General features: G+C 47.4%; 4 protein-coding genes, 1 long non-coding RNA gene and 1 pseudogene across 15 annotated transcripts; 4 read left to right on the forward strand and 2 right to left on the reverse strand.

Annotated features, from left to right (window-relative positions):
* Positions 1-10,697: 10,697 nt before the first annotated feature.
* Positions 10,698-104,285, forward strand: LOC111175477 (solute carrier family 25 member 3 pseudogene; annotated as a pseudogene).
* LRP8 (LDL receptor related protein 8) lies at positions 104,159-187,872 on the forward strand. Of its 5 annotated transcripts, XM_022575715.2 has the most exons (20): positions 104,159-104,447; positions 105,229-105,348; positions 140,747-140,869; positions 148,514-148,642; positions 151,815-152,198; positions 153,136-153,258; positions 154,072-154,194; positions 157,302-157,421; positions 157,492-157,617; positions 160,648-160,822; positions 162,824-163,051; positions 166,040-166,158; positions 166,412-166,551; positions 167,973-168,114; positions 169,418-169,570; positions 170,447-170,671; positions 173,293-173,361; positions 177,170-177,339; positions 178,330-178,506; positions 180,784-187,872. In XM_022575715.2, the coding sequence occupies exons 1-20, from the start codon at positions 104,342-104,344 to the stop codon at positions 180,820-180,822; spliced, it is 2,991 nt and encodes a 996-aa protein (XP_022431423.2). In that variant the 5' UTR covers positions 104,159-104,341; the 3' UTR covers positions 180,823-187,872. The 5 variants fall into 5 exon arrangements, with proteins under 5 accessions (XP_022431423.2, XP_022431425.2, XP_022431427.2 ...); XM_022575717.3 differs by lacking the exon at positions 154,072-154,194 and having other exon boundaries at positions 104,160-104,447; XM_022575719.2 differs by lacking the exons at positions 154,072-154,194; positions 178,330-178,506 and having other exon boundaries at positions 104,163-104,447.
* Positions 183,662-189,057, reverse strand: LOC111175833 (uncharacterized). Of its 2 annotated transcripts, XR_016395313.1 has the most exons (4): positions 187,492-189,057; positions 186,612-186,888; positions 185,234-185,370; positions 183,662-184,596 (listed from the first exon to the last, which is right to left on the reverse strand). It is a non-coding gene; the product is annotated as an uncharacterized LOC111175833 (long non-coding RNA). The 2 variants fall into 2 exon arrangements; XR_002644828.3 differs by lacking the exon at positions 186,612-186,888 and having other exon boundaries at positions 187,492-188,629.
* Positions 188,583-198,509, forward strand: MAGOH (mago homolog, exon junction complex subunit). Its single transcript, XM_022575727.3, has 5 exons — positions 188,583-188,758; positions 191,522-191,580; positions 192,799-192,909; positions 197,046-197,128; positions 198,266-198,509. The coding sequence occupies exons 1-5, from the start codon at positions 188,671-188,673 to the stop codon at positions 198,363-198,365; spliced, it is 441 nt and encodes a 146-aa protein (XP_022431435.1). The 5' UTR covers positions 188,583-188,670; the 3' UTR covers positions 198,366-198,509.
* Positions 198,510-200,207: 1,698 nt separating this feature from the next.
* On the forward strand, positions 200,208-205,963 carry CZIB (CXXC motif containing zinc binding protein). Its single transcript, XM_022575728.3, has 8 exons — positions 200,208-200,299; positions 200,526-200,609; positions 201,867-201,923; positions 202,310-202,391; positions 202,601-202,632; positions 203,889-203,966; positions 204,694-204,759; positions 205,645-205,963. Exons 1-8 carry the CDS (start codon positions 200,294-200,296, stop codon positions 205,720-205,722), a joined length of 483 nt encoding a protein of 160 aa, XP_022431436.2. The 5' UTR covers positions 200,208-200,293; the 3' UTR covers positions 205,723-205,963.
* On the reverse strand, positions 200,851-241,158 carry CPT2 (carnitine palmitoyltransferase 2). 6 transcript variants are annotated; one of them, XR_016395312.1, is made up of 7 exons: positions 240,892-241,158; positions 230,250-230,330; positions 228,390-228,496; positions 216,817-218,121; positions 212,309-212,434; positions 207,321-207,458; positions 200,851-204,953 (listed from the first exon to the last, which is right to left on the reverse strand). XR_016395312.1 is itself a non-coding variant. In XM_030759999.2 (6 exons), the coding sequence occupies exons 5-6, from the start codon at positions 218,105-218,107 to the stop codon at positions 215,458-215,460; spliced, it is 1,677 nt and encodes a 558-aa protein (XP_030615859.1). In that variant the 5' UTR covers positions 218,108-218,121; positions 228,251-228,302; positions 228,390-228,496; positions 230,250-230,330; positions 231,736-233,936; the 3' UTR covers positions 215,153-215,457. The 6 variants fall into 6 exon arrangements, 4 of the variants coding, with proteins under 4 accessions (XP_022431434.2, XP_030615859.1, XP_022431432.2 ...); XR_016395311.1 differs by having other exon boundaries at positions 200,851-207,458; XM_030759999.2 differs by lacking the exons at positions 200,851-204,953; positions 207,321-207,458; positions 212,309-212,434; positions 240,892-241,158 and adding exons at positions 215,153-215,789; positions 228,251-228,302; positions 231,736-233,936 and having other exon boundaries at positions 216,763-218,121.
* Positions 241,159-283,713: the final 42,555 nt, after the last annotated feature.

The raw sequence follows: 283,713 nt of genomic DNA on the forward strand, positions 1-283,713 counted from the left end.
CAACTTGAATCCACCAACTTTTACCAAACATCATACAAAACAGAAAGGCCAGAGTGAGCAGGACTACTCTCCCGACAAGCAGAATCTGAGGATCAACTTCGGTTCCTTGAGCTTACCCCTTATCCCTGATGGTTTCATAACAGTAATAATACCTACTAGCACTTACTAAGTGTTTGTATGTGCCAGTAACTATTAAGCCCTTTATGTGTATATATTCATATAATACTCAAAACAACTCTCTGAGGTAGGTACTATTATTTTCAGCCCCATTTTACACATGATGAAACTGAAGCCTACAGAAGTTAGGTATCTTGCCCAAGGTTTTCAGCCATGAAGTGACAGAGCCATGATTCAGAACCAGGAAATTTATCCTCAAAGTCCATGTTCTTAACCATATATCTGCTAGCTCAATATTTCTTCTAAGCAAACACAGTGCTCTCCCCAAGAAAGCATTGGTGATTAATAGAAATGTTTGTCTTGTTACATACCCCATTACAGTCGGGGCAAAGGAGGATGAAGGTGTAGCAACTTGGTGAAAATTCCTAGCATGCCCTGCTTACTTGGTTTTCTTTACCCATAGCCAATATTCATTGAGTGCCAACTATGTGCTAAGCATAAAGGACACAGAAGTAAATAAAAAGATAGGATCCTTACCTTTATGTATACTTCCTAGCTGGCAAACCAGACGGTAAACAAACAATTCCAGATGAAAGCAGAGGAGTGGTGCGGAGACCCAGGATGCTATAGGAACCCATATGAGGGTCCTAATCTGGATCAAGAAGTCAAGGAGGACGTCCTTGGGGGGCTGATTCCTGAGCTCAGGCCTAAAGGATGAGTAGGCATTAGCCAGGTACAGGAGCAGGAGAGATGTGTCCCAGACAGAACAGCATGTTTAAGGCTGCAGCATGGCTGTCGTACAGTGAGGTCAGGAGACTGGAGGGAGAGGAGATGGAGAGGTTGAGCAGTAGCCATGTGGAGGGAGTCCTTAGAGGAAACTATAGCTGTCACTTTTGAAACTGAGCAGGACCCTGCAGGGCCCTCCTGGGTACAATAGCCCCTCCATGTCTCCCATTTCTTATAAAGAAAAAGGCTTTATAGTCTCCTAGGCCTTCCCAGAGTTCCAAAGAACAGATGCAATCAGTTACTAATTAGGAGAGTGAGGGAATGCAGAAACAAAGAAAAAGCTGTCAAGAAACAATAGTTCAGCAGGAAAACAGAGTCCTAGTTCCTCCTCAAGGGATACATGCAACAATCTGACACGTATCTTTGAGTTATTCTGTAGGAACTGGAACTAAGACCCCCCACCCGAGTGGAGGATGGTGATCACAAGCTGAGCAGGAGCACCTGACCCCAGACTGGTTGGAATCAGAAAGTTAATGGTTAAGATTCCTGAAACACCACCCTGTTACCTCACCACCAACCAATCAGAAGAAAGTCATCCCCCTGCAACCCTCACCCCAAATGTTGCCTCTAAAAGCCCTTCCCTGAAAGCCATTGGGGAGTTCAGGTCTTTTGAGCATGAGCTGCCTGTACTCCTTGCTTGTCACCCTATAAATAAACACCGTACTTTCCTTCACCAGTAAACTGGCTCTGCTGCACAGCAGGTGAGCAGACCCAAGTTCGGTTCAGAATCGCTATCTAAGACTAAGGAGTGGAAATGACATGGCAGAACCAGGCCAAACTAGAACCCACATATCCAGACATCTAGTCTCTGTCCTTGGTTTTTCTTTCAGAGGGTGGAACAATAAGTAACTAGGACTCACATAGGTATTGTAAGATTAAAATAGAGCTGAGTGGGGTTTTCTTTGGGGCAGTTGTTCCAGGTGGGGCACACACTTGAGGCCAGTCATGGCCCTGTACTAGCACTGTACTAGGCAGGGTTGTTCCTCCTAGCCCTGGGTCCCTGACCGATTCATATGACTTCTCCTAGGAATCTTAAACAGACGAAGCACAAAGCAGCAGTGATGGAAGACAAAGGAGTGAGAGAAAAGAAAAATGAGACGAAATCAAACAGAAAGCAGTTGAAGAGATTGTGTAGATAAAGACTGGAACAAACAATTCTGTGGAGCAGATAAGAATTACAGCATCTGGGCAGAGAGGGCATGCTCACAGTGGCATTGCTAGCTGAGTTAGGCTCAATAGCCCTGACATTTGTTTGGTTTTTACTTTGCTAATTTGATGGAAAAAAAAGTATTTTTACACACACAGAAACTTTCACAGTATATATAACTGATCACCTGTACTTTTGATAGTACTATCCAATTTCCATAAATTTCAAGAAATTTTTTGTCTTAAAGGGTGACATGTCCCTATAAGTACAGTATTAAAAGTGGCTAGTAGCTTTAATATCTCTGTCCTTTGTTAAAATGCAGATTTGTTTTAATGCAACATGCATGAATTTAATGCGAATATATGCAGGATACTGTTCCCTAGTAAAATCAGAGTAAAAAGGAACAAAGGATACACCAGAAACTAGCACAACATTGTAAATCAACTATACTTCAATTTTTAAAAAAGAGAGAAAAAAAGAACAAAGAAAAATTTAATCTTCCTTTATGTATGTTCCTTGTCTAGTTTCTTAAAACAGTAAATTCCTATTTATCAAAAAAAAAAAAAACACAAAACACCCAGTATTTTTCCCTGAATTCTGCTTCTATGAGAACAGCAAGCAGACATCAGGAATTTATCTTTCAAAAGACCTTTTCATTTTATGTATAACGTCAGTACAAATTCAGTCCATGTTATAACTGTAAACAGATGGCAAGAAATACTGCTCTAGAGACAGGCAAACTGGGTTGAGAGCCTGATCATTACTTATTAGCTGTGTTACTTTGGTTGTCATTTAACTTCTTTGCACCTCAGCAGTAGTAGCGGTAGTAATGTTTGTATAATTGCTGCAAATTCCAAAGTGTCCCACATTTATCCCATTTAATGATATTAAGATTTAATGCATGCTTACAGCTTTGCAGGCAATGCAAAATGTAAAGTGCAAAATGTGGCCTCATTTAAACCACAGAACAACATCTATAAGGGAGGTACATTTATTTTGTCCATTTGACAAATGATAAAACTGAAGCTTAGAGAAATGAAGAAATTTCTTACCCAAGGTATACAGGAAGTGTCAGAAATGTGTATGAATAGCCTCCAAGTCTGTATCTTAGCCACTACACTATAGTACCATCATTTAGTTATTTCATTTACTTTAACTATAAAGTAAGATCTCTGATTCTTGCAGGATGCATGAGATAAGGCATTTAGATACAGCAACCAGTATCTGGCCCATGGTTAGCATGCATTACGTGATGTCAAGAAAGAGGAAGGGGCAAGGGAATGGAGAATGAGGAGAGAGACGTAGTACCTCTGGCTTACCCAAGGCTACCTCTAACCAGAAGATTCGATTCAGCTGCACAACCTTTTTGTGGTGTCAGGCTCTCCAAGCATAGATTAAACCCAAGCTGTCCAGTACCATAGCTATGACCCCATGTGGTTATTGAGCACTTGAAGTGTGGCTAGTCCAAATTAAGATATGCCGAAAATAAAATACACACCAGATTTCAAAGACATAGTATGAAAAAAAGAATGTATCATTAATAATTGTTTATAGATTATATATTAAAATAATGATTGTTTTGGATGTATTGAGGTAACTTTTTTTTTAAATGTGGTTTTTTTAACTTTTTTAATGTGGCTACCAAAAAATTTTAAATTACATATATGTCTCACATATTTCTATTGGACAGCTCTGAAAGAGAGATTTGTCCGCTCAATCCTCCTTCCACTTCTGAAGACCAGGTTTTCAACAGCAGCTCAAATTCAAGCTGTTTGGCCATTGTCATGAGGAGTACGCCGCTTTCATACATCCCTTCCTCATGTTGGCTACATTACCTTCACTAACTTGAATGTACTCCTTGTCATTTCGGAATCAAAACACTCATGCTTTACAATTGGAAATATTTATCTGACTACTAGAATATGTTAGCTAGAAGAGTCTAATAAAGCTCTAGTTTGCATTTTGAATCTGCAGATGCATTGATGTTATTTTCATAGGAATATTTTCATATTTATCTTCTTAGCTATAAATTACCAATAAATTGCTGTGTAAACTCGGAAAGAAAGAAGGATGTCATTATATACTAAGGTTACACCATTACTGTGATACATAGTCCATCAGATTCTCCTAAGATTCCCATTAAAGGGCACAGGTAGATTATGTACATGCTGCTTGATCGGTGGAGTTCTTTGGAAATTTAATATTGTTAAGAACTCTGGAAATTTAAAAAGTACTTGATGTATGTACTTCCCTCTCCAGAACCCACCACAGGTAAACAGTTATTCTCACTAGGAGCACTAACGTTGCTTCACACAAGTACTTCCTTAAACAAACAAACAAAAAGGCATGAAGATCTGTTATGAGCGATTTTCATCCAAACATATAGGGATTATTACCTCCCACAACATTCTCTTTAAACATGGTTAGACTGAGTTTAATGAGTCTGGAGATTGTTGCTTTTCCCCCTTTAACTTGCCAGATAAATCAGAAATATTTATGTTAAGAGACAATTTAAAGAACTCCGTAATTCCCAATCTGACAGAGTTTTACAAATAAATCTCAGTTAAATGCCTGTCATTGTTTCCAATCTGGTCAAGCAAAAAAAGGGGAAAAAGTATACAATTCTTTAGAATAATTAGTTGATTGGGGTTAAATAATTCTAAGAATAAACATTTGACCCCCTGGCACATCACAAACCTCCTGGAGAGAGGAGGATTATAAATTAAATGTACAAGATTTAAAATGGTCCAGATACACCCTGAACATTATTGCAGGCATGTGGGACACATTTAGATAAGTTAAAACCAAGTGTGGGTTTAGAGTTTAGCCATCTTTGATCAGTGGTTTACTAAAGCTTCATTGCTTTGGTGTGAGGATGGGGGGAATGCAGAGCAGCGGGTAGAAAGAGAGGAATAGTGGCAACAGTGCCCCCTGCTGTCCAATGGGCCACCTCACTTCCTTGAATCAGGGATTTTTAGAGACGTGGTACCCCAGGGGATAATGAAACCCTCTTAAGTATGTGGAGGTCAGGAAGGAAAGAACTAACATTCACTGAGGGCCTATAACATTGCAAGCACTGTGCTATCATTTAATTTAGTAATAATAGGAAGTTCATTACAAATTCAGGAAAGAATAGGATGAAGTTTACAGATCTAGAAACTGCGGTTCAAGAAAGATAACTTTTATAAGATTCATAGCTAGAGTTACAACGAGCCGGGATTTGGGCCCAGGGCTGCCTGGCTCCAAAGCCAGTGATTCTTATGCCACAGCACACTGGTAGTGGCTGGAAGCCACCAGCACAGCTCAGACTCCTGTAAGTACAGTGACCAACTGTCCTGATTTGCCTGAGACCGAGAGGGTTCCAGGGACACTGGACTTTCAGTGCTACAACCAGGAAAGTGTGGGACAAACTGGGATGAGGTGGCAGACCTAGCTAGAATTCAGTTGAATAAGGCACTAGGCTGGAAGAGTCACTTTGGAAAAGGAAAAAGGCCACCCAGTTGTCTGTCCTGTTCCTCTCTGTGGCCCCCTCTGCTGTGCCACAGGAGAGCAACCTCTGTCCTACTTGTTTTATGCCATGACATGTCCTGGGGCATTGTCAAAGAAGTTCACACTTCTGTCACTTAGAATTTCTTCAGTTCCTCTCCTAAACCGTCTAAGTCAGTTGGAATTTAGTTAACAGAATAAATCATCCACTCAAGTGGAGGGGAAAGAGCAGAGACTATGGCATCACAGAAACATGGGTTCTGAGAGGATTAAGGAGGACCAGAAAAGGGGGACAGGTAACAGAATTGACATTCATGGGATGCTCATTAATGCACAGGGCACTGGGCTAGATGTTTTGTGTGCATACTCTCTTCTTATAAGAACTCTAAAAGGTTATAATTAGTTCTAATTACAGATGTCAAAAATACATACATAAATTGGAGCTCAGAAAGGGGCTAAATAACTTGTCTAAGGTCACACAGCTAGAAAAAAAGGTGAACTCAGAATTTATTTCTGCCCAAAGCATGTGACTTTTTCCACTATACATAGTGTCTTACACATAGTAGTGCTTAATAAACATTGAATTCCCCTTCCCATTCAGTTCCTAAGAACTTAAATTTATTAATTTCAATGTCCTTAATGTGCTTTTTTTAAAAATGACATACCAAAACTTGTATTCTCTAAATGTTTATGATGGATATAGAGATTTACGATGGGGGATGAAGTTACCTGCTTAAGTTCATTGTATATGTTAAAGCTAAGAAAATAACTCAAGCAACTACTCCAGTTCACTCTCACTGATAAGTGAGTTGGCCAATGCCCACGGAGACTGGATAGAACACCGAATCATGACCTGAAACATAAACAAAGTAAGCTGTGTTCTTACAGTCTCATCTGAAGTATTTCCTTTACAGTTTTTTAAAATGGCAATTTACCAGTCCAGATTAAATACAAATGAATGTCTGGCAAACTAAACTGTAATTACCAGAAAAACACAAAGGAGGTAGGTTAATAAAGGAAAGTTTTCTGACATACATACTTTGCCTCTGATTCTGAAAAATGACATGAACTGGCAGAAGAAAGTGGAAAGACATACACAAACACATGGACATAGGGGTAAGGACATCGTGCACAGATATATACTTGTGTAATTGGAGCAGAGAAACCATCAATGGGCCTAAGTATTTACGGCCAAAAATCAAATACCCTACCTGCAAGTTAAAATGTCATGAGAAGAAAGTGAGCAAATATGATGTAGAGATCACAGGATACCTGCTAGATACCTGAACAAACAGAGGTTCTGTAGCAAAGAGGAACAGGCAATTGGTTTTTGGGTAGACAACAGTGTCTGCCATTTATATTTATAAAATGGGAAGAATATCTATCTTGTACAGTTGTTGTAAGGATTAGAGATATTTACATCACCTGGAAAAGAGCAGGTACTTGAGAAGTGTTTGCTGTTTTATCTGGGAACTCTGTGATTCTGTTTTAGAGCTCATGAAAATTCTGTCTGAGGACAATGTAGATTATTAGCTCTGCTTTGGTATATGAATTCAAAATATGCCTGGCACATAATAGAAGTTTAGTAAAATTCTGTTGAATGAATGAGCACATTTTAACTTTCTTCTCTTTAAGTATAACAAATAAGAAAACATAAAAGTCTACATATGGCCCTGTGGAAAGGTCTACTGTTCAACTCAAGTTAGCAGGGAGAATACAGCAAAAGTGTAATAATGATTTCAAGACAGAAATGTTGCCCTACGTTACATAAGTACCAAGGAGATAAACTTAATAGTGGTGGTTTTTGTGCTCTGTAATGCCAAAATATTTTTATAGGCTACTTCCAGTTGTTTCTGACTTTATGGCTTAGTTATTGAACTAAGAATTGTCTAAGAAAATTCTGGTCCTGAAGATTTCTAGATTGGTTTCTTCAACTTGTACATTTTATTTAGCAATGTCTTAATGGTAAAGAACAAGTATCTCATATGAATGAGATAAGTTGATTTAACCTCAGTTTTCACAAAATAGCTGGTGACCTGTGTTACATGTTAGCAAAACATACAAGTTGCACCTTTAGGAAACAGAGGCCTAAGTAAATGGTAATTGCTATTATTACTCTGGTCCTCTTTACTCCTTTTTTTCTCTAAACTTCATTTTTGGATAGAGTTCAGCAGTTCCCCAAATATGCTCCACGGAAGACTATGTCTGTGAAATGTGAATAGGTATAATATAAAAAAGGGCTTCTGAGATCCAGTAAGATTAGGGAACCCTAAGTTAACAAAGTAAAGTTCTTTACTATAGAATGTCTCTTTAAGAAGGGAATCTGCAAGAGGAAGCTCTAGTGTTCCTTAATCTTTTATTCATTATTGGCCTTCCCTTCCCACATCCTTTTTAGACTTTCTTTCCCTAATGGCCTTTTTCTATCCCCCTGACCCTCCCTGCTCTCCTCCCCCAACCTGGAAATTAAATAACAAGGAATAAGATTTTGTTGGGTAGAGTTGAGTTTTGGAAGGTCTCAAACCACTGTACTAAGATGTTTTGGCCCCTTAAGAACCAATTTTCACCGCCTTGGGGGATAATATCACCTCAGTTGAGAATGAATGCTCTAGTACGAAATGCCCCTAGAACTTGCTGGACCACTGACCTTTTTCAAGTGGGCCAATATCCTCAGGAACATACTTTGGGAAGCCCTGATTTCATCAGCATGGGATATTTTAACACTTCATTGTTCTCTGATGACTCAAGGAGAGAGTCTTCTCTTTCATACAGAAATTCCTGGTGTTAAAAGATAAATTGAGGCATATTAAATATTCTAAGAGTTTATTTGAGCAAAAGTGGATTTTTTTTAACATCTTTATTAGAGTATAATTGCTTTACAACAAAAGTGGATCTTAATCAGCATCGTTTAGCAGCACCAAACAGGAAGTATTTAGAAGTGCTCCAGTGACAGGAACAAGGGGAAAGACTTTATAGAGATGCTGAAGCAGAGCAAGAAAATTATTTGATTGGTTATAGCTTAAGCGTTTGCCTTATTTGGAAAATCAAAACCAATCACAAACAGCCTAGCTGCTTGGTTTCCTTACATAAATTGCCAAAGCATTAAAGTCCTCTCAGTCTAAGGGCCTTGTTTAATTAATTAATATTGGTATAGGACTACAATAGGGGCTTCCCTGGTGGCACAGTGGTTAAGAATCTGCCTGCCAATGCAGGGGACATGGGTTTGAGCCCTGGGCCGGGAAGATCCCACATGCCGCGGAGCAACTTAAGCCCATGAGCCACAACTACTGAAGCCCGTGAGCCTAGAGCCCGTGCTCCCCAACAAGAGAAGCCACCGCAATGAGAAGCCTGTGCACCGCAACGAAGAGTAGCCTCCACTCACCACAACTAGAGAAAGCCCACGGGCAGCAATGGAGACCCAATGCAGCCAAAAATAAATAAATTAATAAACTAATTTTTTAGAAAAATGCTACAATAAGGAAACGAGTTCAATAAGACTTGTTGATTGAGAAGTCTTGTATCTGCCTCTGCTTTCCCTCTGGCCATCATCCCTAGTTTGTGGTTAGAATTTTATACCAGCCAAGTTTTAAAAAAATAATTATGATATAACATGTGTAAAGTGTGTAATGAGCACTAATCTTCAACGTACAGCTTGATGAATTTTCAGAGTTGTATACACATCCAGGATATGTGTTGAATTACTAATCAGAGAACCTTAAAATAAAATTCTTGACCTCCCATCATCCACATTCTGTGGCTTTCAAACTTTAGTGAAGTTTCATGAAGAATCCACCCAAGGGAGCTTATTAAAATTGCATAGTCCTACTCTCAGATTCTCATTCAGAGGGTCTAGGGTGTGATCAGGGATTTTAAATAAAATTCTTCAGATGATTCTGATGCAGGTGGTCTATGGATCACACTTCTGAGAAACACTGGCCTCCCTACATGATAAAAGTCAAAGTCCTGAACAGGTATTAAGGCTTTCCCTAATTTGATCCAATTCTATTTTTTTCAGACTCAACCCTTGCTGGTTTCCACCATGCCAAATTACTCACCTCTCCTCAGTGGGTCATGCACTCATGTTTCTCCTAACCTGGAATTATCTTTCCATTTTTCTTTATATAACTGACTCCTACTCATCCTTCAAGACCTCTGAGAAGTCTTCTTAAATTCATCAGGCAGAATTAGTTGCCCCTCATTGTTCATCCAGAACTTTATTCAAACTTCTGTCATAATACTTATCACACAATACCAATTTTTAATCTCCTTGTTTAGACGTAAGCAAGAATATGTCTGGCTCTTTGCTAAACCCCTAATCCTGCATAGGGGCCAGCACACAGTGAGTGAATGAATGAATACATGCTACTTATTTACACGTGGAGTCATTTAGTTCTCATTTTCCAGGCCAATGAGACTGCAAGCTCCCTAAGAGGAGAGAGGATTTCTGACTTTCGTAAACTCCAGAATCATGGCAGGGATTCAGTAGTCAATGAAAAAAATACCTAATGAATGAAAATAATCAGCACCCTCTCTCAATTTAGTGAGAACCTCCATGTTTCCTAAACCTTCACAACTCTTGGAGGGAAACAAGAGTGGAGTGTGGGTGTTGGAGGGAGATATCCTATCCATCTGCAAAAGAATGTTAGGTAAGGCCGGAAGCTGAGGGACTGGGCCTCCAACGCCAGGTTCCTGGTTCTCTCTGCCCATTCCCTCCATAGAACACTCTGTGGCCATGGAGATGACTATTACCATAAGCGGGCAGTTGAGTGAGGACTCCAGAAAAGCCTTTCAGGAAGGCAACCGTGCATGGCGACTCTTCGCCCTCTCCCTCACCTCCTTATCTATTTACTTGCCTATTCATGTGTTTACTCATGTTTGTACTTGTTGATTTACTTTTTTAGCATCTTTGTATTAGACTAAGCGGCTGAGCCGGACAGAAGCCACTCTAGGCACGAAAAGCCTTACCCACCAGCGAAAGTGAGACCTAGGGGCCACTGACCATTGGCTAAGAAGGGCTGAAGGGCGGGATTCCTGCCGTTATCAGAAGCCCATTCGCCCGAAGGCATGAGGGCGGGGTGAAGGGCGGTCCTGGAGGTGAGGGGCGGGGTGATGCCCCTACTTAAAATTTCAGGAGCGGGATTGCAACCCCAAAGCAGCCCAGCCGATGGTAGGGGGAGTTACAGGTGCAGGTACAGTGCAACTGAAGCCCTGTGGGCGCCGGCCGGCCTGTCCCTCACCCTGACCTTTGGGTTGGCGGGCTCTCGGGGGTAAACTCAGATGCATGCACAATGCACCGGGGCCCCTGAGGGAGGAAGGAGCTCCGGCTGAGGGGAGTGTGTGACTAGACCGAGCTCGGCCGTGTGTGACACTGGCATTTACCGAACCCTGCAGGTGAGAAGCGCGGGCCGACTCAAGGGCAGGTCCTGGGCGGCGGCTGCGGAGGAACCCAGCTATGCGTACGGCTCCACGAAGTACCTGCAGCTGTGCGGCCTGGGCGGGATGCTGAGCTGCGGGCTGACGCACACGGCCATTGTGCCCCTGGACCTGGTAAAGTGCCGCATGCAGGTGGACCCTGGCAAGTACAAGGGCATCCTGAGTGGCTTCGGCGTGACGGTGCGGAACGACGGGCTGCGCGGCCTGGCCCGAGCCTGGGCCCCGACCTTCCTGGGCTACTCCCTGCAGGGCCTTTTCAAGTTCGGCCTATACGAGGTCTTCCGTGTAGATCCGCTAAGCGCAACTCCTGGGCCAGGAGATGGGCTACGAGTGGAGAAGCAGCCTGTACCCGGCTGCCTCGGGCCGCGGCCCCCAGGATGTACGGTGAGGAGGGCCGGTGGGCCTTCTACAAAGGCGCGGCGCCGCGCTGGATGCAGCAGATCCCCTACACCATGATGAAGTTCGCCTGCTTCGAGCACACCGTCGAGGCGCTCTCCAAGTACGTGGTGCCCAAGCCGCAGAGCCAGTACACGAAAGCTGAGCAGCTGGCCGTGACCTTCGCAGCCGGCTACATAGCTGGCGTCTTCTGCGCCGTCGTGTCCCAGCCGGCCGATTCCGTCATGTCCGTTCTGAACAAGGAGAAAGGCAGCAGCACGGCCTTTGAGATTCTCCGCAACCTGGGGTTCGGGGCCGTGTTGAAGGACCTGTTCGCCCGGATCATCATGATTGGCACCCTGACCGTGCTGCAGTGGTTCATCTGTGACTCGGTCAAGGTCTGTTTCAAGCTGCCTCGCCCTCCGGTCCCTCAAACACCCGAATCCCTAAAGAAGCGAAGTAGGCGTGGATTGGACGACTCCTGTGGCCACCGTTGGCCAGTATTTCGATTGGGTGCGGGATTGCATTCAAACAACACTAGTGTGTAGGATGTTAACGTTTGTGGAGAGGTGACCTAACGTGCAGACCAACTTTTCTTTAAGTGATTGATTCCTTCTTTCTGGCAATCCAAGAGAATTGCAACCGTTTCTTTTGGCGGTTTGAACCATTATCTTTGGGGAGTCGGCATGGTTGCTTTAACTCAATAGCTTTTCCACAATCATAAGGAAAAAATTCTTAACAGGAAGTAACGTTAGGTGATTTCGTGCCTCCTCTAGATTGCATCTTCTTTGATTCACCATTCGGTGGAGATTATCCAAACATCACTACTGAATAGCCTACTAATGAGGTTTTAAGGTCAGCACAACTATGTGGGACAGAGAGCAAAGTAAAATTCTGCTACATGGTGCTCATCTCAGTAGAAATCGTGCACCTATTGAATAGATAAAGGACCTATTCCGTATTTCCTGCTCATGTCCATTACAGGTAAAAATTATTAAACGTTAAATTGTGACTTACATTGCCTGATAGCTTAGAAAGCATCCACTGTTTTCAAAGAGCATGACATGAAATCTGCATTTTCTCATTTGGCTTTGTCCTATTCTCTTCCTGATGTTGCTGATTAGAACCTAGCTCGCTCCAGGAAGTGCTACAATTGGATCAATGTGGAAAACCAAAACGAGATGAAGGGCAGGCTCTGGGAATAAGTATGTAAAGAAAAGTCTCTGTTCTCTAAAGATTTCTTTTGTACAACTCAGCTTTCAACAGCCATACATCCAAAGAAAATCATACCACCCTGACATTTAAACACACACACACACACACACAACCCTACAAATTCCAACAAATTTTGGTTAAATATTAAAGAATGGTTTTTGTAATTTTGAAAGGAAAAAACCTCACTTTTAATGTAACAAATGTCATTCATTTAATGTGGTAGATATTTCATTGATCTTTACAGTGGTTGAGGTTCATAAAATTTATTGAAGTTATAAGGCACGTTTTCAGTTTTCTGTAGCCTTCACATCTCTGACTGGGGAAACTATAAAATTAGTGAAATTCTGTGAATTAGAGATGTTTGTAGAATGTGAATAAGAAATAAACTTCAATATGATATTTGATATGATTTACCAAAATGTTACACAATTGCCCTAACAACTTGTATTAAAAACCACAAACTTCGGCTTCTCTGGTGGCGCAGTGGTTGAGTCCGCCTGCCGATGTAGGGGACACGGGTTCGTGCCCCGGTCCGGGAGGATCCCACATGCCGCGGAGCGGCTGGGCCCGTGAGCCATGACCACTAAGCCTGCGCGTCCGGAGCCTGTGCTCCGCAACGGGAAAGGCCACGACAGTGAGAGGCCCGCGTACAGCAAAAAAAAAAAAAAACCCACAAACTTAGGATATGTTAATGTTTTAACTATGTAATAGCAAACTGTTTAGTGGTTAACAGAAAAAAAGTGTCTAAGTATGTTTGAACATCTTGACTGGATAATAAAGAGCTTGGAGGAAAAAAGTCAGAACTTGTGAATGAGATGCAATGAAATTTATATTTAGCGCTCCTATTTTGTTAGGGAGGATGCAGGAGACAGGTCATTATGTATTTTTAAGACACATTCACTTTCCCTAGGAAGTTAGTGTCCAGGTTTGTGGAAAAGAAAAGTTCTCAAGGAAGGAGAATGATAAATTTTGAGGAAATAAATTGTGCAGTTTCATTCTTGCAAAGTTTTAAAACATATATTTTTGACTAGTGTAAAATGTTTGTAGGAAGTTTCTTTGGTCAATAATTTATTAAGTAAATTGCTTTCTAATGTAATGTAATTTAAGGAATTGCTACAAAATCTATGGAGTTTTAAGAAAGTGGGAGACCGATTATTCTGGTCTGTGGTATTTCATGATTGTTCTGTTGACAACACCAGATAATTTCTGTAATATACAATGTGTATGTTTAGACAAGTATAATCTAAGGAGAACTGTTTGGCATGATTCTTACTGTTATGGACATGGTTGAGAGGATGGGTTTACTTAGTTTGGGTCAGAGTTTTCATATTCAGTCCCTAGATTTCTTTTTTTTTTTAAATTAATTTATTTATTTACTTTTGGCTGTGTTGGGTCTTCGTTGCTAAGCACGGGCTTTCTATAGTTGTGGCTAGTGGGGGCTACCCTTTGTTGTGGTGCGCGGGCTTCTCATTGCGGTGGCTTCTCTTGCTGCCCTTGTTGTGGAGCACCGGCTCTAGGCGCGCGGGCTTCAGTAGGTGGCATACAGGCTCAGTAGTTGTGGCGCATGGGCTTAGCTGCTCCGTGGCATGTGGCATCTTCCCGGACCAGGGCTCGAACCCATGTCCCCTGCATTGGCAGGCAGATTCTTAACCAGTGCGCCACCAGGGAAGTCCCAGTCCCTAGATTTCTATCTGCCTTTTTTTGTTCATGGTAGTTTACAAATATCTGAATAAATAGGGACCACGGTAGCTAACAATAAAGAATAAAACATAATTTAAGAAAGATAATGTGAGTTCAGAGTCATGAGGTGCTTTTTCTAGTTACTATTCCTTTGGAACAATTTAAACTTCTATTCAGTGTTTTACCTTGTCTGTAATTACCACTCTGTGAAATCGTGCATATCTGTTAGAATTAGAAAAGCCATAGATTATGTCTGGTATTGTTAGACATTTTATATTCGTTTTCATGCAATCTCAATCTTTGAAGTAGTCCATTTTATATGTAAAGAAACAGACTCAGAAGCTAGGTAACTTGCTCATAAAGCTAATAATTGATACAGTCTGAATCAGAGTCCACATTTTCTTCATCACTCTAGCTCAGCACCTTGACATAACCAATGACTATACTTTTCATAAATTGCTTTTTCTAATACCTCAAAAAATATATTTTTCAAATCTTCTATTTGTATATACTATAAAACTTTACTAATTTTGCACTAATGGTAAGTTTGTGATGTGTCTCAATTGTGAAAAACCTATTGTGTAATAACTTAGAAGTGATCAAACTGCAAAATACTTAAATACATTTAATGTAATATTTAAATTATTTCCGGCACGAAGTCAGTGCCTCATCCCTAACTTGAAGGGACTGATGATCATAAAAACAGTGATTTTAATTTTTAAAAAATTTGTGGTACTGCAGTTTCAACAAGAGGCTTTACCCTATCACATTCTCTAATTTTTTCCTCTAAGCTTTAGTTCCTACAGCTAAAAAGCTAGCTTGGGCTATTTATCTTTTCCCCCAGGTAGTGATTAAAAGTAGCTTTTTCAAGTATTTGAGATTAATTTCATGATAGGAAGCTGTAATCTTGTCCATTGATCTGTCTTTTGAGAAGTGAATAAAGAGAGTAGGTAAAATCTTGAAAAACAAAGGCCATATTTACATGTTAAACCACACTGATAAAGATTGGAGAGAATCAGAGTATTAATGTTATGAGTATTTTTCCTTGCTGTACAAGTGTGTCTTTAGAAAGTTTTTCTTTAGATCCTTTCAAAGGCAATAATAATTTTCTGAAGTCAGAAGATCACATTTTGATAGGCAACCATTCAATTAAAGTATGCTTGTTTTATGTGGTCTTAAAGATCAATTATTTTTTTAATCATGAGCAAAGAACTATTTGAAAGGAAATTTAAATTTTATTATTATTTATAAAGCTTTGTCTTGTTTTACTGAATGCTATTATTTGGATGGGTCAGTGAGTAGAGAGGATGCTAACAATGTAATTATAACTAAGATTTGTTTGTATGTGTGTCCATTTTAGTTAGCATATTTTGAGACCTTCAGTTATAGAGTATCCAAAATTTTAGAGGCAATTTGCTAATTCTGCCCATACCCCAGTCTATAACACTGTTGATCAACATCTACCATGTGCCAAGCATTGTTCTAGGCAGAAGAGTTCTCATGAGGAGCACAACACACGGTCTTTGCCCTTGTGGAGCTTAAAGTCTAGTGGAAAAAAATTTACAATTGTGCAAATGCTGCAAAGAAGTGTAGGGTGTTGTAAGATCGTACATCTAAGTGACATTTGAGATGATACCTAGAGGATAAGTAGGAGGTAGACCAGCAAAGAGAAGATACACAGCACAGTATGTGCATTTCCCCTGAAGAAAGAGAAGGACTGATGATTTTGAGAAACTAAGACTTCACTTTGGCTGGAGCCCTTCAGTTGCAGACAGCGTGATGTGAAGTGAAATAGGAAAAGTAGACAGGAAGACATTCGCTGCAAGCTCTGTAGTTCTTGTTGAAGATTCGAACTTAGAGTGTTCTTAGAGCGACTGGAAAACCCCCGAAGGACTATGAGCATGAAATGACCTTCAATTTGCTGTCTGGAGAGAAATGGAGCAGAGGGAGAGAGGTTAGTTAAAATGTTCTTGCTGGGGACTTCCCTGGTGGCCCAGTGGTTAGGAGTCCGCCTGCCAGTGCAGGGGACGTGGGTTCAAGCCCTGGTCCGGGAAGATCCCACATGCGGTGGAGCAACTAAGCCTGTGCACCTCAACTACTGAGCCTGTGCTCTAGAGCCCACGAGCCACAACTACTGAGCCTGCGTGCCACAACTACTGAAGCCCACATGCCTAGAGCCCGCGCTCCGCAGCAAGAGAAGCCACAGCAATAAGAAGCCCAAGCACCACAATGAAGAGTAGCGCCCGCTCGCCACAACTAGAGAAAGCCCACACGCAGCAACAAAGACCCAACAGAGCCAAAAATAAATTAATTAATTTTTTAAAAAAATGTTCTTGCTGCAGTCCAGGTGAGAGAATGGTACCCTGGACTAGGATGATGACAAGTGAAATGTTAAAATACCATGAGAAGCCAAAAGGTGGAAACAACCCAGATGTCCACCAGTGGTTGAAGAGATAAACAGATTATGATATATGCAGGCAATGGAACATTATTCAACCATAGAAAGGAACGAAGTACTGACACATGCTACACCTTGGATAAGAAAGAAGCCAGACACCAAAGGTCACATATTGTATGATTCCTTTTATATAATATGTCAAAATAGGCAAGTCCATAGAAACAGAAAGCAGATTAGTGATTACCTGGGGCCGGGGTGAAGGGAATGGAAAGTGCTTGTTTAATGGATATGAAGTATTTTCCCCTGGGTGATCAAAGAGTTTTGAAAGTGGAGAAAAGTGGTGGTTGGACATTGTGAAAAATTAAATGCCACTTAATTGTATACTTTTAAATGGTTGTGTGTTAAATGAATCTCATCTCCATAAAAAAAGCTACCATGTGCTGTGCTGCTTTATGCATAATAGCCCCAAGGTGGAAACGACCCAAATGTCCATCAACTGATGAATGGGTAAAAATGTTGTATATCCATACAATGAAATATTTGCACCATAAAAAGAGAATAAAGCACCATTTGCCATAAAAAGAAGCGAAGGAATAAAATACGTGCTACAAAATGGGTGAACCTTGAAATCTTTATGCTAAGAAGCTAGACACAGCCACACGTTGTATGATTCCATTTATGTGAAATGTCCAGATTAGGCAAACCCACAGAAAGTAGGTTAGTGGTTGCCAGGGGCTGGAGTGGGAGTTGAGGGATGGAAGGGAGGAATGAGAGTGACTGATAATGGGTACGGGATTTCTTTTTGGAGTGATGCAAGTGTTGTGGAATTAGTGGTGATGGCTGCGCTATTTCGTGAGTATAGTAAAAGCTGTTGAGTTCCACACTTTAAAAGGGTGGATTTCATGCTATGTGAATTATATCTCAATAAAGCTGTTATAAAAATATCATGAGGCTATAAAATGCACCTTAAATATCTATTTCTTCCTTAAAGTCCAGCCCTCACCTCTATCTTCCTCAATCAAGTGAAGACTACGGCTCCAAATGTAAGCTGCTGTCTGTGACGTGTTAAATTCCATATAAATGAGTAGGAAAAAATCCACCATGTTGTGAAGGCTGGAAATTGCCTCTAAGGAATGAAAAACCTCTTGGTTTCTAGTGACGCAGAGATGATTAATTTTGGAGAATCATCTCACAATGTAAGGTGTTGAGCCACCAACAATTTTGCCCTCTATGGTAAGGAAGAAAGGGGAACAGATGGATTTTGAGAAAAGCAGGTGTGTGTATAGTGTCCAAGAAAACCTCAGTTAACCAGAAACATTCAGGAATTGGTGGTTTAAAATCCCCTTTTGTTTATAATCCTTGATTAATTTCTCTTTTATAATGTACTGAATATGATTAATAATTTAGGGATTATTTTGTAAATAATTTTTTGTAAAGCCTCTGCACAAAGCTTTGTAAAGCCTCCTGGGCCATCAGCTATGAAAATCAATGCTTGTTGAATAGCTCTAGCAGGCGTAGGGCTTTTGTGGATGGATGAACACAGACTCTAGACATAAATGGACATGGATGTGAGTATGCGTGTGCGTGTGTTTAATCCTCAGTGTTAGTTTGAAATCTTGTCATTTGCCTCTACTAAAACATAGAGAGAAGGAAAATATCTGGTTTACTCTAAGATTATTTATTGAGTATCTGCTATATGATATTACCTCTGTTAGCTAGGTACTTTCACATGTTATTTTACTGTATTTTTACTTTGTGTTCTAGTAGGTTGTTTCAAAAATTGGTGATTTCATGTCTAATCTATAGGTAGTCCTGTGAGTTACCACAGTGCTCCAAAATGGTAGGCTATTTCTAAGGAAATGATATTTCTAAATTATTATATTTTTAATATATGTATATCAGTATTTCTATCTTTCCTGCCATAAAGACATAAAACATGTTTTCAGAAAATACTAGTAAAACTTGGTATTCTGGAAAGAGATTCTGTGAGTTGAAAGAACTCTGCCCCTTTGCAAGGCTGGTTAATTCACGTAATTGTCACAAATACACGTAACTGTCAGGCTTCAGACAGGAATCGGAGCTGCTGACAGGGTGATTGTCCGTTTTTAAGAGGATGGATGGAAACCTGGCAAAGAACCACGGTCCCTTCATCTCCAGTAGTGCTCGAATTCTGGCTGTAGTTACATCCTGCTGCCAGATATGAGGGTTGGTCACTGTGATCATTTTCTCATACCTTAATGTCTCCCCCGACCCTTACCAAGAATATGAAGCTTTTTGGTTGCACTAAATCAGTTATCATTCGTCTTATTCATCTGTGTTGTATTTTGAAACTTTTGCTTTTTTAGATCGTTACCTATATCTGATAAATGCTGTTACTAATATTTATAGCAACCATTTACTGTACCAAGCGTTGTGCTAAGAACTTTACATACAGTGTATCATTTATTTACAGAAATTTTGTGAGTTTGTTACTTGTATAAGTTAGGTTGTTTTTTTTTTTTTGGCTGCAAACAACACAAAATCTATTACACAACAGGTTAAACCATAAAGACATTGATTTTTAACAAGAAATCTGGAGACAGGCGGACCAAGGTTGGTTCAGTAGATCAGTGTTGTCCCCAGGGACCTAGGCGCTCTCGGTCCTTCTTCTCTGCCATCTGTAGTGTGTCCGTGATGTTTCCCCTTGTGTTCAAGAGATGGCTGCCACCGTACCAAACATCACATCTCCGCAACAGCATCCAGATCAGGAAGCAAGGAAGGCAAAGGCAGATGGGCTTTCTCTTCACGTGTCTCTCTTATCAGAGAGAAAAATCTTTCTCACAAGCTTCTGACTGACTTCCCCTTTGGCCTCATAGGCCAGAATTAGGTCACATGCTTTCTTGTAGCCCCTATAAACCAATCACTGACAACAAGAACGGAGGACTTAGATCAATGTGACACATCTGCGGGGATTAGGCACGTGGAGTCCTGAGCAAATCCAAGATTTTCAGTTGTCGTTGTCGTTAGCAAGGAAGAGGAGGTAAATGGCTGTTGGGTAGGCAACCAGGGTTTGCCCTTATATCCTTTTCCTTTTTTCGCAAAGGAGGCAACTGAGGCTCAAAGTAAGGTAAAACCATAGTGACAAAACCAGGATTCAAACCAGATTTGCCTGCCCCCAGACAGTTTTGTTGTCACATTACTTCCTTTAGCTTGGAAATTGCTCTGAGACAGAGCTACTATAGATCATATCACAAGGGATTTATTACTGAAAGTGCCAGAAAAACTTTCTAAAAGCGACTAATCCATAATGAAGTCTCAAACCAGGAATCTGGACAGTGGCGGTCCATGGATAATGAGATATGATTAGATCTAAAGTTTGCTATCGTGCTCTGTAAAAGAGAAACCAGGTGAGAAGAAACACACAAAGAAACATCTTAAAAGAAAGCAAATGTTTGTAAACCTTTTTTGTAGTCACCCTCAGTCTTTTCTTTCTGCACTTTTCTCTCCACTGACTTTCCAGAAATGGCCAATTTCTTTCAAGTGCTGCGTACCAGAAAAATGCAAAGGATTCGTCAGATGAACAAATTTCAAAGAGCCACTACCAATTTTTTTTCTTAAGAAACACACCAAGCCAAAAAAAAAAAAAAAAAGAAAAGTTATGAAGAACCTAGGGACAGGACAGGAATAAAGATGCAGATGTAGAGAATGGACTTGAGGACACGGGGTGGGGGGAAGGGTAAGCTGGGACGAAGTGAGAGAGTGGCATTGACATATGTACACTACCAAATGTAAAATAGATAGCTAGTGGGAAGCAACCGCATAGCACAGGGAGATCAGCTCGGTCCTTTGTGACCACCTAGAGGGGTGGGATAAGGAGGGTGGGAGGGAGATGATGCAAGAGGGAGGAGATATGGAGATATATGTATATGTGTAGCTGATTCACTTTGTTATAAAGCAGAAACTAACACACCACTGTGAAGCAATTATACTCCAAGAAAGATGTGGAAAAAAAAAAAGAGAAAGAAATACACCAAGCATCCGATTTGCTGCTGATAAATCCTCCGTAAGTAGCATTATAATTAAGCACACACAAACCCATTTGTGTTTCCAAGAATACAGCTGGACTGGCCCTGAATCGGTGATAGCGCATGGGCACCGAGAGGGAGGGTTCCATTGCATCTCAACTACCATGTACCTTCTTTGTGCAGCCACCAATCTGTCTCTCCCCCAACACATCCTCTGAATCACAGGCCATTGCCCATTCACCCCGTGTCTGTCACTGAGCTAGCTTTTGGCCACCTTCACTGAGCCTTGAGACTGGCTGTCCTGCTTCCAGGCTCCAGTCAGAAACAATGGCGGGAAACTGAGTGATACACCTTTCTCTGCATGAGTCCCCACCACCTCAGATCCCCAGACTCGGCCCTCGGAAATGGAACAATGGTCTTGGCAAAACTGGAGAAAGAGAGACAGTGGAGGGCGGGGTGGCAGGAAAGGGTGGAGCAATCAGACCAGGCTTCCAAGCCTGGCTTCACCACTGGCTTTTCATGGCTTTGACAGGTTACCTTACCTCCCCAAGTCATAGTTTCCTCATATGGAAAATGCAGAACCACAGCACCTACCTTGAAGACTGATTGTGAGAATTAGCAATAAATCATGTAAAACACATGGTATAAAATAAAAGCTCAGTATATTATAGCACTTATTATTTTACCAGTCCCTTAGTAAAGGAAGGCGGTTAGCATGGAAAGATGTAGCCTGTGTTGTGTTGTACTGTTGTTATGGTTGTTCTTGGTTATGTACAGGATTTATTTGCTTTCATTTTTAATGCATCATAAAGTACATAACCCTTTGTGGGAAGTGCAGTGCGTAGGGAAATGAAAAGCAAGTAGCCTAGTCTGTTGTGAGTATCGAAGCCTACGCCGGCAACCCCACGTCTCCCTGGCCCCTAGGCAAACAGTTTCTTTCACAAGTGTGTTTTTGGTATGCAGATCACTCTATGCAGATTTCTGTGTGCAAAATACAACATAGAAAATGGCCCTCTTGCCAAGGGAGATAGGAGATGTTGGCTGCCATCAAATGAATTAGCTGCAAAGTTTAGATTTCTTTTCCTACTGCTCTTTCTAACAATGTATGGGGTGAGCATATTTTTGGCACATTAAACCGAATTATCTTGGCTTTAGATTGTGTGTTCTTGTGATAAAAGTGTGTTTATTGAAGCCTGTAACTACGTTTTGAAGGTATTTAATTTAGCATTTCACAACAGTGTACCACCTCCCGTCAGTAAAAATGCTTGCTCTGAAGCCACAGATGGCTTCCATCAGAGGTTAGGCTGCTCGTCTCCACGTACTTCCTACTTTTCTGTGAAGATTTGTGCTTATTAACAGATTTAAGTTTATATTTTGGAGAATGTTTTCTCCCTAATTAATGGATGTCTTAGTAAGTGAAAGGAATACATTTAACATTAAAATCATCTTTTTCTTTGGGTGAGCATGGGAATCCAGCACTTCATTCACAAGGCTGTATTTTATCATCCAGGCAGAATAATAATATGTCTCTTTTATGGTGTTTCTCACCATTTTCAAAGTCTTTTCCTTTTGGCTCCTCTTGTGAGCTAATGGAAGGGGGTGAAGGAAAGCCTTTGTCTGAGGTCACTTGTTAACAGACAAGCCCAGGGCTGGGTGTTTTGTTTTTCCTGATCATACTCAGGGAAAACTGCAACTGCAGGCCAGCGGCCCCACCAACTTTCCCCTCTCTCCTCTTCTTTCCTTTCCCTTCCCCCAACCATTTTTTGCTTGGTCTGAATGTTTCAAACTTGCCAAATGAGACACTCATTAATTTTACAAAAACAAAGTCTAAATTAAAGGCATTTTTCAAAGCAAAGTACCTCATCAGAGAGAGAAAGACAAGTGTAGCTTACTTCTGTTGGACATCCGAATGGCTGGAAAAGAGAGAGGAGATAATGTCTTCACTCACTCATTTACTCATTCATACATTCAGGCATGTGTGCGTGCATTCATTCATTCATTCATTCAACATCGTGCCTAGCACCTGTCAGGCATTGCCCTAGGCACAGGAACACAAAGATGAAAATAGTCCCAGCCGTTGAGTTCACTGTCTGTCAGGGAAGATAGATGTGTGTAAACAAACCGACATTGGTGTTGATTCCCCAACAGAATTATGTAAAAAGTATAAAGGTGGCACAAAATGGGATCATTAACTCCATCAGTCTTGTACTAAGGAAACACTTTTTGGAAGAGTTACATCTGAACAAGATTTTGAAGGATGAATAGGTGTTCTCCAGGTCGGTGGGAGTGTGGAGAAGAAAGAGCACTTGAGGTAGAGGGAATAGTAAGTATGAAGCACAGAGGCCTGAATCAGCAAAAGATGGGGAAGGGCTTCCCTGGTGGTGCAGTGGTTGAGAGTCCGCCTGCCGACGCAGGGGCCACAGATTCGTGCCCCGGTCTGGGAAGATCCCACATGCCGCGGAGAGGCTGGGCCCGTGAGCCACGGCCGCTGAGCCTGCGCGTCCGGAGCCTGTGCTCCATAACGGGAGAGGCCACAGCAGTGACAGGCCCGTGTACCACAAAAAAAAAAAAAAAAAAAAAAGATGGGGAAGATTTTCATCGGACAAATTTCTTTGGCTTAAGAACAGGGAAGGAGAGAGGTATGGAAAATATTCTCAACATCTCATAGATCTGTTTCCCCCTTTTATTTCTACTTCACTACGTGTGCAAGGTTACTTTATGGCTTGTCCAAATTATTGCCATAGGCTGGTCTTGTTGCCTCTAGCTTCTCCTTCCTTAACATAGACGAATACTTCAAAGGCCCTGCAGTATTCATCCCACCCACGTCTGTTCCACTGGGCAGAAAATGAAGCCCAAGCACCTTACCCCAGAGCATCTGAGGCCTGTTATGACATGGTCCCTCCTGGCCCCTGGCATTGATCATTCCCACGCCACTGCCCACACCTCGCACTGTCTCTCAGGTCCCAGGCTCCAAGCCTGGCCTGCCTGCTTCTACCTCCCTTCCTTTGCCCATGTCAGTCCCACTGACGGGGCTGTCCATTCCTCACTGATCTTCACTTTAGTCCATCAAGAGTTAGCTCAGGGACACTTTGCCTGGCTGGAATTGGCTCCATCCTCTGTCTGCCAATATTGTGTCAGAGACTGAACAGGTTTTGGGGTCCCAAGGTGTGGGTTCCAATCCTGGCTCTGGCTTTAGACAAGTTTCTGAGACTCAGTTTCTCCAACTGTAAAAGATGATGGTTTACCTTGCACAGTGGTTTTAGGATTAACAGAGCACACTGTTTGAGTGACTGACACACAGTCAGTCCTCAGACATTAGAGCTATTATTATTGTTATCATTTAACCTCTTTGTGAAATTCAAACAATTGTAACTACCTTTTTTTTTTTCGCTTTTTAAGAATATTTATTTATTTGGCTGCGCTGGGTCTTAGTTGCGGCACTTGGGATCTAGTTCCCTGACCAGGGATCAACCCCTGGCCCCCTGCATTGGGAGCGTGGAATCTTAACCCTGGACCACCAGGGACGTCCCGTAACTACCTTTCTAATTTGTCACGAGGATCATATGAGCTGATGAGTATGAAATCTCTGTAAACTGAAAAGCCCTTAGATAAAGCTAGTTACTATTTTTAGCTCCTATTAGTGCATTTTTGTCTACTATTTGTGTCTCCATCTATGTACTCATTCATCTTTTAATTCATTCCTCCATTTACTCATTTAACAATAAGTAAATTCCCAGTCGTTGGTACATTGTAAGCTCACCATGGAGGATATAAAGATGAATTTGAAATGCCCGCAAAGAGTACAGGCCTTATGAGAGAATCAGACAGGAAGGCAGTCACATCTAAAACCAGGTGGGGAACCCAGGGACCAATATGACTACGGAATGTGGGAAGGCTGAGAGCTCAGGGATGAGTTACAGAAGAGCAGCCCTGTGCTTGGGTCTGGATGGATGTTACGAGGTGGGGAAGGGTGTGGCAGGCTGAGGGAACTGGGTCAACCTGGGCCGGGAGTGTGAGACCACTTAGGGTGTCGGGGAACTGCGGTGAAGGCAGGCATGGCTTTCAGTCATCCCTATCCCCCCGCAGTCCCTGCAGCACACAGGGCCCAGAGCTGCGCAGTAAGTTGTGATGGGACGTTCCCCAGTGCAACAAGAAAAGCTGCCCCGGCCACCATGCCAGCTGTGCCCCCAGGTCCTCCAGAACTCTCCCTCACGGCCCTGAGGGTGGAGGTGGCGTGTTTTTGCCAAGGAGCTGCAACATCCATCATGTAATAATATGAGTCAACGGGAAAATAGGGTTTGTGCTACAGAATTTTGCTTTGAGTCAATTTTGCTGCAATGTATATATAGTTACAAACTGAGGGACTCTCTGCCCTTTAAAGTCTGTGGGACAAGGGTGACACCATGGAGGTGTTAAAATAAGCATTAAGTTCATGATCAAAAAATGGGCTATAGGGCACTGACTATAAATTGTCAGCGGTTGAGGACTAATGACCTTTCCTGCCCCATATGTGGAGAAATAAATGCTTAGAGCTGAAACATGCAGAATTCAGAAAGGCCTGGTACTATGTTACTACCACCCTCTGAAATAAGGTTTTGAAAATAAACACTTGAAAGTCTGCCCAGATTGTTGTAATCTTATTAATCTAACAAAGAGACTCAGTAAGTGCCTCAACCAGGGGGATGCTGTTTACCATGTAATTTGCAACAAGCTGATAAACACACCCTTGCCCCACTTGCAGGAAACTCTGATGTTCCCTGCAAAGAAGCAGTCGGCAGGAACACAGTAATAAAGGATTAGAGACCCAAAAGCCACGGTTTAGGTCCCGAGTAAAGGTTTAGGTCCCCTACACCCCAGCCTACCAGCCCCCTGCCATTTCCAAGTGCAGAGGTACAGTGTGTGGTTCATCCCACTCTTGCCCACCTAAGGGTTCTGCCATGATGCTTCGGCCCTTCAGAGCAGTCTGCCAAGATCTCCCTATGTGGAATTTCTGCCCTGGGGTCTTGCTGGGCAACTCTGAGGTCATCCTGGGTTCTTTGGTGGATTTGGGGGCTGGCTTCTTTCCACAGTCTGAGGGGATTGCAGAGGGCAGTGGTCCCTCCCCCAGTCTGTAGGGGCCGTGTTGTTTGACAACACTGGTGAGCATGGCTCCTCATAGAGTTCTTGGTTGCGAATCACAGGATGACCTCTGGCTAACTCAGCAGAAAAGGTATTTATTGGAAGAATGGTAGGCAGGAGCTAGGCAGGCTAGGCAGCCAGGGTCATGCCAACTCACCACAGGCAAAGTCTGGCTGCCCCATCACACAGCCCAGCTGCCCCTTCCTCAAGGCCACCAGCTCTGCAGATCATCTCTAAGCATGGTCACAACCTTTGTCTGGCTCCCTCAGGACTAGGATTCCAGGAGGGGGCATGCATTTGGCTGCCCCCCAGGCCCAGCTTCCGCCTTCTTTGTGCAGGGTAAGCCCTGCCTGCCACCAGGACCCACACAAAAGGAAGAGATTTGGAGGTTGGATGGTCAAACAATGAAATATCCACTCAGTCCTCTGAATAATAATGGCTAACACTTTCTGAACACTGTGTCAGGCCCTTTGGATCAGCGGTCCCCAGCCTTTTTGGCACCAGGGACTGGTTTCGTGGAAGACCATTTTTCCACGGCCGGTTTGGGCGTGGGGTTTGTTCAAGCTGTAAGGCGAGCGATGGTGGTTCAGGCCGTAACGCGAGCGATGGGGAGCGACAGATGAAGCTTTGCTCGCTCGCCCGCTGCCCACCTCCTGCTGTGCGGCCCGGTTCCTAACAGGCGCCAAATGGTTGCGGTCCGTGGCCCGGGTCGTTGGGCACCCCGGTCTACATGGATGAACTCATCGAGTCCTTACAACAGGCCCATAGGAAAGGGCTTCATTTTACAGATGAGAAACTGAGACATGAAAAACTGAGTTAACACGCAGCTAAGAAGCCACGGAACTGTGAGTCAGGCCTCACCGTGGGGTTTGGACAGAAGTCAGTCACTGTCCTCAGAGGCTCTGGAAAGCTACGTGTAAACCTCACCTGAGATGAGCCTCTCTCATATGAGCTGGCTGACCCAGTTTGCTCCTCTAACCTGCTCTCCTTCCTGTGTTTTGCTCTGTTTCCAGGCCCACCTGCTCCCTCATCCACCTTGTCTATCCAGGCTCTCGCCCCCATCTGTTTGTGCAGGACCCCTCTCTTATTTAACGCTGGTTCGAAAGAGTGTGTGGCCCACTCTGGAAATGCACTAGGACATCAAATGCCAGGATTAATTCTACGTGATGAATTCTTCCACTATATTTTAAAAACGGTTTGTCCTTATGAGGGTCTGTTCCAGGATCTGAGTCACTGAGTAAAAAAGCATATTAACCTCTACAAATCTAATAGTCCTAATTTTAAAAAAATGTGTCTTATCAATGAGTGATTGTAACATGTATAGCAATAGAATTTGACATTTAGGTATTTCTATTATTTTTCAAATTTGGCATGCTTGGAATCTTGTACATGGTGGCACGTGATCAATATTTGCTGTATTAAGGAATGAGAACCAGAGGACTGTCACTCTGGTAATTGCAGGCTTTATTGAAAGATTGACATTCTCTTTGTGAGTATGTTACAAACAAAGCCTCCTTTTCAGTCTTAAAATACCCTAAAACTTTAGTCCTTTATTTCCCCATTTCTTACCTCCTTTTAGATTACTGATTACCTCCACTTGCAATGTTGGGAAAGGGTTTTTTCTTTAGAAGTACTTTTAGTGACACCCCCCACCCCCAAACACACACACACACACACACACACACACACACACAGCATGAGAGGATTTGTCACGTTTCGTGCCATGACTGAAATCTAAATACGACTGTTTAGATTCTGAAGCTACCAGGCAAGAACGTGTGTGTCAGTTTGTCTTCTTCTGCAGAGCCCATATCCCACTGTGATTTCTCAGCAAGACATCATAATTATCCATAACTGTAGTGGGCACGGCAGTCAGATAGTGTCTGAACACTAAAGCCGTCCTTCTAAAAGCAAAGTATCAATACAGTGGGGCACAGTACATCACGTCTTTGCAGGCCCAAGTGTGGTTAGAAGGTACCCGACCAGCTCCTTCAACTCCACTCCGAATAAAGTTTCTCAAATGACAATGGGCCAATGCTTTAGAAATAAATTTGTTTTGAATAAAAAGCAATTGAAGATGTAGGACTCCAGGAGCGACCCAAAAAGGAAGGGAAAGGCCTCAAGACGCGTTTCCCTAAATCGGAATGACTGAATTCGTTTCCACCAGCTTGATCCTTACCTGAAGGCGGTGAACTAGAGGGCGTGCAGTCCCCCTCCAACAGCTCATCAATCTCCTGCCACAAAAATGAGTCTGGGCTGCAACCAGATCCTCATCCCGCTTCCCCTCGGCAGAGCACCTGCCAGGCTGCGTTAGGAGTGAGCGATGCCCGCACAGATGGAGGTCCACACCTGGCGCTGGGGGCCTCAGGAGGAGAGGAGGAGCCCTCACAGCACACGCTGCTCTCCTCCCAGAGCCCACCGCTCACACGCCCTCGGGCTGGTCTGTCACATCCTGTTGTCAGCAGCAGAGCAGCAGGCAGATATGTGGTGCTCAGACCACAGAGATGCTGTCATGACGGAGCTGCTCCCGGGTCGTGTTCCTGTGAGAGGGTAACAGTTTCTCAGCAGCTGCAAGCCTGGCCCTGCCGCTGGTTGTTTAGGGGGCTTGCCTCTCCCAGGGGTCTAAACCCCATAAAATCCGTCTCCCTAAAACTTCTCTAAGGTTGCTGTTCACATTGCAAATTCCTTGGGGGTACCTACCTGGACCGTCGGGGTGAATTAAACATCTCGTGTTGTCCACGGAAAACTCTGTGGCCCAATAGCAGTGATCCTTTTTTCTGCCTGGACAGACTGAAGGTCCCTGGGCCTCCCTGTGGGCAGATAGACCTGGGGTCAGCAGCTGTGCGTTCAGATTCCAGCACAGCCACCCGGGCGGGTTTCCTAACCCATCCAAGCCTCGATTTCCTCATAGGAAACGTGGTGATAATAGTACTCACTTCCAGAGGTGGTTTTGAAGCTGAGAAGTGCACATGTACAGCACTTAGCATGGCACCTGGCACACTCCAGGTGTCCTATTTACTGGACTTGTCTATTGTTAAGATCTTTAAAAAGGTGGCCAGTGTGACACATTTGAGACACTGCCCTGAGAACAGTAACAGAGATGGCCATTAGGGAGAGAGGCCTCCCCTCCTCCCGAGTGCACGGGGAATTCTCCTTTCCCTGAACTCTCCAACAGTGTTTAAATTCCCAACCAGGCCCTGGCACTTGGACCTAAACTCCATCGTGGGTGAGCTTCACTTGCCCTGTGAGATAGCTTGCAATCTGCCCTATGACCACTTCTCTTAAACTTTCTCTCCTTTGGTGTGTTCTCCTTTCATAGTTGGCATTAATGGCTTCAAAGAGCCGGAAGGGACTTTGGTGCTCACCTGGGTCATGGGCAGAGTAACAAGGGCAGTGGCAGAGGTGTGGGTGATATCCCTGCGCTCCTGGTCCAGCACTCCTGCTGTCCTCCACTTGGTCCTGGGCATGCGTGTCCTGAAGTGCGGCCGCCCAGGGAGACACTTGCTTGGATGAGCTCCTCCTGCTGATCCAGCAACACAGCCAGCCTCTTGCAGGAAGGAAGAGGGGCAGCAAACGCTGTGCTTAAAGCAGCTGTTTTGGGGTCTGGCCCCTGTTAACTGTGGAGCCCCCTAAGGTTGAACGCAGGTCATCCTGGCACCAACAGTTACTGTCTGGAGAAGTTAATGACATGAGCCTTGTCTGTGGCTTCCTTCAGATCCTGGAAATTTTATAGTCTGTGAATGTGTCCTGGCCCCACGCTCCGTCCTCACCAGGCCCAGACTCCAGCCGCACACCTGTGCTCCAGTCCTTCCCCTCACCCTCCTGGCAAACCAGACCCAGGGACAGTCCAAGAGCCTCCCTCGTCCATGCCTACCCGGGTGACTGGGCACTGCTGGCTTCTCAGCACTTCTGGATGTTCAGAACTGTCATTCTCCCCACTCCACCCAGCCTCCAGTTCAACCCCTCACTCCTCTCCTGAGCCTTCTGTCCACAGCCCTGTCCTCTGGCTCCAGCTCTCCCTGGGAAATTTCAACCTCGGTGTTCCAGGGCTAAATTGCTGGCACCACCAGCAACTCCCCGGGTGTCCCTTCCCACAGGCTATCCATTCTCTCTTCTGAACAGGTCTTGATGGGCTACCTTCTCTATCACGCTGGTTCAGGTCATGGTTACCTTTGGTCTTGGTTCCTACACTAGCCTCCTGGGCACCCTGCCCCCAGCCTCACCCCCTCCTCTAGTTCTCCCTCTTCTCTGAATGGGTTATCTCTGCAAGTCAGACCTCCTTCCCCCATCCATGACCTTCAGGGCTCCCCTAGCCCCCTGGGGGGAATCTACCCCTGGCTTTGGCAATACATCATGACCCCCTGTGATCTGGTCTCTGCCAACCACTCTAGCCTAGGTCTTCCCTTTCTACCCCTCTGACTTCCTGGGTCCCTCCTCCTGCAGGTTCCCTGCCTGGCAGGCCTACCTCCCCCCACCAGCCTCCTTCTTCAACTGGCTGACTCCTCACCATCCTTCCAGACCCAGCTCCTGCATTGCTATCTCTGGGGCCAACCTCAGCCTCTAGGGTTAAGTTCACAGTTCCTAACTGTCCTTCTTTCTAGCCTGGATCTTAAGGCGCTGTTGCTGTCTGTCTACACATGTCTCCCAGACAACTAGAGTGTTGTTCCAAGACAGGGCCATGCCCCTTCACCTTTGGGTCCCCTGAGCCTAACAGATGGGCAGTCAGTGGCTAACTTGCAATGGCGCTCAGGCTAGGATGTGAAGACCCAACGCCCATGCCTCTGGCTTGGGCAGACAGAATGATGTGCCCTGCTCATGTGAAAGGACCCTATCTCCAACTTCATCTCCTACTCCTCTTCAACTCTGGTGACAAGAGCAGGGCTGCAGGGTCATCTAGCTTCAAATACTGACTCAATGACTTACTAGTTTTGGGACTTTGGGCAAGACACTTAAACTCTCTGAGCCTCAGTTATCTCATGTGTAGAGTGGAGTTGATGAGTAAGGCCCTGCACATAGTAGATACTTTAAAGTGGGAGATATTATCCCAGTGGCTTTTTTGGTAAATACTGTAAAATTAAATGCAGTAAGGCTGATGTATTATTGCATTAGCTATAGAAACATACCAGGGGGTGATGGAGTGAGCACCGGGATAGGAACAAAAAGATCCCAGTTTTACCTCTGTCACTGAACCAATGTCCTCCATGGCTTAAAAAAAGGGGGGAAGATTTGATTAAATTGGTAACTAGAGTCACTCCCAGCTCACAGATCAGCTGATTCTAAGATTCTTTGATTCGACAGTTTTATGAATTACCATGTGTAGCCTGAGGCTCTATTGAGGTTTTTAAGGGGACATGCATTCAAGACTTAATTCTATTGAAGGGCAAAAGACCAGCATTGGAAGGCCAAGTCAGGTGGCAAGTCCTTACCTACAAATATTTCCCACCCACACGAGAAGGTGACTTGCCTTCTGAGGGGTTCAGAGGCAGAGATGCTCAAAATGGCCATTTGTGAACCCCAGCAAAGCTCAGCATTCCAGCAGTCCCTGTGAAGGGCTGGCAGGAGCTGATGTCTGCAAAACACAGCCTTCTAGATGACATTTGCAGGGAAATAAAGCCTTCAGACATTACAGCGTTTTCAAATATCATTATTACTGCTCTATAAATATCACACGCCCACAGTGTATCAGGTGCCACATGGGAAATAGCGGATTCGGTTGGAGGTTTTCTTAAAAGACACACAACAGTACTGTATGCCAGTCATCTTAGTTAGTATTTATGTACATGCTGTAGAAGCAAAGATTAGCTGTGTCAATATGTATAGAAAACCCTCACAAAAGAGAGTCTGTGGGATGTGTATTATCTACACTTATGATCAAAAGCATTTGCCTAATTTTTTTACTTCCTTAAGAGCTATTTCACCCATAAATTATAGAAAGGTTGGAGGAGTGAGGAATTATCACAGCAATAATCAGGGGGAAATTATCAGAGATGCCTGGGGTCTCCTACTGGGAGTAGTTCAGAGCTTCTGCAGCTAAAAAGAGCAGTTCCAGACCTGTGAACACCAATTAACCCTTCCATTTGCTTTTAACTAATGGGATTCAAACATAGTTCATTCCTTTTCAATTATCCTCACCAGCATACCAAAAGGGAAATTGCTTGGAGGAAAAAACATTTTTGATGAGAGACATGCAAGAGAAAAAACTACTCTCACTAATATGATTCCAAGTGCAAATTTACACATGAGTACTATGCATATAACCAGTCAGCTGTTTCAGTATCTGGGTATATGGACTGAATTGTTTCCCCTCCTAAATTCATATGTTGAAGCCCTATCCCACACTGTGATGGTATTTGGAGATGGGGCCTTTGCGAGGTATTTAGGTTTAGATGAGGTCATGAGGGTGGATCCCTCATGAAGGGATTCGTGACGTTATAAGAAGAGACACCAGAGAACTTGCTTCCTCTCTCTCTGCCATGTGAGGGCACAATGAGAAAGTGGCTGTCTACAAGTCAGAAAGAGAGGCCTCTCCAGAAACTGACATCCTAGCACAATGATCTCAAACTTATAGCCTCCAAAACTGTGAGAAAATAAGAAGCATCCATAGTTTAAGCCACCCAGTCTACGGTATTTTGTTATGGCAGCCTTAACAGACGAATACAATGTAGTTCTTACACTCTCAGCTTTCATCTTAGACAGTGATGAGATAAAAATTCAGGATTACATTAAGCAAAGAGCCACATTCAGTGACTATGTAGGCAATGAGGTTATTGCCTTTGACAGGCTGGTAGGGGTGGCTACCGCCATCTCCCTATTTTCTTGATAGAGCTGGTTGTTACGGACTGAAAGGATGTGTGACTATCTGTTGGGGACTCAATCCGGAGCTAAAAATATGAAATTGTCCAATTATTTGGAGAACAGAGAAGTACTAAACAGCCTAATGCCAGCAAATGGTTTGAAATTGGGAAGCAATATTGTGGAGCCCCAGTGGGTGGAGGGCAGGGAGAGGGAACAACTTAGTTTATCGTGAATTGCATTTCTCTTTACTGCACAGTTTTATTTTTAATTGCAAAATGTCTGGTTGAGCAGTTATTAAAAGCTATCTGTTGGGGCTTCCCTGGTGGCACAGTGGTTGAGTGTCTGCCTGCTGATGCAGGGGACATGGGTTCGTGCCCCAGTCTGGGAAGATCCCACATGCCGCGGAGCGGCTGGGCCCATGAGCCATGGCCGCTGAGCCTGCGCGCCCGGAGCCTGTGCGCCACAATGGGAGAGGCTGCAACAGTGAGAGGCCCGCGTACCGAGAAAAAAAAAAAAAAAAAAGCTTTCTGTTAAATCACAGTTTTATTAACAGTGATGTGAACTGGATTTTGCTGTAATATATAAGATGCTGAAGTGCTTTTAAATTTTGGAAAAAAAAAACAAAAAAAACTACAGCCCACCCCAAATCTTAATATGACTGTTAGGCAGGAAAAACAGTGACCTAATTGGATTGTCTGAGAACTCACGAGGTACCTTTGTTGAACATGCTGAAGGCTTGGTTGGCTTCAGGAGCCTGGTGTTCTGGTCAATTCAACCCCAAATAGCTACGTGCCCTGGGACAAGTCCCTTCCCCTCTCTGGTCTTAGTTTCCTCATGTGTTCAAAACAAAACACAAGGAAACTGAATCTTTCTGCTCGTACATTCTCCTCAGGAACGCTGTCCACTCAATAGCAGGCAGCTCTGAAAGATGAATCCCCAGATCTGGCAGAAAATGAAGGGTTAGGGAGAGAATTGAAACGTCAAAACCATTTACCCAGGTGTGGAGACCCCTGTTTGTCTCCAGGTCATGGGAGGAAGGGCCCAGGCTGAGCTACTGCAGGGAGCCTGGCACAGAGGTGCCCCCTGGACTGGTCACTTGGGCACTAGATGAGGACTCTGTGCTCCTGGAAGGGCTGGGCAGGTGCCAGGGGAGCCCACGGCACAGCGTGGCTCCTCCCACCCCAGCCTGAGCCACTCACGGCAGCCACTGAGGCCGGCTTGAGAAGTAGCAGGGAAAAGCTGCAGCTGCCCTCCCTCCAGCGGGGCTGGTGAATGTCCGGGTTTGGGCATCTATCCTTTCGCTAGGGCTGCCATGACAAGGTGCCACAGATGGGATGCCTTCAACAACAGAAGTGTATTTCTCACGGTTCTGGAGGCTGGAAGTCTGAGATCAAGGTCGGCAGGGTTGGTTTCTTCTGTCGCCTTCTCCTTCTGTCTTCACATGGTTTGCCCTCTGTCTGTCTGTATCCAAATATCCTCCTCTTATAAGGTAGATTAGGGCTCACCCTAACGACCTCATTTAATGTAACCACTTCTTTAAAGACTTTATCGCCAAATACAGTCATACCCTGAGGTATTGAGGGTTAGGACTTCAACATACAAATTTGTGGGGGGAAACATGATTCAGCCCATGACCAGGCGCTGCTGATACTTTAGTTTGATAGGGACCCTGTATTAGTTTCCCAGGGCTGCCGGAACAAATTACCACAGACTGAGTGGCTTAAGACAACCCAAATTGATTTTCTCTGGAGGCTTGAAGTCTGAAATTAAGGTGTTGGCAGGGCCATACTGTCTCTCCGAAGGCTCTCATAGAGGTTCCTTCTTTGTCTCTTCCAGCTTCTGGTGTTTTCTGCCCATGCTTGGCAGTCCTTGGCTTGTAGACACATCACTCTGATCTCTGTCTCCATGTTCACATGACATTCTCTCTCTGTGTGTCTGTGTCTAAACTTCCCTCTTCTTCTAAGGCTTACCCTAATCTAGTCTGACCACACTTAACTTGATTATACCTGCAAAGATCCTATTTCTAGGGAATTCTCTGGCGGTCCAGTTGTTAGGACTCGGTGCTTCCATTGCCGGGGCTCAGTTTCAATCCCTGATTGGGGAACTAAGATCCCGCAAGCTGCGCGGTGCAGCAAAAAAAAAAAAAGCCCTATTTCCAAATAAGATCACATTCACAGGTCCTGGGAGGTAGGACTTGAACATATCTTTTTTAGAGGACACAGTTCAACCCACAATGGACCCTGTCTCCTTATGCCCCTGCCCTCCTGCCCTCAGAGCTGCTCAGGTACCATTACTTTGTTTGAAGGATCAGGAAGGATACTAAATGCCTCCCCTTGTCCAATGCTTTTTTAAATGCCCAGTATCTTTCTCTTTCTCTGGTACCTTTTCTCTCCCTCTCTTTGTCTCTTTTCTCTTTTCTCCTTCTCCCCCCTCTCTTGTCCTCCCAGGTTTTTGTCTCTCTGCTCTGCCTCTCTCTCCCCTCACTTCCCACTCTCCTCATCCCGGACCCTCTCCCACCCCACCCTCCTTGCTCAAGTATCTGCCCAGAGGACACCATTTTTTCTCACATGTGATGAGCAGGAAGAATATTCTCAGTTGTTATAAAACTCCTAAGTCTCTGCTTTGCTTTAGTGGCCACACGGAGGCTTTCTTTCCCAAACTTGTCATGGATTAGGTCTGCTTTTTCCAAGAATTTTATAATAATTATTTGGCTTTTTCACCCTTCTGAATTCTCTATGGAATTAAGAAAATAAAAATTTAAAAACCCACTGGTTGTTTCTTCCTTCTAAAAGGAAGCCCCAAATGGAGATGGGTCAGTTAATTCAGCAGGAGTCCACTCTGTGCCCAGTGAGGGGCAACCGTTGGTTTCTCGTTAATACATAGGAGCCCATCGTGGGCCCCATGTGGGTTTGCACACGGATACAGGCTCGTGCAATCACATCGTTTCCTAAAGTCTTGTTGCTGGCGCCCTGAAGCTTCTACCAGATTTTTTCTAGGTTGCTCTTGGCTATCTGGTCCGTCTATCCTGGGTCCAAATCTTGGTTCACCACCCTCACTAAGGAATACAGATGCTTAAGTCCTAAGTAAACTATTAGCAAACCAAGAGTATTCAAAGAACAATAGGCCATAACCACATAGGGCTTATTACAGGAATTCAAGGAAGATTCCAAGAAATGAACCATCAATACATGGTTCATGTATTGATCTCAGAAATCAATATTCTGAGTGAAAGAAGTCGGACAAAACATGAGTGCATAGGAAACTCTAGAAGGTGCAAACTACTCAACAGTGACAGAAAACAGACTGGTGGCTGCTTGGAGGAGAGGGTTACCCGGAAGGGGCCAGGAGGAAGCAATTTCAAAGGGGCACGAGGAAACTTTTGGTAGTGATAGATAAATTCACTCTCGTGATGGGAGATGGTTTCACAGAGAGTATGCATATGCCAAAATGTCAAATTGCATACAAAAAGAGATCAATGATTCTACATTTAAGAAATCTTTTAATTCAGCCAAGTGTACAAGGGGTCGAGACATAAAATGGAAAGGCGCATGGCAGATGGGCAGATACAGTGATCACCCTGTCAGTCATTCCCACGCAGGTTTGTTCAAGGACAGTGGATCCTGGAGCCCAAAGTTCCCCTGAGTTCTCACCCTACCTCTGCCTGCGGTCGTAACTTGGCCACTTGTGCTGGGGCTTTGAGCCTGTTTTCTGCAAAATAAGGATAATAACTGTGGAATGAGGATAGTCACAACCAGACTTGGAGTTGTCAGTGTGAGAGGTAATAAGAGTGAGGTGCTTGTGACAAAGTAGAGCCTCCATAGCTGGTAACGGTAAGAAAAGGATTATTCCTCACACTTTCTCCAGGAACCTTCTGTGTGCTCAGTATTACCTGGCAACCTGGATCCTGTGAGGAGAGACATGTTTCCTGCAAGAGTGTATGTGCAGGAAAAAACAAGACATCCGCTGGGCGCAGGGACCAGCCCACCTCAGTCCTCAGCACACTGATTTTTCAGGGTCTCTTTTATTCACTCATGAGTCCAGCCCAAGATCCATCCTCACCAGCTTCCCAGAAATTGTTTTGGGATCCCCCAGGGGAGGGAGGCCTTTTCTCACAAGCAAACAAATTTTAACTGTTTGAAAAGTGTTTCGAACATGCATTTTGAAAGCAGGGTGTAACAATAAACACAGGATAATAAAACATATATTTGAAAGGAAATTCACCTATGCATTTGATAAGGAAGTAAGTTAGTATTAATCCAGAGCAAAGGAGAGCATGACATTGAGGGAGAAAAACATTAAAACATGTTTTGTTAGTTGAGTTTTTAACTTTTAGGATACATGCTAATGTCCTTGTGATTCTGGAGGGCTTGAGGCCCTCATCAACACCACCATCCCTTGTGGAGGTAGAGACCAGCCGTACGGTGCGAGGAGGCGCCCTCAGAGGCTGCACTGGGACAGCGACAGGTGGAGGTATAGTTGCATGGTGGCTGGTGGCCAGTCCTTCCAGCCTCACGCAGTAGCCCATGTGTAGGTAGCTGCATGAAGGAGCAGACCCGGTCTCGCGTCTGGTCAGGTTGCAGAAGGACAAACCCCTCCCCCCAATGAGCTTATATTGAGCGCTCACCTCGTCCTAGGCAATGTTTGAAACACTTTCTATCTTTCATGATTGTCTTGTTGAATCCTCACAACAGTTCTATGAAGGTTAGTACTATTGTTATCCCTATTTTACAGATGAGAAAACTGAGGCATAAAGAGGTTAAGTCACTTGCTCAAAGTCTTGCATGCAGGGTCGGGAAGAGGGGGGGAGTTGAGATGCCAGCAAGAAGAATTAATAGGGGGGTATTCTTGTTAACGGACCAGTCATCTAAAATTTTGATTTTAAAGGTATAGACTCCCTAATCTCTAAAAGGATGCAGGCCTGGGGACACTAAACCGGTGTGGGGGGGGATGCCTATTATCCCCATTTAAATGATGTTCAGGAGAGGAGTAAGGGCAGGGCCAAGCAGGAGACATGGGGTGATTCCTCCGTTTGTCTGCTCACATAACTTCTGAGTTACCTCACACTTGACAGATGAGGAAACTATGAGTCCAGAGGAGCTAAACAGCTTGGCCAGGGCCCCACAATGAGTACAAGCTGGGGCTTGAACTTGGGTCTTCTAGGTGCTAGCTTCGCCTACAGCTAAGAACTGTGAGAGTCTCCTCCTACTCAGGCCCCCAGGACTGAGGCCCCGGGAGGTGAAGGCTCTTGTTGAGGGCCCAGCTGGCCAGAGACAGGGCTCCGTGTCTCTCTGTCTCTCTCATCCTGTCCTTTTGTCTCCTCCGCATGGGCCTGGCTCCCCCAAGGCCAGGCACTGTCACTATGGGTGGAGGGTCTTTTCCACCACGGTCACCCACACCAGGAAGAGAAGTGCAGACCCTTGCAGCTGCCACCCATTTGGGCAAGCAGGGGTCCTCACGTGTCGGCTGGCCCAGCTGAGGCCCCGTTTTCTCTGCTCTGCTTAGCAAGGGCAGGCATAATCCAGGAGAGTGCATGCAGATTTTTCATAACCTTTAATACCTGCACATTGAAAAAAAGAACATCTACACAGAGAAAATTAAATGAATGCTCTGTTCAAAAGACTTCGGTTGGGGAAAGCTCTTGATCAGATCTGGGAATGCAGCCAGGAAAAAATCATTTCCACAGCCTCGCTGGGAATGGCAACAATGACCCAGTTAGAGAAGCCCTTGGGAAGGGCCTGTCCTGACTGTCCCCTCTGGAACCGGCCTTGCCACCCCTTCTCTCCCAGAACCACATCCACACAGTTCTTTAGGACCTTTAATCCTTCTCCCTTAAAAAGGAAGGGGGTTGGGTGGTCCCTCCACTGGGGCCTGGGCTGAACTAACTGTGGCACACCATCAAGGAATACCACTCAGCATAAATAGTAGTGACCCATGAACACATGCAACAACAGTGATGAATCTCAAAAACAATATCCTAAGTGAAAGAAGCCAATCTTGGAAGGATACATGCTGTATGATTCCATTTCTATGATATTCTGGAAAAGGCAAAGCTACAGGGATAGAGAGTTAGAGGGGGACCAGTGTGGCCAGGGCTGGGGGTGGGTAGAGCATGAACTGCAAAGGGTCCCCAGGGAACTTCGGGGGATAACGGAAATGCCCTTTGTTTTGTGGGGTGTGGCTACACTTTGTCAAAACGTCTCAGACTGTGTTAAGTAGGTAAACGGTATTGTATGTGAAATCTCTACACAGCTGATAGATCACTGAAAAGTGAGGGAATGAATGAATGAAGGGCAGCAGCCACTGGCTGTTTCTGGGTCCCAGTCTCTGCCTTCGTGCAGGTGGGAGGGGTGCCTTCAGCATCCCTCTGGGGAGGCGCAGCCCTGTGGGGAGCCCTCACCAGGCCCTGCGCCCACTGGCCCTCGCACACGTGTGAATGAATGAGTCCAGAGACAGTTCCCCCAGGAGGGGCACCTCTGAGCACAGCTCTCGCAGATAAGGCGGGAGGCCGGTCCCTGGCCTCCGCCCAGCAGGCTGCCTGGTAGACGCTGTCCTGGCAGGGTTCCCGAGGACAGTCTGCTTCTCTCACCCACCCTGCACTGAGCCTGTCTTCGGTGCCAGACCCTTCCCTGGAGGGGCTCACACTCTGGTGGGGGGTGGCAGGGCCAGCTGCAGACAATTATGACAGGCAGGTCAGAGGAAATCCCTGGATTGTGGAACCCGAGGAGGGACCGGCCCTGATGGAAGGCCAGAGGGGCGTCCTGGCAGAGGTGGCAGTCAGGCTAAGCTGGGCCAAGGGTGAGGAGGGGGTAGCAGGTGAGAGGCCTGGGGAATGCCCTGAGCCAGGGCAGGCATGAGGCACCTTGGCCTTGGAGAGGAAGGCTGGGGGGTGGCAGCGATCGGTTCTTCCTGGAGAATAAGGAATGAGGCAGCTGGTAAGGGCCCTCCCACGTCTTGATGGCTCGGGAGCCTCTTGGACTTTGGACTCTCCTGAGGCAATGGTGAGGTCCCAGAAGAGCAACGTCATCAGACTTTCATGGCAGAAAAGTCCCTGTGGCGGGGGATTTACATGAGCCACACCAGCAGGTTTAGGGTGTGCGTGGCTCTTACAGGATTCTTACGTGAGTGCCGTCCAAGAAACATCTACAGAGGCACTTTGTGAATTTATGTACAACGGTCATGGCCCCCTTCGGACAACCCTGTGAACCACGAGTGTGTGAACCCCACCTCATGGGTGGGCAGATAATGTAGAGAGTCCCAGTCATCCTGTGGCGGGTCCAGGCTGGAGGCTGGCACGTTCCTCGCCACCCTGCCCGCTGAAGAGGGAGAGGAGAAAATGTCATTCACGCATTTCTGTGTTCAGCAGTTGGGTGCCATCTCCCCTGGGGTGCTACCTGCCCACACCCAAGAGGACTGCCTGGCAGGACTGGAAGGCCTCAGGCCTGAAGAACTGAGCAGTTCTAAGATACATCTGCCCCCCTGAGCCTCTGTCCACATAGTGGAGGCCTGAGCTGGGCTGGACGCCATTCACGACTATGGCCAGCAGGGGGCGCCCCAGGACAGATGACTTTGGACTCGACCGCAAGGATCACACAGGAACGAAGTCCTTCATACACTCAAAACCAGTGTGCCTGCTCTTCCTCTTTTTCTTAAAGCCCAGATGGTCAGATATCTTCAGTAAATCACGTTCAGACAAGCCCTTTTGCACCTGACACACTAGACCAAGCCCAGTCTTTTGGAGTGAGGGATCCTTGAAAAGCCCCCGCCAGGAGAAGCTTTTTCCAAGATAACTAGTTTGCCCTATTTATGGAGGAAGGGGGATAAATAATCTCAGGGTGAGGGCTGGGGGTTGCTGATTGGAAGAGGTTCCCAGGGCATTCACCAGAGCCATTTCTCAGAGCCCACTCAACGCGTTCCCTCATTAGGCCCCTCCCTCCCAGGGGCTCTGCATGCCGGGAGGGGTGTCAGGATCGGGGAGCCCCACTCCCAGGACACCTGCACTGGCAGGTTTGGCCCTGACCGAGCTCAAGGGCTCAGGTCGGTTCACCCTGAAGTCAGTTCCAAGGTTACCTCAGAACCGCCCTGGGAGGGGCACAGGGTGCTGTGAGGCTGCGGGGAGACCTTCTCTGGTTATTTTAAGGTGAAAGCAGGCAGCCTTGCTCAGGAGCGTGCAATGCACTGTGCAGATAAGCGTCATATGAGCAGAGTTCAGCGCTGTAATTAAATACTACATACAACAAAGTTAATCCCACACTTACTTAAAGACATGTGTGAAGGCGATTGTGTAGCGGGATTAATTGGGCAGAAATAGGACATGTGTCACGTAAATGACTATAATTAACATTGCTTTTGCTCAGCAAACCTTTCCACAGCTTCCTGTCCTTTGCCAGTGCTTTCCTGTTTAAGGCAGGGTTGACATCAGTTTCATGTCCATCTTACCCACACTGACAGAGACAGTGATTTTCCTGGAGGAACTTTCCTTCCCCTACTTGCAACCCATGTGATTTTGATAGCGCTTGACCCTACACCTAACTTCAGGGGTGAGCCTGTGACCCACACATGCCCCAGTAGAACACTGCCCACACCTGTGCCCCAGTGACTAGTTTAGGAATGGGCGTGTGACCCAGTCACAGTCAATGGACTCTTAGATCTGCAGGGAAGGAAAAAATCTCTTTCTGCGGGCCCTGATGCAGGGAAAGTGAGGCCATCCCAAATTTATACTGGTTGATGAAAATAAAGCAGAGAGACCAGGTCCTATTGGCATCATTTGATCTCCTAGATTCAGCCAGGCCTGAAGCTACTGCTGAACCTTTTAGTTATGTGAGCCAATAAATTCATTTTTTTGCTCAAGTCAATTTCAGTTAGCTTTAGGTCACTTGCAATTAAAAATCTCCTCTCTGCTACACGTTAGGGAAGGTTAAGGCCAAAGGAAGATAGATGGGGAATGGGAAGGAACCTGAAGTTGGACAGGTGCTAGGGAGAGAAAATTGGACAGATCCAGGAAGAACTTAACAGGCATCAACTATAGGACTCCCTGAGTGACTGGATTTGCTAGGAGAGGGAGAGAGGAGTAAGGATGAGCCAGGGGGCCAGGGTCATGCTGTTCACAGAGCCAGAGAGTACGAGGAAGAAGAGAGGGTACACGGACAGACACCAGCTTCCACTGTGCAAATGATCCGTTTGGGTGCCCGTGGCATCCGGGCACTTATCCAACGGGCTGCTGGCTGTGTGGGTCTGAGCAGGCACCTCGATGATCAGCAGAGGGAGAGTCTGGGAGCCTTGAGAGTGGAGTCATTGCCCAGCGAGGGGGAGAGGAGGACAAAGGAGCTGGGCCGGGTGCCGAGGGGCACCCGCATAAAGGGAGGATGGAACGCTGGAAACAGAGAAGGAAAGGGTTAGGAGATGACAACTCTGGAGAGCCCCACCAGAGTCATTGCCAGTCCCCTCATTAACCTGGCTGCCACCAGCCTGTCTAAGGGCAGGACCATGTCTGATTCAGTCCCCAGTGTGCCCTCAGCACCAGCCTATGCCTGGCATGTGATGGTAGCTCAGTATCCCCATCACATTTGCTGGATGAATGAGTGAATGGAAAAGAAAACAGCAGAAGGGCTGATGGACTACAGAGAGGAATTTGGTCCAACTTCTTACCAAAAAAAAATCAGATCGGAACATTAGGACACCAGGTTGTCTCGTTCCTTGGGGTGGGCACTTTGTCTGGCACCTCTGAGAAGGCCTCTAATTTCGGGGCCAGAGTCCTCCCCCACTCCCCTTCTCTCCCTTATGCCGTCTCAAGTCCCAGCCAGGAAGGAGCTGGCAGGGAAACAGGCCACTGGCTTTCCTTTTCCTTTTCAAGAACCTGGTCTTCCCTTACCATAGGTGCCTCTCGGCGCCTGGCACTGGCTCCCCGTTCTCCTCTCCCCCTCCCTGGGTAACAGCTCCACTCTCAAGGCTCCCAGACTCTCCCTCTGCTGATCATCGAGGTGCCTGCTCAGACCCACACAGCCAGCAGCCCGTTGGATAAGTGCCCGGATGCCCCAGGCACCCAAATGGATCATTTGCACAGTGGAAGCTGGTGTCTGTCTGTGTACCCTCTCCCTCCTCGTACTCTCTGGCTCAGTGAACAGCATGACCCTGGCCCCCTGGCTCATCCTCACTCATCTCTCTTTGTCCCCCGCCCCAATCCACTTTCTCATCCAGTGCCTTTGATGCCACCTGCTAAGTTCTCAGATCTGCTCACTTCACTTTTCCTCAGTCCCTTCCAACTTCAGGCCCTTGAATCTGGCTCATCCTTTACCCAACTTCCTCTGGCTGCCAAGCTCCTCTGTTGGAACTGCGGGTGGGAGCGGGAACCAGCCTTGCCCCTGTGCCTGGAACCCCTGGACCGCAGGGAGCTGACAAAACGGAACTCCCAGTGGGCGTGGTGTCTTCTAATTTGCATGTCCCTAATGACCTTAATGATCTTAAGCATCCTTGCATGTACAGTACTCATTTGCCCTTCTTATATCTTCAGTGAAGTCTCTGTTCAAATCTTTCCTCAGTTTTTAAAATTGAGTTTTTATCATCTTATTGAGCAAGAGCTCTTTATATATTCTAGATACAAGCCCTTTGTCAGATATATGTTGTTTTTGTTTACAGTTTTTTGGAGATACAATTTACATAACATAAAGTTCACCCTTTTAAAATGTATAATTCAGCAGCTTTTAGTATATTCACAAAGTTATGCACTGATCACTATGTCAGATATATGTTTGCAAATATTTTCTCTCAGTCTGTGGTTTGCTTTTTCATTTTCTTAACATATCCTTCTGAAGAACAAACCTTTATCATTTTGATGAAGTCCAACTTACAGATTTATTTCCTCTGTAATTTGTAGTTTTTGTGTTGTATTTAAGAAATCTTTGTGAAACCCAAGGTCATGAAGATTTTCTACGTTTTCTTCTAGAAGTTTTATAGTTTTGGCTCTCATATTTAGGTCTATGATCTTCTTCAGGTTAATTTTTGTATATGGTGTGTGATAAGAGCCAAAATTTATTTTTTGGTCTTTTTGATCATACAATTGTTCCAGAACTGTTTGTGGAAAAGAGCATCCTTTCACCTTTGTTGAAAATCAAGTGACCATATATGTATGGATCTTTTTCTGAACTTTCTAGTCTGTCTCATTGATTTATTTGTATATTTTTATACCAGTACCACACTATCTTGATTACTGTAGCCTTATAAGTCTTGAAACCACGTAGTGTATGTCCTCCAAGTTTATCCTTCTTTTTCAAAGTTGTTTTGGTTATTCTAGGTCTTTTGTATTTACATATAACTTTTGGACTCAGCTTGTTAATTTCCACACACTTGCAAAAAAAAAAAAAAGCCTGCTGGGTTTGACTGGGATTGCATTGACTCTATAGATCAGTTTGGGAAGAACTGACATCTTAACAACATAGAGGCTTATGATTCATTAACATGGTCTATTTCTCATCTTATTTAGGTCTTAATTTCTCTGAGCAATGTTTTGTAATTTTCAATGTTTAGGTCTTGAATATCTTTTTAACACATTTATCCTTAAGTATTTTATATTTTTGATGCTATAGTATGATATTACTTTTAAAATATCAATTTCCAATATTTTATTTCTAGTATATAGAAATACAGTTGATTCTTGTATATTGGCCTTGTATCCTGCAAACTTGTTAAACTCTCTTATTATTTCTGGTAGCTTTTTTGTAGGAGGTATAAGATTTTCTACATAAATAATCGTGTCATCTGTGAATAAAGAAGTTTTACTTCTTCCTTTCCAATCTGAAAGAATTTTATTGCTTTTTCTTGCCTTATTGCACTGGCTAGAGCCTCCAGCATTATAGAAGTGAATAGAAGTTTTAGGACATCCTTACCTTGTTCCTGATCTTAGAAGGCATTCAGCTTTCTCCTAGAAAGCATTTGGTCTTTTGTAGATGTCTTTTATCAGGTTGAGAAAATTCCCTTCTATCCTTAGTTTGCTGAGAGCAATTTTTGTCAAGAATGGAGACTAGATTTTGTCAAAACTCTTTCTTTTATTAAAATGATCATATGTTTTTCTTTTTTACTCTGTTAATATGATGAATTACATTGATTACAGTTTTTGAATATTAAACTAATCTTACATTCTCAGGATAAACTCCACTTAGTCATGATATGTTGTCCTTTTTATATATTGTTGGGTTCCATTTGGTAAAATTTTGCTAAGAATTTTACACCTATGACTGGTAGGAACACAAATGATTCCCTATGTTGTGTGAGCTCTGGATGCTGTGTCCCCTGCTCCTTTGGGGCAGCTCTTCCCCAGACTCACATAGTCTCCTCACACACATGCCCTGATCAGTTCTCAGCTGAAGGCATGAGCGAGGCAGATCTGCAGAGCTTTCTCTCTGGGCGGCCCCCTCTCCTCTGACTCTGCCCTGAGAACTCTGGTTGTCTCAGCTCCATAGACTTTTGTTCTGTCTCTTTAGCTCAGGGGGACCAGGTGCCACCTGGGTTCCTCTTCCTGCACCGAAGCCAGAAAACTCTCCAGACAGGAAGCTGGGACAGTCAAAGACTCACTCCTAGAGGTATCTCCTCTCTCAGGGTGACTGTCCTGCACTGCCTCTTGTTCAATGTCTGGAATCCATTGTTTCATATATTTTGTATAGTGTTTTAGCTCCCTTGGGTGGGAGGGTGTCTAGTTCCTGATACTCCAGCTTGGATGGAAGTGAAGTTCCAGTCTTTTTTTATGTGAGAAATTTTGTCAGTTTTTAGGAAGTCAGCATCATCTCTTTTTCTCACTCAATATTTTAACATCAGCATTTTCATGGGACTTTAAACATTCCATAGATGTCACTGTGAGAGATGCAAAATATTCTGTCAAGAGTGTGGCCAAGTTTCGTTGACCCTGCCTGTGAGTCTGGACAAGGCCCATCCCAGCCAAGTAAAAGGAGGTGCAGCTTTTCCCACACCAGGGGCTCCACCTTCCCTCCCAGACTTTTCTCATCGCTCTGATGCACTTCCTCAATGGAAGACATTCTGTACCACAAACTTCAATGAGGTAGTGATTAAGGAGTGCAGAAGAAGCATTTTTCAAATTAAACCTATTTTTTTCTTGAATGGAGCAGGTGTCTGTAAGTCACAGTTACAGGAATGAAAAGGATCACATTATTCACAAATTTCCTGTAATTAAACTCATCCACTTTCTGAATGAAACCCTGTGCCCCAAATAATAACTATAGCTCTCATTTGGGGAGTTCTGTCCATGCACCAGGCACATTCCTGGGCACCAGAGCCAGGCAGTGGTTTGCTCCAAATACTGGTGAACACCAAGAAGGCCTCGGCCTGGGAGCCTAGAGCAGGCCAAGGTCTGTTGTTAGCTGAACTTTTGCTCTGACCAATCTTTCTCCCCTCTGTGCTGGTAGAGACCTGGGGTAGCAGATAAAGGGAACCTGTTAGGAGGTGATTGATAAGATAAACTCAGCAACAATGTAATACTAATTACCACGATTTATTAAGACTCACCGCTAGGGGCTTCCCTGGTGGCGCAGTGGTTGAGAGTCCGCCTGCCGATGCAGGGGACACGGGTTCGTGCCCCGGTCTGGGAAGATCCCACATGCCGCAGAGAGGCTGGGCCCGTGAGCCATGGCCGCTGAGCCTGCATGTCCGGAGCCTGTGCTCCGTGGCAGGAGAGGCCATAACAGTGAGAGGCCCGCGTACCGCAAAAAAAAAAAAAAAAAAAAAAAAAAAAGACTCAGTGCTAAATACTTAACTCTTCCCCCAAACCCTGTGAGCACTAGATTGGGAAATTACAGCTCAGAGCAGTGAATTAACTTGCTCAAGGTCACACAGCAAGTTGGTAGTATTGCTGGGATTCTAACCTGGACACTCTAACGACAAAAACCTTCCTGTTAACTGCTATGATTTGTTTAGCTAACAGAAGCCCCCCCCCCCCACCCTGCCAATACCTATCCACCCTTCTCTCCACAAAAATCCAGGGGAGCTTGGGTGGCTGGGGTAGCCTGAGAATTGCTGAGCCCCTAAGAAAATGCAGTCCTGGGAACTGACTGCAAGGGACCTGAGGACTCCTAAAGCCAAGAGCCACACAGAGGCCATGCTTGCATCCTGGAGGGAGCCGACTGGGCCCTCTGCCCAGCGCAGGTGTCTCCTGCCCCCATGCCCACACCCTGCCCCCAAGTCCCAGAACTCTTCCCCTGCCCTGAGGCCTGAAAGAACCAGAAAATTCTTTTTTTTTTTGTAAGTCTTCTTCCAATTTAATCTAATACTTTGCAGTTGTTACATAATCTAATCCATTTTTACCATAGGCATAAGAGTGTGTAAGTCCCTGATTAAAAAAAAAAAGAGGGAGGGGTATTTTTGGTTTCTGGGGTTGCCTTCCCAGGATGCTGTTTAGGGTTTTGTTCTATCTTTTAACAAGCAAAAAGATGTGATGCACTGTTAGAGTTTTTTTTACTATTATCACATATTTTTGTTCTCAAATTATTTATTGAGGTATAGTTGTTTTATAATATTATATTAGTTTCAGGTGTACAACATAGTGATTCAAAATTTTTATAGGTTATACTCTATTTATAGTTATTATAAAACAATGGCTATATTCCCTGTGTTGTACAATATATCCTTGTAGCTTATTTATTTTATACATAGTAGCTTGTACCTCTTAATCCCCTACCCCTATCTTGCCCCTCCCCCCAGAAAATTCTTTAGTGAAGTCTGCCATTGTCTTGCCAACCAACACTCCCATTGTGGTGCATTACAGTATTCTCTTTTGGACTTTTCTGGGTGTTATTCTTCCAATTTTACTGATGAAGAAACCAAGGCTAGGGGGTGGGGGATGATATGTCCAAAGAAAGCAAAAGAACTAAGATTTGAACTGGGGTGTGCTGCAGATCCTGCCATACTCTGCTAAAATATGAACCACTGGTGGTGAAATTCTTCCTCATTTATCACGAGCCTTCATATCCTTTTGTGAATCTACAAGTACTTATGTAGCAAGTGGAAAACAGGAGGCGCTCTGTCCCTCCCAGGGGGCGTGTGGTGGATTAGACAGATAACAGATATTACACTCCTGATCCGAGGCAACCCTGACCACACAAATGGATTCTGAAGCTTCCTCTAAACCATTCTGTGGATTAATTATGGCATGACCCCTCAGGGTCTTGGTTAAGGACAACAAAAGCAGACTTAAGCAACTTGAGCAGAAAAGAGGCTTGTTGAAAGGATATTGCTTTGAGCCAAGGGGGCCAGGCCACAGAGGACCCAGCCACGACCGTGCCTGGCATCAGTGTGCTTAGGGTATCCCTGCAGCATGACTGGGGATCCCGTGGAAGACGTGCCTCCATTGGCAGGAATTTGCCGTCACCACCATCACAAACAGCGGCATCAGCTAACCTCCACTGAGCCCTCACCAGGTGCGGGCATGTGCCAAATTCTTTACCTGTACTTACTCATTTTACAGACGAGGAAGCCGAGGCACAGAAAGGAGAAGCAGGTTGCCCAAGATTAACAGCCAGTAAATGGAAGAGCCAGGATTCCACCATGCTGGCAATTTCCAGACCCCACACTCTTGGCCACCATGGTTTGCTTTCTTGCTACCATCCTTGTTGGTTCCTTCTGCTTTGTGTCACTCCTTCAGGATCCAAGGTCCCAGCATAGTTCTGAGCTAAGCCCATGGCCCAGCTTTCAGGGAGAGGAGAGGAGACGGTCTCTCTGCTTCAATTTCCAAAGTGAAAGGTATGGCCCTGCATCTCAACTGTCTTGAGATTCCCCCACATCGGGGTTCAGATGCCGGCTGACCCTCAAATGCCAATGACCCCTACAGGCCTGAGATAGCTCCTAATAAGGACTGTCTGCCATGTCGGGTCCTCAAAACCTTCGGACCCCTAGCTGGGGGTTGAGTTACACAGACTTTGGGCTCCTTAGCAAATAGGGTCTTCCCAGGTTTCAGGGAAGAATGGGCAACTTGCAGCCTGAGCTAGTGGTCCTTCATGGGGACCTCTGGGCTGGGGTTCCCCAGATGCTCGCGGGCCTTTTTCCACACAGGATGGGAAGCCATGCTTCCCAGGACGGTGTCGTCATCCCTCACTCAATTTTCCCGAGAGATGCGGCGGCTGCCTGCCCATCCCTGGAGGCACATCTCAAGGAGAGCAGGGCTGCTATCTTTGGCATTTTTCAATGTCAGCAGCAGAGAAGCAAAATCAGCCCAAAAGGGCTGTTTAATTGCAGTATAAAAAATCATGCTTTTCCAAGGGAAAAAAGGAGAGTTCTCCACCCCCTCAGTTTCCAGTGCAATACTGTATCTGCTGATTCAGTCTCATTCAAATCCAAACAAGCACGCTCATCACTGCGAAAAGTGCCATTCAAGTGCACGCTCTCCGCAGGCCTGTATTTCGCCTCGAATGTTCCCAAGCCCAACTAAGCCCGGTGCAAACTACTGAACCCCAGCAGAGGGGGTGTGGAGGGGAGATGCTACAATGCCTCCTGAAACACACTGAGGCAGAAGCAAGTCACCAGGAGCCTTGGACTGAGTCTAAGGGTCTGGCTCAAATGCCAGCTAAGACCCAGGGCATGTCCTTTCCCCCCTCTGGGGCTTAGTCCCCTTTCTGTAAAATCAGAAGATCGGGCTGGAGCAGGGGTGACAAGTACGTGAGCCTTGCACCCCCATTCTTCCTTCCCTTGCCCATGCTGACAGCTCTAATTACCCAAGGCTCTATTTACTGAGCCCACATTTGGTCTCAGAATCCTTCTCAAAACAACACTTCAGGCAGCTGGCACTGAGATGAAGTGTGATGCCACCCCTGGGCTAGAAGAGTCTCCTGGGTCCCTTCCAGGTCACACACTTCAACTCTGAGAGTAGTATCAGCAACCGACAGGCCCTTGCTGTGTTCTTCCTGTGGGCCAGACAGTGTTCTGAGCGCTTGGCCCATGGGAGTACTTATTTGGCCCACTCAACAAACTGGTGCGTGTTCCAATGGCCTCATCTTATGGAGGAGCCAGGCTGGATAGATAACTTGCCCAAGGTTACACAGCCGTAAGTAGAGAAGTCGGGATTCAGACTCAGGCCGCCAGGTTCTAGACTCAGAGCTCTTAACCCCTCACTGCAGTGTAGGTTCGTCAAAAAAGGGCCAGCCTCTGGAGAGAAAGGAGGGCCACACCTGGGTCATCTTCACGTCCCTAGCACTCTGCACTCAATATGTGTTTGTAGACGAAGCGACTGAACGGATGAATAAATTGAAAACGAGAAAAATGCTGGGAACTACAAATAATAATGATAATAATGCCATTTATTAAGCACCTACTGTGTGCTGAACTTCATCCCCCTCCTGCCACTTGGGAGGAGCTCAGTAAATACTGGTTGAAAATGGGCACAGTAATACATGTCTCATCCAGTACTTTATCCTTCTCAGGTAAGACCCCCACGGCCTCATTGCACGAAGGCGAGAATGTTCCCTAGTTTCCTCTGTTAGTAATGGGCAGAGCTGGGCTCTGTGTCCAAGTCTAACTCTAAATCCTGTCCCTTCTGGACTCTGCCTATGTGCTCTGGGAGGACCAGGGAGAGGGCAGCTGAGAACTTGGAGAGGGTGTGTCCCCATCAACCCTGCCCAGGGAACCCCCTCAAGCTGCTGAGACAGTGGAGGTTAGGAGGCCAGCCCGGGGCAGCCTCCGTGTTTCTGCCGTCCACGTCCTGGGCTTGCTCTGCCTGGCAGCTCAATGACAGGAGGCAGGGGCCTGGGGGGAAGCACACAGAGTGTAACGGTGCCCTTGGCATCCCCCGACCTCTGCTCTTGCCCTATCAACACTGGCCGGTCTCCAGGGAAGAAACAGCCTGACCTCGCTCAGGCAGAGGCTCTCCAGTCCTTTTGACTGTGACCCACAGAAAGAAATTGGTTTTACACACACACTTTAAAACAAGTCCTACAAGACAATATTTACCCTTTCTGATTGTGAGTATTGTGATAACTTTCTGTTCTATCAAAAGAAAACGCTAGTGGTGACGCACTGAGTTGATTCCACGGCCTGTGAGTGGGTTGTATGACTTGAAAAGCCCCACTCTGAGGTAACACATTGATAACAACTAATGTTAATGGAATGCTCACTACCAACTCTGCAGCTAGGAGCCGATCTCACTCACACAGCTAGGAGCAGATAGGTAGATCATCACTATCCCTGTTTTTCAGATGAGGGAACTGGGACCCAAGGCTGGGGTAACTCAGCACTGTATCCCTGATGTGTTGGTAAACCAGAGCTGCAGAACAAGCAACCTCAAAACCGCAGTGGTGCCAGACAATAGGCATTTATTTCTCCCTCACTCACACGTTTGTGGGTTGGCTAGAGCGGCTCTGCCCCATAGCTCTCACTCCATCCTCATCCCAGGCCAGCAGCCCAGCTGGGACACATTCTTTTCCTAGCAGTGGCGGGGACACGCAAACCCCACCCACGCACCCCCCCGCTCCCCGCCGAGCACATTTCAAGCCCCTTTTTGCACCACACCTGCCAACTCCCAAGCCACGGCGATGCGCTGTTGCCCTTTGAATTAAGGCTTTGGGCTTTTCAGAAGAAGAGAAAAGACACAGACCTATGTAATCAGCACAGCCGCCCTGCACGTTCTGCGTGCAGACTGCTTTTTGGGTTTAGAGTCAGACGAAAACGTCATTTAAATATCATCCCTTCACATACTCCATGGTAAGACTTATAATTCTTTGTTTCTGTGCTACCAGTGAATTAGTTCCTTTAAGAAGACAGGAAGGAAAGAAGGGAGGAAGGAGAGAAGGAAACAAGGCAGGCAGAGAGAGAACCCCAAGTGTGGACACGTGGGCAAACGGGCTCACATCTCTGAAATTTCTTCACCTTGAAAATGACGACACAGACGAATGCATTCCAACATGCTGTTGAGTAACAAACCCAGGTTATGGCACAGCATGTAGTGTTTCATTTCGCAGCTTTGTATTCATATTTAATATATATGCATGTGCATATGTATTTAGGTGCACAGATGTCTGAAGAAGGTTCACCTAAATCTTGCAGTGGTAGGATTTGGAGTGATTTTTAATTTTTTCTGTTTACTCTGTGTTCTGAGTGAATGTTTTTACCAGGAGAATGTATTGCGTAGAGCATCAGAGAAAGCAACAAGGGCAATCCCATTTGCTCAACAAAACCAGAGGCACCAGTGCCTGTGTGCTGGCCCAGTGCACTCAGATAGAGGCAGCGGCCGCCCCCTAGCTGGCCCTCTTCTGGAGCCCAGCCCTGCTTATGGCCCAAACGGGTTCCAGCCCCCACACACTCCCTCCTCATTCGGCTGTATCCTTGTTCTTCGTGCTCACCACCCTGGACACTCTGGACATCTTATCTTTCACGTTCCATTTCCCTTCCCTGTTCCCGTGACCCTAACAACGTGGAGTTAATCTTCACTAACACTCTATGAGGTTGGAATGCATTCGTGCATTCATTCATTCGTCTTCCACACAGGCACTCATCTTTCCATCCCTTCATCAAACATTCACTGGTGCCTGCCCTGTACCAAGCTCCGTGCTGGCTGCCAGGGACCCAGACATAAATCAGATGCCAGCCCTCAAAATATCCCAGTCTAGCACGTGACACGTACTGGCTAACAGTAGCCTTTACAATATGCTACAGGAGCACAGAGGAAGACTTTGAGTCTCCTGGCCAAACCCTCCAGTTTACAAATAGAGAAATATTATCCCTCCAATATACAGAGAAGCACAATAAAGGCCCCAATGTCAGAGCTGGAAGGCCCTTAGAAGCAGCTATCAGGAACTGTAAATACGTGGCGTATGTAGCATCACCAATCAGATTGACCATGGCAAACGTTACTGATCAGACGGGCATCTTTCCCCGTGAATCTGGGGCACCTTTGAGTCAGCGTCTGCACTCGTTGCTGGGCAGCCCTACCCGGGAACTAGAGCTGGCGTGTGTGTTACCAAGTCCAACCCGGGTGGGGAATGGAGACTCAGAGAAGCTCAGGGGCGCTGAAGGTCACTCAGCAAGTTAATCTCTGGACCCCTTGCGTTTAGACACAGAGGGAACTGCCCACAGAGAGCTTGTGTCAGAGTTTACTGTGCGCTGCTCCCCCTGCAGCCCTGCACCGCCGGCGTCGACTCTCGGCTTCCTCTGTTTTCTGCCCCGTGCCAGGCAGGGAGGAGGGATGATGCTCAGCTGAAAAAAACTAGGAGGTGTTGTGGCAGGCGGCCTTTTAGCGGGCCTGTAAACTGCCAAGTGGATTAGGAGGGATAGATAAGCCGGAAGGCTCCAGGCCCACACACGGTAACGGGCGCAGCTTGCCCGGATTTCATTTCTGATCACACCGGAACGGAGCAAGAATTGCGGACAAAGTGCATGAACCTAAGCAGCCGTGCCTGATAATTTACCCTCCTCACTGTCATTTTTAATGCGCCATGTCTGCCTCCTCCAACCTGGGAAACGCTAAATCCGGCCGCTCGAAGAACCACTTCGCACTACAATATGCCAAGAGTTTTCCTCAAGACTTGGCTTGGTTCCCATGGGAGCTTCCGCACCGCACCCCACACACACCGTGGCCCTGCTCTGGGGACTGAACAAGAGAACGAGTCTGGCAGAGGGGGCTCTTGACACGCGGTCTGTGTTAGGCACAGGCCCGCAAGCCCATACCCACACCCTCCTCTCCAAAGCCCCATCACACGTTAGGCATTAGAACAAGTTGGGAGCACAGGCTCTGGGGTCACGTGGACTTGGATTTCAGTCCTAACCCCAACACCTATGAATGATGGGACTTCGGATAAGGCACTTAATACCGCAGCCTCAGTGCCCACATTTGCAAATGGACTAATGAGATCTACTATGTGGGGTGGTGTGGGCCGGCCATGCTGAGAATATGTGTCTGACACTTTGCACAGTTCATGGTACCCAGTTAATACTTTGAGTATGAGAGTTAACATCACGGTTATTGTCCAGACAGGATGCTGGACCTTCCCCCCCACCCTGGGGCCCATCTGAGATGCCCTACAAGCCAAGGTTCACAGAGTCCCCCTGCCAGACACAGAGGATGGACTCTGTATGTACTGGATGGATGGATAGATAGATGGATGGAGGGGTGGATGGAGAGGTATGTGGATAGGTGGATGGATGGACAGGTGAATAGCTAGATGGAAGGATGTCCGAATAGGTTCTGTTTCTGGCACAGAGACCATCAAAGCAGGGATTTGAGAAGGCCCAAGTTTGGCCTTCTTGATGGCTATCTCAAAGTTAACATGTCCTGCTCCCCTCAGTAACCCATCACTCACCCACCATTAGAGAATTTCCCTAAACTCTTCCCAAACCTACCCAGATCCTCAGCAGAACTACAGAGACTCCACCCTGCCCCTGCCTTGTTCTGCCTCATTCGGTCCAAAATCCTTAACTTAGCACTTGAGACCACTGTGGCCAGGCCAGTCCATCCAGCCCCTGAGCTAGGCACAGCAAGGTGCGCCATGGAGGGAGGGCTGGCTCTGGGAGGTGTCAGGAGCTCTGCTCTGGGCTCAGCAGTTAGAACTGAAGCATCTGGGGAGGATGCCCAGCAGGCAAGTGTGACTGGGATGAGGTTCTGGGCCTCTTCGAATCAGCCCAGCTGGGCCCATGGGCATCATTCCTTCCCAGCTTTAATCAAAGGCTTGCTGGGCAGCCTACTGTCTCACTCAGACGCCCAAGGCGGCACAGGGCGGAGCCTTCTTTGTATCTCCTGCGGTCACTTGACACACAGTAAATTGCTTTTCATGAACTCAGGCAGGATGCAATCCAAAGGGAGCCACTGCCTCACGATGAGTGACATTCGTAAGGTGCAATCTTCATTCCACGCAGGCAGGGTTAGGGCTGCCTGGCATGGAGAACCCGCAGCAGTGGGGGGGGGGCTGCTGTATCCTGGCACTGGCCTGGGGCTAAGTGCATCAGCCAGCGGGGCTCCACTGTGGAGATGTCAGTAGAGACACAGGTGGAGCTGGGTGGGGTGCCCTGAAAAGACCGGTGCCAACTGCCCGCTGCTCGTTCCAAGCCTTGGTTTCCTCCACTTTAAAATGAGTGCAGTGGGGCTTCCCTGGTGGCGCAGTGGTTGAGAGTCCGCCTGCCGATGCAGGGGACACGGGTTCGTGCCCCGGTCCGGGAAGATCCCACATGCCGTGGAGCGGCTGGGCCCGTGAGCCATGGCCGTGGAGCCTGCGCGTCCGGAGCCTGTGCTCCGCAAGGGGAGAGGCCACAACAGTGACAGGCCCGCGTACAACAACAAAAAAAAAAAAAAAAAAAAAAAGAGTGCAATGGCTCCTCCCACTTTACTGGGTTATTCTGAGGATCAGACAGAAGTCACAGCAATCATAACAATGCTTGCATTTGTACAGCACGCTACAGTCAACAGAGGCCCTTCCCTTGCCAGGAATACAATTCGGTGAATATTCTCCCCTCACCTGTGAACTGCTGCCTAAAATTCTACCATGAGACTGGAGTTCTTGATCCTAATCCATTATTGCTCCCCTCCCGCCCCTTCCCAGAGGGCAGAGCTCTGAGCGCCCCAGGACGGAATGTTCGAGAAGGAGAAGCAGCAGCTGCTGGCTTCCGGCTAGGGTGCTCGCCTCTGCGCCCTGCCGTCTCCTTCCATCCTTGCTGTGGCAGGTTTAGTGAGGAGCAGGAGGGTGCTGGAGGCCTCCCCATGGGGGGAAGGGCCAGGGCAGGGGGTCTGGGATGCCACAGAGGAGGCTGGCTCTTCTACCCGGGGGAGGATGGGAAGGAAGGGAAACGACCCTCACAAGGGCCAGCTGTTCCCAGATGTACACTGGGTGTTTCACAGTGTGTCGTGTGATGCTCCCACAACCACTGCTAGGTAGGTAGGGATTAATATCCCTGTTTTACAGGGATGGAAACCGAGACCCAGAGAGGGCAGGGAGAATGCCCCAGCCACAAGGCTAGGAGGTGGCCAAGCCAGTACTCAGATCTGCTTTGTCTGAGGTGGTAGTTGGGGGAGCAAGGACAATTACATGGTCTTGGACATGTCGACCGACAGACGAGTAAGTAGCAGGTGGAAGGGTGGTGGATGGTGAGGGACGGGATTAGGAGAATGCAGGTTAAGCCATAAGTTACCAGCAAAAGATGGAGTCAGGCTTCATCCCTGTAGCTAGCTCATTGTTCTAGATTCTCCAGTCTGGGCCTCGCTGGGCCCCTAGTCACAGGCAGGAGAGGCCTTTACCTGGGCAGGGTCTCCAGGAAGCCTGGGTGGGCCTCCGGGGTGGGGGTGGGGTGGCAAGAACAGTAGAGAAGGCTGACTTCCTTCCACTCCGACCATGGAAGGGCTCTCCCTCTGCCTGTGACCCCACCAACCCCAGCCCCCGCTGCCCAGGGACAGAGGGACCATCTGGCAGGAAGTCCTGCCCTTGTGGAAGTCGTGTTGAGAGGCTCCGGGCTTCTAGAATAGTCACAGCATCACTTCTGCCGGAACAGAAGAAGCCCACCGGGGGAAGGGGTCCCCTGGGAGTCCCAGATTGGCCAATGCAGAACTGTTTCCCACCCTGGTTTCCAGCAGCCTCTCCTCATCAAAGGCTCAGCCTCCTCCATTATTCACCAGGCCCGGGCTGCTCCCCCAGATCCACGGGCACTGGGGTCCACTCCTCCCCCGGCTCCTTTCACCTGGGAAGCCTTGCACATCAAAAGCTTCTCTCTCTCTGCGCTCGGTTTTATTTTAAAATATATTTATTTCCTTCCTCATCTCCTAATTCATCTGCAGGGACAGCTTTCCCTTCCGGTTACCCAGGCCAGAAACCTTGGGATCAACCTGGAAGACTCTCTGTCTCTCCCACCCACATCCAGTGGGTGTGTTTACCACTTGAACACAGCTTGTCATTAATGTTTTGGGATAATGTCTTCTAGTCCCTTTTGTTAAAGTTTTTATAGCAAGAACCATGAATTGCTTATCTACTCCAGACCCTGTCCTAGAACATTTCCAAATATCGTCTTATTCTTTTTCGCAACAAGCCATGTGGTAGGTATTGTACGTAATTTTCAGATGAGGAAACAGAGGCCCAGAGGGATGAAGAAATTTTCTCAAGTTAAAAAAAATTATCATAACAATTGTGTTAGTACTGGACATGGCAATTTTTATCCTGCCTTTTTCACTGAACTATATTATTATCATGTCCCCATGTCATTAAAACTATTTGTAAACATAATTTTTAATTGGCTACAGAATATTCTTGCCAGAGAGCATGCTCGTATTCCCCTAACTAATCCCTTATCATTTAGAATTTTGGATATTTCTAAATTTTTATTATCATAAATAATAAATGAATATTCTTAAACATAAAGCTTTCCCATATTTTTGATTATTTCCTTCATCTAGATGTCAAGAAAGGAAAACCCAGGGGTACAGTTGTACAGACTTTTAAAGAAAAGTCTCTAGATGCCTGTTACCAAATGCCATGTTGACGTCTGCAACTGGACTGGTTCCGAGTGTGTGTGTGTGGCGGGGGGCAGGGGGCTCATCTCAGATATTTTCCTGTGGTGTCTTTGTCGTATTCACGGCCAGAATGGCTCACGTTTCTCCGGGCAAAGCCCTTGTTCATTATTGAAGCCCCAGCCTCGGCATGGCTACAGCCATGGCCTCTGGTTCACCACATTAATATTGCAGGCAGGGCTCCTGAGGACCTAAATATTTGATCAAATTGTGTGCTGGGCTGTCAGTGAGCCATATTCAGAGCAAATGAGACCCTCCTTCCCTTCCGCACCTCCCAAAGTGGCGTGAGGCCTGGCCACCCTCAGACAACTTAGTCAGTTGTCTGTGGAGAGCTAATCACTATGGGGAAGGCAGGGTAAAACAATAATGACATGTATTAATTACCACAGCCTCAGAATTCACTCTTCTTTTTTTTTTTTTTTTTTAATAAATTTATTTATTTATTTTTGGTTGTGTTGTGTCTTTGTTGATGCTCATGGGCTTTCTCTAGTTGCAGCGAGCCGGGGCTACTCTCTGTTGTGGTATGTGGGCTTCTCACTGCAGTGGCTTCTCTTGTTGTGGAGCATGGGCTCTAGGCATGTAGGCTTCAGTAGTTGTGGCATATGGGCTCAGTAGTTGTGGCTCACAGGCTTTAGAGCACAGGCTCAAGTAGTTGTGGCGCACGGGCTTAGTTGCTCCGTGGCATGTGGGATCTTCCCGGACCAGGGCTCCAACCCGTGTCCCCTGCACTGGCAGGTGGATTCTTAACCACGGCACCACCAGGGAAGCCCAGAATTCACTCTTTATGTCTCATTCTGACAGCCTGCAATAGCATTCTGCAATCTGGATGGGAGGGAAAGGCAGGGTCCACGACCCCCAACCAAGGCCTGGTGCACACTAGGTCCCCGTGTATGTTTGTCTGTGAGTGGGTGACTTGTCCTTGGAAACTAGGAAGGTTCATTCAGTTCATTCACTCACCACTTATTAAGCACCTACTGAGTACCAGGCTCCATGCTATGTACTTTGTAGTGATAATTTTAATTGCACTTAGTACCGTGCCTAGCCATAGTGTTTTTATTTTATTATTTATTTAGTTAGTTATTAATATTTATTTGGCTGCATCGGGTCTTAGTTGCAGCACGTGGGATCTTCGTTGCTGCATGTGGGATCTTTAGTTGCGGCATGCGAACTCTTAGTTGCAGCATGTGGGATCTAGTCCTCTGACCAGGGATCGAACCCTGGCCCCCTGCATTGGGAGCACAGAGTCTTAACCGCTGGACCACCAGGGAAGTCCCTAGTCATAGTGTTTTTAAAGGGTTAGCTATTATAATAATAACAAAAATGCTATTACTTATTTGTTATTATTATTTATTATCTCAATTGTGTGAGGGAGGCATGATCACTATTCTCATTTTACAGATGAGAAAACAGAGGTCCAGAGACTCAGCTAAGGAGCCAGGAGGTTGACCACAGACCTTGACCATTCATTCTAAATCTAGAACTGGACCTGGATGCCATGGCTCTAGCTCAGGCTCTGGGGCTGCCTGGGACTCCACGCTTGTCTGTCCAGGTTCCTCCCGCCCTGGCTTCAGCCCCAGGTCTCCGGCACCTGTTCCTTGCCCAGCTTGGCTACAGGGGGAGAGGGACAGACAAACTCCTCGGGCTAGTGGACAGGCATGGCCCTGAGGGGAGAAGACAGTGGTATTCACGGAGGAGGCCCTCCTCTCAAGCTGACACCTAGCTTCTCACTCATAATGGAGCTCCAAGGCCTGGGTGACAAGGGCCTGGAAAGAGAACAGAAGCGAGCTGTGGGGGTGACTGGGGGATGATATAGCACAGAGGATGGTGATGGAGGAGGAGGCCCAAGGCAGACTGCTGGCCCTCAGGAACACTCTTGGCCATGTGACACTAATACAGAGCTGGCACCTTGAGATAAGGCCACCTGGAGCAGTCTTGTCCCGCATGCCAGGGAATAGTGAAGGTCTACCCTGTGCAGGGGCCAAGGGTAGGGGCCAGACTCACCTGTCAGGTCTAAGGGTCACCACCTCATTACTCTGGGCAGCCTTCTGACAGATGTGTCCTGCTTCCCACGTTCTCCCAGTTCTCTCTGTAACACCGAGTCACATGTCCCAAGAATACTACTATTCTGTGAAAATAATCAAGGGGGTGCGTAAACTTAGTCACACTGGTGTTCATCGTGGTGGTGATAACAATAATGCCATATCCGTATTCCTAGACCCATTCATGCACACAATCACTGATTCTCTCATTCATTCATTCACCAGACATGCTAAGAGGGGCAGAGTATCAGTCCTCTGCCTTAAATCCTCCACTGACTTCCCATCACGCTTAGAATAGAAATCAAACTCCTCACCTGGCCTACAAGGCCCTGAGTAATACACACTCTGGTCTACCTCTCCCATGTCCTTCTCTTTCTGCATTAGCATCTGCTGTTCCCTTTGTCTGAAACATCTTCCCATCATCTTTCAGTCTCAGCTCAACACCCCGTCCCTGGCAGCCCTGGCACCTGAGGTGGCCTACCTACATGGGGTCCCTCTACTCCATCACCCTGTTTTTGTTTCTCAATAAATTATTTCATTTAGTAATTTACTTGTTTGTTGTTCACTCCGATTTTCAAAGCCCATGAAAACAGGGCCTTGTCTTGTTTACTGGCTGTACCCTGAGTATTCACACTCAGTCCTGCCATTGATGAAGAAAGAAAGGAGGGAGGGAGGGAGACCAAGCAGGTCCTCAGCGCCGGCTCTGAGCCTAGAAAGCAGAGACGGGGTGGGGGGAGGGAAGGACGCTGCATGTACCAGGACCCACTGTGCTCTGCGGGGTCTCTTTATCTCAAGAGATGAACAGGGCAGGTGTGTCTTTGCCCTTGTTACACTTGAGCCTCTTTAAAGACAGGCCAGCTCCTCCCCTCCCCCAGCATTCTGGGCCGGCCCCTCCTCTCAGTCAGGTGCCCGGCTCCCACTTCGGGAGCCCGCCTGCCCTGCTTGTCATTCCGGCCGCGGCTTCCTTTGCTCACGCGCTTCCCACTGCGCCAGGAGTGGGTTTCTGATAACGTTCGAATAGATTATTTAAGAGAGTTTCCGCAAGGCGGGGGATGAAACTCCAGGCTGATAAGCGGGTGGGGGCGGGAGGGGAGGTTCAGGGCTCCTGCGCGGGCCGTGGCGGTTCATCCCGCGCCCCCTGCAGGTGGTTCCGCGCCCGCGTTAGCGTGTTAATTATACCCGCGGGCGCGGCGGGGGATGGGGACGGTCTCACTCTTGAGCTCAAAGAACCATCGAAGAACCACGGGGCAGGGAGAACAGGCTGGGGTCACAGGCTGAGAGGACTGGAGAGAGCCCCCCAGAAGCCCCCCAGACGGGAAAGGGGTCCCAACACAGGCAGGAAGCGGGATGGGGCGCCCCTGCGGGAATGGCGGGAATGGCGGGCAGGGAGGCGTGGGGTAGGGATGCCCTGTGAGAATGGAAGACCTCAGCCAGGGATGTGGTTGTTGCCTGAGGAAGCACCTCTGATTTAGGGGCAGAAATAGAGGCTGGACCGTTCAGGGGCCTATGTTGTCACTATGGGGACCCAGGTGTGCCTGTGGGATGCCAGCCCTCTTCCACATGACTGGACAGGGGTCCTAACCAGGGCAGGGGGCTGCAGGCAGGTCGCTTGCTTTCCCTCCGCGGAGGATAAGAGCACAGCCCCCTCAGGTCACCCGGTGTGGGGAGGTGAGGTAAAGCATGGTCTGGTGACCATTGAGTGGAAGCAGGGGTCAAGCCCACATGCCCAGGTGTGTAATACCTTCCCATTTTTTCCAGGAAAACTTAATCTGCCCCAGGTGGTGAGAAGAAGGGGCTTGTGGCTTAGGCTAAAGCACAGATTGGTCCCCACCAGTCACTGAACAGTTGTACTGTCCCCAGCCCCTGGTGCTGGCAGGCCTCTGGCTCTGAGGCCTTGTTCGGGTGTCTGGAGGGGCTGGAATCATGTGTCCAGTCCTGCCTGAGGTCCTGTTATTTCAGGGCCCGTGTGCCCGCCACTCCCCCCCCCCCCCCCGCCCCAGCGAGGGCTGCTGTCGTTTCCCTCTGGGGAAATTCCTTCCTTCCCTCTCCCCAAGCTTCCCTCAGAGGGCCCCTCACAAGCATAATTTCCTGAATGAGCTTTTGAAATCCAAACCATGAAGAGAAGAGCCCCTGCTTGAAAGAGGGAAGAGAGGGGAGAAATACCAGGAGAAAAACATAAACTGGTATCTCACATGATATTCATGCCTCCTGTAATCCTAAGTAGCAGGTTCTTGGGGACTGCCAAGGCTCTTCTGCTCTAAGGTGGGTGACGGAGTGGGCTGGTGGCTGCAAGGGGCGGGAGTAATGGTGGGAGGAGGGGGTTCTTGGCTGGGGAATGGGTACTTGAGCCTTGGGTTTCTTTCTAAGTCTGAGGAAAAGTGGGTGCCTAGGTTCGTGGGCTCTGTTCAGGGTATCCCTGAAAAGCTTTGTTTGGGAGATGATTTGGGGCAAAGTACTCAAGCCAAGTGGGTTCAAGACTTGGCTGCCATGTGCCAGCTGTGACCCTGGACCAGTGTTCTGAGCCCTCTGAGCCTCCACCATCTCATCTGTAACTTTAATGTAAAGCACCCTCAAGCTCCACCTCCCGTGGCCCTACACTGGCTGGGGTGAGTCCCTCCAGCGCTCAGCACACAGGACGTGTTTTGAGTCCCAGAGGACTGGGAGGTAGAGAGCTGCTGTGGTGGTTGAGGTGCTAGTCTGGGGAATGAGGTGGTCAGGACTGAGGCCTGGCTACAGTGCATGGTGCTGTGTGATATTAGGAAGCCGTGGCCCCTTCCTGGGCCTCAGTTTCCCACCTATGGGTGGGAATCATAGTCCTTGCCCTACCCACTCACAGGACACAAATAATAACAACTCATCCTTATCGAGTGCTTCCTGGGGGCTCTGCTGCCCTAAGAGCCATTCATGTATATCTCATTTAGCCCACACAATAGTCCTGAAAGGTAGGTACTATTATCCCACTTTACAGATGAGGTCACAGAGGCACAGAGGGTTAAATAACTTTCCCAAAGACACAGCCAATAGTGGCTAAAGCTGTCTTCGGAATCAATACTGTTAACCATCACACCGTGCATTGGTACGGATGGGGAGGATTTGCTTTCCAAGTTCTTGGGTTGTCAAAGCTGACCCTTGCCACCCCCCAGACCCAGAGAGTGGCAGGACATGCCAAGGCCCCAGAGCCTGGTCGTGAGCTCTGCTCTTTCCCCTCAAAGTGGACCTGGAGGAGGCTGAACCCAAGAACTCAGGCTGCTGGAGTTGTGGGTGGGACTGTGGGAGAAGGAAGGAGGGGAAGTCTGGGGGTGTGTGTGGAGAGGACAGACTGTCGGCAGCGGCAGCAGCCTCGCCCCCACCCCCACTCAAGGAGCAGATCTGCGTCACCGGCACTGGGGCCGCCTCCCGCCCCCTGCCAAAACCCAGCAATTGCTCCCAGGTGAAGAGCAGCTGCTGCCCTGGGAGGGATGCCTGCCACTGATGCCACATGGGAGGCTGAGCCATCAGGGCCCACCTGCCGCCCAGTTGGAAGGGTGAAAAGAAGGAAGCAGCACTCCCCCCCAAAACCTCGGCTGGGCCGGCCCCAGAAAGCACTGCCTTGTTTTCATTTCATCCTCACAACAGCCTGCAGTGTGCAACTGTATGACAGCCCAGTTAACACCAGAGAAACTGAGGGCTAGAGAGTGTGGGAAGAAAATATGCAATTGAAAGCAAAGGGGACAGCTGCGCATGGAGAGTTCTCAGGCGCTGCAGGTGATGCACAGCAGGCTAAGGGCTCAGAGCCAGCATTTGCTGAGCACCTATTTTGTGCCTGGGGCCATTAGCTCCATTTTATAGACAGGCAAACTGAGGTTCAGAAAAAAGGAAGTGGCCAGCCCTGGGTCACGCAGCAGGCTGTGTCAGAGCTAACAGTTCTCTGCCCTCCTGGAAGTTTTAGTCTGGTGAGGGAAACAGATTCATACCAGACCAAAAGCAACTGAGCTGTGATTGAGATATAAACTCCCCTGGGAGACAGAGACAGGAGGGAGAGTGCCAATCAAAAGTACTTAGTGAAGAAGGAGAGGGAAGTGTCTGAGTGGGACATCTGGGCTGCTGAGCACCAGTTTAAATGGCAAGATGGGGGAGGGCATTCCAGGTATGGGAGGAGCAGGAGGAAATTCCTGGAGGCAGAACGGGTCAGGGCGGCTTAGAGAACTGTGGGGTGTCCTGGGAGGCTGGAGCACTGGCCAAGAGAGTAGGGAGGGGAGGGAGGCAAGGTGGCCCTCTGGTGGGGTCCCCTGAGGAATGGAAGTCTCTCTGAGGTTTGGAGAAGGGAAAGCCCATGGGAAATGGCTGGGAGGAAGAGAAACAGGGCACAGGCCACAGAGAAGCAAGAGGGGAAGAGCTGGAAGTGGAGGGAGACACTGTGGGTAGGGTTCCTGGGTTCAGCTGGGCCAGTTGTCTTGGGCTTAGGCTCTGGCATCAGGCACACCTGGGTTTGAGTCCTGGCTCTGCCCTTACTTGCTGTGTGGCCTTGGAAGTTGCTTGCCCTCTCTGAACCTTGACTTCCCCCAATATAAAGAACTGCCTCCTGGGGTGGTTGTAGATGGCAGCCGTGAACCCAGGGCTTTTCATTTCTCCCTTCCAACCTAGGAGGTAGGAGCTGTCATTTCCCCCATTTCACAGAAGGGCAAACTGGTGACTGATCATGGCTAGGATGTAACGGTCCAGACAATTCTGTCCACCATGGAAAATTAGATGGGTCGTATCGGCTCCAGGGGTGGCTGAAGCTCTGTTGGACCAGCATCACCCTTTAGTTTCTCTACCTAATCCTGCTTCTGCCTCGTCCCTTCCCCAGGTGTTGATCCCTAGTAAATATCCTCCACATCAGACTCCATCTAGGGCTCTGCTCCTGGACAACCCCACCTGCAACAGGTACATTTATGTTCCAGCCAGGGTGGCCGAGTCCTGGCTGTGCCCACAGACTCCTTTGTGAGCAACATGGCTCCGGTGGCCAGTTCTCGAGCCCCACCCCAAAAATAACTCTAGGAGGAGCAAGGATGAACCCATGAAAATGAGGAACCTGTGTGCAAGGTGAGGCAGGAAGATGCCTGTGGAGCCAGCCACACTGGGCCCTGTAGTGGGCTGAATGGTAGCCCCCAAAGATACTGCCATGTCCTAATCTCCAGGACCTGTAAGTCTTGTCTTATTTGGAGAGACGGTCTTCGTAGACATTTAAGTTAAGGATTTGGGGATAAGGAGATCATCCTGGATTATTCAAGTGGGCCCTAAATCCAATGATGTGTCCTTGAACAAGTGAGACAAAGGAGAGAGACATGCATAGACAAGAAGGTGATTTGAAGATGGAAGTGATGTGGCCACAAGCCAAAGAAGCTGGTGGCCACCAGAAGAGCCAAAGAAGGAACCCCATCAGAGCCCCTGGAGGGAGCGTAGTCCTACCTTAATTGTGGACTTCTGGCCTCTACACTGGGAAAGAACATGTTTCTGTGGTTTTATGCCACTCAATTTGTGGTAATTTGGTACCGCAGTTGCGGAAAAGGAGTACAGGCCTCATATCCAGTTCGAAGCTTGGGGAAACTTTCCAGGAGATCCCTGGAGGTCCCCGAGGTTGGGCACTCCCAGCCTGGCCTGGGGGTCAGAAGAGAGGAGGCCGGCTCTTCGGAGGAAGTCTTGCCTATCCTGGATTTTGACCTTGAGTAGGAAGTACTCCTCAAGAAGGGAGGGGAGAAGACAAGCCAGGGAGAGAAACACAGTTTGCAACAGCCCAGAGAACTGAAAATCATAGTGCGTTCCAGAAAATTCAACTTGTAGATATCGTGGGAGTAGAAAATTCCCAGAGGAGAGAGGAGAGAGACACAACTCAACAGGAGGCAAGGGCCCCATCTCAGAGCTCTCTGGGTGCCCACGTGAAGCTTGTTTTTCTAAATGTTATATTTTAAAACAGTTTTAACTTTCTGGAAAAATTGCAAAGGTAGCACAGAGAGTTCCCATACACCCAAATTCCCCTATTATTAACATCTTACATTAGTATGGTACGTTTGTTACAATTAATTATTCAGTACATTAAGTCAAGTCCATACTTTATTCAGGTTTCCTTAGTTTTTACCTAATATCCTTTTTCTGTTCCAGGAGCGCATCCAGGATCCCACATTACATTTAGTTGCACGTCTTCTTAGGCTCCTCTTGGCTGTGACAGTTTCTTCTTCTTCCCATGTTTTTGATGACCTTGGCAGTTTTGAGGAGAACTGGTCAGGTATTTTGTAAGACCGCCCCTCTGTTGGAATTTGTCTAGTGCTTTTCTCATGGTTAGACTGGGGTTGTGGGTTTTGGGGAGGAAGAGCCCAGAGATAAAGGGCCACTTTCATGACAGAACAACTGTACTTGCTGCCAGCAGGACTTAGCACTGTTGTTGTTGACCTTGATCCCCTGGCTGAGAGAGTGTTTGTCAGGCTTCTCCACTATAACTGTGAAATTACTCTTTTTTCCCCCTTTCCATAATGTCTTCCTTAGCAGCAGGTCATCCTGCACAGCCCACCCACCTTACAGGGTGGGAGGATAATGTTCCATCTCCTTGAAGGTGAGGGGTTTTAAGCAGGAAATGCACATAGTCAGGTTTTCTTCTTAAAGCCCAGTTTTGACAAAGATGTGGGGAAATAGACACCCTGATATTCTGTCGGCGGACGTGGAGATCAGAACAGTGTTTTGGAGGCACAATTGGACACATCTGTCCACATGTTAGATGCACATACCTTTAGGCCTAGCAAGTCAACACTGCAGACGTGCCTGATCACGGGTGCAGTGATACCTGGACAGGAGTGTCTATGGCAGTGCTATTGGTAGCCATCAGAAACGTGAAACAACCGAGCGCCCACTGAAAGGGCAATGGATGAGAGAATGAGGTAGATCCATCTCACAAAATACCAAACAGCCATTAAAAAGAAAGAGGTAAATCCCTGCATGTGGACCCGTGAAATTCTCCAAGATATATTACAAGTGAAAAAAGTATTCGCAGGCTCATATGCATGAATGAAGCCATTTGCATGAATAAAAAAGATGTGCATTTATAGATGCACATAGGAATGGAAAATGTGTGGCAGGACCCATAAGGAACCATCACCCATGGTGACTCTGAGGAAGGGGTAGAGGAGGAGGGGCTGTTACTTTTCACTTTAGACCTCTCTGACATTTTGCACAATAAGCAAGTACGGCTTTCATGATAAAATGTTTTTAATATTAAAAATATTTCTTTGGAGATTTGCATTGTCAGGAGTCCACTGTGGTTTCTTGTGAAGGATGAGTTTGGGGAACCAGGGTGGAGTGGAGAGGCCAGTTCAGAGCTCTCAGGGCATTTAGATGACAACTCGAGGAAGGGCAGGAGAAGAAGGTGGATTTGGGGGTTACTTGCGAGGTACAGATGAGAGGACTTGGTGACTTTCTGGTGGAGGGGTGGGAGAGGAGAGAGGGTGTTTCATGAAGGATGCTGGCAGGAAGCTGATGGTGCCCTCAAAGTGGGTTACGGAGGAGGGTGTAACAAGGGGACTGCTTACAAGTCCAGGCAGGATAAGGGAAGCAAGCGAGGGGTGGTGCCACACCTGGGCTAGGCACATCTGGGAGCCATCACCACCCCCAGGCCTACGGCCGAGGGAGGGCAGGGTCCCTGGAACTGGGCAGGACAGCTGATGGGAGCTGAGGCTCAGAGGGACCAGCCTGCCTGTAACCTGGCAGAGAGAGCCTGGGGAGCAAATACCCCAACGTCACTCCTGCCTCTCCCAACTGCCATTGCAGATGGTACCTCCCACCGGCTAAACCCACCTGGAAGCCAGAGGGCAAGTTCACAGCAGGGTAGAGGAGGGCGGGAGGGGGCCCAACGAGCAGAGTGTGGGGTCTAGGTTGATGTCCAGGCTCCTGGCTTGGGTGCCTGATCGATGGATATGCCCCTTGGAGACGGGGAACACAGAAGGAGGAGCAGGTTTTTAGGAGGATGCAGAGTTCCATTTGTGGTCTATTTCAGCCAGCCTAGGCTGCTTGCATGACAAACAGCCCCAAATATGTTAGGGGGTGGGGTGGAATATTGGGTTGGAGCTTAGATCCCAAATGGTCTAGCTTCCTGTGATGGTCCCCCTGGCACCCTTTGAGGTCACCCACCTTCCCCACTACCTGCCCGGAGCTCTGCCCAGGCACATAGGCTCCTGCCTGAATGTGGAGGGTGGACTCTGGAGGACTTCTGTTGGGGGGCACACACCAGGGGTGTTGGACCTGCCACAGTTCTGCAGGGTCACCAAGACGGCTGCTGGGTGACCCGTGGGATCTGTGGGCGTGGCCAGACCCTAGGAAGGCAGCCTGGGGATCTAGGGCCTCGGGGCTGGGTTAAGCTTGGTGGAGGGGGGAGGGGTTACCCAAAGCTTGCTCAGACCAGCCTCGGGCTGGGAGGTCTTGGGCCACCCTATTGTCCCCAGGTAGGGGGAGATCTTTAAAGAGGGTTTGGTTTTTTGTGGAGGGGTCAGCTGTGGGAGACGTGTGGTGCGGGGGGCATCATCCCACCAGCCTGTAGGGGACTGGAGATCCTCCAGGATGGCAGCCAAATCCTCACAGGAGTGAAGACCCCGGAACAGCGCAAACAGGGTGTTTGCAGGGAAAATGAGGCACCCATTGGCACTATCAGCACATTCCATCCACAGGATTCTATAATCAGATTCGCTCCCGGGAGGGATGAGGAGATGGGGTGGGGAGAGAAAGTGGGCGAGGAAAAGGCCTCCACCCTGAGCTCTCCTATTCCCACCCAGCGCTGTTCTAAATCTTTCATGTTTCACCATCTAATTGCCCTCCTCGCTGTTCACATGGGGAAGCTGAGACCCAGAGAGGGAAAGGGACTTGTCGGGGTCCACAGTGTCAGGGATAAGTCACGCCCCAATCCTGCCCTTCCTCTGCAGTGTGCTGTTTCCCTGTCCCCTTTGGTGACAGTTTCATCCGCCCCCACAGGAATGGTACATAATTTGCAGGACCCAGTGCAAAATAAAAATGTAGGGCCCCTCATTCGAACATTATTAAGAATTTCAAGATGATGGTGACTGCAGAGCTTGAAAGCCCTCTGATTGCAGTTTCCTGCTGATGGAAGTTCACAATACTACTCATGAATTTTTTTTTCTAGAAAATGAGCATGAATACGATAAAGTCTCTAGATCTAACCACCAATTTACAGGAAATACAGGGGACAGAGGAACATGTTAAATAATGTCACTGGTAAGCAAATAAGAAAAATCCAGATGGTGAAAAAAAATAGAGGCGAGAACCTTTAGATCAAGAGACTTACATACATCTCAGGATCTAATGCACTGTGTGGACCTTATTGGGATCTTCATTCAAACCAACTGTTAAACAAAATCATGAGATGATTAGAATTGGATATTTGACAATATTAAGTATTTCTGTTTAATATTTTAGGTGTTATAATAATATTACACCTAAATAAATAAATATAACTCTGTCTTCCCTAGTTTGCTCAGGCTGCCACAACAAAGTCCTACAGACTGGTTGGTTTAAACAAACAGAATTTTATTTTCTCACAGTCCTGGAGGCTGGAAGTTCAAGATCAAGGTGTCGACAGGATTGGTTTCTTATGAGGACCCTCCTTGGTTTGTAGCTGGCCCTTTTTTCCCTGTGTCTTCATATCTTCTTCCCTTTCTATGTGTCTGTGTCCTAATCTCCTCTTCTTATAAGGACACCAGTCCTTTTGGATTAGAGTCACTCTAATGACCTCATGTTAATGTAATTACCTCTTTAAAGACCCTATTGCCAATACAGTCCATATTCTGAGGTACTGGGAGTTAGGACTTCAACATATGAATTTTCAGGGGACATAGTTCAACCCATAACAGTTGTGATTATGTTTTTTTAAGAATCCGTATCTTTTAATATTTTATTCTGAAATGTTAATGCATTAAATGATATGCTATCTGGGGATTGCTTTTAAATAGTCCAGTTTGTGGGGGAGGACTGCAGTGGAAGTAAAAATGAAACAAATTTGGCCATGAGCAGATAATTGTTGAAGTTTAAAGACAGGTACGTGGGGTGAATTATTCTATTCTCTTTACTTGTATACAGATTTGAAATTGTCTACAATAAAGTGTTTTTTTAAAAAAATGCTAACCTTCAGTGGCTTTCCATCATTTACGGAGTAACCTCCAAGTTCCTAGCCTGGGACTCTTTCATTCAACCTGTCTGCTTCCTAACCGCTTTTCAGCCTACAGCTTCCACCAAACTCCCTGCAGTTCCCCAGACATAGCAGGCCGGTCCTCATCTCTCCACCTTAGCTCCTGTTCTTGCCTTCGCTTATCGTGCGCTTCCCCTGCTTTTCTTCTCCTCCTCCAGGGTTCCCACCTCCAAGAAGTCTTCCCTGATCTCCAGGCTGGGAAGGTTACCTCCTTTGTGATTCCTCACCCCCATGTTTCCTGGTGCCAATCGACTTATGCAGTCACCATCGGCGTCTTTCCTCCCTCTTCTCCTTCTCTACTCCCTGACCCCCCAAAATTCCCCACCGCCGTCCACATGCATGCGCGTGCTCCTACCCCGCAACACACACACACGTGCACGCATGCACGAACGCACACGCACATGCACGCCTGCACACACGCATGTAAGCCTGTGAACTACTTGAGGACTGTGACTCACCTGATCAGGTTTCTGGGTCCCAGTGAGGTGAGCATGTGGCCAAGGGGAGCAGGGATGACTGGGAGATGCAGGCCTTCATGTGGCGGTTGTCACTCTTGTGATAACACAAGAAGGTTTCACTGCAGCCCATGGGGAGCCACTGAGGGCAGGGGTGACTTTTAAGGAGCGCTGGTATATACAGGGGGGAAGAGGTTGCTCCCTGCCTCTTCCCCAGGGAGATTCTGGCCTGGTGTCGGGACCTGGTATCACTGGAACCCTGGCTTTCAGGAGCTGCTTCTCATGGACAAGTGTTGAGAGGTTCCTAAGCCCCTCCTTTGCTCCTTGGGACCCTCTCCCAGCTTGATACCCCCTTGCACAGATGAGGAAACTGAGGCTTGACAAAGAAGTCACCTGCCCACTTTCTAGCTGTGTGCCCTTGGGGCCTTAGCCTCTCTGAGCTAAATAGTCAAGATGTGTGACATGTGCCTGCTCACGATGACTGTTCCTCTCCCCGGACAGAATTGAAAGACCCATCGTAGATCAATGTTCCCAGCCTGCCAATCCCTTTATTAGTTACGTAGCATGGGGTAAGTCCCTTCCCACTGCCAGTCTCAGTGTTCCCATCTGCCAAATGGGCATGTTGGGGCTTGCTGGTCACTGTCTCCCTCATTGTCCTGGGGCCGGGGCAGTGTGAGGCACCCAAGCAAGAGATAACAGATCCAAGGGCTTCTGGGTCCGCTCCCACCTGAAACAGTGGGGCTGCCTGCTGGAAGTGAGACTTCTGCAGACCCAAGTGTCCTGGCCAGAAGAAATGTGCTGTCACTTACAAATACCCACAGGCCTGGGGTATGGGGTAGACCCCTCAGGAAGCTCACAGACTAGAGATGATGCACCCCACCCCATACCAATGAGGGATACTCAGTGGCTGCAGTCTCAGAGGAGCCCCTGACCCACCTGGAACTGAGGAAGGCTGGGACCTACCAATGATGAGTGATGGGAGGGGGCGATTCACCAGGTAGAGGGAGAGGAGTAACAGCACCAGGGAGCACTGAGCAGGGCTGGGTCAGGGCGGGCTTCCTGCAATCTGTGCACTCATTTTGTGCTATTAGTGGTCATCGATGAACATTGACTAGAGCCATCAGTTCATTAAGGTTTGCAAAATGAAGATATTCTGATTCTATTATCCCATTATCACCTTTCAGCTAGACTATTTCTCCAAAGAGAAACTTCCCTTTATTAAATATTAGGTTACCGTTAGAAACAGTCACTGCAGGTGACTAAGCAGGTGTGTGATAGGGTCAAATTCGCCTTTTCTGAAAGAAAATGTTAAAAAGGCCAAATAGCAGAGAATAAACAAAGGACATTGTTAAAGAGTTATTCTCTAAAACCACCATACTCTAAAGGTTTTACAGAGGCTTCTTCTAAGCCTTTAAGGGACAGATAAGTTCTATTGAAGTACACTGTTCCAGAGCAGAGAGGAAGGAAAGCTTCCCATTATTACCATGAAGACTGTTTAACACGGATAACAAAACACAACAAAGTGCAACATAGAAGCAATAAATCAATCTCACGTAAACATTGGGGGAGTGACTATCCTAAGTAAAATAATAATTATAGGAATTGTGATGGTTCATTTTATGTGTCAACTTGATTGGGCCACGGGGTGTCCAGATATTTGGTCAAATATTATTCTGGGTGTTTCTGGATGAGACTAACATTTGAATTGGTGGACCGAGTAAAGCAGATTGTCCTCCTTAATGTGGGTAGGTCTCATCCAATCTGTTGAGAGCCTGAGCAGAACAAAAGGCTGAGGAAGGGGGAATTCTTTTTCTCTGCCTGACTGTCTTCCATTTAGGACACTGACCTCCTGCCTTCAGATTTGGACTAGAACCGGAACTTAAACTATCAGCTCTCCCATTCTCAGACCTTCAGACTCGGACCAGAACTACATCACCTGCTGTCCTGGTTCTGGACTTCTCTGCTTCCATAACTACATGGGCCAATTCCTTATAATAAATCTCTCCCTCTCTCCATATATATATACACATACATATATATACACATACATATATATATATATACACATACATATATATATACACACACGCACACAGACATGCACACATATCCCATTTGTTCTGTTTCTCTGGAGAACCCTGACTAATCAGAAATATCATTCAGTGTCCAGAAGCACATTAATAGCACACATCTGTAACTAATCTTTGCATGGTTCAATTTTAGAAAACCTAGTAATGTATATTAATATAAATAATGTAATATTATAAAATGTCATCATTAATAGATCAAAAGAGGAAGAAAATTGTTATCTTCTGTATAGATGCTAAAAGGGCATTTGATAAAATTCAAGATTAATTCCTGATTTTTAAAAACTTCTTGATAAAATTGGAATAGATGGATACTTCCTTAATGGGATCATGTATATCAAGGCAAAATCCATCAGCATGTGTAATGGTGAACAACTTGAAGCCTTCCCAATAAATTCATGAGCGAGGCAAAGATGTCCCCTCTCCCCAGACTTAACATTACTCTAGAGATATTAGCCACTAAAATTTCACAAGAAATGAGGAGCATAAATATTGGAAAGAAAGAGACAAAAGTATTGTTATTGGTATATGATATGATTATACACTTGAAAAGCCCAATAAAATAGAATAATTATTACAAATAATATAACTTGGTAAGATAACTGGGTACAAAATTAAAACATAAAAATTAATAACTTTCCTATACATGTACAGTGAGTTATAGAAGATACTTAAAGGAAAAATCCCATCTATGAAAATAGCAAAGAAGACAAAGTACAGAAGATAAAGTGTATAGCAACACATTTAATAAGAAAAATGCAAGATATACATGAAAAAAAATTTAAATGCTACTGGAAACCTAAAACAAAACAGGAATAAATGGAAGGGATAATTTGTTCTGTGTAGGAAGATAGTAAAAAGAAATCAGTTTTCCCTATATTATTATATACATTTAGAATGTTTCCAACAAAAATAAAAATAGGGTTCTTAGGAGTGTATATTAATTAGAGTAGGCTAATTGCTTTAACAAACAAACCCTGAGTATATAATGGCTAGAACATGATGGATGTTTATTTCTAACTTACATAAATCCCAAAATAGATGTTCCTGATTGGTGGGCATCTATGTGTGTGTCTTTCTCAATTAGAATTCTTTAATCTTTGGCTCTGCTATTTTCAACACATGGTTTCCAAGGTGACTATGCTCATCTGCCTGAAGCTGGCAGAGGAATATGAATGATTCAGCATGGCAGGTTTTCATGAGCCAGTCTGAGAAGTAATACACATCACTTCTACTTGCATTCCATTGGCTAGAACCCTATCACGTAATTATATTTAATTACAAGAGGCTATGCTATGTTGTCCGAGTGCTCAGGAAATAGAGGAACTGAGTTTAAAGCACTCTTTGTCATGGGAAAATTGACAGATTCTTAAGTTCACATGAAAAATGTACATGGGGGGGGGCTTCCCTGGTGGCACAGTAGTTGAGAGTCCGCCTGCCAACGCAGGACACACGGGTTCGTGCCCCCGTCCGGGAAGATCCCACATGCCGCGGAGTGGCTGGGCCCGTGAGCTGTGGCCTCTGAGCCTGCACGTCCGGAGCCTGTGCTCTGCAATGGGAGAGGCCACAACAGTGAGAGGACCGCGTACCGCAAAAAAAAAAAAAAAAGTACATGGGGAACATTATAAACAATTTTATGCAAAATTTGACAACTTAGATGCAGTGGACAACATCCCTAAAAATGCAACTCTAGCAAAACTGACAAAAGACGTTATAGAGAACCTAAATAGCCCCATATCTATTTTAAAAATGGAATTTGTAATAAAAATCCCTCCCACAAAGAAAACTCCAGGCCCAGATGGGCTTCACTGGTAAGTTTTCTCAAACACTTAAGGAAGAAACAATAGTGATTCTACACAAGTTCTTTCAGGAAATTGTGCTTTTAAAAATCAGCAATGAGGGACTTCCCTGGTGGCGCAATGGTTAAGACTCCACGCTCCCAATGCAGGGGGCCCAGGTTGGATCTCTGGTCAGGGAGCTAGATCCCACACGCATGCTGCAACTGGGATTTCGCATGCCGCAACTAAGGAGCATGCAAGCTGCAACTAAGGAGCCTGCCTCCCACAACTAAGACCTGGCACAACCAAATAAATAAATAAATATTTTTAAAAATCAGCAATGAATGTTGAATTTTATTATCTATGGAGAAAAATAATATGAGCACTTCCCGACTTGATTTAATTTCAGTTTTCTTAAATTTACCAAGGCCTGGGTGGTCCAGTGGTTAAGACTGGTGGTCCAGTGATTAAGACTCTGCGCTCCCAATGCAGGGTGCTGCGTTCAATCCCTGGTCAAGGAACTAGATCCCACATGCATGCCACAGCTAAGAGTTTGCATGTTGCAACTAAAAATCCTGCACGTAGCAATGAAGATCCCACATGCTGCAACTGAGACCCGGTGCAGCCAAATAAATAATAAAATTTTTAAAAAAATACTAGATAACGTCAATTAAAATTTTAAAAAATGTACCAAGGTTTGCTTTGTGGCCCAGCATGTGATCTATCCTGGAGAATGTTCCATGTGCACTTGAAAAAAACGTGTATTCTGCTGCCTCTGGGACGGTAGGGGTGGAAGTTGGCTGGGAAGGTGCATGAAGAAATCTCTGGGAGGATGGAGATGTTCTGTCTTCTCTTGAGTGGTAGTTATACATTGTATGCAACTGCCAAAATTTAGTGAACTGAACACATAAGATCTGTGTACTTTATTATATGTAAGTGATATCACAAAAAAACACAAAAAGAATAGCTGGGTAGATGATAAAAAAAGAATCCAAAATTAGACACAAACACATATTAGACTTTAATTTGATACAGGTGTCGTTTCAGGTGAGTGGGTAAAAATGGATTATTTAACAAATGATACTGAGATAACTGGAAAAAAGTAGTTTGGAACCACATATTACTGTTCACACCAACATTAATTTTGGATGGATCAAAGGTTTAAAGGTAAATAAATGAAACCATGAAAGTACTGAAGCAAACATTGATGATTCTTTTGTGGTTCTGAGTTCGAGAAAGGGAAAGACTTTCTTAAAATGATTCAAACTAGACGCCACAGAAGAAAATATGAATATGACCACTAAAATTGAACATGTCTGATTTGAAAAACAACCACAAATAAAATTTAAAGAAAATGAATAAACTATCGTATAAACATGAGAGACCACATGTCAATTTTTTTAAAGATCAAAAATCTGAAAGAAAAATTGTCACAGGACATGGACAGATGGTTCACAGAAAGTGTATACAAATGGCTTCTAAACATATGAAAAGATGTCCATGCTCAGCTACAGTAAGAGAAATGCCAACAAAAACTACATCAAGTTACCACTTCCCCCTAATAGATGGCATAGACCAAAATTTTTGATAATGTGCTGTGTTGGTGACAGTGTAGGGCAGCAAGCTCTCTCATGTATTGTTGATGGGAGTAAAAATTTTTACAATTCTTGAGAAGACAATCTAGAGATATCTATCAAATATAAAACTGCATATACCCTGTGACCCAGACATTCAACTTCTAGGAATGAATTCAACAGATACACTTCCACATGTCCAGAAAGATGAATGATGGAGATAACCAGTGCAGCCTTGTTCACAGTGGCAAATAATGACCATCAAGAGGAGGCTGGTTAAATAAATGACCGTGTCTGGATGTAATAGGATTCCATGACACTGCTTGAAGTAGATTAATGTGGTCCCTCAGAACATGGACTCTAGAGCCACAATGCCTGAGTCCTAACCCCAGCTTTCCCACTTACTGGCTGGGGGACTGACCTTGAGCCAGTTACCTAACCTAACCTCTCCGTGCCTCAGCTTTCTAATCTCTAAAATGGGATAAGTAGCAGTAATAGTAATGTCACCTACCTCAAAATATGCTGAAGAGTAAATGAGTAAAACTGGTCTTACGGCATTTAGACCAGGGTGTGGCACGTGGTAAGTACCAGGTACGGATAGACGAGAATTATTACTGATCTGAAACCATCTCCAGAATGTATTAAGTACAAAAAACCAAAATGCGGTTCCAGTGGTATAAAACCAGGGTGTGCAGGATAGTTCTACATATTTATGCTTGCATATGTATAAAATATCTCTAGAAGGAGGCACTAGAAACTAGAGATTGCATCTGGGGAGTGATTGGGGTGGGAGAGAGTTCTCAATGAATAACTTGTATACTTTTAAATGTATTTTTTACAAAGTATGCGTATTATCTATTCCCAAATTTTAAAATAGAAAATGTATATTTTGGGAAGAAAATCCCTTGAAGTGATGTAACTCTCTGTGTCCTGATTACGGTGGTGGCTACACAAATCTATACGTGCGCTAAAATTCATAGAACTGTACATAAAAAGATAAAAGTAAATGTTTCTGTGTGGTAATTAAAAAATAAAAATTGAAAAAGAATGTCCCTTTGGTTCTAATGCATAAGACAGAGCAAGCCTGGTCCTCCAGGAGGCCAGTGAGGAGCTGACTGCATTTTAGGAGAAAAGAAATTCTTAGAACCTGGGGAAGGAGCATCAGCGGTGGGGACAGAGAGGAAAGAATTCAGAAGTGTAGAGGAAAAAGGCTTGTGCTCCATTCTTCTTTTAAAAAAAATTTATTTATTTATTTATTTATTTTTTGCTGTGTTGGGTCTTTTTTCTGTGCGTGGGCTTTCTCTAGTTGCGGCGAGCGGGGGACACTCTTCATCGCGGTGCGCGGGCCTCTCACTGTCGCGGCCTCTCTTGTTGTGGAGCACACGCTCCAGACGTGCAGGCTCAGTAGTTGTGGCTCACGGGCCTAGTTGCTCTGCAGCATGTGAGATCTTCCCAGACCAGGGCTCGAACCTGTGTCCCCTGCATTGGCAGGCAGATTCTCAACCACTGCGCCACCAGGGAAGCCCTGTGCTCCATTCTTTTATGGAATACACCCCGACTTAGCGCACACTGTTTGCTGGGCACTGTGCGCTTTCTCTTCATAACAATCCCAGAGGATGATGGTTATCTTTTGTCATCCCAATTTTCCAGATGAGGTAAAAGTGATTTGCCCAAGGTATAAGTGGCAGAGCCTTTGAACCAGGCCTGACTCCAAAACAGGTTCTTTTTGAAACTGCACTCCTTCTCAGATGGGACTCGAACCCAGCTGCACCTCAGATTGGGACTTGAACCCACAATCCCTGATTTAGGAGGGGACATGAACCCACTGTCTTTTAATTGAAACCATTCACCTGGTGTCAGGACTTACTGAAGCTCAGGTTCTTTTATCTCATGGCAGAAAGAATTCAGTGTGAGGCGAAGAGATGGGCAAAGAGTGGGTTTATTAGCAAAGGATGCTAGTGAGAGATACAAGCGAGCTGGCAAAGGAGTGCAGCTCCGAGAACAAGGAGGGGTACATTTTTATAATCAAAGAAAAAATGGAGAGGGGAGAAGACCACCTTCTTCCTCGTTCTTGGGCAGCTGTCAACACTCACATCATTATCTCCTCTTTTGACCCTGCATGGTCTAAACGGGACTGTCATGGCACTATTTCAATGATGTGTATTTTAGCAAAAGTGTTGCAACATGTACTAAAGTATGGTCATTTATCTCAGGTTTAGGTATAATGTTCCCTTTCCCCTACTTTTTTTTTTTTTACCTTTCACCTATATTCCTGTTTTGGCTACATGCAGAAATGCTACTCTTCAAGGACTGTTACCTCTCTGACTTCATGTAACAAGATTCAGACCCCATATCTATTGTCTTGTGTTTTAACTATCAGGGTTTGTGGCTTGAGTGTGCCTGGTGTTTGGATGCACCTGGTCTTCCTACAAGGTAGTGTAGATTGTTGCTAGGTTACTGGATTCTTTTCTTGAGTGGTCATTAGCTTGCAACAGTCTCTCAAACTGCCTTAATATTCCCTTTCTGTCTTTAATCCCCTAGTGGGATTTCTAAACTAATTATTTAATTATCCTACTCTATCCCTATCATTTTCAGCTCAAAAGGCTTCTTTTCCCTAGTAAACTAGATCTGGGGAAGTCTGGGAAGGCTTCACGGAGGAGGTGACATTTGAACTGGGGCCTTGAAGTTTATCCAGGATTCTATCCCGCACAATTTCAAGTGCTGCCATTCACAAGATAGTCTCGGGCTCCCCCTGCAGTTGTGCAGGGCAACTCTGAGTTCTTCACACAGAAGTGCAGAAGGTGCACCAGTTAGACTTGGCTCTCTAACAAATCACCTCCCAAATTCAGCAGTTGATTTAAAACAATAAGCATTTACAGGTCAGCTGGCTAGTTCTGATCTCAAGCAGGCTTATTCCTGTACCTGAGTCTGCTACTGAGTCAGCTGTAGGGTGATCGACCATCCTGGTTTGCCTGGGACTGTCCCAGTTATAGCACTAAAGGACCCGCCTCCCCGGTGACCCCTCAATCCTGGACAAACTGAAACAGCTGGTCACCCTAGTTGATTGGGGCTGTCGGGTCTAGGTGGGCCTGGGTGAGGATGGCTGGCGCCTCTCTATGTGGTGTCTTTCATCCTCCAGTGGGCTAGCCCAGGTTGTTCTCATGGCAGCAATGACAGGGGTCCAAGAGAGCAAGTAGACACGTGCAAGTCCTGTTAAAGCCAAAGCTCAGAACTGGCACATCGTCACTTCTGCCACATTCTGTTGATCAAAGCAAGTCTTAAGACCAGGGGTAGGAAAATAGTCTCCCACTCTTTATGAGGGAGGCACATTGCTAGGGGCATGGATATGGGAACAAGTGTGGGAAATGGGCCAATTTCATAATCAATCTGTCACATAAGGGAAGTCCTGACTCAGGTGTAGCAATAAGCCTGGCTGACCTGTAAATGGTTATTGTTTGAAACCAGCTACTGAATTTAGGAGGTGGTTTCTTACACAGCAAAATCTAACTGATATACCCCCAACTCATGGGGTATATTTGGGGAAGGGCAGGAAGTTCAGTGTGGCTAGAGCATAGTGGGCTGTCAGAAGATGGGAGAGAGATAAAAATGGCTGGGTCTGTGTGTTTTCTCATCTCCTGGACTGGCAAATGAGGACAACAGGAGAGGGACCATGATTCCTTTTTACAGATGAGAAAGACTGGGGCCCAGATAGGGCAGGCACACACCCAAGGCCACATAGCATGGGTAGGGACTGGAACCAGGGCTTTCCCTGCTGGGCCAAGGGAGGCCATGGGAGGAAGGGGGCTTGATGGTGCTTTTGAAAATCTCTTACTTAAGACCAAGAGGCCATCAAGTATTCGTAAAAGAATGGGGAGGGGTGGCCTGATGGAGATGGGTGGGTGTTGAAATCACCAAAACCCACTGGCACCTATACTTCTGCAGGACTGTGCTTATTTATTCCCTCAATTTGAATGACTGGATTTTTCCCCTCCAGATATTCCCTGGGGCTTCCTCTCTATCAGTAGTAGCAAATGGATTTACAGGTGTCTAATTAGGCTGGAAAATTATAGACAGCCGGAAGCCTTGACCATGATTCTCCCACCTCCTGGGGAGGCGCCCCTAGGCCAGGAGATCAGCCCAGTTCCGGTGAAAGGGCCTTCCTGCTGATGAAACGGCCAACCAGGTCCCTGTAAATTCACTGACCTGCCACTAACTTATTGTGTGTCTTTGGACGGGCTGCTCTTCTCTATGGGCCTCGGGCTCCTGGTCTGTACCGTGAAGGAAGGGACGAGGGGAGACACAGTGTGGGGGGATTTGAGAAAGCAAGGAGACCTGGAGGTGGCAGGGACAACCATGAGCTGTGCAGAGGACATTACGGGTCCCAGAGTGGCTGTGAGGAGCGGGGTGGCCCGTGGAGCGGGGAGGAGATGGGAGAGGCTCTGTCCTCTCTTGCAAAGGGTAGATGATATTCTTCTTTGACCAGCAAGCCCACTGTGTGCCCAACTGCACGTAGTCTGCACGGAGTCACTTCAGCTTCTCCGCACTCCTGGAGTGGGTGTTTGCTACCGTGATGGAGAGACGGGGGAAGCCACCGCCCTGTATCACACAGTAGGTGTGAAGCATGCGCAGTCACACTTGGATTCCTGGCTTTCTCTGCAAATCTGCTGAATGTCTGCAGCCACCCTCCCACCTCCACCTGCCCGGGATTAAACCAGATGTGCTCCACTGGCCCTGCAGACACACCCTCTGCCTTGCCCTCTGTTCCACCAACTGCATCACGTGAGCCCCCTCGCCTCCGACTTCCGGTTCCTTCAGCCCCCGGGAAGCAGCAGCAGGAGCTCGGAGGGTGGAGGGTGGAGGTGAGGGAGACTGGGGATTTGTTCCCCGGGCCCCTCCCTGCCGGGCCAGGCTGCATCCTCTGTCAGGTGGCACCCCCCAGAGCCTCAGCCCTCAGGGCCCTGGGCAGGGCTGCCTTCACAGGCTACAGGCGCTGACTGCTCCCCACTCTTGCTAGGCTCAGGGTGTTTCACCACCCCTAAACCTGTCATTGGACTCATTTCCATCCTGACTCTGAGAAGGACCCTGGCAGACACCCCCGCAAGGCTGTTCCTGCCCCCAAAGTGCCCTGTGCTCTGTCACCCATAATTCCTCCTTTCCCCTCTCCCTGCCCCACAAGGCCTTCCCCTGTGGACACAGCGTTGGGAGGAAAACAGACTGATCAAGCTGGTTCCCAGCAAAGAAGTGTTTCCCACCCATCGGTCCCTGCAAATCTCCAAAGCCAATCTTTAATATTTCACTTTAATCAACTCTCTTTTCTGTAAAAACTTAAAAAAAAATTGAATCTGAGTTTTTAGAATAAATTTTTAATTTTAGAACAGTTTTAGGTTTATAGGAATATTGTGAAGGTAGTTCAGAGACCGACCAACTCTCTTAAACTTTATTTTAAAAGGAAACTTTTCATTATTCCTGCAAATGAAACCAGCATGATGTGCCTCAGACTTTAATCTTAAAAATGAACAATGAAAACAAAACAATGTTGTTAAATTTTTTAAATTAAAATAAAAAATTAACAGCCCAATAGAAGTATTAATAAATCTGATTGATTTATATAATGCATTTTGCATGCAGAATTGGCTGGGATCTGTGTGTGTGTGTCATGAAGCGCTCCCCAGTGCAGGGCCATCACCAGGCACCAGGCTGTTTTCCACCATGATCCACGTCAGTGCCCTGCCAAGAGTCCTCTGAGGAATGGACCAGCTATAGCACAGCCAGCGTTTATGGAGTGCCACCTCTGGTGGGGCACTGTTCCAATGCCTTACATCTATTAACTTGTCAGAGCCTCAGAATAACCTGATGAGGTACTAGGTACTATTATTACCTCAATTTTTAGATGGAGACACTGAGGCAGGTTAAGGAATTTGTTCAAGGCCACAGGCCAGAGCCACACGGGAGTAGTCAGGCTCCCAAGTCTGCATATGGCTGTGCTCTATTACTGAGAGCAGAGAAAACAGGCATTTTCCCCATCCCACTGCAGCCTCCCTGGACCACGGCAGCAGCACCGAACTCACCTCTGTTCTCTCCCGCCTGTCCATTCTTCGCTCTGCAGCCGTGCGCTCTCAAACACGTGGAGCTCTGTGTAATAGAGCTGCCCTTTCAGACCTGCCCTTGCTCAGCATTGCACAGTGACATCCACCACTCCTCAGTTTTATTCTCCCCCAACCAACTTTGTACTCTGAAATTCCTCTATTACATAGAAGAGGTGAAAGACTAGAAAAGGAACACCCTATATCCTTATCCAAAATTCAACAATCACTAACATTCTCTCTCTACCTGTGTGTATTCTTCTATTTTGAATTGAAACAAAGCCTTTCTTCATGTGTCCTTGGCAATAATACCAGGTTTGATGTGCTTGTTATTTTTTTCTAAATACACTTGAAAATAAATACATTACTGTGAAAAGAAGATATTTGGCCATGTACCTCCTAAAATCACCCTGTGCATCCCTCCTGATATGACCGCCACACACTGGGGAAATCAGTCCCTAATGTGGGATGGACCTCCGTGGACCTCCATGGTTGTTTTCAGCAAGGATGCCACCTAAACTCACCAGTTCCCTCCGGTGGCAGGGCTGGGAGCTGTGTAGGGAGATTCTGTGGGGTCTAGGTGGGGAAGGCAGAGGCATCCTGGGGGTCTTCCACCTAGGATGGGAAGGGAAGTAGGACAGTGCAGTCATGGCTTTGCACTGGCTGTTCCCTGTACTCTTCCTGTGTATTTGGAGACACCCTCCCTCCCTTTAAGTGGGTGTCTGCTCAGATGTCCCTCTCAGAGAGGCCTTGCTAACCACCTAGCTACAGTTCCCCAACCCTGCTCAACCTGCTTAATTTTTCTTCAGACAAACACTTCAGACCACGACACTGTTTTCTACACTAGTCTGTCAGCTCCATAAGGGCAGGGACACAGCTCTCTTTACTCAGCACTACACTCCCATACCTGGCACAGAGACTGACACTAGCACGTGCTAAATAAATGAGGGTTGAATGAGCAGATGAATGAATGAATCAGTGGCCTGGGGTTCAGATTCAGACTCTAGGCCTGGTGCTGTCACTAGGGGAAATCCAGCCTCTGCTTGCATGCCCTCAGTGATGGGGATCTCAGTCCCTACATTTCTGAAAGATGACCACATTCAAAGAGTTACTTTCTAGGTTTTTCCCACAGATATGAATTTTTATGTTGCCCCCAAAAGTGAGACTTATGTTTATTTCAAACAGTAATGTAACTCCCCGGGGAAATGAGAGGGAGTTCGTGCCTGCCAGGGACTCAGGGAGGGCAAGGACCCTCTGCTTTCTTCTTACTCCCATTTACGCATATTTCTGAGTAAGAGCCCAGTTTCCCATCAGGCTCTGGGTCCATGGGGTCCGCACTGCCCCCACACTTGCCTACTGGTGGAAAGATGGGAACATCATCCTCTCACCTGAGAAGACTTGTTGACAAAATCCTGAACTGGATGAGGCAATGGAAAGTGCTCCAGCTGAGACGCAGCAGGCCTGGGTTCTCTGCCACAGAATCACTGTGTAACCATGAGCCTTACCTTCCATACCTGTAAAATGGGGACAGTGAGTTTGCTCTGAGCCCAGGGATAAGAAACTATACTAGGTCAGATTTCCAAGCCCCAGGGACCTTCTACAAATAGCAATGGAACCACCCCATCCCCAGAGGCTCCGGACACAAATCAGCAGCAGAGAAGCACCACGGGGCCCACTTTACCTAAGCACAGGCAGAATTGTAGCAGAAGAACAAGGTAAGTGGCTCCCGCGGCGGCCTGATTCTGAGCTGTTGGCGTGATGTGTGGGAGAAATTAAGTTCATAAATAAAGTCAGAGTGGGCTGTGGCAACGTGGCCACAAACTGTGCTCCTTGGCCACCTTAGCTGGGGACCTGGCACGGTTGCCCCTTGGAAGGCCCAGCCCATTGTCCACCATGTCCACCTACCCTCCCCACAGGCCACACTGAGTCTGGGCACCAGGCATTTGCTCAGGCCGTGTTCCTGCCTGATGTGCTCTCCCTGACTGGCTCAGCCCCACAGTTCCTGATGCAGAGAACAGGGTCTGGTGGGAGTTGAGGTGCTCCTGGGGGTGAAGTACCTGGGCCAGTAGTCGAGGTTCAAGGCCCAGTTTTAGGCTGAGGGCTGCCCCCTGCCTGGCATCCAATGGGTTAGGAGTGAATCAACTCCCAGGTTCCATCAGGAATCCCTCCTATTGGGATTCTCACACCCTGTGTACTAACCTCCCATGCTTCAAGGTCAGCATCAGGATGCCTCCTCCAGGAAGCCCTGCTGGAATGGCTCAGATTCAGCCCCCTAACTCCCAGGCATATAAGCTTCTCCCAAGGTGGGAAGGTCCTGGGCTGGGCCCAGCAAGATCATCCCTGACCACCCTGTGTAAGACGCCAGCATCCTCCTTGCCTTAACATTTCCAGTCCCCTTTCTCTGCTTTAACCTTTGAGCATGGTCCTTATCTGATGCACTTTAAATTTGCTGATTTGTTAATTCTCTGGCTCTGGCACTAGCATGTAAGCTCTCTGAGGGGAGGGCTTTTGTTGTTTTTGTTTGCTTTTATATTTCTGTGCCTAAGCAGTGCCCGTGTGCAGTAGCCTCAAGTATTAGTTAAACAAAGAATGAATAAAAGGAAGGATGCACAGCACATGCAGAGACTCAGGGGTGTGAAAGGGAAGTAAGAAGGCGCCACCAAATGCAGGATTCCTAGAGTGTGGTCTTGAGGTGAGGTGGGAAAAGGTAGTAAGGCCCAAACTGAGAAGGGTCTTGAATGCCAGGCCAAAGGTTAGAGGGGGGTGGGAGCTGCGGCAGGACGTTAGATGGGGGAGCAACAGTGTCACGTCGGGGTTTAGAAAGACCCTTCTGGCTGGGTGGGAGGAAGGACTGTGGGGCAGAGAGGAGTGGGAGTGGAGAGAACAGTGAGGAGGCCATGGAAGTAGTCAGGCGAGAGAGGGCGGGCACCTGGGGGAGGGTTATGGTGGGACCTGGAGGGCGAGCAGGAGGCCTGGGCTGGGCAGGGACTGACTGGCAGTGGGGAGCATCCTCTGGGACCGGCTCTGTCTGGCTAGCCTCGCCCCGCAGGACTGCCCCACGAGGGGCAGGGAGCCAGGGGACCCAGTCTGGCCCTGCCTCTTGGGACTCCAGGGATGCACGGTGCTTTCTGTTAATGGCAGGAAAACTGCAGCCAGCATTGCCCACCTGGTGTCTGCCATGCGGAGTGTGGAACAGGGAAATTAAACCAGTGTGGGGAGCTCAGCTGACACCACGTACCTGGCTCCTGAGGCTTCGGGTGTGCAACCCTGTGGGAGAAGGGAACCGTCACTGGCTGAGCACCTACTCTGTGCCAGGCATGGGATGGATGCTCTATATGCATTTGATCCTTACAGACAGCAAGGTGGGTACTATTACCCCCATTTTACAGATAGGGAAACCGAGACCCAGAGAAGCTAAGTAATTTTGGGGATCACACAGTGGCAGAGCTCTTTCTATTCCACCATGCTGCCTTCTGAAAGGAAGCCAGGCAGAAGGCACACAGAAAAGGAATTTATGATCAGCACGGCAGCCCAGCAATGGAGGGGTTGCTTAGGGAGGGGTAGGTGACCCGTCCTAAGATGTGCAATTAGAGATCGAGTGAATGCTTGGCGGTGTCTGTGTGGAGGGGAGGAGAGGGCGAGCTGTCTTCTGGGTTCCCTTCTAGCTGGGCACCTCATGGGGTAGGAAGGCCTGAGCTGAGGGACAGCTTTGCCTCTGCCCCAGGCCCCCACAGATCCCCTTCCCAGGAGAAAATGCCCCCTTCCTCAGGCTAGACCTGATATTCTGCAGAGCCATGGACCTGCCACTTTTGCTTCCTCTCTATCACATAGCCCTGGAACCATCAACCCTGCAACACAGGCCCAGAGAGGAAATGGGGCTGGCCCAAGTCACAGTTATGCCCCTGGAGGATTGGACCAAACATGTTGTTCAGTGGTGTCCAAGGGCTCTGGCCACTGTCTAGTCGGCTGGGCCCAGCCCTGCCCTGGCCACCATGATCGTCCCAGCTGCTGGACACATGTCTGCTGGTCAGAGCTTCTCAGAAGAACCAGGAAGCTGGAATTGCTGTGATTCCTGGCCCTGTCCCCAGTACGGCCTTTGGGGACTCTGCATGCGCCTGCACAGGTGTGCAAGCTGGAAGTGTGGGTGGGGCCAGAGCATTTTATCTCTTAACATGGCTTGAGGGTTGGGCTGCCTGGGGTTCCATCCATTAAAGCAGCTTCTCTTTCAGTCCCAGGGGCATCTCTCAGGTGGCCAGTCCCCACTGGAGGGCTAATGGCCCGAGTCCACTCCACCAATTCTACATGTTCCAGACCTGATGAAGGGGATGCAGCCTCAAGAGTCCTGAGTCTGAATCCCAGCTCTCCCCCCCAGCTGTGTGACCTTGGGCAGGTTCCCTCACATCTCTGGGCCTCAGTTTCCCAGAGGGTTCAAACATTCCAAGGGCAGGACACAGCCTGTACTGCAGTTTGTTTGTTTGTTTGTTTGTTTGAATCAAATTGGTTGCCAACATTTAAAACATAAAAGATCAGGAAATTTCACACAAAAAAATCTAGATTTTCAGGTTTCATTGAAAAATCAGAAGATCTGGGCTCACTGGGTTCCCACCCCCATCAGGTAATAACCCACTAGAGTAAGTCACTTTCTCCAGTCCTCACAGGCCAGGCAGCCGCTGGAAGCTGGTGGGTTTTCTACCCCTGAGTCAAGCTGGGAGCCCCCAGACTCTTGCCTCAGCAACCCCAGAGCTACTGGCCCAGGCCTGGTCACTGTATATGTGCTGGGTTGATGAATGAATGAATAAATAGATGAGCACAGCAAAAATGATAATAATAATGCCTGCTCCCTGCCCCCCACTTTCCCAGAGGAGCACAAGGAGGTCCTGGCATTTTATAAACCTTGAAGTCCCAGGAATAACAATAACAAATATGTAGGTAGCACTTACCAGGTGCCTAGCTCTGTCCAAGCAATTTTCTTCCATTATCTCATTTGTCCCTCACCATGCCCCTGTGAGGTGGGACCTTCTCCATCCTGGGGAGGAGAGGGTAACAGAGAATAGTATGCCACTTACAGGGTTGGTGGGAGGATTAACTGAATTAAGGAAGGTATAGTGCCTGGAAAAGAGCCTGGCACACAGCAGGTGCTCATGAAGCGCAGGCCATTGACACACAAGCCAGGTACTTTCACAGCAGTGATCTCGTGTGGTGGACAGATGAGCCCCCCCAAGCTGGGAGGGGTTGAGACTTGCCCAAGGTCACAGGGCAAGTGGCTTGGAGAGGATTCTCAGATGCGGAGACGTGTGACTTCCTGCAGCGGGGGCCGCTGCTATGGAGCGGGTCCTGAGGGGGCTGGGTCCAGGAGAGGGACTCTGGGTAGGGAAGGTGGGAGGCAGGAGAGCAGAGGTCTGGAGCCTCAGCAACATAATTCCAGCCCTGGCTTGGCTTTGGCACTCTGGGCTTCCTCCCTCCCCTCCCAGGTTTGCAGCTGGTGTCTGGAGGCTGCCGCCCTGCAGCCTGAACCCAGTGCCCTCCCTCCGGCTGACCCACCCACCCACCCTCTCGGCCCAGCTCCTCGCCCTGCCCTCCAAACGGGGGAACCAAGGCCTGGGGACAGGCAGCCTGGCAGGGTGGAGGTGCCTGGGTTTCACTCCTCCCAGTCCTGCCACTTACCGGCTCTGTGACCCTCTGATTCTCCTTTCCTCATCTTTTATGACTCATCAAAAGTGTTTGCCTTGGGCTTCCCTGGTGGCGCAGTGGTCGGGAGCCCACCTGCCGATGCAGGGGACACGGGTTCGTGCCCCGGTCCGGGAGGATCCCACATGCCACGGAGCAGCTGGGCCCGTGAGCCACGGCCGCTGAGCCTGTACGTCCGGAGCCTGTGCTCCGCAACGGGAGAGGCCACAACAGTGAGAGGGCGGAGTACCGAAAAAAAAAAAAAAAGGTGTTTGCCTTGAGCCAGGTACTGGGCTCAGAGCCTTGCATGCATCCTTCCACGTATTCCCGATGACAGCCCCATTTCATGGCTGGGAGGATGGAAGCTCAGTCTTTCCCCTAGTTGCACAGCTGGGAGTAGATTCAGAGTCAGGTCTGGGTGAGTCCAAAGCCTGAGTTCTTTAAGTGAAGAAAGTGATATGTGCCTCATCTGGTCATCGTGAGAACATAGAATAAAAAATAAAGTAGGTCTTCCCTGGTGGCGCAGTGGTTGAGAGTCGCCTGCCGATGCAGGGGACACGGGTTCGTGCCCCGGTCCGGGAAGATCCCACATGCCACAGAGCGGCTGGGCCCGTGAGACATGGCTGCTGAGCCTGCGCGTCCGGAGCCTGTGCTCCGCAACGGGAGAGGCCACAACAGTGAGAGGCCCGTGGACCAAAAAATAAATAAATAAAATAAAATAGTAGTTAAAGCTTCCATAGCCTTTAATTACCGTGCCAGTGGCTGTTCTAAATATTTTACATTCTTTTTGTATATTCTTTTCCATTATGGTTTATCACAGGATATTAAATATAGTTCCCTATGCTATACATTAGTACCTTGTTGTTTATCCATTCTAAATGTAACAGTTTGCATGGGCCAACCCCAAACTCCCAGTTTGTCCCTCTCCCTGTCCCCCTCCCCCTTGGCAACCACAAGTCCCTTCTCTGTGTCTATGAGTCTGTTTCTGTTTTGTAGATAGGTTTATTTGTGCCATATTTTAGATTCCACGTATAAGTGATATCATATGGTATTTGTCTTTCTCTTTCTGACTTACTTCAGTTAGTATGGTAATCTCTAGTTGCATCCATGTTGCTGCAAATGGCATTATTTTGTTCTTTTTTATGGCTGAGTAGTATTCCACTGTATATATGTACCACATCTTCTTTATCCATTCATCTGTTGATGGACATTTAGGTTGTTTCCATGTTTTGGCTATTGTGAATGGTGCTGCTATGAACATAGGGGTGCATATATCTTTCTGAATTATAGTTTTGTCTGGATATATTCCCAGGAGTGAGACTGTTGGATGATATGGTAATTCTATTTTCAATATTCTGAGGACCCTCCATACTGTTCTCCATAGTGGCTGCACCAAAGTTTCATTCCCACCAACAGTGCAAGAGGGTTCCCTTTTCCCCACACCCTCTCCAGCATTTGTTATTTGTAGACTTTTTAATGATGACCATTCTGACCGGTGTGAGGTGGTACCTCATTGTAGTTTTGATTCCCATTTCTCTAATAATTAGTGATGTTGAGCATCTTTTCATGTGCCTACTAGCCATCTGTATGTCTTTGGAGAAATGCCTATTAAGGTCTTCTGCCCATTCTTTGACTGGGTTGTTTGTTTTCTTGTTGTTGAGTTGTATAAGCTGTTTGTATATTTTGGAGATTAAGCCCTTGTCTGTTGCATCATTTGCAAATATTTTCTCCCATTCCATAGGTTGTCTTTTTTTTTTTTTTTTATGGTTTTCTTTACTGTGAAAAAGCTTGTAAGTTTGATTAGGTCCCATTTGTTTATTTTTGTTTTTATTTCTATCGCCTTGGGAGACTGACCTAAGAAAACATTGGTACGATTGTTCTAAGTATTTTACACATGTTAAGTGGTTTCACCCACACATCAACAGTATCAGCAGGCATCAGTGCTCCTATTATCATCTCCCTGTTATAGATCCAGAAACTGAGGCACAGAGAGGTTAACATGCCCAAGGTCACAAACTAGTGAGTGGTAGAATCAGAATTTGAATTCAAGCCTTCCAGCTCCAGAGTCCTTGCTTTCACCCACTATGCTGTGAACATAGAGCATCATGCATGAGGCATGTGCTGAACCCCAAACCCACAGGAGCTCTCCCCATCAGCTCCGTCATCAGTATGTCAGCTGCAGAGCCAGCAATGAGGATGCAGGCCCCAATGATTCCTGCCCCAGACTGCTCCCCAACCCCATCACTCCAGCCCCACCCCAGGGTCTAGTCGGGTACACAGGCCATAACCACCAGGACAAAGAATCAACGGCCTGAGAACAATGTAGGAGTCGCACCATCCATCTCCCTAGAAACCCAAGACAGGGCTGGCCCAGCTGATGCAGGGAGGGATGAGGTGTTTGCCTCCTGTTCTCTATCCTCACCCGGACCTCCCCCTCTCAGTTCCCTGAGCCTAGACAGGGAACTCTACAGCAGGCACCACAATCTGGGAGCCATGAGCATACTCTCCACTTTCTTCTGTCCTGTATCCCACTCCTCCAGGTCCTCCTAAGTGAGGACACTTATGACGCTGTTTCATTATGCCCTTTCCAATTTCTGGGCCTTTGCTTGGACTACTCCTTCTGCCTGAAGGCTCTCTCACACCCCTTCGGAAAGACCTCCTTTTCCCTGTAAGCAGAGTTTGTCCCGCATTCCTCTGATACCCTACGGCCCCCATCGCCCCTTTCATGTCCCATCACACACCATTGTGATTGTGTATGTGTCGTTTCAAGCACACAATGCCCTCTACACACATAGCAACAAACTCAGAAACATGTAAGCACATAGAAATACACCACTCTTTTCTCATAGGGTACACTCCCACACCCAAAGGCCCATGTATGCACTATGACCTTCTAATCAAGACACGCATGTACGTGCTTACACTCAAGCAAGTATCAAGGTAACATCTGTGACTTTACATATGTACACACACACACATATACACATACACACTCACAGCACACAATCCAAGCACACAGGGCCAAGCTACCCACAGAGAATCACATACTGCAGAAATAGTCAGGCTTCTACACTCTTGAACACACATAGATGTTCAATCATGCAGAAACATGCACCAACACCCACCAGTGGGATCACACGTGGGGATGCCGAACTGCGTACATTCCAGGGTCATTCCCTGGGTAGGCTGTCCTGAGGCCTGGAGGATGTCTCCTCGGAGACAGTCTGGAGCCTGGGTAGCAGGGCCTGGGAAACCAGGCTACCACTTCCCACTGGAGCTCACGCCTGGAGGGGAAGATAAACGATGTGTCTATTGGGCTCCTGGGTGGAGGGTCCTGTGCGGGAGGGGTCTCTTGGGCTGATTCCTGGCTTCTGTTTCCTACTTGCCACTTGTGCTTTCAGCCCAGCAAGCCCCTGCCCTCAGGCCAGGCCTAAGCTGTTCCTCTAGGCGCCCTTGGCAGCCTTGTCCTTAAATAATAGGAACCAGCTTTTACCAGCATTCGCTGAGCACAGGACCGGACTGGGAGAACACCACCCCAGTGGCCTCACAGGGCTCATGCTGGTGTCTACCCTGACAGCACTGACACCATCTGGAGGGATCCTCTTGACACCTGACATGTAGGATTATTCTGCGCATTTTAAAGGAGTGGAAATGGAGGCTCAGAGAGGTAAAGGGACTTCCCCAAAGTAACACAGCCAGGGGGTGGTGGGGCAGAAATGGACCAGCCTTCCCAAGGGAGCTCCTGGTCCCTGGGCTCCCAGAACAGCACTGGGTCACCCTCACCTACTCCCGAGGGAAGCAGCAGGAGCAGGGAGACCCCAGGGTGAGGTGGAGTCTTTTCTGGGGTCTGGGGAGGCAATGAGGTAAACTTTGCTGTGGGGCAGCCTGGACTTTCTGCCTCTGGGAGGTCAACTCCTTGACAAATCAGGAGAGGGACTCCAGGCCTGAAAGCCATAGACATTGGTGGAACAGCAGTGTCTGCTGTTGCCTGTGCTCCCAGCCCTATTTCTGGGTCCTAACAGGCTGTGACCCAGTTAACAGGTAGAGGCAGCATCCCTGGAAGATTCCTGTGGGCCCCTAGGCTCCTGAAGCCCCTGACCCAAAGGGGTTGAGTGTCTCAGTTTATTGTGGGCACTGCAAGGGAATGGCTGGATCTGGCACCAAGGGTTTCAGAAATTACCACAGGAAAAGCTTATAGCTAAGAAACCTCCATGCCAGGCTGATTGCCTTTAAAAATTAGGCAAGACAGCCAGGAGCAGACAGAGCTCAGGTCTAGAGGAAGCATGAAGCTGCTCTAGGCCTGGGCCTCCCCAACCGCTGGACTCCAGCAGAGATTTTTAAACTATGTACCCCATTTGGGGAGGGGGCCTGGGTGGAGGACTGCCAGCTTTGGGGCTCTAGGATTCCTCTCCACCCTTCAACAGGAGCACTCAGTGTGACTACAGGCTCGCCAGTCTTATTTCTTCTTCCTGGGCCCACAGGAAGACTGCATTTCTCACCTAACTTGCCAAGGTGACAAAGGCCAGTCACTGGGTTCTTTGGAAAGAGCAGAAGTGATGTACGTTGTTTCCAGGCCCAGTTTTAAATCCCCTAATGTGACGCTCTTCGCTCTTTTGTTTGCTTCTCACAGTGGCAATGTATTGAACTTACATCATAGATAGGGACACTAAGATGGAAGCAACTTGGATCCCTGAGTCATCATGTGGAGGAGAGATGCTCAGGAGAGCCACTAACCCACATTGTATTTGTGTGAGTGAGAAACAAACTTTTATTGTGTTACCCCACTGAGATTTCAGGGTTTATTTGTCATCTCAGCAGAACCCAGACTAGCATGGCTAATATATTCCTCTTGGATGGATTTTATATCTTGAGGTTGCACAACGATTTTTATTGAAGAAAGAACTCCGTGACTAAAATCCCACATCCAAAGTGTCCTCTCTCAGGGTCTCCCAGCTCTGATGTCCTGACATTCTGTATTTAGACAGCTGTGGGCAGTGGAAGTCAGGTGGCTTGAACTTGGTCATATACCCTGACTATGTGGCCTTGGGCAAGCTTCACACTTTTCTGAGCCTCGGTGTCCTCACCTATAAAGTAGAGGCAAAGATGCTTCACCTACAGGGCTGCTGTTAAGATCAGTGAGGAACTGTAAACGGTAAAGGGGGGAGATTTGCTTCAGGGAATGCACTGATGGTTTGTCATTATGCTCATCCCACCCACCACACCCACCACAGGCAAGGTCAGGGGAAAGAGACTTCAAGAAGGCATGAAATTTCATTCATTCAGCTGGGGGACACTTCCAGCCCTGTGTGGGGCCCTGGGCCACAAGGCAAGGCTCTGCAGAGAGACCGTCTCTCTTCTCAGCTGTATCTTCTCTGTCTTGGAGGAGGGGGTGGTATCTGACCTAATCACGGTGATGGCTCATTAAGAGGTTACTATGTTCCTGGCCCTTAATGATTCAATTAAGCCTCACTCAGGCAGGTACATTCCTCATCCTCCTTTTACAGAGTAGGAAAATGGAGGCACCGAGAGACTGAGCCTCTTGTCCAAGGTTACACAGGTAGGATGTGGGCAATGCTGGGATTTGAACCCAGGAAGTCCTACAGCAGTGCCTGGACACAAGAACTCTGGGCTATTCAGATCTCTTAGCATGTGTAGCAACGGTGTCTGGGTGGCAGATGCAGGACGGACGAGGGGAGGCTGTCCAGGGAGTGGGCTTCCAAGATTAAGCCGAATAGCAAAATTTCTGTTGCTTTGTCCCCTTCTGTCTCTCTGACTCTCTCTCCCCAGTTTCCTTCTTAAGCTCATTTGATACCACTCTTCCTGACTTCATAGTTTTCCTTGCCTCACTTTAATTCTTTCAGAGCCTCCTCGCTGCCCTCAGGATAGAGCCCAAGATCTGAGGCTTGGCATTCAAGGCCCCAGGAGGTGCCCTTTCCAGTCTTGATTCCTGCTGCTGCACTGTCTTGTTGTCCTGTGCCCTGTGCTCTACTTAGATTGAACTGTGTGAACTGCCTTCTCTTTCCCACCCCATGTCTCGCTCCATGTTGTCTCTGCCTGGAGCTCTCTCCCCACCTTTCCCACCAGCTCACTCAGCTCCAGGCAGCTGTCCCAGGGTCTCCAGGTTTGGCCATGTTTTCTGCAGTGCTGTAGCCCAGGGCTGTGTCTCTCCTCTGATCCTCTGGGTTGCCACAGTCTCCATCTCTGTCTGAACCTTAACAGCTCCTCTAGGGCAGGACCTGGGCTGGGACCCCAACATTGCCCAGCACAGGGCCTGGCACAGAGGGGACATCAGTGACCTTGGGTTGCAGGCGAGGTCTCAGGAACTCTGGAGGATGGCCTCACACAGAGTGACAGGTGGAGAGGAGTCGGGGGTAAGACCCAGGGTGGGGGGAGGGTGTGAGGACTAGGGCATAGGGAGACTAGAGTGGCTGGAGGGGGTCATTTGAGTTCTTGGGGACAGATACCCAGACTGATTCAGAAGGATGCCAGGGCCAAACCACAAACATCCCTTTAGACCGTGGCCAGGCTGTGGCCCTGGCATTAAAAATTACACGTATTATCTAATAATAGATATATATAAAATAGACGTGTGTTGCATTTTTATAAGAAATAAACAGACTAGTCATATGCTTTATTATCCAAACCAGAACTTTCTGAGAAAGAAAGGGATTGCAGTGAATAATTATGTGGGACAACAGGTATCAATCAGGACTGTTCTGGAAACCCCGGATGTATGGCCACCCTGGGTATAAAGCATAATAATGAACACCTTTGAACCCAACTTAAACGTGAGAGATGACTAATGCTATGGGCTTCTTCCTTATCCCATTTCCCTGCCTCCCCTACAGAAGTAACCATTATCTCGAATTTTGTTGAATCATTTCCTCAGTTAAGCTTGTATCACATATGTATGAAAACCTAAACAATATACTTTATTTTTGCTTGTTTTTGAGCCCTCTAAATGTTGGATTTTGTCCTATGAAGTCTTCTGCAACAAGCTGTTCTCCCTCAGCGTTGTTTCTAAGATTTCTTCACATAGTTGTCTGCAGCTATATTTGATTCATTTCCACTGCTGTATAGGATTTCATTATACGGAGATGGCATAATTTATTAATTCATTTTCCTTCTAAGGACATTAGCTTAGTTTCCAGGTTTTTGCCATTATAAATGGCACTACTGTGAACATTTTTGTATGGGTCTCCTGATGCTTGTATGCATGAGTTTCTCTAGGGTTTACACTTAGTAATGAAATCACAAGTTCAAAGTGGTTGCAGTAATTTTCACTGCATTAGGAGCATAGGAAAATTCTGTTCCTTCACATCCTCACCAATACTTGTCACTGTCAGATTCATTTTGTGTGGAAAATCTCATTGTGGTATAAATTTGCTTTTTCCTGATTACTATAAGGTTGAGCATCTTTTCTTCAGGTTTATTTTCCATTCATATTGCCTCTGCTGTGAGTGCTTGTTCATATCTTTTGCTATTTTTTTGAGTTATTTGTGTTCTTAGCATTGGTTTGTAAGAGTTCTTTATGTATTCTGGGTAGAATGCTTTGTTCATTATTTGTACTGTAATGTATTCTCCCAATCTGTGGCTAGTCTTTTAGACAATGAGAAAAAAAATTAACTTGGAGGAAGCAGAGACTATACATGGTGATAAATACTCACAGGAAACAACAACAAAACACTATTAACATCCTGAAAGAAATAAGAGAAAATATTGCATCATGAAAAAAGAACAAGGTACAATAAAAAAGGAATAGACATTGAAAAAGCAAAGAGCTCTTGAAAATATGATCAGAGGAAAAATAAAAATAAAAACCTCTGTAGAAGGTTGAAAAAATGTTCTAGATAGAAAAAAAAAGAGGTGAAAAAATATATATAAGAAATGTAGAAGACCAGTTCAGGAGGGCCAATATTGGAATAATTAAGGAGATCCAGAAAGTAAAAAACAGAGAAAATGGAGGCGAGGAAATCGTTCTGTTACAGAGGTAGCTCTAGAAAATTTTCTCCAAACTGAAGATGAGTTTCCAGAATAAGAGGACCCACTGGGCGCCCAGCACAGTGAATGGAAACAGATTTACTCAAAGACACACTGAGGACACAGGTGCCTAAACACTTCCAGGGAGAAAGAACAGGGTTCTGTAAACAGGAAACAAAATGGCATTGGACTTTTCAACAGGAACTAGAAGACAGTGGAGCAAGCCTTCAAGATTCAGAAGGAAAATTATTTCCAGCTTAGAAATCTATATCTCATCAAACCACCAATTAAATGACAGGCACTTTTAGAAATGCAAGGTCTCAAAAAGTTTACATCAGATACTTCCTCTCAGAAAGCTGTGAACATAAGTTTGTTTTCTATGTCTGTGAGTCTGTTTGCTTTGTAAATAAGTTCATTTGTATCATATTTTAGATTCCACATATAAGTGATATCATATGATATTTGTCTTTCTCTGTCTGGCTTACTTCACTTAATATGATAATCTCTAGGTCCACCCATGTTGCTGCAAATGGCATTATTTCGTTCCTTTTTATGGCTGAGTAATATTCCATTATATATAGTCTTCTCAAACCAATTGTCTATTGATGGGCACTTGGGTTGTTTCCATGTCCTGAGATTACCAAAGGGAAAAGGGAAAGGGGGAGGGATAAATTAGGTATATGAGATTGACAAACTATTATACATAAAATAGATAAGCAACAAGGATTGACTGTATAGCATAGGGAACTATGTTCAATATTTTATTGTAACCTGTAATGGAAAATAATCTGAAAAATATACATATATATATATAACTGAGTCACTTTGCTGTACACCTGAAACTAACACAATATTGTAAGCCAACTATACATATTTTATCCTTTTTTTTTGGCAATATGGTGCAGCTTGGGGAACCTTAGTTCCCTGAGCAAGGATCGAACCCACGCCCCCTGCAGTGGGAGCATGGAGTCTTAACCAGTGGACTGCATTACAAAAAAAAAAAAAAGCTATGAGCAGATGTTGCCCCGAATAAGGTCGTGAGGAAGACACGGGATGTCGGAAGCAGGAGATTCAACACAGGAGAAAAGTGCAGAGAAGCCTCCAGATGATGGGGAAGGGAAAGCCCACAAGGAGAGCTGAGCAGTTGGTCTTGCTATCAACCAGTCCAGGATGGAGAGTCAGAAATCTGCAGCGACTTCCCAGTCAAGTAAATTGGTAGAGTACTAATATGGGTGATTGTATTAATAGGAGTTTACACAAATGAGGGAGAGTTTGGGGATAAGGGATGAATACTTAGAAATGAAGCAAAAAATAAAATGATAAATAAATAAATATCCATTACTAACTCCAGGAAAAACATAGTTATGCAGGAAAAGATGCTAATAATGGCACACTGTGAATAGCATTTATTTTGTTATGATCACATAAAAATCCTTTCAATATATGACACTAAAGCTCAGGCAACAAAAGAAACAATAGATAAACTGGAAAACATAAATAAAAAATAAAAACTGTGTATCAAAAGGCACAATCGACAGAGTGAATAGGCTACCCACAGAATGGAAGAAAATATTTGTAAGTCATGTATCCAGTAAGGGATTAACATCCAGAATACATAAAGAACTCCTACAACCCAACAACAGCAACAAACAGAAAACTTAATTTAAAAATGGGCAAAGGACTAGAATAGACATTTCTCCTAAGATATACAAATGGCCAAGAAGCACATGAAATGATGTGCAATATCACTATCAAGGAAATGCAAATCAAAACCACAACGAGGGGGCTTCCCTGGCGGTCCAGCGGTTAATACTCGGCACTTCTACTGCAGGCGCATGGGTTCAATACCTGGTTGGGGAAGATCCCGCATGCTGGCAGTGCAGCCAAAAAAAAAACACACCACAATGAGATACCACCTCATACCTGTCAGGATAGCTACTATAAAAAACAAAACAAAACAGAAAATAACAAGTGTTGACAAAGATGTGATCCCTTGTGCACCGTTGGTAAAATGTAAAATGGCGCAACTACTATGGAAAATAGTATGGCAATTCCTCAAAAAATAAAAATGGAATTACTATATGATCCAGCAATTCCACTTCTGGGTATATTACCCCAAAGAACGGAAAGCAGAGACTTGAAGAGATATTTGTACCTCCATGTTCATAGCAGTATTATTCACAACAGCCAAGAGGTGGAAGCAACATATGTGTCCATTGACAGATGAACGGATAAACACAATGTGGAATATACATATAATGGAATACTATTCATCCTTAAAAGGAAGGAAATTCTGCAATACGCTACAACATGGATGAGCATTGAGGACATTGTGCCAGTGAAATAAACCAATCATAAAAGGGCAAATACTGTACAATTTCACTTACATGAGGTACCTAGAGTAGTCAAATTCATAGAGACAGAAGTTAGAAAGTGGTTGCCAGGGGTTGGGGACAAAGGAGAATGGGGAGTTACTTAATGAGTACTGAGTTGCCGTTTGCAAGATGAAAAGAGTTCTGGAGATGCGTGGTGGTGATGGTTATGCAACAATGTGAATGTACTTAATGCCACTGAATTGTACACTTAAAAATGTTAGGTAAATTTTACGTTATGCATATCTTACCACAACTAAAAATAATTTTAAAAATTTAAAAACTTTAAAATCAAAGAATCACAACCATATTGGAAGGATGGGTGACGGTTGACTCAGAGAGTGAGTGTGTGAGAGTCCGTGTGTGCAGGTGTCTGGGGGTGCAGGGGGGTGGTGGTGAGAGAGCTAAATCATTGTCTTCAAAAGATAGTGCCTGAAACCGAAAGATCAAGAAATAGAAATGTGGGACTTCCCTGGTGGTGCAGTGGTTAAGAATCTGCCTGGCAATGCAGGGGACGTGGGTTCGAGCCCTGGTCCGGAAGATCCCACATGCCGCGGGGCAACTAAGCCCATGTACCACAGCTACTGAGCCCACGTGCCACAACTACTGAAGCCCACATGCCTAGAGCCTGTGCTCTGCAACGAGAGAAGCTACTGCAATGAGAAGCCCGTGCACTGCAACGAAAGTGTAGCGCCTGCTCACCACAACTAGAGAAAGCCCGCGTGCAGCAACCAAGACCCGACGCAGCCAAAAATAAAATAAATAAAATAAATAAATGTATAAAATAAAAAATAGAAATGTGTGTTATTTAACTATAGGGAGGTAAATACCAAAAGAATCAGCTAAAAGATTTGAAAGTGTTTGCATCTGGGGAGAAGGAGATGGAGGTGGGGAGTGAACGACTTAAGTTTCTCATAACAAAGTGTACAGAACTAGTTGATTCTTTAAACTATGTGAAGTAAAACTCTGATAAGAAAAAATAAAATAAAAACTAAACCAAAACAAAAGCAAACAGAAAATTGCTGAGCCTCCCCTAGAAGGCCCTGTGACTCAGGCGATGGGTATCCAGGGCCTGACAAACTCTGAGTCACCTTGAGGAGCCTGTTGTCACGGGCAGAGTGGCCAGGGCTTCTGCCGTCTATCCTTTTTCCCAGATTAAATGGGGGACGCAGAGCTGGCGGCCCTGAGAGAAGCGAGACACATCTGGATGGACGGAGGAGCATTGTTTATTTGAATAAGCACACATTTATTTTAATGTGTATTGGAAAATATGATTAGCATATCAAACCTGTGATTTCATGGAGATTATTGCTTAGGATGAAGCGAAGTTTATTAAGTGAAAGGATTTAAAGGGAAATACTAGGATGACAGTAGAGCAGGTAAGGGGAAATGGAGAAAGTCATTCCCCGGCGATAAGAATGACCGACTGGTCATGGGAGATACTGACCTAGTCCAACCCTCATGTTAGGGATGGGGAGCCCAGCCCAGAGAGGAAAAAGGACTTGCCCAGTGTCCTCTAGAAAGGCAGTGAAGGAGGCAGATGTGACTCTCCTGAGAGCACACAGCCAGGAGGCAGGAAACCAACACTGGGTCTGTCTTGCTCTGCTCTGGTCAGCTCTGAAACCCTGAAACGCCTTCATCCTCTCAGTTCCTGGGTGTATTCCTCTGTATGAGGTTCTGCAGCTAATATCAGTAATGTTCACGATAATTGTAGATAGTCCTTAGGAAGTGTTTACTGTGTACCAGGAAAAGCAGCAACAATTATAATAGCAAACACATATACAAGGTATACTATGTACAGAAAACTCTTCTAAATACTTTACTTATATTCACCTATTTCATCCTCACTAACCCTATGAGATAGTGTGGCAGCCAGTCTCCGAGATGGCCCACAGTGATTTTTGCCTCCTGGCTGTTGCTCTCCTATATAGTCCTTCCCACATGGAATAGGGCTGACCTGTGAAACCAATAGGATATTGCCAAAATGATGGAGTATGACCTCCCTAGTTAGGTCACAAAAGACACTGTGACTTCCTGCTTGCTTTTTCTCTCCCCCTCTTGGATGGGGAAAGCTGGCTGCCATGTCATAAGGACACTCAAGCAGTCCTGTGGAGAAATCTGTGTGGTGAAAAACTGAGTCATCCTGCCAACAGCCAATATGAACGTGCCAGCCATGTGAGTGAGCCAACTCAAACCCTCCAGCTGCAGTTAAACCTTCAGAAGACTACAGCCTGGCCAGCATCGTGACCCAACGAAGTTGCTCCCAAATTCCTAGCTCACAGACAATGTGGGGGATAATAAATATTTGTTGTTGTTTTGAATTTGGGGTATTTTGTTATGCAGCAATAGGTAATTAATACCCTTAGGTAACATTGTCATCCCCATTTTATAGATGAGGAAATTGAGGCACAGAGAGTTCAAGTAACTTGTCCCAGATCACACAGTTAACAAGTGATTTAAACCATGGCGGTTTGGATCTGTATAAAGTTCATGTAATAAATTAGAATCCCTTTTACAGGAATGAAGACACTGCTGGGAAAGAGAGAGAGAGAGAGGGAAACACAGGGACAGTGGCAAAGAGAAGTTGGCAATTGGTTCCCAGTACAGCATAACAGACTTAGGCTAGACTTCTGTAAAGTGATGATAGTGGACAGTGGGAGAGCTCTGCTGCCCTTGCAGCTCAGCTGTGATCAGCTTGGGGCCACTGGTCTCTGTCCCTGGCTGCGTGGTTGACGCAGCCTTGGATACCTCGGGGTGGGGGTGTGATGCCTGTGGGCAGCCCCTCTCTGGGGCTCTTATCACCCTGCACTGACACTGTCTGCTCCCAGACCAGAGATCCTCAAGGGCAGGGATGGAGTCTTGCTCATCTGTGTCCCTTGCCTGGTGCAAGGCCAGTCAGAGCAGGCTGGGGGAGGTGTATATGCAGAAGGCTCTCTGGCCCTGGCCCTGGAGAGAATTCGTATGGTCACACTACCCTTTAACAAATTATCACTGGGGACCCAGAAGGGACCAGGATGACCCAGTTTCTGACTTGAGCAGCTCCTTATTGGATGGAGGATACAACAATGATAGCCCAGTGCGATCAGAGAGATTGGGACGCGGCGTGTTGTGGGAGGCCAGAGGGGTAGGAAGGACCTCTCTAGAGGAGGCCTGAGGACTTCCCAGAGGAGGAGGAATGTGAGCTGAGGCCCAAAGGATGCACAGAACTCAGCCAGCGCAAGACAGTTCTCAGCAGAGGGTACAGCCTGGCAGAGGCCTGAGGCCTGAGGCTCCCTTGGAGGACAGGGTGAGGGAGTAGAATGTGCAAGGGGTGGGCCACTGGCCTCTGGTGGCTCTTAAAGCAGGACACAGAGACTTGGGATGGGCAGGGTGACATGCTGACAGCAGCTGGAATGTCACCTGTTTCTGTCTCGTGGGGAATTCATTGCACTTGGGGTTGGGTTTGAGGGTTTTCTTTGGAAACCCAGGACTGGGCGAGGCCTGTATGCTTGAGTCAGCCCAGGATGGAGAGAGAGGACAGGTGAGGACAAGAAGTCACTTGGGAACAAGTTGTACAAGGACCTCAGTGTCCATTTGGTGTGCGGTGTGTGTCAAAGCTTTCTTCATTTGCCCTTCACTAGATTAACCAACTTAGGTGCCCTGAAAAATTCCCATTTCTGCCCTCTGGGTTCAAATGCTAGGCATGCCATTTACTAGCTGTATGACCTCCCCACCCCTTAGTTTGCTCATCTGTAAAATGGTATCAACATAAAACCTGCCTCATGGAGATGCTGTAAGGACTAAATGGGTTAAAGTGTTTAAAACACACCTAGATGGTGCTTGACCCCCTCCCCACCTCCAGCAAGTGTACAATAAGTATTAGCTATTATTATTACTTGATATGGTTTTCCTTTTAACCTTTTCAAGGATTTAAACATCATTTATCTAATGCCTGTTATATGCCAAGCCTTGTATCTATCCTCTGAAAATAGGGATGAATAAGACATAATCCTCCTAGGCATACAGAAACCATGGTAAAGGCAACAACAAACAAACGTTGATCAAACGTGCCCTGTAGGAACCCAGAAATGCAGGAGAGCTGGCTCCTGTCCTCAGGAAGGTCACAGGCTGACTAGGGAGAGAGAGAAGTGGTCCAAATTGGGTGGGGGCTAAGAGGAGCCTGGAGAACCTCCAATGAGGGGGTTTTCGAGAGACAAGGAGTTGCCCACTTTGGCAGCTGGATGTGTGTCGGACAGTGTGAGCAAAGACCCCCTTGGAGGTGAGGTGAAGGAAGGCTCAGTCTTTATTCTCTGAGTGTTAGGAGGTTATCAGGGGTTTTTGACAGGGAATTATGTTTGAATAACAGTAACATAACTAATAGCTATTATGCACCTACAGTACAGTGCATGCTGCGCATCTCCTCTAATGTCATCCTCACACCCTTGTGAGGTACTGTCACCATTCCCATTTTACAGATAAAAAAACTGAGCCACAGAGGTTAAGTGAGTTGTCCAAGGTCATGTAGCTAGGAAGGGAAGGAACAGACTTAAACTCAGGTAGTCTAACCCAGAGCCCATGCTCTTAATCTCTCTACCCTGCTGCCTCCGAACTTTAATCTACACAATCTTAAAACTAGAATAGACCTTTGGAATTCTCCATCTCTATTTTGCAGAAGAGAAACTGAAGCTCAGAGGTGGGAACTGACTTTCCTTGAGACCACAGAGTGAAGGAGGGGCTGAGATGAAGCAGTCAGTCTTGGTTGCAGGAAGGGCTCCAGAGTCCCAGGCATCCTGCTGTCACAGTGGCCATCGTTGTACTTGGAACAAAATCCAAACCTCCTGCTGGGGCCTACAAAGCCCTCATGTGATCAGAACCTTGCTGACTCTGACCTCGCCTGGTCACCCAACTTCTCCTCACCGAGCTCCAGCCCAACTCAAGGCCTCTGTCCTGCTGGTCCCTTTGCCAGGAATGCCCTTACAGCCAATCTTCCTATGGTTGGGCTCCGTCTTAGTCCATATGGGCTGCCATAACAAAATATCATAGATTGGGTGGCTTAAAAACAACAGAAATTTGTTGGGAGCCTGAGAAGTCCAAGATCGAGGCCCTGAAAGATCAAGATGCCAGCAGATTTGGTGTCTGGTGAGAGCCCACTTCCTGTTTCATAGATGACTCTCTTCTCGATGTGTCCTCACATGGTAGAAGGGGCCAGAGATCTTTCTGGGGCCTGTTTTATAAGGGCACTAATCCCATTTATGTCCTAATTGACTCCCAAAGACCCTACTTTCAAATACCCTCACATTTGGGATTAGGTTTTAACATATGAATTCTGGGAGGACAAAAACATTCAGTCCACAGCAGGCTCCTTCTTGCCATTCAGCGAAATGTCACCTCCTCAGAGAGGCCTTCCCTGATCACCTCTCTAAAGTTACCTCCCATCACTCTCACATCACCCTACTTTATTTTTTCCATAGCAGTTATGATGATCTGAAATTATTATCATTTCTTGTTTGTTTGTTTTCTTGCTTTTGTGTCTGTCTCTCCCAACTAAGATGTAAGATGTAGGAGAGCAAAGAGGGACGTCATCTATTTCTACACTGTATCCCTGGGCAATGCCTGGCACATAGGAGGTGCTCCATAAGTTTTTGTTGAAAGCATGCTTGCATTTCGTTGTCTGTCCGTTGATAGTCTGTCTCCCCACCAATCAAGCTGGTACCATGTCTGATTCACCTTGGCACTCCTAGGCCCAGGGTTGGCACAGAGCAGAGCTGGGATGTGCTTGTTGGATGACCGAATTGCTAAGGGGCTGCCCTCTGTGGGAAGAAACAAGGCTCAGTAACAGGACTGCCGATGAGACAGAGTGGCTTCCAGGCCTGAGACTAACAGCTCCTGAAGCCCCTTCTTCTGCCCCTCTGCCATGGATGTGAGGCAGCAAGAGAGGAGGGGAGGGTGGACCTACACTGGGCCTAGCCACCTTCCAGTCTGTCTCTTTTAGTGGCCAGTGCCCTCAAAACTCATTGTCCAAAAAGCCTGGGCTGGTTGGGCCTTGCTTACCAGCAGGTAGCTAAAATCTAGTCACCTGTACCCTGGCATGGATGAGATGGGGCTGAGACCTTCCAGGGGAGAGGTCTTATTCATGCCAGCAGAAGCAGACAGCAGCCCTGGGTGTGCGTCCCCTATTAGCAGGGATGAGGCGTCCCTTCTGTGGGGTCCCACAGTCTCTGCCCTTCTCCATCACAGCAAGGACTACCCTGTCGCCCCTGCAGCTCCCCCTGGTTGTCTGCCCCCTGCCTGGCCCACCAGAACACTGAGTGAGAATGAATGGATCAAGTTTGGGCGCCAGGCCCAAGCCACCTGCCTCACATCCTTGGCCGTGGGAATTCTCACATGAGAATGCAACATAGGCATGTTAACCAGCTACACAGATGTGTAACATCTGGGTTGGAGTCTTGGAGGGGTGCAGAGGTTCATTCCTGCTCCCCCAGCTTCTCCCTGATCACACGAATCCTGGCACCCCAATCCCTGTCCACTACCATCCCTGCTCCGTGTGCACATGCCCAGGCCTGTGCACCCGGGAACATCATCTCCCCTCCCGTCCAGGTTCACTCCTAGGCCTCCCTCAGCCACCTATCAGCATGTCACCTCCTCCAGGCAGCCTGTGCTACTTCCCTTGGGCCGTCTGCCACCTCTGGGGGTAGGGGCCTCGCCTGGCTCATCCCAGCGTCTGCAACGCCCAGCACGCGGCGGGCCTTGAGCAGGGTCACCGAGCACGGGCCTAGGGAGAAGTGGACCAAGGGCATGAGGGAGGAGGGAAAGGAGGAGGCAGCGGGAGGAGCGTGGGGCGGAGGCGGCAGCGGGGGGCGGGGGGGGGCGCGCGCGCTGGCTGAGGCAGCCCAGGCCTGGGGCCGCGCGCCCAGCCTGAGCCCGCCCCGCCGCCGAGCGTCACGGAACCTGCTTGAAATGCAGCCGAGGAGCCGGGGCTGGCGGCAGCGGCGGCGGCGGCGGCGGCGGGGGCAGCTGCAGCCCCGGCGCCGCGGCAAGGACTCGGAGGGCTGAGGCGCGGCGGCAGCACGGGGTGCGCGGGGAGCGGCGGCCGGAGCCCGGGGCCCGCCATGGGCCGCCCCGAACGGGGCGCGCTCCGGCCGCTGGCGCTGCTGCTGCTGCTGCTGCAGCTCCAGCATCTCGAGGCGGCGGCGGATCCACTGCGCAGCGGCCAAGGTGCGTGCGGCCGTTCCCCGGCCCGGCTTTGCGCCGCCGGAGCGGCCAACAAAGCACGGCCCGGCGGCCGGGGGGCGGGTTGCGCCGGGGCCTCCGAGCCCGGGCCTGGCAGGGAGGCGCCCGGGTGGGATATGCTCCTCGGGACCCAGCTCTCCCTTAATTTGCCCTAGACCCCCGCCCCCACGGCTCCCAGTGTGGTGGGCTCTGCCCTCCGGCACCTGCTCTTGGGGGATGGGCGCCGTGGGGGCCGGGCGGGCCGGGAACTTTGCTGGGGGTGATCACTGATGCTTTCGGGAGGGCTGTGTGATTCTCGCCGTTGGCGTTAATTTGACACGCGCGCTCCGCGGCGGCGATGAGCGGAGCCCGGAGACTACCCCGCCTGACAATGCGTTTCCGGCGACCCTTGCGTGTGGCAGAGAAAGAGGGGCTGCGTGCGAGGCGGATGTGCCCGCAGCGCCCAGTGCGCGTGTCGCGGCGTGTTCAGGGGCTCCCTGTGGGCTGTGTCTGCGTGCATCTCTCACTAAGGGCCGTGTGTGCGGGTGAGTGTTCTGAATGGGGGGCATACCTAAGTGGTGGGACACCGACTGTATGAGCCTGCCACAGAGCAGCCCGTCATCCCAGGAACCCTTACCATCCTGCCCTCCTTCCTGATCGAGGGTGCCAGAGGCCTCCAGGTCGTTGGCTTCAGCATCGGGCCCTCTCCTTCACTCAGTAGACCCCTCCCCGCGGCCGGGATCGCTTGTTCCGGGGATCCGGCTCACGCCCCCTCTCCCCCGCGCAGGGTCGGTCAAGGAGTGCGAAGAGGACCAGTTCCGGTGCCGGAACGAGCGCTGCATTCCCTCTGTGTGGAGATGCGACGAGGACGACGACTGCTCGGACAACAGCGACGAGGATGACTGCCGTGAGTGGCCGGCCGGGGAGGGAGGGAAAGGTGGGGGACTCCTTGCTCAGCGTCCACGTGGCTGCAGCCGCCACCGGGCCACCTGCCTGGACCTTTACTGCCGGAGCCTGCAGCCGGGAACCCTCCCGGGAGCCCCTTCCCTCCAGGCACTTAGGGACCCAGCGGGTTCTGGGCCGGCAGGTCCTGATGGAGCCGGGGGCGAAGCCCGGCGCAGCACGGCCCGGGAGGAGGGCACGCCACGCCCGGGTTGCTGGGCCGGAACTGTGGGGCGGCGACGCGACGGTCCCTGCAAGCGTCTAGCTTTCTGCGATCAGGCCCTCCGGGACTCTTGCCTAGGCCCCACGGAACGCGCTCGTGTCTCAAAGTTCCAGGCAACTCTGGGCCTAGCCTCACTCCTTTTCCTGCTGGGTTTTGTGAATGAATGGGCTCCCCGGGGCCCCTGATTGGCTGTGCGAGGACCACCCCATAGGTCCCTGTGGCCGGAGCCGGCCAATCGTGGAACGGCTGGGTGTGCAGTTTTCTGGCGCCCTTGGCGTTGGGGCCCTGCCCTGGCCCCGCCTTGGCCACACCCCCGCTCCTCCCCTGGGTAGTAGGTGCAGGCGGGGCGCTGGCGCCCGCTGCCTTTCTGCCTAGTCATGGTGAAGACCTTTCTTGTGCCACCCTGGTTGGCCGACTGCGCTCTCCTGCCAGCCAGACTGAGGCATGAGTCATGGGGCAGAGCAGGAAGGAGGGGGCCAGAGGGATGAGCTTGTTTCCTGGAAGGGGGGTGAGGATCCCAAGGCCGCGCGTGAACCCATGGTCACGTGCAGGTGGCCGGCCGCCTTTGCTGAGTGTGGTGTTTGTACACCTGGGCACGACTGCTTTGGAAGTTGTTTCGTGAGGTGCACGTGGTTTCTGATGTCTGTGGGACCTGAGGCGAGTTAGCAAGCAGTTGCCACAAGTGGAAGGAGCATAGTTCCAGGAACAGATAAACAGGACTCTATAAAAACACAGACGCGGGCAGTCATTCATTCATCGTTACTGAGCACCTGCTGTATGCCAGGCACTGGCACACTTTGGAGAACAGGCCCACCCCGCAGGCCAGGGAGTGCAGGTTCTGTGGGAGGAGGGCAACAGGTGGACAGGCCCACAGCACCACGCAGTGGCAAGAGGGGTAGAGAGACCACCTGGACAGGCATTGTCTGTTGAGTTATAGTGTTGTTTTTCGGGGTTTGCTAGTCAGCCCCCAGGTTCATTCTCAGACCAACCCAGATTTGGCTGTGTGACATGGGCGCATCTTTCCCTCCTGTCTCAGTTTCCTCTCCTGACCACTTGGGCTAATGATTCCTGCCCAAGACCAGTTCTAGAAATGTAATTGAAAGTGGTGCGACTACCATGTGCCGACTGTTAGCTGTGTGCCAGCCGCTGTGGTAAGTGCTTATCTTACATAAGCCCCTGTAACCTTCAGAGCAGTCCTATTTTATACACCAAAACAAACCAAAAAACACAAAACAAAAAAGCCCCAAGGCACTGAGAGATCAAGTTAGTTATTCCACAGCTGTTGAGCTGCTAAGTAGGAGCTTAAATTTAAGCATCTGACTCCAGAGTTCTTAGTCTAATTCTGACCCTAACCATTTCCCAATGCTACTGAAATTCTGAAAATGCCTGAGCCAGGGTAAGATGTGGTAGTGAGTCTCCTCGCCCGGAGTTGTTCTTCTGTGGTTTCCTTACAGGGGGAGTGCTGAGGATGAGGCGAGGAAGTGGAAACTGTGCGTTTCTGGGCTGGTTTTACCTTATCTCCCTGGCTCTGTATAACAACAGTTTTGTTGGGGGGTGGCCGTGAAGAGCATCCCCCTTTGCAGATAAGGACTCTGGCTCAGAGAAGTTGAGTGATTTGCCTAAGGTCACACAGCTGAGAGCGACAGAACTTGGTCAGGGTGTCCACCTGCCTCCTAGCTCAGGGGCACTGTCTGCTCCGGTGGGAGTGTGGTGCAGAAGGACCCAGGAGGGTGATCCGGGCGCTCTTCATCTCCATCGAGGCTCTGGGCAAGATGGAGGAGTGAAGTAGCGGGTGGCTGGGCGACCCCAGATGGGACCAGGGCCAATCTGATGGCCACTCTGGGCTCCAGCTTTCATTCTGAGATGGATGGGGTGGAGTCACAGGCAGAGGGTTAGTGAACAAAAGCAACCGCCGTTGAGGGCTTTGCTGTTGGTGTCAAGTATCGTCCCCCACACTGGGCTTTTCTGGGCTTGTCTTCTCATCTGCCAAATGCGGGGTAGCTGTTCCTCTACCATCGGTTATACCCGTAGCAAGTCTTCACCTGGGGCTGGTGAAGAGAAGGGAATGGATGAGTGTCCACACCACCAAGGTCTTTAGACAGGGACCCCTAGGGGCCACAAAGAGAAATCTTGAAGAAAGGGGTGGGAGCTTTGGGTGACTGTATGAGGCGTGGTGTTGGAAAATGGTCTTTTGTCACCCCTTCCTTCCCTATCTGGGGAGTTCCCTCCATTCCGGGCCACCTGCCCGAGCTGCATTTCTTGGAACCATCCTCCCTGCCTTATATTTGACCACTCCAACCATTCCACCCTGTGAGAGGGCCTGAATCACCCCATCTCTATACCTCTCGGCCTGCAAAATGGGGATTGCCATTTGTAAGTGAAGTCTGTGTGGGGCAAAATGCGTTCAGGCTCCCAAAGGGGACAGAATGCAGACCGTGAATTCCGAGAGCTGATGGAGGTTGGAGGGAGGGAGCTTGTGTGTGGGGGAAACCAAGGAAGGCTTTCTGGAGGAAGAGACAGCTAAGGCAGGCCTTGAAAGACAGTAACTAATGCCATTCCCTCAGAGCTTACCATTTAAAAATAGGTGATGCAGTCTCCACATTATAGAGGAAGAACTGGGGTTCAGACAGGTGAAGTGACTCCCCCAAATTCACACAGCTCCTCAGGATTGGAGCTGGAGCTCAAAGTAAGACCTTCTAAGTGTGGAAGCTTACCCGCAGCGGATGGGACTCGGCCTTTTGGAGACACAGATCTGACTGGGATGGGGAAGGGAAAGGCTCATGGGGTTTCAGTTCCCAGCTCAAAGGGCCTTCAAAGTGGAGGAAGGGGCTGGAAGCCCAGGGGTGGCCCGGCCAGGGGAAGGGGTGGGGTTCCTGGCTGCACCTGGGTCACGTAGGCCAGCTGGCGCCTTGGCCTCAGTTTCCTGTTGCTGCTTAGTGTCTGGGAGCAGAGACGTGGGTTCTGGTCTCCAGCCAGCACTTTGCCCCCAGAGTAGCAACAGCAACAATAATGGACACTTACTGAGTACTTGCTGTGGACCAGGAGTTGTGCTGAGATTCTACACATATCACCTCGTGCACCTCGAGTCTATAAAATGGGGTGACTCTTGGAAGTACCCGCATTTTCCTCATTTTACAAAGGCACAGAGGGGTTAAGTAACAAGGGTGTATGATTTTTAAGTGAAACTGAAACTGCTGGGGTGTGAATGCAGGCACCCAACTAATGGAACTTGTGCTGCATCAAGCACTAGCTGACGACCTCAGGCAAGTCCTCCCAGGCCTCTGTTTCCCCATCTTGAGGGGACATCAACCCCCGCACTCCACTTCCAGCTCTGGGAAGAACTCTGCGCTTCTCCGTGTGGATGGACTGCTTAGACAGGTGGACCGGTCATGTGCTCAGTTTCCTCTACCTGTTTAGGCTTCTTTAGGCTGCCCTGTTCTCCCAGCCCCCATCACTGCTCCGTTCCAGTTTTAAAAAAGAGTGGCCGCAGCAAGGTCTCCCATGGCCGAGAGTTCATTAGCTGGCAAGGCCAGGCTGTAGGAGTGCTGAGGCCTGCTGGGAAGTAGCCTTGTAAATAATTAAAGCTCGGCCACAGCTCCCAGCTGGGGCTGCAAGCCTGCATCTGGTCTTCAGTGTGCCGCCTGGCCTAGCCCATTCTCACACCCCTGACACGAGGCCCAGCTTCATGTCCTTTATTGGATGGAGTCATCTGACAGATCGTGCTGCTCTCTCTGAACCTCGGTTTCCTCATCTGACCCACCAGCTCCACCATTCGGAGTCCTCCCGAAGCTCCCATGTACCCATAGGATAGGGTCAGCTTAGACTCCTCTGCATCTGGCCCTCTGTGACCAGCTTCCGCTGCCCCACTGCCCTCCAGCCCCTTCCTGCTCTTCCTATGAACCTGTGACACCAAACTTCTGTCACATTCTGGCCTTTCTACTGCTTCTTACTGCTAGGCCTTTGCACGTGCTATTCCATCTGTGTGTAACACTTTCTGCTCCCTCACCTGGCTACCTTCTTTTTGTCATCTTAGAATCATCAGTGCAGGTATCACCTCCTCCAGAAAGCCCTCCCTGCTCCCCTCTTTCCCCAGGGCTGAGATACAGGAGTCGAAAGAGGGGACTTAGAGATGTGTGTTGGAATAACTCAATGTGGCCTTGAATCAGATACTCCTGGTTTTCTATCCCAACTGTGACCTCTGGCTGAATGGCCTTGGAGGTGATAATAGTCTCTCCCTCCCAGTGATGAGGATTAAGTGAGATAATGTTCCTGGTAAGCAGTAAGTGTTCAGTGAATGTCAGTGGGTCTGTCCGTTCCTGGAGGAGGAGTTTCACTGAGGTCTCTAGATACCTGTCTGCCAGGACCCCCCTGGTTCTTCTGCCCGCATTTGCTTAGCCCGAGATCCAAAGGCTCCCGCAGCTGAGGCGTGCCTCAGCCAGAGGGTTCCCCAGCCACAGTGGAGGTGGTCCCAAGGCCATTTGGCCCTGAGATGGACCTGGGAGTGGAGGAAGGTACCCAAGGAGGGCCTGAGGGAAGAAATGAATCAAACAGGCCTGGTTGGTCTCAGTGAATGAGTGGCCGGGGCCCTGGGAGGGGCAGAGGAAGACTTCCCTCAGGCCGTTTGCTTGTCCCAAGGCTGGTTTCCAGACCTGTCTGTGCCTGGGATGGGGAGAAAGCCCTACAGCCCCCGTGGCTCTGCCCCACAGGGCCTAAGCTTCTCCCTTCCCTAGGGCCAGGTCTGTGTCTCCGTGGCTGGCCCCAGCAGGCCTTGGGAGTGTTTGCTGAAGACTCTCCCATGGGCCTTCCTGGGGGCTCTCCTGGGACGGAGTTCCCCTCTGGGAACCCCCTGGGCTTTCTCAGGCCTGCTGGGGGTTCCGAGTGCAATAGGCCTCAGGGCTGGTTGGCTTAGTCCTCTCGGTTGTCTGCAGGCAGCTGACTTGACAGTTTTCCCTCCTTAGGGAAGTAGCAACAGCAGGTGAAACCAGAGAGTTGCCCCCAGGGAGAGGGTGAGGAGCGACAGGACCCAGAGGGCTGATGGAGCAGGAGGGTATAGGCTTATTTGTGCCACCCTTCAGGGCTGTAACCAAGTGCAAGTCTCCTGGCCCAGGGTCTGTGGTCAGACCCCCAGGCCAGTGCTATCCCCATGAAGCCAGTCCTGGGCCTAGGAGAGGGTGTGGGGCCCTGCTCTGGGGGCTGGGCAGCCAGGCCTCGGGGCCCTGGATCTCAGCAGCACTGTAACACCTGCTCTGCAAATGCCCGCATGCCCAGATCACCCAGTCTTTGAAGGCCTGGTGGAGACGCCACCTCCCCCAGGTGGCCTTCCCTGACCTCTTGTCCTCTTGCTCCCTAGTCCCTGAGCTCCCACAACATGTCCCTGTTCTCCCCTCGGTCTCAGATCTGTCTTCTCCACGTTGTCTGCTCTGCTATCCTTGTGCTGAGCATGAGGGATTCCAAAATAAATAGCTCCCTTGAGGGAATTACTACTAACAGATACTGGCTACTTACCCCCATGCCTGGCACCATGTTGGACAATCTGCATTCATTAACGTTACTACTCACAACCCTGTGAGGGCTGTTTTCTTATTATTCCCATTTTAAAGATGATGAAACTGAGGCTCAGAGAGAAGTGACTTGGCCAATGTCATGATGTTTGAGTGCTAGAGCCAGGATTTGGCCCAGGCCTGTCCACTCTGGAGCCTGGACTCTTCCTTAGCGTCTTCCTCTCTGAGCTTTGTCTACCCAGTTGGGGTCAGAGGGCCTGGGGCTCAGAGGACATGGAAGAAGAGGGTGAGGGGCTGCAGTGTCCAGTGATGCCTTCCTGCACTACAGGTTTCTGTCTAGGAGGGACTGTCTTTTCTGGAGACCACATGGGCCTCCAGACCAACATAAGGCCCCCCTTGTCCAGCACCCCCCATGAGTGTGACCCTCCACAGTTTCCAAGGGCCTTCCTTGGCCATTGCCTGTGGGGTGGTGAGTACTGTTTCCATTGTACAGATAGGGAAACTGAGGACCCAGTGATATGTCGCTGATGCAGATGACTTCAAGGAGTGTCATTTCCAATATTACCATCCTTCCTCAGAAAAGGCCAAGAGCCCAAGTCATCCAAAATGTGGACTTCGGTTCTCTGACCCCCATGCAATTCGCTGACTCTAGGTCTCATACATACATGCTTTTCTTCTGCTTGGATTGTCCTTCCCTGGCTTCTACCCATCCTTCAAAACCCAGCTCATTACCACATCCATGAAGCCTTCCCTGTCTTCCTGGTGTGATCTAACCTCTCCTATGTCTGGATGCCCATGGCTTTGTGCACCCTTGTAATAGCCCATCGTAGGAGCTCGTGGTTGCTGGGAGTGTCTGTGGTGGGAGACCACAGGGCCTGGCCCAGAGCCGAGGCATTTGAGGGATGGTATGTGCATGAATGAATGGACTGAGGAAATGTCACCGACTTTTGAGGGTGAGAAGCTGATATCTGTCAGATGTAGGGGACCCAGGGGCCTCTGAGAAGGCCCTGAGGGGTCCTTGAAGCTGGAGAAGGGAGCTGGGCATCCTTTAGGGACCATAGTCAGGCCCCCTCTTGTGAGCTGGGTCACCTGAAGCCCCGAGGGCACCAGTGACATCCATAGTCACACAGGACCTGGGCACGCAGGCCTCTCAGCGCTCACACTGCAAACTTGGGAGCTTCCCAGCTCCAGGCTTCAGAAGGTGAAACCGAGGCCCTGGTGGCTGGACATCAGCTCCTGGTGTCAGCAGGGACCCATTCTCAGAACTAGGGTGTCCTCAGTTCCTGGGTTGGGACTGAGTCAGAACAGTGCGCTCCCAACTCCCACCTGCTGCCACCCTGCCCCCCCCTCCTTTCCCTGCTGGACCAGGGAACAAGGCGTTCTCAGGTTGCAGGCGGGCACTGGCTCCTGCGCACAGAAAGGGTTTGGGACTTCCCCACGGGGACCGCAGGTGCATACTGCCCCTGGCTGGGGCCTGCTGCCCACCCCCAGATCGCTGGGAACTCATCTAAAATAATATTGTTAACTATAGTAAGAGTTCACGAGCATGCTCACTGCTGGGGGCTTTCTCATGCAATACCTCCCTCAGCCGGTGCCTGGACGTATCATCACTGCACTTCACAGAGAAAGAGCCGAGGCTCTGAGAGGTGAAGTCACTTGCCCCAGGCAGGTCAGCGGGTCAGAGGCAGGACTGGGTCATGCCTGTCCGGCTGCATTGTGACACAGGTGAAAGGAAGAGATACACGTTCACACATCCCAGTCACAGCTACAGTAGGAGTGGCCTGGGGTGTGCTGCGACCGCCCTTCCTTTCTGGGTACCCCAGGCATCCGTCCTTGCCAGCCCCTGCCAGTGGGTGTACCGGCTCCCTCCTGAGCAGCTCTGGCCCCTGGGTGCCCCCAGGCATGAGCGCGGCCCCAGGTGGCAGCTTTGATCATCAGTTGTGCTCACCATGGCTCCTCTTACAAGCCCGTGTATGTCACAGGCCGTAGGAATAGCCCCTCGGCTGCGGTGGCTCAGGAGCGGGCCCTGCCTGTGAGCTCCCCCATCCCCCTGCACCTGGTTTGACCTCCCTGACCCTGGCAGGGCCCAGGCCAGGTGCCCACAAGCCGGCTGCTTTGCGGGCGAGGAACCAGATTTTTATCAGGCCCCTTGGAACACCCTCTAGTAACTAGGAGAGTTACCCAGAGAGGCAGGGCCATGGGGCTCCTAGGTGCACACAGTTCCTATGACCCCTCACGGCCTCCACGCAACTGCCCCTTGGATATGGCAGCCCAAAGCCCCTCTGAGGTCAGCCAGTCTGGGAGTACACGGGAATGGTGAACGTGACCACGGCCCTCCCTTGGTCACTGGCTTTGAGATGCCACAAGGGACCTTACCCCAGCTGCTCTGGAGACTATTTCAGTTTCCGGCCCTCTCAGCCTATTCGAACCACAGTATGGCCTCTTCCAGTTTGTGCCTCACAGCTGCTCTGGGAGGAAGGTGGTGCAGGAGTTCATTATCGTTCCCATTTTCCTGATGAGGAAAGTGAGGCTCAGCAAGGGCGTGGGGCTCCCCTGGGGCCACACAGCCTGTTACTGGTAGTGCTGAAGCTGAAACTCACTTCAATTGATTTCCTTTGTTTTTCCAACGGAAATAAGTTTTTCTGATTATATAAAGGTAATTTCATACTTGTGATTTAAAGAAAAGAAAACACACAGACAATTCAGAAAAGGGAAAAGAGGAAGGTAGGAGTCCCCCTTGGTTATACCACCGTGGGAGCTGCCTGTCCTCCCAGAGGTGTTCTTGCATTCTCTGCATGCGAGCTGGTGTGCACGAACATGTGTGTTTCTGGGGGATTTTTTTTGGTTTTGGGGTGTTTTTGCAAAACGAGCTTGTGTTATGTCAGTTGTTTTCTCCCCACATCATGCACATCTTTCAGTGTCAGTAACAGTAGGTACGTATTATCGTTTTAAAGGGCTAGATAGTAGTCTACTGCATGAATCTTCCCTAATTTAATGACACAGTCTCCTATTGATAGACATGTGTTTAGTTGGAGATATATATATACATACATATATATATATATATATATATTTTTTTTTTTTTTTCCTGTTCTACACAGTGCTGGGGTGAATACCAGTACTACACCTTTGTGCATTTGTCTGGTTCTTCCCTTAAGAGGAAGTCCTAGGAAAGGCATGGCTGAGCATGTGCGTTTTCATCCTCACGTTGTCGCTCTCCCTCAAGGAGATGTTTTCCTATCTCACAACACCCCCTGACTCCGCAATGGCCCTTCCCAGCCAGGCTGGCGGCCCGCAGGACCTCCCTCTTCCTTGAGCACAGGGCCACCTCACCCTGGCCCTGTGGGGCAGACCAAGTAGCCAGATCCAGGCCTCACAAAACAAAGCAAAGAGAAGGGACAGCTGTGTTCTGGCCCCAAGGACTCCCCACCCCCACCAAAGAAAGCAGAAGGGAGTATAATTGGTCTTCATTTTTCTCAAGATATTTGTAGAATCTGTCTCCTCCACAGCTTTATACAAGTTGTTCTGCCCTTGCCCCTGACTTGCTGTGTGACCCTGCATGAGGGTCTCTCCCTCTCTGAACTTCATCTCCCCTTTACCCATTGGTCCTTGCTCCACCTGCCCTGTAACCCACACTCTGAGCAGATTTCTTCTCCCTGGAGCTGGGCTCAGGACCAGTCCTGGCCTGGGGGAGGGGGACCTGTGGCCCTCGAGCTCCTTAATGCCTGGTGAGGGTTGGTGGGAGTGTACCTGGCTTTGTGGGTAGATTCCAGGCAGGCAGATGGAGGGTAGCTGGACTTTTTAGGGTCCACTTCCAGAACTCAGCCCTAAGACCCAGGTTCCTTGGGCCACTTTCCCTTTTGTCTTCTTCTTGTGCCCGTGACTGCATTGGACGCAGTGGAGTGATGGAGAAAAATGGAGTCAGGCCACCAGCCCTGTGACCCACTAGCCAGGGTCCCTGGTGTGGGTCTTATGTTCTGAGCTTTAGATCCTTGGTCTCTGAAATGGGAATAATGAGCCCACCTCTCAGAGGTGTGCAGGCTGATGTAAAGTGTTCTGCCCAGACCTGGCCCTGAAATGAGCATCCCCTTTCCCCTTCCCGAGCCCGTGATCCCCACCAAGTGGAAGCGGCCGTCAACAGCTTTCCTTCTCCTCCAAGGACATGACAAGAGGGCAGTTGCTGAAATAGCGGCAGGAGAGATGTAGGTCAGCCGGCCAGCTGGGAGGACTTGGCTGCCCGGGAGAACAGCAGCTTCTCGGGCCGGGAGGGACTGTAGGAATCATCTCATCCGCTGCCATCTGCACCGGGGGCCCCAGGGTGGCTGCTTCCTGGGTGGCCTAGGGGAGCTGGTTACGCAGAAAGAACCAAGGAGAGCTGGCTAACCACCGGGCCTGGCATAGTTAGTTACCTAAGAGGGGACCTTGGCTCACCAGTGGGTCCAGTTTAACATCAGAGAGCTGGTCGCTGATGAGAGTCAGGAAGGGCCTGTTGGCCCAGGTCAAGCTGCTGGTATGAATAGCCGGAGGCCAAGGGCGGGCTTTCCTGGTGGCGTGAATCCAGGGGTATTCATGCCAGTGCTCCTCCCGCCCTCCCTCCCTCTCCACTTCCTGGACCCCGCGCTGCCGTCTGCTGCCCCATCACTCTCAGAGCCGCACCCGTGCGTGTGCATGGAGTGTGCGTGCTCAGAGAGCAGGTGTGCGCCAGGAGGGAGGTGACCTGGACGCACAGAGGCTGCAGGGACAAGGTGACGCTCTTCCTCCCATGCTGGCCAAGGCCGCCCAGCCAAGGCAAAGCCAAAGCCCCCCGCTGGGCTGTTTGTGGCGGGCAATTATTTGTAGCTGGAGAGGTGCCAGCAGTCTCTGTTCCCAGCCTGCCCCCTGCCATGGCAGCCTCTCCCCTCCAAGCCTCAGCCTATAGCCCACTGTCTGCACCCGCCCACGCCCCACGCAGAGGGCTGAGGTTGATATAAACGCCATGACCTGGAGACCAGGCCCACCTCAGCTCCACCCCTGCTCCTACCTTACCTAATGGCCATCAGCAGGTCTCTGCCCCTCTTGGGTCTCTGCTCATTGGGAGCGGGGCATCTCCAGGCCCCTCTCAGCCCCAATTCCCTGGGATTCTTTTGTTTTCCCCTGAGAACCACGGAGTTCACAGGAGCTCCGCCATGGCCAGGACCCAGATGTGGCGGTCCAAGGAGCTGCCCCCGTTCCCTGAGGCCCAGAAGGCCCAGAGCAGGGAGCAAGGGCTGTGAAATCCAACCCATCGCACAGGGGATGTGGCATAAACCGTATGTGCAAAGCTGGAACCAACTGTTAATTAGCAGCACCTATATCTGCTCGGGGGTTTCCGCCTGTTTATTTTTTTTGCCGAGTCTGACCAGGCCAATTCTTTAATACCGGTAGCCTCAGGCTTTAAATATGCTGCATATGTAATGCTCTCGTGTCTCCTCCTCTTTTCATCCCCCATCTGCTCAGCTGCCTGCTTCTTGGAGGTGCACAGACAAGGCACACGCATGGCCTCCCAGTGTCAGCTGGACTGGGGTTTCCACTGCAGTCCTTTCACGTCCTAGTTGGAGGCCTGGGACAAGTCCCTCGAATCTGAACCCCAGACTCCTGCTCTGTGCATGCGGGTAATGGGCAATTCCTGGTCTGGGTACAGTACCTGAAGCCTCACTGGGTCTCACAGAGCCAGTCGGTTCTTCCTACACCGGGAACTGGGCCATACCAGGCCACAGAGGTCTGCCAGCCATGTGGTTGGAGCCCCTGTTCTCTCTGCCACCCCCTCTCCCAGACCCCTTGCCCTCCCTCTCCCTGGCCTTTGACCTCTCCCACACTTGGAAATTCTGCACTGAGTTCTCCCCCCTGGAAGCGGAGACCTGAGCCCTTGTTGCTGTTGATCCGTTACGAGCGAGTCCCCCCCAGGCCCTCACCCTCACCACACCAGGAGCCAGGTAGCCTCACCTTGTCGCTGACTTGCTGAGGGACTTGGGCAATTCTCTGCTCCTTCCTGGGCCTCAGTTTTCCCACCTGTGAGGATTGGATCAGGAGAGTGAGTCACTTTGGACACCTTTTGAAATTCAGATTCCCTGACCCCTGTCTAGGTCTGACTCCAAACCTCTGCTTGCTGTGTGGCCAGGTGGGAGCCATAGACATGGGGGTGGGAAGCCCCCCAGGTCCCCTACGTCTGACTGCTTCCGCATTGCCTCATCCATGAGCAACTCCACTGTGACTCAGATAACAGCAGGGCCTCTAACTAGGCTGCCTGGGATCGAGTCCATACTTCACTGCTTCCTAGCTGTGGGACCCTCGGCAAGTTACTTCACCTCTCTGAGCACTTGTCTCCTCTCTAAAATGGAGCCATCAACACCTAACCCTCTAGGTGATTGGACGATGATATGAGTTTGTTTAGGAAAAGCACCAAGAATAGTGTCTGGACGTGATCGGTGCTCAATTCAAGATTTGCTCCACTTATTTTGACCTCTTTCTGAACCTCCATCTCCCATCTGTCCTTTAGGAATCCCCTCCCATGCCAGGCTGCTGCACTGCTGGGTGGGCTGGGAGGGGCCAGGGAGCACCCCCAGAAGTCACCTTTGTCCCTGCTTCTTCCCCTGCAGCCCCAGGCCATAACTTACTGTCCTAATTTAATTAGGAAGAGTCCTTACAGGGACCTCATTAGGAAATGAGCCCAGAGCCTTGGGGACCTCCAGGAGGGGTGGGGTGCAGGAGGAGGTTGCATTGTGTCTGATCCTGCCCAGCCCTTGGCCTCGTGCTCCAAATGTGCCCAGAAAGATAAGGGAGCCCAGCCCCTTAGACCTGTGACATGGAGTGTGGGCAGCCAGGGCCTCCATCCTCTGCCCCCTGCCCAGCTATGGCCTCACCCCCCTGGATGGGGGTGGGGAAGATTGAGAGATGAGGTTTCTCTTGTTCTGCTCCACCTGCCCCTGGTGCTCAATGTCTCTGGCCTGGCACAGAGCAAGCCTTGGTGAATGTGTGTTGAGTGAATGAATGAGTGAGCTGTAGCTCTTGGGGCTGGAGCAGCATCTTCATTTGGCCAAAGCAGGCTCCCGACCCCTATCCTAATGCCGGAATCCCCTCAGCAGCCCCAGGGGCTGGAGATGGGGAGGGGGCGATTGTCTGCTTACATACCTCCAGGGACAGGGAGCTCACTGAGCAACCTGATAGCTTTTTCTGTCCCTGGATAGCCCTTCCTGTTACAAAATCTGTCTTCCTTTCAATCTCAAATCTGTCTCCTGTGACGCTTCTGCCCTACCCAGGTCCCAGCTCTGTTTCTGGGACCTCTGCTCACAAACACTGCCCCCTGCCTTCACTCCAAGCCTGCTCAGTGTCCCTTCCTGGCCTGTGATAGCTGACATGCTGTGTGGCCTTGGGTAAGGCCTACCCCCTCTCTGGCCACTGCTTCTTGGAGCCTGGTGGGCTGCACACTCTGGGCTCTATAAACATTGGCTGCTTTCTGTAACCGTGACCTACCTCCCAAGGAAGTGGGGGGCTGAAGACAGATGTGCCATGTCCAGCAGTAAAGGTGACACCTCTGCAGACAGCTTGTCTCCGGGTCAGCAAGGTGGTAGTGCCCAGACCCCGCGATGACCTGTGGCTGGGCACACGGGCACTGGGGGCTGTGCATGGACCTCTTCTGCCCTGAGACCAGTCCACAGCATGGACACTGTCCTGGCCTTGGTTAGGAACCTGGGAGTCGTCACAGCCCCCGTCTCCCTTACCTCTAACGGCCACCAAGGCCTGATCCTCCCCTCCTACTTGCCGGTCCAGGCCCTTTCCCCGTCCCACTTCAGCCTCCCCGGACCACGGCAGCAGCACCAACCTCGTCTCTGTTCCCTCCCTCCTGTCCATTCTCCGCTCTGCCGCCGAGCGCTCTCAAACACGTGGAGCTTTCTCCTGCCCTTGCTCAGCGTCCTACAGGGACGTCCCCCACTCACAGGATAGTCTGCTTGCTAACATTCAGGGCCCTTCAATGCCCAAACACATACCTGGCATCTCTCCTGCTGCAGACCTCACCATCCACTTGTCCCCCCAAACCCCATGGCTCTGTGCTCCAGCCACACCCCACGTGTGTTTGATGTCACAGGGGCATCATCACACTCTCACATGTGGGTCCCTCTGCCTGGAAGGCCCTTCCTCTGTTTGTTCAACCCCACTTTGCTTTAAGAGTCTCCATTTCCAGGGAGCCTTCACACCCCAGCTGAGTCAGGGCCTCCTCTGGGCTCCCCCGTCCCTGTGTTTCCTTCCATCTCCATCCTTGCCACTCTGCGTCAGGATGGTCCGATTAAGAGTCTGTGGTTCACACCAGACCACGGGCCTCAGGAGGATGGGGCAGGGGGACCTGGCTAGGGCCTGCGGAGAAGCAGGGAAGGGAGGAGAGCGGGTGGGGCTCTTTGGCTTTTCACATGCCCAGCGCCCCTCCCACCCCAGGCTGTGTTTCTGCTCCTCGTGCTGCACCTCCTGAGCCACGTGCCCGCTCGCACATGGCGTTTCTGTGAGCCCCTGAGAAGTGCCTTGTGTGGACTGGAGCCTTCGAGTCTGAGCTCCAGCATCCACTGCAGGCCTCCTCTGTGCCAGTGCCCTGCTGGGACCTGGGGAGGATATGCAGATGAAAAAGCAGGCCTTGGCCGCCCAGCTCAATATGTGACCTTGGGCAGTTGGCTTCTCTGAACCTCAAGCTTCCTTGGCAGTGAAAGGGGTGGAGGACCCATGTCTCCTTCCCCTTTTCCTTGGGCACATCTGTGCTGCAGCTGGGGGCAGACGTGGCTTCACAGGACCCTGAGATGGCAGCTAGACCAGAACTTCCTCCCCGCTGGGGCCTGTGGGTCCTTGGGCCAAGCTTCACCGGGATGAAGGGGGAAAGGGGTTATGCTCTCTGTTCAGTGCAAAGACCCACCCCCATGTTTGCCTGCACTTTGGCATTACCAAGCGCCTGCTCCCATGCAGGGTGCCCGGCTTGGAACCGCCCCCGTTTTAAAATGAAAAGTCTCATGTCCAATGGGACACTTAGCCCGCCGGCCTGCACCCTGCCCACCCCCGTCGCTGCTCCCCCGGCTCTGCAACAGGTCTTCCCCCGTTACCTGTGGGTTCTGCTGCCAGTTGGGCAGGGCTCACTCTAAAGAAAGGAAAAAGCTGATTTCTTCCCCACGTTTTGGGAGAATTCAAAGAGACATAGACGCCCTTGGAAGGTCTGGAGGAGCCAGGGCTGAGCATCCCTGTTGGGGTGCTGGTGTGGACATGGCCAGGAGGCCTGGCCTTTGTTCTGATCCTGCCTCTGACACAGCTAGCTGTGTGACGGCTCCCTCTGGGCCTCAGTTTCCCCAGCTCTGCCCTGCTCACCTCACATCAATACAGTGAGGATCATTACCTCGACAGCCCTGCCTTTGCGTTCCTGCTGCCCTTTATATTCTTCAAGGCATTTTTCTGTCTGTTCACGTCCCATTCTGGCCTCGCTACTCCCAGGAGGCGGGCAGCACTAGGACCTTTATTCCCACATCAGATAGGAAGAAGCTGGGGACACAGGCCGTTTGCCTTGTACAAGGTTCTGTGGTTTACAGAGCCCTTTCCGTGTCTTGCCTCTGGGCTCCTAGTATCCCTTGGGAGGCGGGCTCAACAGGATTTGCTGTACCAGTTGTACAGATGGGGACACTGAGCCCACAGTCGCACAGGATTTCGACTCCTTAATGGTTTGGGAGAACGTAAAGGATGAAGACTGATGGGTGGGTGGCTGTGCTGTGGCCGTGGTGTGTGGTGATTACCAGTAAGTGGGGGTCACTGACTGGCTGGTCCTCTTCCCCTCCCTACTCCCAACTTTGTCAATGGCTTCATCAGTAGGAGACAGATGCAAGGGAAAGGAAGACACAGAGAGGAGTGGGGAGAGAGAGGACGTGGGGTGCGGGGGAGAGCGCTGGGGAGGTAGGGGGGAGGGGTGGGGTCCAAGCAGCATCGCTACTTCCTCTTGTGGTTCTCACAGTCTGTCTGCACCGATTCCTGACAGATGGAGGGAAGGGGAGAGCTGGTGCCAAGAGGCTGTCACCGCAGGCGGGCAGAGCTGGGGGAGGGTGCTTTGTGGCTAGTGTTTGTACGGGGAGGGGGCAGCAGCTGGTGGTCTGGCTGCTGGGCCTCCTTGGAGCCTGCTCCCCGGGAACCGTGGTTGGCAGGGTTGTAGATGCTGGGGGGGCAGGAAAGTGGCCAAGGGGTGAGCCTGCCACCTGCCTGGGACTGGCCGTGCCCTTGCCCCTGTCCAGGCAGACAGCCACCCGTCTCTCCTCTGCTCCCTGCTGCCAGCAGGGCCCTCCCTCCAAGGACACCTCCTACCCCCCTGACTGGGTTTCGGGGTGGATGGGGGCTCTGGAGGCTGATGCTGAGCTGTGGTCAAGGTGGACCAGGGCAAGGAGAGCACAGGCACCAGGAGGCCGTCGGGATCACAGGGCCACGAGGGGCTCAGAGCAGGTGGGGCCTGACCTCATGTCTGCAGGGCCAGAGCGCATTCACTGAGCCGCCCCGGGTGTTCCCCAAAGCCCCCTTCATGCCGAAGGGCCTCTTGCTTTTTCTCCAGGCTCTGACACGTGTACAGGGGTGGGCAGCCCTGGCCTGGGGGTCAGTTTGGCAACTTCAGTAGCTCTTGCTTTTTTAGATTGTGGGTTTCTCCAGGCAGGGTTGTGTCTCATGCTCTCTTTCCCAACTCCCGTTGGCCAACACAGGGCCCAGCACAGCGGAGGGGCCCAGTGAATGCTTGTTGAATGAGTGGATGGATCTCTTGCTTGCACACCTCCTGGGACGGAGACCTCACTTCTTTATAAGGTAGTTCTTTTTATTTCCAAAAACAGAGTTCTTTCTGAGAGGCCCTATGGGTCCCAGGCCAGTCACAGGGGCTGTACAGAGCCCCCTGGCTAATCCTGCTGCCTTGGAGCTGCCCTGTAGAGACCAGAGAACTCCCGAGCCCACCTGGCTCCTCAGTGGCACCTGACAGGGCTGGTCTCCACTAACCGCATAGCCATCATTTATTGAGCTGCCACTCAGTGCCAGGTGGTACCTCACTCAACCCTCAGGTCAGCCTGATAAGATAGGTACTGTTTTTATCCTTCATCGTGCAGAGAAGAGAAATGAGGCAGAGGTAATGAGAAGCTTCCCCAAGGTCATGGGGCTAGTGTCTGAGTCAGGAAGTTGGGGGGTGAGCTGCGGGGAGGGGAAGGCCTCCTGGGGCAGGACTTGGTGGGGGGTGGGGCTTGGCAGGGCTGAGGAGGGTTATACTCCGGAGGTAGATCTGACCCTGCACCACACACTGTCCACTCCCTCCTCCCTACACTGTTCCCAGACACATCCTTGACACCAAGACTCCAACTGGGTGTCCCTCAGGTGAGCCCTGGGGACCTGGGGCCCAGAGCCCCTCCTGTTCCCCTGGTTGTGCTCCAGGGGGAGCCCCAGGACCTTAACATGGCCTGTCCTGTTGGGTGATCTAAGGTGTGCAGGGTGATGGCTGGGGGCCCAAGGTGTTGGGATGGGCAGGTGGGAGCTGGGCCTCCTTCCTGCTACTCCTTAAAGTTGGTTCTGGTCAGAGGTGTCCTTCACATTAATATTAATAATGGCAATCATTAATGATAAATTATGGTGTTCCCGCCCCATGCCAGGGCTGGGCTGGGTGCCCTGAGAGAAAGCCGAGGGGAGTAGAAGTGGGGGACCAATCCTGAGAGCAGCGGGTGCACCTTCCACTGCATTTTTCTCTTCCCCAGAGCCTGACACAAGCTGGGCCCTCGGGGGTCAACTTAATAAAGTCTTAGTGGTTGAAAAACAGATACCTCTCTGATGGGACACCTGCTGCCCAAGGGCCTGCTTCTCCCCTTCCTCCATCATTCACAGATTGATTCCACTAACATTACTGCCAGGCCCCGTGCCCACCCCAGCATGGCCCCCACTGCCTGGCCTCACCCCTTGCCTTGGCTCTTTCTTCCAGGGGCTCTCAGTGAGCGTCATGGGTGACTGTGGTCCCCTCAGCCCCCTGACTGTGTGACCTTGGGCAAATTAGCTCCCCTCTGAGTGCCTTGGTTTTCTCATCTGTGCAATGGGGTTATGGTAGTTTCCTCCTCAAAGGACTATGAGGGGGATTAAATGAGATGGATGGTGAGCACAGCGCACGGTGATCGCTCGGTAATGTTTGTTCTTATGCCCAGGATGGGGCGGGGGCAGAAAATGAAGATCCCGGAGCACCTTTGCTCTCCATGCATGACCTCAGGAATCCTCTGACAACTCTGTGAGGGGGGATTTGTCTTGTTCCTTCGCTGACGGGGATGGTGAGTCACAGAGGGGTAGGGTGACTCACCCCTGGTCTCTCAGGCTCCGAGGCCCATGCATTTGTCACTGAGCCAGGTAGGGACGAAGGGCTTAGCCTGAAAACTCCTTTGGAATTGGTGTTGCAAAGGCTCCCGGCTTCTTGTGCCGATCTGCAAACCTCCATCCCCCAGATCCCAAATCCCTCCTAATCCTGGGAAAGAGGCAGCCCCGGGTCACATCCATCAGTGGCTCTGAGTGCTCTCCCTGGGCCTCTCATCTCCCGCATGAGCTGGGGAGTGGCAGGCGAGGGCCTGGACTTCGAGGATGGGGGATTTCCCCACTCGGTTGAAATCTGTCACAACATTCATGTTAATTAAGCCTCGTTAATTCAGCCCTCTGCTTAGGCAGAGCTCCTGACAGCAAATTACTCATAAGTGAGGCGGTAAATTTATTGCTGCGTTTTCCCAAACACTCAGCAGCAAAGAACATGCCCCCGGGAAAGGCAGAGGAAAGGCCTGGAGGGCAACTGCTGCATGGTTCCTGCCAGCCTGGACCACCAGGGACCGGAACCCAGAGAACGGCTGGGGTTCACCAGGGGACCTGGGTGAGGATGGGCTCTGGTCCATTCAGAGCAGGCTGCCTGGAGACAGAGTGAGCCTCCCCTCACTGGAGGCATGTAAGTGGGAAGGCAGGGAGCATTGCAAGTCCCCCTGGGCTGGCCCGTCGTCTTCCCGCCTCATCCATCTCACCCGGCAGACCGCGCTGGCTCTGTGCATTGTTTCCTCTGACAGTGCCTTGCAGTCACACAGTAGGGCTCGTAAAGGGTGAGTTGGGATCTGGACGTGAGCCCCAGAGCCCACCCTGGTGTCTGTAAACACCTTCCTCTGCAGTGAAGTCCGAGGAACCGAGGTGTGCAGGCAGGACCAGACAACCCGGCCAGGGGTGCTGCGAGGGGTCTCTCCCTGGCCTGGGTTATAGGGTGCTCTTGGAACCAGGATCAGGACCACATCTGGGCAGATGACCCTTGAGTCCGGACCCCCGTTACTAGGCTAGGTATCAGACCTCCAGGTGAGGATGCAGGCTCTCCCGGGCAGTGGGAGCCCCTCTCCCTCCCCGGCCCCACAGTCCTTCCCCCTAAGGTCTGCTTCCTTCCTTGGTTTCGAACTGGGCCATGCCTGGGACATTTGGAACAAACCCAGGCTCTGGGTATATAGAACTTTTTAAAAATTAATTAGAGCATTAAATGGTAGCCCTCTGGGAGAATCCCACCATCTGGCTGTCACAGGAGAGGCAGGAAAATCTATGCATTTCTGTCTGTAGCGTGTGAGCACCATATGAAGCCACATGTGCATGTGTGAGTGTGTGGCCCGTGTGCTGCGGTGTGCACAGCATGGCGTGTGTGTCTGTGTTTGGTATGTGGTGCACATCTGAGTGTGCAAGTGGGCAGTGTGTTTGTGAGCATGTGTGCCCATCTGCATGTGCTGTGTGCATGCGCCCGAGGGTCTGCATGTCTGCCTGAGCACACTTCTGTGCCCAGGCCTGGCTTTGGGGGGCAGTGAGTCAAACTGAGCTGTGTGCAGAGAGGGAGCAGCCTCTCCACCCCTCCTGGCTGAGGTGATGCTCACAGAAGGGCAGGTGGGCCGTGCACAGGTGGGACAGGGGTAGGTTTGGCAAGTGCACAGCAGGCCTGCAGGGGGCGGGCAGGGTGGGATTCTCATCCCCTGTTTGATAGATGGGGAAACCCAGGCCTGCCCAAGCACTGAGCCAGTGTGTGGAGAGGCCAGGACTGGAGCCCTGGCTCTGGGGCCCCCTGTGCAGTGCTCTTTTCACACCTTTGGCTTCTTTTATGCTGTTGGATTTTCATGGAGGCTCAGAGAGGTTCTTGAGAGGGTACCGCTCACATTTCTCAGGGTTGCTCAGGGGGCAAGGTCAGGACTTGCACTGCAGATCCTGCATCCTTCTTACTGTGTGGAGGAGGGTGGAGTCAGGGCAGAACACTGGGCCGATGGATGGTCACTGACTTGCTGTGTTGCCTGGGCCCATCCTGTCCCTTTCTTTTTTTTTTTTTATCATCAATTAGTTTATTAATTTTTGGCTGCGTTGGGTCTTCGTTGCTGTGCTTGGGCTTTCTCTAGCTGCGGCGAGCGGGGGCTACTCTTCGTTGTGGTGTGCAGGCTTCTCATTGCAGTGGATTCTCTTGTTGCGGAGCACGGGTTCTAGGCACGTGGGCTTCAGTAGTTGTGGCACGTGGGCTCAGTAGTCGTGGCGCACGGGCTTAGTCGTTCCGCGGCATGTGGGATCTTCCCGGATCAGGGCTCGAACCCGTGTCCCCTGCATTGGCAGGCGGATTCTTAACCACTGAGCCACAAGGGAAGCCCCATCCTGTCCCTTTCTGAGCCTCATGGGTGTTGTAAGAACTAAATAAGGAGATGCATGCAAAGGGCTTTGTAAACCTCAAGGTGTGGTAGATAGACGAGGGCCTGGCCCGGGGGCGGCTGTCACACTATGATCAGGGCCACGTGTCTCCAGGGTTCCTTGAGGAGCAGGTAGGAGGTGGGGCCCTGGACGGAGGCTGGTGCCCTCCCCAGCCTTGCAGACTGTGAACCTTTCCCCAGAACTATCTGGCTGGGCGCTGAGTGCCGGCACTTACTGTCTTCCAGCTCCAGTCTCCCACGTGTGGCTGGTGATGATGAACTAGAGCAGGAACAGGGCTCAGAGAGCAGTGGGACCCACCTCTTCTCCAACGGGTGGTGACACTAAGGTCCAAAGAGGGGGAGTGGCTTGCTCAAGGCCACATAGCAGCTCAGGAGCACAGATGGGACCGGAATGCAGGCCTCCTGGCCCCTGGCTCTGTTCTCCTTGGTCCTGTGTCTTTGGAAAGGGAGAAGGAGAACAGAGAGGTGGTTCCTGTACCTGCGGGGAGGGAGGTGGGGGTACCAGCCAGCTGGAGAGAACTTGGGATCCCCTGAAGCTCCAGTTCACTATGCATGAATGAAGGATTTTTAAAGCATTGTTTCAATGATCGTTGTTTTTACTGTGTACGCAGAATGCTGGATGGTAAAGATGGTTTGTATCTTGGGCTGTAAGTTCTGTATAGATAGAAGAGACCCAGGCCTCAAGATTGCACATGTTCTTTCATCTATTTATTCATCGTTCATTCATCCAGCACCCATTTCCTAAGCATCCCCTTGGCGCTCACCATGTAGATCTTATCCTGCCTCCAATGAGCTGCTAGTCTGGTGGGGAAGGGCCGTTGAGTGACAGGAACACGGGGTGATGAGGCTGTGGCCAGAACAGGCCTCAGCTTCCATGTGGGCTCACGGAAGACTTTTCAGTAGAATGGGAGAACCCCAAAGAATGAGGAAGATGTGCCCACCAGACACCCTGGCCTCACAGGGGCTTGACCTTGGACAGGCTAACCATTCACCCAGAAATGGGCCGCTGGGCACCTTCCAGCTCCACTCCCCTCCCCTCCCCCATGCAGCTCTCCCTGGGCTTGGGCCAAAACCAAGAATGGAGGAGAGGCCCCCTTAGAGGACCCTGGCTGTCTGTGGGTCCATGGGTGGAGATGGCAGGGCGTGCTGGTGGCTGGAGCTCGCCGCCTGTATGCCTAGGTGGGCCAGTCTTGACTCTGCCCCACTCAGGGTTATGATCACGGGGGGGGATTAGTGGCGACACCACTTCTGAAATAGCTTGTCCTTTGAGCCCAGCTGACTGCCCGGCCAGGATTCCACCTGGACCTTTTTCTCCAAGGAACAGCCCTTCTTTATACACGGAGAAACCATGTTAGGAAGAACCAGGAGGCCCAGGATGACAATGGCCAGGCCTCCTGATGCCCTTTAATAATTGTAACAAAAACTTCCTGAGGACCTACTAGGTACAGAGCCTGGGGGTGGGAGAGCGAGAAAGAAAAGTTGAGAGGAACTTGCATCACTACATCGGGCACTGCTGTGTTATCTTATAAGCAACTACCCTGCAAGTCAGGATGCAGCATCACAATTTTAGATGAGGGAAACAGAGGCTCCGAGAGGTCAAATAACCTGGCTGAGGTCACACAGCTAGTAAGGGTCCAAGCCAGGATGTGAGCTCTGCTTCCTTAGCCTGCCCCTCGTGGGAGGAGGGCCACAGAGGGCTGCAGACGAGCATCTTCCAAATCTCTGTACTGGGAGAAAACATCCACTTGAAGAAAAGGCCGAGGAGGATGGACTTGTCATGCGTGGTGGGCGTGCTCACGGAGCAGGCTGTTTCAGAGGCAGCTTCCCTATCAGCCAGGCTGTGGTGGGACCTATCTTGCTGGAGGAACCATGCTGGCTCAGAGCCCGAGTGACAGCCCCCTGTCAGAGGGGCTCTGAGAAGTGGCAAGGGTCTAGGCCAGGATGCCAGTGGGGCGTGAGGCTCTGCTGGGCACCTGCCCCACTCCCTCTCTCAGCTCACTTCCCACGGCCGCAACTCTCTCCTCCTGCCCAGCTCTGGCCGGGAGCCCTCACAGAAGTCCTGCTGGGGCCCTGGCCGTAGGCACCGAGCTGCGGCCCTTGGCCATTAACTCTGCCCACGCTGCCTGTCCCTTGGCTGGCTGCAGAGAGGTGGGCGGTGCAGGCCAGAGCCCTGGGCGCCAGCCCAGCAGGACCAGCACCTGAGACACGGCCACCTCTGAAGATCTTGCCTAATGGCAGGGCTTACCAGCACCTAGCAGGGTACTTGGCACACAGAAGGCCCCACTTGATTCTTTCAGCTTCCAAAAGCAGAGACTTGAGACTTTTCAGTGCGAACAGGGGTCATCAGAAGCTTGGCCCTCCCAGGGTCCCTTCCAGAGTGCAGGACTAAGGGTGTGTGCTGGACCCCAACTGTACCAAACTCTTCCTTAAGTGGGCCGGGACCCCCTCCGCCATGAGCTCTCGCCAAGCGGTCCAGTGGCAGCACGTGGGCCTGCCTCTTCTCCCCCACTCTGGCAGAGCCGTCTCCCAGGAAACGTGGAATTTTCCCTCATTCCCTTTATTAGGGTGCCAGGGCAAACAAACAGCCTAATCCAGATGAGCGCTAGGCCACAATCACAGTCTCTTTAGGGGTTTTCTCTCTATTTCCAGCAATTTTGAGAAGCCTGAGTAATTGGTATTCCACACAGGTTAATAGAACTGCTGTCTCCTCTGTATTATGCCTTAATTTCCTTTATCACATAGCAAGTTGGAATTAATCGCCGCTCTCCTTCCTTTTTCCCACCGAAACACATTACCAGCCTGTCTGCTGGTTAAAGTCATCTCGTGGCAGCTCTTGGCTCCTTTCCACTTCCCTGGGAATCTTTCTGACCAGAGCCAAAGAACAAGGAGGGGTGAAAAATCCATTTGTACGAAGTGGGGATCTCCTGTTGAGAACTTATTTCCCTCCCTGTTCAAGAGGAAGGAACGTGTCCAGCCTCCAGCCGGCACAGCTGACTGAGTCCCCTGTCGCTGAGAGCATTCAAGAGGGCGGGATGGCCGTATGTCAGCGGTGGGAACAGAGGATGCCTGCACTGCTGGGGGGGAGGGGACAGGCCTTTGCCACTCCTGGCGCTTGGATTAGATTCTGCGATTTGAAGCTTCTAGGATTCTGTTGTCTGTAAGTTTAAAATTTTCTCTGTGATTTCCAAGTTGAAAAGAAGCTGTGAATCCATGGTCCTACCATTGAGCCATTTGGGTCTAAGTACTTTTAAATCGTGTGCTTTAAGATTCTAAGATACTCTCATGGAATTGGAGATTCTGTTCTGTGATTCTAGGCTATTTTATGATTCCATGAGCCTCGTAAGCTGCAGCTCTGCTCCATGACTGGGTCTCAGGAGGGAGTGTAATTGCTTTGCCGAGGCTGCTTTGGGAGTGTGAAAAGCCCAGGCCTTCTCTGGCCTCAGTTGCCCCATTTATGAAATTCGAGGGTTGGACCAGAGGGCCTCCAGGTCCTGCCTCGCAGGTGTGTTCTGCCTGCAGCTCCTTTAGCTCCTTCCGAGCTTCGTCCACACAGTGCCCCGTCAGCGCTGGCCACCCCACGGCACCTCTGGGAACCCAGAAGCTTTTCCCACCTGAGCCACACCCCTTGCCCACTTGCCCCCAGCCCTCTCGCATTCCAGCAGGAAGGCGACCCAGCTCTCCTCCAAAGTCCCAGCAGGAAAGCCGGTGGGGGTGATAAGAAGAAATAAACCAGATCATTGACAAGAGCTCCATCGTCTTTGTGAGCTGAACAATTCACTCTACAATTTCAACATCTACAATCTCCTTTAAATCTTGCCCCCCAAGGGGTGTAGTTACTGATTGTTAGCCCCATTTTAGAGGTGGGGAAACTGAGGCTCTGAGAGGTTAACTCACCTGTACTGGTGAGTTCCAGGACCCTGTGTCGCTTGCTGCTTGCACAGCTGCCGGCCACATGCAGGCTGGATTGAACGAGGCGTGAGCAGCCCGAGGTGGTCAGTGTGATGAGGGAGCCCAGGGGCATCTCTCCCCAGAATCTGCTGCAGGGTGGGGTTGCCACCCACACACTCATGCTTCTCCCCTGGAACCACCCCTGGGATGTTCAAGGGCTTCAGAGAATGGACCTTGTTTCCTTCCCAAAGCACCAAGAAGCCAGACAAGAAACTGCCTTCTTCATCTGCTTTTAGAATCTACCTTTTCCTTCTGGATCAAACGGCATTTCTCAGGGCGGGCTTCCTCAGCCCCCACTGCTTCCCCATTGGTGCAAAATCACCCCTTCTTTGAGGTCCAACTCAAAAGGCTCCTAGCTCACCGCCCCTGTCCCCCAAGCACCCCTCACCCCCAGAGATGAGCGGCACTGGTGAGAGCTCCCCAGGGCTGAGTTCAGCATCCTTGTTTTCAGCTGGGGCACTGAGGCCCAGAGAGGGAGATGACTGTCTGAGGCCACACAGCAACCTCGCCACCCTCGATTCTGATCAGGACTATCCTATCTTGTTCTGGGTTGCAGCCGGCCGTTATATCTGAGTTCTTGTCTCCTCAGCTTGGCTGTAATATCTGTGAGGGAAGGTCCACCTCTCATCCTTTGCTTTCCTTGTCAAGCATTAGGGATAAGATGCCCTGGGTTCTGGTCCTGCCTTGAGCTCTGTGACCTTGGGACAGTCCGTTGCCTTTCAAGGGCTTTTGCTTCCTCATCTCTCAAAGGGGGTGATGCCCCCTGCCTCATAGAGTTGCTGTAAGGAGCTAGACTGAGGGGCGGGGGGCTGAGGTCGTGAATCTGCCACTCAGCACCGCATTCATTCAGGATCCCAGTTCTGCCAGATTTCCTTTGGCCTTCGCTGAGTTTCCAGCCAGAGACTCTCCTTGTCCCCAGAACAGCCCCACGGTTCCCCACGTCTGAGCTGCTGCTACTTTGTGGCCCCTGCTGTAGGGCCCTTGCCCCCTTTCCATGGAGCACCCACCCTGAGCCATGCACGTGCTCTGCTGTCCTCACCACCCAGCTGCACACCTGCCTCCCCTTCTAGACGCGGGTGCTGACTGCGCCGGCTCGGGGCATGTAGCCCTGCCCAGTGCCCTCTGTCCCTTCCACTCTCCACCTGGAGGGGTACCAAGGCAGGCCTGTGAATGGTGCACATGGAAAACCTGACTCCTTTCTCCTCCGATGTCTAGATGAGGAGACCAAAGCATGGGGAGGGCAAGGGACTTGTCCAAGGTCACCCCAGCGGTCAGGGGCAACCTGGAGTAGTGCCCAGGGCTCTGAGGCCCAGGCCACTCAGTAGCTCCTCCCCCGCCACAACCCAGGCCTGGGCTTGCAGAATGCCCCCGGAATAGCCCTGTGAAGGGCTTTCCCATAGCCAAGGGCCCAGCTACAGTGGGAGGGGAAGGTTTGCATCTCCCTGAGGCCAGCTCCACAGGCTGGCTGAACCTTGGGATGACTCACTGAGCCCCCTCTGGTCTGGTGGAGCCTCCCGGGGCCTCCCAGGCTGTCAACAGGGAGATGAGTGATGTCCAGCCAAGCTGCAGAGCTTCACCTCGGCACTGACGGCCAGGGTGGGCACAGCCTGGAAGGCTTGCTGCGGGCACTGTCCAGGTAGGTCTGACCTGCCAAAAATATGGCAGCAAAATAAGTACCCTGTGGTGACTCGAGCTTGCTAGTGTCTGGGCCCTGGCAGGCCCCAGGCAGGAACTCCACTCCTTTGGGCCTTGTTGGAGGTAGAGGGCGTTGTCAGACGCCGTCAACAGCTGATGCTTGAGCTGGCCTTGAGGAGTCGGGAGAGTTTTGCCAGGTAGAGATGAGAAGCGCCTCCTGCAGGTGGAGCTGCACGAGTGGGACACCAGGTAGGCAAGCCCGCGGTGTGTCCATGACCGTTGGGTGGATGTGGAGGTGTTGGTAGCTAGGGGTGGGCGAGAGCAGTGAGTGGGGCCTGGACACAGCCTGAAGTGTCCCTGAGCACCCTGCTAAGACACTTGGTCAGATTCTAGGGGAGATGGGAACCCAGCAGGACCAGGAAAGGTGGCTTTCTGATGATGGAGAGGCCTCCAGCGGGACAGTGGCTACTGGCTGTGGATTTCCAGCCCCCTACCTGGAGTCACAGGGGTGGATTGAGGACTGAGCCACAGATCCCCTCCTTTGCCGGCCTCACTCTGGACCTCTTTTTAGCACCATAACTAAAAAGAAAAGGAACTTAGAGGTCATCTCGTCCAATCCAGTCCCGTTGTGGAGGAAGAGAGCCAGGCACAGGGAAGGCAGAGGACTTATACAAGGTCACACAGTAGAGCCAGGTCCCCAAGCCAGTGATGGGAGAGAGCCCAGTGCCAACCCTGTTTGCAGTGAAATGGTCTTAACCTCTTTCCAAATAAAAGCTAGCAGCCTCCCAGACACAGGCCTCAACTACTTTGCAGAGCAGTGCCCTAACCCTTGGGCCTCCTGTTGGGCACCCAGTGGGCCAAGGACCCCTGGATGGCCGGCAAAGGGCTGAGGGTGGCAGAGAGCCCATACCAGCCTCCTGGGCAAGAAGCCCAGGGCCAGCACAGAGAGGGTGCCCCAGAGAGGGTGCCCCAGAGAGGCCGCAGCCCAGCTAGCCCCAGGGGATGGATTTCCCAATAACAGGGTGTCACTGCCCATTTATCACCAGGATAGCCCAGTGGGGCTCCTCTCAAAACGCTTCTCCTACCAGCCTGATTGGTGAAAGCGTTTGCATTTTCCACTCAGGTGGGGCTGCTTCCCAGCGGCTGCCTTGTGGTCAGAGGGTGCGGCATCCATTACTGCCTATGGGGGGTAGTGGGGAGGGACTGCCTCTCCCCCAGACAAGTGGGGGTCATCACTCCGTCATTCACTGCTTCGTGCCACCTGGCTGCTTGGGTAGGAACGACTGGACACCCGGCTTTTACTCCTTCAGCGAACCCGACGCAGGCTACTGACTGAGGCAGCTTCTCAGGCCCCTCTGGCCTGACCTCCTCGCCCACCGCTGCAGAGTTTTGTCCAGGGAGCCCTGGGTTTCCCACTCGAAGTCAGTGGGGTGGAAGCAACGGAGCCCAGAGAGGCCTGGCGGTGTTAACCAGCTTGTTGGTGGCAGAGCCCGGCTGGAATGAGACCTGGAGCCTTTTCCTCAGCTGCAGAAGAGCTGTCCCTCTTCCCGCTGGGGCTGGTGATAGGAGAACGAGGCCTGGAAGGTGGAGTCCTTGGCAGGCTCTGAGGTCTGCTCGTGGGAGGCGGAGCCGTGACTGACTGGGGTTAGAAAGGAAGGTCCCCAAGTTCAGAGGAGGCTGAGTCCCCACTGGGGCCAGCCAAGTGCTCTCACCTGAGCGGAGGGACAGTGTGTGGCCAGGAATCAGGCAGGGCTCTGGTTGGAGGTCGTGGAGGGTTTCCTAGCCACGCCTTCTGCCTTCAGGAGGCTCCTACCCTGAGGATACTGTGAGTTTCCCTCTAGCTGTTTCCTTGCAACCTCAAATCCCAGCGCCAAGTGGGTGTCCCATATCCGGAGTGGGCAGTCCTGAGCCTGGAAGTTGGTCAGGGAGTGGCCGTCCTCTCCATTGCTGCCTGCTCCTCTGAGCAGCACCCCTTGCATAGTGTTTGGTCCTTGTGCAGGCACCCGCCGGGGACCCCTGCTGATCCCATCCACCTCTCCCCCACACCCATTCCCCCTCCCGACCCCCTCACAGCTGTCACTGGCTTAATACCCCTTTGTCCATAAATCACTGCGACAGGAAGACCCCTTTGTCGTCTGTCCCTTGGAGACGCGCATCTTCCCTGTGGCGACAGGGAGTCCCACATATCCTAGTGATGGCTTGGACCTCCCTTGGTGACAGCGGGGCTGGGGTCGGGCAGCGTCCGAGAGCAGCTGGGATGTGCCAGGGCCTGGAAGAGGGACTTGGCTGTGGGAAGCCCCAGGTGGTCCCCTGGAGCAGCACCGTGAAGCACAACCCACCTGTGTCATAGAGTCACAGACCCAGAATGTCAGCTGGAGGGGGTCCTTAAAGATATGTTCACCTGAGGAAACTGAGGCCAAGGGGGGAGAGGTCACACGGTCTGTCAGAGGTGTGGGACCAGAAGTATTCTTTGAGCACCTGCTTGGCATCAGACTCTGTGTGAGGGGGACGCTGAGATGAAGGAAATGTTGGCAGGCGCTGGTGTGTGGAGTCAGGTGGACACCCGGCTGAGGACACTGTGTCCACCTGGGGCGCCCTCCCCAAAGAGTGACCCTCCCACCCCCGCTTCATTCTTTTATCTTCTGCCTGAAGCCCTTCGCGTGCCCACCCCTCCCCGCCAGCATCTTCTGCCTCGTTTTCTCTTACTCCCCAGGCGGGATGCGAGGGTGGAGGAGAAAGCGGACTCAGATGCCACCTGCTGATGGATGGTGGTGGCCTGAGCCCTGGAGCCCGCTGGGCAGCACAAAGCCGCAAGCTGAGCCCCTCCCACCGCGCTCCGTGGGTGTCGGGACACTGTGGGAACGGGTTGCCTTTCTGGCACCACCCAGAGCCTCGAGTCTGACTGTCAGCGTGGACTCGGGGACACAGTCCCTTGCAGGATGGGATCGGGGGGTGTCCACAGCTTGTCGACACGTGTGCGTCATGCAGTAACTGTCCTGGAGTCCCGTCATGAGGCTGAGGGTGTGTGGATCAGGGTGGTGCAGTCTTAAAAACTTGGGTCCTTAGAGAGTGAGAACCTTAAACCCACAAAAGCTATTCTAAATGTTGTATTAGACTCACGGGATCTTTAAACTGAGGGTTTTTAGGAACATCATGTGTTGGGGGCGGGATCGGGAGTGGGTTTGAACCCAGTGCTGCTGGACCCCAGAGCTGCTGCTGCTGGGCTGTGAGCCCAGGGTTTCACGGCCCCACCAGGGCTGCTAAGGGAGTGATGGGGTCCCCTCTCGCCCTGCTTCCAGTCGTGCAGCTCCATTTTACTCTATTGTATATGCTGGGGTTTCACTTAGGAAAAGCATCCCTCTGCTTAAAAATAAAGTTTTCCAGGCCCGGTGCTATGCTGCAGCTCTGGGCCGGGACCCGCCTCAGCCTGAGAGGGTGGCTCTGGCCGGCGGGTGAACAGGCAGGCAGACCCGGCTTCCCGGGAGGGGATGCAGGTTGCTCTGGGCCACTGGCTCCTCCCCCTCTCACTCCTGCTGTGTTGTTGCTGCAGCCAGAGAACACTTGGGGTCTGTCGTGCCGTTGACTGGGGTGACAGTTTAATAGTAGCTTCCTGGGCTGTCATTTAAATCTGCCTGCCAGGTTAGTAGGCCGGGGCCGGCTGGCACGCCCCCTGCCCCCCCCACCCCCGGATCTTCGTTCTGCTGGCAGTGGTCGTCTTGGCAACGCCAGGGCCTGGCGAGCTCTGCAGAAGGGTAACCGTCGGGGGGAGCAGCTCTTTCATCTCCCCGACCCGGGTACAAGTGGCCCAGCTGCCTTAGGGCTGGGCGGCAGGGCCAGAGCCAGGCCGCTCGGTGCTGGTCCAAGCCTGAGAGAGGAAGTGGGAACAGACGAGCCCCTTCTGTGCACAGGGCTCCAAGGTGAGGGTTTGCATCTTTGCCCTCCCAGACTCTCAACTGCCCTGGGAGAGAAGGAACCTGCCCCAGGTGGCTCCGCAACAATGTTGAGCTGGAATCACCTGTCTGTGGGTCTCTGCTCTGCCCTCAAAGAATGTTCCCTGGGGCCCATGACCTGTCTGCAGAAACCTGAGGGCAGGCAGAGCCTGCATCTCTCGCATCTCCCTGTCCCGTGTGGCCTGGTATCAATTCCCCCCGACCCCATCCTGGGCTTGCCTCTAGACATGTCCCTGCTCTTAGGACTGGGGTCTCCCCAGTGGAGTCCCCTCAGCTTCACTTTGCCCCAAGTACTCCGGGAATGCCTTCTCCTGTTTTTTATGGCTTAGTGGAGCTGGCCCAGGGACAGAAGATTGGGTCCCAGCCTCTGCTGTGTGACCATAGGCCAGTCCTTCCCCTCTCTGGGCCTCATCTTCTGATCTGAGGGGCTGGCACTACAGCAGTGTTTCGTCAAGTGTGGTTCATTGGACACTTGTTTCTTGGGAAATTAATAGACGTGGCATCCAACAAAGGCATTCCTTGGCTAAACAAGTTTGGGAAGTGCTGGAGGAAACAAAATCAATCTGATATCTTTACTGTAGGCCTCTCAGGGCCCTTAGTAAGCCAGTGGGCATCATGAATCTCCAAGGGGAAGGTAATAAATCTTAACCCAAACATCTGGGTGGATGGTCCTGCAGCTCTCTGTCCTGCCCTCTGCCTCTCTCTTCCTCTGCCAGGGCCTGATGGTCCGTGTGCACGGACACGCCAAATCCTGAAGGAGGCCCAGGCAGCTTGGAGCCGTGGGTTTTGTTGGCCGCCCTGTGCTTAGCAGGGGTGGGGTGAGTCCCTAGGTGAGCTCAGGGAAAGCCAGGTCCCTGCACTGGGCCTCTGAGGGGCAGCCTGGTGCCAGGCGGGGCGAGTTGGCCCCTGGCCTAGTGGAGCTCCCAGGTCCCTTGCCACTTGCCTCCTCCCCAGCCCCAAACGGCCATTCCGCTGGCTCCTCCACACCCCATGGCCTGTTATCCCTCTCCCTGGAACACCCTTCTCTGCTCTCCTCACTCCCACGGCTTGGATGACCTCTCTTCCTTGAACACAGTCCCCTCTTCCAGGAAGCCTTCCCTGACCCCTGGGATGGTTGGGTAGCCCTCGCCTGGCTTCCTGGCCACACAGTGGGACTGGGGGTCAGAATACCTGGGCTCAGGTACAGCCCTCCCACAGACACGTGCTGTGCCTTGGAGCAGCCCCTTCTCCCTGGGCCTGGCTTCAGCTTCTAGAACAGGAGAGCGCAGAGGGGACTTCAAAGCCCTGGGCTCTGACAGGACAGAGCATTGTGATTGCCAAGACGAAGCCACACCGAGCAGCTCCACCTGGCAGTCCTGGCTAATCTTTGTTTTGAAGCCTCCTGTCTGCACTGGGGCTGCAGGATGAGCATGGGTGGGGAATAACGCATGAAAGATGCACATTGTCTCGGGGCAGGATGCTTCTGGGGGCGGGGAAGCTGGGAGGTGATGAGTGATCATGACAATTTCGCAAGATCATAGACTCTGGGCACAGAGGGCTGAAGATTCAGTCAGCTCCACACTTGCATATCCAGACGAGGAGGCAGGCCCATGTGGCTGATGATCCCAGTGTCACACACATAGCAGCTGGAGCTGCTGGCTTCACACGCCCCAAACTTGCACCTTCCTGCTTTTCAGTTCATGAGGTCCTGGCACCATCCTTAGCCCGTTTGCTTCTCACAACAACCCTGTGTGGTGAAGCAGAGATTTTATCCCTGAATGTAGGTGAAGAAAGTGAGGCTCAGAGAAGTTGTGTAACTTGCAAAAGGTCACACAGCCCACAAGTGGCAGAACAGAGTTCCATCAACCGTGAGCAGTCTGACGCTTTCCTTGGCCTGCGTTCTTGTTATAATTAGCAGCTCCCCCTTCTTTTGTCCTGGATTTCCCATTCTCTCCCCCTCTGCCCTGGGGTTGGCCCCTCCCCACTGCCCTTAGGAATCCCAAGTCCTTTGTGGCAGCCCATCTGTTGCCATGGCACCAGATTATGATGTCGCAGATCCTGGTTGACTGTGTACTGCTCCTGGGCTGTGGAGTACAGGGATTCACAGAAGTGGGAATTGTCCAAGGGATGACTGGCATGGAGGGACATAAATCCCGGGAAATAGAGAGCCACGGCCTCGAGCCCAGCTTGGGAATCACCCTGGAAGCTGGAGCCAAGGCTGCCAAGGCCAGGAGAGTGGGGGCTGGCATGGTTTGCTCTGACAGCTTCAAAAGACTGCCCTGCCCTCATCTCTTGGCGGGGCTGATGTAGCCTCTTGACAAGGGGCTGTTGGGCTCTTTACACTGCACAATCTGACACTGGGATGCTTGCTCAGATCCCTTTTTGCCTTTTGACCTTGTGTGGCAGTGCTGCCTGGGAAAGCCACCATCCTCACTTGCCCAGAGAGAGAAGGAACTTGCCCAGGGTCACCCAGAGAGGAGGTGGCCGTGCCAGGGTTCAGGCTCAGCTCTGCTTTCAAATCCTTCCACGTGGTTACACTTCATACAGGGTCCGCCAAGGTGGTTTAGTCCAGTCCCCAGCCTGAAACGGACCATGCTGCCTCAGTTTCCCCAGGGTGGTCCATTAGCAAAGCATAAGTTGTCACAGGCCCAGGTTTATTCTACCTCACATTTCTGGGCACATTCCAGGGGAGCCCTTCATGCAGGTGCCTCTGGTCTGTGGTGGATCCACCACATTGCCTTGTCCTGCAGCCCCTGGGATCTAGTCCAACTGCATTTGCCTCTCTGGGGTCCTCATTCTTCGCCCGATAATGCTGAGGTGGCTAAGGGACTTAGTATAAAGAGTCCAAACTTTGGAAGCTGCCACATGGACTTGAAATCCCACTTCTGCCACCTACCACCCTCACCTCTTTGAGCCTCAATTTCCTCTTCTGTAAAATGGGATTAACAACAGCTGCCAGGATAGCTACGAGGAATCACTGGGATATTGAGTGAAAGGTGCAGGGCAGAGCAAGGGTGGAAAATGTCCAAACTGGTCATGACAGTGAAACAGGTCTGTTCCCCAAAACACCACCATGGGACATGCACCCGAGCCTGCCATTTCCTGGCCTCAGTGCTGCCCTTCAGGACTGTGATGTTGCTTGTGGCTGCTCTGGCCTGTCAGGACTTGGCACACTGTGGGAGGCCAAGCTGACTCCCAGGCTCCCAGGATGCCAGGGAGGAAAGGGTCCGTGGCGAGCATCTGGTTGGCCGAGGCCCAGCGATGGAGCCCCTCCATCCCCTTCTTCGTCAAGCCTGCCTTGCTCTCCTGGGGTTTGCTGGTCATGCACTCGTGCTGACGGGCTGGGCGGACTTCTCATCCGTGTGCTCAGGGCACAGACACAAGCTCACTGAGCGCTGAGCTGAAGCTTCCATGGACTTCCCACCTATTCTTGGGCTTTTCTTTCGTATCTGATGCCCCTGGGCATTTTGTTTGGAGAGCCATGGTGGGGAAGAGGGACGTCTGACTGTGAGGTCCAACTGTGGCTCTGCTCCCACCGAGGTGTGACCTTGGGCATGTAACTTAACACCCTGGAGCTGAATTTCCCCACATGGCAAGTGAGGACAGAACAGGCCCTTTGTCGTGGGGTTTCCTGGTAAAGTGCCTAGCACAGGGACTGGCACACAGGATGCACTTGGAGAATGTTAGAACAGGAAAAAGAAAGCACTGGAATATATGTTTCTTTTTTGAATGCTGAGCTTCTTGTGGAAGGGGCACCCTGGTGCTCATATTAGGAAATGCCCCAGGTGCCGTGGTTCATAAGTATACTTCTTTCTGATGCACTATAAGCCGTGATTTACCAAATACCACATTGGTATTTATCACCCATGTTGACCCCTCAGTGCAGGGCTCAGGGAGGCCTTTTTGGGGGTCCTGGACTGGGAGGCAAGTGAGCTCGTTCTGACTGCTGCCTTCCTGTGTTTCCCTGGGCCAGCCCTTTTCTCTCTCTGGGTCTCAGGCCCCCATCTGTAGGTAGACTCTGATTCCTCTGGTTTCTTCCAGCCCTGCACAGGCAGAGATGTTCTTCTAAGGAAAGTGTGAAGAAAGCTCAGCTTAGAATGCAGAGGTACTGCAAGGATTTCATTGAAAGGAAAGGCAGAAATGGAATGGATTCAGGAGGCCTAGCATCTGTCCCCAAATCCCTATTAGGCTGCTCAGCGGGGGAGCAGTCATGTGGCTCCAGAGGGGGCCAGAGGGCCTGTGGGAGGATTTACATAACCCAAGCCTGGTCACTGGGAAGGAGCTTCCCGGGGAGAGGGAGAGCCTGGCCCTGGAGGTGCGGGAGCAGAGGCTGGACAGCTACGTTTCCGATGGGTTCAATGTCCTGCACTGAAATCTACCCTGAGTTGGGTCCTGTGCTGAATCTGATGCAATCCCTGCACTGGGGGAGTGTCAGGCCAGTGGAGGGACAGGGAGGGAGAAAAGTAAACCCTGTTGGTCCCTGTGCTCTTGTCCCAGTTCTGCTCCCAGCTGCTCCGACCTGCTGTGTACTTCCCCTATGAGGTCACAGAACACCCCATTTCCTTTGCTTCTAATTAAGGCTCAGGCCATAAAAACAGCCGTAGCTGCTACTTACTGAGCAGCCGCTGTGCGCCAGGGTCTCTGCTGCCTGACCTTCATACATTATAACTTCCTGTTACTTCTCCTTGGAGCCCTTTGTTTCTTTCTCCCCATTATATAGATAAGAAAACAGAGGCTCAGAGCTTAAGTAACATCCCCAAGATCACACAGATAGAAAGAGGCAGAGCTGGGATTCCAACCCCCTGTGTGGCCATAAGCGCCTTGGGAGCAGCGACTTATTTGGATGTCTTGCCCACAGATTCTCTTTCCCTCGCTCTGAACAAAACACACCTCATTAATCTTGCCACAAGGTGATCATTTACTTTTATAATTTATTATCACCAGCTCCCTGGTGCTTGCAGAAGGAGCCTCGACTTCAGTCTGGTTGTGGGGAGCAGGAAAGGCAGGTAAAGGGACTGAGAACTGGCTGAAGGGGCTAAGGCAGCTACCGTATGTGATCAGGGAAGGCTTCCTGGAGGCTGTGACAGTGGACCTGGACTTGGGGGGAAGAGAGAGGTGTGATGGGAATGGGCATTCCCCTGATGGATGAATCCTGTCACCCTTGTTGAACCTGGAGAGCAAGGCCAGGGATTGCCCGTCTCCTCCTGGTGTGGAATGAATAAGCCTTTCTCTCCTGTCCACTCCTCTTGGTCAGGGAGGCACTCGTGGCCTCCTGGGGCTATGGGAGGTCACGTGGTCCAGCTTGCAGACCAGCACATTCTGGTCACCCCGTAGCCACCTGAGTGTATGTCCTAGAAAAGCCTCCTGTGCCCACCAGACCCCTCACGCTCTTCTCCTTGCCCCACAGCCAAGAAGACCTGTGCGGACAGCGACTTCACCTGTGACGACGGCCACTGCATCCGAGAGCGGTGGAAGTGCGATGGCGAGGAGGAGTGTCCCGACGGCTCGGACGAGTCCGAGGCCACTTGCAGTGAGTGTTGCCCCTAGGCTGGGGGAGGGGACCTGGCTCTGGGCTCCAGTCTCCTCATCAGGTCTTCCCGGTTGGGAGGTTGGGAGGCTCGGGTGAGGTGATCTGTCATGCACAGCCTCAGACTCACTTTGTGCTGAGCCCTTGCCAGCTCCGGGCTGACAGTCCGGTGCCTCTAGTTGCTGGTGTCTGGTGACCTGTTTCTGGACTTTCTTCCCAGCCCTCCGGCAGGTTGGGCCCTGCTCCTGTAGTTCCAGGAGCTAGAAACAGCCCCTTTGTGCCCTGCTGCCCAGAAGTAGCCAGAGCACATCCTCCAGGCCTCCCCTCAGCCTCCCCCACTATTTTTTTTTGAGGAATCTAATCATAATTCTAATAGTGCTAATGGCGGCGGGTGCTTATCAAGCATTCAGTATGTAGCGGGCACTGCTAAGCACTGTGTATGCTTTCATTCATCTAATTCCCACTTCATGAGGCAGGTGCTGTCACTTTCTAACTTCTGCAGAGGCGGACACTGAGGCTCAGAGAGGTTGAGTGACTTGCCCAAGGCCACTCAGCCGGGATTTTGAGGCCCCAGCTCTGTCCTCTGCTCTGGGCGGGCTGATGGCAGCGAAGACAGCCAGGGGTGAGGCGAGGGCCAGAGCGGAGCCCCAGGCCCCCGCCTCCCATACTCAGGCTTTGTCTCTCTGGGATTTCTTTTCCAGGCCCTAATCCTCAAAGCAAACTTACACCCACCAGGTCATTCCATGACATTTGTTAAATTAAAAAGGAGATGAGACAGGGGCAGGGAAGGACCCGGTGGCCCCGGAGGCAGAGCTTCAGCAGAATGAGCCTGAGACAAAAGGCCGGGGTGGGGGCCGCACGTGGAGGACAGGGGGTGAGGTGGGGGGGGGAACCTGGTTGGGGGTGGGGGTGGGGCTGGCAGGGACCTGCGAGTCACAATCCCGGATCTTCCTTAAGGGTCACAGTCACCCCAGAGGCAGAGGTGGGGACAATGGAGGCCAGCGTCCCATCTAGGGCCGCGGCTCGTGATAACTGGGTTTCCTTGTCTCCTAGCAACAGAGCTACCAGTCTCCGTGGGAGAGAAAGAGAAAGGGAGAGAGAAAGGGAGAGCAGGAGCCGTCCCCGCCCGAGACAGGGCACCCCCTCGTTTCCTCGCACAGCTGCCCTGCCTTCCCCGGACTTGCTGCAGGCCCTATTCTTCCCTCACCCCACCAAGTAGCCAAAGCTGGTGCAGTCCCAGGTGTCTGGGCCCAAGGGCAGCCCAGTGCTTTGTCCTGAGCTTGGCTTCTGGAGGAACAAAGCCCAGCCACGCCCACTTGTGACTCATCCTCCTGGCAACCTTGGGAGGGGGGGTGGATCTGTTTAGAGAGAAAGAAACTGAGGCTGGGACAGGTTCAGCCACTTGCCCAAGGCTGCCCAGCTAATATAGGGCAGAGCTGTGTGCAGCCCAGAGTGTGTGTTTGGGCAGGGGGCTGTGGCCACCATGGCAATCAGCTCGGTCATCCAGACCCCATGCTTGCGGTTTCCCTGGACACTGGAGGTGGGAGGGGAGGGGGAGCATCGTCAGGGTCATTCCCGGGGTCTGTCCTGCTGCCTGAGCACTGTGCTCCCCCGCCTCCCCAGGTCTCTGTCTCTTTGCATTGATGACGCTCCTTTTCATCTCCCTCCTGCCCAACCCTGCACTGTCGGGCTGCCTCCCTTCCCTGCTTGCCCCTCCTCCCTCTCCCTCTTGCCGGCTCTCTCTCTGCTGCCCTGCCCACGTTTCCCTCTGTCTTCGTCCCTCTCGCCACTTCAGCACTTGCTGCCTTCCCATCCTCTGGGCTGTGCGGGTGCCCTCGGGCCTCACGCCTCCTGCCTCCCAGGCCTGCTTTGTGTTCAGCTGTAGAGCACGGTTATCTGACCATTGAGTAACTGGAGGCTTAGGGAAGCTGAGGGCCCTGCTTCCAAGACACACAGGTGGTTCATGGCTGGTCTGCCTTCCAGGACAAAAGGCAGGCTCCACAGTGTCTCTGAGGCTTGACAGGGGGCTCCATGGGAGCTGCCACCGAGGCCACACCCTGGGGGTCGGCGGCCCGGCTCTCCTCTGGGCTCTCCTAGTGATTCACTGTGAGGTCCTGCATACTTTCCCGCCCCTCTCTGGGCCCTAGTTTCTAACAGTCCAGAATTCCAGACTGTGATTCTAATACTCCTGGACTCTTAGGATTCTGAGGCCCCCTTTCTCCCTTGCCTGTACCCAGCTGGGGCACAAGGCCCAGGATCCCACTTTCCATGCACAGTTACATTGGTCACAGGTGGGCAAGGTCTGTGGGTGGGGAGGGCCGCCTGGGGGAGGGCAGCCAGAGTGGGTCCTTGAGGGTCAGGCAGAATTTGCGGGAGCAGGACCTGGTAACAGGCTTGCTCACAGCCTCAGGACCTGGTAACAGGCTTGCTCACAGCCTCCTGACCAAGTGAGAACCTGGCAGCCAATTCACTGCCCATTTAATTGGCGTTGTCATAGCAACCTCCACAGCCTACCAGGTTCCTGGGGACTGTGCCAGCTTCCAGAATAGAGCCCCCTGCCTACCTGCAAAGAAAGATTATAGGCAGTAGTAAAGGGTAGTGGGTTTGATGTCTGATATATTTGGGTTTAGGTCCTTTAACCTGTGAGACCTCAGGCAAGTTGTCCAATCTCCCTGAGCCTCAGTTCATTTGTCTGCAAAATGGGGTCGTGGTACCTACCTTACGGGGGGTTATGAGGATCAAATGAACAAAATGCACGCAAAGTGTCAGTGCTGGAGCAAATGGCAGTGTTATTTTATGATTACGTTTTGACTGTAGGCCCTCTCCCCAATTTAAAGCCTTAGAATAGTCTTAAGTGAGGGGGGTTTGCAGGGAAGGGAAAGGAATTTGGGAGCAGGTCCCCCTTCTCGTGTTCCACCCATTATGTCATCTGCCCCTTGCTGCCTGGGGTTTCTCCCAGCTCTGTTTCCTTCCGGTTCCGGGTTCTGTGTCTATCAAATTGAGCCAGGAGTCACAGTGGGAAAGCGGGGACATTTGCCTAATGAAAGTAGCATTTCAGCTCTAATTATAGCTCACTTGACTGGGGCCATTTGTGATCCACCTTCAGGCATCTGTTGGGAGGGGCATGGGATGGGGGTGGGGAGGTTAGTTCAAGGTGAAGGAGTTACAATTCTGGGTGCTGCTTATTGAAAATGAGGTTTTTTTCATGCATCTTAGAGCCTTCCCATCTGAAAGGGGGACCTCACAGATTAACCAAGCGTACCTTCCTGTCAGAGACCAGAGATTTTATGAGATCTCAGCAAGGTTAGAGGCCAACCCAGCTGACCCTGTGAGAAGGAGCTTGGTGTAACTGCCCCCTTCTGCACAGTGGGACGTCCCATGTCGTGCCTCCTGGGGCAGCAGCTAGACCCTGTAGTTCCCACTGCCTGAGCCGCTGGTCCCCTCGGAGCTGGCAGTCCCCGTGCGGAGGTTGTCTGCCCCTGTGCCTCTCGTGATCTGACACTGTAGATGTGCTTGCTCAATAAGTAGCTGTCAAGCACTTTCATTCTTTTATTCAACAGACATTTCCCTTTTTGTTAATTTGTGAACTTATGAATGAGAGAAAGTACCATTGGATTTGGATTTCTGGTGCAGGCTTCTCTGGGAATTTATAAATGCCTCCGGCCACTCCAGGGTGCAGTTGCAGGCCCTTGGTGACTTGGAGGATTCCTGATGTCTGAGAGACAGTGGGGCTTGTCACTCCTGCCTCGGAGAACCTGGGGTTACTTGGACAGCAGGCCAGAGGCATCCCTTGCAGCATCTGTTTCTGAGAGAGAGAGAGAGAGAGAGAGAGAGAAGGAGGGAGGGAGAGAGAGAGGGCAGGAGAGGACAAGGGGTGGAGAGAGGGAGAGGTGTTCAGTTCAGGGGTGGAGGCTGCGTCGTGGCAGGCCGTGTGGACTCTAATAATGTGTAATGTGCATCCCCAGAGGTGAGACCAGGGCCCTCCCAGCCCTTTGTATCTGCACTTCATGAAATAAAACTAGGGCAACTGTTTGCTGAGTTCCAAGTTTGCTCCAGGCCCTGAGTGAAGGGATTTCCATGTTTCCTCATTTAAACCACCCACCAACTCTGGGAGATTATGTAGCCCCTTTTTCAGGTGAGGGGAGCCAGGGTGCAGAGAGGTTAAGTGACTTGTTGAAGGACCTTCATGTTAGTAAATGAGATTTGGACCCAGGCCTGTCCGGCTCCAAACCCATGCTCTGTCTCCTGTGTCGTGCTGCCTGGGGCCTTTAGCTTTAGTTATCCTGAAAGTGGACGTCAGACGGCCATCTGCTATCTCGCAGACTCTGCCTGAGCAAAGGTCCGGTGAGCCTCCTCCCTCCAGTGACCCCTCTGCAGCCCAGGGTTGCCGGGAGACTGGTGGGGCCTACTTTTCTCACGTGCAGTGTCCAGTGCCATAAGTTAAGCAGTGCAATTGGCGTTGAGGGACCTGGGGAGGAAGCCCAGCTCTGCCCTTTACCACAAGACTTCGAGCAAACGACTTTCGCTCTCTGGGCTTTGCTCTCCCCACCCACCTCGTGAGGAGATACTGCACATCAACACCCCCCAGACTCACTTCCCAGGGCTGAGTGGTGAGAAGCCTCACCCAGGAGCCCACGGGGCAAGGTCTGTGTCCTGCTTTGGGGAACAGCTGCACCCCAACGGAGACGGCAAGGTTCTAGGAGAGACAGCAGTTGGACCACCCAGTATCTAGTAGCTGGGCAGGTCACTTCCCCTCTCTGGGCCTCTGCCTCCTGTCACTCCAGTGGCTGCTCCTCAGTGTGCCCTCCAAGGCCTCTTGTGTCCCGGCGTTCCAAGAAGGTGCCTTGGCTCTGTGAGGGTAGGAGGGCTGGTGTCAGGCACTGCTGAATCCTTGAGAGCCTGTAATTAGAGCTGTCTATTTAGGGACACAGCAAATGTCTTATTAATTATAAAGAAAGGAAGCAGACGGATTGTTTAATCATTGTCCTTGCTGAAAGGTTATGCAATTAACTGTATAAATATTCATTCAGAATTCAAGCAGCTGCCTGCTGCACTGGGGTATGCAGAACCAGGCCTCCAGAGATGGTGTGGACAGGTCAAGGGCCATTTCAGTCACCTGGGCTTTTGGGCAGAGAGTTTGGTGCTGGTTCTGGGCCACTTCTCTACCCACAGGAGCAGGAGGGGTTTGATGGAAAAGGGCAGGGTTTTTAGTCCAAGGAACCGGGACTCTGCCCTTCACTGCTGTGCATTTTGGGCCAGTTACTTGGTCTCTCTGAGCCTCAGTTTCCTTATCTGTAAAATGGAGTGCTTACCTGCAGGACCACTGCCCTACTCCATTCCAGGGGTGCCACTGACATGATGATCTTTGTGAATGGTGCCCCTGGAGTTTGCACTCACAGCCTGCAGGGCCCACTTACCTGGCAGGATGAGGGTCAGGATGACATGGGAAAGTATCAGCTCCTCAAATGGAGCAGCCTGACCCACTGTAGGTGCCCAGTAAATGTGGCTCCCCGCCAGCTCCTCTGTTTCCTAAGGCCTGGCGCAGGGATATATGGCTGCCTCGTCCCTCCATCCCATGGGTCCCTCAGGGGCTTGCAAACATACAGAACCTCCTCTATCACTTTTCTGGGAGTGAATTTAAGAGATGAAATATCCTATATCTTTTAGACTTGTAGAATGATAACTCAGGGTTTCTCAAATAGGGTGCATGAGAATCACCAGGGGAGGTGAAGTCGGGGGGAGTTGGCTAAAATGCCTGGGCTCTGCCCTCGGAAGTTTGGATTCAGTCTAGAGTGAGCTGGAGCCAAAGAACCTGCACTTCTAACAGCCCTCACACACCCACCCCTTAGTCAGGACTCCAGGACACGCTGGTCGCTGCAGCCCCCTCGTGTTCTGCTGGGCCCAGAGTGGGAAGTGCTTTCTCGGGTCTTGCAGTGCGTGGGTGATGGAGGTGCTCTGGGCCCTTCTCCTGACTCCCAGGCCGCTCACCACCCTGCACTCACCCCGAGGAGGCCGTTGTAAAGGGTCTTTGAGTGTCAGTGCTTTCCAGGGCTCTACACGACAGTATCTGTAAAGGGAAATTTCTGTAAAATGAATCCTGTGAATCCCGTATTCCCAACAGGTCACCTTATATTTGTGAAATGTATTCCTAGGGATAACTTTGGGATCCACAGTTAGGGATCCGAGGTACTCCTCTCCCACAGCGTAGTAGTGTCTGGGCGCCTTGACTCAGATACCTGCTCCCAACCCCACCTTGTCTGTGCCCTTTTCTCCATCTCTTGTGGCCTCTCACCCCAGCTATGGAAGCAAGAGGAAGAAAAACTGGTCTGAGATCAGAGAGAAAAACTGAGGGTAAGGCACCTGCAGGGTGCAGTGGACCGTGCCCAGTCTCTGGCATCAGACACAGCTGACTGCATCCTCGCTCGGCTCTTTACAGCTGTGTGACTAGTACCTGGTGATGGGTGCCATGACTGGTACACAGCAGTGCTCAATAGCTACTCACTGAGGGGACAAACAAGTCCTCAGCTCTACGCGTGGAGAGTAATAGTAGGTATCATTAGTGAGCACTGGCTGGGCGTTCTAAGTGCTTTACAGACATTAACGTAGGTGTTCGTAACAATCCTGTGGGATAGGGAATAGTATTGTCCCCACTTTATGGGCACAGAGATGAGGATTGCTGGCCAAGTTAGATAGCCAGTGAGTGACCGAGCTGAACCCAGGCAGCCAAGCCCCAGAGCCCATGGCCTCGACCTTCGTGCTGGAGGCCCCAACATAATCTTCATCCTGCTGGGTTGTTGTAAAGATTAAATGGAAGCGTCTAGCTCTGTGCCTGGCACATCCTGGAGACCACTGAGTTCGGCCTCGTGTACCCCCTGAAAGGCAGAGGGAGCCAGCCGCGGAGGTCTGAGATGTATCTGCCTCAGCTGGGTCTGTCACGTGGGACATTCTGGGACGCTCAAGATGAGAGCCATCCCCAGGCCTGATCAGGGTTCTCATTCTTTCTTCCAAATTGAGAATCAGCCCTGGGGCTTCGAGCCCCTGATTGGGTCAGCCTGATTGCAGCTGCAGTAATTAGAGCTATGTGGTCCCGCTGGGCCCTGCCGCTCGGCGGCTGCTGTCAGCAGCGGGCTCAGCACCACCGCCAGGGGAGGGGCTTGGAGGGAGCTGCTGGGGCCTTGGTGAGCCCTTCACATCTGCAGTCATGGAGTCACCGATCTGGAAGGCAAACTGAGGCCCACATGGGGCATATCTCACCCAAAGGCACACAGCTGGAAATGGCAGAGGCTCATGCAGGGCAAGGCGGCTCCACATTGCTGGAGCCTAAAGGGAAGGCTTGGAAGGGTGGAAGGTCGGGCCGGTGAGGCAGGCAAGGGTTGGCTGGATCAAGGAGGGCCTTGAGGGCCAGGGGCCAGGGGGCCACGAAAGGGTGTTAGGCAGGGCAGTGGTGGGGTCAGTTATAGGATTCAGGAAGTCTTAGGGGAAGACAGGGGCTTCTTCTCAGACGAAGAAACTGAGACATGGGGCAGGAAGGCCCTGTTGGATTCCCAGGGCCTCGGGCCAGGTGGCTGGAGCCAGGCAGGAGGACCGGTTGGCACCATGCCCTGTGTCCCCCGCAGCTAAGCCATGCACGTGTGTCTGTCTCCACAGCCAAGCAGGTGTGTCCCGCAGAGAAGCTGAGCTGTGGACCCACCAGCCACAAGTGTGTGCCTGCTTCGTGGCGCTGTGATGGAGAGAAGGACTGCGAGAGTGGAGTGGACGAGGCCGGCTGTGCCACCTGTGAGTCCGGGGTCAGGTCCCCAGGGTTTGCCAAGCACAGTCAGGCAGCCTCGGGGAGCAGTGGCCGCTTGTGGGGAGGGGCCAGGTTCTCCAGGGGGCTTGGCAGGTGGAGAGGAAAAGGTAACGGTCGGGACACTAGTAATGGCCGGGCACTTTGCAGAGACATTCTTTTTCATCCTCACAAACACCTCACAAACAGCCATTATCATCCCCATTTGTGGGTGAGGAAACTGAGGCTCAGACAAGCGAGGAAAAGTGCCCAGTTCCATCTGAGTGATGGAACTGAGATTCAAATTCAGGTCTGGACAGCAAAATCCATGCGTTCTTAAACCATGCCTGCTTGACATCTGCTCATCCATTCCATACGTCTGTACTGATCTCTGAGCAAGGGCAGGGAGACCAGGGTGGGGACCGTAGTGAGAGATGGTGGTGGCCCGGGCCAGGGCACTGGCAGTGTCAGGGGTAGGGAGGGGGACTGTCGCTAAAATCTCAGATTTGAGCCCCGGTGCCATAGGGCAGGAAGACATTCCCAGCAGCCTCGGCAGGGACAGATGGAAGTGGTCACTGGGGCAGTTCCACATCACTGAGCTTCAAACACAGGGATTATCTCCTTCCCAGGGAGCGGGCCAGCAGGGCCTGGGCCAGTGGGGAGCACAACCCGACCGTGCATGTTACATATTTGATGGGCACCTACTGTGTGCCAGGCCCGGAGCCAGGCTCCAAAAGGGCCGATAAGGTGACTGCTACACAGTCCTCCCTCTGGGAGCTCATGATTAACGGGGTAGACAGACTGGCTATCATTACAAGGCTGTGAGGCTGGGCTGAGATCTGGGCAATCCCTTGGGGGCTTTTGCCAAGCACTTGCCCACAACTGTCTCCCACCCCCTCCCTTCATCAGCTTCTGTATTTCATCCTATCCATCCTTCCTGGCCCAGGGGAATGCCATCTCCTCTGAGGGCTTCTGAGTCACAGCACTCTAGGGTTCTGAGTCTGGAGTTTGGATATGTCTGAAGCCGGAAGCACCTGGTTATGGGGGCAGATCCTGGCTGGGGCCAGCAGTTTCAAAGCCCCATTGATGACATTGGCTCATTTCTTCAGCTGTGATAATTTTGTGGGGCCTCACTGGCCAGTGAGAATCCTCTTCCCTCCCCTACCCCCTGAAAATGAGATGTTTCCTCGGTCATCAAGGCCATCGGCCACTACCGCAGCGGGTAGGAATAGCTCTAACAAGGGCATGTTGTGGCAGGACTGTTTCCTGTTAATTATAGGAGATAGTGGTGTTCGAAGGGCCTGTGGGGCTTCTCTGCTTCAGCTCCCAACCACGGGGGGAAACAAAAAGAATTCTCCCTTCTCTCATCCCTCAGAGCTTCTTCCATTCGTGAATGCTGGGCGAGGGGGGTCCCTGGGCGCAGGCCTGAGGATGTAGATCTTCAAGGTGCTATCAGCTTCGAAACCTTGGAGTGAACTCAGGATAAAGACAGCACTTCTTCTCAGAACGCTGATCGTAATGAGTCCTCCGTCCCTGTCTGGACAGGAAGGAGGGGGGCTAACCTAGGCATCAGCTTAATCTTGAGGGGCAGACATCACAGGGCAGGGTGTGCTTTTCCCACCAATGCCCCAACATCCCAAAAGCCCAGAAAGGGGAAAAAAATGCATCTGTCAGAAACTTGGTAGCGCTGTCAGCAACACATGACACGAGCTGCCCTACATGGTGAAACTGAAGACATCGTTCTCTTTTATGTTCCCTAACGATGAGAAAGGACTTTTTCCCCACCGGAAAATAAAAACACAGACTCTTGGCGCCCCCACGTGGAGATATCTGGTGCTGCCACCACTGAGTTACCTGTGGCCACAGCTCCTGCATCCACACCCTGCCTGGGCCCCCAGGCCTGTTCTTGGCCTCTGTGTAAGGAATGAAGGAGGGAAGGAGGCCAGGTCGCTGCTCTAGAAACAGCCTACACTCCAGGATGGGAGGAAAACCAGAAAGCCGAGATGAGTTAGAGTAGGAAGTAAGAGCCCCAAACCTGAGTTCTGGTTCCCTCATCACCATGGACTGACTGTGTGACCCTGGGCAAATGGCTCCTCTCTCTGGGCCTCAGTTTCCCTATCTGTAAACTGGTAGTTGGGCTGGTGGTCACTAAGGCTCCCCCAGCCTCTGAGCTCAGAGCAGCCCACCAGAGAGGGGAAGCCCAGGGCCCCAGGCAGGGCCAGTGACCTGTGCCCTTAACTACTGCACATCCCTAAATTACTCCTCACACCAGGGCCGTTCCAGCCTCCATCCACACCACGCCCACTTATTGCAGGGAGCTCCTCTGTGTCGGGCCTTCAGAACAAAAGTGGATCAGTCTCAGAGCCCACCCCCATGCAGTTTGTGGTCATGGGGCAGACAGAGAAGGACACAAGACCCAGACACCTGAGCAGGCTGTGAAGGGTACCAGAAAGGAGAGTGGAGGTGGGTGGAAACTTGCCAAGCAGGGGAGCATGAAGTGTGTTATGAAAGAGGTAGAATTTGGGCCCTTGAAGGATGCAAACTCATCATTGCGATATACAGAGACAGTGGTGGGCGAGAGATGGGCGCCCAGCAGATGGAACAGCTTGGGCAAAGGCCGGGAGGTGGGAAAGTGTACAAATGGTCCAGTGTGCGACGTGAAGCCGGAGCATGTGCGGGAGTGAGGTGATGGGGCAGAGCAGTAGCTCCATGCCAGTGGCCTTGGATGCTAAGCCGAGGGACTTAGGGTAGTTCTGGGCAAACTGGGGACGGGGAGGGACCTGAGCTGTGTTGTAAAGAAGCAGGTCCAGACCTTGTTCCCTGGAAGTGTCAGTGTCATGTTACATATCGTTTCCTGAGAACATCACAAAGCCCTTCAAGACAGGGCGTGTTCTGCTGCTTTAGAGACTCTCCTAGTCCCACCATCCTGCTGGGAGCAGCACGGGAATTCCTACTCCCAACGTGGCTGGGGGGGTTCAGGGTGGCAAGTGTGCTGCCCCAGGTCGCCCAGCATGACCCTGGCAGGACCCGGATTGGAGGCCCCCTTTGCTGTCCCCTGTTCGGCGCCCCCAGCCGGGCTCATTCTGGCCCGCGGGTGAGGGTCAGGGCCCCTGTAGCGGGACCAGCGGGCCGGGGCGCCGGGGATGGGGTCCGGCGGGCCGACCGGCTCTCTGTCCCGCGCAGTGTGCGCCCCGCACGAGTTCCAGTGCAGCAACCGCTCTTGCCTGGCCGCCGTGTTCGTGTGCGACGGCGACGACGACTGTGGCGACGGCAGCGACGAGCGTGGCTGCGCCGACCCGGCCTGCGGGCCCCGCGAGTTCCGCTGCGGCGGCGACGGCGGCGCCTGCATCCCCGAGCGCTGGGTCTGTGACCGCCAGTTCGACTGCGAGGACCGCTCGGACGAGGCGGCCGAGCTCTGCGGCCGCGCGGGCCCCAGGGCCACGTCCGCGCCCGCCGCCTGCGCCGCTGCCTCCCAGTTCGCCTGCCGCAGCGGCGAGTGCGTGCACCTGGGCTGGCGCTGCGACGGCGACCGCGACTGCAAGGACAAGTCGGACGAGGCCGACTGCCGTAAGCCACCTCCCCTCCGTATCGCCCAGAGCCGCGGGTGCGCGACTGTCCGCCGAGGGGCCGCGTCTCCTCGCCCTACTCTGATCCTAGTAATGTTTTAACGGTGGCAACAGGACTTGGGAAAAGTGAAGTGACTTGTGTGAGGCCACGTGGCTGCTAAGCTGCGGAGCTCAGGGTCTTCACAGGTACCTGTGACCTTCAGTAACGCTCCCCCCCACCCCCATACCTCCCATCTTTGCCCTTCCCTGTCCCAAGCAGTCGCCAGTGGTTCCAATGCCAGACACCTTGGTACACTCAGGAAGCCCCCCACCCTGCCTACCTGCTGGGCCTGCTCATCCTTCAAGGCCTTGCCCAGGTTCCTCTGATGGACCCAGCTGGGCTGCGTCTCTCCCCTGAGCTGCTGCAGGTCCCTGGCACCCTCTCTTACAGCACATCCACACTGTGAGGCCCTCGTTGCTCGCCCCTCAGCCCCACTGTGCACCCTTGAGCTCCTAGAGGATGGGGAGTCTCTTAGTAATCTCTGTGTTCCCCACCCCTGCACAGCACCGCACACATACTGGGCGCTCCGGAGGGGTTTGCTGAAGGGATGAGGTCGTTAAGTAAGGAGCACGGAGACTCCAAAGAAGACCACGTGTCTGTTTGGAGGGGTGGCCCTGGGGAGAGACGGTGGAGTGGGAAACAGGAGACCTGAGTTGTAGTCCTGACTTTGCCAGCCAGAGTGCTGTGTGACCCTGGGTGAGGCCTTCCCCCTCTCTGAGCTTCAGTCTTCCCATTTTGTGCCTTGGCCAGGTGTCCTCCGAAGACTCCCAAGCTCAGCGACCGGTTCTGTTTTTGCCAGGGGTGGATATGGAGTGGGGGCGAGGGTGGAGCTTGGGGGAGGAGAGCTGTCCCAGCACCACAACGGCCCTGACTCTCTCCCCTTCCCCTCTCCTGGCAGCGCTGGGCACCTGCCGTGGAGACGAGTTCCGGTGTGGGGATGGGACTTGTGTCCCTGCCGTCAAGCGCTGCAACCAGGAACAGGACTGTCCGGACAGGAGTGATGAAGCTGGCTGCCTGCAGGGTGCGTGTGGTCAGCGGCAAAGGGGCAGCATCCTCTGAGGCGAATGCCTGAGCTCCCCCCGCCCGGCTCCGTAGAGAGCAGCGACCCCTTGGTCCCTAAGATGCATCTTCCCTCAGAGCATTACTTGCCCCTAAACCACCCAGATCCCCTTCCTGGGGTCCTAGTGGCACTAGACCTGGATTTTTAAGGACTTTGCAAAAGCTGAAAGAGGCCTAGGGAGAGGGGACATGAAGGCACTGCAGGAAGTCCAGCCCCCACCATTTGTCCACATCTACGCCTCCAAGCAGCCTCCCTCACTCGTTTCCAGACTGAGCAGAGGCTGAGTCCCACTTCCCAGGGAGCCCACTTAATTCTCAGATGGCTCTGCGGTCATCACCCTGCAGCAGCAGCAGGGACCCGGACCCAGTGGTCATCTGGAGAAACGGATCAGTGATTGGGCAGTGACGTGGCCTCCTCTATCTAGGGCACTTGGAGCATAGGTCCCCCTCAGGAGATGGTCAGTGCATCCGCCAGGGTCTCTGTAGAGCTGCTGCTTTTCCCTCCAAGTTCCCTAATACTGACAGATCAGACGCAGAGCCCCATGCCCTGCCCTCCTAGATGATGCTTGGGTATCCCGATTATCCCTGGGGTCCTGTCCTTCTGTGAGCAGAGCTCCCTCTGGCCCTGTATTCAGCTGTCTGTCCTGGGTCACTTTCTGGAGACCAGCAGGGACTGGGGCTGGAGCTCTTCTCACCTCCCATGGGCCCAGCCCACCCCAGCCCTCCCTGCCCAAGGTCTCACCGGTGCTGTCCACTCTCTTGTCCGGCCCGACAGAGTCAACATGTGAGGGTCCCCGCAGATTTCAGTGTAAGAGTGGCGAGTGCGTGGACGGCGGGAAAGTGTGTGATGCTCAGAGGGACTGCCGGGACTGGTCAGATGAACCTCTGAAAGAGTGTGGTACAGTACCTCTCTCCGTCCCGCTGCTGGACTAACCCTCCCTGCCACGCCCCCTCCTGGCCCCCAGCCCTCGCCTGCCCCTCTGCACACATTCTGATCTGACCCTCTCTCTGGACTCGTGTGCTGTCCCATGGTCTCAGATGGGGCTCTTTGCCTTTGGGGTCTCTTGTTCTGCTACTCTGCAAATCAAAGGGCCTTTCCTTTCCAGATGCTCAGAAATTATGCTTCCTCTCACAAATGCAGCCTCTCCTCACTTCTTCCACGTTCAGACCTCTGAGTGTGTGCTCACTCTGAAGTTTCTCTCTTCCTCATTATTTTTGCCCTGCCGACCTAGCCAGGGCGCTGGCCTCCGAGGCCTTCCAGCCCCCTGCAGGAGAGCCTGCAGAGGAAGAGGTGGGGAACAGCAGGCGGGTGGGCAGACGAGGCACATCTGGAGGCCACTGGGCTCAGGCCAGGCCCGGGTGAGCATAAGGCAGAGCCAGCAGCAGAGGGTGGCACCATCCTGAGAAGCTTTCTGGGAGACCAGACTCACGGGCTAGACATGAGTTAGGAGTGGAAAGAGGCGGCTGTCCTGATGGCCAGAGCTGTAGGGGTGGGTTCCAGGCTAAAAAGAACAGGAGAGTCTGGACCGTAGGTGGGCGGGCATCCTAGAGAGCACGCAGGACACCCAGCGTGGGCTCCAGGAAGGTTCATTTCTGAGGTCAGGGGAAAGAGCCTAGGTCAGACCCTCCCTCCCCTACCCTCCTGGCAGACCCTTTTCCGCCCAGTACCTCGCCTCCTGAGCCCTCAGAGGAGCTTCATCCCCTGGAGCTCCCTGGAATAGCACGTTTCTGCCCCTCCTGAAGGTTAAGAAATTGATTTCGGAAGGAGGAGTAGCCAGGAGAAGGTCCCTCGGCCTCCACCTGAGCTTGCAGGTGACAGACTTCCCCCAGGCCCTGCCATGGAAAGTCCCAGAGGAAGGAAGTTATGGAAAAGAGGATAAGGAAGCAGGAGCGGCTGAGCCTAGCCACCGCCCCCCACCCGCAGACTACTAACCTGCTAAACTCTCTTCTCTCTTGTCTTTTGCATGACACACCAAAGAGACGTATGTACGCATGTGTTTGTGTCTCTGTGCTGGTGAGAGGCCAGTGTCTGTACCCATGGCTCCTTCTCTGAGGAAGGCAAGGGAATTGCATCATGTATCTCTGTGCGGCTCCCACGTCTGTGTGAATGTGCCTGCCTGTGCACGTAAGCTGGTGTGTGTGTGCATGCAGGTGTGGGCATGCAGGTGGGCGTGCGTGCTGGGAGAAGGGCACTGCCCCTTCCTTCAACAGGGGACCTCAAATGCGCCTCAGGCCTCTCTGGGCCACCTTCCCCTCTCCCCACCCTGCAGGCCCCCCAGCAGAATCACCTCCAGGGTAGGTAGAATTGGGAAGGCCCGGAGACTCCCCTCAGCCTCTGCCTCAGCACTGGTCTTCCAGGGAAGGGTTGACGGAGGTAGACAGCTCGGGACCCGCTACCCGTTCTCTGACCCTGACTCACCTCAGCCCTGGAGGACTCAGTTCCTTGGTCTTTCATCGAAGCCTGAGTCGCGTGGAGCTCTCCCCTTTCCCCTTGCAGAGCCATCCTACACATGCCCCTCCACCCAGTGGTCGGTAAATACAATGGTTGAGCTGCTGCCCCTGCAGAAGGCGGGGTAGGAAGTGAGTGAACTGGTGAACAAGTGAATGGACAGGAGGGAATAGTGTGGTGTGGGAGAGGTCAAGGAGGGCTTGGAGTGACAGAAAGAGTCCTGGAGGTGGTACCCTACAGAGACCACCGCAAAGCTACCACAGCTCAGCCCACCCCGAGGGGCTGGGGCTTCCCAGGGCTGGGCCTGGCTGAGTCACCCCCCGGTCCCCGAGTCATGGGGTTGCTATGGTCTTCTTCTTTCAGTTCTGCCAACATCCCAGAGAAACAGGAGGCGGCCCAGGGGTAAAGAGGAGCATTCCCTAAGCATGGCTCAGGCTGGAGGTGGGGCACCACAGCTGTGCATGGCCTGGGGTGGGCAGCTCAGACCAGCTGTGTGCATGGCCCTGGCTGGCCGGGCACAGCTCTGCCTGGCTTGGCTGGAGTGGTGGGACGTGGGCCTGATGGGCAGAGGGTGGCACGGCACCTTCCCTGGCTGGCAGAATTAACCCTCTGTGGTTCTAAAGCCCAAAGATGCTGTGAGAACTTGCTGAGCCTTGGTCCTGGCCTCCCTGACCTCCGCTAGGACCCTGCCAGGAGGTGGTAAAGGAGTGGAGGACGGGGAACCAGATGACCTCCTGGCATCCCTTCATCCCTTGCTGCATTTGGTAATATTGGGACCAGGCCTGTGACTAAGTGTAGGAATAGGGACAGGTGCTGAAATGAGAGGAGGTGAAAAAATCCACCATAGTTCACGGTGGGAGAGAACTGACTTAGCAACAGCTCCGTGGAGAAAGAGGCCTGGCAGTCTTAGATAACCACAAGCTCAGTAGCGGGCAGCCCTTGTCGTTCAGACTCCCCTAGGTGGCAGACTAGCTCTGGGCCCTGCGGGAGAAGGACACAGACAGATGGAGTGCATGCAGAGAAAGGCACTTGAATGGCGGGGGACCAGGAATCGGCGCTTTAAGGAGATTCTGGGGGAGCCATTTGGACTCTGGTCAACCCCACACAGAGCCAGCTGCCTCAGGAGGAAAGCAGGCTTCCCGAGGCTGGGGGTGTTTAAGCAAGGGCATTTCGGAAGGGATTTTTGGGGTCCCTGAGGGCTGGACATGGTACCTGCAGGCACCTTCAACTCTGAGGTCACAAGGAAGGAGGAGCCATAAGAAACGTGTTTGTGAAAGGAAAGACCTTAGGCAGCCTAGCTGCCTTCAGCCTGGTGTTGGACAGAGCCCTGGCCTGGGAGGCAAAGGACCCGAGTTCTGGTTCCACTCTGTCCTATGTGACCTGGCCCTCTCTGAGCCTCCTCTTGCCCAGTCACCTGGCTAATGAGGCTGAGGCTCAGTGAGGCTCTGGGGGAAGCTCGCTGCCCCGAGTCTCTGCTTCAGCTCTAGGCCCATCCCTGTCCTGCCCCCACCCCAATCTGAGCTCCTGGACCCTCAGGAGCCCACGTCCCTCCCCAGGGCTGAACGAGTGTCTACACAACAATGGCGGCTGTTCCCACATCTGCACCGACCTCAGGATCGGCTTTGAGTGCACGTGCCCATCGGGCTACCGGCTCCTGGACCAGAAGACCTGTGGTGGTGAGCCCCTCCCCGAGCCCCTCAAGGAGGCGGCTCCTCCGGCCAGTGCTGACCTCTGCTCCCCCCACAGACATTGACGAGTGTGAGGACCCAGATGCCTGCAGCCAGATCTGTGTCAATTACAAGGGCTACTTTAAGTGCGAGTGCCACCCTGGCTACGAGATGGACACTCTGACCAAGAACTGCAAGGCCGTCGGTACGGACACTGCGAGGTGGGGGGGGGCAGGGGAGCAGCTCTGAGGGAGTCCAGGAAGCAGTGTGCTTCCCATACGTGAGGAGCGGGTGTGCACACCTGCGTGTACACACACAGATGGCAGGTTGCACACACGGTGCTCAGAGTGTAAATATTCAGCACACACACGATGCACTGTGCATGCACACCCACGCAGACGCTGCACAGCGCCACCTGGTACAGCCCACAGAGTCTGCACTCGCGCGACACACAGTGCCAGACACAGGCTGGACCGTGCTGGCTACACACGGCTCGGGCAGCCCACACAAAGAGCAGGCCACGTGCAGACCTAACGTTGACCGTCACGTCAGCCAACGGAATTCACTTGTTTTATTCAGGTCTTTACACTGAACACCTAACATTGTTGTAGGCACTAGGGATTCAGCAGTAAGCAAAACAGACATGAATCCCTGTCTGTCCTCATGGGACTTACACTCTAGTTGGTGAGACAGACAAGAAATCAGAAAAATAAATACAGCGCATGGCAGATGGTCATGAGGGTTCAGGAGAAATATAAAGTAGAGAAGTTATAGTTTTCGATAGAGTGGTCAGGAAAGCCCTCACTGAGAAGGTGACATTTGAATAAAGGCCTGAAGGAGTGAGCCATGCATCACCTGCAGGAACCGAAGGCAGCAGCATGCCTGCTGTGTTCAGATAAGAACGAGGAAGCCAGGGCAGCCAGGGCAACCAGGGCATAGGAGGAGATGAAGTCCAAGAGGTGACTTGGGGGCAGATCACAAAGGCCTTCGAGACCATTCTAAGGGCTGACTCTCGGTTTCACCGTCATTCAGGGGGAAGGAAGCCTTTGTGGGTTCAGAGTAGAGGGACAGGGTGTGCCTTACATTTTAACTGACTTCCTCTGGAGGCCGTGTTGGGAATAGACTGTCGGGGGCAGGGGAGGAAGCAGGGGAGCTGCTGCAGAGGTCCTTGCCGTCAGCCAGGAGAGAGGCGATGGTGGCTTGGATCAGGGCCTTGCGTGGGAATAATGAGAAGTGAACAGTATGAATATATTTTGAAGGTCAGGATTTATTTTGAAGCAGCAGGATTTGCTTATGAATTAAATGTAGGATGTGAAAGAAAAAAAAGGAGTCAAAGATGACCCCAAGGTTTTTGACGAACTAACTGGAAAAATAGGATTGCTATTTATGGAGTTGGGAAAGACGGTGAGAAAAGCAGGTTTGGGAGAATATTGGATTGATCTGGACATGTTAAATTTAACAAAACCGTTTAGACATCTAAGCAAAGTATTGTGTAGGCTGTTGGATATACGAACCTGGAATTCAGATGCACGAATACTCATTCTATAGGTTATAACAACACAGCAGCTACAATAATTGACATGTAACCCGTAAACCCAAAACATATACCACCCAAACTGCACAAGGTACAGCACATACGTTAGCCCATCACATGTAACATGCAACCTGTTCTTACCCCCACATGGGACAGGTGTGACACAGAACACGGATTACATACGTGCAGTGGAGACAACATACAATGGCCCCTGTATACACAAACCCCTACGTGTGAATGCCTAAAGTGCAGTTACTCAAAAACTCAAATCGTAAACACACAGGGTTCCTGTCACAGTCACAGCTCTCAGAAAAAATCACCTCAAGGTACCCTGTAACCCAGCTCCTGCCCTCAGGAAGATGAAGTGTCTTTGCTCTCATTGTGAGGTGAGGAAAATCACAGTTTGTCAGTGGCGGAGCTGGGGTCTTGAATCCAGCTTTCCTCCTTTCTCCTTGCGCTTAGACCTCTAGTTTTCCATGGTATCTGTTTGTCCCACACCTTCCCTGTCACGCCAACCCTGCTTTGAAATAATCTCCATCACTACACACAGGTCACACACCCAGCCCCAGGCCCCACCTGGCTCTGTGCTGGTCCTACCCTGTCCCCAGGGAGCACATTAGCCTGGCACAGATGGACAGTGACAGGAACCAGGTGGCCTGCAGAAGTGTCAGCTGGAAAACAAGAGGGGGAGAAGGTACAGGGGCAGGTATTGCCATTCAGTATTGCAGGTGCCTGAGAGTGGCCCGCTCCATCTGAAAACAGGCTGGAGGAGTGGCGGCCTGTGCGAAGTGCTAGGCCCTCATAGGCCTGGGGGGCAGTGACCCTCCCCATGGAGTAGCCAGGAATGTCTAGCTCACTGAAGATCTTCCTAAAATCTAATCCTAAATCTAAAAATGGGTTTGTGTATACACGGGAGGTTGTGTGTTGTCCCTTTGCACGTATATAATCTGTGTCATATTATACACATCCCACCCCTGCCTTTGACTCAGAATAAAGTGCAAACTCTTCCCCTGGATCACAGGATCCTTTGTGATCTGGTCCCTTCCAGCATGTGCAGAGTCATCTCATGCCAGTACCCTCTGCATAAACTAAAGACTCACAACGACCTCCTCGAATCTCCTCCCTCGAGTCTCACCCCTAGCCCTGAGGTCCGTGCTCCATTCTGCAGCCTCAGTCATCTTTCTAAATCATTTAACGCTCATGTTGCCCCTTATTGAACGCTGCAGTGGGGCCCAAGCAGAGGAGGTGGCAGCTGCTGGGGAGAAATGCATTCTAGGTGGAGGGACAGCTTGAGCAAAGGCCCCGAGGCAGCAAAGCTCTGCTGTGGCAAGGTGATGACAGGTAGTCTGGTGGCCGGAATCAAGGTGTTAGGGGGGTTAGTGATGAGGCTGGACGCAGAGCTGGGGTCATGCTGCAGAAGGCCTTCCGTGCAGGCCAGAGGAAATGGGGAGTCATCAAAGATTTGGGGGGAGTTTGTGTGCGATAAAAAGAATAAAAATCCCTCTGTTACATGTGGTGCTTTTCATCTTATGCTTTTTGTAGCCATCATTTCACCTGCTTCTTTAACCTGTGAGGTAGGAGTCGTCACCACTTTTTACAGGAAATGAGGGGTCCCCCCAGCAAACCAGTGGCAGAGCCATGGTCTCCAGATCCCCCGCCTCTTGCACTGACCCTTTCCCTCTCAACCCCCCTGCATGGCAGCTGGCCGAAGCCCGTCCCTAATCTTCACCAACCGGCACGAAGTGCGGAGGATAGACCTGGTGAAGCGGGACTACTCGCGTCTCATCCCCATGCTCAAGAACGTCGTGGCGCTGGACGTCGAAGTTGCCACCAATCGCATCTACTGGTGTGACCTCTCCTACCGCAAGATCTACAGGTGAGTCGAGGCCTGGGTCCTGCAACCAGGCCTGGGGGGTGGGGCTGGGGCCAACAAAGAAGGAGAGGAAGGGTGGCCTCTGCACCCCTTCTGCCTCTATATTTCCCCAGGACAGAGATCGGGCTTAGGAAGGCACGGGGGATCACAGCGGTTGTGGAACTGCCAGGACTTCTCCACCTGCTGGGCCTTCCGGGGCTGAGGGCTTGGATGGGCGAGCAGCTTTGAGCCCCACGCATGGGGGCTTTGACTGACCTCTGGCGGCCTGAGGGGGCAGTGCGAGACACAGGAAATGTTCAGCCAGGGCGGAAAGGAAGAAGCCTCTGGGCTTTGGTAGGGATTTTCAGAGCAGCTCACATATATGTGTGTTGGATGCTGGGGACTCAAAGATGACTCAGACCTGGTCCTGCCTGGAGGATCCCACTCAGAGCATAGCGGAATCCACTGTGATGAGCAAGAGGAAAAAGTATAGAGGAGGCCTCTGACCCAATCTGGCGGTCAAGGGTGGCACTACCTGCACACCACAGTCAGTGGACTCTGGCGCTTGGGAAGGCTCCTCGCACACACAGGAGGTTCTCTCCTAGGAGCCTCTGCATGCCCAAGCCCCCTTTCTTTGTCCTGAGATCCACTTGGCAGGACTGCCGATGACCAGGCACTGGGCGGACTGTTGAACGAATGGTGGATGGAAGGATGGAAGCAGTGTGCGTGCTGCTCACCGACAACTCGATGCTTATCACACCCCAGCACACACAGACACACTCACACCCACTCGCACACCCAGAAGCAGCTTGAGCAGTGCCTGTCCGATGGTTGTGACGGAAAGAGGCAGGATTTGATGATGCCCTGGTTATGGAGCTGTGGGAGGATGAGTCAGAATGAATTCCCAGGTTCACTTTGGGAGTTTCAGTTTCTGGCTTGCGAGGTTTTGTGGACGGTGGTACCGTCCTCTGAGATGGAGGCAGGGGAGGAGTTTCGGGTGGGGGGTAGGCAGTCCGTCTGTGTGGCTGAGAGGAGGGGAATGGGGATGAACAGTTTGGGATGTGTTGAGTTCAAGGTGTCCATGGGACGTCCGACGGGGGCCAGTTGGCTTTATAGTCTGGAACTTAGACAGTTGTCAGGATCAGAGGGTCAGAGCTGTGGATGGCCGTGGGCACTGTGGAACTAATCACCCGAAGAGAGGGTAAGTGGAGAAGAAAACCTTGGGAAATAAAGCATTTGGGAGAGAGAAAGCCCTGCTAATTTTGCCTCCTGAGTGTCTGCTGTACTGTGGCCCCTTCTGTCCATTCTTACTGCCTCAGCCCTTCTGCACACCCTCTTCATCTCTCACCTGGATGCGGTCACAGCCTCCTAACTGGTCTCCCTGCCTTCATTCCGCCCTCCTCCAATTTCTCGCGTATTCTGCAGGTGCCACAGTGATGTGACATGCCTCTCTGGCCATGTCCTCAGACCTGTTCAGTTACCCCTCCACAGTGAAATCCTGAGCCTTTAGTGTGGCGTGCAGAGCCCGTCAGGATGTGGCCCCTACCTACACTTACTTCCTGTCTTACACCCCATCTACCCCACTCCACCCCCACTGGATCCGTCACTGTTCCAGAGCACACGCCTCGGCACCTGCACATGCTGTTCCCTCTGCCTTTGTTCTTTGTGTTCCTGACAGACTGGTCCTTCAGGGCTCAGCTACAAGGCCTTCTCCAGCCCTCCAGGATGATGTAGTCTCCATTACTCTGCTGCTATAGCCTCTGATACTTTCTGTAATCACAGTGTATTGGTGTAATTATCTGGTAAATTTCTGTCCCTACTAAACTGAGCTCCTCCAGGCCAGAGACCGTGGCTGACTTGAGCCTGTATCCTTACCCTGGTGGCCCAGGGAATGTGTTGAGTGCAAATGAGCCAAGTTCCTCTCCAACGCACTGCTGTGGCCCAGAGGGAAGAGAGAGGGGAAGGGCAGCTCCAGATGGGCCCGGGGGTGGCACACCTGCCCACACCAGCCCTGGTTGCTCCTAGCGCCTACATGGACAAAGCCAGCGACCCGGCAGAGCAGGAGGTCCTCATCGATGAGCAGCTGCACTCTCCGGAGGGCCTGGCAGTGGACTGGGTCCACAAGCACATCTACTGGACCGACTCGGGCACCAAGACCATCTCAGTGGCCACAGCTGATGGCGGACGCCGTTGCACCCTCTTCAGCCGTGACCTCAGTGAACCCCGGGCCATTGCCGTCGACCCCCTGCGAGGGTGAGTGTTCCCACCCCAAATTGCCCCAGGCGCTCAGTCCTCATGTGTCTGTCCCAAGAGCTGCCTTGAGGGCTTCGGAAGGCCCTGGGCCACCCAGACACAAGCCACAGGGAAGAAAGTCCGTGCGGGCCCCTCAGCCTGTGAACCCCTGACCCAGGGTCCCTTGCGCACTGGTCGCCAGGGCGCTCCCAGGACTCTGCCTACTCTCTCACCATATCATAGAAGCAGAGCACCTCAGAGCCGGGTAGGGCGCTAGAAATTGCCTGGTAGACGCTCCTGGGGCAGGAAGTCTTCCCTCAGGCTGCTGCGCGCTGCAGGTGGGCATCTGGCGACTGCTCGCACTTCCAGAGACAGGAGCTTGTCACTTCTCATACGGCCTGTTTCATTTTGGGGCAGCTCTGCCCATTAGAAAGTATTCTTTTGTTTGTCTCGTTCTCACGTTCCCATATCTGCCTCTCTTCGACTTCCTACATTGGCCTCCGGAGTTACCTCTAGCATGTCTACTCCCTGCCCTGCAGGACAGCCAGCAAGATTTGAGGACTGAGATTACTGGGTCAGCTCTGCTCCAGCCTGCCCGCCTCCATCCCCATCCCTGTGGCCCACAGCCTCTGGGCCCCTCACCACCCAGGCTGCCCTGCTCTGCCCATGCCTCCATATCAGGGGTAGGGTTCTGAACAGAGCGCGGCTCCCTCCTCCCTCAGTGGGGATGTCCTGAGACGACATGGTTTTTAAGCAGTGGCATCATATCATGTTTGCCAGGATCACCAGCTTCTTCCTGCTGCTGTTTCCTTAATTGTTAAGCAGGGATAAGAAAACCGTCTTCTTCCAGTGAGGGCAGCTGGGGGTGAGGCTGGCCACCTGAGAGGGTGTGCGTGGCCTTTGTGCGTGGCCTTGGGAAGCGACCGACAGCTGCCGCTTTAATAGGCAGCACAGGTGCATCCAGGCACTCTGCAGACAACTGTCCTCTCATTTAACCCCCACCTCAACCCTGTTCTCTGTCTGCTGTCACACAGACCTGGGGCTGCACCTGCCATGTCCCCCAAACCATATAGTTACACCCAGCCCATTCCTGGTCCATTGTGGCTCGGTCAGGGTCCCACCAGAAAACCCACTGCACACTCATTTTAAGATAATTTAAGGCCGGTTAATAAAGGGACTATTGACAAAGGAGCGGGTAAGGTCTCACGCACTATCCTGGACTAGTAACAGCTAACAGGCCTGAGGGGCAGGAGCAGGGAGGGTTACCCGAGTTGGGAAGGAAAGAGCGGGGTAGAGAGGGTCACCTTTAGGGCATTAGCCAGCTGGAGGCACTTTGTAGGGGGGAGTTAGGGGAATAGACATCCTGACCTCAGTCTCTCCCCTTCCCCCTCCGATATTTTGCTGAATACAACTGGAAGCCAGACGGCTAGGGAGCCCAGCCCATTGATGTGGTTCCCACATGCGCCAGCCTTTTGGTATACAGAGCAGAATGGCGATGGGATTCAAAGTGGCAAATGGAAGGGATCCAGAACAACCACGCAGCCCCCTAGCCTGGAGCCAGCCTTGGCTTGACACCAGGTTTCAGCAGAGGCATTTTGGGGAGGGTTAAGCACACGGGCTTTAGAGTCCAACTTAATTTGAACTTAAATTTGAAGCCTGGCCTTACTACTTATTCACAACGTGATCTTAGGGAAGTCAGCCTTTCTGAGCCACAGTTTACTCATCTGTAAAATGGGACTAATAATTATACCCTCCTGGGGTAATTGTGAGGCTACTTTGTTCAACAAATAGTAAATAAGGCCTGTAGGCCACACACGAGCTACCTGCCAGGTACAAAATGAGGAGTAAGGCAGATAAGGAGCCTGCCCTCAGCGGAGCACATAGACTAGTGGGGAAAACAGACAGTAAACAGATACGCCACATACCGAATGCACACGTAAATAACCGATGGTGTGAGCACTCTGGAGGGAAAAAACAGGGTGTTTTAAGAGTCAGTAACAGGGAGAACCTATTTACATTGAGGGTCGGAGGAAGGTTCTCTACTGAAAAGACGTTCTAAATGGCAAACAAGTGGGGGCAAAGGCTCTGTGAAGGCCTTGGTGCCCCGAAGGATCTAAGAGAAGCCCTGGCGGCGGGTGTGGAGTTTGTAAGGGAAGTGGGCAGTGGTGGCAGGAGAGACAGCCAGAGAGGTAGGCAGGGACCTAGTCATGCAGAGCCCTGTCGGATGTGGTAAGGATTTGGGATCTGATTTTAAGGTCAATAGGAGAAACCATCATAAAGTTTAAAAACTGGAGAGTAATAGATCTTAAAAGTTATCACAAGAAAAACAAATTGTAGCTCTGTGTGGTGCTGGATGTTGACTAACTTCTTGTGGTGCTCATTTTGCAATATCAAATCATTATGTTGTACACCTGAAACTAGTGTCATATGTCAATTATATCTCAATTTCAAAAACCAGGATAATGACAGCTTATTTCCATTTTAGAAGCTCATTTTGTCTGCTCTGTAGGGATTGGATTAGAGGGGCAGTGATTACTGCATTTGTAAGCACATGAGATGAGGCCACTCACCTAGTAAATACTCAATAAATGTTCAACAAAAAAGAGAGAGAAGCCCTGGACAGAGTTCTAGCTGTGTGACCCTGGCTAGGTCATCAGCTTTCTCCTCTGTCAACCAGGAAAGTAAGAGGGTTGAAAGGGCCCTTCCCTTCCTGCTCTGGCACGCTAGGGCTGTAGCTGGAGCTGCTGAAGTGGGACAGATGGGCTGAAAGGCTGTTCAGCCGAGGTCAGGTGGACTCTGGGAATACAGGCTTCTCCAGGGACTCAGATAAGGCGAAGACCGACACGCCTGCCAATGCTAAGGTTTGATGGCTCCCATGAACTTCAGAGGTCTTTCCAGTCCTCACTAAGCGTAATCTTCAATATTCAGAGGGTCACTGAGCGCTTGTGACCCACACCATCCCAATCATGTCCCCTGACAAGAAGCCCATTGGGTTCTTCTCTCTTCTAGGTTCGTGTATTGGTCTGACTGGGGGTACGAGGCTAAGATCGAGAAGTCTGGGCTCAACGGTGTGCACCGGCAGACACTGGTGTCAGACGGTATTGAGTGGCCCAACGGAATCACCCTGGGTAAGCCCTGCCTTCCCCCACTGGGGGGCCTGTTCTAGCGCCTGGAGCTGACCACTGCCTGGGGCTCCATGGGTCTTGTTGCTGTGTCCCCTTATAGTGCCACTGCCTGTGTTTCCTGATGGTTGCCCTGGGCTGGCCTCCTTCTGAGGCCCGGCCTGGAGATGTGGGCAGGGAAGGGCCACAGAGGAGCAGAATTCCAGGCTGTGGTCCCAGGCTCACAACCCGATCCCCTTGTCCCTTTTTCCTGCTCAAGATTTGCTGAACCAGCGCTTGTACTGGGTGGACTCCAAGCTGCACCAGCTGTCCAGCATTGACTTCAGCGGAGGCAACAGGAAGATGCTGATTTCCTCCCCTGACTACCTGAGCCACCCTTTCGGGATAGCTGTGTTTGAGGTGAGCTCCGTGAGGGGAGGCATGGCCCCATCAGGAAGCTGAAGCCTAGGAAAGGCTGTTCAAATAGGATGACTCCCTGAGACTCATCCAAGTGGAAACAAAGGGACAGGGAAGCTGACTGGCTTGTTTGTACATAATATGTGAGCTGTCTGCAGACAGAGGCTATGCAGCCCCTTGTCCACCTGGCAGCCTTTCCTGTGCTTCCTCCCCAAGACCTCTCCCTCAGAGCACTTCCCACAGGTAAGTTGCTAGACCAGGTACCCTCAGCACCCAGCACTGTACCCACGTATACAGAAGGTACCCAATAAAGAAAGGGAAAAAGAATACACATTTCCTTAGTATCATTTACTATTGGAAATGGCCTGAGAGATGCTATTCAATTCAGCACACTCTCACTGACCTTTGCTGGACCCTGGGGTCATAGAAGTGAATCAGACATCATCCCCGTCCTCAAGAAGCTCAAAGGAGGGTGAAGAGTCAAGACCCTCCTGTGTTCTGACCCTAACAACCTTTCTCCTTGGGCAATGAGGAAGCCAGAAGCGACCAAGTTCTCGCACACCCATACCTCTTCCCAAAAACTAACTCTGCCACCAAGGGGAGGGAAAGCAAGGGGACAGTGGCCTGTGGTGGGCATTGGCAATATTTGCTTGGAGTAACATCACCCAGCACAGCTCTGAAATTGTGGGCAAAGCTCCAGCTCCCGAGTCCAGCCTCTGCTTCGAAAGACAGGTGTGTTCAGACACATGTGTTTGTGCTTGTCCGTATATGTGGCATGTATGTGTACGTGCCTGTGTATACGTAAATGCGTCTGTTTAAAAATGTGCATTCCTGTATGTGCTAGTGCTTGTGAGTGTAAATATGCATACCAGTACTTAGACAAGTTCATTTTAGGCACAAGTGTGCCTTTGGGTGTGTAAATGAGCATGTGGGTATGTGTCTAGATCTGTACATGAGGCTGCACGGTTGTACCTATAAACGTGGATTTGCCTGCAGATACACATTTAGGCTTGTGTGGACCAACCATCGGATGTGTGTGCGTGTACACCCAGAGGCTGTACTCCTACCCCATAGGGATAGTGCTCGCTAGATCATACATCCTCTCCAATCTTGGTCCCAGGCCCTAGTAATGGTAACAGCTACAGAGACCCAACCTTGGTTTCTGCTGAACTCCAGGAAGCAGGCCTAGCTCAGCGTTGATGAGCAGCCTTCAGGCCAAAGCACTGAATAACCCTCTGAGACAGAAGGGAACCAGAGCCTATGCCACAGATCAGAGCTGAGAGTCCCGCTATGAACCTGTGGACAAGAGAGTTCAGGGGAGATGCCAGAGCAGTTCCTGTGACTATGGTTTGAGGCCGAGCCCTCGGGCTGAGGTCATGGGTTTAAGCTCTAGGCTTCCCATCCTCTGTATTTGTACCCCACAGGACAAGGTGTTCTGGACAGACCTGGAGAATGAGGCCATTTTCAGCGCAAATCGGCTCAATGGCCTGGAAATCTCCGTCCTAGCTGAGAACCTCAATAACCCACATGACATTGCCATCTTCCATGAGCTGAAGCAGCCTAGAGGTGAGCCTTGCCCAGTCCCAGGTCCCCCGCCCACGTCCTCTCCCTCTAGTCGGCAGGCTGTGCTCACACGCATGTCACGTCTCGGCGTCCCCAGAAGTAGTGGCAACAGTCCCTGTCATTGGCGGACTGCCTTGCTGTCACATACTTACTTCATTTTGCCTCAAGCTCTTGGTGAACTAAGGCTGGGTAGAAATAAATAAACATACAAACGTCCCGTTTTTGCCATTCTTACAAAGTATGGATATCACTGTTCTCATTTAACAGCTGAGGAAACTGTAGCTCATGGGGGTAAAATAACCTTAGCAGGTGGTAGAGCTAAAGCCTAAACTTAGGCCTGTCTGATTCCAGAGCTCCTTCTGCCATAAAGGAGCACATTGCTTCTCATTTGCTATTTGTTCGTCCTTTGCAGTGGTATAAAGTAATGCATCCTAGGGCCGTCAGTAAGTCAGCTTGCTGGTTGGCAACAGACGCCAGGAATCCTGCAATTAGGTTGTCCCTTCCTCTGTCACTAGGATATACTCATTCTAACTGTAATGGGAAGGGTGAAGGTGGGAAAGCAAAAAGGGGTAAGGAGGTAAGGTTGGTGCCTGATTCTCGATTAGAAATTTGAATAAGAAAGAGATACGGCATGTGGCATAGGGAGGAAAAAGCATGGACTTCGGAGTCCAACAGACCTCAATTTAAATTGTCTCCAAAATTACTAGAGGTATAGCTTTGACAAGTTTGTTCTCTTTGAGCCACAGTCTTTTATCTGTTAACCTGGGCATAACACCCCCCCACCCCGAGTTGTCATCAGCATTAAATGAAAGTGTGGGAATGGACTTGAGGACACGGGGAGGGGGAAGGGTAAGCTGGGACGAAGGGAGAGAGTGGCATGGACATATGTACACTACCAAGTGTAAAATAGATAGCTAGTGGGAAGCAGCCGCATAGCACAGGGAGATCAGCTCAGTGCTTTGTGACCACCTAGAGGGATAGGATAGGGTGGGAGGGAGGGAGATGCAAAAGGGAGGAGATATGGGGACATATGTATATGTATAGCTGATTCACTTTGTTATACAGCAGAAACTAACACACCGTTGTAAAGCAATTATACTCCAATAAAGATGTTTAAAAAAAAAAAAGGAAGAAAGAGTGGGGATAAAACAGCAGGTACAGTGACGGAAGGTGCCCAGTAAAAGTAGTAGAGAAATCGTTTTGATTTAGCCGAGTGGGAAGGGCCTCGTGCGTGGGGGAGGCAGAGCCTGGCACATCCCGTCTGTGCCCCAGTACTCTCTCTCCCCATCTCTCTCTGTGCCATTAGCTGCAGATGCCTGCGAGCTGAGTGCCCAGCCCAATGGAGGCTGTGAGTACCTGTGCCTTCCTGCTCCTCAGATGTCCAGCCACTCCCCCAGGTACACTTGTGCCTGTCCTGACACAATGCGACTGGGCCCTGACATGAAGAGGTGCTACCGAGGTGAGCAGAGCTACTGGGAGGGATGGCCCCTGGCAATGCCAGACCCCATCTGCTGAAATTTTCCTCGACTTCTGGAAAACCATGTGCGCCTGGTCTTCCTCCATCTTCTCTGGCTACTTGTTGCCTTTTGCAGGCTCCTCTTCTGTACCGACCTTGAATGCTGGTGTCCCATAGGGTCCCTCCAAGACTTTCTCTTCTCACTCCCGAGAAAAATGCACATACACATACAACATTTTAAATTCAGTTTCGGGGGATCAGGAATCCCCTGAAGACCTCAAATTAAGAAACCTTGATCCCCGTGGCTTTGATTACTATTTACATGCAGGTGACTATGGTCTTGCCTGTTTCTCACCCAGGACTTAACACACTATCTAGCAGCCCTTTTGTGATATGATTGGGACTAACAGTCAGTTAATACTTCAACCATATAAATTTATATCCATCCTCCAGTCTCGATGGAGGCACGAGGCCTTTTGTTTGAGCATAAGACTGCTGCAGCATTCGTGATTTCCAGGTTCAATTGTTTAAAGTGGAGTGAGAATTTGAACCTAATAGTGTGCCAGTATACATGCAAACTCCTTCTAGATTTATATAATTTCCACTCCTCCCAGTCTTTTATCGTGGTCTTGCCCACACCTAATTCTATAGCATTGTCCTAATGACTCATCTTTATCATATCGAAATGCAGTATAAACACAGACAAGATGCTTGGCATTCAGCTAAAGTAAAACTCATAGCCCATTCAGTAGGATTAGGGAAGGAGTTTGAGCTGAGCCATGAGGATGAGTTCATAAGTATACTTCATCGAGGCAATAATTTAGGCACTAAAACAGCAAAATTCTTTGTCCAGTGACCTTCATGATATTTCCCCCGCAGCACCTCAGTCTACCTCAACTACAACGTTAGCCTCCACCACAACGAGGACAGTAGCCGACACCACCAGAGCCCCTGGGACCACCGTCCACAGCCCCGCCTACCAGAACCACAGCACAGAGACACCGAGCCTGGCAGCAGCGGTCCCAAGCTCAGTTAGTGTCCCCAGGGCTCCCAGCATCAACCCGTCTACCCCAAGCCCTGCAACCAGCAACCACTCCCAGCATCGTAAGGAAATGAGTTCTGCCTTCTTTCATGACGCGGGAGGGTCCTAGGGAAGCCAGGATCGGGGGATCTGTGGGAAGAAGTGGTCATACCAGAGCTAAATAATGGCTGTCTACAGGGAGGAAGCAGCGGGAGGAAGAGTGCCAACCCGCAATTTAGGAGTCATAGGTGCTCCTACCTTATAGAGGGTCTCGAGGGAAGCTACCTCCTATCTCTGAGCCTCAGTTTCCTCACCTACAAAGTAGGGTAATAATAACCCTTCCCCTACCTGCTTCGCAAGGTTGCCTCGAGAGCAGAGGCATCCGTGTAAACAGAAGTGCTCAGGCACACAGCCTCTGCTGACTGATAGTGTGTCTGTGTCACACGTTACTGACATGTATGAGGGAGCATCCCTCAGATTTGGAAGTTTCAAATGCCCTGGTCTCAGTTCTCAGCACTCCCGGTAGGCTCCCCACATAGTGATATCCTTAACTGTGGTCTGTTAGTGCCTCTCTGCAAACCCTGGGATGAAAATAACTAAGTTCACCACTTATTAAATCATTGGGAGCAGTAATTGTCACTGCTAGAAATGTTCTATCTCATTAACCAGCAAATACCTTTTAAATTGAGTTACCTGCTGGGGGAGTTCATTTAAGAGGATAAACTATCTTTTAAATTTTTTCCCATATGTGCATGGCCCAGAAACTAAGCAGCGTGGTAGCACCTTAATAATCAGGCCCATCTTGCCAGCAGGAGCGCTTTCAGAGTTGAGCGCTTATCCTGAAGTTCGGAGAGGCGGGTGGGTCGCGTGTGAAGTCCAGTTCCTTTCACTTGGGTGAGCCTCCGACCAGGGGGTCTCCCCACTGGCTTCATCACGCTCTAGGCTTTAATATCACTGTCCTGTGTTTGCTTGGGACCCGGAGGGAGAGGAGAACGGCATTTCCACAGTAAACTTTGTAAGCAGTGCAGCTCTTTTCTCCCCTTAATAATTAGGCTCCCTTGGAGTAACTTGGAGAAACAGACACACTGAGAGGATAGCATTTGGGCCGTTTCCGGGAGACAATCATCTCCTCTCTTGGAGCAAATGATAGCTCCTCTCCACACCTCAGAGGGCTGTCATGAGGATCCAAGGGAAAACTGCTTTTTAAACTAAAAAGTTCTGTACAGATGTTGTAATGAAGATGAGTGTAAGAGAGTGGAAAAGATGGCACAACCTACTTTTAAAAATATATAGTACGGGCTTCCCTGGTGGCGCAGTGGTTGAGAGTCTGCCTGCTAACGCGGGGGACACAGGTTCGAGCCCTGGTCTGGGAAGATCCCACATGCTGCGGAGCAACTGGGCCCGTGAGCCACAACTGCTGAGCCTGCGCGTCTGGAGCCTGTGCTCCGCAACAAGAGAGGCCACGATAGTGAGAGGCCCGCGCATCGCGATGAAGAGTGGCCCCCGCTTGCCACAACTAGAGAAAGCCCTCGCACAGAAACGAAGACCCAACACAGCCCAAAATAAATAAATAAATTAAAAAATATATATATATAGTACAATTTCCAAGCACTTTTCAGTTTAGAAAGTGCTTTTATCTACCCTATTCAGGCCTCACAACAACCCCTACCCCACTCCCTGGCCTGTCTGAACTAGGCAAGGCTGTGCCAGAGACTGTGCTAAGTAAGCATTTTACATGAATTATCTCATTTAATCTTCACAATATCCCTAGGAAGCAGGTGTATAATTATCCCCATTCTAAAGATAAAGAAATATAATATTTATAATATATAACAACTTGCCCAAGGTCACAGAAGTAGTAAGTAGTAGAGTCAGGATTTGAACCCTAGAAGTCTGACCCAGGAGCCTGTGCTCTGGATTCCACTATGCTATACTGTGTCTCATTTTAATTACTCATTAAAAATAAACTGATGGGGGCTTCCCTGGTGGCGCAGTGGTTGAGAATCTGCCTGCCAATGCAGGGGACACGGGTTCGAGCCCTGGTCTGGGAAGATTCCCACATGCCACGGAGCAACTGGGCCCGTGAGCCACACCTACTGAGCCTGCACGTCTGGAGCCTGTGCTCCACAACAAGAGAGGCCACGATAGTGAGAGGCCCACGCAATGCGATGAAGAGTGGCCCCCGCTCGCCGCAACTAGAGAAAGCCCTCACACAGAAACAAAGACCCAACACAGCCAAAAATAAAAATAAATAAATAAATTTATTAAAAAAAAAACAAAACTGATGATGCAGATGGACAGACAGAAATAAGAGAGACAAAACAACAGATACTGGCTGAAAAAGGCAATTGCCCCAGGTAGTCAGCAACATAAAGACCTAAGGGCTCAGCCCCGAGCTTCCTACCACCCAAATACTGTGGAAAGGGTAAGGGATTTAGGTCACAAATCCTGGGTTTGAATCCCAGCTCTGCCACTTCTCTGTGGGTCCCCCAAACCCCAAGAAGACTCAGTTTCCTCATCTGTGAAATGGAGATGACCTCTGTCCTGATAAGATCTGGAAAGACGAAATTATTAAGCAGTAGCCGGGATCATCATTTCGGAACGGGGGCAAGAAGCAGTTGGGTAGTTTTTACTGCTTGAGGCCAGCAAGGACTTGGGACTCACAGTGATGGAGCATCGTTCTGCTAATGTTTGTGTTTTGCAGATGGGAATGAAAGTGGCAAGATGGGCTCAACAGTCACTGCTGCTGTCATTGGGATCATTGTGCCTATGGGTGAGTGTGGCCCCAAGTCACTGGTGAGAAGAGAGAGACCCTGCCCGGGGTCTGGGTAAAAGCACTGGAAGGATAGAGCGCTTAGCACAGGGACCTCTCTCACTGACTTTTTCTGCCCTGGCCGCCTTCCTGCGCACCTCCCAGTCCTGATTTAGTTTGGTTTCTTAGCGTGGCACACCAGGCTCTTCAGGACCTGGCCCCAGACAACTATCCACATATTTCCCCCACTACCCCTCATGGATACTCTACACACCAGCCACGTGAAGCCAAACTGTAGGCTCCACGGGGACAGGTCTGGTGTCTCTCTTGCTCGCCACTCTCCCCAGCTCTTAGCAGTGTCTGGCACAGGAGAGGAAATAAAGTATTTGTCGAATTATTGAGTAGAAAAAACATACATTAAAAAAAATTCATAGAGCTGCTTGCCATTCCTTTAATAGATCGTGCTATCTTGCTTGCTTTCTGTTTCGGTTTCAACAAACATTTATCAAGCAGCTATGATGTACCAGATTCTGTGATAAGAGGAGGGAAGGTGATTAAAAATAAGTAAGACATGGTTCTTGTCCTCCAAAAGTTTATAGACTTGTTGGAGAGACACACATAACACAGATAATTTGATTCTGACATGGTAAGTCCTAAAATGAAGCCATATGCAGTTCAGTAGAAGTGCTGAGGAGGCACTTATCTTGGAATTGGGAAAGGAGGGAAGCGGACAGGGGAGGGTTCCTAGAGGAAAAGTTATTTGAGCCAAATCAGCCAAGTGAAGAAGGATCAAGAGCAACCCAAGCAGGTGAAGACAACATGGGCAAAGCCAGGAATGGGGATGGCATGGGAGGGCGGGAGTGGGGTGGGTTTGGAATATGGCCAGAATATAACATTTGGTTAAACCTCACAGAGAGCCATGTGGGCTGATTCATTCTCTCTTACCCTGATATTCACTTAGTATCCTGCACATCCTGTCTCTCATACCAGTCTCTTCTCTTGGTCGGATCTTTGAATTGCGATTGTCCATTCATCGTTTTATCTCCCTTACTTGCCCATGTGTAGTACCTCAAGGATAAGGACTTGGCCCTTTTATCCTAAGAATCCCCAATATGGTGGTGAGTTAGCGAGTGAATGTTTTAAAAACTTCAACACCATCCAAGGGACTGTGCGAGGTGCCAAGGATCCAGGGAAGAAAAAGAGAAAAGACTTTAAGAGCTTTCAGTTTTGGGCTTCCCTGGTGGCGCAGTGGTTGAGAGTCCGCCTGCTGATGCAGGGGACACAGGTTTGTGCCCCGGTCTGGGAAGATCCCACATGCCGCGGAGCAGGCCATGGCCGCTGAGCCTGCGCGTCCGGAGCCTGTGCTCCGCAACGGAAGAGGCCACAACAGTGAGAGGCTCGCATACTGCAAAAAAAAAACAAAAAAAACAGAGCTTTCAGTTTTTAGTAAGACAATCATAAAAAAGGTGATACAAGAGAGGTGTTACTACATATTATAAGGTGCTGTAATAGAGACCCGATGCTCTGTGGAGGAGAGGGAGTGGCACTTCTAAAGAAGGTGGCATTTGAATTGGCCTTGAAAGGCTTTATTAGTAAAGATGATGGTGAGACTATTCCAGGCTCATTTTGAGTAGAGTGGAAAATACTCAACATTGTTTAGTGAAAGAGAAATCAACTCCTCTCCTGCCATACTCTGCTCCACAGAAGGGCATGTATATGCTGTTTCCCCGATGTAACCTGCCCTAATAGAATCATTATTTTAAATTTCTGCTTATCTGAGGGCTGAAAGATGAATATTCTTTCCCTGATATTTCCCTGGGAGGCAGAGTATCTTTTCACAAGCGTATTGGCCATTTACATTTCATCCTTTATGAATTGCCTATTCACAGTCTTTTCTTATTTTTCTATTGGTTCCTTGTCTTATTCTTATTTGTAGAAATATTTATACATAATTAATGTTAAACCTTTGTAATATATGTTACAAATCATTTCTCCCATCCTGCCACTTGATTTTTAGAATTTGTTTATGGTCTCTTTTGCCATGCATGAATTAAAAATGTTTAAGTATCAGATCTGTTAATCTCCTACATTATGACTTCTGGGCTTTGTGTCTTGCTTAGGAAGGTCTGCCTCATTCTAAATTATTAAAATATCTCTCTATATATTTTTCTACTATTTTAAGCATTTTTTAGTCTTCAATTATTAATCCATTTGGAATTTAGAATGCAGCAAGAGTTAGAGATTTAAGTATTTTTTTACATGCTTGTCTAGTTTTCACAAGACCATTATTGAATAGTCCATCTTTTCCTTCTGACTTGAATTGTCATCTTTATTGTAGACTATATGCCTATACGTACTTTGATCTGCTTTTAGGCTGTTTATTCTCCACCAATTCCTATATACTATTCCTATATACTCGAAACACAACTTTATGATATGTTTTAATGTCTAATAGGGTATTATTAATCTTGGAACATTTTCTTAGTTATTTTTATTCAATTTCTCTTCTAAGTGAACTTTAGAATCATCTTGTTAATTCTATAAAACTTATGATGGAATCCTATGCCTTGGGTATATAAATTGATGCGGGGAGAATTTACATTTTTACAACATTGAACCTTCCCATCGAGGAACATGACATATCTATTTATTTGAGCCTTCTTTTATGGCCTTCAGTAGAATTGTATAGGTCACATAGGACTTGCACATTCCTTATTGGGTTATCCCAAGTATTTTATAGTTTTTGTTGGGCTATTAGGAATATTTTCTTATTCCATCCATTTTCTAATTGGTTATTGCTGATTAATAAGAAAGCTATTGGTTTTTTTCTGTTGATTCTTGATGAACTAAAATCATTTCTAATAGTTTTTCATTTGCTTTTCTAAGATTTTCCAAGCATACAATATCTGTTAATGACAGTTTGATTTCTCCCTTTCCCACGTGTGCCCTTCAATTCTTTATTTGGTCTCACTGCATAGCTAGATCTCTGGGACAACAAATACTAGCAGCGATAACAGACATCCTTGCCCTGTTCTTATCTTTATGTATATCAGTTATTATTGATTATTATAATCTTACCGAAGTATTGTAGAAACCCCCTCTATAGCATCCTAGATAGCTATCACCCAGCCTGCACTTGAATGCTCACGGTGACTGCTTACTATCTTGTGAAGCTGCTTGCCCCATTTTCTCCCGGCTCTATCTGAGAACTTCCTCCTTTAACTCATTAATATATCCATTTATTTTAACTCAGAACCTGTGTTTCCCTGCTGTGTTCCCTTCTAGAGATGCTCCTCTTCTTGCAGAGCCCCAGCTTTGGAAAGAAGCACCCTACCCTCCACCCTCCACCCTCCAATTTTGGGAGAGAATGGTTTCTTAGAGAAATCCAGGGAAGTAGCAGTATTAGGGCAAGAGTGTGGTGAAGAAATTCACTCACTCACTCAGCATGTTACTGAGCACCTACTCGCTACTGGGCACTGGGCACAGTGAGAGGAAGAAGGCACGGCCCCTGCCTTCAAAGAGCTCAGTCTAGTTGGGGGTACACATATATGAAGTACAACACTGTGGTCTGGGAACACACGCGAGGGAACAACTGACTGTACCATGAGAGGTTGAGAAAGTCTTCACTTTTGAGCTGGATCTTGAAGGATGAGTAGTTAATGAACGAAGAGCTAGGAGAAGGGCTTCCCAGCAGCAGAAAAAGAATATGCAGAAACAGAGCCTGGGAACAAGGGGCAGCCAAGCTGGAGAGGTGGCGAGAAATGCACTGATGTCTGGGCAACGGGCTGGAGCCTGCTGGAGATCCCCTGTAACGTGTCTCTTCCTCCAGTGGTTATAGCCCTGCTGTGCATGAGTGGCTACCTGATCTGGAGAAACTGGAAGCGGAAGAACACGAAAAGCATGAATTTCGACAACCCTGTGTACAGGAAAACGACAGAAGAAGATGAGGATGAGCTCCACATAGGGAGGGCTGCTCAGATTGGCCATGTCTATCCAGCAGTAAGTGTTCCTTGCTGGAAGAATTCCTTCCTTCCTTTCCTCCCTTCTTCCTTCCCTCCCTTCCTCCCTTCTTTCCATCCTTCCCTCCCTTCCTTCCCTCCTTCCCTCTCTTCCTTCCTTCTTGCCCTCCCTCCCTCCCTCCTTCCCTCCTTTAGACATTTATCAAGAACCTACCATGTGCCAGGCACTGTTCTAGGCCCTGGGGACACAGGAATTCTGGGGTAGGTGGTTGGGATAGAAGGGTATCAGGACCACCTTGTACCTAGAGGCTCTTCCTGGAGGAAAGAGGCCTGTCTTTGTGCTGAATACGTTTTCAGAACCTTTGGCCTAGAAAGGCAACTGTGGCCATTCAGTTCAAATGCATTCATTTCAGTGAACAATGTATACCAGTTATGTGCCAAGTACCACATAAGATACCAAGTGTTCAAAAGTAAAGAAGGGATGTACTTGCTCCCAGGGAGCTGGTGGGGGAGTTAGAGAGTCACTGGCTATTGAACAGCTGTGTGCTGAGTGCCATGGTGGAAGCTCAAGGGTCCCCTCTTCTAGGAAGCTTTCCCTGGTTTCTCTGTTCTCTCACCACCTCTCTCCATCACAGCACCTGTCACACTATAGTCTACTTGTCTTTTTACTCATTGGTCTCCCCACTAGAACATGAGCTCCTTGAGGGCAGGATTGTCTGATTAATGTTTCCCTGGTGCCTAGCACAGCATATTTGGCTCCCAGTAAGTATTTGTTGAACCAATGCTATGGAAACATCAACAAAGGTGACAGAAGAACTGTGTCCTTGGAAGACTCATAGCAGTCTTCCACGTAGAGAAGGAGGAAAGTGGCATTCCAGAAAGAAGCATGTGCAAAGGCTGAGAGGCACGACAGGGCATGGCTTGTTGGGGGATCAAGGACCACAGAGTGGCTGGAGCAGATGTCATGGTTGTATAGCGGAGTCGGGGCTGGGTGTGACCTCATAGGTCATCCAGTCCATCCCCCTGTCAGGCAATCAGCAGCTTTGATCACCCACTGTGGGCAGAGCCCTGTCTTGGGGAGACCAGAGAAATGGAAGACCCAGCCCCCGCCCTCAAGGAGCTTTTTGTCTTGCCGGGGGAACCAAGGTCACAGCTGCACCAACTCCCGAAGAACCCTCTTTCCGAGCTGCCTGTCGTCAAGTGCAAGGTAGGGCAGTGCCACTCTGAGTCTGAGGGGCTGATGAGCGAGGGCATGAACCAGGCATGTGCAGTCAATCCTAGAAGGCTTTCTGGTTCTAGAAGGCTGCAAACTGTGAGTTGGGTGTCGGGGCAAAGACGAAAGATGGGTTAGTTGCAGACCAAGGAAATGGCATGTGGAAGAAATGACTGAGTATGGGGCAGGACAGACAGAATTGCTGCTGAAGCTAATTGCTCATGAAGGGGAGACGTGGGAAATGAGGTCAAGCAAGTGAGGAGCGTTAGCAGATGGCCTTGAGGGTCCTTAACCTTGGCCAATCCAAGCAGACAGTTGCTTAACCAATTTTTAAAGATCAGAGGGGGCACAGTGGAAGAAATGTTGAGCTTAGAGTGGAGATGACTCCCAGTTTCACTATTCCACAGCTCTGTGATCTCAGTCCCTTCTTTCTGATTACTTTTATTTGTAAAATGGGAATAATAACCCCCATTCTCTCTGCTGCCTAAGTTTATAAAGTTCAAGTGAGATAGCACATGTGAGAGTGCTTTGTGAGTTATAAAGCGCTCTGCACATGTAAAGTGTCATTGTTTCCACAGAAGGGAACAACCACTCAGGAGGAGCTATTCCTGATGAATCTAAGGCCTGCCAACTGCAGAGAAATAGAGTAGGAGAGTGAGGAAATTGACATTTAGTAAGAACCTACTGTGTATCAGACGCTACTCGGTGTTTTACATGTATTTTCTTGTTTAGTCTTTACAGGAACCTATATACTTGATATTATTAGCCCCATTTTGCAGATGAGGAAACTGAGACTCAGAGAAATTGAATAACTTACCTAGGATCACAACTAGGAAGTGGTAGAACCAGGATTGAAACTCCTGTCTGTATGTACACAAAAGCCCATGCTCTTTCCACTATTTCTCAGGGTATATGGCCTTGAAGCTGTGGAAATCAGTATTCTCAACAGCCTGTTCTCTCCCCTGTCCCCTTCTCAGGTAGCTCCACCATCACTGCTAGGACCTGACTTTGGCCTAGAGATCTATCTTGAGGAGAGTGGGAGGGTCACAGACTAGAAAAAGATAGTCTAGTGGAGCAAGGCCGTGACATTCATGCAAAACCGCAAATAATCCAAAGATGATTTGAAAGGCAGTGGAGTTACTTTTTATTGTTTATAGAATGTTCAGAGACGGGAAATGCTAGTCTGGTTCTATCTTATGCTGGTTAGGTTGATTTAGAATACTCTGGACCCCATGTGTGTTAGGTACTTCATTAAGCACTCTACATACATGATCCCATTTGATTTCCCAACAACCCTATGAGGTAGGTCCTATTAGTACTCCCATTGAACATGATGAAACCGAGGCTCAGAGACGTGAAGTGGCTGGCTCAAATTCATATAGCGATGAGAAAGATCTTGAAACAATGGGGTCTATCCGAAGGAGGGTATCCAGGAAATGGAAGAGTGGGACACAGCATTATATCGGGACCAGGTTGGGGAAGCTAGATGTGTAGCCTGGAGAAGAAAACACTCAGAAGGAAGGGAAGGGAACACAAACACTGAAAATTTCAAAGGTTGTCTGTGTAGAACTCTCTGAGTCTAAGAGAGAGAATCAGGGAACGTCAGAAGATATAAAGAAGCAGATTTCATGACAACATAGGAAAGAATTTAAGTCCACTGTCCACAATGGAATAGACTGGCTCAAGGGTTAGTGGGTGGTCAGCCATTTGTGGCAGAGGGAAGTCTAGTATCTAATGACTAGAAAGTTGGGGAGAGGGAAAGAGGGATTAAACTTAATTGATCTCCACTGCCTTCCAATTCTGGATAATTAGTTGGGAGGGGTGCAGCCAGTTACCTTCCTGATTGTGACTAGCGTGCTAGAGACAAGTAGCTAATGGCCCAGGATTAAACATTTGCCAAAGCTAACCCACTGAAGTTGAGCAAACCTAAAACCCTGTAAGGGAGGATGGAGAAAGTTTAGATCTCCACAGCCCTCCTCTTTACAGAGGCAGAACAGAATAATGAAAAAAGCTATAGCTCTGGATTCATACAGATCTGGGTTCAAATTGAGTTCACCCGCTTGCTATATGATCCAGGACAAATGCTGTTTAAGCTCGTTGAGTCTCAGTTTTCTCATCTGTAAAATAAATATGACAAACGTGTCTTCTGAGGTAGCTTCTTGAAGAGTATGTGAGCTACTGCCTATAAAGTAATAGAATTTCTGGTACCTTGTGATCCAATAAATAGCTCCAGTGGGTCTAATGATGATTTCTTTGCTCTGTCTCCCCCAGCGAGTGGCATTAAGCCTTGAAGATGATGGACTGCCCTGAGGATGGGACCACTCCCTTCGTGCCTCACGGAATTCAGTCCCATGCACTACACCCTGGATGGTGTATGCCTGGATGGAAGGGTTTCTGTACATGAGTCTGTGTGTCTGTGTGTGTGCGTGTGCGTGTGTAATTGTTTTTAATTTATATTGCGGAAAGGTAACCACAAAGTTATGATGAACTGCAAACATCCAAAGGATGTGAGAGTTTTTATATGTATAATGTTTTATACACTTTTTAACTGGTTGCACTACCCATGAGGAATTCATGGAATAGCTACTGCTGAGTGACTAACGTGATGTACATAACCAAATGGGGCCGATGGTACAGTAGCTTACTCATCGTTTAAAAATTATATTTACAGAGGGTATTTGGTTTTGGGGGGCTTTTTTAGGTTTCAGAGTTTTTTTTTTTGTAAATAGAATGATTATGCTTTGTGGCTATCCATCAACATAAGTAAAACGAAGAAAACACTTCAACTCCCTCTCCCATTTAGATTATTTATTAACATATTTCAAAAATAAGATTAGTTCTATAAGTAATTTAGAGAGGTGAGAGTATTTATTTTTGGTATGATTGGCCTACCACCCGGACTCTGTGTGCATTTATGTTTATGTGTGTATGTGAGTGAGAAAGAAAAATCTGTAGAGAAGAGGCACACCTATGGCTGTTGTTCAGATACATAAAGATAAATATATTTTAAAACAGTCCACAAGAAGGGTTATCTGTAGTTTTCAGAGAAGCCTTTGGAAATTTGGATCAGAAAAGAGATACCATGGTTTGTGCAAACATGCAGTGGGGAGAGGTAGATCTTTTCTGCCTCTGACTGTTCTTGGGATTCCAATCAGTCAGCAGAAGGCCCTCGGCTCACCCGTGGCTACTGTGGTTCTCTTCTGTGGCTAAAGCCAGTGTACAGACTTCACACAGTACCCAAAGTTCCCGCGAGCTCAGGTGAGAACATGCCTGAACCTTGGCTACTCCTTGTTTTAAAGTTCAGCATTTCAAGTAACTTCATTTTCTTTTAGGACACTTGGGTTGAATTCACTGTTTCCTCTGAAGCACACTGAGGGTGCCATCCTTACTTACAGAGAGCTAAAAGGAGATGTTTCTTGAACAGCCCAAGTTTACTGTTGGGACTGGCTCAGGCACTGACCTCTGAGTATGCATGGGTTGAGGATGAGGATGGAGGAACGGGTTTTGTTACATCTCTATTTCTCCCTTCCCCTTTCTCTCTACCATTTCCTTGAGGTGGAGAAAACAATTTAAAGTGATACATAGGTTTGTTGCCATCATGTGTTCACATAGATGAAACTAATATTTGGCTTAAATCAGAAAAAGTGGCGAAACCTAAAGTCCTGTTTGCGGGGGAAACGGCGTACACAATACTACAGTATATTGGATATATATGTTCACACAGGGATTTGGTTTACTGCTTTGTAAATAAAAGGAGAAACTCTGGGTATATGTATAGATTTTTTTTTTCATTGTGGACCTTACTTTGCTTTTCCTGGGCCTTGGGGGAGGCAGGGAGAAGTGCACTTTTCTTTTTGTGGGGTCTACCATTGAAGAGATAATCCTGCAGTCCCAGAAGGAATTCAGTCCCCGTTGGCTCTTATCCAAGGTGTGGTCTTAACTCTGCTGTTCTGCCACTTCACTCCCACTGGACAACCAGGGACAAGGTGTGACATGGAAGTGTTTGGTTTAAGTAGGAGCAGAGGACATGTATCTAACCTTAACATACCTGGAACTTGACACTTTTAAGCAAATTCCTCCCCTTCTACTCCCCAGCTGCCCCCAGCTCTGTGAAGCTTGGATGTCTCACCAGCTTGATACCCTCTGAATTTCCAGGCAGACATTCTGGGGTTCTGTCACCCTGTTCCTAGGACCTTTCTCTACATCACTCTTGGTCTCCTGTCTTCTGAGAAAATAACTGTATTCTGGAGCCTGGGCACTAAGCTTTGCATAAGCAAGCAGTTTCTTCATGATATACATGTGTTGATAGTCCTGAAACATTCATTGAGAGGGTATATGCAATTGATCTAGAATGACCAAAACCAAACAATCTTAAGAACAGGTGGCCAACTCCTATAGAGCTTAATCACTTACTACTATTCTTTCAAGAATGGAAAGTAAAATTATTTTTGACTGAAGAAAAATCATGAAAGTGAAAAGCACTGAAATTTACACAAAACAAGCAACTTTTTCTGTAACCTGCCTGCAAAGAAATAGAATTTCCTGGGGAAATGATAATAGTGACTAATGCATAGTTTCTAAACTTTTAGTCAGATCCTGTCCTTCACAGAAAAAAAAAATGAATAGGGTCAGGATGATTCAGCTTGAGATCTCAAAATGATGATGAAACACAGCTTTCAGAGAGACATCCATGTTTCCTGAATATGCTACAACTGCAGTTTGGAAGAGACAGTTACGGAAGCAACCTACAAAAAACTGTGGAATACTCATGTGTTGGATGGCAGTAAATGAGATGAAATCTGAGGAGTCAGGTTCATTCTTCTCTATTCTTGGATGCGTTTTGAGGTACAGTTGCACTTCTGTGGCCTTTTGCCCCTGCGTCATCATATACCTACAGCCAACAATGGATCACAGAGTCATTGGACTACAGAGCTGGAAGGAAGCTTAGAGATAAGGCCTGAAGGGCAGATAATTTATCAGACACTTATTTATATGTGTAAAAGAAACTAGTCCCAGCCCTTTTCCTCACTTTCCTTTTCCAGGAGACTACTTTGGGCTGCCCGAACATTGTATCAAACCTACTACCTATCTTATGGCCTATCTTTCTGGTGGAATTTTGAAAGCACTGGCAGAAATAACCTTCCAGAAATGAGGAAAACTAAAATTTTATTTATTTACTCTTGATAGCATGATTACATATAAAACAGATTGAGGTAAACTGTAACCTCAGAATGAGATCGTATTTAAATGTATAGCAATAAGTACTTTTCATCCCTCCAGTTCTGTGTGATTGCAATATGTATATTCATCCACTGAAACTATCTGCTAGGTACCAACTAAGTGCCAGGTACTGCGGAGGTACAGGTCAGCCAAACACTTTCTGTCCTGACAGAACTCACAGAAGCAATTAGAGGAAGACATGTGGAAACAAAAAAAAAGGAATAGATATTTTGGGGGGTACTATTAGTTTACAGAGGTGTAAGAATGGGGTCAAGAAAGGCATTGTAGGAAAAGTGGCCCTAAGCTAAGTCTTAGAAATTAAGTAGGGGTGTCCAAGCTGCTTCAGGCAGAGGACACACTGAGCTAAGACACAGAAGCATGAAACAGCATGGGCATCTTAAGGAACTGCATGTAATTCATTGTAATGAGCAAAAGGCTCAAGGGAGACTTAGCAAGAAACGAGGCTGGATGGAAAGACAGGTTCAATGTAAGCACTTTATAGAATACTTCTATTTATTTTCTGATTCAATTAATGAAACATTTCTTGGTCATTTACTGTGTATAAAGCACCAAGTGCATCATGGAAAATTGATCAGAATGTGTTGCCAGCACTTTGCAGACATGACAGTCTTCACTCTCAAGCTTTCCTGTGGCCAAAGGGAAACAGTGACTGCTTTTCATAAATTTGAGTTGAAGTTTTTTGATACGGTCAATGAAGACTTGATAGAAGGGCAGTGGGATTTTCACAGAAGGATTCCATGTTGTCAAGAGCCTCTGGGATTCTCTCAATGGTGAAAAAGAAAACTGGAAATTTTGAAGATGTGGGGTCTGCAGAGGGGACTCCAAGCACTGCCCAGTGGGGTGCTAGGGGGAATGGGGAGAGAGCACAGGAATGTGAGCCTCTCTATCCCACACCCTCACACCTGCTATTCATCATTTTACAAGATATAAATGAGTTATCAGTTAAATGCTTCAGAGTAAATAATTTCTTTTCCTGGCAATGCATGAAGATAGAGTATCAGAATCTTCTCACACTATTTTTAGGGTATTGGGGATTTTCAGGATATGGAGAACTTAGAGGTGGAGGAATTACAGCTTCAAATTTTCAGTTAATATAAGAAATCAGGAAGCTTTGTTCATTCAGGCTATGCACCATGTACATAGTCAAGAATCAGCAGAAATCCTCTGCATTTGCAAACACTTTGTGCTATAAAGAGTAATTTTAAAAAGCCACCTGTATATGTATATATTTATTTAAAGACGTGAAGGTTTTGATACTTTTTTACAAAAATTACAAGAGAAAACAAATATCTGTGCAAACCATGTGTTTTAAAATAGCATTTTGTTCTATACAAGCTGTTGTTGATGTGGGGTGAGCTACTGGTTTGCAAACTCCATCACGTTGTACACGAATGAACTTTCCTTGTTTGTCTTCCTCTGAACACCCCCAAGTGACCATATTTGATGTAACAGGCATGTTAGAATGTTGGGTCACACTAACCATTTACGCTTTTTTGTCTTGTCCTTCTGAGTTCCGTTAGCTTCTGTACTCAGTCCCCTCTGCAGTCTGGTTTCTCTTCCAGAGGCAAAGGGTGGTGTGCTGCATCTCACTAATTGTACCAACGTCATCTTGGTGAACTAAAAACCAAATGTGGACATTTGTAAAATCAGTGCACTGTTTCTAGAGAGAGATTAAATTCATTTTTTTAAAATATGAAAGTACTGTGATGCTTTAACGAGGGGGGGAGTGAATGATATTGTGAGATAAGGACTGTCAATATTATCATTCCCATTTTAGAGATGAGAAATATGAGTGAAGAAACTTCCCAGAGTCAATAGTTATGTTTAGTGCCCCCAAAGTACGTGTAGCACACGTGGCGTTCTCTGCCTCGATTTTCCTTTTCTGCCTCTTCATCTGGCTAACTCCTATTTGTCCTTGAGTACTTTCCTTAGGAAGCCTTCTCTATTCTCTCAGACTCAGACCTAACTCATAGGGTTAGGTAATTCTGTGCTTCCACAACAAATTTTTCCATTCGTATCCCAATATTTCTGCTCTGCCTCTAACTCCCATGCCGATGAGGTTGCTTTTACCAAGGTCACCCAGGACTTCCTTGATTACAAACCTTGTAAATATTTTCAGCCCTTATCTTCCCTGACCTGGAAGCAGTATGTAACACTGTTGCCACTCCTGTCTTGAAATACTCTTATTTTGGCTTACATTGACCCCATACTCCTGGTTTTTCCCCGACCTCTCTGGCTACATTTTAATCTCCTTGCCTACGAGTTTCATACTTCTAATCTTTCCATTTTCCAATCCAGTCTACAACCAGCCAGAGTGATCCTTCTAGAATGCAATAGGTCATGTCACCACCACCTCTTTCCACTTTCCTGCCTAAAGCCCGTCATCCATTTTCCTTCCATTTAAATCCAGTAGCCTTGGGTTTTAGCCCAAACTCCTTAATATGGGTTGTAAGGCCCTTCATGATTAGTCTTCTACCCCTTCTCCAACCTCATTATTATATTCACAACCTTATTCTGTATTCAAACCACACAGTTCTGGGCCTTCTGTCTGGAACATTTTCTTCAGAAAGACTTCCCTTAGACCCCCTAGACTGGATTAGGAGCCACTCCATGTGCTTCCATAGTATTCTGCGCTTCCCCTATTTGTAAATTTTATCCCTACATTATAATTGCTTGTATGTTCCTTGATTGCCTCCTCTGTAAGCTCGATAAAGGTATATCTTGTTCACCACTGTATTCCCAGCACATGACACATAGTAGATGCTCATTAAATTATGCTAACTTCAGGCACATCAGACACATAGACCATGCTTTTTCAGCTATACTATGTGGCCTCATACCCCAAAACCTGAAATCACCTTATAGCCTGATTGGAGTCGGGTGTCCTTTTTTTTTTTTTTTTTTTTTTTGCGGTACGCGGGCCTCTCATCGTTGTGGCCTCTCCCGTTGCGGAGCACAGGCTCAGCGGCCATGGCTCACGGGCCCAGCCGCTCCGTGGCATGTGGGATCTTCCCGGACCGGGGCACGAACCCGTGTCCCCTGCGTCGGCAGGCGGACTCTCAACCACTGCGCCACCAGGGAAGCCCAAGTTGGGTGTCCTTTAAATTTTCTCAGCACTTTTGATATTTGCCATATCTGCAGATGCCCAGATTCATCAATTACATTATAATTTTTTATAATTTCACTCTTGGAAAATAACCTTGTGGTAATTACCCAATGTCTCTAAATACTTAACTCCAACTACCACCTCAAGATTGTCATGAGGATTCGAAGAACAAGCACTTGTTAACAGACTCAGCCTAGGGGTTGACATTTATTAGGTGCCTAATACACGGTGGATCCCTTCTCTTTTTTATACAAGTCCCTTGTTATCACCCACATCCACTGTTTTTTTTTTTTAATAAGATGCCTTATAGTAATTTACAGTTTACAAAGTATTTTCCAATTTCCAAGACATTGTTTCTTATCCTTGCAACAGTTCTGCCAGATGTATGACATTATTATGCTCATTTTAAAGATAAGAAACCTGAGGTCCAAAAAATTCAATCAGTTCACCTTTGGTCACAGTGAATCACTGTCACACAAGGGATTATTTTAATACAAATCTCCAGTGACTTTTTCCCCCCATCACACCCACTCTACACTCTGCTACCAATTCTTTTTCTGGGAGAAAAGTAGTAATGGCAAGACTGGGAATGAGAAGAGACCACTAGCCCAAATACAGAATAGTGTACTGACAGGCGCCAAGAATGATGCCATTTCGGCATTGTCTCTAGATCCAACTCCATTTTCCCCTCTGGCTGGAACTTAGATGAACTACAGCAGGCTTCTACTAATTAGGAGTTTTGTTGCCCTTGGCCTAAGCAAGGAGGAAAATTTTTCCATAGCCAGAAAGCCTTCACAGAGGTCAACCACTTTGGCCTGAAAAGACAAGAGCCTCTTGGGCTGTAATTCTCAATCCTGACTCAACTGGAGAGCTCTGCAAAACAAAACAAAACAACGATACCGACACACAGGTCCACTGTAGGAGATTTTGGTTGAATTGGTTTGGGGTAGGGCCCAAGCACCAGTATTTTTTTAGGTGCTCCAAGGCGATCCGATTGCGCAGGCCGGGCCGAGAATCACTGCTGGGTAAGCTGTGCTGGGGAGTGGGAGATCAAATATTCAACTTAAGTCCTATTCACAGCACCTCATCTAGAGACCCGTGAGGTAGAAAGGGGAAGGAAGAAATAAAAGGTAGAAAGAGATAAAATGCGGGATAAGTGCGGCTGAGTTAGCTGCAGGGAAATGAAAAGCTCCACTGCGGATTCAGGGAAAGCGTGGCTGAGAAGGATTTCTAGAACTGATCGTTAAACAGGCAGAGTTCAGTCGGAGCGTACGTTCATTCACCGTGGTACGCTGCGTCCTCCCTTGAAGTCTCCCTTTAACCCTATTTTACTGATGAGACGACCTAGGTCCAGAGACGGTGAAGGGCCTTTTCCGACCCACACAGTCGGGTGTCCCAGATGGAGGTGGAGCCTGGGGGGACGCAGGATTCCGGGTGTTAAGCCCGAGGTCAGGCAACGCGACCTCCAGACCCCCGCCCCCCGCCGCGGGGCCCAGAAGTCCACGGACGGCTTCCGGCCTCAAGCCCAGGAGAAGGCAGGTCGACCAGCCTTAGGCCCTTCACGCCTCGGGATGCGCAGGCAGGGCTGCACAGACCCCGCCTCCGGGGAAATGCAGCTTCATTCGGCCGGGAGGGGCGTAGCCGCCTTGTCCCACCTCCGGGTGAATGGGGTAGGGAGGGAGTCTCTCCGCGGCAGGCCGTGCCGTTGCCTGACGTCACTTCCGCGCGCCGCCGTAAACGTCAGTGTCGGGCGCGTACGGCGGCGGTGAGGTTTGCTATTAAAGTTTGGTGTTGGTTGCCTTTTGCCAGCTATGGAGAGTGATTTCTATCTGCGTTACTATGTGGGTCACAAGGGCAAATTCGGCCACGAATTCCTGGAGTTTGAGTTCCGGCCGGACGGTGAGAGAAGCCTCCCGCTTCCCGGGAGCGAGGACTAGGCCTGGGGGCGGGCTAGTGGGGAGGCCGGGGGTCCGGAATGTACGAGGAACTGGAGGAGGAAGGGACAGATGGCTGTGAGGCGCTGATTTGGAGGGAACGATCCTATGTCCTCCCCACTGGTTCTTTCTGTATGTGTGCAGGGACTTCTGTTTAGTGACGTTTTTGACCATAATGCTTCATTCAACAAACATTACTTGAGCGCCTATCTTGTGCCAGGTTCTGTTGCACATTCTGGGGTGCAGGAGTGAACGATGGACAGGCTTCCTCTTTCATGGAACTTGTATCCTCGTGCTGGGAGATCGTAAAAAAAAAAAAAAGATTCCAGATAGTGATGAGTGGTCAGAAAATAAAACAAAATGATGAAATAATTGCTGGTGGGCCGCTTTTAGAAAGGGTGGCCATTGGAGAACTCTCTGAAGAGCAGATGTTTGAACTGAGATCTAATTGCCAAGAAGGAGCCAGCCTTGTGAAGCTCAGGAAGAAGAGCATTCTAGGCAGAGGGAGAAACAAGTGTCAAGGCCGTAGGGCAGAGATGAGTTAGGCATGTTTCAGGTGCCCAGTGTGGCTGAAGAGTACTGACCTCTGGGGAGGATAGTAGGAGATGATGTCGGATATGCAGGGGTCACACCGTGTAGTCTTTATAGTTTATGGTAGAGTTTAGATTTTTTTCTAAGTGCAGCAGGAAGCAATTGGAAAGTTTCAAGCAGAGATGTAATCTGTTCTTGAAAAAGTATTGTAACTATTAGGTGCAGAATGGGCAAGAATGGCAACTACTTAATGGGAGACGGTTACAGTTGTTAAGACAAAAAGGATGTTGATTGGGACTAGAGTGATAGTAAAAGTAGAGGGAAGGATTTAGGATACTGTTGGAGGCAGAACCAAAAGGACTTTGCCAATTGATTTGGGGCGTGGCCAGTACGGTGAAGGAAAAAGAGTCAAAGATGACAGAAAACTTCCACTAAATGGGGGCACAAAGATGAACTGACAAGCCCCAATTGTAGAGAAAGTTTTGTTAACAGTAGCAAGACAGTGTATTGGGTGTTGTGGTAGAAAGAAACAGAAGATTCTAGGAGCAGAAAGAAGGCACCTAACCTATCCTGAAGGGTCAAAGAAGGCTTCCTGTATAAAATGACACGGGGAAGGGGGTGTGTGAGTCTTTAGGAATGTGTAGGAGTTGGTTAGGCAGATGAGTCAAGAAGGCATTTTGGACAGCATTAACAGCAAGGAGGCTGAAACCCCAAAAAGTGCATAGGATGTTTCAGGCAGAAACCAAGACAGTTGACCCTGGAACAACAAAGGTTTGAACTGCATGGGTCCCCTTATATGCAAATTTTTTCCGATAGTAAATACTATGGTACTACATGATCCACAGTTGGTTGAATCTCGGGTAAGGAACCGTAGATACCAAGGAACCGCAGATGCAGAGGGCTGGCAGACTCTTAAGTTATACTCGGATTTTCGACTGTGTAGAGGGTGGGCGCCCCTAACCCCCACGTTGTTTAAGGGTCAGCTATAGTTTGATTAACTCCAGCTCTGTGAGAGAGGACTATTATAGGAGTGAGGCTGGAAAGGGGCTCAGCTTAACAGTAAGCCACGTTAAGGAATTTGGATTTTATCAAGGCAGTGGGAAGCCATTGTCGGTATCAGAGTGTTAGAGTAACCTAATCAGAGCCATCTGTTACTATATCACTTTATCCACTGTATGGAGAATGACCTGAAAGGAGAGACTCGAGGCAGAGAGACAGTGCAGTGAGGCATCAATTAATTTGGCTCTTTTTAGTGTGCCTTCTATAGGGAAATAATTATCTCCTCTATTTCCTTTTATCTTCTCCTTCATATCCACCCTATATACCCAAATTAGCCTGTTAGATGCACATATGCACAAAGGGCCTTGTATACCAAATATGCTCAATAATAAATCCACAGCTTTTCCATCATAAGGATAGATGAGAGTTTTTCACAGTCACATGTTAATATATGTAAAAAGTGTTTTACAGTTTTCAGAAGTTTTCACCACTCTTTTGAGCCTTAGAAGGCCCTGGGTGCAGGTGAGTTATCAATTACTCCTGTTTTCAGCTGAGGACATTAACCTGCAGAGACATGATTTGCCAGTCACAAAAGAGTCTGTTCTTTTCTCACACCTGAGCTGGCTTTTGCAAGAATTGTAATTCGTTGTCAGCTGTATTTTTGGCTAGGAGGCTATTTAATAGTGTCGACTGAAAAAAAAAAAAAAAACACAACCTAAAGATTGAGAACTATGTTTTATTCGGCAGAAATACTGAGGACTTAAGCCTGGGAGACAGGCTCTCAGATAGCTTTGAGGGACTGTTCCGAAGAGGTAAGGGATGAGCCAGAATATATAGGAGTTTGTGCAAAAAAAAAAAACCCAAAGACAAAAAAAACAGGTAGTCAGAACATCAAAATATTACTATTAACTATTAATTAAAGAAATACCAGACAGCCCAAGTTAAAGAAGTTAGCACTTTCCTATGTAGAGGAAGATGCTTGGCTCCTTGAGGTCGTTCCTTTGATATGCACCTTAACTATCTAGGGCCAGTATCCTGTTTCCCCCACCCTGAATCCCCTCAGGGTGCACCCGTGGGGAGGGAGCTGGGAGTGCTGTGGCTGGTGGTTTGATGGCGGCAACATTCTTTGTTTACTGATAAGGCAGGCTTTATTTATATGTTTTTATTATATATTGAATTTGTTTTTTGCCCCTCACAGGGAAATTGAGATACGCCAACAACAGCAATTACAAAAATGATGTCATGATCAGAAAAGAGGTAATGAATCCTCTGAGAGCCGTTTAGCCTTTTGTCCTGTTTTTGTTCTTTGTGTGAGTAGTATTGAAAGATAAAGAACAGGGAAGTATAGACATGTCTGTAGATAGCTTCTAAAGTTTTTCTCAAATCTTCTTTTAGTTTATATTTTCTTTAACAATGCTGAATCGGTAACGGGTAATCATTTGAAGTCTTGCAAATCTTGGTTTGAACCCTGAATCTGCTACTTACTAACCTTGTGACCTTGGGCACACTTCCTGGTTGAACTTGATAAGTTTCAGTTGCTTCATCTGCAAAAACAGAAAACCTACCCCCCCACTAACTTAGTGTTTGATATATTCCCTGGTACCTAGCACTCAATAGAGCTCTTTTAATTTGCATTTGAATGGGGGAAAGGGAGCATGGGAAAGCAGTTAACATCACTGAATGCATGTTAGATGCCAGGCATGACACTAGGTATTACATCTGTGAGCTTATTTTTTTTTTTTTGTGAGCTTATTTTAACCCTTACTGTAAGTCTCTGTGATGGGTGGTATTATATACCCTTTACAGATAAGACAGTGAAGGCCCAGATATTAATAATGGGGCTTATACAAAGTTAGACCTCCTAGTAAGAGATTGAGCAGGAATTCAGACCTATGCCTGCCTTTGTCAAGTCCGTGTGCTCCATTTTGGCATGATTTCTACCACACCGTTAAGGTTTCGTCAAAGTTATTCTTATAACCACTTTGATGAAACCTTAACAGTCAGTATATTATCTTAACAGTCAGTATATTCTCATGCTATTGTATTTAATTAGCAATCAGTATTATGCTTACCCACACATGTCAGCATCCTCACAGTTTTTTTTAATGTGGACTGATATGTGAAATGTAAAAGACATATCTCTGCCCTTCAGAAGCATGTCATTTAGTTAAAATTAACCAGAGTTACTCACAGATCTTTTGTTTGGGGCTCAAGTGTGAGTTTTGTAGGTAGGCAAGGAGTAGGTCCACATGAACAGGATGTACCAAGAAATAGAAACTACTAGTTGGGGGACTGAGGTGTAGTCATTGGGCACTTCTGACCCTGCCGTCCTCTTGGCATGCTGAGGTCAAGCCGGAATGTCTTCCCACTTACAGAAATAAGTTTTCATGAGTAGTCTTTTATTTTTCATCACTATCTGAGTCAGAATGCTGCTTAGCGATACAGTTTAAATTCTGTTTTTTAACTTGCTTTCAGGCTTATGTACATAGAAGTGTGATGGAGGAACTGAAGAGAATAATTGATGACAGTGAAATTACCAAAGAGGATGATGCTCTGTGGCCTCCTCCTGACCGAGTGGGCCGGCAGGTGGGTGTTTCAGCAACTATCCACAGTGCAAAAATCTTACAAATAAGATGAGGTTTACTGTTCTGCATATGACACTGAATATACTCATGTATGGATGTGCGATATGGAGCCCTACACAGAGCAGATTACCAGCACGTTGGTCTAAGAAAGCACTAATCCCACACAGAGGATCGGGGAGAGCAGGTGGTGCTGCTCTCCACCTGGAGCCCAGCCCTTAATTTCCTCTTGTGATCCCTCCCTTGCTTCTCAGAGTACTTGCTGCCCATATTACTTACTGAGTAATGACTATGGACAAAACGTTGTGAGGATGCAAAGATAAATAAAACATAGTTATTTCAACAATCTAATGGAAAATCATGCAGGCAACTAAGTATATCTGTTTAAATTCATGGCTTAGGTATTTATTCTGAAAACATTGTGGCAATTAAAAAATAAAAGCCACTGTCATATTTGACAGAATTAATAGGAAAGGTTCTTCTTTCCACTTTAATGCTGCTTTCCTAATCCAGACTTCTAATTGATTTCGTTGTTTCTTCTTTTGTCCTGTACAGCCCATTTTTTCCTTCCTGAAGCCAGAGTAATCTTTTAAAATGTAAATTTGTTTATTCCACTAATTTTAAACTCTCCAGTGTCTTCCCACTGCATTTAAAATAAAGTCCAAATTCCCACCTTACTTTCTACTATTCTCACCATCTCTCACTGTGTTTAGACCTCACCGGTGTTATTTCTGTTACTCGGATACACCTAGGTCGTTCTTAGTTTAGGACCTTTGCATTTCCTACATGCTGCCCAGAACATTCTATCCAACTGTCTTTATTATTGAGGTCTTCACATGTCACTTCCTCAGTGATTGATGTCTTGCCTGTCCATCCAATCTAAAATGCCTTTCCCCACCACTTAAAAAAAAAAATCCGGTTTTTGTCTTCATAGCATTTATCATTGTCTGAAATTGCCTTGTTTGATTTTCCTTATGCATCTCTCTTCCTCCTCCACTGCAACAGACGTACACATACACATGCATACTCCTCGGTACAAGGACTTTACCTATTTTTTCCACTGCTATATCTCTAGTGACTGAAATAGTGCCAGTGTATAGTAAAAGCTCAATAATAATTATATTTATTAAATTAATATGAAAACTCATACAAGCTTATTCTAATTAACCTCAGAATGATGGGCCAACTCTTGAGGAAGAGTGAAAAAAATCTCATCCTCAGTACTTACTCAAGTTAACTTTTTAATTAACGTTCATGAGATCTTAGTAATACTATATATACGTATTTTGCTTTAGGATTGATAAAATTTTCAGCTCCATTAGCTCATTCAGCATTCACAGTAGTCCTGTGAAGTGGGCAAGGCATACTCCTATATACCAGCAACAACCTACTGGATAGTGTAATTAAAAACAAAATCCCATTCATAACAGCAACAAAAGCTATACAGAACTTGGGAGTGAATTTAACAAGATATATAAAACTTATGGGAAAGGGCTTTACAGAAGGACATAAAAATATGTATCATTTTTGTGGATGGGAAGACTCAATATTAGATCGATTTTCACCAAAATAATTTATAAATTCATTCCAATTCAGATCAAAATCACAACAGGATTTTTCCTAAAACCTGATGGAGCCTCAAATTCATGGAAGATCAAAGGGGCAAGAGTAGCCAAGATAATTTTGAAGATTTCTTATAAAACTATAGTCATTTGTATGATGACATTGCCTCAGGAATTGACCACTAAACCAGTGGGACAGAATAGAGAACCCAGAAACATTAACCCATGAGTATACGAGAACTTGGAACAGTATATGACAGAGTTGAGCTTTCAAATTAATAGAAAAAGGATGGACTGTTTAACAAAGTATACCAAGTTGATTGGCAATATATTTACAGAGTATTTTTTAATTAGACGATTTATAGAAATAAAGCAAAATTTTAAAACATAAAAGAAAATATAGACTGTCTTATTATTTCCGGGTAGAGAAGTTTTTTAAACTCCTCAAGGGAAAAGATTAGTAAATTTGACTTCTTTAAATTTAAAACTTCTTTTTATCTAAAGATATCAAGATAAAATAGAAAGATAAGCCACAGGTTAGAGGAAGGTATTTGCAAAACATAACTGGAAAGCATTTCAATCCAGAATATATAAAGAACTACAAATTAATAATAAAAAGGTAAACTAGTGGCAGAATGTGTAAGGGTTATGAATAGACAGTTACAGAACTGGAAAAACAAGTGGGTAATAAATTTATGAAAACATTTACAGTTTTATTTGAAAAGTGAAAATGAGGACAACAGTGAAATACCATGTCAGACCTATTAGAACGGTCAAAAAAAAAGGCACCAAGTTTTAAAAAGGATATGAGAAAGAAAAGGGGGATTCATATATACTGGTGGAAACAACATTGCTACAACCATTTAGGGAACGATTTGTTAGTGTCTAGCAGAGCTGAAAATATGTTTACCTTCTAGGAATTTCCTAGAGAGATTTTCACATATATACACAAGATGCATAGAAGGATATCTTTGCCACATTGTTTATAGAAACAAAAATTGGGAACTTAAGTCTGCTTCAATAGGGAAATGAATATTCTAAAGCATTTAAAACTAATGGACTTGATCTACCTACAAAAACTTTGTTGAAAACAAAAAACAAAATAAATGAATAAGCCAAACAAAACCACATAGATAGAGAAATCAGAGTAGTGGTTACCAGAGGGAAGGGGCTGGGGGAGGTGGGGAGGGGGTGTTGCAAAATGGGTAAAGGGGATCAACTGTATGGTGACAGATGGAAACTAAATTTTGGGTGGTGGGCACACTCTAGTATTTACAGAAGTAGAAATATAATATTGTACACATGAAACTTTTAAACCAATTTTAACCCAATATGGGAATTCTCTGGTGGTCCAGTGGTTAGGACTCGTTGCTTTCACTGCCGTGGGCCCAGGTTCAGTCCCTGGTCAGAGAACTAAGATCCCACAAGCTGCATGGTGTGGCCAAAAACAACAACAGCAACAAAAAAACAATGTTAACTCAATAAAAAACAAATTAACAAAAACCCTTGTTGAATGAAAAAAGCAAAAAGATATAGTACGATCATTTATGTAAAATTTTAAAAATATACTACCTAATATAAAATCATGATTGGAAAGAATACACCCCAACTTCTGGGGAGGCAGGAAGGAGAACAGAGTGGGAGGTGGGTCTAAACTCTAATATTTCTTAAAAAAGAAATCTGACACAGATACGATAAAATATTAACATTTTCAAATCTGAGTGTTAAGAAGTAGAGCTCAATAGATTGTAAGTCCAGTGGTAAAGAATCCTCCTTCCAGTGCAGGGGATGCAGGTTCGATCCCTGGTCGGGAAACTAAGATCCCACATGCCGCGGGGCAGCTAAAGCCACTATTAGAGAGAAGCCCACGTACCTCAACGAAGGAAGAACTCGAGCGCTGCAGCAACAGATCCTGCATGCCTCAATGAAGATCCTACATGCCGCAACTAAGACCCAATTCAGCCAAAAATAAATAAATAAAATAAATTAATAAATATTTAAAAAATAGATTGTAAGTTCCACAAGGGCAGAGATGTTTGTTTGGTTTTGCTGATCTGTCCCATAGGCACCGCCCTACAATTCCCCACCCAATAGATTTTTTTTTTTTTTAAGATTATAGTACTTGTTTCACTCTTTAGAAATTCAGACCCAAGGGCATACAGCTAGTAAGTGACAAAGCTGGGATCTGCTCAGGGTCTGGAATTCTTTTACTTGTCCCACGTTGCCCAGAAAAGTTAGATTCTTAAGTATTCGTAAAACAGATTTATACGTTACTCCACATTGTTAACAATGAAAACTCCTATACAAAGCATGATGTAAATTCTTGTAAATGGTGGAGCCTCACACACACAACTTCCTCTAAGAGTATAAGCTACTCAAGGGCTAAACCAGTATTTATCTCATACCAGTTATTTATCTCTTTGTTTCCAGTGCCCAGTACAGTTTAGGGCTCAGGTTGAACGGGTCTTGGGAATGTGGCCACAGCTGTATTATAGGTCATGTGGTTTGGCAGATGACGAACCCTTCTCCTGTGTGACTGATGAAAAATCCAATCCAAATTGACATTTCATGTTTCTAGGAGCTTGAAATTGTCATTGGAGATGAACATATTTCTTTCACAACGTCAAAAATTGGTTCCCTTATTGATGTCAATCAATCCAAGTAAGTACCCATGATCCTTATATCCAGATGTGTCTGTTTTAGAGCAGGCTGATACGAAACCCTTAACCAAATTGGGACCATTATGGTAAGATCTGGTACAAATGTAAGACAGAATTGGTCAGCTTTGTCCCCCTCAATAGAGAGACTCCAAATTATATATTTTCAAGGGCTTGCTCCTTTTGCTTTTGGTGTTTTAGTCAATCATTGTTAATAAGAGCTTCTCAGTGACACACACACAGAGTAATGCCATAAGAGCAGCCACAGTGGGTAAGAATCTGGCCAGAACAGAAATGAAACACAAAAAAACAAGTGCTGGAAATAAACTGTAGAATCAATGAGTCTGAACACCTTCCTCAGTGTTGGCTATTCCGATAGCACATCTTAAAGCCTGACTTTAGTGAAACTTGAAATTATTCAGAATATAAATTTAAAAATTCATTTTGTCAGTAGGGTAAATTATAAAGTTGAGACATGAATCTACATGCTACAAAGAATCCTTAGAATTTGGCAACCTCTTTGGCTCTTGTGCTTTGAGGATTTGGGGTTAGATATGGCTCACTTTTAGTACATGTTAGGCATAACTGTCTTCCTGTGAACAGTCTTGTTCTTATCCAGTTATGCTGTAGTAATCTTCAGCCTCTTGGTCCTGCTTAGTACTACTTCAAAAATAAGTTTTCCTAATTCTGAAAGTAATACATGTTCATTGTTGAAAATATAGGAAATACAGAAAAGTAGAAAGGTGAAAATAGCCCGTAAACTTATCAATTAGATAACCATCTTAAAGTATTTCTTGTCTTTTTCCTGTGCTTTAAAAAATATATATAGTCTTTTAAAGCACAAAAAATGTAATTGAGATCAACAGCCTGTTACTTTAATCATGATTTTTTCCCACTTAATATAAGCATTTCCTCATTAAGAAGAAACCTTAACATTTTAAATTACCTCATAATATTACATTTTAATATATAGCATATAGGCTTTTTCTTCTTTTTGGACACTGGGTTGTTTTCAAAGTTTTAATTATGTAAATACCTCTATGAGGAATATCCTGGTACATAAATAATCTGGGTTAGTAAATGGTATTTTTTTGCTGAGTTTTCTCAGCTTTTTAAACATTTTTTTCTTCTTGCATTTTAGGGATCCAGAAGGCTTACGAGTATTTTATTATCTTGTCCAGGACCTGAAGTGTTTGGTCTTCAGTCTTATTGGATTACACTTCAAGATCAAGCCAATCTAGATTGAATATTGATTGTGTGGACACAAGGGGGGTGGGAGTGCTCCTTTTAATCACCATTATCAAGACATTTTTGTGTATATCAGGGCAGTATTTTTTTTATAAACTATAAATGATTGTCTTTAATAAATACGTAACAAAATGCAATTTTTATTATAAAGACCCGAACATGTGCACTCTTCTCACTTTTTAACACTGACATCCTATGTGAAGTAGTGCCAAAAATCTAATCAACTCTATACATATACCTACCAGTTTACAGGAAGTAAAAGAATAGAGAAACATGCTAACAAATACAGTGGAAATCCAATCAATATCCTTGTCCTGGGAAACTTCAGGACAAGGGATCTGATTTCTTCAAAAAATAAGCTGCAAACATAAATGGAGATGGAGTGAGAACCTATAAAAGAAGATTTGAGAGACACACAATCAATACAACATTTGAACCCTATTTGGATCATGATTCAGGAAATGTAAAATTGACATCATTAAGGAAATTTGAACATGATATTTGGTATTAATGAAGTATTGTTAATTTTTTAGATGTGAAATAGTATTGTGGTTGGTATTTTGGGTTTTGTTGTTTTCATCCAGCTTAATAACTGAGGTTGGGGGTTTTAAAATCACCTTTATAGATATATCTGAAGCTACTTCAGATATATTTGGAAATATATTGGGAAATATTTGGTTTAATACATTATAAGGGATAAAATGCCTGGTCTCAAAATTTTTCCAATAATTCATTTTAAAATCAGAATACCAGCGGCCATTAAGAAGCAACCTAGTTGTTGTAGATAGTGTGGGGATTTTTTCAGCAGGTAAATCTGTAGGAACTTTTTCTTGCTGCTAAATTGCATGGCTTCCTTAATGAGGCAAATTGCTGACTGAACAGACAGTGGGTGCTGAAAGGAACTAGGTCTTGATAAATCTCATTTGACTGAGGGGAGGTGATTAGGCTGAGCTCAACATCCCTCAAGACAGGCCAACTTGGGACAGGTCCCAAGTCTGGTGACTCCTAGGCAAGTGTTCCTCCACAACACACACACACTGTACTTTGCCTCCTTCAAAGATTACAGGGCAGCAAGTTAGGTGCAGATCTGGGATCTGAGATGTCAGGCTTCCTGGCTATAGTGCACCCTCTGCTACAGAAGGGTACCTGGCAATCAGGTAAATTCGTGTCAAAGTAGACATCCGAAAAGAGTCACTCCAAATTTTAAAGAAACTAGACCTCAGGAAGCTGTAAAAGCCTCAAACAGGCTGTTCCTTATAATGCTCACAGCTTCTGTATGGTCTCGACTGTGCCCTGCACAAGAGCACAGGTTCAGTAAATGTATGATAGAAAATAAACCAGGAACTCGAGAAGAGCCAGCTGAAAGGGAGTGTCCAGCCTTGGCGACCACAATGAGGACATGTGCACGAGCCAACCCTCTGAAAGGTCCCCTGGGGGAAGGAGGAAGGAGCAGTTTAAAGATGAAAAAGGTCCCATCTCTCAAACCTACGAAGCGGGCCCTGGGCTGGGTGAACGTGATCTAAGAAGCCTCCAAGGGCAGGCAGGGACCAAGCGCGAGGTTGGGTGAGGGAAGGCAGAGTCTGAAGGGCAGGAAGCGGACCCCGCAGAGGTTTCGGGCAGGACTGTCTTGTTTGCTGCGGTATCCCTCAGACTAGCATGGCGTTCAGTAAATATCTGGAATTACCGATTGCTGGAGGCAGCCTTCCGCGGGTCTGAGCACCGGCTAGTTGCGGACTCAGCCTACCTCCACAAGACCACTTTGCCTGGGAGAAAAAGCCAGGTGTGCGGGGGTAGCCCCGGCGCGCTGAGACCCGCCCCGCGCCCCGCCCAGAGCCGCAGCGAGGGTGCGCATGCGGCGCCCGCCGTTTACGACGGGCCGGAAAGCAGTGGCCGCAGCCAGCGCCAGCTGAGCCGGGTCGCTATGGGGGTAAGCGGAGGCGAGTTGTTGCCGGGGCAGAGGCCGGGAGGTGGCGAGAACCTGGGAGGCAGGAGCTCGCGCCAGGAGGGAAGGAGGGGAGTGGGCTCGCGCTGAGAAGGAGCGGGGAGGCACAGCTCATGCCGGGAGGGGAGGAGAGGGGCGGCGCCGGGCAGGGGCTAGGCGCGGGGCTGCCCGGGCGCTGTTGACGCCGTCGCCCTGGCGCTCCTCCTCTCAGAAAATTGCGCTGCAGCTCAAAGCCACGCTGGAGAATGTCACCAACCTCCGGCCAGTGGGCGAGGACTTCCGGTGGTACCTGAAGGTAAGGCTGTGGTGGGGGCGCCAGGGCCGGGGCCGCGTAAAGGTTTCCCACCCTGATCTCAGTGGTGAACGGGAGCTTTCTCTCCAGCTAGGTGAGAAATGCTTATTAAATGTTCTCTTTTCTTCTGGGTAGAATTTTATGTTTGCTTTTTTAAGTTTATTGGTCAATTCTTTTTAAAAAAATTTATTTATTGGCTGCGTTGGGTCTTCGTTGCGGTGTGCAGGCTTCTCATTGCGGTGGCTTTTCTTGTTGCAGAGCACGGGCTCTAGGCGTGTGGGCTCAGTAGCTGTGGTACACGGGCTTAGTTGTTCCCGGCATGTGGGATCTTCCCGGACCAGGGCTCGAACCCGTGTCCCCGGCATTGGCAGGAGGATTCTTAACCACTGCGCCACCAGGGAAGCCCTACTGGTTAATTCTTTATTGGCAGTATCTTGAAATATCTTTTGTAATTTTTTCCTCCGTAACATATTTCATGGTATGTAAACAAACACTAAACGAAAGGCTACTTGAAGGGATCTTGTGATGATTTAGTAAGAATAATTTCACCTTCTCTTTTGTTGATTAAGTTTTATTTACTGTGAAATCATTTAATTTTGTGCATGGCTCCATTCTTAATTCCCCATCCTGTATTGGTAAATCTGGTACTCTAGTGGGATGGTATACAGAGGTCCTCTTCTTAACTGAGCAGTTTGAGGTCCTTTACTCTCCCAGATCCCGGAGCTTCTGATCTGTTTTCCTTTTAGTCTAAATCCCAGAATCCTTCAGTACCTGACAAAAGCCCTATCTTCCAGGAAGCATTCTGCCCACCTTTATTTCCAAATATTTTGAAGCCCGAGTGCCAGGGCTTATTTGAGGAGTTGATGTTTCCTGGCTTCAAAAAGCAGAGTCTAGAGAAGGAGACAAAGAAGGCGTGGCAACAGAGTGATAAATACTTTTACCAGGAACCTACAGGGCCTGTAAGGACACACAGGAAGCTCCTAACTCAACGCGGGGTGGGGGGACTTTGAAGCCATTTCTGTACTACTTGAGCCTTGAATCCCTAACCGGACTGGGGACTTCTTAGAGGAGGATGAGGAAGCCAACACGGGAAACACCTTGCCCAGAGAGAAGTCTGGTTATGTCCTTAGTGGGGCTGGTCCTAAGGATGCGGTAAGATTGCTGATGGGCCTGCCCACCTCACACTGTTCTTACCCTTCCCTCAGCATCTGTCCAACTGAGCCAACTTCTTTACTAATACTCTTTCTCCCCCTCCCCAAGATGAAATGTGGCAACTGTGGTGAGACTTCAGAGAAGTGGCAGTACATTCGGCTGACGGTAACTGCTCCCCCCACCACTATACCCCTATACAGACACACATAGGCCTCTGGGCAGGGGTATGTGGCCCTCACCTCCCCGGTCTTTGGACCCCACTTTTTGTGGTTTGGGAGGGCAGGCAGAGTGTGATCAACTGGGAACAATGGGCTCTGGGATGTGAGGCAGAGTTCAAAATCAAGGGGAATTCCTTTCCTCGCTCTCAAGAAGCCTTCCCAGGATTCTTGTCCTAGCAAGTTGCTCACCCTGTCTGGGTCTTGGTAGATATAGATGGTGTGTATTTAAATATTGTTATAATATTAATTGATAATAAGTGGTAGGACTGGGTCTCCTGGGGACCCTTACATCTGACTGATATGTGACTAGAGGTTCTGTTTACTGCTTGCCAGGACAACGTGGCACTGAAGGGAGGCCGTGGCAGTGCCTCCATGGTCCAGAAGTGCAAGCTGTGTTCAAGGGAAAACTCCATTGGTAGGTAGGCCATGGATATTGACCTCTGCCAGGCTGGCCATCGGCTTTGTGGTGCCAGACCAAAAGCATGCTCATGTTACCTGTGGGTGGACCCAGGCCTGAGGTATCCAAGCTTCTGCCGTAGACTCTTGCCCAGAGCCACATCTGGGTACCTGGGTGGGGCCGGGATATGGACTTAAATCGACTTTGTCTTCTCTTTTACATTTCAGAGATTTTGAGCAGCACCATCAAACCTTACAATGTAAGTTTCCTGCTGCAGTGGCAGGCATGGTGGGATCAGATCCAAGCCGGGAGCTAGGAGGCCTGGGTTCTCAAGTTATATCTGCACCAGAGTGACCCACATGGAACTGACTGACTTCATGTGCTTACTTGTTCGTTCATTCACTCAGTCATTCATTCACCTTACCCTGACTGAGTGCTCGGCAGGAAAAAGACTCGTAACTAGGCTATTGTACCGCCTTCTTATAGGTGTTGGGCTGTGGGAGCTTCGGGGACCTCTGACCCAACCTGGCCATTCAGTTTCCATCGCTGGGAACACTTGCCTTGTCTACATCTTGGAGGGCTAGTGAGCCTTCTCTGAATCCATGGATGAGACAGTGCATCCATCCTTGATGCTTGATTTTATTAAGTATCTATACGTTACTGCATTAACAGATTAGTCCAAAGGTGAAGGAGGGAGTGTATGCTTTGGGTCTGTGTCTTCATCCATTCCTATTTGGTATTTTTGAAAAATGTCTGATTTATGCCAAATTCTCAGCTTTGTCCTGAAGTTAAAGGGAAAAATCACACAAGGACTTGCACTCAAGTAAATCATAATCCAGTGGAAGAGACAGACCAGCAAACAAAAACCAATCCAGGGCCAGGCACATGGTTGGTGTGCAGGAAGCATTTCTACAGTAAATGACAGAATGAGAATGAATGTGTGGGTGTGTCCTTGGGGTCTGTGGGCCCAGGGGTCAGGGAGGCATGAATTTCCTGGCTGTACCACCCCCCTCAGTGTGCCTCCTCCACATGCATATCCCACTTCAAAGGCTTTAAGTCAGCCCCTGCCTTGACAGCATGGCGGATGGTTAGCAAAAGGCCACAGCGAAGTGTACTGGGGCCTTTTGGATGACCTGGAAACCTTATAGCTTAACATTCTTCTTCACAGTTTTTATTTTGATAATTTTATCTACCATTCATTGAGCATAGTGCCGGGCCCTATACTGGGCAATTTACACCTAGTTCAGTTTCTCACAATAAACCTGTAGTGGCTTCCTCAGCTCCAGCTGACAACCTTAGGCCCAGAGGAAAAGGCAGAACTGTGTCTGAGCTCACATCCAGGCACTCTGACCCCAGAGGCCACACCCAGGAAGATCTCGTGGCAAGCAGGTGTCAAGGCAGCCTTCTTCCAGAATGGGATGAGTTGCCCCTGAGTCCCATTCTGGGCTCTCAGGGGCTGTGGAGTCAACCTGAGGGCACAGTTGGACCTACCTCCTCAACACACTTCCTTTCTAGGCCGAAGACAACGAGAAGTTCAAGACGATAGTGGAGTTTGAGTGCCGAGGACTTGAACCAGTCGATTTCCAGCCCCAGGTGCATGTCTTCCTGGGGAACCTGTATCTTTGGGGAGGGCGTATAGGAAGTGACAGTAGAACTGTGCTTCCTACAGAGACCGTGGACTAGGAATTCTCATTTCTAAGAATAACAGTTGTTATTTATTAAGCATCTAATATATGTTGGGCACCAGGCTTGTCACTTTTAATGTTACCTCACTTAATCCTCACAGTAACTCTGTGAAGTTATACATCCTATTTTTCAGATGAGAAAAGAACTTCAGAGATTTTGCCACTTGCCCAGGGTGATGCAGTTAGTAAGCAATGGAGCTGTAATTTGAACCCACATCTATCCGACTCCAGAGCCAGTGCTCAGGCCACTTTATTTGTGTAGCATTTTCACCTCACAACCCTGTGAGGTAGGCAGAAGAGAGAGTATTGTCATCCCCGTTTCATAAGTAAGAAAACTGAGGTCCAGAGAGGGAAGTGACACGCCCAGGGTGTTTCAGAAAATCAAGGGTGATGGGTGGGTTTACCCCATGCCTCCTGCCTTCTGGGCCAGGGCTCTAATCTGGAGAAACCACTCTAGTCCCAGGGCAGCTGCCAGGGCATGGAAGCTCAGCAGTTATTCCAGAACAGTAGCCCAACTGTGTTTCTGTCTTCCGATGCCAGAGGTGTGAGAAAGGCCAGTTCCCTGACCAGGCCCCACAGGCTGGACCAGTGCCTCCGTTCCCCCAGATTAACCACTGCCTTCCTGTCACCTGCAGGCCGGCTTTGCTGCTGAGGGTCTGGAATCCGGGACAGTCTTCAGTGACATTAATCTGCAGGAAAAGGTACGGGCCTTGGGGGCCTTGCGGGGAGCTCTAGGGCACCTGGTGGGAATAACCCTTTTGGTGAACAAGGCTCTTCAGTGGGAAGCCGACTCCACACTTCCGTGCTTTTTGTTGGTGATTTTGGTGTTTACGATAGCCCCAAGTGTAGTGCTGAAGCGCCGCCTAGTGTTCACACGCAGGAAAGCTGGGTGTGCCTTACAGAGAAGATACGTGTTAGACAAGCTTGTTCAGGTGTGAGATACAGCACTGTTGGCTGTGAGTTCAGTATTAGTGAATCAGCTATATAAATATATATGTATGTATGTTAAATAAGGTGTTTTTAAACAGAATCAGATGCTCCCAGGAACCTAACCCTGTATTTCCCCTGGGAGCAGTGATTCAATATTCACTAATACAGTGTTTGTGGGGACTTTGTAGAACGTAACTACTGTGAATACCAAGAATCAACTGGACATGTTAGTGCCTTGCAGATAAGGAAGGCTTGTGGTCAGGCCTCAGAGGAAGGAAGGACAAAAACATTCAGTTTGCATAGCACCTAATAACAGTAACTGGGTTTACTGAGCTCTCATATGTGCCTGGCCCTAGGCTAAATACTTTTACATGTGTTAACTCTTGATTCTTTCAACATTCAGTGTAAAATCTACTGCTGTCCTCTTTTTTTTTAATAGAGGACAGAACGAAGGCTCAGAGAAGTTAGTGACTTGCCCAAAATCACAAAGCTAGAGGAGTAGGAATTCAGGCCCGAGCACTCTGGCTCTGTCCTGGGTCTGACATGTTCCTGAAGATTGAGCCGGAGCCTGAGCTGGGCCTTTGAAGTCCTAGTCCTCCACTCCCCATGCTGTCCAGGCTGCCTCGTGAGGCTAACGCTGCCATTTTTTCCCACAGGACTGGACTGACTATGACGAAAAGGCTCAGGAGTCTGTGGGAATCTACGAGGTCACCCACCAGTTTGTGAAGTCCTGAACCCTCTTCCTGCACACTTGCCTCTAAGAACTGAAAAGGGACATTCACGGTTGGGGTGAGATGAGGATATCCTGGATCACTCTATGCATCATTGTCCCTACACATTGTCCCCAAGCAGCACAGTGCAGAGGCTGGTCCCCTCACGTCTCGCCTCCTGGCAGCTGCCCAGGCCCTCACAGCCTGCGTGCTGGGCTGTCACAACGTCCCGAGCCCCACCAATAAAGCCCCTGTTTGTGCTACACTGGCGGATGAACAACCGCTCTACTCCCTCCACTCCCCTTCATGTTGGAGGGCTTTGATGGCTTCTTGGCACCTTCCCACAGTACAGAATCTTAGCCTGATCCAATTTGCAGAATAGGAACACAGAGCTCCTAAGGGCTCTCAAGCTCTTGGGGAGAGCACAGGCCACCCCAGGGGACCAGAGGTGTCAAACTCATTGGTACAGCGGAGCCTGCGGAATGATGTCATGAGCCAGAACGTCACGTTGACCACCTTGGCTCTTGGGTAAACCCAGGCAACTCTGTTCATTGGTGTCACTGCCTATTCCAGGGACAGAAGGGACTTTGGAGGCCAGCAGTTCCATCCTGGCATGAATCTTCTCTCTCCAGTCCCTGCCAGATGGTCCTCAGGTCTTTGCTCACTTGCTGTGATGGGGCAATCCCTCTCACCAAGGGAATCCCTATGAAAGTTCTTCCTTATGCTGAGTCAGCCTCTATGCTTCCTTTAGCTCCTCCTGGTGGTCCTGGTTTGTCCCCTTTGTGGTCACACTTCTGTGTTCTTCTGCCCCTGGACAGCCCTGTGGAGGTGTGAAGACAACAGTCCCGGCCTCTGTGTCTCGTGGGCCTGGTTCCCTGGGTCTAAAGATCCTCTTACAGTGGATAGAGTTGTTCAGTGCACAGTTAAGTCATGAGGGCAAGCTCACGTCTTCATACCGGTGACTCCACCATTCGGAAAACCTGTCACGAGAGACCTTACTCCTCTCCAGTGTTCTGCTGGAGCCTGGAATTCTTTGGAAGAATCACTACCTTCATTTTCTGAGTGGCCCTCTGGGAAAGTCTGCCCACTCCGAGGCTGGCTGTGGAGCTCTAGGAAGGGGATCCTCAGAGGCAGGTAAAGCTGGCCATGGCCAAGGGTGGGGAAGAGATGCCCGCCCTGTCCCCTCTCCAGTCTGGCAGCTATCACGTGTCCTCTCGGTCCCCCGTGTTCCCGGCCCCTGGGCCTGTGCTTTCTGCACCTGACAGAGCAGGGCTTCTTTGGCCTCCCTCGGCCAGCAGCTCCACCAGCCCCCACCGACTAGAACAGTCCATTGCCTGGCCTGAAAGCAAACAAGGGAGCGTCGGGCTGGATAAACAGGCCTTCTGGGTTTTAGTCTCCGTACCAGCCAGTATGTGTTATAAAGGCAAGCACTAAAAGGATCTCAAGCTTTTCTTTATATTGCAAATTATTTTTTCATCTTGTAGGGAGTAGAGGAACCCAAATAATCAGTAACAGATGGAACATAGATTATGTCAATAGATGCAGAAAAAGTATTCGGTAAGATTCAGCAACAAACCATAGAAACGCTTAGCAAACTAGGAACAGAAAGGAACTCCCCTTACCTCACAAAGGATATCTACAGGAAACCCGGAGCAAATGAAATGTTTGAAGTACTCCATTCACGGTTGGGGTGAGATGAGGATATCCTGGATCACTCTATTCATCATTGTCCCTACACCGCCCCGGCCGCAGCACTTAGACTGAAAAGAAAGTAAGGTGCAAGGACTAAAAAGGAAGAAATAACACTTTTCACAGATTTTGATTTTCCACTTAGTGAATCCAAAAGCATTATCAGGTGCTGGATTTAAGATCAATATACAGAAATCAAATGCATTTCAGTACACTGGCAACATGTAAAACACAATCCAAGAGAAAATACCATTTACAATAGGAACAGCAACCAAAAAAATACCCCCAAAGGTAACTGGGAATTAAATCTATGAAAGATGTTTCATGACCGATAAATTGGTCAAAATGGCAGAGTAGAAAGACCCTTAGCTCACCTCCTCTCACGAGCACACAAAGATCACAACTGTTTGTAGAACAACCATCAATGAAAAATATGGGAACCTCCTGGAAAAGATCTACAACTAAAGATATAAAGAAGGAACCACACGAGATGGGTAGGAGAGGCAGGCTTATGATACAGTCAAGTCCTGTACCTCCAGCTGGATGACCCACAAATGAGGGTAATTATATTGCAGAGGATCTTCCCACAGGAGTTCCTGTACTGGGAAGAAGAGCCCACAGAGCAACTGGCCTTGAAGGCCAGAGGGGCTTGGTTTCAGGAGTCCCACAAAACTGGGGAAAGAAGAAACTGAAAGGGCACACAAAACCTCACATGCTCTGGGACTCAGGGCAAAAGCACTAATTTGATAGAAGCCTGGGCCAGACCTACCTGCTGGTCTTGGAGAGTCTCCTGGGGGGGTGGGGGTGGGGGCGACTGTGGCTCCGCTGGGGACATAGACACTGGTGGTAGCCACTCTTGGTAGCTGCTTCTACCGCATGGCCCCTGGCACTGGTGGGCACCACTGTGGGTCCCGTCCTCTGGCTCATTAGCACCAAGACCTGGCCCCATACAACAGCCTCTAGGCACCGGGGCTGGGACACCTCAGGCCAAGCAACTTAACTGGGTGGGGACACAGTCCCTCCGTCAGCACACAAGCTAAAGACCTCATGAGCCCAGAGCCACCTCTGGACACTGCCCTGCCCACCAGAGGGCCCAGGGCCCAGCTCCACCCACCAGTGGGTAGGCACCAGTCCCAGAACCCCCTGGGCCCCAACCCTGCCCTCCATGAAGTCTGCTCTAACCTTTGGACCAGCCTCACCCACAAGGGGACAGACACGAGAGGCAAGAAATCCACAATCCCACAGCCTGCTGACCCAGTCGGCCCACAGCAGGCTCCCCTGGGACCAGCTGGGCCCTGGCCGTGCCCACTAGCAAGCCAACAAAGCTTTGGGACACCCCACACTCCACCCATGTCAGGAATCTCCCTTCCCCCACCCCCGAAGTGATACAACACCAGCTCTGGGATCCCGGGGCCCTGCAAACATACTCCAGAACCCAGCTCTGCCTGCCAGTAGTCTGACACTAACCTCAGGACCTGGCTTCGCCCACCAGTGGGCAGACTACAATCCTGGAGTCTTCTGGATCATGGCTCCACCCACTAGTGAGCCAGTACTAGCCCCAGGGCCGCCTGGGGTTGTGCAGTCAGCTGCCTCGTGACAGCCCTGCCAACCAACAGCCAGCAGCCTCTGCGCAAGGTGGGGCCTGGCAACCAACTGGACTGGGGGCTACCCAAGCCTACCAGACTGCCCACATAGCCTGCCAAACAGAAAGACCCATGCAGCCCTCATGGGGGGAAACCCTAGAGCATATAGCTTGGGGACAAGAGGGGAGCGGGGTGCTGGGACACAAAAAACGTCTATAGAAGGCCACTTCTCCAAGGTCAGGAAACAACTAACCTACACGATACATAAAAATACAAACAGCAATTTAAGCAAAGTAAGGCAACAGAAGAACATGTTCCAGATGAAGGACGAAGGTAAAAGCTAAGAAGAAGAACTAAGTGAAGTGGAGAGTGCCAATCTACCCAAGAGAGAGTTCAGGATGGTCATCATAAATATGATCAAAGAACTCGGGAGAAGAATGGATGCACAGAGCAAAAGTTAGAAGTTTTTAACAAAGAGTTAGAAAATATAAAGAACCAAACAGAGATGAAAAATACAATAACTGAAATGAAACATACACCAAGGGGAATCAAAAGTAGACCAAATGATGCAGAGGAACAGATCAGTGAGCTGGAAGACAGGGTAGTGGAAATCACTGATGCTAAAAGGAAAAAGAAAACAGAATGAAAAGAAATGAGGGCAGTTTTAAGAGACCTCTGGGACAACATCAAGCATACTAACATTCACATTATAGGAGTCCCAGAAGGAGAAGACAGAGAGAAAGGGGGCAGAGAACACATTTGAAGAGATAATAGCTGAAAACTTCCCTAATCTGGGAAAGGAAACAGTCATCCAAGTCCAGGAAGCACAGAGAGTCCCATACAGGATTAACCCAAAGAGGAACACACCAAGACACACTGTAATTAAAATGGCAAAAATTAAAGATAAAGAGAGACTATTACAAGCAGAAAGGGGAAAGCAAAAAGAAAGGAATAACATACATGGGAATTCCCATAAGTCTATCAGCTGACTTTTCAGCAGAAACACTGCAAGCCAGAAGGGAGCGAGATGATGATACATTTAAAGTGGTGAAAGGGAAAAATCCTGCAACCAAGAATACTGTACCCAGCAAGGCTCTCATTCAGATTTTATGGGGAGATCAAAAGCAAAAGTTCAGAACCACCAAACCAGCTTTACAAGAAATGTTATAGGAACTCTAAGTGAAAAAGAGAAGGCCACAAATAGAAACATGAAAATTACGAAAGGAAAAATCTCACCAGTAAAGGCAAATACACTCTAAATGCAGGAAATCATCCGCACACAAAGCCAGTAGGCGGGTTAAAAGAAAAAGGTGGCAAAATCACCTATATCCACAATAAGTGGTTAAGGGAGACACAAAACAATCAGATGTAAAACATGATGTCAAAGACAATCATCATGATAGGAGGAGAGTACAAATGCAGGGGTGTTAAAATTCACTTGAAATTAAGGGGTCAGCAACTAAAAACAATCACGTTTACATAAAGATTGCTATGTATAAACCTCATGGTAACCACAAACCAAAAATCTGTAACAGATACACACACAAAAAAGAACAAGGAAAAAAATGTAATTTTGCCGTTTGCAACAACATGGATGGACTTGGGTATTGTGCTTAGTGAAGTAAGTCAAAGAGAGAAAGACAAGTACTGTATGATATCACTTATACAAGGAATTTAAAAAATAAAACAAACTAGTGAATGTAACAAAAAAGAAACAGATTCACAGATACAGAAAACAAACTAATTGGTTACCAGTGGGGAGAGGGAAAGGGGGAAGGACAAGATAGGGGTAGGGGATTAGTATGTATAAAATAAGCTACAAGGACATATTGTACAGCACAGGGAATAGAGCCACAATCTAGTAACGGAGACAGCTGCAGAAACTGAAAAGCACTGCGATAAAGGTTAGATTGTCAGGATGCTCTGGGCATACACAGGAGGGGCACCAACTAACTCAGCCTCAGAGGGGTGGGGTGAGAGGAGGTGCAGTCTATCTGAAACCTGAAGGTTGAGCAGAAGATAGCTGAAAGGGTGGAGAGGGGCTTATGCTCCAAGTAGAGGCAACTTCCTCAGGGTAAGCTGTTAAGAGAGGTGGGTCTGAAAAGATGAGCAGGGCCAGCTCCATCAAGGCCACAACTGTCACACTGAGGAGTATGGACTGTTTTCCAAGTTAATGGAAAACGACTGAGGAATTTTAAGCAGGGATATGATCAGACTTGTACATGAAAAAAACCACTGGCTACAGTGAGGAGAATGGACTGGAGGGAATGAGTGGAGTCTAGAGGCCAGTTAGGAGGGGAAAAATAGGCTCCGCCTCTTGACAGGAGGCGCTACAAAGTCACCTTGCAAAGGTGTGGGTGCCGGGAGGGAACAATGCAGTCTCCAGAAATAACACATTATGTGTCAGGCCCCTCGCTGGCCGAAACAGAAGCCAAAGCTGGGAGTAGCGGAATATGGAGGAAGGGATGACGCATTCTTCCGGGGAGACCCCATGAGCGTGGCTTCATGGGAGGGGACATTTGAGCTGGGCTAAAAAGAACAAGGACTAATTTGGCAGAGGATGTGCTGGAGCCAAGGGCATTCTGAGGATGGAGGATGGCATTTGCAAGGTACAGAGTCACAGTGAAGCTCAGACATGTCTGAGACCAGTGGGAGGCTTAGTGTGGCTGAAGCACGAGGCATGAGGACGGCTGGTAAGGAAGTGGGGGCTGCTAACGTGTATTTTTTTTGGTTCCTGCCTAACAACCTGGTGTTGCACAAACAGTATGATATCAATAAAGAAAAACAGAAAAAGAAATAAACATTTTCTTAAACCCCACCATCCTAGCTCCCTAACAGAAGTGTGTTTATTTTCCCCTGTTCTCTTTCAGGGCCTATCTACACACAGACATGTTTTCATATGGCTATAATCCTAGCAGCATTAAGATTATATTTAACTGTTTTCCACTTAATATCATAAATACCAAATGTGATTCTGCTTATTCAGTGGCCCTGTCTTCTTTACAATGGAAGATTCCCAGAAAGAAGATATACTTGTAACCAATTCTGCTCAAGCAGTCCCCCGAGCTCTATTCTCTGCTGGAGGCTCCCTGCATCTCTTTGTTTATCAAGCCCCAGTTGTGTCTCCTGAAACACCCTAAACTCTCTCCCTTTCAGCACCTACCCCACTGTCTCATGTCCACCTCCTCCAATCCTGGCTCCCATTCCTTTTTTGTCACTTATTCTGTCACATGAAGATAATTGGATAGGTGTCACTAGATTTGGAAAATATGTTCGAGGTGGTCTAATTTAAAACATACGCTAATAAAACCCACAATGAGATACCACTTCACACTCACCAGAATGGCTATAATCCAAATAGATGAAAACAAGTGTTGGTGAGATGTGGAGAAGCTGGAACATTCACACTCTGCTGGTGGGAATGTAAAATGGTGCAACCGCTTTGGAGAATATCCTGGCAGTTTCTTAAATGATTAAACACAGAGTTACTACATGACCCAGCAATTCCACTCCTAGGTAAATACCCCAGAGAAATGAAAACATATGTCAACACAAAGACTTATACACAAATGTTCATAGCAGCATTATTCTTAATAGCTAAAAAGTGGAAAAAACCCAATTGACTATCAACTGATCAATGAATAAATAAAATGTGATCCATCTATATACTGGAATAGTATTCAGCAATAAAAAGAAGATAAGTACTGACAGGTTCTGGAACATGGATAAATCTTGAAAACATTATGCTAAGCAAAAGGCCACATATTATATGATTCCATTTATATGAAATGTCCAGAATAGAAAAAGCTATAGAGACAGAAAGTAGATTATGGTTTTGTCTAGGATTTGAGAGGGACGTTAGAGGGTTGAGGGAAAAGGAGAGTGACTGTTAATCAGTACAGCCTTTCTATTGGAGATGAAAATGTTCTAAAATTGATTGTGGTGATGGTTGCAGAACTCTGTGAATATGCTAAAAATGACAGAATGATATACTTTAAATAAGTGAAATGTATGGTATAGGAAGTATAGCTCAATAAAGCTGTCTTTTTAAAAATGTAACCTTGGGCTTCCCTGGTGGCGCAGTGGTTGGGAGTCCGCCTGCCGAGGCAGGGGACACGGGTTCGTGCCCGGGTCCGGGAGGATCCCACATGCCGCGGAGCGGCTAGGCCCGTGAGTCGTGGACGCTGAGCCTGCGCGTCCAGAGCCTGTGCTCCGCAACGGGAGAGGCCACAACAGTGAGAGGCCCGCGTACCGCAAAAAAAAAAAATAAGAAAATTTAAAAAAATAATAAAAAATTTAACCTACATAGTATCCACGAAACTCACCCTGGGGATCCTGGAGGCACCTCAAAGAGTAGCAGATAACTTCCAGAGAGGCTGGTGTGACTGTGGATCTGGAGATGTGCCATACTTGTTCAGGAGTCATGGAAAAGAGCCACTAGGACAGAGCTTGCTGGCTTCCCGAAGCACCGTGGGAAACTCCACATGGGAGCTGCTTTAGGGTCAGGAGCAACAGGTATTAATTTAACAAAACTCATCCTCCTGAGTTGGGAGGCCAGCTAATGTAAGGTCTAATTACCGGAAGCCTAGACAAACAAATATAGGAAAAAAAGCACTGGACAAGGAATCAAGAGAGCTGGTCCTAATCCTACATGTTATCAAGCTCCCCCAACCTGTCCATCTTTTGTGTGGAAAATGGGGATAACTTCTATTTCAGAGCTGAGGGGATCAAATCGGCTGATGCTTTACAAATAGTTGAGTTCTGTACAAATGTGCAAGACCTGTGTGTGAGCTCCAACTGGATTGAGACTTAATAACTGTTTTTGCCATCCTAGCTACCTCGTAGAACACTTCATAGCATGAATCCAAGATCAGGAGGGGTGGAGGAAGTTGTAAACAGGAATGCTGAACACTGGGACAGGCCAGCAGTTCCCCTTTAAGGGACTGCTCGCACCCAAGATGTACTGCCCAAGGGTACATCCACCTGAACATAAGCATGAAACATACTTTTCCACCAAGCTTCAATTGATGCTTCGGTCTTAAGAGCTCCTGCTATGGGGAACTTGCTATCCAAGAGGGGTCAGCACTTCAATAAGGAATGGAACAGCGGCAGCAAGACATCACAGAACAAGAGAGCACAGGCTCAGCTTCAGCTGTATGCCAGGTGCTTTACCTACATCGTTACAGCTAATTCTCACGACATCCCCATGCTATAGGAATTATCCCCATTTTACAATGGAACTCACAGACCAGAAAGGCAAAAGAACTTGCCTATAGTCATAAAGTGAGGACATGGTAGAACCAAGATACCAGAGTTCAGGTATTCCTGATCACGGTTCCTGAATGAGAGCAGCATATGTTTATGTGCATTGGCAGCCACAAATGCCTCTCTCTTATCAAACCATGGAGTATGGAGGACCTGGGACCTGCTGGGTATTCACTAAATGGTTAATGAGCAAAGGATGGACAGGGTCGGCTAAGAAAACGTGCAGGAGTGTTTACATGAACTGTAAGGAGGATTACATGAGATAATGCATTGGAAGAGCTTTGTGACTGGCTCATACCAGAATTCAACCCAGCTGTCCAGTAACTTGCTGGGCAAGCCACTAGAAACGCAGGTAAAATTAAACACAAACAAAAACCCTTCCTTTTCAAAAACAAAAGAGAACACGCTTCCTTTTCACATTACAGCAGTATTCTAACAATAAATTGTTAGAGCGGTGATGTTCTAACAATAAATTCTGCGCTCACTCAATGGAGAGGTTTCAAGTGCAAAATGTATAGAGCAGTAATTCTACCTTATTCCATAATTAGCACACAAGATTCAACTGGTAAAAATAAATACACACCAGTTATTAATCTTCATTTGGCTGGAAGAACAGTGATATAGAACTCCCTAAATCCATGGATATAACCCTTTATTGCAGCAGGACTGTCAGAATCGAGCAGTAGTGGTTTACTCCTTAGAAAAATGAAGAGGGTTTTTAAACAAAGGATATCCCAGGAGAGAAAAGCAAGTTTACAGGAAAGATAAAAGAGCATTTCCTACCGTCACCCGAAGAGCCAGGAGCCAATATGAACTTACTATCACCTGAACTTACTACTGGAAAGTTCTTTGTGGGGATTAGGCAACGAGGTTAAACAATTAAAAACAAAAAAACCCAAAACCTAAGAGGAACCACCTCTAAGCATGAATTGCATTTTATTTCTGCTTCAACAATAAATACACCTGAGTTACTTTCTAAGTCTTACCTCCTGATCAAATGTCCTTAAAATTGAAATCTCACATTATCTTTAGTTGTGATGTAGCTCCACTTGGAAGTTACATGTTTAGCTGTAAAACCACGGTTTTAAAGCTCACACCTTATAGCACTGGTGCTCAGGCGCCTCACAATTAGTTTCATTAGTCACAGAGCAGTGTCTACTGGTTACAGAGGCCCCAATTTTCATGTTGATGAAGGAATAGAGGCTTTTCATCCACCCAGAAGTTAAGATTTGATGGCTTTGCCTTCTAAGGCATCAAACATGCCTTCTAAGGCCTTCTCCACACACTGGAGAAACTCGTGGGCATTGCGGCCTTGGTAGGCAGAGACGTTGCAGCCTATCCAGTTGTCATGAACAGCATACGCAATGCCAAAACCATCAGGGACCACGGGGGCAAAGCCGCCAATGTTCACTGCTGGGCTGCTCAACGTGCTCGTGGACAGGATGTTGTGGTTTATCTGCCTATATGCAGGGTCCAGGTATAGCTCGGGCAGGTCAATCCCTTTGGCTGCTCCCAGGTACCGCAGAGCAAACAAGTGTCGATCAAAGCCCTGGCCTGTCAGAGACAAAATGGAAAACCAGAGTCTAAGAATCTCAGAACTGAAAGGGACCTCACTTGGTAAAACCTCCGACCCATGGTAGGAGCACCTTCACAGCATCCTTGAGAGTGGAAGAAGGGTTTGTTTATCTCTGCATGCACACCTCCGGCTTGCTAACCTCTGGCTCAGTTCATTCTAGAATATTCCTTTTTAAAAAGCTGTGAACAGCTGAGCTAAAAATCAGCCTAAAATGAACATGATTTTTAAAATTTTGAAATTGAATCAGTTTAGTCAAACAGTCAAGAAAAGTACATGGAGAACACACTATGGACTCAAAAACTAAGGTAAAAGCCAAAGTCCAAATCAAGCGTAAAAGACAAGACTGAGTCAGTGGAACAAAATGGAAGGGGTATTTGACCAGGGTTCTAATCTCCGCTTTCCTGACAATTTGCTGCGTGGCCCTGAGCCAGTGGTCTCAGTTTCATACTTATAAAATTGGAGAAGGATGAGGCTAGAATGTCTTGGAGGTCCCTTTCAGTTCCAGGACTTTGGCTACATGAAGGAACTGGACTGTGTGATCCTCCAGGTCCTTTCTAGGTCTCGAATTTTACTATGAAGAGGCAAAGAAAGATGACACTTAGGTTGGGAAGAGCTTCTGAGATGGCCTATTTACAGGCAACCAATACACTTCAACTGAAGTGAAGTAAGAGGGGCCGTGGGCTTAGAAATCCTACGTTGTCAAAAGTGAGTCTGATGACCAATAAATAATAGGAAGAGGTATGTAACATGGCTGAAAGTGACCTTAAATGAGGACGAAGTTGGATGCATTTCCCCATCCTTGCTTAAGAGGAGAGAATATTCTGAACCCTAATGGCTAGTCTGGCTGTTTGGACTACTAAGGTAGAAAAAGATAATAATCAGTTGGCAGGTGGATTAAACCTAGTGAAGAGGTGGAAATCAGATGCGGGGTAGGAGAGAGCTGAGGCTTACCCCAGTGCCGAGGGCAACAAGACCTAAGGGCGTGCTCCCCAAACCCTGTCTCACCCATCGCGGCTTCTTTGGTCAGCTGGTTGTGGTGCGTGGAGCACTTGGCTATCATGTGCTGAAGCTCTCCAGCGCTGTGCTTGGAGGGCTCCCTGACAAAGGCCTCAGAGCACCTCTTTGTGAAGATGGAGGCCGGGCGGATGGTCTCGGTGCGGCCGTGCTTGAATGCTGCAGTGCTACAGGACTCATAGGTGGCCACTGTCTGCCCGTACTGTTGCAGGAGGGCCATCTGGAAGGCCAGCTGAGCCACTGAGTCAGGGCTCAGCTTCTGCTTCTTCAGGAATTCTTTGCCTCCTCTCTGAAACTGGATGTAGTCAATGGTGAGGGTTTTCATGGTGGCATCAAATTTTTCCTTAGCAGCGCTAATGCCAGTCTTTAAAGCATCGTTCAGCTTGAAGTTGAGTTTTTGTACGGCGACAGAAGAGTCAGTGTTAGCTGGCTGGCTCCGTGGAGTGATGGCAGGGGCCTGAGTGCTGTCTTTAAACACTTCATTAAAAAACCTGAGCACTGCAACACCATCGCCCCAAGCATGCTCAAAGTGGATAGCAGCAGTGCCATCCTTGGCTATAATGAGGTTAAAGGATTTATCAAACCAGCGGTTTGTGCCGTCCCCGTGCAGCATGTTGTGGGACAAGTGGACAAGGTCCTTAATGGGGAAGTCATCTAGGCAGAGACAGAATACAGCAGAGTCCACTTTCCTCAGGGTCTCCTCGTTGCCACCACTCACCAGCTTCTGTCTGAGCTCTGCCCAGATGTCCCGGTTCTCACTGGTCAGATATGACAGTGGAAACTCGGGGGCCAGGCTACTGTCTGAGAGAATGTACTTCAGATGAGCCTGGATTTCTGAGGCGCTCACAATGTTCCCATCTTGATCCAGGACATCAAAGACATAGAAGTGTCCTTTTCTTAGGACCAGGAGGTGTCTGGCCTTGTCATCAGTGAAGAGTTCATCTCGACTGGGTTTGGGTAAACGAGTGGAATTGAAAAGCCGAAAATACTGGGACATATCCAGGGGATATGCATTGACCAAGTAGGCACCATACCAGGACAGAGAGGAAGGCACAAAGCGTATGAGTCTCTTGAAGGTATCAGTGTCACTTTTGGCAGGGTTCAAGTGGAACACTTCTGGTTCCAAAAGGTCAGCCCGAAGTGTCTTCAGAAACCGGACGGCAGAGACAGTCATGTTGGTTGCCCGGGTGAGCTGGTCGTTGTACTCGGACTTTGGGTCAGGGTTGAATGACATAAATGGATTAAAGTTCAGGACAATTGGGTCTCGAGCAGTTAAGTACATATCAAACCAGGGACCTAAAAAATAAAAATTAAAAAAGATCGATAAAGAGTTAATGCAGTTCCTAAAGATAAAATTTGAGAAAGAAAAAAAAAATCAAGCATATTCAGAAGAAGTGACATTAACCTCCAGAGGATGGAATTTTCTGATTATTTTTTTCCTCTGCAATAATTCATAAATGGTAAATGGGATCATATAATATGTGGTCTTTTGCATCTGACTCCTATCACTTACAATAATGTTTTGATGGTTCATCCATGCTATAGCATGTATCAGTCTTCATTTCTTTTTATTGCTAAATAATGTTCCAATAATGTACCACATTTTGTTTATCCACTCATTTGTAGATGGACATTTGGGTTGTCTCCACTTACTGGTTATTTTGAATAATGCTGGTATGTACAAATTTTCATGTGTACATATGTTCTCAGTTCTCTTGGGGGATATAGCTAGGAGTGGAATTGCTAGGTCATACGGTAAGTCTATGTTTAACCCCCCTTTTTTTTGACTGAAATTGTTAGATTTTTTATTAATTTTTTCTTTTTTTATTGAAGTACACTTGATTTACAATGTTGTGTTAGTTTCAGGTGTACAGCAAAGTGATTCAGTTATACATATACATATACCTAGCCTTTTTCAGATTCTTTTCTATTATAGATTATTACAAGATACTGAATATAGTTCCCTGTGCTATACAGTAAGTCCTTGTTGTTTATCTATTTTAGATATATTAGTGTGTCTCTGTTAATTCCAAACTCCTAATTTATCCCTCCCCCACGCCAGCCTTTCCCCCTTTGGCAACCATAAGTTTGTTTTCTATGTCTGTGAGTCTGTTTCAAACATGTTTTGGAAATAAGTTCATCTGTATCATATTTTAGATTCCACACATAAGTGATATATGATGGCTGTCTTTGTCTCACTTACTTCAGTTTATATGATAATCTCTAGGCCCATCCATGTTGCTGCAAATGGCATTATTTCATTTTTAATGGCTGAGTAATATTCCATCGTATATATATACCACATCTTCTTTATCCATTCATCTGTCTATGGACATTTAGGTTGCTTCCACGTCTTGGCTACTGTAAATAGTGCAGCTATGAACATTGGGGAGCATGTCTCTTTTCGAATTAGACTTTTCTCCGGATATATGCCCAGGAGTGGGATTGCTGGATCATATGGTAACTCTATTTTTAGTTTTTTAAGGAACCTCCATACTGTTCTCCATATTGCACCTATTTACATTCCCACCAACAGTCCCTTTTCTCCACACTATCTCCAGCACTTATTTGTAGACTTTTTGATGATGACTATTTTGACTGGTGTGAGGTTAATACCTCATTGTAGTTTTGATTTGTATTTTTCTAATAATTAGCAATGTTGAGCATCTTTTCATGTGTCTGTTGGCCACCTGTATATCTTCTTTGGAGAAATGTCTATTTAGGTCTTCTGCCCCCTTTTTTTTTTTAAGATATACAATTTATTTATTTATTTATAAATTTATTTTTGGCTGCGTTGGGTCTTCGCTGCTGCGCGCGGGCTTCCTCTAGTTGCATTGAGCAGGGCTACTCTTCATTGCGGTGCGCGGGCTTCTCATTGAGGTGGCTTCTCTTGTTGCAGAGCATGGGCTCTAAGCGTGTGGGCTTCAGTAGTTGTGGCACACGGGCCCAGCTGCTCCACAGCATGTAGGATCTTCCCAGACCAGGGATCGAACCCGTGTCCCCTGCATTGGCAGGCAGATTCTTAACCACTGTGCCACCAGGGAAGTCCCATTCTGACCATTTTTTTATTGGGTTGTTTGTTTTTTGATACTGAACTGTATGAGCTCCTTGTAAATTTTGGAGACTAATCCCTTGTTGGTCACATCATTTGCAAAAATTTTCTCCCATTCCGCAGGTTATCTTCTCATTCTGTTTATGGTTTCCTTTGCTGTGCAAAAGCTTTTAAGTTTAATTAGGTCCCAATCATTTATTTTTGCTTTTATTTCCATTACTCTAGGAGACAGATCTAAAAAAATATTGCTGTGGTTTATGTCAAAGAATGTTCTTCCTATGCTTTCTTCTAGGAATTTTATAGTATCTGGTCTTACATTTAGGTCTTTAATCCATTTTGAGCTTATTTTTGTATATGGTGTTAGAATGTTCTAATTTCATTCTTTTACATGCAGCTGTCCAGTTTTCCCAGCACCACTTATTGAAGAGGCTGTCTTTTCTCCATTGTATATTCTTGCCTACTCTGTTGTAGATTAATTGACTGTAGGTGTGTAGATTTATTTCTGGGCTCTCTATTCTGTTCCACTGATCCATATGTCTGTTTTTGTGCCAATACCATGCTGTTTACATTACTGTACCTTTGTAGTATTGCCTGAAGTCTGGGAAGATTATGCCTCTAGCTGTGCTCTTTTTCCTCAGGATTACTTTGGCAATTCTGGGTCTTTTGTGGTTCCATGTAAATTTTAGGATTATTTGTTCTAGTTCTGTGAAAAATGTCATGGGTAATCTGATACAGATCATGTTAAATCTGTAGATTGCTTTGGGTAGTATGGCCATTTTAACTATATTAATTCTCCTAATCCAAGAGCATGGTATTTCTTTTCATTTCCTTTATCAATGTTTTTACGGTTCTCAGCATATAAGTCTTTCATCTCTTCGGTCAGGTTTATTCCTAGGTATTCCACTTTTTTTGGACACAATTTTAAAAGGGATTGTTTTTTTACTTTGTCTTCCTGATATTTCATTGTTAGTGTAAAGAAATGCAACTGATTTCTCTATGTTAATCTTGTATCCTTCTACCTTACTGAATTCGTTTATCAGTTCTAATAGTTCCTGTGTTTGGGAGTCTTTAGGGTTTTCTATATAGAGTATCCTGTCATCTACATATAATGACAATTTTACCTCTTCCCTTCCAATTTAGATACTTTTTATGTCTTTTTCTTATCTGATTGCTGTGGCTAGGACTTCCAATACTATGTTGAATAAAAGTGGTAAGAGTGGGCATCCTTGTCTTATTCCAGAATTTAGTGGGAAGGCTTTTAGCGTTTCACTGTTGAGTATTATATTGGCTGTGGGTTTGTCATAAATAGCTTTTATTATATTGTGATATGTTCCCTCTAAACCCACTTTGGTAAGAGTTTTTATCATGAATGAATGTTGAATTTTATCAAATTTTTCTTCTGCATCTACTGAGATGATCATATGGTCTTTGTCTTTTATTTTGTTGATGTGGTGTATCACATGATTGACTTGCATATCTGAACCACCCTTGTGACCCTGGGATGCATCCAACTTGATCATGGTGTATGATCTTTTTTATGCGTTGTTGGCTTTGGTTTGCTAATATTTTGTTGAGGATTTTTATATCCATATTCATCAAAGATATTGGCCTGTAATTTTCTTTTTTGATAATGTCTTTGTCTGGTTTTAGTATCAGGATGATGGTGGCTTCATAGGATGACTTTAGGAGTGTTCCCTCCTCTTCAACATTCCATGTGCACTTGAAAAGAATGTATTCTGGGTTTTTTGGATGTAATGTCCTGAAGATATCAATTAAATCTGTTCTATTGTGTCATTTAGAGTCTCTGTTGCATTACTGATCTTCTGTCTGGAAGATCTGTCCGCTGACGTCAGTGGGGTGTTAAAGTCTCCTACTATTATTGTATTCCCATCAATTCTCCCTTTATGTCTGTTAGTATTTGTTTTATGTATTTAGGTGCTCCTATATTGACAGCATATAGGATAACGAATGTAATATCCTCTTCTTTTATTGATCCTTTTATCATTATACAGTGCCCTTCTTTATCTTTCTTTATGACCTTGTTTTAAAGTCTATTTTGTCTGATTTAAGTATTGCTATCCCTGCTTTCTTGTCACTTCCACTTGCATGAAATATTTTTTCCATCCACTTTCAATCCATGTGTGTTCTTTGCCCTAAAGTGGGTCTACTGTAGGCAGCATATTGTAGGTTCTTGTCTTATTATTCAGTCTGCCACTCTATGTCTTTTGATCAGAGCCTTTTGTCCATTGACATTTAAAGTAATTATTGATAAGTATGTATTTATTGTCATTTTAAACCTTGTTTTTCAGTTGATTTTGTATATCTTCTTTGTTTCTTTTTGTTTTTCCTTTTGTGGTTTGATGGTTTTCTTTTGTATTATGCTTGAGTACCTTTTTTCTTTTTGTTTTTTTTGTGAATCTTTTAAATATGATTTTGATTTGTGGTTACTCTGATTTTCAAGTATGTTAACCCATCACTAAATCTACTTGCTTTAGACTGGTAGTCATATAAGCTCAAACACATTCTAAAAGATCTACATTTTCTTACTCCCCTCCCCCACATTTTGTGATTTGATGTCTCATTTTACATCTTCATGTTTATTCTTTTGCTGAACACTGTAGTTATAATCGCTTTCATACAATTAAAAAAAATTTTAAACCTATGTACTGACTTATTTCAGTGAGCTTTAATCCTTTTATATACTTACCTCTTCTACTGTTGTTTTCTCTTTCCTATAGATTCTTGCTTCTTTTCCATTTAGAGAAGACCTTTCAATATTTAGTTTAAGATAGGTTTAGTATTCCTGTATTCCTTTAGTTTTTGCTTGTCTGAGAAATTCTTTCTCTCTCCTTCTATTCTAAATGATAATCTTGCTGAGTAGAGTATCCTAGGTTGCAGGTTTTTCCCTTTCAGGACTTTGACTATATCTTGCCACTCCCTTCCGGCCTGCAAAATTTCTGTAGAGAAATCAGCTGATAGCCTTATGGGGGTTCCCTTGTAACTGCCTATTTGTTTTTCTCTTGCTACTTTTAGAATTCTCTCCTTAACTTTTGGCATTTTAATTATGATACGTCTTAGAGTAGGTCTGTTTGGGTTCATATTGTTTGGGACCCTCTGTGCTTCCTGTGCCTGGAAATCTGTTTCCTTCTTTAGGTCTGGGAAGTTTTCAGCCATAATTTTTTCAAGTACATTTTCGATCCCCTTTTCTCTTTCTTCTGCTTCTAGGATTCCTATTATGTGCAGATTGGCATGCTTTACGTTATCCCATAGATCTCGTATGTTGCTTTCACTTTTTTTTATTTGTCTTTGTCTGCTGTTCTGATTTGAGTGATTTCCACTATTCTATCTTCCAGATCACTTATTCATTCTTCTGCATTATTTAGTTTGCTATTTATTGCCTTTGGCTTTGTTTTCATCTTGGCAATTGAATGGTGTAATTTTGATTGGCTCCTCTTTGTAGTTTCTAGTTCCTTGTTACAATGATCTGAATTTCTAACAATAGCTTTTCTTAATTCCTTCAGCATTTTTATTACTTCCTTTTTGAACTTGTGGTCTGGTAGACTGGAGAGGTCATCTGTTTCATTGTTCTTTCAGGGGCTTTCTCTTATTCTTTTAATTGGGAGTAATTCCTCTGCTTTTTCATTTTTCTTATATTTCTCTGACTGTGAATTTAGGAGAAAGAGTTATCTACTGTGGTCTTGAAGGGCTGTTTTTATGTGGGAGTGTCCCTGTGTAGCCTGCTTGAATCCAAAATTTCTCGTGTGAGGGCTGTTTTTGGTATGCATGCTTGCCATCTCTTTCCTTAGGGTGGCCCTTGTACCCTTGATAGGGGGTGTGTTTGGTGTTGTGGTGACCAGAGCCCACACTGGATGTTGGGTGGGGCCTCCTCTTTGCTTTGTGGATGTCATAGCCCTGCAAAGGGGAAGGGTCTGCTCCCCCATTGTTGTAGTAGAAGTCCCCAGATCTGGTTCTAAGCTGTGGTGTGAAGTAGGCGGGACTGGAGCACTCCCTCTGGGAAAGGAGCTGCTGCATGTTTCTCCCCAGGAACTGTCTGCCAGGACGTGCGATTCTGTGATGCTGCCTGCCACCTGGTGTGAGCACCCACAAAGACCACTATTGCCTGGCACTGCCCTTGGGGGACACCTTTGCTTGGGGGCTCTGGTAACCTGAGGTCCCTTAAGCGTGCAGGTGCACTCACAAAGTGGTTGCTCCATAAACCCACTGGAGTCGTGTTCCCTGAGCCCGTCTACAATTGACACAGATGGCCTTCAGGCATGCATGGTTCTGGTCCCAAATCCACCATAGTGAGAACTCACTGGGGCCACCTCCCTGCACCCACAATGGGACTGCTGGTAATCAGCTCAGACAGCCCCCAGGCAGGCACGTGCAGTCCTGAACCCAAAATCTGCCAGAGCGGCAACCTGCCAAAGCTGCAACCCGGCACCTGCAGTGGAATCGCCAGCGATAAGCTCAGACTTCAGGCCCACCTTCATGTGTGCCACCCACAAAGTTCACAGCATCTCTGGTGATTGGAGTCACACCCTGCTGTGAGCATGCTGACAGTGAGGCTGCTATGGCAGGCCCACCCCCCTCCCCTTGTGTGTTGACAATGGGGCTCCTATGGCAGACCCATGCTCCATCCTGTGTGCACCCCCAGTTGCAGCCTGGGTCACACTCCAGGCCCTTTGGGATGTCTCCCCACAGCCAAACCGTGTCCTCTCCCTGGGTCTGTCCTCTGAAACCTGAGTTTCACCACCCAGTCACTGCACACACCAGCAGGCATGCATCTTGGGCTCAGAAATGTGGCAACATGGCCAGAACCATCTATGTTGGTGTATCTCTACCCTGCAGGGTGGCAAGCCAGCTCCCACACTCTCCTCTCCAGCCTCTGAAGCTCCCTATCTGTCCTGGTGGACCCCCCAGCCAGTGAAGGATGTTCTCAGGGTGAGGGAAGCTGTCCTCTTTCACCGCTCCCTCCCAGGAGCACAGGTCCTGTCCCACATCCTCTTCTCCCTTTTCCCTTCGTCCTACCCAGTTACATGAGGATCTTTCTTGCAGCTTTGGTTGTATGAGATCTTCTGCAAGCTTTCAGTAGATGTTCCGTGAGAACTGGAACATGTAGATATGTTTCTGATGTATTTGTGGGAGGAGGTGAGCTCCACGTCCTTCTACTCTGCCATCTTGGACTGAACTCTATGTTTAACCTTTTGAGGAACTGCCAGGGTGCCTTACAAAGTGGCTGAACCAGGGCTTCCCTGGTGGCACAGTGGTTAAGAATCCGCCTGCCAATGCAGGGGACACGGGTTCAAGCCCTGGGCCGGGAAGATCCCACATGCCGTGGAGCAACTAAGCCTGTGCGTCACAACTACTGAGCCTGTGCTCTAGAGCCCGCAAGCCACAACTACTGAAGCCCGCGTGCCTAGAGCCCGTGCTCCACAACAAGAGAAGCCACCGCAATGAGAAGCACGTGCACCACAACGAAGAGTAGCCCCCGCTCGCTGCAACTAGAAAAGGCCCGCACGCAGCAACAAAAACCCAACGCAGCCAAAAATAAATAAATTAAATAAATAAATTAAAAAAAAAAACAAAGTGGCTGAACCATTACCACCAGCAGTATACAAGGGTTCCAATTTCTCCACATCCTCAGCAGCATTTGTTATTGTTACTATAAGTCTTATTTGATTGGAGCCATTCTGGTGGGTAACCATCATTGTGGTTTTGATTTACATTTCCCTAATGTTTATTAATTGCTTTTTCTTCCTCATTCCGTTTCCTTTTTTGACACTTACAGAAATAAAAAACAATAATACCTCACTGGCATTCATGCTGAAATAGAATAGCTGTTAATTCCCACCCCATCAGCTTAGGTTTCTCGTGCTTCATCTCCTTTCAGGGACAACATTCACACCTGACTGTCTCCCTAATATGGCAGAAAGTCTTCACCATCATTCTGTGTACTGTGTACATTACTGCACTCCCTCTTTTAGGAAATGCTTGAAAAGCAATTAGAAATAACTATCAGTGCGAGAGAACCACTCCAACTAGCCCTCTGTATTCCTGTGGATGTTTTGCTTGTAAAAATTCCAGAGGCAGTATCTTATCAGAAAATGTGTTTTCAAGGGAAGTTCCTGGTGGGATTAGGAACTTCCTAATCAAATATAGCCTATCTTTGATTCAAAGAAATAGTTTTTACATATAAAGTATTGGGAAAGGATTAACGGACATGAATTTATCTATTATTCATTTGTTGGTCCCTTCATTCCTTGCGAATCAGTGCTGTGCCAGGCCCTGGCCCAGGGGATATAGAGAGGAATAGGGCATGGACTTTAATTCAGAAGAACTCTGATGAAGGAGACAAATAGAATTAAAACATAATGCAATGCATTAAAACGGGGGCAAGACGTATTTGACAAAAGAAGACATGAATTTATACCTCTGATCCGTTCAGTAAAAGAATTTTAAAGAGACAGAAACCAATAAGGCAAAGAGAATGAGAGACGAGAAAAGAGCAAATATTAGAAAGCTCTCCAGCCAATTCAAGGAAGCCAACCCTAACCTGGCAGCAGAGAAAGCCAAGAAACAGTATGATTTACACAGCAGAACCCCCAGAGGGCTCAGGAAGTAGCAGCCTAGATATATCTGGTTGAAGGGCTGTTCAATTAAACCCCCACCCCACACCCCAGATTCCCTCCCCACTCCAATAGGAGACTTAAGTTTTATTCACTGGAGAAAGTAAAATTGGGGGACATAAGTTACATATGAGAGCTCAAGCCTTCTTCCCTTATCCCACTCCGACGACAGCAGCAAACAGGAAAATACCTTTTGGCAGTTTACCGGAAAAGCCTTCCCTGGGAGTCTAACCCAAAGACACCACCATTAGGGGCACCCCGAGGAAATGGCTTAGCTGATCACATTACAGTGAAGCTGTGACTGACAAGCACGCCCTCAGCTACAGAGCTTCCCACAACTTTTAAATATCTCATTCAGATCTAAGACAACAGAGAAGGATTATGAAACATCTGAAGAAAGAAAAGAGGGTAAAACAAACCAGCAAAAAGCAAATTCGAGACAGACTAGGAAGGAAGATGAGAATTAAAAAAAAAAAAAATCCCAGGTAAATTATTAAGCACATAGAAAGCAAAACAAAAGAAAGTAGAATTATTAACTTCAGAGAAAACAAAGTTCATATGGGAAAGGAAAAACAATTCCAATGTGCTACACAATTCAGCTGACAATAGTGTTTACATGATTATAATAGTGTAAACACTAGGTATTGAGCAAACGAAAATTACAAATAACTATACTGTGACAATGAGGGGATGGAAATGTGGTGAGGATATAAGAGACTGCTAAATCCTAATCTTTTACAGTGAGACATCAATAGATAATGCCTAAAACTACAAAAGATGCATTAATATGAGTCAGTAATTTAGAGAATGGGGGAAAATGAGAAGTGAGAAATTAGGGCAAGGTCAGGAAATTTCTGTTTCTCCTAACAAACCTGAGAAAACTATTTGATTCTTTAAACTATACGCATGTATAACCTTATTAAAAATATGAACTGAGTTAAAAGAAGTGCTGTGGGAACAGAGGTGGAAGCAACCAACTCTGAATGGGAAGAAGGGCTGAAAGGTTTCATAGAAAAATCATCCTACCCGATCTTTTCTTTTTTCTTTTTCTTAATTGAGATGTAATTGACATATAACATTATATTAGTTTCAAGTGTACAACATAATGATTTGATATTTGTATACACTGCAAAATGCTCAGCACAATAAGTCTAGCTGACATCCATCACCATACATACTTAGAAAATTTATTTTCTTATGAGAAGCTTTAAAATCTACACTCACAGCAACTTTCAAATATACAATACAGTATTATTAACTATAGTCACCAGGTTATATATTACATCCCCAGGACTTACTTATTTTATAACTGCAAGTTTGTAACTTTTGATCCCCATCTCCCATTTTGCCTAGCCCCTGTCCTGAACCTCTCATAACCACCCTAACTGGGTCTTAAAGGAAGAATTTGCCAGGTAAAAAATGGTGGGGCGAACAACATGGATAAAGGCACAGAAGAATGAAAGACTAACGGGTTGAGGGAAGGAGTTGTTCAGTTTTGCTGAAGCATGGGTGTGTCAGGGAGGATGGTAAGAGATGAGGCTGGATCGGGCAGTTGGGCCAGACCGTGAAGGACGTAGAATGATACACACAGGACATACGACTAAATCCTGCATCCTTTACAGACAGAACCAATGATTAGGTTCTGTCTTGATCCCACCTACAGAGCAGGCAAGCTACTGCTCTTGAGCATGGACTCCAGGCATCACCTCAGTGGAGGATGAACTCACTCAACCTTAATGTTTACCTCAGGAAGAGAGGATGAGATAACACTTCAGTGCTGGTCTCACCAAAAATATCTGTGAGATTAAAACAGGAGAGAAGATGACTTGCTTTCTATTACAGAGGGCTCTGGAAATATCAAGCCCACAGCCCTGCCTACCCACCTGAAATGTAGCTCGTATGTTTATTCTGCTTGTCCTGAGCGACCAGCTGCTTGTGCAGTTCTTTTCCAATCCCATTTTCAAAACTCTTACACAATTGTTCCGTTTTCCTGAAATGTTCAAAAAAAGATAGAGTCAAACCATGGCAGGGAATAGATGATTTTTATTTATTTATTATTATTATTTTTTAACATCTTTATTGGAGTATAATTACTTTACAATGGTGTGTTAGTTTCTGCTTTTATAACAAAGTGAATCAGCTATACATATACATATATCCCCATATCTCCTCCCTCTTGCGTCTCCCTCCCACCCTCCCTATCCTACCCCTCTAGGTGGTCACAGAGCACTGAGCTGATCTCCCTGTGCTATGCGGCTGGGGAATAGACGATTTTTAGATTCATGGCCAAGAACTCATCACAGAACTTTGGGTCCCCAATAGCATATCCCTAGAACCAGGGACTGAGATCAGAAAGTACCTCTGGTCAGAAGAACAGGAATCAATCTAAACAGATAAATCTAGGATATCTTAAAATGATTGATTAGGAAGATGAATCCACATCTCATAAAATAATGTGTAATCTAGGAGGCATGGAGAAAATGATATAAGCTTTGGAGCCAAGAAGAGCTAAGTTTGAATTCTAGCTCTGTTACTTTCAAACTGTATAACCGTGGACAAGTTACTTGATCTCTCTCAGTCTCAGTTTCTCTATATGTAAAATAGAGATAATATACCACCTTACATGATTTTTAAAATATTTATAAGAGCTAAGGATTTAGGATAGTTTGAAACATAATACGTAGTAACAGGTAGCTATTACATCATTACCATGTCAATAGAAGCTTCAAGTGACTAATGTGGAATATTTAAAAGCAGAGGACTACATTATGAATGGTTCATCTTTTTTTCCCAGCACTGTCCACTGAAGGACTCCGTGATTCTAATGAGAAGGCCAGTTATTTGCACGACAAATTCCCATTGTGGAAAAAGAGTACTATACCAGGATACAAGAGCTTGATGGAATCCGCTTTTTAACAATATCCAATATTATTTTCCAATTCCATACTGAATTAGTTTCCTAGGACTGCCATAACAAAGTACCACAGACTGGATGGCTTAAGACAACAGAAGCTTATTCTCTCACAGTTCTGGAGGCTAGAAGTACAGAATCAAGGTGCTGACAAGACCATATTCTCTCCGAAGACTCCAGTGGAGAATCTGTTCCAGGACTTCCTCTTAGCTTCTGGTGTCACCAGGTATCCTTGGCTTGTTGATCCACTGTCATCTGCCTCTGTCCTCACATGGCTGTCTCTGTGTCTCTCCTCTTCTTATAAGTATACCAGTCATATTGGATTAAGGACTCAGCTCTCTCCAGTATGACCTCATCTTAATTAATTACATCTGCAACTACCCTATTTCCAAATAAGGTCACATAATGAGGTTCTCAAAAGGGAATGAATTTGGAGGGCACACTATCCAACCCAGTACATATGCTCACCAAGCAAACTTCTGGTCTGCCACATGCTCTCCTTAATGAACCTCCCTACCAAGAGCACATGCCCCCTGTAAATGACTGGTACCAGCTAGCCAACCAGGTAACACCCACCAAGATAGCACAAATTTGGCATTCTGGCTTATAAACCATTGCCTGTTGAGTCTAGTTAAAGAGACTCTCACCTCAGGGCCTGGTCAGCCCTTCATGAGTGAAAATCTATTTCCTGAACTTGCAAACGTAAAGACCAGGTCCTAGGTGCCTGGTGACCCAATCAAATCACAGACACTCCCTGAAACTTGGTTCACCGGCACTTGCCAGCCTCCCCTGAGCCACCCATCCATGGCCATTCAGGGTTCTCAGCTTTTACCTGAACTGGCCATCATCCAAGAGAGGCTTCTGCGCACTGAGGTATCTCCTAATGGTGTCTTCAAGTTTGGGAATAGGCAGCCTGGGAAGAAAGTAAGGTCAAGTGTAAGGGTGACAATCTGTGGAAGAGGTTAACTAGCTTCCCAAACCAAACTAACCAATAATTACTGGATAATTAACTTCTTTCCAAAAAAAACAAACAACAAAAGGAAGCCACTTACAAATGAGAATAGATGAATTTAAGTATAATTGGTAGCTCTTTTTTTTTAAGTAAAATAATAACTTTTTAATGTATTAATGATGAATTTCATAAGCTGAATTAGTAAACGTACTAACAGATTCAAAATGGGGAAGCAGAGTCTGCCCCAAAATTCCTGTTTCCTGTCACAGTTATAATACCTGTGTTAACCCTGTACTGGCACTGATTTTATTTCTACCCTTAGTTTGAACGACTGTCTTTTTCTCTCCCAAGATGAAAAAAAACTTCTATTTTTAAATTTTCTAGTGTATTTTATGACAGAGAATCATACAAAAGGGAAACACAGGTCTGTCCAATGGGCCAGCCAACCATGGGATCGACCATCAAGCCATGCCCAGCTCACCAGGAGTCCTGTGAGGAAGAACCAAATCTTCCTCCGTGCTTACTTACTCATCATTCTCTACCGGTGGATTCCCAATGACAGCTATGGCGATGAAGTTACAGGTCCACAGTGAAATGAAAACACCAGGGGTATGTCGTGAGGCATACTTTTTTTTTTCATATTAATAATTTTATTGAAAGATATATCCCCTAGTACCAAAACTTAATCCAAGTTTGTTAGGTTACCTCTGCCAACTCAAAATTAACACTGATACATTCAAAATATCTAAATATAGCAGCCATTTAGGAAAACTGAAAAGTTATCCATAAAACACAGTTTAAGACCTTACTAATAAGATACACTGTAGTTCTTCAGTTTATTTTTCAATGCATGTTTATCCAAAATACTATGTCAAAAAATAAATCTGAATTTACAGCCATCATGGACTTAGGCTGCACTGAGTAACCATTCACAACACTGTAACACTGTAGGTCCTCTTACATGGACTTATGCAGAAAATCCCTAACACTAGCTCAGCTATCTCATAAGTACAAAGTTACCTACTTGCCTTTCTCAAGACTTTGTTTTGATACAGTAGGGACATTAAGGAAAATTTACCTTCTTTTTAAACAATTCTAAATTAGAGGCAATGGCAGTTTTATAAAAGCAGTCCTTATTCAAAAGATTCTGGAGTGTTAACTCTAGCTTGAACTTACTTTAGTGGGGTAAAGTAAGTTTTCAGAGTGATGATTTATTTTGGAGTTATTAGCACAACAAACTGAATTTTCTCAATGGAACTAAATTAAGGCAGTATAGATTCTACAAAAAAATTATTATCATGGATACAAAGTCCCCTGTTTTCTATAAAAATTATCAAAGATCACTTAATGAATATGCTAAACTTACCAAGTCTATATTTTTGCCTTCCATAAAATACCCTCATTGTAAATGTCAAATAACAACATAGTCCATATCACTGGATTATCTGATACTTGCAGAAGATGGCCATAGTTGTGAAGTTACTGGTTCACAAGGAAATAAAACAAACATGGACAGTACAGTTAGCTTTTCACAAGCTAAGTTTGCTTACATGAAAAGTCTGTTCTTAATTCTGAGATTGTCCCAACCCCCCCTTTTTGGGTGAGAGTCATTAAAGGTCTTTTTTTTTTAAGAAATAATGTTGATAACACTGTTTTCCCCTATAATTTTACTGATCTGTGAAATCTAAAAGTATAAGAACTACTGACGGTGAAAAGACAAGGACATTTAGAATCGGACCTAGGCTTAAGTCCCAGCTCTGTCACTTAATCTCTCTGATATGGTTATAGGTGGCAAATTACTTCATGTCCCTCAGACTCCATTTCCTGCCTCACAGGAAGTTGGAGAGAAGAACTGCCTCACAGAGAGATCTGAAATCCTGTCAAGTTCCAGCCCCACCCAGCACAAGTCTATCACCAGCACAGCTGGTATATGGAGAGGTTAGGTTCACAGCCTGTGGACTCTCACAGATAACTCAGAGTTTGCATCCAGGATTCTGTCACTTACTATCTAGGTGATCTTGGGCAAACTTCTTACCTCTCCAAACCTTCTTCCTCCATGTGTTAAATATTAGCTCACTGGGCCATTATGAGGATTAAATGAAATAAATATATAAAGAACTTAACAAGGTACCTGACATATAGTAGGCACTAAACATACAGCACATATGGAATGTGTATTTGTAGAACCCAGATACCTATTGATATCTATAGACAGCTCCTTCCATCTCCTTTTCATTTCCCTCCTAGCTTCCTGCTTCCCTCCTCTTTTGACACCTCCCACCTTAGGCACAAACCCTGTCCCCAGCCATTCCCTTCGACCCACTCAGCAACATCCAGTTTAATACCATAGCTATTATTCTTCACAAGCCACCTCCACTCTATCTTGCAGAACCCCCATTCCGTTCTGAATAAACTACCCTATATTCTATAACTTCTTCTCTAGAACTTCTTCTACCTCCTCACCTTTCTCAAAATCTGACTATTCTGTAAATACCACTTGCCTTCAGATTTCTCCTCAAAGAAAGCCACTCCCCAACTTCTAGGAAGGACCAACACCCTCCTAACCTCCACAACCCGCCATCAACATCAAACACGTTTCTTTCCCCTCAAATCTAATTGTACCACCTTCTCCCCATCCTCATCTGTTATCCACTCCAAGGAATGCTGGGTTAGTAAACCAGCTCTCTGGTGGGCAGGGGGTGAAGCCCTGATTTGTAGCATTTACCAATTTCTGTAAATCTCCCACCATGGCCAAGTTCAAGCTACCAACATGATGTCACCGAATGTGGAGCTGGGAAGGAATGCACAGAGTTGGCTCGCATGATTATGGTGATGTATAGAGAGGGGAGCTCACCACTCATTAGGATTCTTCCTCTGAATCTCCTTTTCTCACCTCCACTGGCACATGGGCTGGCATAGAATAGGTACTCAATGTGTGTTAAATGAATTAGTTGATTACCTTCCTTTACCCCCCTATGCACCCCAGGACCCTATATTCTTCTCTATCATTTTTAGTGGCATTTATGTATTTATGTCTCTCTTCCCCATCAGACTGCAGACCATGAGATCCTTGAAGGATGCAGAAGATGGAGTTAGAGATTCTCTTCTCCCATCCTGTTGGTTTTGACATCTTCTTCTGACTCTCTTTTCCTCCATTATGTCCTCTTGCCCTAAAAGTGCCAGTTTTCTCAAGACTGGCTCCTCTGCCCTCTTCTGACTGGATACTCCATCGGTGATCCCCCCTGCTCTGACAGAATCAACTCTGACACTTACACAGGCTCTTCCAAGCAGGCAACAAGGAAGAAAACTGAAGGTATGCAAGGGAGCATAATCCTGTCAACTGTGGATTCGTTCTTTGTTTAGCAACAGTGTGCTATGCTGGAAAAGCCTAAGCTTTGAAGCCAAACAAACCCGAGTTCCAGTTTTAAACAAGTCACTTTTCAGAAAGTAGACTGGTGGTTACCAAGGGTGTTGGGGGGATGGGGAACGACTGCAATGACGGGGAGAGGCGATGAATTAGATGGTGGTGATAGCTGCACAACGCTGTGGTCCTAGAACCCTCCCCCATGGAACTGTACACTTTAAAAGTAGGAATGTTACCAGTGCACAGGCACTAGACCCAGGACCCCCAGGGCCCTGCCGCCAGAGACCACAGGACCCAGATGCACCCACCAGTGAGCAGGCACCAGCCCTCAAATCCCTGACCTGCCCACCAGTAAGCCTGCTCTAGCCTCAGGACCAGCCTACCCACTAGCTGGTGGACACCAGCCCCAGGGCAACAACAGCCCCTCAGCTGGAGGACCCAGCTCAGACTCCAGCAGGCCAGCAGCACCTGCCCTGGGACTGGTTGGGCCCTGGCCTCACCCACCAGCAGGCCAATACAAACTTCGGGATACCCTTGACCCTGCAGCCAGCTGTGTCAGGAGCCAGCCCCATCCACCAGCAGTCCAGCACCAGATCTGGAACCTCTGGGCCCCCTGGGCCCTGCAGCCAGACCCCAGGAATTGACTCTGCCCACCAGTGAGCCAGCACTAGCCCTGGGACCCCTGGAGCTCTGCAGCCAACCACCTTGTGACCCGGCCCAGCCAACTGGCAGCCAGCAGCCTCTGCATACGGCAGGGCCTGGCAACCAACCAGACCAGGGGACAACAAAGCCTATCAGACTGCCCATGGTAGTCAGCCTACCACAGGAGAAGGACCTACGCAGTCCACATTAGGGGCACCCCTAGAGCATGTAGCTCTGGTGACAAAAGAGTGCAATACTGGGACGCATAGGACATCTCTTACAAAAGGCCACTTCTCCAAGATTGGGAAACATGACCAACCTACCAGATACACAGAGATAAAAACAGCAAGTTAGGCAAAATGAAGTGACAAAGGAACATGTTCCAAATGAAGGAACAAACTAAAACCCCAGAAGAAGAATTAAGTGAAGTGGAGACAGGCAGTCTACCTGATAAAGAGTTCAGGGTAATGACTGTAAAGACGATCACAGAACTCAGGAGAAGAATGGATGCACAGAGCAAGAAGTTAGACGTTTTTAACAAAGACTTAGAAAATATAAAGAACAATCAAACAGAGGTGAAGAATACACTAACTGAAATGAAAAATACACTAGAAGGAATCAACGGGAGACTAAATGATAACAGAGGAACAGATCACATGAGCTAGAAGACAGGGTAGTGGAAATCACTCATGCTGAACAAAAAAAAAGAAAACAGAGTGAAAAGAAATGAGGATGGTTTAAGGGACCTCTGGGACAATATCAACTGTACTAATATTCACATTATAGGGATCCCAGAAGGAGAAGAGAGAGAGAAAGGGGCAGAGAACATATTTGAAAACACAATAGCTGAAAACGTCCCTAACATGTGAAAGAAAACAGACATCCAAGTCCGGGAAGCACAAAGGGTCCCATACAGGATGAACCCAAAGAGGAACACATCAAGGCACATTGTAATTAAATGGTAAAAATTAAGCATAAAGAGAAAATATTAAAAGCAGCAAGGGAAAAGCAACAAGTTACTTACAAGGGAACTCCCATGAGGTTATCAGCTGACTTTTCAGCAGACTCTGCAGGCCAGAAAGGAGTGGCATGATATATTTAAAGTGATAAAAAAGAAAAACCTACAACCGAGAATACTCTACCCAGCAAGGCTCTCATTCAGATTTGATGGAGAGATCAAAAGTTTTTCAAACAAGCAAAACCTAAAAGAGTTCAGCACCACCAAACCAGCTTTGCAAGAAATGTTAAAGGGACTTCTCTAAGCAAAAAAGAAAAGGTCATAACTAGAAACATGAAGATTAGAAAAGGAAAAAGCTCACCAGTAAAGGCAAATATACAAAAAAGTTAGATCATCAACCACATACAAAGCTAGTAGGAAGGTTAAAAGAAAAAACTGGTAAAATCATCTATAGCCACAATAAGCAGTTAAGGGATACAAAACAATTAGATCTAAAATATGATGTCAAAAACCGTCATCATGATATGGAAGGACAGTACAAATGCAGGGTTGTTAAAATGCATTTGAAATTAAGAAACCAGCAACTAAAAACAATCATGTGTATACACAGATGGCTATATTTAAATCTCACGGTAACCACAAACCAAAAATCTATAATTGATAACACGCAGAAAAAAGAGAAAGGAGCCCAAAGGTAAGACTAAAGATTGTCACCAAATCACAAGAGAAGAGAACAAAGGACTAATAAAGGAACAAAAGAGAACTACAAAAACAGTCTCAAAACAATGAACAAAATGGCAATAAGAATATACATATCGGGACTTCCCTAGTGGCTCAGTGGTTAAGAATCCGCCTGCCAATGCAGGGGACACGGGTTTGAGCCCTGGTCCAGGAAGATCCCACATGCCATGGAGCAACTAAGCCCGTGCGCCACAACTACTGAGGCTGCAGAAAAAATTTTGACAAAATTCAACATCTATTTATGACAATACTCTCCACAAAGTAAGTACAGAGGGAACACACATCAGCATAATAAAGGTCACATATGATAACTCCAGAGCTAACACATACTCAATGATGAAAAGCTGATAGCATTTCCTCTAAGATTAGGGACCAGACAAGGAATTCCACTCTTGCCCCTTTAATCAACATGCTATTGGAAGCCATAGCCACAACAATCAGACAAGAAAAAGAAATAAAAGGAATCCAAATTGAAAAGGAAGAAGCAAAACTGTCAGAGTTTGCAGATGACATGATACTATGTCATAGAAAATCCTAAAGACACTATTAAAAAACTACTAGAGCTCATCAATGAATTCAGTAAAGTTGCAGGACACAAAATTGATATACAGAAATCTGTTGCATTCTACATGCTAACAATGAACTATCAGGAGGAGAAACTAAGGAAACAAGCCCATTCACAAACGCATCAAAATGAATACCTAGGAATAAATCTAACTAAAGAGGTAAAAGACCTATAAGACACTGAAGAAAGAAATCGAAGATGACACAAACAGATGGAAAGATATACCTTGTTAATGGACTGGAAGAATTAATATCATTAAAATGACCATACTACCCAAAGCAATCTACAGATTCAATGCAATCCCTATCAAAATACCAATGTCATTTTTCACAGAACTAGAACAAATAATTTTAAAATTTGTATGGAAACACAAAAGACCCCCAAATAGCCAAAACAATCTTGAGAAAGAAGAAGAGAGCTGGAGATATCACATTCTCTGACTTCAGACCATACTACAAAGCTAGCATAATCAAAACACTATGGTACTGGCACAAAAACATAGATCAATGGAACATAAGAGAGAGCCCAGAAATAAAACCACACACTTATGGTCAATTAATCTATGACAAAGGAGGCAAGAATACACAATAGAGAAAAAACAGTCTCTTCCTTAAGTGGTGCTGAGAAAATGGAACAGCTATGTGTAAAAGAGTGAAATTAGAATATTTTATCAAACCATACACAAAAATAAACTCAAAATGGACTAAAGGGCTTCCCTGGTGGCGCAGTGGTTGAGAGTCTGCCTGCCGAAGCAGGGGACACGGGCTCGTGCCCCAGTCCAGGAAGATCCCACATGCCGCGGAGCGGCTGGTACCATGAGCCATGGCCATTGAGCCTGCGCATCTGGAGCCTGTGCTCTGCAATGGGAGAGGCCACACAGTGAGAGGCCCACATACCGCAAAATAAATAAATAAACAAATAAAAATTTTAAAAAATGGATTAAAGAGCTAAATGTAAGACTGGAAACCACAAAACTCCTAAAAGAAAACATTGTCAGAACACTCTTTGACATGAATCACAGTAATATTTTTTTTGATCTGTTTCCTAAAGGCAAAGGAAACAAAAGCAAAAACAAAACAAAACAAAACAAAAACAAATGGGAACTAATCAAATTTAAAAGATTTTGCACAGCAAAGGAAACCATCCAAAAAAAAAAAAAGACAACCTACTGAATAGGAGAAAGTATTTGCAAATGATATGACTAATAAGAGGCTAATGTCCAAAATATATAAACAGCTCATACAATTCAACATCAAATAAACAACCTGACTTAAAAAACGGGCAGAGGGACTTCCCTGGAAGTTCAGTAGTTAAGACTCTGTGCTTCGGGACTTCCCTGGTGGTGCAGTGGTTAAGAATCCACCTGCCAATTCAGGGGACACGGGTGCAAGCCCTGGTCCGGGAAGATCACACAAGCTGCAGAGCAACTAAGCCCATGCAACACAACTACTGAGCCTGAGCTCTAGAGCCCGCGAGCCACAACTACTGAGGCCACGTGCCACAACTACTGAAGCTCGTATGCCTAGAACCTGTGCTCCGCAACAAGAGGAGCCACTGCAATGAGAAGCCCACGCACCACAACGAAGAGTAGCCCCCACTCGCCACAACTAGAGAAAGCCTGCATGCAGCAACGAAGACCCAACACAGCCAAAAATAAATAAATTAATTAATTAAAAAAAAATCAAATCTGACTCCTATCTCATGACTGTAACCACCATGAGATGCTGCTTGCCACTTATCCATTATATCATAACTGTTTACCTGTTAAATCTCCCCCACTATACAGTAAGCTCCTCAACATGACTGACTGGTCTCCAAATCCCTATTAATAAATGGTTATCAAATTAATAATGTGAATGTGTAGGTCAGGTTGTTCCACCCTTTCTCTACTTCGGACTTGCATTTTTATATTCTGAAATTAACTGCTCAGTGTGTATAAATAGAACCCTAAAAAAAAACCTAACTGAACTGTACACCTAAAAATAGTTAAAATGGTAAATTTTATGTTTTGTATATTTGACTACACTGAAAAAGAGCAAAGAAAAAAACGTAACACCTAAAAACCAAGCAAATGATAGTGCAAAGGTTCCTAGAGGAAAGCAAGTCCAAAGCCACTTGATTAAAAGGCAGTGATATAATAGGAAAGGAAAGAGGTAAGGAGGAAGGGAGATGCATTTGGACCATTTAATACTAAGGGACTAGTCCTTCCCATGCCAACTAATAAGGACAGTTCCCTATTTTGGCATCTTATCTCACTCTAGCCTCACAACAGCCCTATGAATTGTGCTTTCTGTTCCTACCTTACAGGTAAGAACTAGGGCTCAAAGAGGTTGACTGAATTGCCTGAAGCTATACAGAAAGAGTATCAGATCCGGAATCTGAAACTTAAGTTCTACCAGACTTCAAAGCCAGGGCTTTTCACCAAGTGTGACATCAAAACGAGTGTGAAAGACAATTCATTTTACCTCTCCAGAATCTCAGATAAAAGGAATCTCATCTAACTTCCAACTTACAGGTGAGGTGGTGGAGGCCTGGGGAGGGAGTCATCATTTAAAGTTATACACGGGTGATGAGCGCTACTGTATGTAGCTCCAAGATATCTGTGCTGTGGATTAGAGGAAATGATCTTGATATTCTTTGATATTCTTAATATTCTTCCCAGCTTTCCAATTCTAAAATGAAGAAAACCCCCTCTGACCTTACACCTGGGTGGGGCCCGGGACTGCCTGAAAGTTAAAGGCCATCTGTTGCTGGGCTTGGCAAGTGAAGACAGGCTCTGTCATTCCTCACCTTTCCCCCACATACTGGCTCAGCTCATAGTCAAGAGGTCAAGGCTTATCTCACAGGCACAGAGACTTTTTCTTTCTCTTCCCCATCCTCCTGCCAAATTTAAACAGTGGGATTGGGTCTAGATAATCTCATTTTAACTTGTTTTAGATGTTTGCACACTGTAATTTGACAAGAATCCCTCAGCTGATACTCCTGAGGGGATGGGGGTGGGCAGTGATGACAATGGGTTAAGGGGTTCCCGGCTGTAGAGAAAAACAGCAACCTAGTAGTTGGGGTTGATGCCTGTGACAATCTTTGTTCTGTTCATGGGGTAGGGTCTCCAGCCCCTGGACTGGGAGGGAGATCCCTAATGGCAGCTTGGGGGAGAAAGGAAGTAAAAAGGCTCTTTGAAACAAATTTGGAACTTGGCACCAGGAACTAACTGGTGAGTAGGTAGAGAAGTTAAAGTTTGGTTTTAGGGGGTGAAGGAATTTAGGGACATTTCTAATATTGGAGGAGACCTGGCAGCTTAGAGTAAGGCTGGGAGTTCAAAGACTGGGCAAACTGGAAGCTGAATTAAAGAAAATACTGGATGAGGGAAGGAGAAGGAAGATGTATGGGAGCTGTGTTTCACAGGGGAAGTAGATTCTGGGAGAAGTGTTTTAGAAGGGGGTGGGGGCGTAGCTATGGTGAGGAGGCACAGAATTTGGGTGGGCTCTGTATCTAATGTGAATAAGAAGATTTGGGGAGGGGTACTGAGGGTGCCGCCTAGAATTCTGTGAGGGTGGGCTGAAGTTGCAGGGAGTAATGTGGGTTAGGGAGGAGGGTGGGAGGAGTGTTGAGGAAGGTTTGGTAGGGGTGAAAGGTTTCCAGGTGAAGATTGGACTTAGAATGCTGAGGACTTGGAGGGTAAGATGAATACTTGAATCTGCTTGGGGGAGGAGAGCGTGCTAAAAATACAAGAGGACTGGAGGCATGGGGAGTGGGGCTGAGGGTTATGAGTAACAGGCGTGAAAAAGGTGGCGTGCTGGGAGAAATTGAGGGAGAGTACCTATTATGTATCAGGAATTGACCGATCCATATTCTGTGCAGGAATGCGGGGAGACAACCTAGTTGGAGGGCTAAGGGTAGTGTTGGCGATATGCAGGTTGGACGTTTTTCAGGGAGAAATGTGAGGGACAATTAGATATTTGATTGGAAGTCGGTTTTTTGTAGGAGGTCGAAAAGAGTTCAGGAGAGAAAATCTGAGAGAACAATGGCTGGGGGGAGCGAGGGATTCTGGAAGAGAATTCGGGCATTCTGATGTTCCAGTACCATGAGATCCTGAAAGTCACAGGATTTTCAGATTGGAGGATGCGGCAGCGTCCCAAGTAAAACTTTAGAGGCGGAAGAGGGTTCAGCAGAATAGGCGTGAGTGATTGGTGAGAGGCTGGGGCCGAACCCCAGCTCGCGTGGACGGCGGGGACCGGGAGGCCGGGCTCACCTGGGCAGACTGTCCTGGTAGTGCATAGTGGGCACGATGCTCAGCTGCAGGTACTGGCCCGGGTCGAAGCCTGTGCTTAGGAGCCGACTGAGGGCTCCCGGGCCAAAGGCAAGGCCCCGGGGCCAGGCGCGCAGCAGCAGGCCGGCCACCATCGTCCCGGAAGGCGGCAGCAGCGAGAACGCGGAGAATGCGGAGCTCTGGTTACAAAGACTAGGCCGCCACCCTCAGTGCCCCAGGACGCTGCGTCAGGGACTCGCGTCCAGTTTGTGCCGGTACGCGGAACAACTTCCGGCCTTCTGGCCCCGCCCACGGAGGGCCCCGCCCGCAGATGGGCCCGCCCGCAAATAGGCCCGCCCACAGGCCCACCGAGGCTCAGAGGGTCCAGCCCACTGCGGGACTGAGACGGTCGTAGCCTCCCGGCTCTGTTGGTCTCTCTTCTGCTCTCTAGGCGGCAGGAAACCGAGCTCCGAAGCCACACCCTTCTCCTGTTTTGGAACAAGATAGAAACTGAACTGGAGAAAAAGAGAAGCCGAAAAAACTTTTGGAATCTGATAAATTTGGTCCAGACTCTGTCCCTGGGAGATCGTGGGAAAAAATTTAAACCTCTGTTTCCTCATCTGAGAAGTAGAGGTATGATCATTCAACCCAGCCCCCACGTTCCTAGATGTGAAATGAAACAACTTGGTGTGTACGGTTCCTGGCGCTCTAAGCAGTAGATGGTGGCTGCTGTCGTTAACTAGTCACCCGTCAAGTTTGCCCAGCAGAAGGTTTTTGACATACCGTGATTAGCCCTGTCGAGCTGCCCTTCGAGCTCACTTGAGCCGGTATTAGAGAAAATGTGTGCACGAGTTCCCTGGCGGTCCAGTGGTTAGGACCTCCGCGCTTTCACTGTCGTGGGCCAGGTTCAATCGCTGGTGGGGGAACTAAAATCCCGCAAGCTATGCAGCACGGCTAATAATAATAATAATAATAATAGAGAAGATGTGTGTAGAAGCCAGAAACCATTGGAGTCTCCCATCCAGCCACCACTTCTGTGCAGAAAACCCTTTTTAGAGCAGGATCCCTTCTGCTAGAACATCCTTTCTCAGTTTGAACATTTCCAAAGACAGGAAGCTCTGCCTCTGGCCCTAGGAAGCCTTCTATGCTCAGTGGACCCCATGAGGCTGCTTGTCCCCACAGATCACCTCCAAGTTTCCTTCCAACTCCGACTCTAAGATTATACAACTTGAATAGAGACCTATCAGCCCTTACCCATCACAAAGCAGCCCCACCACACTCCCATTCTCGCTTTCAGCTGCAGTTTAGGATTAAGCAGGTTCTGCTCCCATTTTACAGAAGAAAAGGAAGTATCAAAAGACACAAAATCATGCTGTCTGGCTTGAGGTACAGAATTCCATTCCAGGAACAGGACCTTCCCTTAGCTTCAGCTCTCACTCGTGGCCCTGTGGGTTTGAGGTAGCCCAGTACGTCTGCTCTGTCCCATAACTGAATAAGCAGTGCCAGAAGCTGGAGCACACTGAAAAGAGCACTAGACTGGGAGTCAGGAGACCTGAGTTTTGGTCTCAACTCTGTCCTCATCTAGTTAGGTAACCCCTGGTTGAACAGGAAGATCACTAATGAGCCCACACTCATTCAGTGGTGACTACAAATCCCTAAGAACTGAACATGAAACTTAAAAATACTGAATGTCTAATCCTCCTCCCTTGAGGGAAGAACAGACAGCACTGTTTAGACCCAAGTCTAAAACATCAGTGCCATTTGCCTGTAGCGTATAGGACAAGAGGGAGAATATCAAATCCTTTCTGAAAAAGCTTACTCCAAATCCAGACAGTTTTCAGAGCCTTGAAGCCTGAGGCACATATCAGGAGCTGTGTAGAGCTAAGGGGTTCAGAGAACCCGGAAGAAACAGTGAACCTAACCGAAGAGCAGTGGCTCAATTCTAGAGACAGAGGGCCAGGGAATGTGCCCATCAAGTCTAATAGCTGAAGAGGGCCCAAAAGACTTCTGGAGGTGCATGGCCAATAGCAACAAATGTAACCCCTCAGACGGGTGTCCAAGGCCTTTTTCTGGCACCCACCTGGCTCTCCACTTCCCATGATGTCACCCCAAGAACCCTATGCTGTAGTAACACTGAACTGTTCGCCATTCCCAGAACTTGTCCTCACTCCGTGCTTTTTTTTTTAAGCTGTGCCTACTGTCTGAAATATTTTTTCCATGCATCTCTTCCTAGTACACTCTAACATCCTTCAAATTCCATTTCAAAACTCACAACCGCTATGAAGTCTTCCTCAATCCTCATCCTTCCTCCTTCCCACAAGAACAAGTTTCTCCCTCTGATTCCACAGCACTTTTCACAATGTTTTACTGTTATATATGGAAAACAGAACTATATTATGATTCATTATGCAAGGCAGAGGTCTTGTTTACATTTATGTACCCAGGTTTCTAGTCATGGGTAGGTGCTTGCCCTCTTTCTTCTTGGTATGGCCCTGGGGCTTGTATCACATTAAGGATAAACATGAACTGGAGGACCAGAAACACCATATTTTGCTGTGTAAGGCTCAAGAAAGTTCCTCTACTTAGAGAAAAGTTCTGAAGAATAAATTCTATCAAAGTAATCCCAGAGTTCTGCTCTGTTTAGAATTAACTATGAAAAAGCAGAACATGGTGGACAGGTTTAAGTAATATTCTTATTCAAAACCAAAGTTCTTAAAAACAATAAACATTTTTATTGAGGTGTAACTGATATATAACATTAAGTTAGTTTCTGGGGGACAACATAATGATTTGATATTTGTATACACTATGAAATGAATACCACAATAAGTCTAGTTACCATTAGTCACCATACATAGTCACAAAAATCTTTTTTTTCTTGTGATGAAGACTTTTAAGATTTATTCTCTTAGCAACTTCAAATGTGCAATACAGTATTATTAAGTATAGTCATCATGCTGGACCTTACATCCCCATGACTCATTTATTTTATAACTGGAAGACTGTAGCTATTGACCCCCTTCACCCATTTTGCCCACCCCCCAACCCCCTGCCCTCTGGCAACCGCCAATCTGTTCTCTGTATCTATGAGCTTGATTTTTTGTTTTGTTTGTTTGTTTAGTTTTTTAGGTTCCACATATAAATGAGATCATATGGTATTTGTCTTTCTCTCTCTGACTTATTTCACTTAGCATAATACCCTCTAGGTCCATCCATGTTGTCTCAAATGGCAAGATTTTATTCTTTTTTTTTTTATAGCTGAGTACTATTGCATTGTGTGTGTGTGTGTGTATATATATATGTATATGCCACATCTTCTTTATCCATTCATCCATCTATGGACACTTAGGTTGTTTCCATATCTTGGCTATTGTAAATAGTGCTGCAATGAACATAGGGGTGTATATACCGTTTCAAATTAGTGTTTTCATTTCCTCTGGATATATACAAAGAAGTGGAATTGCTTGATCAAATGGTAGTTCTATTTTTAATATTTTGAGAAACGTCCATACTGTTTTCCATAGTGGCTGCACCAGTTTACAGTCTCTTCAACAGTGCATGAGAGTTCTTTATTTTCCTCACAACCTTTCTTGAGAATATGGCAGGACTGAGATGGGGAGACCCTTTAAAGATGGGCAAGACTGGAGCAAATTTGAAGGCTGATAGGGAGGAGCCAATGGGAAGACAGAGATTAAATAGAGGTAGAAATTAACTGATGGAGAATGTGCTGGAGGAAATGAGAGGGAATGGATTGGAGGAAGGGGCATGTCTTTAGTAGAGAGAAGACAAGGGGACTTCCCTGCGGTCCAGTGGTTAAGACTCCAGGCTTCCAATGCAGGGGGTGAGGTTCGATCCCTGGTCAGGGAACTAAAATCCCCCATGGCACGGCCAAAAAACAACACAAAAACTGAGAAAGAAGAGAAGGATGGGTCAAGATAACTTCACCACTCACCTCTGCCATCTGATCCAATATCTGTACTTTTGCTATTGCTGCTTTGCTTCCATTATCCCATCAGCTTCAAGACCGTGTTGGGAAAAGTTGGAAGCCACATCCGGGTACCTCTCAAAACTGTCTGAGAATCCTAGTGTTGGGAGCTCCAGTTTCCCACAATTTCCGTAATTGGGAATATGGAGCTAACGGCAGCAAGGCCTGAAGTCTGGGTCCCTTCGAGGCCAGGCCAATCAACACACCAACTAAGAGGAATGAACCTAACCTTCCCAGTGTTCTTATATGGTTTCTGCCTGCTGCACCGTGTGGGCAGCAGAAGGGAAGTCAGATAGACCAGGTGCTCCCATGTACTTGTCATGTGACCTTAAACAAGTCAGTTTATTTCAGATCCTCAGCTTCCTTTATTAATAAAACTGGACTAATCTTTACACTGACTTCTTCTCAAGTTTGTAAGTGAAAGGAATTTGCAACGGTTCATGAAGGTATGAGTTTTTAAATTATTGCAGGGACCAAGTCCTTCACTGCTTTACTGTAATAGTTTGTCACTACCTGTCCTGTTTCCAGTTTAGGTCCCCTCCAGTCCTCTCCATCATGCTGTCAGTATAATCTTTCTAAACCACAAACTGACATTAATAATAATAATAATAATAAATAATGCTAATGATGAGGGCTAACGTTTATTGTGTGTTTGCTATTTGCCAGATACTTCTTAAAACCCTAGACTTGGGCTTCCCTGGTGGCGCAGTGGTTGAGAGTCCACCTGCCGATGCAGGGGACACAGGTTCGTGCCCTGGTCCGGGAAGATCCCACATGCCGCGGAGCGGCTGCGCCCGTGAGCCATGGCCGCTGGGCCTGCGCGTCCAGAGCCTGTTGCTCCGCAACGGGAGAGGCCACAACAGTGAGAGCCCCGCGTACCACAAAAAAACAAACAAACAAACAACAACAAAAAACCCCCTAGACTTCATAATGAAGCTTAAACTCTTTAGCCTACACCTTTATGACCTTGTTCCTAATTTCTTCTCTAACTTAGCTACTTACCCCTCCCATGGGTAAACCCAAGTCTTTTCTAGCATGTTACGTCTTCTTGTTGTTCTTACTTAGTCCCATTCATCTTTTGAACTTAGTCCTAACTTCCCCTCCCACGGAGAAGCCTTCCTTGCCCTTGACTGAACAGTCTGGCTGAGCCCTCACACCCCCTGTCCCATATAAAGCACTCAGTGTCCAGCATTTGTCATATGCTTTGTTGCTGCTCTTCTTTGGTTTGTCCTCCTCACCAAGTTCAATGCATGGCACAGAGTAGAAGCTCAACAAATATTAGCTGATTGAATGAATCAGAATTGTCTGGAGAGGAGATTTAAGAAGATTTTGAGCACCAGCACCATTTGGGTCGCTTATTAAAGCTATAAATGCCTGAACCCCACCCTTGGAAATTCTGATTCAGTAGATCTAGTGTTGGGGCTGAGAGCCCACGCTTTACAAGTAGGTAATTCTAATGTACAGTCTGCTTAAGATCACTGTTCTATACCTTTGGTATTCAAGCACAGCTGGTGGACTGGAATCACCTGAGAGCTTGTTAGAAATGGAGACTCTCAGGCTCCATCCCAGATCTACTGAACCAGAAACTGCATTTTAACAAGATCTTCAGGTGATTTGCAGGTACATGAGCATTTAAGAAACACTGTTCTCTTCCACTGGACCAGTTCCACCTACATCATACAAACAAGTATTTGTCAATGACATTTGTCACTTTGTAATTTACAAAGCACATTTCAAATAGTAAAAGGAAAAGCAACCGAAAATTATTGACTGCCACCCTCTGCTGTGTGCTGTACCAATGTTATGTCATTTAATCCTCACAGCAATCCTTTGAGATAGGCATAGGTCATAAGATCCAGAACTTAAAGAGTTTAACCAATGAAATCTATCCAGGATGGGTTCTCAAATCAGATATATGTAAAGACACCCTACTGAGTCAAAGCAAGCTTGTGACTGTGACTAAATTCACACGATTAACATGTACCTTCCAGAAGGGTCACCATATTGTCGTTCATATTCTTCTGGCCCAGAAAGCCCAAGGTTCTTTGGTTCAATTTCAGAGTGCCATTTAAAGTCGATCTGTCACCATATTTTTGAGGACTTGCCAGATAGGGTGTAACCAAGGCCCCTCTATGATGCGCCTAATGTTAGGTTATCAGAATTTCCATCTACTACACATGGCATTAATCAGCTGAAAGTGACAGGAGGAGGAGTCTTGAACCATGATCTATAGGTCACCCACACTGTACTTTAGAGGCTCCCTGATAATTTGAAATGGTGTGATATGAGATGCTAATAAAGCCTGACTTTATGTGTACAACTTTAAAATAATGCAACTCTCCTGAATTAAAAACAATCAGGACCCACAACTTCCAAGACTGGCTAGCCAAGTCAATTGTGAACGGTGTTCACATTCTTGCCACATAGTGGCGCCACCTTAGCCGGTAAACAGAAATCCTTGCCGGGTCCCGTCAAAATTGTGTGAACCAGCAACGCTCCAGTTCACACGCTCCAGAATTTCTTCGAGTAACCGTGGTAGCTTGTATTTGCTTTTTGTGTTCTAAAATCTCTTTAAATACCTTATAATAATGTTATCCAAACATTCCATAAACAGTGGTGCTGCTGAGAGTTCTGAAAAACATTGCTGGAAATCAGTTACGACGGAAGGAAGGTTAGATGTGATAAAACCCCTGCTGTTCAATTCGCAGAGAGCACGCCATAAAATATTAGCGGTGATACTGAGAATACAGAAAGCAAAAGTATGCTGCAGGGGCTATAGACTGATGTTTTCCCGGAATGCATTTCCTAAAAAATATAAGGGGAAATGAGCACTGAATGATGGGCACTTGGATTCTTGCCCTGAGTGGAAAGGATTTGTTTATCTCGCGTTCTCAGCCATTTGCTGGGAGATCCCTAACGACCAGACTATTGGCTTAGCTGCTGTTTGGTTTAGCAGTTAGGGCCATGGACTCTGCTGTGAGACAATCTGGGTTCCAATCCTGTGATCCTGGGCAATCCATAGCTCTGCATCTTATCTCCTCATCTATAAAATGGTCACATGACAGTGCCCAGCTCATGGGGTTGCTGTGTGAGATCTCAATGGAGATAATCTAGCAGGGGCTTAGCACAGCGCCTGGGGCAGAGAGAGTGCTTATTAAATGTTAGCCGTCCTGCTTCTCCTCAGCATCGCCATTATCCCAGCTCAGGGCTGTGCCGAACTCCCAGGAGATGGCGAGTTCCCGTACCCGAGAGAATTATTTCCTCTTCATCTCTCTTTATATCTGACACGTAACTGATCATGCTTGTCCTGGAAAGTCAGTATGTTATTCCATTCTTTGCCAATCTCATTTTGAAATCTGTGGGAAAACTTTTGAGTTTTTCTAAAATTGTAGAAAAAGGCTATTATAGCCCTGTGAATCAAGGCTGGCAAGATGTTGGCAGAGTCTTCAGGGACTGGTCCTTCCCCTTTGCCATGTCTACCCCTCCTCCTCTGGGCTTCTCTGACCACCTCCTCACTTTCCTGGAGCCTTCACAAGGACTTGCTGCCCGAAACACAGCACCCCATGTGAGTGGGGTGAGCCAGCCCAGGGTTCTCCCATCCCCCCCATCAAATCTCAGAGTCTGGAGCTCCATCAGAGACTTCCTTACTCCTCTGGAGGACCTGTCACCTGGGGGGAAATAGGATATTTTTGGGATGAGTAAAAGGATAATAAAGGCTAGAAGGAGAATATAGGGACCCTTCTCCCTCTCCTTGGAGTAGCATTTGGGTGGGAAGATTTGAGGGCCAACTTTGAGGGCTGGGGGTCGAGGTTGCTTCTGATTGGAAGCCTCTGACCTAGGGTCACTCAAGCAGCTGGACAAGCCCAGAAGAAGAAGAGCAGGAAGCTGACTCCTTAGAGCTTCAACTCTGTCTCCTGAAAGGTTTTAGCTACCAAACTGCATTTTAAAAACACTCTGTTGATTCCCTTCTCCATTAAACACACACACACACACACACACACACACACACACACAGAGCTGGGTGTTTAAACAAGGGAGGGGCCTCAGGGAGGACTATTGGGGTAAAAGGTGTGACAAGCCTCACAGTGGTCTAGGATTCAGAGGTGCTGGCTTGGCTAATGCTCTGGAAAGGGCCCTGGAGACCCAGATAGGTGCCCTGAACTCCATCAGTAATTTGCTGTGTGACCTTGAACAAGTCGCTTCTTTCAGCCTCAATTTGGAAAGTGAAGGGCTCTGACAGCATGATCTCTGCTATCCCAGATGAGGGTTCCCTCCTCCTGATGCTATCACATCCCCTCTGCCATCTCAAGTCCCCGAGAGACACACAGTCTCTCTCTTCCATAGCTCCTTGTACTATGTCCAGCACAAAGTAGATACTTGGTACATTTTGTGTTCAATGAGTGAAAGACAAAAAGCTGATGGAACACCTACCATGTGCCAAGCACTGTGCCAGGGGTGCTTATGGACAATGTGTATAATTCTGACAACACCTTGAGGGAAGGATATTTTTAAACTTTTGATGCAGGAAATCAAGTTGATCATACCTCTTGGTTAATGGCCCATTACTGTCATTGGTCTGTGCAATGCTCTTTTCCGGTTTCAATTTCCCCCCTCATCACTAATCTCCACTCATAGGCATCCATTCTAGTGCATTTGATATAGCTCTGTAAATATGCATGTATCCTTGTAAAATATATTCTCTTGTTTCGTGTGTGCTTCTGGTTTTTATTCATGTCTGTGGTATCATGGTACACGTCCTGCCTCTTATGTTTTTACCCAAGTCAGTTTTGAAGAATCATCCCTGTTGCTGTATGTGCGTCTAGTTCATTGCTTACACCTGCTCTCAGAATCCTATAGCTGCACCCACCACAGTTTACTTATCCTTTCCCCTGGCACTGAAAACCTTCACTCCTTTTGCTGTCTACTACCACAGACACCACCATGATGAATATCCTCCAACATGTTCCCTTATTTATACACCTGTAAGAGAACTTCTCTTGGCTATAATCCAAGAGCAGGATTGCTGGGTCACAGGGCACGTACAAAGTAGAGATTTTAGTCCCAGTTTTAGAGCTGAGAAAACAACGCTTAGCTCACACAAAGAGAAATTGGGGATCTAGGATTCATTTCCAGAATGTCTGCTTCCAGATCCTGGGTTAGTTCCAAAGGGCCTCTATAAATAACCAAATCTGGTCCAATCGGCTCAATGAGTAATTTCCCTGTTGTGTGGCTCTCAATAATAAACTCAGATAAACCGACTGGGTTGTCTAGACATCTTGGCATTTGCTAGTAAGGGTGTGCTCACCATGCTGGGTACATCACCCTGAGACTGCGGCTTGAGGAACTCTTGCTTCCTTGGGTTACTAACAATCTCTCGCACGTTACAGCAACAAGCAGTTAAAAACACGTCCCATGTGTAATGTCTTACTTCTCATAACAACCCTGTGAGGGAGGAACAATCATCATTTACATTTTACAGCAAAGGAAACTGAGGTTCACTGTCATTCTGCTGCAAAGTGGCAGGGCTGAGAACCAGACCCAGGCCTCAGAACCCAAGTCTGGTGTAATTTCCACCACCCCAGAGCTGATAGCCTAGGAAAAACAGTCTGCGCCCCACAGCCAGGCGTTCGGGTGAGATCACAAAAGCTCAGAACTTTGTAAATCCTGTCTGCAAATGTTTGGCCTTCAGCAGGGTCACCTCCAGCCAGGAGAGACCCCAACTGGCACACAGAAGGGAGAGGGATATGGCACCAGGGAGAGCTTCCCAAACGGCCATTACAGAGCTGCAGCGTTCCATGCCGTGTCGGCTGGTGGCAGCAAGGTGCTATGACCTGTACCAACGAGGGAGACCATCCGGCTTCCCTCCCTGGCCCTCTCCCCAGACAGGGAGAATTGTCAGTGATGGTGAAAGAGAAACAAAATATCTCTGCTTCTGAAGACTTCCCTGACAAATACCTCTAGTTTATTTTATTCCATTCCAGTGAGCTTGCAAAGCTGTGCAACTTTTTAAAATGTCGTTCCATTTGAGTTTACTAAGTACTCTTCACCAGGCAGGATGCTCAGCCCTGGGGTTTTAAATGATTAAGCTCATGAGCCATGAGATGCTGAGCAGGTACTTAACCCCTCTGAGCCAATGGTGATAGATACCACACAGGGTAGTTGCAGGGCGAGCACACGCCCAGCACAGAGTAAACACTCAACAAGTGGTATTTGGAGGTATTACTCAATGTGATAAATGAGGAAAGCGGTAACTATGAAATGTTAGGGAGCCCTGGAGAGGGAACAGTGAATGGTCTCTGGAGAGAGCAGTGGAAGCTACAGTAGCTCTACTGAGTAGCCGGGTAAGTTCACTGGGGAATAAGTACAAGGCAGCAGAGGGAAGAGCATGTGTGAAGTTGTGATGTTCCTGCCCTCTGCGAAGTGTCTTTACCATGTGCTTCTTTCCTCTCCTCTATGGTCTGTACGGATCTCTCTTGGGGCACTGCCAACCCATGGTCACACTTTACTGCTTCCATGCCTGTTTTTCCCCTAGACCCTGAGCTCCTGAGGCCTGGTGCTGTGGGGTCAGCCTTTAGCATAGGGCTGAACAAAAGGTCAATCTACGTTCATTAGAGATTTGTTAGATGACTGAAAAACACACAGGCATAAAAAAGCATGGATTATAAAAGTAGTGGCAAAGAGTTCTTCGCAGCCAGCACATGGAGCCAATGTTGGGAGTGGCGGGGATAAAAGCTGGGAGTTAGCAACAGTTAGTCCATAGAGGGCCCTGTGTGATGGGTTGGGAATTTCTCTGCATGGCTCGGACTAGGGTGGTAGCAGTAAGAGAGAGAAAATGCAGGCAGTAGAAAGGATCAGTGACTAGATGAATTAATAGGGTCAGGGATTAGTGGAAGAAGTCAGGGAGAGTCCTCTGATGCATCCTGAACTGGCTTCCTGCTCTTGGATAATTTTCCATGTCTGCCAAGAAGTGACAAATATTCATTTGAACAGAGCCCCTGACATTCTTCTGTGGTTAATTGGTTCCCACCTAGACTCCCTGGCATGGAAGGTACTTGAATTAGGTTTCTCCAGAGAAACAGAGCCAACAATGTGTGGAGATACGTGTGTGTGTGTATATATATATATATATATGTATGTATGTATATATATATATATATATGTGGGTGTGGGTGTGGGTGTGTGTTTTGAGAGAGAGAGAGACATAGGCAGAGACAGAGACAGAGAGAGAGAGAGATTTTAAGGAATTGACAACTGACTCACGTATTACGGAGGTGCAAGTTCAAAATCAGCAAGGTAGGCCAAGAGGCTGGAGACCCAGGCAAGGGTTGCAGTTCAACTCCAAAGACCATTCGCTGGTAGAATTCCTTCTCACTCACAGGAGGTCAGTCTTTGTTCTATTCAGGCCTTCAAGTTATCAGATTAAGCCCACTCAAATTATGGAAAGCAATCTGCTTTTCTCAAAGTCCACCAATTTAAATGTTAGTCTCATCCAAAAACACCCTCACAGAAACATCCAGAATATTGTTTGACCAAATATCTGGGTGCCGTGGACAGCCAAGTTGATGCATTAAACTAACCATCCCAGTACTTTAAGAATTCAGCCACTTTCCTGTCATGGGGAAGTCCATCCACAGCACATTCTCTCTCTCTCTCTCTCCCTCTCTCTCTCCCTCTCTCTCTCTTCTCTCTCTCTCTCTCTCTCTCTCAGTTATTTTCACACTTCAACAGGTCCACTTTGGGGAGAATTCCAGGGGACTGTCTCCAGCCCTATTTTGCCCACATGAGCCATGACACCCCATCTATTGGTCTCCCCTCATCTCAGTGTCCAGGACATAAGTATAAGGAAGCAATTTCCATTGTTCTATACTTAAGTTCACTGAACCTTTCTTCTGCCTGCTCAAATCTGCTGTTGAATCCCTCTAGTGAAATTTTCATTTCTGTTACTGTACTTTATAGCTCCAGAATTTCTTTTTTATTTCTTTTTAGGTTTTCTCTCTCTTTATTGATATCTCCAATTAATACATCGTTTTCTTAACTGTCTGCATATATTCCTTTAGTTTTTTGGGTATCTTTAAGACAGGTGTTTTAAAGTCTTTGTCTAGTATATCTGCCATTAGGTTTTTTTCAGGAACAGTTTCTGCTGATTTTTTTTTTCCCCTTTGAATAGGCCATACTCTCCTGATCTTTGTATGCCTTGTGGGTTTTGTTGTTGTTTTTGTTGTTGAAAACTGGGCATTTGAATCTAATAATGTGGTAACTGGAAATCAGATTCTCCCCTTTCCCCAGGGTTTGCTCTGTTTTTTTTGTTATTGTTTTGTTTACTGTTCTTTTTTTTAATTGCTGTAAGTTGTCTGTGTGCTGAGGACCAGCCTGTGGTATAAATTAAAGGTCTTCTCAGTTCTTTTCTGAGCCTTTCCCTGGGCAAACACACTTTCTAATTTTCCCCACATATGCAGTTGTTTTTGAATTTCTTAGTGTTTAATGTCTCTCCCAAAAGGGAAACCAGAAAAAAATGAAGGGTGGCTTCACAGGGTAATTCTATCAAACATTTAGAGAAGAGTTAACACCTATCCTTCTCAAACTCTTCCAAAATATAGCAGAGGGAGGAACACACCCAAACTCATTCTATGAGGCTGCCATCACTCTGATACCAAAACCAGACAAAGATGTCACAAAGAAAGAAAACCACAGGCCAATATCACTGATGAAGATGCAAAAATCCTCAACAAGGGCTTCCCTGGTGGCGCAGTGGTTGAGAGTCCGCCTGCCAATGCAGGGGACAAGGGTTTGTGCCCCAGTCCGGGAAGATCCCACATGCCGCGGAGCGGCTGCGCCCGTGAGCCATGGCCGCTGAGCCTGTGCAACCGGAGCCTGTGCTCCGCAACGGGAGAGGCCACAACAGTGAGAGGCCCGCATACTGCAAAAAAACCCAAACAAACAAACAAACAAATCCTCAACAAAATACTAGCAAACAGAATCCAACAGCACATTAAAAGGATCATACACTATGATCAAGTGGGGTTTATCCCAGGAATGCAAGGATTCTTCTATATACACAAATCAATCAGTGTGATACACCATATGAACAAATTGAAGGGGAAAAACCATATGATCATCTCAATAGATACAGAAAAAGCTTTCGACAAAATTCAACACCCATTTATGATAAAAACCCTCCAGAAAGTAGGCATAGAGGGAACTTTCCTCAACATAATAAAGGCCATATATGACAAACCCACAGCCAACATCGTCCTCAATGGTGAAAAGCCGAAACCATTTCCACTAAGATCAGGAACAAGACAAGGTTGCCCACTCTCACCACTATTATTCAACATAGTTTTGGAAGTTTTAGCCACAGCAATCAGGGAAAAAAAAAATAAAAGGAATCCAAATTGGAAAAGAAGAAGTAAAGCTGTCACTGTTTGCAAATGACATGATACAATACATAGAGAATCCTAAAGATGCTACCAGAAAACTACTAGAGCTAATCAATGAATTTGGTAAAGTAGCAGGATACAAAATTAATGCACAGAAATCTCTTGCATTCCTATACACTAATGATGAAAAATCTGAAAGTGAAATTCAGAAAACACTCCCATTTACCATTGCAACCAAAAGAATAAAATATCTAGGAATAAACCTACCTAAGGAGACAAAAGACCTGTATGCAGAAAATTATAAGACACTGATGAAAGAAATTAAAGATGATACAAATAGATGGAGAGATATACCATGTTCTTGGGTTGGAAGAATCAACATCGTGAAAATGACTCTACTACCCAAAGCAATCTACAGATTCAATGCAATCCCTATCAAATTACCAAGGGCATTTTTCACAGAACTAGAACAAAAAATTTCACAATTTGTATGGAAACACAAAAGACCCCAAATAGCCAAAGCAATCTTGAGAAAGAAAAACGGAGCTGAAGGAATCGGGCTCTCTGACTTCAGACTATACTACAAAGCTACAGTAATCAAGACAGTATGGTACTGGCACAAAAACAGAAACATAGATCCATGGAACAGGATAGAAACCCCAGAGAGAAACCCACGCACATATGGTCACCTTATATTTGATAAAGGAGGCAAGAATATACAGTGGAGAAAAGACAGCCTCTTCAATAAGTGGTGCTGTGAAAACTGGACAGCTACATGTAAAAGAATGAAATTAGAACACTCCCCAACACCATACACAAATATAAACTCAAAATGGATTAAAGACCTAAATGTAAGGCCAGACACCATCAAACTCTTAGAGGAAAACATAGGCAGAACACTCTATGACATAAATCACAGCAAGATCCTTTTTGACCCACCTCCTAGAGAAATGGAAATAAAAACAAAAATAAACAAATGGGACCTAATGAAACTTAAAATCTTTTGCACAGCAAAGGAAACCATAAACAAGACAAAAAGGCAACCCTCAAAATGGGAGAAAATATTTGCAAATGAAGCAACTGACAAAGGATTAATCTCCAAAACATACAAGCACTCATGCAGCTCAATATCAAAAAAAACAAACAACCCAATCCAAAAATGGGCAGAAGACCTAAATAGACATTTCTCCAAAGAAGATTGCCAACAAACACATGAAAGAATGCTCAACATCATTAATCATTAGAGAAATGCAAATCAAAACTACAATGAGATATCATCTAACACAGGTCAGAATGGCCATCATCAAAAAATCTACAAACAATAAATGCTGGAGAGGGTGTGGAGAAAAGGAACCCTCTTGCACTGTTGGTGGGAATGTAAATTGATACAGCCACTATGGAGGACAGTATGGAGGTTCTTTAAAAAACTAAAAATAGAACTCCCATACGACCCAGCAATCCCACTACTGGGCATATACCCTGAGAAAACCATAATTCAAAAAGAGTCATGTACCAAAATGTTCATTGCAGCTCTATTTACAATAGCCAGGACATGGGACATGGAAGCAACCTAAGTGTTCATCAACAAATGAATGGATAAAGAAGATGTGGCACATATATTCAATGGAATATTACTCAGTCATAAAAAGGAATGAAACTGAGTTTTTTGTAGTGAGGTGGATGGACCTAGAGACTGTCATACAGAGTGAGGTAAGTCAGAAAGAGAAAAACAAATACTGTATGCTAACACATATATATGAAATCTAAAAAAAGAAAAAAAAAGTGGCCAGAAGAACCTAGGGGCAAGATGGGAATAAAGATGCAGACCTAATAGAGAATGGACTTGAGGATACAGGGAGGGGGAAGGGTAAGCTGGGACAAAGTGAGAGAGTGGCATGGACATATATACACTACCAAACGTAAAATAGATAGCTAGTGGGAAGCAGCTGCATAGCACAGGGAGATCAGCTCAGTGCTTTGTGACCACCTAGAGGAGTGGGATAGGGAGGGTGGGGGGGAGGGAGGTGCAAGAGGGAAGAGATATGGGGACATATGTATATGTATAACTGATTCACTTTGTTATAAAGCAGAAACTAACACACCATTGTAAAGCAATTATACTCTAAAAAAGATGTTTAAAAAAAAAAGAAAAAAATGAAGGGGGAAGGGGACCAGCCTTTTAAATTCCCTTGAAGTCACTTCGGCTGGATGGGTAGGGGCTTTCAACAATAGGGGAGGTACAGCAACAATGCTGGGCCACCTCTTTGTCTGTGCCTCTGTGATCAGAAACAGCAATTGGCGATCAGAGCACAGACCCCTGACATGTGGAGGACAGGACCCTTTTTGTTCACTCCAGCTACAGCAAGCTACTCCAGGAACATATGCGCAGCTGCCTACCACATGGCTGGGATGGAGGGTGGGCAGATGCTCCTGTGCAAAGAACTGAAATTGACCAAAATTAACTGCAATTTACTGTCCAAGCCTTCCTCTGGAAGTTGCAAGCCTGGAACAGACTCCAGAGTACCAAAATAGGTACATCAGACAGATTCTGCCAAAGCAATTGTTGTCTAGGTGCAAAGATAGATTCCTGGTGTTTCTTAGTGTGCTCTGTTCCCAGAACCCCCTCTTGTATTTAGTCTTAAAGGATTGTTTGGTACACTAGATGGACTGAGAGGAGAGAGCATTCCAGGTAGTGGGAACAGAGTATGCAAGACTCAGACAAGGAAGGGTATGGGTATGCTGGGGAAATGATAGGAATTTCAGTATGGGTGGGGCAAGGGGAAGGAGAAGAGAAGGGAAAGTAAAGAGCGATGTAGACAAGGAGAACAGCCTTTGGCCTTTGTGGTAAATAAATTTTCATGGCACAATTCTTGCTGACATGCAAACTCAAAATTTTATTCAAACATAGAATATGCAGTGACCAGCCAAAGGTCTTGAACTTGAAATGTTAAGTAAATTTTATTTATTCAATTTGTCTAAACACAGTTATGAAAAGAGCTAAATAACTTGAAGAGGATATTCTGAATTTTAAAAGGCAGGGGGTGGGGCAGAGTCAGAAGAACCTCTTGCTGTTTTGAGGGAAATTGTCTTTTCTGGGCTTTGGAACTGGTGACTGCCACCTTGAATAGTTAACAGAAGTGGAAGATCCTGTGGTCCCAGTGTCTCACGGGCACAGCAACCTCTCAGGAGCCTCTTCTGAGGCTTCTTTCTACAGGCCCACTGCTTTCCTCATCTCTGCTGCCTCCAGACTTTCTCCCCAGTAACCAAGCAACAGCCTGTTTATCCACAATCTAAACAACCAAGAGAGTCAAGGAACCCCACGGTGGTGATGGTATATGAGAGCAGTTTGTATTCCATTCTATGAGCAAGAAATAATAAGAAAACATGCTCCTGTTAGGCACTTAGTTCAAAAATAGCCCCCTGGGTGGGTGTAGCCCCTCAGCTGGCACCATCCAACTTCTACTCATTTTGCGTGGCACTCAAGACTTTTCACAACAACATTTGTGAAATTATAACATGCCATTTGCATCTTTAAGAATCATTAAGGTCTGTTCAGTGAGGGCCATATTTGAGGGCATTCAGACCCTTTGATTGAGTCAACCAGAAAGTTCAGTTAACTGGAAAGCTCCATTTTCCAAAGAATTCAGAATAACCAAGAATTCATTGGAATCTCTCTAAGAGTAAATCTCCTGGACTTACTCCCCAGAATTTAATTTAAGAGCTTGAAGTTGCAGCAACACACTTCACCTTAACCTAGAGTGGTTCAACTTTCTAGGAATAGCCGAGGGGTAGGGGCCTAAGTGCGCTCAACTGAGCAGAAGGAAGAGACTGCACTGTGGAAATAAAGACCACCCAAATGAGAATAAACAGGGGCTCATTCCAAGCTTGCTATAGCAAGGGAGACGGCCACCATCACTTGCATTTGTCAGGCAAGGGAGCAGGAAAGCTTTATAGTGGAAAAAAAGTGAAGGCTTCAAGGGTACTCTGATTGGAGGTTGTTGACAAAGAGGAGTGGAAACAGCTGACTAGAAGAGGGACATCTGTGTAATTGGTTTGGGGAGCAAATTTGGTTTTCTCTGGCTAGTCCTGAGTTGGAAGTGAGGGCAAAGATTCAAACAGCTGACCATTGTTGACTCAGTCCTGATTGTTTTGGGCTGATTACTTCAGAGGCTGTGGTTTTGCTTCCCAAGCTGGTTGCTGCAGAGTTTGTGGGTCAAAATTCAATTGTCAAATATGATCTGACAATTGTGTTTATATATTTGATCTCTCAGTACACACACACATCCATGATTTTCATTTTCATTTTCAGATTGAGACATTTATCAAATAGGACACAAGCTAGAGGCAAAGCTGGGTTAAGAGGTGAGGAGGGGAGTTCAGCACAGTGATGAGTGGACAGCAGACATTTAATAAGTCCATGGTTTATTATTGACACTGGGAGATAAATCTGGGACTTCAGGCTTCTATTATAGCTCATCCTCAATTCCCTTCAATTCATTCCATCCATTCAACAAACATTTTTATTTGTCATTGTTGTGTTAAAGTTGTCTTCCTTTTCTTCCACTAGTTCTTCCCCCAATAACCATCATCTGTTCTGATGTTTCAGCTTGGTTTCCCTCCCCCAAGTTTCTGAATTTCCCCCCCACCCTCCCCAGTTTCTGAATTCTCTTAAATGGCTTATAGTGGGTTGAATGATGGCCCCTCAGAAAGATATGCCCACATCCTCCCTGGGATCTGTGAATGTGACCTTATTTGGTAAAAGGATCTTTGCAGATGTAATTAAATCAAGGATTTTAAGAAAAGTAGATTATTCTTGATTATACGGGTGGACCCTAAATCCAATGTCAAGTGTCCTTATAAGAGCGAGTCAGAGGGGGACCACACAGACACAGAGGAGAAGCAATGTGAAGACAGAGACTGGAGAGATGCAGGCACAAACCAAGGAACGCCAAGGATTGCTGGCAGCCACCAGAAGCTTGGAGAGAGGCATGATTCTCCAATGAATGGGTTCTCCCCCAGAGGTTCTGGGGTGGAATGGCCCTGCTGACACCTTTTTTTTCTGTCACCAGGGAGCTGGGATTTTCTTTCTTTCTTTTTTTTTTTTTTAATTGGGGTATAGTTGTTTTACAATGTTGTGTTAGTTTCTGCTGTATAGCGAAGTGAATCAGGTATATGTATACATATATCCCCACTTTTTTGGATTTCCTGCCCATTTAGGTCACCACAGAGCATTAAGCAGAGTTTCTTATGCTATACAGCAGGTTCTCATTAGTTATCTATTTTATACTTATCAGTGTATATATGTCTATCCCAATCTCCCAATTCATCCACCCACCCTTTCCCTGCTTGGTGTCCATACATTTGTTCTCTACATCTGTGTCTCTGTTTCTGCCTTGCAAACAGGTTCATCTGTACCACTTTTCTATATTCCACATATATGTGTTAATATACGATATTTGTTTTTCTCTTTCTGACTTACTTCACTCGGTATGACAGTCTCTAGGTCCATCCACGTCTCTACAAATGACCCAATTTCGTTCCTTTTTCTGACTAATATTCCATTGTGTATATGTACCACATCTTCTTTTTCCATTCATCTGTCGATGGACATTTAGGTTGCTTCCATGACCTGGCTATTGTAAATAGTGCTGCAATGAACATTGGGGTGCATGTGTCTTTTTTTTTTTTTAATAAAATTATTTATTTATTTATTTATTTTTGGCTGCATTGGGCCTTTGTTGCTGCATGTGGGCTTTCTCTAGTTGCAGTGAGAAGGGGCCACTCTTCATTGCAGTGCATGGGCTTCTCATTGCGGTGGCTTCTCTTGTTGCAGAGCACAGGCTCTAGGTGCACGGGCTTCAGTAGTAGTGGCACGTGGGCTCAGTAGTTGTGGCTTGCGGTCTTAGTTGCTCTGCGGCATGTGGGATCTTCCTGGACCAGGGCTCGAGCCCATGTCCCCTGCATTGGCAGGCAGATTCTTAACCACTGCACCACCAGGGAAGTCCTGCATGCGTCTTTTTGAATTATGGTTTTCTCTGGGTATATGCCCAGTAGTGGGATTGCTGGGTCATATGGTAATTCTACCGTTAGTTTTTTAAGGAACCTCCATACTGTTCTCCACAGTGGCTGTATCAATTTACATTCCCACCAACAGAGCAAGAGGGTTCCCTTTTCTCCACACCCTCTCCGGCATTTATTGTTTGTAGATTTTCTGATGTTGGCCATTCTGACCAGTGTGAGGTGATACCTCATTGTAGTTTTTTTTTTAATTTTTATTTATTTATTTATTTGCTTATGCTGGGTCTTAGTTGTGGCAGGAGGGCTCCTTAGTTGCGTCATGCAAACCTTAGCTGTAGCATGCATGTGGGATCTAGTTCCCTGACCAGGGATTGAACCCAGGACCCCTGCATTGGGAGCGCAGAGTCCCAACCACTGCACAACCAAGGAAGTCCCCTCATTGTAGTTTTGATTTGCATTTCTCTAATAATTAGTGATGTTGAGCAGCTTTTCATGTGCCTCTTGGCCATCTGTGTGTCTTCTTTGAAGAAATGTCTGTTTAGGTCTTCCACCCATCTTTTCATGGGGTTGTTTGTTTTTTTGATATTGAGCTGGATGAGCTGTTTGTATATTTTGGAGATTAATCCTTTGTCCATTGATTCTTTTGCAAATATTTTCTCCCATTCTGAGGGTTGTCTTTTTGTCTTGTTTATGGTTTCCTTTGCTGTGCAAAAGATTTTAAGTTTCATTAGGTCCCATTTGTTTATTTTTGTTTTTATTTCCATTACTCTAGGAGGTGGATCAAAAAGATCTTGCTGTGATTTATGTTAAAGAGTGTTCTTCCTCTAAGAGTTTTATAGTGTCCAGTATTACATTTAGGGCTTTAATTCATTTTGAGTTTATTTTTGTGTATGGTGTTAGGGAGTGTTCTAATTTCAGTTTTTTACATGTAGCTGTCCAGTTTTCCCAGCAGCACTTATTGAAAAGGCTGTCTCTTCTCCATTGTATATTTTTGCCTCCTTTATCATAGATTAGTTGACCATAGGTGTGTGGGTTTATCTCTGGGCTTTCTATCCTGTTCCACTCATCTATATTTCTGTTTTTGTGCAAGTACCATACTGTTTTGATGACTGTACCTTTGTAGTATAGTCTGAAGTCAGGGAGTCTGATTCCTCCAGCTCTGTTTTTTTCCCTCAAGATTGTTTTGGCTATTTGGGGTCTTTCATTTCTCCATACAGGTTTTAAGATTTTTTGTTCTAGTTCTGTGAAAAATGCCCTTGGTAATTTGATAGGGATTTCATTGAATATATAGATTGCTTTGGGTAGTTTAGTCATTTTCATGATGTTGATTCTTCCAATCCAAGAACATGGTATATCTCTCCATCTGTTTGTGTCATCTTTGATTTCTTTCATCTGTATATTGTACTTTTCTGAGTACAGGGCTTTTACCTCCTTAGGTAGGTTTATTCCTAGATATTTTATTCTTTTTGGTGCAGTGGTGAATGGGATTATTTCCTTAATTTCTCTTTCTTATCTTTCATTGTTAGTGTATAGGACTGCAAGGGATTTCTGTGCATTAATTTTGTATCCTGCAACTTTACCAAATTCATTGACTAGCTCTAGTAGTTTTCTGGTGGCAACTTTAGGATTTTCTATGTATAGTATCATGTCATCTGCAAACAGTGACAGTTTTACTTCTTCTTTTCAATTTGTATTCCTTTTATTTCTTTTTCTTCTCTTATTGCCACGGCTAGGACTTCCAAAACTATGTTGAATAAGAGTGGCAAGAGTGGACAGCCTTGTCTTATTCCTGATCTTAGAGGAAATGCTTTCAGTTTTTCACCATTGAGAATGATGTTTGCTGTGGGTTTGTTGTATATGGCCTTTATTATGTTGAGGTTGGTTCTCTCTATGCCCACTTTCTGGAGAGTTTTTATCATAAATTGGTGTTGAATTTTGTCAGAAGCTTTTTCTGCATCTATTGAGATGATCGTATGGTTTTTATTCTTCAATTTGTTAATATGGCTGACACCTTGATTTAGGACTTCTGACCTCCAGAACAGTGAAAGAATAAATTTCTGTTGTTTTAAGGCACTGAATTTGTGGTAATTTGTTGCAGCAGCCATAGGAAAAGAATAGTCACCCATAGGAAGAAATTTCTTTTGCTCAGGTCAAATAATTGTGTGATTTTGAGTACTATGTTTATAGAAACACTGTTAAAACCACCTAAAAGTTTTTTCAAAAGAAACAAAAAAAATACCCAAGATCCTCACCAGGCATATTGATTCTTTCTATATCTTCATATTCTCTTCCATTCATTATACTTATGAGTATTATAAAACTAGTATTCGCAATTCTTTATTTTCATTCAACTTCAGAATGGAGACATTATCCCATGTGACCCCTTGTCTCCACCATTGTGTTCATGCTTATATTTCATAGAGTGAAGCTGCAGGCATGAATTACTTAATCATATCCCTATTGTTACATATCTAGGCTATTTCCAAACTTTTTGTTACAGATAATGTTGCAGTGAAAAATAATAGTAATAATACCACCATTTATGCTGTGCCTATGATACCACATGCCCAGACACTTCCCTCTGTGTGGTTTTATCTAAGCCTCACAATCAATAATTCTTTGAAGCAAAAAAGAGCTTGAGGGGGGAGATGGGTATTACAGATGAAGAAAATGGGGCTCTAAGAGGTAAATCAACATGTCCCCAAAGATTCATAAAGTTAGGAAGCAGGGGAGCCTGGAGTGGAATTTGGTCAGTCTGTCTTCAAAACCCACACTTTGTCATTAAGCCATACTTCTTCCCAAAAGTTAGTACAAATGAAATTTTTAATTGGCATCATACCCTCAAACTACATTCCTAGGAGTGAGATGATAAAAGTCAGGGATTAAATGCTTATCATGTCTTAAAAACATCTTGTCAAACCACTTGGGCAAAAATTTTGAAATGAACCAAACTTTTAACTAACGGGGATTTGTCAACTAAATTGTGGAACAGCCATATAATGTGCTATAAAGAAGGCCTTGGGGAAATTTGGTTATTCATATGAAAAGATGTTCATAATATATCAAGAAGGAATATATACAATAGTTAAAAGGTAGAAGCAGCCCACATGTCCATTGAGAGATGAATGGATAAGCAATATTATTCAGCCTCAAAAAAGGGAGGAAATTCTGCAATATTCTACAACATGGATGAACCTTGAGGACATTATACTAAGTGAAATGAGGCAGTCACAAAAAGACAAATACCATATGATTCCACTTATATGAGGTTCCTAGAATAGTCAGATTCATAGAGATAGAAAGTAGAATGGTGGTTGCTGAGAGCTGGGGGTTGGGGAGAATGGGGAGTCACTGTTTAAGGGGCACAGAGTTTCAGTTTTACAAGATAAAAAGAGCACTGAAGATGGACGGTAGCGATAATTGCCCAAGAAAATGAATGTACTTAATACTACTAAACTGTACACTTAAAAATGGTTAATTTCCTGGTGGTCCAGTGGTTAGGACTCCGTGCTCTCACTGCCCAGGGCTCGGGTTCAATCCCTGGTCAGGAACTAAGATCCCACAAGCCACACGGTCAAAAAAACAAAAATGGTTAAAATGATAAGTTATATTTTACATGTATTTTACTACAATTTTTAAAAACTGGAAAAAGAAAGCAGTGTGTATGTGATCCAGCAATTCCACTTTGGGGTATATACCCCAAGGAATTGAAAGCAGAGATTCAAACAGATATTTGTACACCCATGTTCATAACAGCGTTATTCACAAGAGCCAAAATGTGGAAGCCACCGAAGTGTCCATGGATGGATGAGTGGATAAACAAAATGTGGTATATACATACAATGGGACATTATTCAGCCTTAAAAAGGAAGGGAATTCTGACACATGCTACAACATGGATGAACCTTGAGGACATTGTGCTACATGAAATAAGCCAGTCACAAAAAGACAAATAGTATATGTTCCACTTATTCGAGGTACTTAGAGTGCTCAAATTCACAGAGACAGAAAGTAAAATGATGCTTGCCAGGGGCTGGGGAAGAGAGGAATGGAGAGTTGGTTTTTAAAGGGTAGAGAGTTTCAGTTGGGAAAGATGAATGGAAAAGTTCTGGAAATGGAAGGTGGTGGTGGATGTACAACACTGTACATGTACTTAATGCCACAGAACCATACACCTAAAAATGGTTAAAAGAGTAAATTTTGTGTTATGCATATTTTAGCGCAAGGGAAAAAGAAACAAGCAATACGAAAGCTTTTGCAAAACAATATTTAAACACAGAAAAATGTATGTTATTGAGCTGCATGAGCTGCTTGTAAATCTTGGAGATTAATCCTTTGTCAGTTGCTTTATTTGCAAATATTTTCTCCCATTCTGAGGGTTGTCTTTTGGTCTTGTTTATGGTTTCCTTTGCTGTGCAAAAGCTTTGAAGTTTCATTAGGTCCCATTTGTTTATTTTTGTTTTTATTTCCATTACTCTAGGAGGTGGGTCAGAAAGGATCTTGCTGTGATTTATGTCATAGAGTGTTCTGCCTATGTTTTCCTCTAAGAGTTTTATAGTGTCTGGCCTTACATTTAGGTCTTTAATCCATTTTGAGCTTATTTTTGTGTATGGTATTAGGGAATGTTCTAATTTCCTACTTTTACATGTACCTGTCCAGTTTTCCCAGCACCACTTAAAAAAAAAAAACGTCATGAAGAACCTAGGGGTAAGACGGGAATAAAGACACAGACCTACTAGAGAATGGACTTGAGGATATGGGGAGGGGGAAGGGTAAGCTGTGACAAAGCGAGAGAGTGGCATGGACATATGTACACTATCAAATGTAAAATAGCTAGTGGGAAGCAGCCGCATAGCACAGGGAGATCAGCTCGTTGGTTTGTGACCACCTAGAGGGGTGGGTTAGGGAGGGTGGGAGGGAGGGAGATGCAAAAGGGAGGAGATATGGGGACATATGTATATGTATAGCTGATTCACTTTGTTATAAAGCAGAAACTAACACACCATTGTAAAGCAATTATACTCCAATAAAGATGTTAAAAAAAAAGAAAAATGTATGGGAGTATAAACTAAAAAGCTATTTCTGAGTGTTAGAATACAGGATATTTTTGTGTTTTTCTTACTTTTCAGCAATGAACACATATTCTTTGAAGCATTTTCTTTTTTAGCTGAAAAAAGGAACGAGACGGGCAGTACAGGTACAAACTGACTGGTGGGCCGTGGTGGCAGGGAAGGGTGTACCTCCACTGGCAAGGTCTGTGTGATGTGTGTTTCCCCTCTGCCTCTTCAGCCCAAGACCCTCTTCTGGGCAAGAATTACTTCAGGCATTGATTGATGGAACACAGTTAACTTTAATGGTCTTCCTGTAAGTTCCCCCACTGTGGAGCAGGGCAGGGCAATGAGTCTGAATGCTGGGCCCACTGACTCCGCCCGTTGCCCTAGCATTTTACTTCTGCAGTCGAGGGGCCTGCGGATTCATGTTGTTTCCATGTCTTGGCTATTGTGAATAATGCTGCTATGGGGAGTGCAGCTATCTCTTCAAGATAGGAATTTCATCTTCTTTGGATATATTTAACTTCTTGAAGCTCTATATCGAATATTTAAATTGTGTAGGTTCTATTTTTCCCACCTGTCTCGGGAAGGCTGCAGTCCTTACCTGGACTTTGCAGAAGCCCTGGTAAGGGAAACAGTGGTAGAAATTAGTTTTATCAAACATGTTAAACTTCAATGTCTCTGCTGGATCCCCATGAGCCTACCCCAGCAACACAGGAATATTTTAGCAGGAAATTCTTTCAAATTGCATTTCGTCTTGTGTTTTCGTCATGAAACTTTTCCAGACTTCAGGTCTTCCTGTCCCATGGACCCAGTTTCACTATTGAAAATAAAAACTCAGTAAGATAATTATCATTCTAAACTAACTTGATTACATTTTTAGCCTTTACTGAAAACATCACAAGTAGATCATTGATCATTTCTAATGGGAAAAGTAACTTTCTTGGCAAGTGACATGTCCACGTATATCTTGTATTTTAATTATATTTGTCAGTATTTCTCACCTGGACTTGAGCTACTCAGGAGCAGGGAACCCATTATATGTCCACATAGTAGGTCCTCTTTATCTTTATGCTAATTAGTTAACCAATTAACTTATTTACAGACACCAGGAATACTAAATGCTGATGATAATGAGTAATACCTTTATTACTATATTCTTTCCTTTGCTGTGTTTCTTATGCTTATGCTACAGGCATTGTTCTCGGTGCTGAGGATACAGCAGGAAGTAAATATTACAAAATGTAATCCCACCTGCTCCCCACCAAAAAAAGCCTTACAAAATCTTACCAGAAGCTGGGGGCCATAGATTTGCCTATTTTAAAAAAGAGAAAGGGAGGAAGGCAGGCAAGACTATGATGCAGTGCAGTAGAATAAGTGCAGATTAGGACTTGGAAGCCTTGGGCTTACTTTGTGCTTTCTAGCTGTCTAACCCTGGGGAAGTTAATTGACCTCTCTCTGCCTCAATTCCCTCATCTATAAAATAGGGATAATGAAAACATCTAATAACATTGTGGTGAGGATTAAATTAATCAAGACAATGTAAAGTGCCTAGAATAATGCCTGGCACATGTTGAATACCCAATAAACGTTAGCTATTTATTGTTGTCGCTGGTATGAACAACCCTGAGTAGGTCACATAACATCTCAGCTTCAGTTTCTTCCCCTGTAAAATGGGGGATTGTAGTAACATCTACCTCATGGGTAAGGTTCAAGTGAGATGAAGTAAGTGAAAGCTCTTTATAAACTGAGGACTTAATCTAGGACTCAAAGCCTTCAGCGGGTAGCTGTTCAGGGAACCCAGGGAGATGCGGGGCGGTGAGGTGGAAGGTGGAGGAGTCATGGGGACTGCAGGCAGAGCAAGAAGCCAGCACTTCGTTCCAGTGATTATGGTTGTGCAGATGTTTCTAATGAAACCACAAATCCAGATTTTTATGTAAGATCTCTAGTTTTTAAATGTTGGCAATGAAGTCGGATTTTTGTAAAACACTTTGAAAGCCAATCAAAATAAAGATGCAGGCTGCCAACTTGTGACCTGTTATAAACTTTTACAGCTATTACTTAATAAACCCCAGGGGAGAACTATAAAAGCAGCTGACGCAATAACTAAATTGAAAAGCCAAGAAACAACTAACATTAATTGGGTTCTATGTGTCATGCACATTATAGCATTTGATTCTCCCAGCAACCTCAAGAGATGGGCATTAGCACTCCCATTCTACAGATGAAGAAACTGAGGCCCAGAGATGCCTAAGGTCACACAACTGGTGAGGGGCCAATAGGGTTGAATGCCACCTCTCTGTGCCTCCGAAATCCAATCTCTTTTCACTCTGATGACTTTGCAAGATTGCAACACAGTATCACCTGAGCCCATAGGCCCCTCGACTTCACAGCAGAAGTACAATGTCATGGCAGTGGGCAAAGTCTGTGGGCCCAGCATTCAGACTCATTGCCTTGCTCTGCTTCACAACGGGGGAAACCTACTTGAAGACCATTAAAGTTAACTGTGTTCCATCAATCAATGCCTGAGCTAGACCTTGCCCAGAAGAGGGTCTTGGGCATTAGGGTATCTTTTCAGTGAGGCTTCCAGATCTGCAATAGGCAGCCTAAAGAGATAGGAGAGAGAGGACATCAGTCTCCCGATCAAAAAGGGTCTTGGAACCAGTCCCAAAAGCAATGTACAAAAATGCAGCAAGGTCTCTATACTAATACATTTTATGTTAAGAATACAAACCATGAGTCTCTAAATTGCTGTGGTTTAGACCAGTGACTCCATCAGCCTCAACCTAATGTTGGGTCCACCTCCCCACATTACATCAAAACCTGGGCATTTAACAGGGTCAGTGGTAAGCTTTAAAAGCTCCCCAGGTGATCAACCAAGGATCACTGACTGTCTATTAAGAGAATTCAGCAGATACTGTATTCATTCAACAGCTGTTTCTTGAGCACCCACTATGTGCCAGATACATAGTATGTTGGAAATTAGTGAGCAATAGAAAGGCAATGTCTTGACTTTAGTTTAGTGAGGGGGGGACAGGGAGGAAAGCATGTAAACAAAATAACATCATTTTAGGTATAATAATAAGTGTTATAAAGAAAAATAAAACAGTTCAAGGGATAGAGAGTGATTGAGGAGCAGGTTATTTTATTGGACACATTGGTTTCTCTAAATTGAGATTTCTTTTTGAGTAGGTAATACTTTCATATGTTTAAAAAAAATCAAAGTGATAAAAAAGTATAAACCTTGAGAAGACTTACTTCAGCCTCTGACTCTATTCTATTTTTCTGGCCCAGTGGGTCTCAAAATATGATCCCCTGACTGGTAACCTGGGAACTTTAGAAATGCACAGTTTGGGCTCCATCCCAGACCTACTGAAGCAGAAGCTCTGTGGGTGGGACTAGTAATCTGTGTTGTAGCAAGTCCTCCAGGTGATGCTGATGCATGCTGGCATTTGAGAACAACTGCTCTAGTCTAATAAACATTTCTCTTCATTTCTGACGTATCCTTCCAGTGTCTCTTTTGTAAATAGCAGTAACGTGAATATTCATTCTTGTTTTTCCCCTTCTTATACAATTACTATTCTGCATCTTAGTTTTATTACTTAACATGCACTAGAGATCTTTCTATTAAACACAAAGTTCATTATTTTCTGTACGTTCCTATGCTTTCGTAGTGTGGATATACCATGGAGTATTTAACCATCTCCCGCTTAATGATTGTAGGTTATTTCCATCTTTTGCTATTACTGTTTGCTATTACCATACTTAATACCCTTATGCATGTGTCATTTCACATTTATTCGAGTCAGAGGATGAATTCCTAGAAGTGGGGTGTAAGATCAAAGGGCAAATGAATTTGGAAATTTCATAGATGGTGTTTGCTGCTCACAGAGGTTTTTGCTTTCTTGTCTGCAATGATGAGAATGTTTGTTTCACCACAAACTCACCAAATACAATCTGTTGGATTTTTGCCAATCTTTCAAGTAAAAAATTGCACCCTCTAGTCATTTTAATCTATATTTCTCTTATTTTGAATGAAGTTGACCATCTTTGCATATGTTTAAGGGCCATCTGTATTTACCTGTGAACTTTTCATGCTTGTCTTTTGCCCATCTCTATTAGATCGATGCTCTTTTTCTCCTTTATTTCTAGAAGCTTTTTAGATATTAGGGGGATTAATCCTTTGTGACATGAGTTACAAATAATTTTTCCCAGTTTGTCACTTGCCTTTTGGCTTTATGGAGTTTTTTGGTTTTACTTTCATTTTTAATTTTAATAATTGTTTTCTACCTAAAATTTAGTTCTTGAAAATCTGAATTTGGTAACTCATTCAAAATCAATTACAAGGCTTACCAGGACCTATCAGAAGCAAGTGACCAGGTCCCAAGGAAGGCAACTGAGACCAAAAACAAGTTAGTTTTTTTGTCTACAAATATTTTGTCTACAAACATGTATGCAGAATCTACTATGTGTCAGGAACAAACACATAGTTTTTTTTTGAGCTGCTTATTTTTCCAACAATTTTTCATTACAAATATTCATAGAGAATCCTAAAGATGCCACCAGAAAACTACTAGAGCTAATCAATGAATTTGGTAAAGTTACAGGATATAAAATTAATGCACAGAAATCTCTTGCATTCCTATACACTAATGATGAAAAATCTGAAAGATTTTTATACACTCCCATTTACCATTGCAACAAAAAGAATAAAATACCTAGGAATAAACCTACCTAGGGAGACGAAAGACCTGTATGCAGAAAACTGTAAGACACTGATGAAAGAAATTAAAGATGATACCAACAGATGGAGAGGTATACCATGTTCTTGGATTGGAAGAATCAACATTGTGAAAATAACTATACTGCCCAAAGCAATCTACAGATTCAATGCAATCCCTATCTAATTATCAATGGCATTTTTTATGGAACTAGACCAAAAAATCTTAAAATTTGCATGGAGACACTAAAGACCCCGAATAGCCAAAGCAGTCTTGAGGAAAAACATCGGAGCTGGAGGAATCAGGCTCCCTGACTTCAGACTATACTACAAAGCTACAGCAATCAAGACAATATGGTACTGGCACAAAAACAGAAACATAGATCAATGGAACAAGGTAGAAAGCCCAGAGATAAACCCACACACCTATGGTCAACTAATCTATGACAAAGGAGGCAAGGATATACAATGGAGAAAAGTCAGTCTCTTCAATAAGTGGTGCTGGGAAAACTGGACAGCCACATGTAAAAGAGTGAAATTAGAACACTACCTAACACCATACACAAAAATAAACTCAAAATGGATTCAAGACCTAAATGTAAGACTGGACACTATAAAACTCTTAGAGGGAAACATAGGAAGAACACTCTTTGACATAAATCACAGCAAGATCTTTTTTGATCCACTTACTAGAATAATGGAAATAAAAATAAACAAATGGGACCTAATGAAATTTAAAAGCTTTTGCACAGCAAAGGAAACCATAAACAAGACAAACCTCAAAATGGGAGAAAATATTTGCAAATGAATCAGCAAAGGATTAATCTCCAAAATATATAAGCAGCTCATGCAGCTCAATATTAAAGAAAGAAACAACCCAATCCAAAAACGGATGGAAGACCTAAATAGACATTTCTCCAAGTCGACATACAGATGGCCAAGAAGCACACGAAAAGCTGCTCAACATCACTAATTATTAGAGAAATGCAAATCAAAACTACAATGTGGTATCACCTCACACCAGTTAGAATGGGCATCATCAGAACATCTACAAGCAACAAATGCTGGAGAGGGTGTGAGAAAAGGGAACCCTCTTTCACTGTTGGTGGGAATGTAAATTGATACAGCCACTATGGAGAACAGTATGGAGCTTCCTTTAAAAACTAAAAATAGAATTACCATATGACCCAGCAATCCCACTACTGGGCATATACGCAGAGAAAACCATAATTCAAAAAGACACATGCACCCCAATGTTCTTTGCAGCACTATTTACAATAGCCAGGTCATGGAAGCAACCTAAATGCCCATCAACAGACGAATGGATAAAGAAGTTGTGGTACATATATACAATGGAATATTACTCAGCTATAAAAAGGAACGAAATTGGGTCATTTGTTGAGATGTGGATGGATCTACAGACTGTCATACCGAGTGAAGTAAGTCAGAAAGAGAAAAACAAATATCATATATTAACGCATATATGTGGAACCTAGAAAAATGGTACCGATGAACCGGTTTGCAGGACAGAAATTTAGGCACACATGTAGAGAACAAACATAGGGACACCAAGGGGGGAAAGCGGCAGGGGGTGGGTGGTGCTGGTGGGATGAATTGGGTGATTGGGATTGACACGTATACACTGATGTGTCTAAAATGGATGACTAATAAGAACCTGCTGTATAAAAAAATTAATAAAATTAAATTTAAAAATATATATATATACATTTCAAATAAAAAAGATAAATCTGCTATCATGTTGTTAGATTTTAACACCCATCAGTAATTGATGGATCAAACACACACAAAAAATGAGTACAGATATAGAAGATTTGAACTAATGTATTCTCAAGTTTGATTTAATGGATATACATATAACACTGCACCCATCATTTACCGAATACACATTCTTTGTAGGCACAAGCTGAACATTTATAAAAATCAAACATTCACTGGGACATAAAGCAAATCTCTACAAATCTCAAAGGATTACTCTCATAGATCCTCATTCTCTGTCCACAATAGGGTTATTAGAAACCAAAAACAAGTTTTTTCAACCAACAGTGCTGGAAGAATTGTATATTCACATGCAGAAAGATTATTTATACCTTTAACTCACACCTTACATAAAAATTAATTCAAAATGACCATAAACCAAAATTTAAGAGCTAAAACTATAAAACTTTTAGAAAAAAACATGGGAGAAAATTTTCTTGACTTTGGATTAGGCAAAGAGTTCTTAGATGTGACACTAAAGTCATGATCCATAAAAGAAAAAATTGATAAATTTGATTTAATTTTTAAAAATTGGGGGAATTCCCTGGCAGTCCAGTGATTGGGACTCTGCACTTTCACTGCCGAGGGCCCAGGTTCAATCCCCAGTGAAGGAACTAAGATCTCGCAAGCCACAGAGCACTGCCAAAAAAAAAAAAAAAGAAAAGAAACAGAAAAAGAGTAAAATACATAATAAAAACCTATTTTTTTTAAAAAAATTGTACTTTAAAAGACACTACCAAGAAAATGAAAAGGTAAACCACAGACTGGGAGAAAATATTTGTAAGTAATAATTCTGATAGAGGTCTTGTATTCGGAATACAGAGAACTTTCACAAATCAAGAAGAAGACAAACAACCCAATTTTTAAATAGACAAAAGATTTGAATAGACATTTCACCAAAGAAAATATATGAATAGCTAATAAGCACATTAAAAGATGCTTAACATCATTAGTCATTAGGAAAATGCAAATTAAAACCACAAGGAGATGCCACTTCATACCCAGTAGGATGCCTATAACTAAAAAGACAGAGAATAATAACTGTGGGAAGGGATGTGAAGAAATTGGAATCCTCGAAGATTGCTGACAGGAATGTAGAATAGTATATTCACTTTGGAAAATAGTTTGGCAATCTCTTAAAAAGTTAAACATAAATTTATGTTTAACAACCTAGTAATTCGACTCATAGATATGCACTCAAGATAAACAAAAACATGTGTCCACAGAAACACTTGTACAGGAAAGTTCATAGCAACATTATTCATAAAAGCCAAAAAGTGGAAACAATACAAATGTCCATTGACTGATGAGTGGGAAAACCAAAGTGTGCTATATCCATACAATATAATACTTTTCATCAATAAGAGGAATGAATCACTGATACCTGCTACAATCATGGATGAACTTCAAAAATATTATGCTCAGTGAAAAAAGTCCAATAAAAAAAAGACCACATATTTTATGTTTCCATTTATATAGTATATCTAGAAAAGGCAAATCTATGGATATAGAAAGCAGATTGGTGTTTGCCTGGGGATTGAGGATTGACTAAAAATGGGCATGAGGGGGTCTTTTGGGGATGTTGGAAATGTTCTAAAATTGGGTTGTGGTGATGATTGCACACTCAGTAAATTTACTAAAAAACATTGAATTCCATGCTTAAAATGAGTGAATCATATGATATGTAAATTATACCTAAATAAAGCTTTTAAAAAAAATAACAAAAAGATAAGTAGGAAAACGTTATTCTGGGAAGTTCAGAAATATACTTATAAAGAAACCAAAAAACAAAAACTCTTTTAGCAAGTTAAGAATAAGAGAGTACTTCCTTAATCTAATAAAGAGCATCTACCAAAAAACTATAACAATAGCAATACTTACTGATGAAATGTTGAAAGCATTTCTCTTTAAGATCAGGAACAAGACATGGATGCCCCAAATCATGATTTTCATTCAACTTTGTGCTGGAGGTCTTAACCATGGCAGTAAGGGGGGGAAAATATAAAATGTGGAAGCATTGAAATGGAAGAAGCAAAACTATCTTTATTTGCTGATAATATGCTTGTCTACATAGAATACCTCAAAGTATAAGAGAATTTGGTAGTCTACAGGATACAAAATCCAGGAACAAAAATCAGTTGTATTTCTATATACCAGCAACAAACAAAATGCAATAAAACAGGATACTATTTACAATTTCATCAACAAAAGTAAAGTATGTAGTAACAGATCTAAAAAAGGATGTTCAACACTTGGAGAAAAATGATAAAGCTATTGAAACAAGATCTAAATAAGTGGAAAGATATATCATGTTCATGAATTGGAAGATTCAATATCATAAAGATATCAAATTGATAAAAATAATTTCCATGCAATTACAATAAAAATCGCAATTTTTTTCTGGAATTTGACAAGTTGTTTCCTAATTTTTTTGTGCCTTTATTGAAAACTATTACATTCCTAAAAAGGAAGAAAAAGATATTTGCCTGGCAAAGTATCAAGAATTATCATAAACTTATAGTAATTGAGACAGAGTGGCATTATAGATCCAAACACACACAAAACTTAATTTTACTGCAGAGCAAACATTTTAGTTCAAGGTGAAAGGATAGATTTTTCAACATGTGGTACTGGGACAATTAGCTAACCTTAAGGAAAACATGATAGTAGACTCTTAAATTAGTCTTTAACCAGTTGGTTAGACCCATATGAGAAAAGTAAAAGTACACAATTCTTAGAAATTTACATAAAAGAGTAATTTAATAGAGGAGGGGAGATTTTTAAAATAAGACACAGACAAATCATAAAGAAAAAGACTGATACATTCAATTACATTAATAGTTATAAATTCTGTTTATCTAAAGATATCATAGATAAGCCATAAACGGGGAAATGCATATAAGTGATAAAGAGTTAATATCCAGATTATATAAAACAGGTAAAAAAGATTATATAAAGAAGATAAATCAATAAGAGAAGATAAACAACCCAATTAACAATGGGCAAAAGAACAGGAATTTTACTGAAAAGGAAACACAGATGGCTCAAAAACATATTAAATATATTTAATTTCAGTAATCAGGGTTACAAATAGACACGATAATGTAATACTATTTCACACCTACCAGATTGGCAAGAGTTAAAAATTAATCCATACCAAATGTTGGTGTACACGTGGAGCAAGGGAACGTTCATAGATTGTGGATGAATCTATCAATTGGTAAAAGTAATCTGGAAAAGAGGTGGCATTACCTAGTAAAGTTGAACATCTGCATAACCTATGAGCGAGCAATTTCATTGCAATGTATATAACCTAGAGAGAGTTTTGCACAAGTGCAGTTGCAGTTAATGTTTATAGTGGCATTATTCATGATAGTCCAAAACTGGAAAAAACACAAATGTCTATCTACAATATATGATAAATATATAATATTCCAGGGAATTCCCTGGTGGTCCAGTGGTTAGGACTCGGCAACTTCACTGCATGGCCCGGGTTTAGTCCCTGGTCGGGGGAACTAAGGTCCCACAAGCTGCTCAGCACAGCCAAAAAACAAAAACAAACAAACAAACAAACAATATCTATATATGTATATTCCATTCATACCACGGAATATTCATAACATAGAAAAAAGAAATTATAGCTACACTCGATGACACTGAATCTCTAGACCATGATATAAAGTGGAGAAAAAATTCAATAGCATCAATTTACATAAGTTCAGAAATAGGCAAAACCAATACATTCAAATGTATAAAGAAAAGCAGTAGAACGATATAACACAAAGCTTGGGAGACTGATTACTTTGGGAAGAGAAGAGAGACATAAAATAAAATTCCTCTTTTAAATATTCAGCACATGAGATGGTTAAGACTTATGTTCTTAATTATGGCATCCTTAGATTTTACTGATCAGAGCTTGGGGCCGAGGGAAGCACAGCAGCCTTCTGCTAGAGGGAACTTGCCCTTTCGTAAGAGTTTGGGACCAAGGAGCTGAGCCAGCCTTACTGACCCCAACAGGAGCCAACCCCTGACCTTGACCTCTTGACTCAAGCTAACGGCTAAAAATTCTAAATACCATTGCCCATATTGTTTTCCTCAAGTGCCACATCACAATCATTCAATCAATCAATGCATTAAAGAGTCCTGGACTTAATGAGAAAAGATAAGATTTAATTACAACTCAGAACCAGCTCACTTCTGACCTTTTGTAGTCTTTTGAACACATACTCTCTTTGGAAGAACAGAAAAGTTTCATACTCCCCAAAGATTATGATGTGGACCTTCCAGGGGAACATTCTCTCTCCCCTAGCTTTTTGGGAATTTTCTTGGCCGGCGGGGTTAGGTAGAAACAGTACCACCAGCCAAGAAGTTTTTGTTGAGCTTTACTCTGTGGCTCATGGAGTAAAAGAAAAGGGGATTTGTGTTTATTTTCCAAAATGAAATTGTGGTATTGGGCATGCTTTTGAAAGCCAAATCTCCTTCAGAAGTTGTGCCATGCCCCCCAAGGGACTGTGCCGCACCCCTTCCTCCCAGAGAGGAGAATCATTTGATCAGATGACCAGTCTGCAGTTGTGCCCAGGTCTAATGTCTGGTCTGGCTGTCTGAGAAGGCCCAGGGGGGCAGGTTTGTGAACTGCTTCCCTGAACTCCTCATTGCTGCTCCCATGAAGTCTCATCTCTGGCCTGGAGATTCTCTGTGATCACTGCAGACCCCTCTTTGGCCAGGCTGTGACTGAAGGAGTCCGCTGGCCAGCCACCTGAGCCATTTCCTCTCATAGGACCAGCCCCCGGCTCTACGAAGGGGAAATCCAAACACAGGTATGTGTGATGATGTGGAGAGACCTTTTTACAGTGGACTTTCCTGGTGGCCAGTTCTCAGCAGGATTTTCCTTAGTGTTGCCCAGATAAGAGTTTTCAGTGGTCACCACCCACCTCTACATCTGGGGTTGGGGTGGACTCTGTGTGGGAGAGGGCCTGGAAAAGATCGCTGAGGGCTGTAGCCCAGTGCCCTCCTCCCCTCACCCCTATCCCATTAGTTGTTTGAATCCCTTCTGTCATGTGCCCTCCAAGACATCTCCCAGCTTTTTTTGTTTTTCTCTGGGAACAAGGAATTTACTGCCTTCAGAGGTAGCCTATTTCATTCTTAGATATATGTGGTTGTCAGGTTCTAAAACGCTGAGCAACTGTGAAATGGGGATGTGGTGGGAAGGAGGGAAGGTTCAAGAGCTTTTGAATAAATTGCTCTTTTAAGTTTAAGTTTTCTTCATTGGGGTCTCTATACCTTGCAACCATTTACTGAGCACTTAGTACGTGCCAAGCTCTGTATTAATTATTATTCATGTAAGATTCTATTGAAACTTCCCCAAGCCCTATGAGTTATGTATAATTAATATCCTCATTTCATAGGTGAGGAAAAACAGATTCCGAGCAGTGAGGCCACATGCCTAAAAAGTCACAAGGCTAGTTAATGGTGGGGCTGGGTTTACATTCAGGTCTGTCTGACACCAAAGCCCTCTTCCCCACCACTGTGTTTGCCTGTCTCACAGCCCCATTGCAGCCTCATGAAGCAAGGAGTCATCTTTGAGCTGAGAAAGCTAAGGCTCTGGGAGGTCAAATGACTTCCCCGAAAGCATCCCTCAATACTGGAACAGGAACCTAAATCTTTGCCCTTCCCCTGACTTGTTCACCCTCCATCCTGAGCCTCTGTGCATTGGCCTACTCTCACCGCAGCTTTCATCAGAAACTAAGGCTGAATCCATTCCCTGTTCAATTTCTTAATCTGATTCCCTAACATCCATGGTCCCAACTCCCCAAGTCTTTCCCCAGTCACTGACCACTGTGGCTCTGCAGACAGCTGTCCTGTGTGCCCCGCCCTGCCTCTCCCATTCAGCAACCACTGACCTCAGCACTTTCCCAAAGGAAAAGAGCATCTGACTGCCAGAGGCAGCAGTAGCAAGAGTCTGGACACAGGTTGTACAGGAATCAGTGGGCACGGGGAGGGGAGGGGGCTTGTCCCAGAAGAAGGTCCACACAGTTACTGCCATGCAAGTTAGGAGGTAGAAGCAAAGTCTAGACCATAAAGGAGACAGTGGCTGCAAAATAACAGCCAACAGCAGAACGATTCTTTGCGGAGTGTTCCCAGGTTTAGGGAAGACGGAAGAGTAGGGAGAGGAAGACCCCAATTCTGTTCCTGACCTGACACCTAGTTTCCAGTGACTTTGCCCAGGTTCCTTTCTCTCTTTGGGCCTCAGAGAATGTTCCAGAATGTCTAGGGCTCCTTGTGGTCTTTAAGCCTGAGTGTTGAATGCTGGTTCACTAAGTTGGTGGCCTTGTGGGCCCAAACAAGTGAGAAGCAGTGGGCTGAGGAGTAAGAAATCACCTGGACCAGACAGTGGCCTGCAGCCTGTTCTGAGCCCACTGTGGGTGGGGCCCAATGTGCCTGCTGCCATAAAGGGGAGAGATAGGCATCAGAGAAGGCAGAGCAATGACAAAAGTTGAGCAGCTGATCCTAAGTTCTGGAGCAGCCTTACAGGGGATAAGATGTTAGGCATTTTATACAAGAAAGAAAAGAGCTGAATGACTAGGATAATGTACTACTTTGCTGTGTCTATTCAGTCCACTTTTCTAATTGCTACCACATACATCTACAGGGTTTCCATGAAAGTAGCAATTTTAAACAATGTGACCCTGCCCCCTGCTCCTACTAGCCACAGATGATTGGTCTAAGCTGGGCCAATCAGAACCTACCCTGGGAATTTTGGACTTGGAGTGAAAGGGAGCTCTGGTAGCCATGTTTCCTCCACCTGGACCAGAGCAGTAGTGGAAATGCTCCATTTTCTCCATTAGAGAAAGAATAATGTAGCACAAATATCACCACCAAAACGTAAGCCCTATGAGAGCAGAGATTGTTGACTATTTCTGTTCATTGCCGTATCCCTAGAATATGCCTGGAACATAGTAATAATGATAATAATAGGAACAAATATATAGTGCTTATTATGATCAGACAACTGCCCTAAGTGCTTCACACATGTAATTCATTTAATCCACATAACAACCCTATAGGATAGAATAATATTATCACCATATTCCATATGGGAAAACTGAGACACAGGGTAACTTGCCTAAAGTCACACAGATCATTGGTCTAGGAACCAGAATTCAAACACCAGTCATGTGGTTCCAGAGTCCGTGCTCTTAATCACCATCCTACACGAGGTGTCAGTAAACCTGTGTTGAAGGAAGAATGAATGAATGGATCAGACAGGCAGAAAGGAGAGCGGGTGAGAGAGAGAATTCTGTAACAATTGAACACCTAGTTCAGAAGGTCTCTGCAGCTCAGTTCTACTCTTGCCCTTGGGTTCTTGAAAGCCTCACCAGCCAGTCTTGTAAACAGGACTGGTTTCATGGGTATCAGAAGGGCTCCATGCTTGGTTTAATGCTCTGCTATCACCACCCCTAAATTCTTTTTTTTTTTTCCTCTTACTGTTATTGTTTATTATTTTTTATTTTTTTATGTCAGGACATATATTCTCCTTGTTATCGTAACATTTTAATCACATTACAAATTGATCAGTGTTGTTTTCAGTGAAGAAAACTCTACTGAAGCAAGTTTAAGTGTGCGTGCTTGAACAAGTCCCAAATTTATGTAGGTGTGACTAGCAGTCCATTTATTTGATTCAATGGCTCAAGTGATGACAACATTGGTTTGGCACCAGCTGTCCTTGTCAAAGTCTACACACACCAGGTGACCAGAAACTCTTTTCAAGGACTGCAGTAGTTAATTTTATGTGTCAATTTGACTGGATCAGCGGATGCCCAGATATCTGGTTAAGCGTTATTTCTGTGTGTCTGTGAGTGTGTTTCTGGCTGAAATTAGCACTTGGATCAGCAGACGGAGGAAAGTAGATGGCCTTCCCCAGTGTGGGTGGGCCTCCTCCAATCTGTTGAGGGCTGGGATAGAACAAAAGGACAGAGGAAGGAGGAATTTGCCCCTTTTTTCTGCCTTATTGCTTGAGCTGGGACATCTCATCTCAGAGAACTGAATTTTAAACTTTAGTTTTCATTAATTTCATTTTAAGTAGTGCTACTGTATTGGACTGAACAGAACCGGAACTTGTGCCCTTCTCCTGTACCTCAACACTTGACTGGATTCAGCAGTGCCTATGGAGGAGCTGAATCACTCACTGGCTCCCTCCGGTGCGAGGCTCTTTGGCAGAGCCTGACACATAATAGGTGCTCAACAAACAGCAACTGAGTGGTTTCGTGGGTGCTCGAGGCCACTTCTATAGATGAAGAATCTAGACAGGGGGCTGGAAATGGAAGAAGGAAGGCGACTGTCACAGGAATGTCACTTTATCCCATCCTGAGGCAAACACAGGAAAGGACCAGCCTCAGCAGAGGTCGGACAGCCCCTCGGTGACTAACGCTCACAGGAATCCACACCCAGCTGGGTTAGCTGTCCACAGAAAACCTTCCGAGAAGGGCCCAGCCTACAATGAGCTGGGAGACGTGTCAGGGAGGAGATGAAGGCGCCTCTGGTATGTCTCTGAAAAGCAGCCAACAGACCCAGAGCTGTCAACACCATAAACCCAGCTGGGAGCTCAGAGAGGTCAACCTAAACTCACTTTGATACATGGTGGAAGGAGTGAGGCCCCAGGCCTGCTGGCCGCTCCAGCCCACTGGGTCGAGGGTTCCCAGAAGCAGCTCTTGCATCTCCAGCCTGGGCCCTTCTTTGGAACAAGCTCTCCTCTTGCCTCCCCCTCGACCAGCGCCTGCCCCCCACCCCCAGGTTAACTCCTGGCTCGTTCAGGTCTCTGACTAAATGACCCCTCCTCCGAGAAGCCTTCCTCCACCCACCTTCCTGGGCTGAACTGACCCCTCTGCTGGCCCTGGAGAATCATTAATAATCAGCAAATAAAGTGACCCTGCAGCTGTCTACCGTGGCACATCCTGCACAGGGTTGCCGTGGTGAGAGACAGCCTGACTGCAAACTCACTCCTGCAGAGTGGGCAGCTCTTGTGATTTGGGGCTCTTTTTTTGACAACACTGTTTATCTTCTCTGTCCATAGCATCTTAATCAGTGCAGCTCAAATCTCCCAAGAAGCATCTCCCGGGCTTCCTGCTGCCCATCAGTTTCAGCTGCTCTGGAGGGCAACTCCTTGCCCCTTGGGGCTCTGCCGGGCTCCCCTCTAACTTTGAGGATGATCCATCAAGGTGTTTCCAAATAACACGATAACAGAGACTTAATTTTATTCTCACAGATTTTTACTTCCTTGTCAGAGCCACTTAAAAGGGAACTGGGGGGAGTTTCCTGGTGGCCTAATGGTTAGGATTCTGGGCTTTCACTGCTCTGGCCCAGGTTCAATCCCAGGTCGGGGAACTGAGATCCCACAAGATGTGTGGTGCGGCCAAAAAAAAAGGGGGGGGCAGGAACTGGGGCTAATCCCCGGTGGTGACTGAGGAAGGGCCTGAGTTAGTGGGAGGGGAGGGAGGGGGTGTGTATCTGGGGAGGTCAGCGAAGGTTTCAGGGAAGATGGGGCATTTGACCTGTGACTTTAGAGACAAAGACCTTCCAGGCAGAGGAAATAGCATGCGCATAGGTGTGGAGGCCTGAGAGAGGATGCAGGGCTCAAGGAACTCAAAGTTGTTTGGTATTATAGGAACTCAAGGTATGACGCCGAGCAGGCCCAGGCGGTGTGCTGGAGAGGAGAGCAAAGCTCCTGAGGACCTCAGAGCCAGGGACTTCATCCTGGGGGCAGCAGTGTTCCAGTGCGTATTCCCCAAACACTAGACCCATGGAACCCTCAGCTCCAGAAAAGGGCTGGGTTTCTGTGTCCCCCACGTGGAGACTTCCTCCGACATATGTGAATTTTGTAAAGGTTTTGCTAAAACTAATAGTAACCACCTGTGAGTGTCTGCAAGGCACCAGGCAGGCATCACCAAATCGGACCCACCTCACAACCCTATGAACTAGGTCCTGTTGTATCATTCCTATTTTATAGAGAGGTTAAGAAATTTTATAGGGGGGTAAAGGTCACACAGCTGGTAAGTGGCAGAGCTAAGATATGAACTTGAGCAGTCTGATTTTGAGCTTCCTGGAGTAAAGAATGGGCTTAACTTTATTTCATCCGACTTTTCCTGACTTGTTTTTAATTATGGAAAAAATTTTGCACATCTAGTAACATTGCAAGACAATTGATTCTGTGGGCAATGGGGAGCTATTAAAGGGTTCTTAACCAGGAATTTTCTATTTGATTTGCAAATATCCTTAGTATGCTGGTATCAGTCACTTACACTTTGGTGTGAATTAGTCCTTTCCTAGAGCACCTCAATAGTCTTGGTATCTCCCCAGTGCCCAGGAGGGATGACATGGGATGGTGCTATAAGAACATTTGCTTGAATGAATTGTAACTTCCCCTGTTGAAGACAGTGGGAGCAACGGAAGGAAAGGCCTGGAGCCTGGGAGGTGGTCATGTCAGAGTGTGAGGGACAGGAGGCAGGCAGGGACAGTTGTGAGGGTACCATGGGATCCAGAGTCTTGGAACTGAAATGCAAAAGCCAAACTCACCTACTTCACGGCTAAAGGCCAGGCCTGAACATTAAGTGCAAATCCAAATATCTACTCAGAATGTTTTCTCTTTTAGACAGCAGCTAATCCACCTGGCCAACCGGAAAATGAGGCATTTGTTGGAGTTGAAGGTGCATCAGTAGATTCTTGCTTTTAAGAGTCAGAGTTGGAGGGAAAAAAATCACTCTCAGAGCCTATATCCATCCCCGCACCCACAAAGCTACTGGCAAAGAGCAGGGGATTTGGAAGGTTGGCTCGTTGAACCAAGGGATCCTTAGAAAGCACCTAGGCTGTTTCTCTCATTCTAAGGAGGGCAGGACTGAGGTCCAGAGAGGGCAAGGTCACAGAGCCGGTTGAGACCAGAATCTGAGGGTCCCTTCCCAGTTCGGGGCTCTGCCCATGGCTTCGGGGCCTGCACTGCAGTCCCCTCCACCAAGACCACTGGCACTTTCTTGGCCCTGTCCCCTTTGTCAGGGGAGGCAGACTTGTGCACCCACCGCCCACCACAGACCCACAGACAGAGCTCCCTGCTGTCATCTGACTGCCCCTAATGAGATTACAGGCTCCTGGTGAAATGGACGAGAGTTAATTCCCTCTGGCTTTAAAGGGCAGGCCAGGCCACAAGAAATAGCAAAAAACAAAACAAGCAAACAACCCCCCCCAAAACAAACAAACAAACAAAAAAACACCTTTATCTAAAAACGCTAAATATAGATGGTGACCCTAACAGCCATTTCCCTGCTTGGCATGTTGCAGTTCATTCCTGCTTTCACATTTGTTCTCTGGATGGAATGTTGCACCAGTCCTAACAAAGTAGATGCTATTATTATGTCTGCTTGGTTGGGGAAAGAGCACACTGAGGCAGTGTGCTCTTAAATGGCTGGTCCAGGATCACACAACTAGTAAATGGCAGAGCTGGGACTTGAATGTAGGTCCCTTGGGCACTGTCGTCTCTAAAAATAATAAGCCCTGAGAACCTACAGGGTTCCCAGTTTTAGGCTTAAAGCAGCCCTGAAGGACATACCTCACAACGGGTAACACAGCCCAAGTTTGAACTCGGGTCCACTGGACTCAAATCCTACATTCCCCACAATACTGGGAAGCACCTTTGAACCCATCCACCTGTACATATGGTGGGAATCAAACAACATAGGCCTGATTTCCACTCTGCTACTTGCTAGCTCTGGCCAGAGTCCCATGGCCAAGGGACTCTGGCTCCTGGGGTCTCAATCTCATTTTACTTTCAGTACAATGAAGGTTGGAACCCTGGGGTTGTTGGGGTGATTCCCCATGGTTCACACAGGTAACGCAACTGGAACAGGACTCCCA

The sequence above is a fragment of the Delphinapterus leucas genome, chromosome 1 (assembly GCF_059928025.1).
Source record: "Delphinapterus leucas isolate spDelLeu-1000000601 "Yukka" chromosome 1, BTC_Dleu_Yukka2, whole genome shotgun sequence".
NCBI classification, from domain to species: domain Eukaryota; kingdom Metazoa; phylum Chordata; class Mammalia; order Artiodactyla; family Monodontidae; genus Delphinapterus; species Delphinapterus leucas.

Excerpts from the sequence above, each read along its gene's own strand:
- LRP8 (XM_022575715.2), top strand. The coding sequence starts at position 104,342 with ATGGGCCGCCCCGAACGGGGCGCGCTCCGGCCGCTGGCGCTGCTGCTG. Across the intron at positions 163,052-166,039 it reads GCCGTCGACCCCCTGCGAGG|GTTCGTGTATTGGTCTGACT; the intron begins GTGAGTGTTCCC and ends TCTCTCTTCTAG. Across the intron at positions 166,159-166,411 it reads GCCCAACGGAATCACCCTGG|ATTTGCTGAACCAGCGCTTG; the intron begins GTAAGCCCTGCC and ends TTCCTGCTCAAG.
- MAGOH (XM_022575727.3), top strand. The coding sequence starts at position 188,671 with ATGGAGAGTGATTTCTATCTGCGTTACTATGTGGGTCACAAGGGCAAA. Across the intron at positions 188,759-191,521 it reads GTTTGAGTTCCGGCCGGACG|GGAAATTGAGATACGCCAAC; the intron begins GTGAGAGAAGCC and ends TGCCCCTCACAG. Across the intron at positions 192,910-197,045 it reads CTGACCGAGTGGGCCGGCAG|GAGCTTGAAATTGTCATTGG; the intron begins GTGGGTGTTTCA and ends TCATGTTTCTAG.
- CZIB (XM_022575728.3), top strand. Across the intron at positions 200,610-201,866 it reads ACTTCCGGTGGTACCTGAAG|ATGAAATGTGGCAACTGTGG; the intron begins GTAAGGCTGTGG and ends CCCCTCCCCAAG. Across the intron at positions 202,392-202,600 it reads TTCAAGGGAAAACTCCATTG|AGATTTTGAGCAGCACCATC; the intron begins GTAGGTAGGCCA and ends TTTACATTTCAG.
- CPT2 (XM_022575723.3), bottom strand. The coding sequence starts at position 241,043 with ATGGTGGCCGGCCTGCTGCTGCGCGCCTGGCCCCGGGGCCTTGCCTTT. Across the intron at positions 230,331-240,891 it reads TACCAGGACAGTCTGCCCAG|GCTGCCTATTCCCAAACTTG; the intron begins GTGAGCCCGGCC and ends CTTTCTTCCCAG. Across the intron at positions 215,790-216,762 it reads TTGTTGCCCTCGGCACTGGG|GCCAGGGCTTTGATCGACAC; the intron begins GTAAGCCTCAGC and ends TGTCTCTGACAG.